Source organism: Strix aluco, chromosome 3 (assembly GCF_031877795.1).
Source record: "Strix aluco isolate bStrAlu1 chromosome 3, bStrAlu1.hap1, whole genome shotgun sequence".
Taxonomy (NCBI): Eukaryota; Metazoa; Chordata; class Aves; order Strigiformes; family Strigidae; genus Strix; species Strix aluco.
The window spans coordinates 79,841,475-80,084,080 of NC_133933.1; the positions used below are offsets into that span (position 1 = coordinate 79,841,475).

General features: G+C 42.9%; 2 protein-coding genes across 13 annotated transcripts; both read left to right on the top strand.

Annotated features, from left to right (window-relative positions):
* Positions 1–67,685: 67,685 nt before the first annotated feature.
* Positions 67,686–204,259, top strand: FYN (FYN proto-oncogene, Src family tyrosine kinase). 6 transcript variants are annotated; one of them, XM_074819302.1, is made up of 16 exons: positions 67,686–68,094; positions 73,085–73,198; positions 126,459–126,529; positions 149,356–149,490; positions 164,743–165,000; positions 165,588–165,684; positions 169,161–169,259; positions 170,358–170,461; positions 175,106–175,255; positions 178,488–178,652; positions 179,121–179,276; positions 182,947–183,126; positions 184,969–185,045; positions 185,149–185,302; positions 193,785–193,916; positions 202,640–204,259. In XM_074819302.1, exons 5-16 carry the CDS (start codon positions 164,754–164,756, stop codon positions 202,846–202,848), a joined length of 1,770 nt encoding a protein of 589 aa, XP_074675403.1. In that variant the 5' UTR covers positions 67,686–68,094; positions 73,085–73,198; positions 126,459–126,529; positions 149,356–149,490; positions 164,743–164,753; the 3' UTR covers positions 202,849–204,259. The 6 variants fall into 6 exon arrangements, with proteins under 6 accessions (XP_074675403.1, XP_074675402.1, XP_074675405.1 ...); XM_074819301.1 differs by lacking the exon at positions 73,085–73,198; XM_074819303.1 differs by lacking the exons at positions 67,686–68,094; positions 73,085–73,198 and adding an exon at positions 68,807–68,825.
* An 8,077-nt stretch (positions 204,260–212,336) lies between these two features.
* On the top strand, positions 212,337–239,301 carry TRAF3IP2 (TRAF3 interacting protein 2). Of its 7 annotated transcripts, none has more exons than XR_012622566.1 (11): positions 212,337–212,505; positions 220,464–220,550; positions 220,802–221,557; positions 224,655–224,844; positions 227,092–227,267; positions 228,688–228,776; positions 230,255–230,323; positions 232,645–232,761; positions 233,752–233,838; positions 233,934–234,008; positions 238,709–238,763. XR_012622566.1 is itself a non-coding variant. In XM_074819317.1 (10 exons), the coding sequence occupies exons 2-10, from the start codon at positions 220,535–220,537 to the stop codon at positions 238,853–238,855; spliced, it is 1,635 nt and encodes a 544-aa protein (XP_074675418.1). In that variant the 5' UTR covers positions 212,337–212,505; positions 219,687–220,534; the 3' UTR covers positions 238,856–239,301. The 7 variants fall into 7 exon arrangements, 4 of the variants coding, with proteins under 4 accessions (XP_074675418.1, XP_074675417.1, XP_074675419.1 ...); XR_012622568.1 differs by having other exon boundaries at positions 230,255–230,318; XM_074819317.1 differs by lacking the exon at positions 233,752–233,838 and having other exon boundaries at positions 219,687–220,550; positions 238,709–239,301.
* The last annotated feature ends 3,305 nt before the right edge of the window (positions 239,302–242,606 follow it).

A 242,606-nucleotide genomic window follows, 5' to 3' on the forward strand; every position in this document is an offset into this window, starting at 1 on the left:
TACGATCAGAGGATAGCTGAGGTTGGAAGAGACCCACGAGGTCTCTAGTCCAACCAGTGCTCAAGCAGGGTCAGCTCTGAGATCGGACTAGGTTACTCAGGGCTCTCTTTGGGTCTGGAAAACCTCCAAGGGTAGAGACTGAAAAACAGAATCACAGAATCACAAATCACCTAGGTTGGAAAAGACCTTGAAGATCATCTAGTCCAACCATTAACCTAACACGGACCATTCTCAACCACACCATATCCCTAAGCGCTATGTCAACCCGACTCTTAAACACCTCCAGGGATGGGGACTCCACCACTGCCCTGGGCAGCCCATTCCAACACCTAACAACCCGTTCTGTAAAGAAATGCTTCCTAACATCCAGTCTAAACCTTCCCTGGTGCAACTTGAGGCCATTACCTCTTGTCTTATTGCTTATTACTTGGTTAAAGAGACTCATCCCCAGCTCTCTGCAACCTCCTTTCAGGTAGTTGTAGAGGGCGATGAGGTCTCCCCTCAGCCTCCTCTTCTCCAGACTAAACAACCCCAGTTCCCTCAGCCGCTCCTCTTACGACGTGCTCCAGACCCTTCACCAGCTTCGTTGCCCTTCTCTGGACATGCTCGAGTAATTCAATGTCCTTTTTGTAGTGAGGGGCCCAAAACTGAACACAGTCATCGAGGTGTGGCCTCACCAGTGCCGAGTACAGGGGTAAGATCACTTCCCTGTCCCTGCTGGTCACGCTATTTCTGATGCAAGCCAGGATGCCATTGGCCTTCTTGGCCACCTGGGCACACTGCTGGCTCATGTTCAGCTGGCTGTCAATCAACACCCCCAGGTCCCTCTCTGACTGGCAGCTCTCCAGCCACTCCTCCCCAAGCCTGTAGCGCTGCTGGGGGTTATTGTGGCCCAGGTGCAGCACCCGGCATTTGGCCTTATTGAAACTCCTACAGTTGGCCTTAGCCCATCGCTCCAGCCTGTCCAGATCTCTCTGCAGAGCCTCCCTACCCTCGAGCAGATCAACACTCCCACCCAACTTGGTGTCATCTGCAAACTTACTGAGGGTTCACTCAATCCCCTCATCTAGATCTTCAATAAAGATGTTAAACAGGAGTGGTCCCAAAACCGAGCCCTGGGGGACACCACTCGTGACCAGGCGCCAACTGGATTTAACTCCATTCACCACAACTCTTTGGGCCCAGCCATCCAGCCAGTTTTTTACCCAGCGAAGCGTGTGCCCATCCAAGCCACAAGCAGCCAGTTTTGCCAGGAGAATGCTGTGGGAAAGGGTGTCAAAGGCCTTAATAAAGTCAAGGTAAACAACATCCACAGCCTTTCCCTCATCCAATAAGCAGGTCGCCCTGTCGTAGAAGGAGATCAGGTTTGTCAAGCAGGACCTGCCTTTCATAAACCCATGCTGACTGGGCCTGATCATCTGGTTGTCCCACATGTGTTTTGTGATGGTACTCAGGCTGAGCTGCTCCATCAGCTTCCCGGGCACCGACGTCAAGCTGACAGGCCTGTAATTTCCCAGATCATCCTTCTGACCCTTCTTATATATGGGCGTCACATTGGCCAATTTCCAATCTGTCGGGACCTCCCCGGTCAGCCAGGACTGCTGGTAAATGATGGAAAGCAGCTTGGCGAGCACCCCAGCCAGCTCCTTCAGCACCCTCGGGTGTATCCCATCCAGTCCCATAGACCATATGTCCCATATGTCTATGTGATGCAGTAGGTCACTATCTCCTCCTGGATTGTGGGGGGGTCGTTCTCCCAGTCTCTGTCTTCTGGCTGAGGAGGCTGGATTCCCTCAGTACAACTAGTCTTGTTATTAAAGACTGAGGCAAAGAAGGCATTAAGCACCTCAGCCTTTTCCTCATCACTTGTTACCATGTTTCCTCCTGTGTCTAGCAGGGGATGGAGGCTCTCCCTGGTCTTTCTTTTGCTGTTGACATACTTATAGAAACATTTCTTGTTGTCCTTGATTGCTGAAGTCAGATTAATTTCCAGGTGGGCTTTAGACCTCCTGATTTCTGCCCTGCATAGCCTCACAGCCTCTTTGTAATCATTGTGAGTCGCTAGTCCCTTCTTCCAAAGGCCGTAAACTCTCCTTTTCTCCCTGAGTTGCAGCCAAAGCTCCCTGTTCAGCCAGGGTGGTCTTCTCTGTCGTCGGCTTCTCTTACAGCACCTGGGGACAGCCTGCTCCTGTGCCATTCAGACTTTCTTCTTAAAGAGAGTCCAGCCTTCAGACCTCTCCTGGCAGCCTTTCAGAGTCATAATAATGAGCAATGCAGGCTGTCTGAGATCCCAGTACAGTTTTCTCCTGCAGACCCAAAGACACCCCTTTCACTCTCCAACCTGGAAGAAGTGAGGAAGGTTGGAGGACTAGGACATCCATTCTCCTCCTCCTAGGGCTGCAGGAGAGCACACAGTGTTCATTTGAAATGTGTTGTTCCTCTTAGCACCACAGAAATGATGCATGTGGCCAGTGCATGTGGGCTGGGAATGCTCTGTGTGAGCTGGCAAAGACCAGTCTGCTGTGCATAACAGTCCCCAGTCCTTGGGAAACTGGAGACAGGTGTTCCTGTAGGATTATCCATTGTTTTATATAGTGTATTTTGTTGGAATCACCTGGAGAGCACAATATTGTCAGGATCAGAGTGAGACTTTGAAACTGGGGTTTGAGTACAATTAAGCTGATATTGATAGAAAATGTTGGGTTTGGGAGGGGAGGGAGAAAGGTTCCTTCCTGAGGAAGACGTTCTGGTGCCATAACACATTAAAATGTGATTTTACACGGCTGGATGGTTGCTCATGAGTGCAAAGCAACTAGCATGCTTCTTCAGCCTGGGAAGGGCCTGCTGCTAGGAGCAGCACTCCTACTAGTAGGACTCAGCTCTCCAAAGCACTCATGTGCCTTCATTGTCTCTCTCCTTAATAAATGCATTAACTGAGGCTGTCTGGAGCTTGCAGTACCTGCAGTACTGAACCCAGAGTTTGTTTAATAAGGAGCCATAAAACCATAAAGACAGCAACACTAACTCCTTTGCATAAATAATGCTCTAATGCTTTGACTCAGTATTAGAGTCTGTGTCTTGCTAGTATTGGCCCTGATTTAAATAAATGGAGGCTGTGTGCCCTCTTCCTCTTCTGTGGATCTTTAGTGATCCCGCACAACTTAAAAATTTATGTTCTTAATGCCATGCCCAGACTCAGCAATAGTTTGTCTGTATGCCTCCTTCTTGCCAAATCTCCCTTGCAGATTTGATTACATAAAGCATCATTCATTTCCTGAACTAAACCTGCTCTGTTATCTGGTGCCATTCTAATACTACCCTGAACAGAAATGTAATTTGGTTATATATTCAGTGATGTCTACATACTGCATAAGTTTCTTTGGTGCTGAAATCATCTGTCTGTGAAATATGCCATGTAAATCCATTGTCTTAAGCGATGGAAAAGTATGGGGCATAAACCCATAAATTAATATAACCATTCATTGTCTTAGACAAAATGCCAGAGGTATTCACTATTGTATTTGTAATGGGCCAGGATTTTCAATATTCCCTACTGGTCTTGGTGGAGTTATTGTGTCAAAATCCAGCAAAGCCAGGGTTAGGTTCAGTCATTCCTGATAATTGGACATCAGTCCCAGACACACACCAGAGCTTGGGGGCTTGCTTTTTGGCAGGAAGGTTTTAATATGCTGTCCTTTTTTTGTTGCTCTTTGTGCATGGACGCTACAAAGAGACTCCTCTATTTCAGTCAGTCAAACCTACAGTCTGTGTCTCTTTGCTCAAAAAAATAAACAGATGAGTAAAAAGAAATAGGCACATTATGTGACAACATATTGACCTTGGCTCACCCTGTCTCACTCACACTGTTCACTCGGGCTTTGCAAAGAAGATGCCTTTTTCAAAACAGCCGTGCTCAAAAAACACCAATGGACTTCACTAAGAGGTATGCTTGCTATTGGCGGCAGCTCAGCCACACCAAGGCACAGACATCTCCCTGCTGGGAGTGGCAGTTTGCTCCCAGGCAGCATGGTGTGCCCCAGGTCCTGGGCTTAGCCCTGCTCAAACATGCAGTGAAGTTCCCAGCCAGGTCACTGCAGCCGGGCGCTGTGATGGTCTTCGCAGAGAAGCCAGCTGTCCACCACTGACGAGCTCTTGTGAGGTGCCTCCCTTCTTGCCTGATCAGCTGCTCAACTTTTGTAGATTTGGGACACTTTTGCTTCTCTTCAAATTGAGTTTCAGACATGAGTTGCGCTCAGAAAGCCTCCACACCTGTCTACCTGGAGCACCACCAATAACAGCACGTTCCTCAACACAGCTAAGGAATTTCTCCCGAGATGGTAGGGATATTGCCAGTGGGACAGAAATTCATCTTGTCCTTCATACTCACTTCAGCAAGGCCATGTGCCACACTGAGATCACTGTCAGAGGGGTAGAATTTCTCTGTACAAGGGCAGCCATAATGTGTTCCCAACAGCATGCTGCTGTTTCTATTTCAGCTGTTGTCTACTACAAACTAATTTATAAAGCTTCTCAGAGTCATAACATGCTACCTGATTTATGAAGATATTTACATGATGATTTAAGATATCTAGGTCCCATTTTCAAAACTGACTTATGTAAGTAGTTGTCTATATCCTATTTTCTTTTAATGGGCCTTAAACACAGAAAAGATGCCATAAAGTATGTGTATTCCTAAGGATGCATCTCTGAAATGTTTCATCTTTCCATGACCATCAACCATGTGAAACAAGAAACTCTCAGAATTGTTAAAGTTGAATATCTGTCAGCAAAGAGAGGCCGAAATTTTCTTTTTCTTGTTAGCATATCATTTAAAAATATCTGTATGTGCTGAACAGGATCAGCCTGTGCTCTGCCCAGCTCTGTGGGGCAGACTCTGTGCAATCAGTCCAGAGATGGACAGACTATAAAATACAGGCCAGAAAGAGTGAAGTCAGAGACAGGAAGAAAATGAAGACAAATTGGGAACCCACCAAGCAAGGCAAAGAAGTGTAACTGCACTGAGATAACCTTTTACACGCTGGAATTGGCCAATTCTGCATACAGTGCAGCAGTGCTGAATTCACTGTGACAGAATAAACTCAGATCAGCCCAAATCATATTTGCAAAGCAGCTTTTCCCCTCATAGCTTGGCTCTGTGGGCACCCCAATGCCAGCAGCTCCAGCCTCCCCTGCCTTTCTGACCCTGCGGCTTACTGGTGCTTTGCAGAGCAGGCAGCCAGCTGCTCCTTGGGGAGAAGCACTGTCAGGATAAATATTGGAGCACAGTGGCTAATCCTGCATGTCAGGAGACATGCGAACTTCCACTGAGGCTTGTAGGATTCTCAAAGGGTTTCCATTGTTTGTTATAGGAGGAAATAGTAAAGCAGCTTCCCAAACTCCTGGGCTATTTACACATGTAATTTGTGTGCCAGCTAAAAAACATTCCTGATGGAAATTAAAATAAAGTCCCAGCCAATGTCCTACCCAAACCTTCCTTGAGGGGAGGGCATGGGAGAGACACAGAAAAAGAGTTTTATTTTTTCCCAAACCACGGGTTGGGGAATTTTTTTTTAAATTTTATTCCCAGTACATACTTTATTAACCTCTTAAAAGAGCATCCCACCTAAATATTGGTGTATTCCCACTGCTATCTCCAGATTTATTTTTTCACAAAAAGTCATCCGAAATACAAACTCAGCAGTTTGGTGTACAGGGAAAGTATATGATACTCTCTACAGACCCAGAGACACCCATAAGTTGTAGGACACTGGTTGGATCTGGGGCCCATTTTGCATGGCAAGTGTCCCAAGTGGTGAGAAACCCCCAGCGATGGGAAGGGAGGCTGCACCCACCCCTCTCATTCCTGCTGGTGCAGTCACCTCCACATCTTTCCCCTTATGTACAAAGAAGGTCACCTCCACCTCTCTTCTCCCGTGTACAAGAAGCTTCCCCGAGTTTCAGACCTGAAAGGATTTGCCCCTTCATTGGACGGGTCCATTAAAAATAGCAGAAGTTGGGGAACTGGTGGTGGAGAGTCCAAAGAGCAAATGCTGCATGGGCACATCAGATCTGGGCAAGGTCCAGGGTTCACAAAGATGATGACAGTGTGTCTTCAGGCTCTTGTAAAGGAAGATTTCAGAAAGAGGATAAAAGAGCTCTTGCCCCAGCCCTCAGGTTGTGTCTTTCTGGCTCTAAAAAGTAAAGAAGTATCCAAGAGAAAAAAATCCATACATCTTTATTGCAAGGGTATGGAGAATAGTGTGAAATTTCTTTGGTTTTCTAATTAAGAATCTCACCTCAGCGTATGTGTATGAAAGAGTGCAAAACCTATGGGAACCTCAGTTTAAACAGTCATGTTTCATTTCTTTCCAGTTTCCTCTACAGAAAAAGCATCAAAATCTACAAAATGTCTGAGCAAAACCCCACATCAACTTAAAGTCTCCAGAGGGCTTGAAAGCTTGCCTAGCTTGCAAGAAAATGTTGCTAATTTGTGTTGCATTGACCATCCCAGCAATTCAGCTGCATAGTTACCCTTCTTTTTTCACGCCTACAGCAGAATTCCCTGTAAATCATCAAGGAAAAGAAAACAACCACCTCTGTTGCACAACTGTGTCCATTTACTTCATCCCAAAGCTTTGGTCCAAGTAACATGTCCACCACCACCAGGCTGAAGTGAGAAGACATGGCAGGCAGGGGGCAGCTGGTGGGTTGCCCAAACTTCATTTGCCATGTGGGTGGAATGGGGGGAAAGAAAAAAAGCAGGAAGGGGTTAAGGCAAAAGTCTCCTCATGAACAACTGTGCCTGGCTCAGTCCTCTCCAATCTGGAAAAGCCCACGGGAGACCTCAAACATAAACAAGTGAATAATGTATGCAAGATCCAAGGCTCTCAGTACCATTTTGCAGAAAGGATTATTTCATTTGAATTTTCTATAAATGAGTCATGACCTACTGATAGCTACAAAAGTCTCTGTATTGCTTCTGCTAAAACTGGGCCTCGGAGATGTCGCCTTTTTTTTCCACGTTAAAATTTTGGCTCCTCATCTGGTGGGAGCTGTGGTGCTGACTGCGGGTGGGACAATGCAGTGGCAGAAAGCAAAACCAGGGAAATTTAAATAGGAAAGGGGAGAGAAACAGAAGATTTAGTGCTGCTGGAGCCCGACCATTCACGGGGCCAGTTTTAGAGCTGGTGTCCCCTCATTGCTGCTCTGGTTTTCTGTCCCAGCTAGGGCTGAGGGACACAGGCGCTGCATCTAACACCTTGCCTTGCCTGTCCTGCTGACCAGTCACCAGAGGAAGGATATATGCGTGGATCCCTTAATCCTTGTTTTTTAGAATCTTTTGCAGACCACCTTAAATTCACTGGAGAAGTGCTCGATCTTGCATTAGGTACAGCCCTGCCATCTGTCGGATTTTTTTTTAAATTAAACGGTTGTTTAATATCAGAAAAAAACCCCACCTGACAGCAGTTGCTTGTTTTTTTATTTCAGTCAAATATGTGTTTGCTTTCCTAAAGGAGTTCAGAAACAAGCAACAACCCTGACACTTCCTGGGGGAGGCCAGTTCATCCAGGGCCCCATCCACACAGCCAGCACCCAAGGCTGCACCCCTTCCTCAGAGCCTGTATTGCCAAACATGTAAACTGGCTTCAGAGATGGCAACATCCTGCTTCTGTGGGCATCTTCCCACATGAAAAGGAAAAGTTTCCTTTTAAGGGAAAAATGTTGTTTTTTTCACCTAAGATTAACAGATCATCCGTCATGTATGTTTGTTTAGGCTCCAGAAAGACTTTCTGGGGGAAGAAGACCAAGGTACTAGAAGACCCTTTAACCTAACAAAGATAGGGATAAGAAGACAAGCGATGGGCATCTCAAGCCAGACAAATTCTTATTAGACACAACTATTTAACAGAGGATGAACTATAACACAATAGATGGAGGAAAGTGGCAGGTCTCTGCCTTTTTGGAGTGAGATTCCCCTAGATGTTCTCCAATGGGGACAGCTGCATGTCAGCTAGGGACCCTTTCTGTCTCTGGAGAGCAACAGGCACTTCCATGGCACAGTTCATTTCTTCAAATAGACACTTCATCCTCAGGAGAAGATGCATCACATCCTTGCAGTACCTCTGTACCTTTTGCTCTCTGGTGACCATGCAGGGAGCTTGGGATGATGGTCAGAGAAGTGTGCCTTCTGTGTCTAGGCATCTCTCTGGTAGAACCACTTGAATGAAACACAAATAATGATGCCCACAGCTCAGGTGACCAGGTGCAGTGTGAAACATGATGCTTACTCATCCTCAGGTGATTTCACAGTCCCTTCTGGCCTTGCTCTCTGTGTTTCTGGGGCTGGCATCACAGCAGAGCCACAGGCATGGTGCAGCCTGCAACGGGGATGACATAGGCAGTTAAGGCCAGCCCATGATCTGGATGACCTTGAAAACTGCTTTGGGTTCCTTGCTCCATGTGATTGTCAATGGAAGGGGATGCTCCTTTGGCAGTGCTCAGTGTCAAGCCACAGGAGAAATCAGCTGCAGCTACCCAGCAAGCACTTGCTCCACAGCTGTGCCCAGCACAACAGCCACCACCAGCTCCTTCCTTTCACCATGAAGAGGGTTCAAAGAAAAAATGAAAACAGACTTACCAGAGAGCTTCTGAGCATGGAGAATATGTTCATTACTATTGTTCTGATTCAAGTCTCCAATGATTTTGAATATTCTCACATTACTTACTTGCTCTGAACAGAAGAAACGATCACTCTGGCTTCTGTTTTCATATACTTAAGCTACATTTAACAAAGAAGAAGCCCCAAGAGGTTTTTGTGGAGTGACCCAGGAAAGGTTAGTTAAACTGGCAACTGGATCTTTTTTCTTATGAAAATAGAAGAAGCAGGGTTTAGAAAGTGCTTATTCAAGATGCTATTGCAAATGCAGACAATGGCAGAAGATGGTCCCTGAAGTATGCTGTTGGAAATAGTATTTTTAGAACAGTTGGTGTATTCGTAGCAGGGAGCTTGCCCTGTTCTTCCAATAGTCTTATCCAGTTTCACACTGCAACTCTTATTGATGTGTCAAAACAGGCAAATTTCCTCTCTGAAAGCCAGCAGGGCTAAAGAAAACACTGGAGATAATGCTGTGGGTGTTTTACACTATAACAGAAACAACAGGAGAAAGCTCACATCTAGTTTGCACTTGAGAGGTTTGCCCACCCCCCAGAAGTTCTTCCCCACAACGGACTCATTCAAAAACTCTTGGGAAATTTGGTCCTACCCCAACTGCAGCTGGAGCTTGACAAAAATAACGGAGAACCCAGGCAAAAATGCTTTCTGAGTCATGTATCTGATTCAAGGCAAGGTTGCAGTGTGCTGGGAGACAGCCTGAGGGGAACATGCATGGATGAGCGACGTTGCCTGACGCCCAGCCTGAGTTATGACAGTAGCGAGAAGGTGACATTAGGTGAACATGCACTCCAGACCTTCACCATGGGCAAATGCACCCTCACAGACATAGCCCAGAGGATGTAACTACACTGGTATGGAGGGGTAAAGCTCAACTCTCAATTAAAATCTCAGCAATCTCACTTAACATCCACATTGCTCATATACATGTGCAGGCAGCCTGAACTTTGCCCAGCCATGGAGGAGGCTGGAGGGGAGGACAAAAAGACACACCAGTTCAGGCAGGGTGGCCACACCATCTAAATTAAGCAGGTCATATATGGATTGTAACACCTCAGCTGCATGCACAACCCGCACGGTCTCCAGGCACCTTCAAAGCACTGGACCAACCTGGAACTTTCTTCAGTGATGCTGGACCTACAGGTGCTCGTGCTCCCAGACACAGTTCAGGGTCAGCGTAGGTCCCCTTCACAGTAGTTTGGGTGGAGACACTGATCCAGTTTTGGAGGTAAGTGAATTTAGTAGTGCAGATACAAGCTGTGCTGCACCTGCTGGCCTCAGAGTCAGGTAATGGTCTCTGGTCTGTTTTATTATAGTGGAGAGACAGCCTCTGGGTCTAAAATGTACCTGATCATTTTTCCATGTACTTTCTGCTAACAGGATCTAGAGTAGAGTTTCCTACTATGCATTAAACTGGGACATTACTATCATTAAAAATCACTTTATCCAATCAGTTTTATAGTCGTCTGGCAGTTACAAACTTTTGTATTCAAGTGCACACTGAAAGTGTGTCTACATGACTGTCAGCCCTTTGTAGGTCTCATGGAAATACCAAGTACACCTTTAAAATGTCTATCTGGGGTCCTGCAAACAGAGTTGCCATGGCAGCATGGAAATCTGGCCCAGCAGGACATGTTTGCTTGCCTTTCCAAAGATGGCAAAACATTCAGAGCATCTAATGGATACTTCTTTAAAACAAACTGGGATTAAAGAAAACCTGGCTTGCCCCACTCTCTTAAAGCATCATCCTGAGACCTAAAATCACTAGTTACATAAGAAAAGGGGTGAGACCATGGCGTGAGAGACCCATTGGGATCAGAGACCCCTGTAAGCCTGATGTGAAATCAGAGCAAGCCCCCAGCAGCAAGAACACAGTCACGTCGCTGCCAGTGGCTGGAGCAGCTCTCGACACAGCAGTGTTGTAGTTCTCCCTTTGCCTTCTGCAGGTGGCTGTTGCGCTAATAATTACTGCTGTTGAAACTACCTGGCTTTATTCTCTTTCATTATGTTCCTTCTGACTGGAGAAATTACTGCACTTGGAAAGTAAACAGCGTTTGTTACAGTTCTCCTGAATATCAGTGCTGCTATAAAACATTTAGAAAAACCACACACAATGCAGGAAAATAAACAATACTGAACACCAGTTGTTAGTATTTTCATCATGCCATAGGAGTGCCTAATGTTTGACTGGAATTACAAAGACAGCTGAGAGCGTCTGCCCTCCAGGGCCTGTGGCCTCAGTTCTTCAAAGACTTCAGGACGTGCTTTCATCTGCCCAGAGCAGTTGTGCAGAGGGGATGTTTGATGTGCATAAAGGTTTGTGCCTAAGTATTTGCAGGGCTGGAGCCTGACCTGATGACCACAGAAAGTAGGAGAAAACTAGTAAGAGTAGCAGAGGAGTTCAGTCTTTATTGGACAAAATTTAAGTTGAGGCACTCGGCAGCATCAGAAGCCATTTATGACCAAAAACTTCTGTCCCTATGAGAGAGGAATGCAGGAGCACTTCTTAAATGCTTAGTCTAATTCAGACCCATCACGACCTGATGATCCAGAGGGATGCAAACATCCCCAGCTTCTTCGTCAAGTTGTTCACACTATACATGTCCAGCTGTGCAGTGATGAACACAGGGAAGGAACAAGGGAATCCCTCCTGATTTATGCCCTGAAGCTTGACCCATAATTTAAAATCTCTGAGACTCCTACATCCTCATATTCAACCTCACCCAGAGCTTTTTTTTTGAGACAGATAGCTCCAGAGCTGAGCACGAGTTTGAGCCAGATAGCTCCCGTTGACCTGCAGCATTTCTGTCTGCAGAGTATCCAGTCTGGATTTGGGGAATCCTCTTCCCCTGCATAAACAACTCCAACACATTTCCCCAGCCTGCCAGAATTTGAAGTTTAACCCCTTTAATATCTTGTTGCTTTTCAATATTGACATATTGACTCCTCTCTGAATGTATTCCAGGCATTTATTTATAGGCCATAAGGAACTCTCCCATTCATCTTCTCTTGTACAGGCCAAAACTTGTTGCACCTTCTGTATTTGCCTCCTCATTTTCTCATGGTGAGCATAAATCCATCAGCCTTTTAATCTTCTTTTTATGCCTCAGCCCACACCTCATCTCTGATGAAGTGAGATCCCACCAGTGTGAGAACCAGAGGTCAACCCTATGCTGGGCGAGGGGCTCCCCCTAGCCCAGGCTTCACCAGACACCGATTTCCACAGGTGACTCCTTGTTGCTAGCAGGGACCATGCACGTCGGCTGCACAGTAAAATAGGAGGCCACCTAAGCTGCAGCTTTTTTCCAAGTGCTGTGTTTTTACCTCTAAGAACTGCTCTCTTTCCTTAAAAGGTGGGGGGAAGGCTTAGAAACATGTCCAGGTAGTATTTTCTTTGTTCTTGTTTTTTTTACCCCTCCTTTTACTTAGGACACATCAGTAATTTTGAAGCCCTCAATGGTCTTGTTAACAGCCCATGTGCTTGCATCAGGGAAACTCCCTGCCAATGATTCGGACAACCACTGTCAAAGCAACACGCATTTATTGGAAAAACAGTTACATAACAAAAAGCTCCTACAGGTTTTCTACAGACTCAAGTGCTGCCCCCAGCCAAGGCTAGCTGCTTCCCAGCAACCCAAAGCAAAAGTGCCCTGTGGGACCGCCTGACTGCCTCTGCCCCCACCGTCACCCCAGTGAGCCTCAGCACAGGCCATGGCCAGAGGCAGCACTTGCAAAGGAGCCACCCACTGCCTCCCAGATGAGGATTTTTCAGAATTACTGTTTTTTAGGTAAACAAATCTTCCTTGAAACAGGGGGAGGAAAGAAAAAGTCAGGGTTTTTTCCTGTTTCTAGTGGTTGGGGTTTTTTTCATGGGCTGGGAAATGACTGAAATGCAGGGTTAGTAAAAGAAGAAGCAATGAACCAGCCCAACATGGGTGCCTGCACACCCAGCAGCAGCAAGGGAGGCTGTGCAGTGGTGGCTCTTCACTGGCGTTGGACACTTGGAGATCAGGGTTTTGACTTGACTGTCATTATCAGTGTCTCCTGGTTTTGTCCAGGTTCTCATAGGCAGCTGCCTTGGTGAGACTGGCAGAAGAATCTAAAAGCCCATGTTCCTGAGGCTGCCTGTTTCATCTGGTTAAAATGTGGGTGGCAGCACTATAAGCCATTTCTCTCCTTCACAGGGGAGCAGGAGGGGAGTTTGGGCTGAATTTTAGTATTGGGGGAAGAGGGCATATTTCACAGTCCCCTTTGTGTCCTTCCAAGATCTTACACATTGCAGAAATTTTGCAGAAGGTGGGATATCTGGTGGGAGACAGGAGAGAGTCATTGCCCCACATCCAGCAGTAAGTGCAGCAGTTCCAACATTTCTCCCCGCTTATGTTATTAATGCAATTTTGGAAATGCCAAACAGACAATGTGGAGACTAAATTCTGATAATCAGGAAAAAAAACATAGCAAACATGAAAGTGGCTTTTTTATTATATTCTTGGATGGCTACAGCTCCAAGAGGCAACCACTGAAGATTTCTTTTTATAGCAACAACAGCTCCAGCATCACCTAATGGGGACTTAGAATTTGGGTCATGATAAGGGGGGGCTCTTGCAAAGCGACGTTTCCAAACATGACTCTGCTCTGCGCAGTGCCGCACATCGAGCATCAGCAGGTAGAAGAGGAAAATGCAGCACTGGTGCACACAGGTAAACATTGCCTTTCCCACCCTGAAGTATCGTAACTCAGTAGTCAAAACTCCCAGAGGGACATCTTTCCCATTGCACCGTGAGGCCTGGTTGTACACCACACGGGAAGCATTAACATGGCTTGGCCAGTAAGGTCTGCAGTAGGATTTGCGGCAGACCACTGCTTACCTTGTCTAATGAAGATGGCTGACACGGATGGTGCACTCCTGCACTCTCTGAAGCAGAGGAAACCTTTTTTTGAACACCTTGTTCCTAGGGAAAAGGTATTTAGCTACAGCCTAAGCAAATGTCGGTTCACAGTGCCAAGCATGGAGGATGAAAATGTGCTTTTTACAAGGGTAATGGGTGGGAACATGCCAGCTCAGAGACTATTACCACCAGGTGATGGGTTGCCCTTTCTCTGCCTGTCTCCAGCCAGCCTATAGCTGCACTATATGTGTGTCATGTTAGGAAAAGGCATAGAGCTGAGCACCAGAGGAGAGCTGAGGCAGGTCGGGGATGGGCAGGAGGCTGTAGGGTGGTGATACGGAGGGTGCCCGTGACACAAGCCAGGGCTTCGGGCAGCTGCCAGTGGGAAACAGGCAACCAGAGCAATTTATAGAAGAGGAGTACATGCTGCCTTTGATTTAGCAGCTTACTTGGTACTGTCAGAGGGAAGCAGGGAATTATTATGATATTTGCCCCAGAGACATTTTCAGAAGCTGAGTAAGTAAAGAAGTAGGTGTAAGCTCCAAATTTGTTGGGAGAGAAAAAATATTAATAATGAATGGATGCTTTTCAGATTGGAAATACTGCTAGTAAAACAGGCTGTTCATCTGACCAGTGGTAATCTGGGAAAAGGTGTAGACTACGGTGTGTTAATTTGGCTAAGAATAGAAATACATGTAATTTAAATGCAGCTGTAACCTGCCACTGAAGCTACAGAGGTGTCTCTAGTGTGACCATCGGTGTGGTTTCGAAAGAAAAAAAAGCTTTGCATCTTAGGACATATTTTGTGGTATACATGTAACACCTATGCATGTTTTCTGCCTCTTCTCCCTCAGCCTTTACTCTTATATGAGATGCTATAAATACTGAAGAGCCCCATAAATACAACTTCTTTCATCTAGTATATGTTCAAACTTGACACTACAGATAAAGACCATGCTCTGGTTTTATCAGATCTGTACAGCTGGCGGTGTTACCCCTTCCTGCTCCAGAAAGAGCAAACAGGGCTCTCCTCCACACAAGTCCCCCAGGCAGTGCCCAGCATAGTTCCAGGAAAACCCAGACCCCGAGGTTTCTCTCAGACCTGAGGTGACTCCAGATTTCACTCATGGTTATCCCTGCAGGTGTTTTGGGGAAGGCCCTCTGTCATCCCTATCCTCATGGGCCGGACAGGAAAGGTGTCTGCACATTGGGAATCGCAACAAACAGCAAAATTATGCAGAAAAATACACAGTAAAAAAGCCATATTTCTTTAATTTGAAAAACTGGCCAAAATTCACTCCGTGACAGTGCTGTGCCAAGGGGTGACCTGTGTTCAAAATGAAGGGGCAGGAGACAGGTTAGATGCCCTGATCCACCTTTTAATCTGGGGTAGCAGGACATCAGCTCTCTACCACAAAAACGCAACAAAACTCCACAATTTGTCTGGAAAAGCTACAGATTTGGGCCACAGGGCTGTGACTCCTTGGAGCATTACCTGAGTGCCCATAATTTGTCCTTAGCAGAAAGAGCAGTCCCATGTTGGCATGCAGGGGAGGAAGAGTGACACCCTCCCAAATGTGGATCAATACTGCCAAATTAACATGCTCAACAATCATGCCACAAACCTCAAAACTCATAAAGTTGTTTTGAAAAGCACATGATTTTAAAAAAATGAACTTTTTTTTTTTTATTTTTCTGTTTACTCAGTCTCCAGACTTCTGGTCCCTGAGGTCGGCTCTGCAGCCAAAGGGCTACAAATGTTTTCCAAAAATGAAAGCCAAGCTTCTCAAGGAATTGTTTAGTCACACAAACTTTAAGAAAAAAGCACCAAAGATCACAAGACTCCTGATAATTTTCTGGACTTGGCATCATACATGATTTGTCATATAAGCCTGCGGAGAAAGATGGTTTCAAAATCCTCAGAAATGCTCTCTGGTTTTATGGAAGCTCCTGAAGAACTGAGTACTGGATTTCCTTTTTAACTTTTTCTTTTCTTTTTCTTTCTTTCTTTTTTTTTTTTTTTTAAATTAGTGTGGTCCCTGAAGTACATCAAGTATTTATGTACTTAGCATTTCAGAATTTGACTATGTCAGGGAGCATTCACAGATAGGCAACTTTCTGTCTATCCATCTGGATTCAGCTGGAAAACTTTGACTCCAGCCTTCAGCATATTCCTTAGTTCAGATTCTCAAATAACATGAGAGTGGAGTAAATACTAAATTGGCTTCTATTATTGTGCAAATGGACAGACAGAAAATGGAAAAAAACGCATAGTACAGGAAAAATGAGTCTGTAAAACAGGTAAAAAGAATTTTGTCAAATATTCTCATTTACAATCCCACACATAGTTCTGTTAATATGGTTAAAGAAATAATAAAATTACATAGCTTACCACAAGTGGGTTAACAATTGCCTTAATAAGAAATGGGAAGCAGCAGAGTGGCGGGGAGGAGGCAAAAGGCACAACCATCCCAATGCGTCTATGTGCCCTGACATCTCCATCTGCAACTGGTGCCATTGCTTTGTAACTTCAATAAAGTCATGATCACACCAGGTCTCTCTTCTTCTGCTTCCCCCCAGTTTAAAAAATAGACTTCTTGCAGCATTTGCTAAGCTACAAACATGCTTTTCAGAAACATGACCATGAAGGCTGCAGTTCCTCTTCCACTCACCAGGGCGTGTGTAAGGACACTCGATTAATGTGCCTAGCCTTAGCAATAAAATGAAATTCTGATTTTATCATAATATTCTAGCTTGCTGATCTCTTTCACTGACAGAAATGAAAAGCTCCACAATACCTGTCCTCTCAACAGCACATACCACTTCCTCAAGGTTAAATAGCTCACATTGCACTGCTCTCTCTGCTACTTGCATGTAATTATATTTTCTGTGTAAGTCTGTGTGTTCCTCATCTCCCAACAATTCATAGGGACATACTCTGGTGGCATACTCTTGTGCCAGCCTTTGGAAATTGTCTGTTTTCTATGAGATTAAGTTCTTCCCTCCTAATTAAAAGAATTGCTCAAATTTGGCAAAATTAATTGAATATACTATTAGCTAATTTATTTTTAGTTAGACCTAAGGGAAAATCCAATTTTAGATTATGAAGTTCTACAGCGCATCTCCATCTTCTCCCTTCCCGTCAAGAAACTATTTCTGATGAGCCGAATCCTCCCAACATTTCCCACCCCCAGTACACCAGTACCACTGCTGGCTGACTGGAAAGCTGCATACGACCAGTCTACAAACCAAACTGACCCCAAGGACCTGAATGGTGGTGACTCCAGGTGACTGCAGCTCCCTCTGCTAGCTTGTATGTTGTAGAAATCCAAGCAATACCCCCTTACCGTAGCTGCAGTGTCTGCCCCACTGGTGCCCACATGTGAATTTAAAAGAATTCCCTGATGGTTTAACTGAATATTTGCTTAGGAAAAATGTCTTGTGGGTAAACATTTCCTTGGAGACTGGAGGATACTGCATTTCTCCAGCCTGATGCTTGGTAGCTATCCACCTTAATCGCTTTCAGATGCCCTGGTATTTCTCCATTGAAGCTCTCCTGATGGTGCACTGACAGTTTACCCAGTCAGAGCTTTTGTCTTTGTAGAAAATGAGCAATACTGCAGTGCTATCTGCAAGGCACTGCTGAGAGAGTTGCAAAGGAGCACTGTGCATGGACTGCATGCACATGCACCAAAATTGCCCCAGAAACGAACCCTGCTAAAAGGTTAAAGACCAAAACGGCTCCATTTTACCAGCTTGCAGCTGACAAACAGGGACATTCTTCTCCCCTTGTCAAGAAGATGAAGGTGAAATAAATAAAGAGTGCTGTAATAGCACTCACCTGAGAGGCATCTGGCACTCTGAGCCACAGCAGTATGCACACACTGGCTTTAGTGTGACCCTGGCAGGAGCATGCTCCTTCCCAGACGCAAGATGTTTTATACGGCAGCAGCCAAAAGGGCAATGCTTCCCCCCTGAACATGAGTGATTTCAGACATTCAGGTGTTATGGAAACCTGAGTCAGGGGGATGTGGTGTTAAGGAATACACTTCAATTTGAGAGGCTCCTTCTCCCACCTGAATTTACCTTGGATTATCAGCAATGCAGATGTTTCTGCTGTTCATCCTCTTGTTGGATTCAGTGCATGCCGAGGGAAAGAAGGAGGTTTCAGTGTCATGGTTTTCATGCACAGCTGAAAACTAGCTGTTAGCAGTAAAAGATGCATTTCAAAAGGAGGCTAACCATACCAGAAATGGAAGATTGCTGTGTGTATACATATACACAGCACTACTATGGATGTGTTGCACAGTATATCTAACTAGTTAGTAGCTATTATTCAGGTGAACAAAGAAGAGAAAAAAGAAAAGAAAAAAAAAAAAAGAAGAAATGAGAATGTTATCAAAATGTACACCGGCTGGTGGCTGGGTCCCCCTCTACAGCCTCAAGGCCAAATTCACTGCCTGTCCAGAGGCAGAAAGTGCCAATGGCTATCAGGCAAGCCATTGTTATGTGAAGTCTCTCTGTCCAGGCTAAAAATCTTGTATTCCGTAGCCTGTATGAAAACTGGATGCTGCTGCTCTTATCTGGCCATCCTCAGCACCTGGCTTTAAGACCATGTTCACATTTCCCTTGCTGTAGGGCAAACCAGACCCTCCTGTCACCCTCAGCATAAAAGCAAGTGACCTCAGGGCTGTCCAATCACCTCCAGGGCCGGTGAAAGCAGCCCAGGTCCCTGCTTCAAGAGGCTAGGCTCCTCTCAGGGAAACAGTGGTGCTGGGTGCCCATCACCTGGGCACAGGTACCTGTGGTGCCAGCAGCCAAGTCACTCGTGCCAGGCAGAAAGAGGGCTCCAGGGCTGTACTTCAGTGGAAATGGCCCCCTGAAACACCACAGGGTGAGGTGACTGGGAGCAGCTGGGGCGTTGCAGGCACAGCCTTTGCCAGCCAACTCCCCATAGCCAGCTTGCCAGCACACACCTGAGGGTGAACAGCCACTGCCCTGGGGCCTGAGAACAAAATTCCTCAAAAAGTTAGTGATGCTCTCAGCAACACTGCACAGCTAAGCGTCTGGTAATCGGGGAGAGACGGTTTGCAGCTAAATGCTCTCTTGGTGTCTGTGGGGCAGCAGTGACCCACAGGAGCTGCTGCTGAACCATTTCCTCTGTCCCTGCCATGGAGTTTTATCTGCATGTACCACAGTGACCACCAGCTCCTGCCTGCTGGGGCTTGGCTCCTCCACCAGCAAGGCTCGGGACTGTAATTTGTCAGCCCAGATGCAGCTGTCTGTGGGTCTTTTTCTTTTTCTTTCAGGTCTTCTTCATTTACAAACAAGGCAGATGTCTGCTCCAAATGCACATCTAGGATATCCACCCTCTCTTTGTCCTTAGTGGAAAACAAGTACTTTTTGAGTGCAATTAATCTCCTCAGAAAGCAGAAGTCTGAGCAGGTCAGATGACTCACATGCAAGAGGCATCTACTTTTGTCCTTCAGCTGGAAGGGGAGCATGGGGTGCCCAGGACAGCAGTAGGCAGCAGCAGCGTGTGGTCCCACAAAAGCAACACTTGGGCACCATACCCATTCCAGCTCCCAGGGACCCCCACCCTAGAACTGCACAGAGATCTGCTTTTAGCACAGTGCAGCTTTCACTGATGTGACCACCCTCACGAAGGCCAGGTCAGAACAGCTATTCGAAATGTCATGGTTTTGAGTGTGCAGATCCAATGCTGTCCTCTGGCTTTTTCCTAAATGTTGGGCTATCCAGGCTGTGGTCCTAGTGGAGGGCTAGAAGTTAAACACATCAAAGCCTAACAATAGGAAAATTTATTTCCTTGGTTTTATATGTCCTTACTCATAAATTTGTTTTTTGTTGCTGTTTCTCATCCTACTGCAGTATGTTAGTCTAACAATAACCACCAAATCTTAGATTGCAATGGGCCAAACTGTGTTAATAAATTAGTCAACAGGCTACTTGTGACTTCATGAAACCTGCTGATAAACCTTCGTTACAGAGAATTACAGATTTTCCTAAAGGACTGAGATCCTATTCTTGGAGGGTGACATCCAAGGCTTTGCCTGTTTTATAACATAAGAAAAAGGCAGAAGAAAGTTTAATTGCTGCATTAGAGACCAGCAAATCTTGTCTATCAGCTTCTCATTGATTTCTGGTAAGTGAAAATATCTGTCAAACTGTTCACCAAATACAGCTACCATCCCTTTAATTTTGAGACAACCACCTATTTTAACTCTTACTGATAGATGGCTGATTAGTTATATTATCATAAAAAAATTTTTTCCAACCCATAGACAAAATTATTTCATTTCAGTCAACTTTGCAGGCTTCTTAACTTATACTCTCCAAGAAAGATTACAGAATGGAAAGCAGAGGCTCTGCAGAGATGCTGCTACTTATGCAACTTAAATTTCATTAAATATAAGGTGGTAAAATGTATTTGTTTGGATTACTTATCCAAAGGTCGGTAGTAGGAGCAGGGAGATACGTAGCTAAACATAATCAAGACTTGATGTAAAGATGAACCTCACAGTCTGGAGTCCTTCCTCTTTAGCTGGTTGTGGGACAGGTTCTTTCCACATCAGGGAGTTTGAACAAGTGAGGTATTTCAAGACAAAGTCTCGCTTACTAGTGGTGAAGCAGAGGACCAGTAGGCATAGTGGTATCACTGTGTTTATGTTTTCTGGCTACCATGGTGCAAGTTTCACTCATCTCCTGCCCAACCCCTCTCCCAGGCTCATAATGCTCAATAATGAGCAGGCTTTCTATTTTATTCTATTTTTCAGAGTGACCAACTCAATCTAAAAAGCAAGCACAGAGAATCCTGATTGTGGAAACAAAAATGTATATTTTTGTGATAAACCCAGTGGATATAGTAATTACATGCATCACCTTTTTATGCATATCTCTCCTGGCAGTTCTTTGTCAAAAAGTTCTTCATCAAAAAACGGTCGTTTAGATGAGATGTTGGGGGATATGGTGTAGGGGAGAACTTTGTAGAGTAGGGCTGATGGTTGGACTCGATGATCCCAAGGGTCTTTTCCAACCTGAATGATTCTGTGATTCTGTGAAATACGATGTCTGCCTGGGTGAGATGCTGTCTCTTCTCTACTGCAAAGGGGTGCATCTCTCATCATCTGAGCTCTCGTTTTCCCTGCATGCCCAGAAGATCTCACATGCCATGGAGAATAGCCAGATATCTGTGCTATGTGCAGGGTAGCAAGTGTCCTCTGTTTTCTCCCATAAGAATGATAAGGCTTTCCCTAGATTTACTCAGAAAGAACAAACCTCTTACTCTGCTATCAGATGATCTCCTTATGGAAAATGCAAGCCCCAGGAAATAGTTATGGCTCTAAATCATTTCAGACAGGGCCTGGCCACAGCCAGATTTTCAAAGCCCTGTTAAAAATAGGTTTTCGCTCCCCAATTTCATTTCCTATCCAATTTTCTTTCAGTACTGCACCACACCCACACTATTTCTCCTTAAACTGAAATGCTTCCCACCACTGCTTCCTTTCAGCACCCCTCGCAAGGCTTGTCATTTACTGTACATCTGCATTTTGCAAGCCATGGCCAGCAACCAAAAAAACTGAGCCCTTCATGTTTTGCTTAGCACCGGAGGGAAAAAAAGCAACATGTTAAAAGGAGGCCCCAGCAGATGGCAAGCCGCCCCAAAATGGGTGCAAGGCTGAAGGAGGGGTGTGGGAATACTCTAGTGGCTCTATAGTACTTAAGCACAGAAGACACTGGGACAGTCTGACACATGAAGGTTATTTAGGACTAAGAGCCTTTCCTGAGGTAAACATTCCCCTGCAATCACCAGAGAGGACAACTTTCATAGTCAAGTCAGTATTGCAATGAGTGAAGATGATGAGATGGGCCCCAATGGATCTTATAAAAACCTCAAGTTCATCTCTACTCGATACTTTCATACAGCATGAAAATATCATGTGAAAATGTATACAGTAGAGTTTGTGGATGACAGAAAACTGAGGAGTGATTTGGAAGAGAGACTTGAAATATAGCATGAGCTAGATAACTTGCAGAAATAGAGTGCAACCAAACTGAGATTTAAAAAGACAAATGTGAAATGCTTCCTATCTAAGGGAAACATCAGATGCATAAACACACAAAGTGGAGATGTTGCTTTTGCACAGCACAGCACAGCCTAGAAGGAGAGTGGATCCACTGGATACAGGAGGCACTGGCACAAAGCCAAATGCATCCCGAGCAAGAATATTGCTCAAGCGTAAAACAAGTAGGGGCTTTTCCTGAGCTAGACTGCCACGGGTAGGTCTTGGTGTGAACACAGCATTCATCTGGGGTCATCCTTCTGTCAGAACTGACAACAAAAATGTTGGAGGAAACTCAAAGAGAGAAATGAAAACAAAAGACCAAAAGTTTAAAAAAAAATGACAATTGAAGAAAGCGAAACTGAGTGTGTTCAAGAGGGGTAGGAACATGTCCGAAGAGGTCAGTGAGGTGTAGAAGGCTACTTCTACAATTGCACAGATGACTTCCCTATTCATTTATAGAAGATAAAATAACAAGCAGGGGACAAGAAGAGAAAACAAGGATAAGATTATATGTATTTTCAAGAAAAGGTGCAGAATTACCATAATTGGTGGAATTAGATGGGACATGCTGTGTAGTCTGGGCAGGTCCGTGCTGCTGGCTGAAGCTGGCATGGGCAGACCACAGCTCTCCCAGTTACAGACTTGAGTCTTGCCAGCTCCTGCAGCCACAGGGTGCCGGTGCTCTGGCTGGTGCTAGTCAGGCACTCAAAGCCCCCTTTCCCTTCTACCCACCGGAGCCTTGCCCCATCACCCCTCTGACACACGCTTCCCACATATCATTCAGAGTAATTATTTTAAGAATGATTTTCAACTCAGCTATCCTCAGCGGGATTTGCTTGCTTATAACTACAGGCACTTCAAAATGTCACTGATCTTGCTTACAGAGGCTTTAATTTTTACTTGGTTTATATCACAGATATTATCCTGAAAATAATGTGAGTTTCTTTTGAACAGAGATCCGAAGCAACACATCAGCCAGCACAGAGAGGTGCAGAGGGACTTTCCCACAACATGGCACCTTCAGTGGGCCCCTCTGCCCTGTGTTGGAGCTGAACGTTGTCTCTTGCAGAAATGGTGGGCTGCTGTTTCAAAATACTGAGGAGAAATTTGTAACCCTTTTCCTAACTTCAGGCCTTAATTTTCTTCCCCAAATGTTGTAATGTTGATTTTCTGAAATTTTTTATTTTGATTATTCAGTGGAAGCTTATGTTATGCAGTAGCCTCCTCCCACTGCTCCCTTCTGCAGAGGCTGGGGAGTGGGAAGCCCCTTGGAGCCCCCCGATGCTCTGCAGCTCCCTGAAGCTGCTGGTCTTGCATGACAAAAGCAGACAAGCTCATTCATTGGAAAGCAAGAGGTCTGCAGGGAAGCTTCTTACAGGCTCAGTGAGCAAGGACACAGGAGGACTAGATTGCATATGGCTTCAGCTGCCAAAATTTATGTCTGCTTCTGTGTAGTGAGGGTCATGCTGCTCTTGTCTTTCATCAGGCCCTTTGCTGTTTAGTTTTTATATTTAGACAGCACCTTCCATATTAGAAACCACATGTGTGTGTGTGCATGTGTAGGTTATCTCACTTGGAGGCAGAGGATACTGCGGCACGGTGTGACAGATGCCCGTCAGATTTTAAATGTCTCGCTATACTAATGCACAAAAGACCCGTCCTCTGTACAGCAATAATGAGAGGACCACACATACAGTGTGGCAGCAGGAGGTGGCCCAGAATCCCAATAGATTCACTCCAACATCTGCACAATGATAGATTTTTCTTTTCTTTTTTAAAAAATTTTGATCAGTTTGAAAAGAAGAAAACAAGCAAAACCACAGGGCACAGTAAACTGCACAGAAGGGCAATGGTCTGAAGTTGTAGAAATCATCGCAGCACTGTGTTAGGACGCTGGGAATTCAAAATGTTCAACTATAAAAAGAGAGCTTGCATTCAAAGGTGACATTCAAAGCAATTCAAAAGGCATAATAAAGCAGTATGTAATTAGGTACACAGTTTGTATCAAAGGTCCTCTTATTAAAGAGCTGCTGAGCGTGCTATGCAAAAGGATTTAAAATAGACATTTCTTGTTAAACAAGGTCTTGTTTCTAACATATCTTCCTTTTTGACTTGTTCCTGCAGCCAAGGAGGTCATATCATAAGGCTAAATTTATGATGACATAACTGTTTCCATGGTAGCAAACTATTGTCATAAACACTGAGCTTTATGACTTCACAGCTGGATTAAGAAAAAAAGAGAATCAGGCTGGAGAGAGAGGAAGTTTTTTATTCCAATAAGAGTTAAGGGAATACAGAACATTGCAGGCAAAGAAAATTGCTTTTTGTGTAAATGTTCTTTTTTAAGTTTACCCCAGTGTGAAAGTCCCTTTTAAGGGATATAATTTGGGTAACGATCCCTCTCCTATTTAAATGCTCATAAGGCTAATGAGCAAGCTTGTCTATTTTTGGAACACTTCAGCAGTAGGGCTGGATGTTTTGCAGCAGGAAGCCAACTGTATTGAAGTGTGTTTTCCTCGCTTGCCTGCAAGCTCCTGACCCCTTCCTCAATGAATTTCTGTAACTTCACCAACTAGAAAGCCATTTACAGGTGAGGTTAGCTTATTTATAAGAGCACATTGACCCTACCGGCCACCATTCACCTCCTCATTACTTGGATTATGGTTTTGTTTTACTAATTATGTGGAAACACCTGTGACTACGGAATGAAAATACCTGTCAAGATGGACAGATTAAAATTTAATTGTGTTTTTAGGAAGAGTTGTTTTCCTGACATGGTCATTTATGTCCTTAAACTGTTGGTAATTATCAACAGCCCTTGAATACAAAAATGAAATCAAGTAAATTTGGTTGTGAGACGTCAGAGCTGCCCTGTGCTGCTGTATCACCAGAAGATGTGATATACCGTCACACCTCAGATGATGGGACTCACCCTTTCAGGGGCAAATCCTGGGCGAGCTTTGTGAGCATGAAAGCCCCATGGCTACATGCCCATCCCTGTGGGCCCAGCCCTGTATCCCAGCCCTGCTATGGCTAAAAGAGAGAGGCCTAGAGAGGTGCCTGGTGCCCATCACTTGCCATTCCAAGCACCATCCCATTCTTCTTGCAGGGGAGATAAGGATGGGGGGGCTGTAGGTCTTCTGGGTGATCCAGGGAGAGGGGTAAAGATTGAGTTCTCTGGGAGCCCTCAGTGGTCCATGGGGGGAGACCTCAGGGCCACCTCTCTGAGTCACCCTACCACTCTGCACTGGCAGGTAACTAGCCTGTGTGAAAGGGCTCCCTCCAGGCAGCTATAGCAGACAGGACAACCTCCATCTTCACTGGCTGGGAAGGTGTTGTCAAGAAAAGTGTCACATGATGAAATGCTCAATATTCCTACATTAATGCAAGTGGTGAAACGCCCTGTGTTGGCCTCCATCAAAGACAGAGCTCAGAGCTAAAGGAGGTTTATTACTGTGTCTCCTAGTGATTCCCCTGGAATTTCTACAGCAGAAACAAATTAAATATAACTCATTTTACAAGTAATTAGCACATTTCATTTCAAGAAATCCCAGCTGACTTTACCTACTAGGCACTAGATTAGTATGTCCGGCACTAAAATGCGCCTGCGATTTAGCTTTCTAACAAAGATTTATTCATGTGCAGGTAATCTACCTTGTCAAAATATAAAATAATAGTGCAGTTAGTGCTACAGGCTGCAAAATTTCTCCCTGAGCCACACCAAAATGAAAATGCTTAGAGCACAAGGGCTGGCCAGCCACAGATCCAGCACACAGCTGTTGCTCTCCCATCAACTATCAAAGTCTCAAGGGAGCATTTTTTATTTTCTTTGAAAGGAATCCAAAATAAACAGAAAGGTCACTTTGTAAGGCTACTTCCTTCCCATGAGATGGAAAATGGCCTTGCTCTGTAAACTGGAAATGCCAGGTCTGGATACTGAGAGCTGTACACTAGAGGTCACTGCTATAATAAAGGAAAGAGCTAGCTAGCAGGTAAGGCAGGGTTTGTTCTCCACCTTATTATAGGGTGACTCATAATGAAAAGTAACAGCTAAGCGAATTATATTGTACTTCATCAAATGTAAAGAATCACTGAATAAGGACTATTCAGCTATAGATGAAAACTGAGAGATCTTCAGATGTTTGGAGAAAGAGATAAAGACAGAGGTGCGGGACCCTGTATTTTGAAATACCAGTTCACTTTCATCAGTTTCAAGGGGTTTAATTGGAACTGGAAAATTATGTCAGCCTGTGGGATTTCTGTCACACTGGTCCTCTTGCCTTTTTTTTTTTCCCTTTTTTTTTTTCCCCCCCTTTTTTTTTTTTTCCCTGCAGGGTGTACTACTGGGTTGGCTCATCTTGACCAGAAGCCTAATGCTGCCTTCATCTCCCACATTCAAGTTCTGCTAAACAGTGCTGGTAATAAATCGACAATAAATGGACACAGAGAACTTTAATACAAATCAGAGATGCAAACCAGTGGGCAATTAGTTGAGGATTACAGGTGGGATGCCTATAGAGAGATTGTCACTGTTAACCATGTGCCAGTCAACTTATCCTGAGGCTTCCTAAGTCTCCAAGCATGCTCGCCTTTTTGCATCTGTATCTGTATACTCTTAATTAGTGTCTGAGACTGTTTATTTAATGAGACATTCCACTCTCTGGCAGTGCTAACTTCTCTCTCTCATATGTTGTTGCTGAGCAGACATGATTAGCCTGAATTTTCAGTCCATCTTTTCTAAGCTTGTGTCATAATGTTATGATGCTATTTAAATATCTTCTTCCCATCCCTGGTAAATTATTAATTTCATTCAGGATCGAGCCATGTAACCTGTCCAGGGCCTGCTTGCTGATGATTCATGACACATTTCCTGTTTTGTTTCCGTTATAAGAACCATGGTTCCTGATATTTTGCACATCTTCATGTGGCACATCCTGTCCAGGGAATTTCTTATCACAGTGGTCAACAATATGTTTTGTCAGCTGTTTCTCCTTATTGACTCTTAGTTCAGTATTTCACGTCCTTCTGGCATTATTTTATCCCATTCATTTCATTTTTACAATTTTGTTCTTTTCTTGTGTCAAATGGCATGTCACGCAGAAACGTGACAGGGGAAGGTATTTTCATGGTGGTCAGCCGTGATACCAGATCAGCTCATCTCATAGTCCTGGCCCATCTACATGATAACTTCTTGTATGTTCTCTCATGTGTCATTTTGGTCAGATGTCACACACCAAGAGACAAACCTGTCACCACTACAGAAGCCACCTAAGGTCTATATAGTTTCTGCACAGATCACCCCATCCCTGTACAGCTTTCTGCCAAAGCATTTCCAAGACACCCAGCTTTATATATCTCTTTTATAGCTATCATCTTTCTTACCCCTAAATAGTCTTCCTTTTTTGCCTCTTTTCCCCAGCTAAGGGTAGCCAAAGAATTTCTCTTCATCTCCAGTGGCAATACTGTTCAAATATCTGCAAATTATTTTTGTCTTTCTGACAATTGATATGCTTTTAGGCCTTTTAGGCTTTAGATCTGCAACTGAAACTTACGGTCAGCTTTGTAATGCTACTTCCTATTACAGTTTCAGGTCCAGTTCATCCTTTGTCTGAGTCCATCATTTCTCATATGCCTTTTCCAACATGATAATTTCCCAGGTTTCCTACCTCTACTTGAGTACCAATTTCCAATTTGTATACACCAGAAACTATAAGGTCAGACTGTTTCCAACATTAATCTCATTGCTATGAGTCTCTCCCTGCCCAAGAAAAATTAATTTGAAAAAAAATTATCATGTTTTATTCTGGTCTAATGACTTTCATTTAAAGTAGTATTTGCAGCATGCGAGAGCAAATTTTGGGAAGAAGTAGTCTGGAACTATGAGTACTGGGAGTGTTTTCTGTGTAGTATAAGATTGCTGTATGTTTCTGGTCATGTCCATTACCTTCATGACACTTTGTAATTGAAAATAATGTTGTTGTGATGCTGTTGAAATGCAAAGTGACTAGAAAGAAAAGTAGAACACCAGTTCTTTTCCAGACCTTGCACAGAGCAAGCAGACTGTAATATGTTGGTCATTGGGAGGAATTCCTGTCATAGCATAGTTCCCCCAGTATTGCACAATAATCGCAAAGATTTTCTAGCAAATACATAAATGCTTCTTGCCTTTCCATATGCCTTCTGTGAAAGGAAGTCCCCACAACAATCCCAGCAGCAGCTCAACATTGCCCTCTCCGATGTTCCCTCAAACACCCCTCTGCCACACTGCCTACCCCAAGCCCCACAATGGTGAGCAACAGGTCCGCTCCACACTGCATCCTCCCCTCCTTCTCATCAATTGCCAGGTGCCCTGCTGGGACCTAACCCTGCAGCATCTCTCTAGGCCTCCCTGCAATACAAATAAATAATAAGCAAGGGGGTTGCCTCCGAGCTGCTGGCCAGACGGTGTTTCTAGGTCAATGGTTCCCTCTCTTGGAGCTGTGAGCTTGGAAGCACTCATGCCAGTGACACTGCCACTTGAGGCCACGGGAGAACAAAGTCATGAGGAGAGAAGTTTGAAAATCCCTTCTTCAGGCTGTAAATTTTTCTCAAAAGGGGTTTTCTTTCAAATGCTTTTATAAATTATTGCTCACACTGACCTTTCTAATGTGTCATAAGAAATAGTGGAGACAGCATTAAAATTGGGTGTATTTTGATGTTGTTACCCACAATAAATCCAGAAGCTGACTCCATTTCTAAGCTGGGCTGCTGTACGTGCTCCGAATCTACACATGCTCTTCATTCTTCTTCCTGGGGTTTAAACTTGTGTGCACACACATTTTATTCAGCTTATGCTCCTACTCCCGTTCTTTATTTGAAGGTACTTTGGACCCTGAGATCTGAAGCAGATTTTTCACACGAGCATCATACTGTTCTCTGGAAAGCTTTTTGGTAACATGCACATGACATCTGGGGAGGGCAGAGCATTTGTCAGAAGACCACAATAGGAAAGTTTCTCAAGTTTAATTATAAAACAAAAGCAGGCTAAGTAGTGTGGTACCTTCATTCATTTTTCTAATGCATGAATTTAACAAATTCACTCTGCAAAGGAATGATTTGGAAGACTTTGGTAAGCTTAGAAGCCAGATACATTATATTTCAACTCCACATTTTATGTAATACTTCTGTTGGGCACCTACCTCCCATTTGCATTTACAGAAAATTAAAGCTTGTGTATAAAGAGAAGAATAAATGAGTCATAACATGTGTTGTTGCTTCATCACGAATTTACCCAGGTTGCATGAAGATACAGGGGTACAAAAATAAGCAATCATTTTAATGTCAGATTAAAAAGTTCCTGAAACAGGAGTGGAGGAAGGATAAACCCCCTAGTTAGCTTTAAGATGGAGCCGGGATGAGATTCATGGCAGCTAGCAAGCACAAGGGCCTGACCTTAGCAACCCCCGAGGTCCCTTCCAGGCTGGAATTGCCACATCTGTTTTATCCAAGTCTGCCAGCGGATAAGTCTGATCGTGCTGCACTTCTCCCCAAGCGAGGTCATGCTCTCACATGGTATTTGTATGGATGAAGGTTTTCATTGTTTTCAAGTGATGTCAAGGAGTAGGATCGCAACCATACACACGAAATTTCATCATGTCACTTGGCTGAACGCTCCTTGGGGCTGGGATGGAGGCGTATGATGAATTTTTGGATGCTAAACAAATCACCATTAACATTTAGCATGAGGTACTGCTGAGTTGTGGAGATTTGTGTGCAGGACTGCATTGTTGGAATGGTTTTAGTTTTATTTTTTTCCTGGGTAGACTTTTGAGAATGTTAAAGGCCTAGCACCAGCCTCCTTATAACCCTCTCCTTGTTGTTTTCCAAGGATGATTTTGGAAAGTTCTTGGAGACTAATACCAGACTGCACAGACAGACCCAAAAACCACAGAGCTAATTCTCAGTCATTTGGGACATTCTCAGGCTGTTGGGACAGGAAGCTCTAAACCACTTTTGATTCCCCCATAATCTAGGGCTGTTTAGGGGACCAATCTCTCTCCATGGTACAAAAATAGCCAAGAAGTTCATGTGGCTCTGGAGTGCTGCCCCCTTGAGCAGTACGTGCTGGCCACATCCTAATGAGACATCTTCACTGGAAATGGCAAGCATAGCTAGTCTGGAGCCCTTGGAAAGATCTGAGATGACTAGAGAGGTCCTTTGAGCAGTAAATTTTCTCAGAGGGACTTTTAAAAACCATTTTCAAATCTCTTTATGTTCACTGACTGGTAGTTAGCACAGGCTTAGGCTGTGGAGGCTCCTGAGCCTCTGAGACTGCAAAGGGAAGGTTCCCCCACCATTTGCAAAGGATTGGAGGTATGCAAGCTGCCATTTAGCCAAGCCGTGCAGACGCCCCACATTACAAAGGAAACAGCATGCATCCTCATAAAGACTTTAGTTTGTCTCTGACCTGCTATTCCTCCTTTCCCATCCCATTTTCCCCAGACTAAAATAAAAGTGTATTGATTGTAAGCATATTGCTGTCCTTCATGTGTGGAAAACATGTCAAAACAACAGCAAGCTATCTGTAAAGGGTAGTATTAACTACCTCAGAGGATCACGAAGAAGTTCATTAATTTATTAGCAAGATGTTCTAACTGGAGTAAGGATCCTATAATCAGCTTCTATTTCTGCATTGCCAACGCCTTTATGTGCTCTTAGTAGAAAACAAAGTAAACCTTAAATATGCAAGGGTACTCAATTTAAAATAAGACATGCAAGGAATTCTTCAGCTCACAGGTGATGTGATGCAGATATGATTTTTTTTCCTAGTGCTTACAGTAACCAGATCATTTCACAGACATGGGGCATTTCATAAACTGCAACTCCATGGCGACAGGGATGCAGGATTTATGGAGACAGCACAAGGCGACCTGTGCCATCTTATCCCCCTTACCCATATAACATAGTGTGCATGAAACAGAACCATCAGCTCCTTCTCCATGGGTGACTACCACCATGCCACGCTGGCAGGACATCACCTCACCCCCCAGCCACGGCCAGACACCATGCCACAGAAAAGTTCCACTGCACCCCGTCTTATTTTGGCAGACCCTTAGCCCCCTGGCACACACGTGCCTTCCCCCCTCCTATGCTGCCTGCTTTCGTGGGCTCTGTCACGGCACTGTGACACTGCCAGCACCAATAATTGGAGTTAATCTTTAAAAAAGGCGGGGAGGGGAACACTTGGTAAACAACTCTTTATTCTATTTTAAAGCCCTTAAGATTGTAAAGGCATTTTGAAGTCCAGCTGGCACTAAATCCTGGTGTCACCCATCAGATATAAAAAGTCACCTCTTGTAAGAAAAGGAGGGCTCTGATAATTAATTATTAGAGTATCACCAAGAATTTTGCAGAGGCAAGGGCAGGGTGAGCACATCCTCCATCTCAAGGCTGGGAATAAGCATGACATGAGCAAGGGAAATGACATTACATGGTCGGAGTGAGCCCTCTGCCCTGCCAGGAGATATGGACAGGAAAGGAAACCCTGACAGCACAGTCTTGAGACTCCCTGCCTGCAGCAGGCTGCATACACTGGAAGGGGATGTGTTCCCTGTCCACAAGTATACATTACAAGTATTAGGAGAAACAAGGGAGTACCAAGTGTCCTAATAAGTGCAGAGGAAAAAGAAAAACAACATTTAATGGGTCACCCGAGTTTCTCAATAGGATGGTAGCAGCTAACCCAATATCTCCAAAGCCTGTGTCTAATCTAACAGTATCACCATTCTCTGTATGTGATTTATGTACAACAGGACAACCGGTTAACGAAAGTCATTTTAAGAGACATGCAGGGTAGAAGGTACAACATCTTGGTCAGTAATCTGAAGTACTTCTATTTTAGCTGAACTGTGGAGAGCAAAGGCTTGAGAAGTTTGTTAATGAAAACCATTGACACTGACCCCTGTATGAATCTGCACTTCTGTGAAGTCTGAATCAAGACAATTTTTCATATCAGAAGGAATAAATTTATTTACTACTGCCTTCACATAGAACAGTGAAATAAATGTTACCTACAGACTTTAAATGGGAAGCACTGTAGAGAAATGAGCTCCATGGAAGGAGCTAATGGGGCTGATCTTTACAGCATCTGAAGGAGATAAACAGTCTGCAATCTAAAACCAAACTCATTTTCTAAAATGTTTTGGGTAAAAAGGCAAAGAAATCCACTACAAAGCACAGGTCTCATGGCAAGTCCAGAGAAGCACAGAGCTTGAGCTACTTTGATTCATTTGTTTCTAAGAAAAACACCTCTGCGCAAAAACTTTTCTTCATCAGCTGCATACTGAATATTACTGTACCCACTGCTGCTATTCTGACTGGACAAAGAGTTGCCAGATGACCATGTTCCAGTTCAGTTTGAAAGATGTAATCTCAAAAGAATATTCTTTGTCCTAACAGCTGTGCAAGAAAAATGCATATGCCAAAATAGAGAAACAGAGGGGAGTCAGATCATCAGCACTGGTAAAATTAGAAAGAAGCACAAGGAAAACTATTAATGCTACTCACAAGCAGTAGGGAGTGTAACATAAAACTGGGGCACAACAAACTGTACAAATAGAGATGCAGCATAGAGACATTTACAGGAGAAGGAGACATCAGACAAAATCAGATAAAACAGAGTACTTAAAAACATCATTTCCCTCTCCACAAAGTATTGGAAAAACATAATAAGGTTGGTCATCTATAAAGATTATAACAAGTTAATCAGAAATAACAGCAGCTCGGGAGAGAAGAGAAGGGAACGAGGACTGGCTCTAGGGTGGACACCGGGGCAAGAGCTTGCAATACATAAAGGACACCATCACTCTCAAAGAAAAACTGAAATCTTGTCATGCAATCATATTCCCAGAAGAGTTTGCTCAAGTGGTAATTGGAGCACCAATATTATTAGAGAACACTCAAGTTGGGCAAGGATCCAAAGAGACAAAACCGTGCTCAGACAGGAAGAAAGATTTGCCACTGCTGCAGGTTATCAATGTGTTTGGCTGAAGCACACTGCACAGCTAGCAAGAATGTTGCATATCTCTAATCTGTGTGCAGACTTTCAAGGTGTGAGTGCAGGATCTTAAAGATCAATTTGAAAATAAAGTATATGCCCAGACAAGACATTTCTATAACACATATTATTTTGAGGTGGACAAAGTGCAAAAGAGGAATATAACCTGAAGAACTTGATGCAGTTGATACTAACATGTCCACCAGTGACTACAGTATTTGCTCGGAAAATGCTTGTATTTTTTACTGCTTTCCCCATTGAGTTTTAGCCCACAGGAACTAGCCTTTAGCTGTTCTGAAACTACAGAAGTGTATCATTTACTACCAGTTAAGGAACATGACCTTTAGGAAATCAAATATAGCAATAAGAGGAGCAAATTAACCTTTTTAAAGATGCAGTCAAGTCAGGATACCATGCCTTTGGTATCAGAATCTTTAACTAAACATAATTAGACTCCGAAGTATAGTAATAATATTATAAAAGGTAAATGAGTGCTCCAAAGAAAATGAGCCCAGAGATTTCCAATAAAGAGTCATAAAACACAGACAAGTGTATTTCCATGCCAGAACTCCCCTGGTCTCACAGTCATGCACAAACAGAGGAAATAGCAGCAGTAGTTGTGCGTGGACAGACTTGCTATGGATTGAAGATGATTCATGATGTCCCATAAAGGGTCTAACAGCAACAGCCATGGGATCTGCTTGAACACAGTGAGAATTGCCTACCTTCTGACAGAGAGTATCCACCAAGTCAATGCAAATGAGCAGCAGGGGACTTAACCTCCCAAGAACATACTTCACTCTATCATAATCACAATTAACTCCTTCTGGACAATAGATTGCATCATGAGTCTGAGGAATTTTGAAGGTTAGAGGGCAGTCTTCCATTTTAGTTCTTGGTTTAATTTTGGTTCAGAAGGAAGGGTAACAGAAAGGCTCAAGGGATACCCCCAAGAGCTGTGCAAGATGGGTGTCCGTGGAGAATACTGACCTACAAGCAAAGTTGTAGGGCCTGAGGATTGCTCTTACTAGCGCAGGGTAGCACTGAAAGAACTGCCTTAGATGCTGCCATTGAAGGAAGAGACCACTAAATGTTCTTCTAATGGGCTTCATGTCCATAGAGAAAGCCAGACACAGAGCTACAGCCAAGAAGCACAGTCAGCAGAAGGTATTACTTGCAAGGACGACAGTAGACCAAACACAGAAAAAGATTCAAGCTCAGAGGCTAAAAGGGTCGTCTGGCCTAGTGGTCTTGCTTGACAAGAATGTCAGTGATTGCATTTCCAACCTTCTGCTTTGTAAAGGAAGGAAGAAGTCATGTGTACTTTAATAAAAAAAGGATTTGGTCATATGTTCTCCCTTTAGAACTGCACAAACTTACAACCTTATGACTGCTCTGTGTGTGTGTGTGTGTATGCGTGCTGGGCCATGGAGAGCAAAGTGAGTTAGGAAACCAGATGAATAAAATTTTGTTTAATTTACCTTGCCCAGTGTAGAAGAGGGACCTAGCTGGTTCCTCACTGCTAATGCAATCTTTCCCACTGAACACTGCCTCACAGGTAATACACATCCTTTCCAAACATAATATTGCTTCATAATAAAACTTAGGAAAACGTATTGAAAGGTCAAAATAACAGTAGCAAGTTATGAAACTCTTTTACCTATTCAAGGTCTCTATTTCCAATAATCTTTCTTTAATCTTTTTAATCTAATTTCTTTTAAAACTTTCAATATTTGCATAAACTTTTGCAAACTTTATTAGGCTGACATTTTGTGTTTGGGTGGACAGTGTTAAAGTGTTAATCCCTACATGCATTTAAACATGCAGACTGTGTAACTAAAATATTTAATGTCTCTAAGGGGTCTCTTTCCACTTTCTTACGAGCAGTTTCCCTTAACCTAGTCCTGAGTGCCCTGGCAGAAGCTCACCTTATGGTCGAGCTGTTCAATCAGCATCAGTAGGCATCTGAGCCTTATCACAGGAAGGCTAAACTGAGGTTGGTCCAGATGATGAGAGCTGAGTGGAGCAAGCTGTCTCTCCCTTTAAACATGAAGGATTCCTTCTGATGGAAACCAGATCACGGAGAGCAAAAAGGGAATTACCAGTGCCTAGGCATTGTCCTGACTGGGTTGTGAAGCTCTCCCATGTCCCACCATCAAACACAAGTTAAAATACTGTCTCACAGACCAGCTTCTAGGATTTAATTCACAGATACTCATGGAAGCTGTATCAAAGGAAGTTTGCAATGCATTATTCTGAAAAATGTGCTTTTAAGCAATTTTCCTAAAAGCATACAAGGTAGAGCTAGAAATGGGAGTTTGGCCTTCTAAAGACAGGCATATAAACCACCTGATTTCAGTTCTTCAGCGTCACTCACTCACTTTTCTGGGACTCAGGACATGGGCACATAGCTGAGCGTGAATCCAGAAGCAGTGGCATTAGGAGCTGCTGCCGATCTGCTGGGATGCTGAACTTGTGTGCAATATTCACAGAGCACACGCACTTTTCAAACTGTTTATCTGTTTCCACACTGTTTATCACCACCGCTTTGTCCCTGGCTATCACCTGCTGTTGCAATGCAAGCAGAGTAGGGCACACACAGGCACAGGTCTTTCAGTGCCCAGCCCCCTGGATTAGCTCACACCATCCTCTGCAGCAGTTCAGGCTTCAACACTGGACGTTGCATCAAGAGAGGTCAGGATTGCCCCAAAGGTCCCTGCCTTGACCCAGTTGTGAGGCTAATTGTTCCCAACAAAAGGGTGATAGCCCACGGCTTGGGTGAGAATGTAAGAGGTAAATGGCAGTAAAACCTTATATTTTCATATGTTTTTGCTATGCAAATATTTGAGGTGAGGGAGCAGGTAAGCCCTCAGACTTGGCCAAAAGCAGAGTAAACTTGCCTTAGGTTAGTCCACCCTCGCTGAAGCTTAGTACAGCAATGTTACCTTGTGCTGGAGAAGGCTATGAATGGCACATCAACAGCTCAGCTGACAGGCAGGTATAAAATTAATTTGCCTTAATATGATTACATGTTGTCTGTTCCTTCACACCCGAACAATGAGCTACTTACTTCTTATGGTATCACGTGAAATGATGGTATTTTAATTGAAACCTAAAAGCTCTGAGGCTTTGATGGATCTTGAGGCTTCTATGACAACAAATCAGGTAATGAATCAGATACAAATGAAAAATTTCAAATATTAAAGCTTCTACTACAATTTTTTAGCTCTTATCAGGCTCTCTTACCGCAGTTAAAACTCTAACTCCTGTGAGGAATGCAAAGCCCTACAGCATTTTTGCTGCAGTCTCCAAACTCCTGTGGCTATTGTAAATTAAAAGTGCTGGTGGATAAGAATTATGAACTGTTCATTTGCCCAGCACTAAAACAGTCGACATATATGGCTACATCTGAGCTACAAGTGGAGTTATACAGATGCTTTGGATTGGCTCTGCATCTTCAATAAAATAATTAATACTTTCAATTGTGCACATTCAGGAAGCAAGCTAAGTAACTTCAGCATTCTTCTTCTGAATACAGGCTTAACCACAACGATGTTACTACAGGAAACCTTCACACTTTTGCAAATGTGACGTAACTTTTATCTACACAAATAAAGCAAGTCATAGTTTCCCTTACACATCCGCTACACTTTATCTGCTCTCCATAGCCCTTCGATACATGAAACACAATACTTCATTTTCGTCAAAGAGAAGGTGCAAGTCTGGGTTTAGGCATCACTGTAGGCGTTCATGTTGCACCGCAGCACTGGAAGAAAATGGCAGGCCAAGGCAAGAGAGGGAGGAAAAGACGAGTGGTTTCCTGGGCCCTGGGGAGGCCGGTGGGCACCAGAGGGAGCTCACACAGCACGGCAGGCCGCCTCACCAACACCAGGAGCACCCCTCGGTATCCCCGCAACTACCCAGCCCTTCGAAACTTCCCCCGCGCCCCCCGTCATATTAGCACTTCCAGGATCCTGTCATCCATGTTTAGAGAGAAGGGAGACAGGCCGGGGGGAGATGGAGCCTAACGGAGAGATCCCCAGAGATGCTGCAGGGCCTGCGGCCTTCCCCTCGCCTCAGCCGCTGCAGAAGCAGCGCGGTTGCGGGCAGTGAGCTGCACGTTTCAGACTTGATGAATGGAGGAACCAGTGCTCTGTAGACAGGATGAATCATATTTTCCATGTTCAGCTGTAATCTGTGTAATTTCTTTAACACAGGGCAAAATGCATTAAAGCCCAAGATGCCGCAAGGTAGCAGCACTCTGTGGGCTGCATTGTGGTTTTCCTCCGCCAGTGCCAGCTGGGCTGCCCCCTCCTTGTGCATCTGGTCTGGGGCACTCACGTCTTGGCAGCTACCTCTCTTCTCTCCCTTTGACGCATCTGCCTTCCTGCAGTGGGGCTCAAGGACACTGAGAGATGAAAACTCCTGCTTGGTTGATCACCCTTGTGCCCTGGGAACATGGACCCACCTGGAAAGAGCACAGGGAGCATTCAGAAAGTGCTTCTCGCATCCGCAGCCCCGCAGGGTGTTTGACTCCTCCTTGCCTTGCCTTGCCTTTCCTTTGGGGGATTTTGGTTCCTCCTCCTGAACATTGTTCCAGAAAGAGGACTGTGCAGACAAGGAGCTGCATTGTGTGACATTCCCCACTCGGCTGCTCCTACCTGCATTGGCTATGGAGGCAAAAAGTGGCTGTACATCTAAACTGAACATCAAGCTGCCACTCCTGAACATATTGCCAGAAAATGCTAGGTCTGGCTTTTAGCCTCACCAGGCCCAGAATAGCTGTGCTCTGTGTGTGTCCCAGATCCTCATCACCCGTGTGGATTTTCCTTTTTAACTCTGTCACAGCCCTCACTTGTACTGCCCAAGTTACAGCAATTTTCTTAGTCATTTCCTTATCTACCAGACATAATGTCACACCGGTCACTGTGCCTTTCTGTGTAATGGTGTCCTGTTTTCGATGCTCTGGCTATGCCTCCATCAGTAAATTAAGCAATGTTGTGTCATGGCTCCTCTCCTGGGGTTTTTCCACACTGTCAAACTGGCAATGGGGTTAAGCAGCACCCTTCAGACCTGTGCCCCACAGTGCTCTCCTAGACAGTGCCCAGGACCAGTCTAGGATTAGCACTGGGCAAGGACCATCTTTAATAGACAGAGTGGGTGCAATTACCCTGATCTGGAGGGTGAAATATGTAACTATACGAACACAGCCCATGCTGTGCCTCAGAGACAGCAAACAGATCCTAACCCTTTTTATGGATGGGGCTAAGGACTAGAGAGCCAAACTTCTCCTTTCTCTGTAGAGTTACCACCTTCTCATCTTCTTCACTGGATGGACATCTTGGGGTGGGCTTCACCTCACCAGCCTTCAGCTGTTTAAACAGCAATCATTAGTCTCCCTCCTTAGTAAAGGGACAGAAACAGGAAGCTCTAATGGGCAACCTAAAATAGATGGGGTGAGTCAGGAACAGGAGACATCTGTTACTATCCACTGATTAAACACCGAGCCAAGAGGGCTAACTCAGACAACTATCTTGACCCAGCTAAACTTGGGTGATGTGAATCTTGCTTTATATGAGTTTGCCTCTAACTAGCTTACTGAGTCCTAGCACAAGGCAGTGTGATATGCATGCTGTCAAACAAGTACACTACTGATGCAAATGTACTAATAAGAGTTTCCTATGTATTTCTGAGCTGATATTTCCTGACTTCTGAATAATTATTTCTGCAGAATTAATGTTCTGAACATTTGCTTTCCAGAGGGATATATGTCATGCCATACAATCTGTGATGTGCTAGTTCTGGATTCATGTCATAAATTAATTTCAGATATATTTTTAAACAACATATTTTTTCCCTGGGTTATACCACATGGCTGAAGGAAAATCTACACTCTGTCCAGTTCATTGAATCCCTTAAAGTTAGTCCTCCCAACAGCTCAAACAGAAATGGATCAGTAGTAGTGACTCTGTCTAGCATATATAAGACTAAGTTAGCAGCAACATCATTTTATACCCACTGATGGTGGCATTTGTGACAGCATGGAATAAATGAGAAGCTGGAAAGTAGCTCTGCCTAAGTCCTGTTCCCTTCCGCTGTTTGACATCTTCCATTGTTGCAGCAGGGATGAGGAAGGAGGGTTGGAAGAATGCATGTTTGTTTCTCCACAGGCCATAAAATATTGGTACAACAATTCTCTTTGAAACAGCCAAAACCTCATTTTCCTCTTGCCTCCATGTGCTCATGAGTGTGTGAATAAATATAAGCTGACATGGGATTTGTATGTGTGCAACAGAGTGAGGTACCATTTTACTTTGCACTGCCAAGCTTTTGGCACAACCTAATGTCTCATGAGGAAAGGAAAGGTTCACAAACCATGCAAGTCTTCCTAAAACACACATCATAAAACCTGTGGCATGCTCCAAGCTGCTGTGCATGCTGGTTGTTCCACTTACTCCCTTCCAGTGTTAGTCTTCCCTTTCAAATTCCTCTGATTCTCCCCCTCTCATTGAAACACATTAGTTACTATGGAAACCGATCTGTGGGTACCTAACTTGGTGACATCCACATGGAAAGGATGCTTCCAGGGAACCTAAATATCGACTGAATGGTTATACGTCAACAGCATATGGCTTAGATTTTGTAAAAACCCGCAGGAGGCCACTGAGGAAGAAGAGATAGCAGCTGAGGTTATGATGAAAGAAACCCCAAATCCAGCCACTAGTATGTTCTGTAGTCCCATGACCTTCCCAGTGACACAGCCCTGTGACTCAGAGGGATAGAAACCAGAGACGGGCTGTGGTGAACCGCAGGACTGTGGATCCCTCCCAGGAGCAGCTCCATACCAACAGAATCACACAAGGTTACTACAGCCTTCGTGGTGACCTTTAATGATGCTTACCAGAGAACTGTTAGCAAAAGTTAAAACTAACTAAAACAAAAAAATACGACACACAGCACACCAAAAATGATCATGAATTAGCTGTTTCACAGAGGGTCTTTCTCATAAGGTAGAAATTCATCTATTGCAGAAAATCTGTCATGAAGACGCACTTGGCCAGGTGGTACTTTGCTGTGTCACTATGAGGAGAAAAACCTCTTAGAAGAATTGGGTCTACCTGAAAACAACCACAACAAAGGTAGCCCTGCTTGCAAGTAGACAGTACCCAGCAGAGCAGTAAGACCAGGAATCAACACTTTCGCTGGTGTCAGCCCACACAGCTCCCTGCGGTCACCAGAAGTCACCAGCCCCACCTGGCCACGTGGGGATGCCTCTTGGTCTCATTGCTCATGAAATGTTGTTTTCTGTTCTCATTAAATAAACTTGTTAGATACCAGCTCCCTTGACACAGGCAGGAGGCTAGTCAGAGGAGTGCAGGGCAGACAACTCCCCTCCGCCCCGGGCAGAGGGGAACCTGCAAGGCAGGCAGCAGGAAGGTAGCACCGCAGGCAGCAGAGCAGAAAGCAGGGGTGGCAGAACCAGACTCAGCATGGTCTCAGCCTAGGTTTATGGATTCCCAGCCCTTTTTGATAAAAGTGTGAATCACTTTCCAGAATAGAGGCGCACATGCTGAGTTGGGGTGTCATGGTGCAACCAAAGGCACATGTTTTGGAACAACAGTTGTTCATATAGGGGTTTTTCCAACCTTGTTTCCAGGGTAGTAGGAAATGTCTCCAAGCATCACAGAAGAAAGCTTTGCATCATTTAACAGACATCACGAAAAGAGGCAGGGAGGCACCAGGGGAGGGAAGCAGGCAGACAGACAGGCAGGGCCAGAGCTGCTGACAGGGCAGGGATGGGAGCCCAGGATTCAACAGCGCAGTGATGCCTGACAAACACAAAACAGAAGCTTGTGTTTGACAAGATTCGGAGGGCGTTTTTCATCATTGCAAAGCCTGTGTCCAGAAACCCATCCTGTTCCTGGTGTTAAAGAATCTGTCCCAGTGTGTACCAGCATAAGTCACTGCCAGGGCAAATGCTGCTAAATGAGTTTCCTATTGGAGAGGGCTAAAATCCTCAGACTAGAGGGGTTGCTTGACTTGTTTTGGGTTGGGTTGTTTTTTTCTTTAATACAAAAGGCCTGTGGTATTTCAGTTCATCTACAAGCCAGGCCAGATGGCTGTTCTAAGGTACCAACAATCCTGTTTCTTTACCTGGATGCATGAGGAGTGGATGGTGGGGTACAGGCTTCCTCCTCACCCTTTGCTGCTCACCCCACAGCCCTGAATGGGGACCACTCAGGCTGCCCTTCCTTCCCTTGAGTAACCCAAGCAGAAAAAGGCTGTAGTAGATTTGGAGATCAATGGCTGAGAATGAAATCTGATCTAATTGCATGATCCTCTTGAAAGATTAAGAAAATGTTCAGTAGTTTTTGGATGTTGGTCCCATTACACCAGCAGCAGACCTAGTATGGGCAGTAAGATAAAGAGGTAGAGATTGCGTTTTTTAAGACAGTAAGTGGGACTATCCTCAAAGACAACCAAGTTATTTAACACCTTGCACTGTGCTGTCACATTTTCATTTAGCAACTATGTGAAAAGTCATCATGTCCCATTTTTAGATGGCCACCTCCCTGTTCACGATGATCTTTATAACAAGCACGCAAATGCCCGTCTATATTTAAAGTGGGCTTTTCACAGAACCCTAGAAATTTCAGTGAGACAGAGATTTGAGGCTGAATATGGGCAAACACATAAAGTCCCATCTTTTGCACAGTTTGCCTAAACTATCAGGACCCACCCTCTGTCCCCAGGCTCCCCTCCAGCATTGTCCCTGTTCTCCCCTTCCCTGCTCTCTCAGGCATTAGCAGGACACAGGCTACCTTTGTGAGGGGGTGGCTCTAACACACTCCTCTTTCATTTCCCAGTGTGTCAATTGTAGGGATTTTCCAGAGGGCTTTTTAAGATCCACCTGTTGTTTGTTCAGCCAGCCCCACAGAAACATATAAACCTGTTTTACTTGAAAAGGGAAAGCAGGCTAACCTCTCTGTGCAATTAGATTGAGCCGTCTGTCTGCTCTCAGCCAAGAAGAAAAATGCCAGCCAGGTTGAAGGAACAATTTACCTGACTGACATCTGAAGAGGAGCAGAGTGAATCTCCTAAATGAAACTTTCTCTGCAGCCACAGGGCAAAAAATGTATCCTATTCCCACGGTTTTGGCTGTTCCCCTCCAAGTCTGCCTGAGGAATGATGGCTCTGTTCTGTTCTTGCTTGAAATAAATTGGCTGGCCCATCCCTAACCAAAACCGGTGTTTAAAATGTGACAGAGGAGCAGCTGTCCAAAAATTAACAACAAGCTGATGACCCAGATGTGGAACATAACTTCCAAAAACTCAGGCTCTAAAATACATGTATTCAAAATGAACATTACATAAATATTGCTAGATACCAATAAAGAAGCTACAGAAATAGGCTGGAAAATTGTATGGTTTTGTAGGAATCTTATGTGCTACACACACTTACAAAAAAAAAAGTGAAGCAATAGCAAAAATTGCACTTGATGGGAAATCAACTGGCTGGAATTCATGCTGGTCAGAAAGAGAATGATTGCATGTTATAATGAGTTGTGCTGAGCAATAATTGAGTGGAGAAGTAGAAAGAAATTTGAACAGCAACATCTCCCTATCTTTCCTAACAAGGAGATGTCTCAAAATTTAGCGTCATTTTGAGATGGTAAAAAGTACCTTCAGAGCAATCAGTGGGAGAGGTGACACCTCAGAGCTGCAAAGTCCCAGAGTGGAAAAAACGATTGCTAACTTATTCTGTCCCTATACAAGGCTTGCCACAGGAAAAGGCAGTGGAAAGTCCAGAGCCAAGACTCGCCCTAAGGTCAAAGATGAAAGCCAAGACAGGAAAAAGATGAACAGAAGGGCAGCACCATCCTCTGATCACCTGTGTCAGCCAGCAAGACCTCTCTCGTATTTGCATTCATTTTTGCATACTGATGTGAGCTCTAGATTTGGAGCCAAGGGACTGAATTTTTGTTAGACACAGGATGTCAAAGCGTAGACAACGGTAGCGTAGCAAGGTTTGAACAGCCTAGGTCTAGCTGAGCAGGACTGCAACTGCTCTCCATAAATACACTGGGTGGGGGTAAGTATCAGGGGAAGGGAGAGCTATTTCAGATAAGAGAGATTTCACAAGAAGAACAAATGGCTGTAAAGCGTCTGGGAACATGTACAGGCAAAGACTCAGCCTGCAGAGGGGACAGGCTGTGCTGCCCCAGCTCCATCACAGCAGCTGCCTCCCCGGGTGTGGGCTGGATTCACCCCGGTCCATCGGGAGCAGCAGGGAGGCTGGCATGTGCTGTGATGCAGAGGATGGGCGTGAGGAAATATCTGAAGCCCACGGGCTTTGCTGAGGTGTTTTGGGGTGGCTGTGCGCTCCCAGGAGGATAAGGACTCAGGACAGCATCCTGCTGCACACCAGGGGCCCCGGGGTTCCAGGCACAGAGCCAACAGCATGCACTGGCACCTTGGTCCCACGTGTCTTTCCAGCAGCATTGGTGTCTCAGGTCCATGGAGGATGGCCGCACATTCAGTAAAGCTTTCCCAAAGACTTTGACTGGAAAGCCCGGATTTCAAACAAGAGGATGGAGTGTCCCTATGAGGAAGCTGCCAGCAGCATTGACTTTGAAATAAATAGTGAAAATAAAATAGGTACTAAAAAATATTCAGGGAAGTACTACACCATACTTCTTCCTTTCTGGTGTTCAGAAACACTTAGTACACAGCTGCACAAACTTTTTCCACTTGAGCAGTGAATTATCAAACTTGAATATTCTCCAGAAGGCTCTATAGCATTGCTTTGGGGAAGGAGAGAGAAGAAGGAAAGCTCCACCGTGAAGGATGGCAAGGAAGGTAATAAACAGGGCATATGGCAGGGAAGGAGATCCTAATGCACCGGTAGCCCAGGGCTCTGCCCTGAGGAAGGCAGGCGGGGGGCCGATGTGCTGCCCTGATGGGAGACCATGTACCCCCTCTGCTCCACCATCTTGTCCCCAGGGCGCAGGGGGTGCTGGGCGCAGGCACAGCTGGCCCATCATGCTCCCAGCCCCACTGTAGGAGGGTGAACAGGCAGCCAAGGACCCACAGCCCTCATGTGGGGCAGTCAGGCATCTGCCTGCAGCACAAGTTTTCCTCTCACCAGTAAAGTACTTGTAACAATTAGCTGGACCATTACCATTACATTTAAAAGGCTACTGTCAGCTTATGGATGGCCCTCTTCTGTTTTTTTCTTTTCTTTTCTTTTTTTTTTCCCAGACCTTGAAGTAAATAGAAATATTTTGAAGGGGGGGGGGGGGGGGGGTCCTGTTCCAGTAAAAACAGCTGGGTTTAGGCAAATAAATATTATGTTACTATGTAATAGCCACAGCACAAACAATGCAGCACCAAGAACCTAACAGCAAAACTACCCAAATTAAAAACTGCATTTCAGTACCCAAGCCAAGAAACAAACACAGAACATAAAGGGAGATTTTTTTAAACTCATCTGAAATCTAATAATTTCAGGTATTGCTGGTATCACTAGTAAAGAAATACATGTTTAAAATATAAATTTTCAATACTGGAAGCAAGAATGTAGGCTGCAGGGTATTAAAGTTTCCCGAAATGAAACTCTTCCTGTCCAAAACTGAAAGATAGAAGAAATCTGATAAACATCAGACTCTTGGCGTTTACACAGGCCTAGTCTGAAGTATGTGTACAGGAAAGCTATTCTTCTGCAAGAAATAGTGATCTTTAAATTGAATCCTTTTGTTGGTTTCCATCCAAATTCACTTTGTTCTTAGTTGACAAGATCACACCAGAAAGCCGGCCTTCAGCTTGCAGTCATGGGTTAGCAGCAGCATCATTGTACAGTGTAAAATTAAGCTTTCACCAGACCTATACCATCTTCCACTGCAATTACAGAGGTTTACAACAAATTAAGATAATGGTTTCATCTTGTTCTGACTGCACGATTCTAGCATTGTAGGACTTGGGAGCCCCGTCAGAGGGGTGGTTTGGAGACTTCCAGTGCTGGAGTTGTTCAAACAAGCAAAGAAATGGTCCTTGTTGTGGATTTGTCTACATCTAGTACCCATCTGCTTTCCTGACAAGCCCATCAATGGCATAATTTGTAAAATGTGTAGTTTTATTATACCTGTCTGTAATTTGGCCCATCTAAACAGTCTGTTTTTTCTGGTTAGTTTGCAGCATTGTACATAGAAAAATACTTTTCTTCAGCTACATAATCTAGAGCGAACCCAGCGTTTATCAGCCTCCTTGTCCAACATCCTACATCCCGTATCAAAACACTTCACTTCTCTGCTGATGTTTTCAAATAAACATAAGAGGCTTTTCCTAAACACGGGATTTATATAGCAGGTCACACTGGGATCTCATTCATAAGAGAAATCATGCTATAAGAGGGATGGCAAAGAGAGAAGAGCTAAACAGTTTGCCAACTGGGGGCATGGGATGATACAATTTAAAAAATGCTGCTGGGCTAGAGGAAGGCTTGATAAATACCAGCTCAGCTCACCCAGGACATCCCACCTGTGTGAGCCGGGCATACCATACGGCAGGCTGGGAGGAGAGGAGTTTTGCTGCAACTCACAAGAGAAACCAGCTGCACCCCTCAAATTCTGGTGATCACACACATTCCTTCTTGACACGCTGTCTTTCGAAGCTCAATCTAACAAGACTTGTGGAAAAGTCTCAGGATGACCAAGTGTTTTCCTTTCTTATCCAGAGCAGGTTCCTCACTGCAGTTCACACAGAATCAGCCTCGTCCAGGGTGATCTGAAAAACTGACCTAATCTGTCATCTTCCTGTGCTTCCTAACACACTGCTCTCCCCTCTCACCCCTCAGGACAGTGATGTTTATTATCACAGGCGATTTTGATGGTGGTGTGGGGATTTGTTTTCTTTCCTTTTAGTTGATGTGCTGCAGGGGTCCTGCTGGGAGCAACAAACATCCTCATCCATTCGTAGGGATCAAAACCCACCCTGACGTGATATTTTGGGAGTGGAAACAATCAGCTTCAAAGGAAAACTGACCAGAAATATTTCCAAGCGGCACTGCTGATTCTGAAGCTGTAGAGAGCAGCTCAGTGGTGTTAATATGATCTCACGAAAACAGCCTCATAAGCCACCCAAAGGGAAAAGAAGTCCCTGCAGCCCTTGCATGTAGCTCATGGTGCAGAGCTTGGTGTTGATGTGCCTCCTGCCTCTATGTCTTTGAACCAATCCAGGCTGACCAGCGATCATGAGGGGATTTTTAGATCTGCCACCAGCATGCCTTCAAGGACCACCTTGCCTCCGCCAGCTGCAGGGCAGAGCTTCTGTGCATGCTCCATGTGACTGTGCTGTACACGGGCTCCTCCTCCCCCATAGCCAGCTTGCCCAGGCAGCCAGGGGTGTCATATCCACCTGTGTTGTGAAAAGAAACCACTGCTGTCTCACAGACATGGGCCCACTCCTGCACCTGCATGGCACAGCCCAGGGTTGGTGCCACCTGGAATGCTCCCAAGGGAGCACGGTTGCCAGGGAGCACTGCCCCAATATAGTTTGGATGGGGCCACCTTGTTTTGGACAGGACAGGAATTTACCCATGTAAGCGTGAACTGCCCCCCATCACCTGGCCCCAGCATCATGAACGCTGCCTCATTTTCCTGGTTGTAAGTATACCCAAACAGCATTTTGAGGTCAATTTTGCCTTCTGGTCACTTCTTCAAAACTTGCACAAAGACGTATGGAGTTACAGCAGTAAATAATTTTAAAGTACATTATTTTATAATAATTTTAAGATTCTCTTGTCATTCTCAAAGACAATGTCAGCCCTTTAATTGAATAGGAGGGACATATTCACATCCCTGAACATGGAGTATTAGACTTCTCCCAGTGATAGTTCCTACCACGTGGTCTAAAATTCCTGTTTTCTTTTCCCCAAGCTGGCAGCAAACAAAAGCGTTTGTTTAGGGGGAAGCCTGTCTAGAATGACGCTGTTCTGAATAGCAATCCCACAGAGAAGAGAGAGAAAGAAAACATGGCTTAGGTAGGAGAGGTAGAAGGCTAAAAGGTTGAGTTCAATCTTTCAAAAGAGGGTACAGATATGAAAAGACGCTTGTAGATAGCCCCAAAAGAAGCTTAGCAGCTCCTGTCAGCTCCATCACAGGAGGCCTCCTTCTAGCTCACCTTCTGCCCTTCTGCCCATGGGCAACCAGAGGTCCAATGTAAATCCCAGGTACAGCTACATGGGGATACACCGCGCATTTTTTATCACCATCAAGTCTGCGTTGGTTGTATGCAAACCTAGAGAAGGAGTAAAAGGCAGGGGAAGTCATGCCTGTACCCATGTGTGACAGAGTGGAATAGCAAGATGAGCAACGCTGGGGAGAGATGTGACTCCACTGAGGTCACCAGAGATCCTGGCTGCTCCCATCGGCTCTGACTTTGGATCTGGGAGCACCGTGGAGGATCTGGGCATACATGAAAATAGGGTGTGGAAGTGACCTTATCTTGTTAGCTGCTTTCCTGTTTTACATTTGCTGCCAGGCTGCTTTAAACCACATCCCAGGGGCTGGGTAGGGTTAGCACAGAGCTGTTATGCCAACTCACTCCTGCCTGCCTGGCAAGGGAATCCCCTCCCTCGTTTTTTGTAGCACTCGAGTGCTGCCAAGGGATCATCACGGGGCTTAGCACAGAGCTCATGTTGATGCTGTCTCACTCTAGATTGTAGTGTGTTGTTATTCCTGCACTTTTCTGCCTAAGCGACAACTGCAGTAACTTTCCATTCCCAGGTTAAGTCACCACCAAATCTGAACCAGGATTTCCATGAGGTCACACACACCTATTTCTGGACATATTTTGCTTTGTTTGCCTCAGTTAGTCCAGACAAGAGATGTGAAATTCTGTCCAGTGAGTAAATCTGCCCTAACCTTTGACTATCAGCTGGCAGGTGGACAGACAGGCTCCAGGCACAGAGGGAACGTGCCCAGATGTGTCACTGCCAAACTGCCTGCTGTCAGAGAAATATCCCTTTTCATACCAGGCTTTTTTTAACTTTTCACCATAGATCAAAAGCCCTGTAGCCAAATTAGTGTTGTTTGCCTCAAAACCATTTCTGTCAGAGGAAAGAAGAGACTACCTGCTCGGGGACATCTGCTGTACACAGCCACTTCAGGCAGAACAAAGGGAACTGCAAATAGAGGAGCCTGCATCCTGAGAAGGGCAGCGGGAGTAACAAGACACACCTTTCCCAAGTTGCTTTTAACTTTCTCTCCTTTCAGCAGGCCTCCTTGGTCTCAGCTGTCCATGCAACTATTCAGAGAGTGGAGAGGAAAGCTGGGGTTTTACACCATTTGGTACTAACCCTGGGAGGGATCCCCAGCCACCTCCCTCTCTCATCATCAACTAAAGAGTCTCATCAGATTTATGCTGAATTTTTATGGACTCTCACTGCCAGTGCCACAACTACAGTGGACTTTTCTGTTTAAGGGTGCCATGGGATTCACACAAGGCTGCTAAAGCCTGGCTGCCCGCACAGTTAATGGGGAAAAGCAACTGAAGCCCACCTGAAGACACCCTGGGAAGGCCACAGGTGATATGAAACACAAGCTGGTGGAAAACAGCAGGACAGGGACCAGTAGCATTGAGTAGTCCTGCTTTTCTTGGGTGTGATCCAACTACAGCATGGGCCTGGGTTGATTCCCCTGAGGAAGGAGGGTACACCCCGAGGAGGGGTTTCTAAAAGAAGCTTGGTTTCTGCAGGCAGTTACTACACAAAACTTGCCAACTTGTAGCACAAAGCCTTTTGAAGGCTTTTTTCTCCCTCCTCTCTCTGCCCCTACCACCACATGTACATCATGCCTGGGACCCCAGAGAGGAATCAGGGCAGGAAAACAGTTTGACTAGGAAATCTTTCCAATGTCAACATCCTCCATCCTGGGGCCTTGCTTTCCGGGAAAAGATGGACTTTGTATACACATCTGCATGGACTGGGCTTAAAGGCAAAGACCCTCTTGTGGGTTAAAAAAAAAAAGTTAAAAGGTATTCTACAGACTAAACAGACAGGGCTCCCTGAGTACTCTAGTGATGTATTTAGCAGCATTTAGCAATATATTTATTTAGACTGAGCAAAGCCTTGGGCATTTCAATGCGCAGGGAAGCCCTGGGGCCACGGGATGTTGCACCAGACTGCATCGCCATCAACACTATGAACTGCTGCTCCCATCCTCAGAGAAAGCTGAGGTGAACGATTTAGGGACACACAGGCTATTCAGACTCCCAGGACATGAGCTGGGACACCTATGGCTGCACAGATCCCTGAGGCTTTTATGTCCTTACCCTTAATTTCTATTGAAGCAGCAGAAAGCTGGCTTGATCAGCTGCTGTGACTTCTCCATGTGGCCAGTCCTGCCAGGGCAGAGATAAGAAACTGAACCAGTGCCTTAAGGCTGAAAGTCAGACTAATAGTCCCTGGTCCTGAAGAGCAACCAAGCAGGATCTGCTGAACTGCACCTGTTAGTTGAACCAGTGGTTAGGAATTGCCACAGCATCATTGTCTGTTTACCGTGCCCCATCCCTTCTTAATCTCAAGGCTGATGAAAGGTAATCCTTGAAGCAAAGTTACCCAAACTATGCTTTTCTTAGGGACACATATCCTTGCCCAAAAGATATTCCATAAAACAGGGACATTTATGACTGCCATGCTGAAATATTACCATTTCAATAGAAATACTATTAATTCTGCAAGGCAGGAAGGCGTTAGCATTTTGACAGTGCACAACACCAAGAAGCAGGTTACTTCACAAGACTGAGATGCATGTTATTTCGGAGGAAGCTCTGGCCATGACTAAAAATAAACCTATGTGTTTCCCTGTTTGAATTTCCTGTAGATCTTTAAAGAATACAGAAACCCAACCAAGTCATTCTCTTTGAAGGAAACATTTGAGATCATTAGCAACTTGCCTGCTGGGAGGTTCTCGGATCCAGATGTCTTTGTGGTAAATTTGCACAGAGCATTTAATATCCTATTTATCCCCTCATTTACAAACCATGTGCAACTCGTAAAGTCAGCACTGCACTAAGGCATGACTGGTGGTAGCTCTGCTTACAATAGACAGGCATTGGATTAAAATGAGGTTTCATTGTTAAGTGAAAAGTTAACTTCCAGACACAGTTCTTAATTTAAAACATCTGAAAAATTAATATTCCCATTTGGGCATTTTTCCAGGTCAGATGGTAATGCCTGGATGTTCTCTGGACAAACTATCTCATCCACAGTAAGTGGCTAAATGTTTGGTTTCTCTAATGTATGTAAGTGAAGAATGATGTTGTTTTTATTAATCACCCCAGAATTAGTTCAGCATCCCACATCGCAGGATTTTGTTCCACTGCTGCTTCTGGCTTGCTAAAATCAGAGCACTTGTGTCGCACTCTCTGACACTCCCCACACACTTTGGCAGTTTCAGACTTGGATGACTCCAGTTGCTTTCATTTTTAATAGCTTCTTGAATCCCTTCAGCACTTGTCAAATCTACATCTTAAGTATGCTATCAGTCTGGGGGTTTTTTTCTAGGACAAGTTAAGATCTCTCAACTAGTTTCTATTCCATGAATCCAAACTGATTGAAAACACAGAGGCACTGTCTGCACAGTGCTTCCTGCAGTGGGTCCCCACACCTTTGGTTTGGTTTCCAGGCTTTCCTTATTACATCTTCAAACAGCACCTCTGTTCATGGTCATTGTGAGCTTGAGCAGTCCATCAAAGGAAGTGACTTACACCTCAGCTTGACAGAAACTTGGGCTTACAAGACTGAATTGTTATTAAGACATATAAAATAACCTTACTGTTCTATTTGGTGCTGATAATGTCTCTGCTGGAGAATATCAACCAGTTTGGGGCACCAAGCTTCAAAAAAGATGTAATCAGACAGAAACAAAAGTGTGAGGGTGTAGGAAACATGACCTGCCAGGAAAGGTTGAAGCTGATCAGTCTAGCACAAAAAAAAGGCCTAAGGAGAGACATTAAAAGCCTTTAAGAACAAGAGAGATGCAAAAAGGGAGAAAAGAAATTATTCATATGTTCTTTGGAGGTAGAACAAGAGTAATGCATTTTGATTGCACCAAGAGAGACTGAGGGTTGGTGCTAGAGACAGCTTCCTCTAGTGATAAGGACAGTAAACAGTGGAAAAGGTTGCCTAGGGAGGTTGTGGAATATCCATCACTCTTGGTTTCTAAGAGCAAATGTGACAGATGCGAGTTGGGAATCATTCTGGTATAACTGGACCTGCCTTTGGGCAAGGACTGTGGACAAGTTTATTCCTCAAGGCACCTTCCAGAGCTATTTATTTAGTATTTGGTAATAACATGCCTCACAGATCAAGAGGATTAAATATTGAATACTACAAACAAAACTATATCAAGAAAAGAAGAGTGGAAAAAAGGCCTTGGACATTGCCAAGTTTTGGGGAGCTAGAGGTGTGCTTTAATCTTCAAAGACTCATCTGTTCTGCTTTCATTTTGCATAAACTTAATATAAATTATCACTTTGTAGGCAGCATTAAGAAGCCTGTTGACTTCAGAAAGGTCACTTAAACGGGATAAGCTGGGCAGGTGCTGGAGTAATTTCTGATACCTCATCGAGTTTCTCATATCTGTCCCAGTGGTGGGTCTTATGAGAGAAAGTGCATATATTCCTTGGCTGAGTGAAGGGTTGTTCTATAAAATGTTCAGAATCTTTTTTGAAGAGATTCAAAGCTTAAAGTAAAAGTTTAAAAAAAAAAATAAAAATCAGGCACACAAAAATCCTAGCTCCAGGACACTGAACTAAAGTTTAAGGACCACATACAGAAAGGAAGAGAGAATTAAGATGGCCATAAATGTTTATGCTAAAAATATTAGAGATGTGACCACAGTTCAGGTCATAGAGTCTCAGTTTATCATGTCTCATGCTATGCACAAGGATTTCAGAATATCCAGGTAGGGAAGGAGGTTGCTGGGTTATCCCCCTTCCCATGGAAGAAATGAGAAGAGTGTCTGTCTTGAAAGGCAAACACGACCATCTTTCAGAATTCCAGTTAATTTCCTTTACTTCTTAAATTATCCAGTACTTTTATATAAGCCTCCTAAATCTTCTTCACTGTTACTTCAGTAAAATCCAATACCATATCCATCATCTTATGGTGCCTTCCCCAACTCATTAACAGATTTTCCAAATTCTGACTTCACTGGCACACAGGATTTAATGAACTGTTGAGATTCAAAGCAGAATGCAGATGATGGGAAAACTGAGGTCTAAAACAGCAAAGACAAGATGACATATTTCTAAGGGCTTCACAGCCTTTATTTCTGTGAATATTCTCATCTGCGCTAGTATAAACTGGGAGCAACTCCACTAAATATAGCAAGTACACTTCAGTGTAGTCCCACTGTGACATCATGATCAGTCTTGAAATTGCTTTCATCAATTATCATTTAGATGCTACCTTTTTTGAAAACCTCTACCAATAATTGAGAAGAAAACAACTTAAATAAAGGCACTTCACAGTTCTACTCACTGCAGAATGATAATTTATAAAAAGAAAATACCTATGTTTTTTCATTTATGAAGCTGATATGCTTTCCAAATGCATACAGCAAAATCAAAATACTTAAAACAATAAAGCATTTCCAAGATGAATATTGTTAGTTTGGGGATATTATGTGAAAAGTGGCTGAGTAGATGAAAAAAATTACATTTGAGAGGTTATGGGTACACCAGAGATAAAGCAGCAAAGGACTGCTTAAAATGACATACAGACTGTTTTAACAGTCAAGATTTTCAAGCCATGGGAAGGGAACTTGTAATATCAATTAATGCTTCCCTATCCCTTCTAATGTCTAAATTCTGTCACAAATAGCAAAGTTCATTCAGAAGCAAACAAAAAACTTGGAGAAATCCCCCTGTATTTTGGTACTAGTGTAAACCCTAAGCTCAGGTCTGACCAATTGGAATTGTTTGTATTTCTTTAAATAACTTTAAATTAGGAAAATTTTCTTTTAATCAGGCTTTATGGACCACTTAAGTCTCTCATAAACCACATGCAACTTAGTAATTATTTTTTTTTCAACTGGAAAGATGGACAGGTCTGAGCTTCCAACAAGTGTAGTTTTAAGTTCTTAGATTTTTTCGTGAAATAGAAAACTACATTTTGAGTCCATTCAGTACAAAGCAAAAGCACAATCATCAAACATATCTAATACACAGCCTAAATCTGCCAAGTTTGCATAACAAAAAAAAAAAAGGGGGGGGGAATAAAGAGAATGGCTTTGCAATGGCTTCACAGCTGAATGACAGCAGAAGGTGAAGATGAATGAAGAAAAGTGAATGCTGTGTGTTTGTATTGTGTGGAATAATTTATGGGGCTTGAATGTCTTTGAATGCTCTTACCATTGATATATGAATACTTTTGATTGAGGAAAACACCCCTGGTGAAGAATAAAGAAATGACTAGATTTCAGTACTCCAAAACTCCCTAAGAAAAACCCATGCTGCATAAAAATAAAAATCACAGATTCTTATAAATGAGCACAATTAGTCATAGGTATATAAATGTAAGTATAAATTCAAATTGTATGTACATATTAAAGGGAAATATGTTAAAAGAGAAAACTGTTTTTCAGAATAAGATGTAACATACTGAGCAAAATTACAGCACAAACAAGGAACTTCTTTCACACGAGAAAACCTGAATGCCATTGCAATAGAGGATCCTGGGGCTGCCAACATGGACTGTATTGGAGTGGGGGCACACCACAGAGAACACTTCTCTTTCTTGGCCACCAGCGAGGGTGCCAACACCAACGTCCCATTCTCTAGCAGCAGCTCCACTTATGTAGAAGTGCAGATGGCTAATTCTGTATATGCTAACTATTGGAGTCAAAGACAGTAATTTTTTTTTTTTTTTCCACTTCATTTGGCCCACTGAAGCAATTCCAACAGACGGCTGCACAGTTCAGGCAGCCAGGCCAACTCGCTCATATGTTTTTAACACTGAACAGAGGCTGTTTAAGTGAATGAGAAGAGGTATCTATAAGGAAAGGGACTTCTTGGTCCCCTACTTCTTTTATTAGCTATCTGTCAGGTATCCTGGAGTCCCCTGAATTTGTGCCCGAGCCTCATATTTCTATTCTACGTCATGAATTGGTCAAGCTCCTCACAGCTACTTCCACCACCCCCTTTATTCTTATGTGAATGTTTAAATATCAAATGTAAATGTTGTAGTTACTAGATATGTGATACATCCTCAAATGGCATCTATCGGACATTTATAAGCATCTCACCCAGTTTTCAACTGACCAAGCACTCTTGGAAAGCATTTCTAGCATTTCATTTGTAACTTCATGCAGCTACTAATTAAAAAAAAAAAAAAAAAAAAAAAAAAGTGCCTTACTACAACATGTTCTCTTCCTTTTTTGCAACTTTGAAACTGTTCTATATTGTCCTAGCACGGATTAGATCCTGTCGGTAACTGATCCTTAGATTAGAAAATGACAAAGTTAGATATGCAACATAATACTAGCTACCTCATTTGTTGACTGCGGTTCCAAGGCAAATTTTCTCTTTGGTGTACAAATTGGTGTAACTGCCAGGAAAGCTAGCTGGATTTGTGATTCTGCAAAGGCCTCTCTAAACTTGCGGTGTGAGTATATCTGGAGTAAGCCCAGTGAGCATGCCGGAATCAGGGCTACCACAGGAATAGCAACTGGCTCTGGAGGCATGAGAGAACTGGTGGAGGAATGGTAGCTATCTCCTGTGCTCCTTCCCCGGAAAGGGAGAAAGGCTTCAGATTTGAGCCCTCTGTGAAATGGCAGCAAGGAGCAAGAGATTTTCAGAGGGCTGTTTTTTCAACAGCCAGGCTGATTGCAAATTGGGATGAATTTGTGAGGCACTATTCAAACACTGCTTTTCTAGGTCTGTCCAGGCACAGCATCTCCTGCAGACATCCTTTCATCTCAGGCCATGAGCTCATAATCCTCTCCAGTCAGTAAAAAGAAAGAGCTTTCATGCTTTCTATAAGGAAGCCAGAGAAGGAGCAGCTCTGTCTCTCCTTACTGCCGAGGGTGTGAGACACAGCTGGGTCAGTTGTGCTGCTTATTCTCAGATTTTTACACAAGCAGCACAGAAGACCTCCATGAAGAATTCCCTCCATCTAGCAAAGCTATCCCAGCACATATGTTTCACCACAGTTGCTGACTTCCAAACTGATATTAAGGAGAACGGAAATTAAATTCCATGGTCTGGACGAAATAATCATTATAGGCAACTTTTGGTTTTTATCTAGGCCAGCCCTCCAATCTTAGTGTCTGCCTTTCTTTTCCAGGAGAATCTTACATTCAGCAGCTCTAGTTGCTTTTACAGGTTGATCTGCTCCAAAGAGCATAGGATGAACGTGCCTGAACCCACCGGATGACAAAAGTCTTGCCCTGAGTTGCTGGTGCATGGCATGAAGCATATCAACCACCTAGCAGAAATCTTTGTCTGGGTTCCTGAAGCAGCACAGCTTCACCAGAGTAGCAAATTCGTTCAAAAAAAAAGCAGCACAATGATATGGCACTCCCATTCCAGAACAGCTCATGTGATGCTAACTGGTGGAGCTCTGCAGTGTGCTGCACTGCACAGTGTTAAGTGATAATAGTTTCCTAGTGTCATTAATACTGATTAGATCTTAAGTCTCCGCACTTAAAAAAAGATGCAGGACATGACACAAGTATTGTGCCAGCAACAGCTCAGAAAAATAATCCAGATCAGAAAAAGGGGAGAAGTCATAGATTGCTGACTTTTTGAACATTTTGGGATTGTTTCTGTAAGGTTTCCCAGCTCTAGTTTTCGCACTGACAGTATTTAGCAATGCATGTTTTGCAGAGAAAACCATCCACAGAGATTCAGGGTAAGACTGCAAGTGACCACACATGTGGTATGATATAAAATACTAGTTTTACCTAACTGATCCTGTTTATTTACATCCGTGAGACATGTTCATAGTGAAGTCCCTTGTTTTTTTCACTGTGCTGAACCTAAGGATTCCCTTTTTCCTACAGCTACCACCTCAGCAGGCAATTAAACATGGCTTCTTGCTCTTTTTGTAGGGCTGAGAATCTGAACCATTTGACTCTGAGCATCTGCGAGTTATTGAATCACAAACCTCTGAAAATTAGATTGCTTTGTCAAAAAATCAACTTTCACTTAAAATATTCCAAAATTGACATTCCAAGGGATGTCAAAGTAAACTTTGCATGCCTCAAAGCAGAACAAAGTAACAGGCCCCAAAGAGAAAAAGGAGACTTCTGGCTTGAGATTTAAATTTTACTTTCTTTACATTTAAATAACAAAAATATTTTTCAAAGTATGAATCCCGTGGGCACTGTCATGTTATGTCACCAAATAATTCATTAAAGAATGTTAGCTCTACTGCTGCTGTTTGAAGTGTCAGGGGTTTCTTTGCCTGAAATGGCCTGTTATTCCCAAGGATTGAGGGAAGGAGAGGGTTCTCTTTGTATTTTTCTTTCAGAGCACAATGGATTAAAAACAAACAAAAAAATCCTTAATAGTGAGATAAGAGTGAGAGAACTCATTCTAAAGGATTCTGTAATAGTACGTCACCATCCATAGTAGTGCAAGGCTCTGGTCCCTCCCTGCGCACAAATTGCTTGATTGCACTCACTGCCACAGTTTGTTTCCTAATATTCATCATGACGTTTCCTGTTTCTAGCCTTGGGCTTAAGTGGGTTTGATCCAGTCTGTCCTGAAATTAATGGAAAGACTGCTATTTACTTCAGTGACCCCTTTTTCTTCTTGCTGCAGCCTGTTGGCTGCTCCAAGGATTTCTCTTGCTTCCATTTTAGCTGGCCTTCAAGTCCTTCCAAAACATCATACCTCCAGTTCTGTACACAAGCACAGACAGAAGGAGGGAGAGACGAGATAATAAGCTGTTCAGCTCCAAACCCTTTATCAGGTGTGCTGGCCAAGGGGGATGGAGCGGTTCATGTGGCAGCAGTGGAGGGAACGAACAGGGCCCCTCTTTCCAGGCAGCCCTCAGCTGGCTCCCCAACCTTCCCCAGATACTCCCACTCTACTGCAGTTGCCAGTACCAGCATAGCTAAGAGCTACACTGCAGCTCTCTGCATTTATCAAACACTACTTGTTGAGTTTTTGAGGTCCCTAGATGCAATCCCATACCCAGTCCTGGTATAATGCCCCTACTTGGGTAATTTTCCTTGTAATATTTCAATCTATCCCGAAAAATGGGAGTGTGAATATTGGTCCTTGCTTACGTTATAGTGGTTAAACTATTATAGAGATAATCTCTCTTTGGGTAACCTGCTTGCTTGGCTGCAAACCCCCTGGGTTTGTGAGGTACTTTAAAAAGTCAGGTGTACACCTTCCAGGTACTTGATACTGAAATACATATCAGGTTTTTCTCCCACTGACAATCAACACTTCTGATGCTATGGTATTTAGTCATTATGGGCTGATACTTTTTTGTCTGGTTTTATGAATTTAACATAAATTCTGAGAGGACTGTAGCTTGCCCACAGTGGCAAGCTTTGGCACATAGGTGTTTCCCTTTTGTCCTATTTCTTGCTCTTACTACCACTGCTGTTTGCCAGAGCTGAGTATCAAAGGTATACATTCATCCTAACAGCAGGCATTTTTACCAGACTGCTGTTAACACTTTCTGCAGGGGATGTTTCTCCATTCAGGAGTGGTTTGACATACGTTTTCTTTTTAGCAGTTTTCTTTAATAGGGCTGCAGCAATTTTAAGCAGCAATTAAGCTTTGTCATTGCAACACAACAGTGACGTAGAACTCCTCTTCCAAGGTAAATCATCTGAACAGAATGGTCCAGGTCAGGGCCATTATCTGAAAGCACAAGGCTGAGGGTACCAGGGCTGCTGTGGTCAGTGCAGTGTCTGACAGTTGTCTGCTTCCCAGCAGCCTGAAAAACAGACCACAATGTGTGCACAGACAGGGAGGGATGAGCAGCCAAGGCAATTTCAGGGCCTTGGTTAGGTCAGCTCTGTTAGGCAGTAGTGATGTGGATGGGAGGGGATGAACAACCTTTAACTTTTGTCTGAGGCACCTGTAACTATCTATGTCTATGCCATTGAATAAGGGAGGATCAGGGACTGATCCCTGGTCCCAGTTTCCAAGTGGAACAGACTAGATCATGTCCAACCATCTGCAGGGTAGTCACCCATGGAGAAGACTGTCCTGAAGAAAGCTAAGTTTGAGTCAACCAAGAGAAGCCTGGAGTGATAATTCAGTGTGGACAACGTGCTACCAATGCTCAAGTTCATTCCCACGATGTCCCTCATTTGGAGCACAGACAAACCAAATGCTATGTACATTTCATCAGCTTTGGGCTGGTTTTTCACATTCCCATATGAACCCCAACTGTTTACCAGGTCTTTGATATCCCTGGACATGTCTGCCAAACAGTGACATCTCCAGGTTTTTGGAGACACACTTCAGTTTCAGAAGGCTCTGTGAGGAAGCTTCTGTGATCCGAGCACTGAGAGCCAACTGCCTTTAACTATAATGCTACCTCGTATGCTCAGACTGTCTCGATAATTCAAGTACTCTATGCATGTGGGTGGGAGTTCTCCTTTGGCATGTGCTCAGCTCTACAAAATGATAGATATGAGCACTTGTTTCATATGGTTTGTTCTCAGATATCTTTCAGACGCTTCCTTGACAATGGTAAATAATTGGCTTGATTGCTTTCTGTGCCTTTCTGTTATCCATTTTTCTAGCAATTTGAAGATCTCATATTTTTGTTCATTTGCTGTACTTTCATGACCAGGAAATGAAGTCAGCTATGTATATCTAATTCCCCCTTTTCACTGTGTACCTCAAAATTGTATCATTGCAGTTTCAGCATCATGGAGAGTCACTAGCAATAACTCCTTTAAAATGCTCTCTAGTGATTTAGTGTCATTTTCTACTTCAGTTGCTTTACATCCTCAAACTTAATGATGAAACGACTCACAGAGAACACGATTGGTAGACATTTCTTCTTGGTTTGGGTGTCTCTTGGTTCTGTGGTGATAATGAACTCAGTCCAAAAGCTACCAGCTGTCTCTGCTGTAGGAACTGGTACTCCAAACTTCAACTCACTAGCATCACATCATGTGGTTGCCTTTTCAGTCACACTGCCATATTTTGGAACAGGATAAACACTCACCAGTTCCCTGGTGGTATGTAACAGTTATATGTTGTAACCATGTCTATGCTACCTTTTTTCTTTTTTTCAGAAGTCAGCAGCTGTCTGATGGTGGGAAAATAGTAGAAATAATGTCAGCTACTTTAAAAACCTAATATGAAGTCCCTTTAGAAATTATCTTTAGATGCAGCTGTGTTGCTTTTACCTCTTTGGCACATAAACCTTGGGAGGTCAACAAATGCCTGTGAATGACATGGCAGAAAGTGCATTTTTTTACTATGTTTTCAGCCAAATTTTAATCCACTTCCTGAGCTCTCTCAAAACAGGTTGTGGCCATGATCAGCTCCAGCTGCTGCCATGCGGTTTCCTTGTTGGTGCAGCAGAAGGTTGTGAGATACGTGCTGCTCCCAGTAGATCCAACTAATCCCACTCCTATTGTTGGCAGGCATTACTCACTTCTTCTGCAGATGGGATCCTAAATGATATTCCCAACTTTTTGTATCTAGATGAGGCCCATAATCTTGCGGAGGAGACATTTGATTTACCTGAGTACTCTTGCCATTACCACTGTTTGCCATGGAACACTGGGAATTGTTCTGCTTCTCCAAAGCAGATAAACCTCATCCAGGAAGGTATTTAGTCATGAACTACAGTTGTCTGCAAATATGCACTTGTCTGGCTGTGGTGCTTGCCTAGTTTTTCCTATCCAGTCATAGCATGGGGAAAGTGGAAGCACTCTCATGGAAGTGCCTCAGGGTCACCCAAAGGGCACTTTTGGGCAAAGGTAGTTTGATTACCAGTCAACTCTTCTAAGATCTCAAATGAAGGAAGCACTGAAGTGAAGCAAAGCGTAGGCATCTGAAAAGAAAGAGCGTCCTGCTGGGTAGGAAAAGTGCACAAGAGACACTCATGCACAGAGAGTCATCATGATCTGTGTAACGAAAGATGCTTATCCTGCCCAAGTCGGTACAGTCCATGACAGCCCTGTTGACCTCACCCTCAAGGGACTCAGAATAATGATGGCAGCTTGAATTTTATAGCATCCTACCACCATTATAGTATTCTAGCTGGCTCTGGTTGACTGGCTTCATCTCTCAAACAACGTTGAGGAAGTCTTTATCGCTTCACATATTTACTACCATCCTACTGCTTGTTTTGCATTTGATTTCCTGGGGACTTTTTTGTTTGTATGATGGCGTTTGATTTCAGGCAGGGATTTCTGATGCCGTCTTGTATTTGTGTCATGAAGTTGTCTGAGGTTTACAGCAGCATTTCTTTTTCCACACCTTTGCGCTGCATTAATGTTATGTGCCTGCAAAATCTCACCCTTGGTCTCACTTCCTGCTTCCTTGACAGTGTTATTTTATAGTTTTTCTTTTATTAGTACTTTTGATCTCAATGACTTCTCTTTCCATTATTATTATATTCAGAGTCTTTATGCAGGGCACCCTTTATTACCCCTCAGATTATTCATGTTTCCCTTTTAATTTTGTTTGTCTACTTTTTTACCTCTATGCATTTAGGTTTTGCATTCATATGGGTACATTTTCATGTTTTCTCTCTTCTACTTAGTGATTAACAATTCTAGGTCTGGTCCATCTTAAATCTTCCATTTACATGGGAAACTGCACCTTATCCTTACATACAGCTCCAGCTTTTGGAGACTTGTTGAGGAATCTTCTTTTAAGTCTTTAAAATGTTTACATTTAAGTCCTTTAAGATTTGATAATCACATGAATCTTGAACTGTTCAGCAAGCTAATAATCTGTACCAGTCTTTTGGTTGCATGCACTGAGCAGATACTCTTTCTGGATGGAAACAATCTTATGGAAACAATCTTAGAGTTTTTAGATCTTCACTTGAGTACTCATCAGTTTAGTGCTGATGCATCTGTTCAGCACGCAGCTGCATGTCTATCTCAGAGACCAGTGTGGCTGCATTTATTTTGTTTCTCCTTCTGCCTGACTTCACTACATGCTATATCTGTTTTCCATTGCAAGCTAGGGAATGTCCAAATGATGAGCATGGTCTATCTGCATACAAGCAGCTATGGCATGGTGCCATGATTATTGTTTTTCTTTAGTTGGAGGATCCAGAATTCATCCTTAATGATGGATGCAATTACAATTCTCAAGCAAAAAAGGCTCCCAGTTAGAAATTAAGCCAATGAGGGCACATGTTCACTTTGACACTGTCAACAAAACAGTCAATTCAAAATACTACAAGAGGTGAGAATGCGGCAAAATGAGGGCGGTGGCACTCAAACCTGCAGCTCCACAACAGCAGCCCATGGTGCTGCCAATGTGATGACAGCCAAGGTGATGGCTGCTTCGTGGGAGATTCGCCCTGAAGCACATCCATTTGCAAGTGCCAGCAGACACGATGTGGGCAAAGAGCATGATGAGCACACTGCTGGCTTGGATGTGTTTTCCTTGGAGATAACAGCAGCAGGAGAGGCTCCGATTAATAAGCTGAAAGCAAACGTGAATCTTAGTAATCCTTATTTGGAATCCAGTCCACAAGTCAGCATGTCATTAGAAATAGGGTTAGTATCAGTAAAGCAGTACTTCGAGGCCCTAGGTATATGACAGGGATGAATGGTTGCAGCACTAGAATGAAGACAGCCTCTATGTGTGTGAGTAGAAAGCAGCAGATTTGGGAAAAAGGGTGAGCAAGGGAATGTATGAGGAGTTGGGCCCCTGCCCCAAGCCAGGGGACCACCCACCAGAGCTCCACTGTCAGCAGATAGCTAAAAATTCACTGTTAAGATGTGCACTTTGTACCTTCCTAATTGTTGTCCCAGACAGACGATGACAGCCCACTGCTTCTGGGAGGTAACTCTACAGCCTCCGGAAGGAGGAGTGCAGGCAGCCAAACGACTCTCCCAACCCTCTAATAAGCTCATTAGCATATGTCTTTGCTAACGATACATATGGAACCAGACTACTTCCATATGACAAATCTCTGGGTTATTTTACCATTAAAAAAAACCTGGGAAATCACATCCAAAAATAGATTAAAAGAACATGAGAAGTGGAAGGTCAAACGTTCAACAGTTGGGTAGTGCCAGAACTGGGAAGGTTTATATAACCTTGCTGTAGCCTCCCTGAGTGGATGCAGTAGTTAGTCACAGGATCGTGGGTATTTTTTTCCAGAGAATCCTGACTCATTTGGTGACGTAATGTCCAAAAGGATTAAAGAGAAAAATAGAAATATTGCTCTCCTCTCATTCAGGAGGTGGCACTGTGCAGAAACCCAGCCCCACAATGGAAGTAGAATTACTAATTTTCTTCATGAGCTTCTGCGGTACAGCTTGCCCAGAATATCTTTTAGTTCTTCGCAAATAGTAATTCATCTTCACGCTGAACAAGTAAGAAGGCTTTGTTATCCGCATTTATATGTTGGGATCAGAAGCACCAAAATCAAAGTTTTTCTTGAGTAATCTGAGGTATCCTTATGGGCTAAGTTATTTCTTAGCACCCACTTACATTTTAGATCTGAAGACTGCTATCTTAGTACAGTGTGGCTTGGAGACAGTGACAGACAAGAAACAGTTTACTTTTATTTTTTGGCATTTGGGGATAATTCTTTGGAAAGAATGTGTACTGCTGGGAATCACAAAGCCCTACATGGGCCTATTTTCTGGAAGACGGAGTATGTATCTGCAATTTGTCAATGCATCTGCTACGGGGTTGGTCTGTATAAGTAAATTAAGAAAGTGGTATTTAAGAATAAACTCAGGCTTTTTGCATCAGGTTTATTCCACCATAGGAAGCCAGCCTTCCCAGCATTCCTCTGATGCTCAGCAGAGGGCTAGCGCTGTCAGCAGAAGGAGGACAATGATGCATCTTCAAGTGTATTAACTGTTCATCCTTTCTACAAAATTATGGAATGTAAGGTACACACTGCCTTCTGTATCTTTGAAAAGATACTGTTCCCAAAAAAGAATAAATATATTCCTTGGCTGGATCATAGATGCACTGCCGTTCCCAGTGTCTTTCTCCCACAAGCTCCTCACTGTCATTTAAAAAAATATTTTTACTGAAAGTCAGTACATTTTACCAACTTTCAGAGAAAGTTTAAAATGTTTATTTGAGTAAGTAAAATAAGAGTAAGGATTTTTTTTTCTGACTTTAATAGGATGCAACTTTTAGTAAGTCTGGACATTATGAAAAGATGGATGTAATATTTTTATGTTATTTCTGGATTTCCTCAGGTAACCCCATGTGTGGGTTTTTTCCCCATGTCCGTGTGTAGCCACACAGAGTGCAAACACATACAAAGCTTATAAGCACAGACATTTATCTTTTAGAAAATGTGTGATCCCACTTGAAGATGTCATTCTTACAGTTTAAGCACCTGCTTTGCTGGTTTGGGAAAACCTCTGTGCAGTGTCTGAGGAAACACCTCTTCCAAGTTGTGTTTTAGGGACATTTTAAGACAAGAAGAAAAACAGGCTGGTACGAACATAAACATTAGAGATTAGGCCCTCTACAATAATAAGAAAGGCCTCTTTTGTTTATTCTTTAAAGACATAATTGTAATCAAGTTTCCTCAGTCTACCTGTTCCCACAAATGGTCTATCTATTACACTAAATGCAAAGCGCTCTTTTCCTATCCCTGCCAAAACCCTTCCTTCAGCTCCCACGTATTAGCGTGATTAGCGCTGACGAACAGGATGAAGCGCTCGGCTCAAACCCTTCCCTTCCACTTCCAGGCTGCTGTTCCCACCTCGAAGACGGTATCCCCAGGGAGGCAGATCTGCCACCTCAGCATCCCCTGGTGGTAATCACCCATGAGTCAGCAGGACCCATTTAGCACTCCCCAGGCAAAGCACCTCCTGAAAACACGGTGGGAAGTTTCAGGCAAATACTGTCAGCCTCTTAAAAATACTGTAGGCAAGTTCAGATCCTTTCTTTCCCCACTACTCTGTAATTATTATTATAATATGCTATACATGACAGGCTATAGCTGGTAAAATACACACAGCCAAAACCAAAACGAATGGAAGCCTTGCTGAGTTAGCAATGTAGAAAGGGAGGAAGCACAAGAGAGGATATAAAATGGCGAAGCTGATTAGTGACCTGTTAGTCTGTGATTAGTGTAGTGGTTTGAGTGAAGAATTTGAACATGACATTTGGTTATCCTTCTGAAAGGTAGTCTCAATCAAAAAGTTTGTGATAAAAAAAAAAAAACAACCCACTCTAAAACTTACCACTTTGGGGATCTTTTAAAATACAAGTTTCTTAGGTTCTCAAAGAATCCAGCAAGTAATGCTGATGGGGTTTTCTGAGAGGCAGTCTAGTTTTACCATCAGTGGTTTGAAACAACCAAGAAACCTGAACTAATGTCCTGCCCTGTTCTACAAAACAGCGGCCTTGACATCTCCTTGTTCTTACAAACTTCAGCGTGTTTTGCTTCTCAAAATACTACTTTTCAGTGCAAACTGGCTATTATTTATTCAGCATACATGCATGATATCTGTCATGGATTTCTTGCCTGCTGAGAAGTCTGACGGGCAAGTTTATTTATACATAATAATATATAACATATTTATATATTTATTTACTTATACAAATAAATCCTAAGCAGACTCCATAATTTTCATATTGCTCAACTGTAAAAATAGCATGACTTTTTGTAACTCTATAGGAAGATAGGAGCACAGAATAGGAAGGAAAGGGGAAAATCTTGACACCACATTATTTAGCACATGTGACTGCAGAATTAATCTGTTGACAGTATTTTTCATGGTTTCCATTAAAACGGCTGATGGGGAAACAGTGTTTCAGTGGACGTTATTTCAATATTTTAATGAATAAGTGTTTTAAGGTGAGGTTGGAGAAAGAAGGATAAAGTAGTTTGGCATGGGGCGGAAGGCCACATAGATGAAGGTGGGAGAAAAAAGCGTTATGGACTTAAGTCTAAGATGTTTAGAAAAGTTGAGGGAGTAAGAGGAGAATGTAAAGAGCTGCTCCTGTATTATGTAGGTAAATTTAATTATTTTTTCTGCTCTTATTTCTTCTGTCAGATTTTCTGGGTGATTCCTGAAGGCAGACATCAATATGGTCAGAACGTGGTGGTGAGGGCCAAAGAACAAGACTTGTGCAAGGAGGAGATGCTGTGGGCATGCGCAAGCTTGACTCACGCAGAGGCAACACACCAGCACGTCTCACCTCTGCCACAGGGCCCACAGGAACTCACAGCAGCTCTGCTGGTCTTTATGATCCTAGAGAAATTACAGCTCCCCTAAAAGGGAAACCCAAGGCAATTTCCCATGCAACTACCAGCACGTGGTTTCTGACTCTGCACCTCGCTCCTCTCCAGCTGTACTAGCTCAGAGCATCAGGCTTTCTATGGCACGCTGCCAAGCCAGTTTATCTGCCCAGGCTTAGAGCAGCTCTGTGGCTGATGTGTGATATTGTTTTGGTTTGCTTTCATTGATTAGTTGTTTTCTGGTTTGGCTCAAAAGAGAGTGGTGGGTTGTTGTTTGGTTGGTTGTGTTTTTTTTTTCTTTGTGACATTCTGGTTTTAATTCACAGTAAGAGCATTCAAAGTTTTGGACAATGATTCTTTATTCCCAGTTTCTTGATTATAAAATTAAGTGCATTTCTTTCCTATAGTGTTTGCAGGAAGAACATCTGGTTCTTTGATTAATTTCCAAGATGCCTAAGATCCCCAAGAATATAAACCTCTATTGATTTGTGAGGAGGTAAGATTATGCATAAGCCCATAAAAAAGGCAACCTTTAGGGCATGCAAAAATGCACCTTTTCCTAGAGCCAGATGCTGTTTTTCTTCTGAGAAGCCTAGAGTATTAAGGCACTGTTTGCAGTTCTGATAGTCTCCAAGCTGGAAATCCGTAACTGCTCTCCCTCCAGACTGTGCTGGGCCAGCTGAGGTTGGTCTCTGGCCAGCAGATCTGTTCTGCCTGAGCTGGTGCCTGCCGCTGGCCCAGTGGCTCCAGTGTGAGCTCCTCAAAGTCCATAGGATCAGGATGCCACTAGGTGTTTCTGGAAAGGCGGAACCAGACCTCTCCACTGAGCTGCCATTATCATCCACCAGGATAAAAAGCAAAAATCGGGTTTTCAATTGATCTATGCATTTCTACTCTTGTGCTATTTATACCTTCTATATGGTAAAATAGATTTTTTTTAAAAAAATCAATTTGGGAAAGTCTAGGAGGGTAATTAAGAATGAGCTACCTAGGAGCCTGAAAATTTTGTTTGTTTATAGATCTATAACCAGGTTTTAAATGAGAAGTGTCACGAGTGACATTTTCTTTTGGAATTCCCTCTCCAAATTCTTATATGAATTAGTGGAACAAATTCTGTAGGGTCCTGAAATGTAATGATCAAGAGTCACCTACACACAACATGCACAGCCACCTAGACAGAGAAGTGAAACACTTTTTTGTTGTAAACACATGGCTGTAGACATACTGATAGGAAACAAGGTTACATTTGAACCTGTAAAACTGTAATTTCACCAGGAAATCAAATCATCAGGATGAAATGATTCTCTGGTTAAATACCGGCAGCCAAAAATGAAATCTGGGGAGGAGAAGGGAGAAGGAAACGTAAAGTTTATTTATTGGAAACTTGTATGATTGTTCTCTTTGCTATTTCAACGTGTTTTATTAAGTTTCTCTCCCTTTGCATCTGTATTTTACATGTCTCTCCTGTTCTTGTCGAAGCCTAAACTGCAATTTCTTCAGTGCTAAGGCAAAAGAACTTTCCAAGCCTAGGAGGCGAGTGACGGCGAGATGTGCCAATCTGTCAGCACGGGAGCATCCGAGGTCACGGGCCGGGTTGTGTTGGAGAGGGGACCTGAATCTGGAGCGTGCGGTGCCTTCAGTGGGCGTCAGAGGTGGACGCGAACACCTTGAGAAATGCCGGGAGGAGTGACGCCGTCGCTGAGGACCTGAGGGGCACAAGGCGCGCAGAGCTCTTCCGCTCCTGCCCGCGGAGCGAGGCGCAGCGCGGCGGGAGAGCAGCAAGGCACCGCGGGCGGCCCGGGCCCCACCAAAGGTGCCCAGCCGTGCCGTGGGGACAGCCGGTACGGACGCCCCTGGAGATGGCCGTGGTGGGGCTGGCACTCCTCCCATCACGGCCGGCTGAAATACTCTGCAATTAAACGCAAAAAAAATGAATAAACCGATAACTCTGGAAAACCCCTGCACGTTTCATTACCATCGTTGCCTTATATACCCGCTATTGCCAATTTCGAGAATTAGGGATAAAAAATCATGATAATAAACCAAGACGTCGTCTTTCACAAAGAGGCATAATCTGCTTAAGGTTGTTCTCCCACTGATCGAGGATGCTGAGACGTTCAGCTCCCGCCTCCCGCCTCCCGCCCCCCAAGGCGCCCCGGCGGGGTGCACGCGGCGGGGCCCGGGCCCCGGAGCAGCGTGAACCGCTCCGGAGGTGGCAGCTGCCGGCCGCGACCCCCGCCGCGGGCCGGCCCACCGGTCACCCCTCCTCTTCCTCCTTCTCCCTCTGCTTCGCCCTTGGCTCCTCGTCCCGGGCAGCCCGGGGGAGCCTCCGGCCCGGCTCCCGCGGGCCGCCCGAAGCTGCTGCCGCTACCCGGGGGCGGCGGCCGGCGGCCGGGCGCTGCCCTCGCCGCGGCCAGCGGGCGCTGAGGGGCCGCCTCGACCGCCCCGCCTCCCCCGCCGCTCGCCAATCAGAGCGACGGCGGCTGCCGGGCACGCCTCGCCATAGGCCGGTGGCGCTGCCAGTCTGGGGCCACCCCCGCGGAGGGGCGCGGCGGCGGCGGGCGGGGGGGGAGGCAGCGGCGGCTGCCGGTTCCGTGCGGGCGAGCGGGGCCGGGCGGCGGCGGCGCTGCGGTTGCGCCATCTGTCAGGAGCCCCGGTGGGAGGGGAGCGCCCGAGCCGCGCTCACCCGGGCGGAGCGGAGGCGAGGCGGCGGCAGCAGCAGCAGCAGCGCGGAGACCCCGTGCGAGCTCATCCCTGCCCAGGCTGCGGCTCCGCCGCCGCACGAAGCCGCCGCCGCCTCCGCGCTTGGCCGGGGCTCGGCGCAGCGCGTCTGCCCGCGGGGAGAGGCAGCGGCGCCCGGAGCGGCGCCCCTCGCTGCGGGCGGGAGGGCGGGTGGGGGCAGCCGGCGGAGGAGCGGAGCGAGGAGGATGTGAGTGCGGCGGCGTCGCCCCGGCCCCGCGCTGCGCCGAGCCGAGCTGAGCCGAGCCGCGCCGAGCCGAGCTGCCTCAGGTAACGGAGGGGCCGGAGCCCGCCGCGCCGCCGCCGCCGCCCGGGGGGAGCGGGAAGGGGCCGGGGGGGGTGGTGGATATGGATGCTGCAGCGCGTTTGTTTCCTTTGTGCGCCCGAGCGGTGATGAGGTGCGGGGGCTGCGGGGGAGGGGAGGCGGCCGCGCTGCTGCGGGTGTCCCCCACGCACACCCCCCCCCCCCACGCACCCCCCACGCTGCCGGCTCCCCCGCCGGGAGCCGCCGGCCGCGGCCTGCAGCGCGGGGAGGGCCGGGGTCTGCGCCGGTGAGCGGCTGTGCGGGGCCGGGCCGGGAGGGCGCTGCGCCCCTGCGTGCCCGGGGGTCGCCCGTGTCCGTGTCCCCCGCCCCCGCGGCCGGGGAGAGGGGAGGGGGCGCGGCACAGGGCTGTATTTGTTGCCACCGAACTGCGAAAAAAGGCGGGGGGGGGAATAAATGAAAAGACCTTCTCTCCCTCCGAAATAAATCGTATAGGATTTGCGCGTCGGTGACAAAGGCCTCTTTCAGGGAAGAAAGAAGGGACGCACAAAATGCCCAAGGGTGGTAGGATGTGAAAAGAGGCTTGTTTCTTGTCTTTCCCCTAGAGCCTCTCTGTGCCTCCCCAGATGAGGCCGCTGATCTGGTGCCAGTTCCTTTCCAGCCACATTTTCGATTAGCGAGAGATACCAAACGCCACACCATGGGTGCCAGCGTTTTGCTGCGTCTGCAGAGCTACGGTGTACGTGTCACCCGACCTCCTTAATAACGCTCACTTTGGTCTCTTGCTTCCCCGGGAACTCGCCTTATTTCTGCTCCGTGTGGATTTTGCGTGTGCGTGAGGGCCGCGGGGGGAAGGGGATCACTTTGTGAAAACAAGACCATGGTATCTTGGTCCATTCAGCGGTGATGGGGAGGGCAGGGCTGAGTCGGTGCTGGAGGAGAAGGTTTAGGCTGAGTGGAAAGGAACCCTCTGCAGTTGTTCATCAATCACTATGATACACTCCTGATTCTTAAAATGCTAAATAACAAGTGGGAACGGACCAGGCTTTTGAAATGTATGCGCAGGACTGGGAACGCCTTTGAGACCTTGTCATTTTCCTCCTTGTATACAACCTCCTTAACTCCCACATCCTTCCTTCCACCATCCCTGCAGCTGTAACACTTTCCAGTATCTCCTCCCCACACCCCCATCGTTTTTTGGTTTTGTCTTTTTTGTTGTTTGTTTTTTTTTTTTTGTCTTGATATCTTTTTAACTAGCGTTCTGTGGCTGAGGCTTAGAACAATTGCAGGTGAAGATCTGTTTGTTTATATGCTGGTGGAGGAAGTGTTTTTGTTAGGGTTGACTCGTCTGATCTCCCATGAGGAGGAACAGTAAGCTAAAGGGACACTGTCAACTTGAAATCCGGAGAATGTGCATGATGAATGGAGAGCTGTGTCCAATATTACACCCACCGTTGAGCTCCCTGCTGGAGATCTGTGGTTTTTATAAGCCTGTCTTCTGACTGTGTGGGTTTGTCATGCAGCGAAGGAGTAAAAACACACTTCAAACAAAGTTCTGTTAAGTGAACAAAGGAGGCCAGAAGAAAAATACCAGAGTGGGAAGGGAGGGAAGGCAGCATCTCCAATTTCTCAGTTACATCCATTGCAGCCACTGCTTAACCCAGTGGGAAACTGGAGGGGAGAGAGGTTCATTTTTACAACTGAACATTTACTTAGTATCAGTAAAGTGGAAAGGTTATTACCTTCCCCCCAGTGATGCAGGAGTTTTCAGTGCCTTGATGTATATGCCCAGAAAACTGGTAACACTTGATGAATGTCAGTAGATGGGTGCCTTTTCACAGTTTTTAAGAACAATTTTCAAAGGGGAATCTATTGGAAAAAACAATGGGTTCCTTCTTGAGCCTTTTTTACCCCACAAAGTTGTGATTTTGCTGAAAAAGAGAAAGGAAGATTGCCTAATTAATGCCTTTAGAATTTGTATTCCGTTGGTAATAAGCTGCAGATTTCTCTTAGTTTGCTGAAACGTTCAGATGCCTCTTAGAGGGTGCCTGTAAGCCTGCTTCTTCTCCACCTCTAACAAATTACTGCCTCATCTGCATGGCTCATCTTTAGCAAAGATAAGAATTTCCAATATGAGGTTGTCTAATGGTAGGCCACTGGCTGTGGTGTTTTGTGGTTTATGCTTCAGGCATGTTGTTTCAGAAATTCTGTGTTGCCTGCTGGTGGAAGATGTAGTGGCGTGAAATACCAGTTAAGTATAAAACCCTGAACAGGCTTCTCTGGAAATTGTTTTGATGTTGAATAAGTACATGTCTTCAGTGAGGGATAAACAACTTTGGTGGTGTATGGGCATGGCAGTTGATGTAAGGCAGAAGTGAAGAAGGTGGTACAGAGAAGTTGCTTATTAATGATTTTCATTTTAAGTATCTTTAAAATTTAGGACCTGTTGACAATTTTTTATTTCATTTGAGTAGGACAAAGCATTGCTGAGGAACTAGTTATCTTTGAGATACTATACTAGATTTCACAATACCTTTACATGAAATGCCTGAATAGTGTAATCCAAAATGCGTGGGTGGAGTCTAATATGGAGAGGGCCTCTGTGGCCACTGGCCCTATGGCTTAGCTGAATTAAGCTCAGTATACTAATCTGGACATGGTACGGTCTGTACTGGATTTACAGCATAAAAAAATCATGGCTAGGTGAGTGAAAACTGTCTGGTGCCTTTGTGATGGTTTAACACTGTTACATGGTACATCTACAATATCATATATTTAGTTGTGTTAAGGAAGGCTTAGAGCTGTTGGCCACTTTATGCCTGATTACTTTTATTTAACCAGTGTCTTCACTTTGCTGTCTTGCTGCATTATAGTGCTTTTACTTCAGGGAGAGAAGGAGTTGCACGCATGTGTTTTCCTTTCCTCCTTCTCTCTGGGGTGCATATTAATATTTGATTCAAACTTGTTCTGTAAAGTTCTGCTTAATTCAGTTTGGGCACTACTTTGAATGTATAATATGGCGTTTGTTTGTGTCATGGACAGCACTTTGTAATTTGCTTTATGAGCAGGTCTGCTGCTGGCAGTGTGTATTGTCAAAGTGACCTTCCTTCGAGACAGAGAAAACCAGTAACTTCTGTCCCTTTCCTGTCCCTGCAGCTCCCATAGAAGTGTCTTCACAAGTAATTTTGGCCCATTACTTGAAAACCAGGACTTGAACTGACAAATCTAATTCACCCAAGCAGTCTCATTAAAATCCAGCAATTAAGGACTCCTTTGGTGACAAAAGGCCTACAGATCTGTATCGTGCAAGTCAGCGATTTACTCGGAGCGAAACCCAGAAAAGGGTTTGCATGCTTCAGTGTGGAGCATCCTGAGGCCCTGCTGTCGGGGCAGTTGCAAACCCTGTGGATCTCTCGTCCCTGAGCGAGGGATGTAGCTGCTTGCTGCACCTTGCTGAACACGGTGTGCACCTCAGAGCTGCACTCCAAGCGGCCGGTGTGCCAGGGGAGATGCTGCCAGGGCCCCCCGATGCAAAGTGCCTCAGAAGGCGGTGAAACTCCAGTGCTGCGTCTGCCTGCCTGCTGCGTGTCTTACTTGGTACCACAGTGGCTTGCTCTTAGAGTTTAAAAGCCTTAACCTGCTTTCATAAGATAGTAATAATTAAAAAAAAAAAAAAAAAAGCTTTGTACTTTGTATTTCAATAGCATGTGTAGAAGAATTGGGATTTCTAGCATTTGCATCCCCTCATGGGTTTTGCCTTTAGTGCATGACTTCTAGATGGAAAAAACAACAGGTCCAGATGAAATGTGAAAGGTTCAAGTTGTTTTGGTACATCCGAGAAGCGTATGATGCTCCTTAAAGAGAGCGCTGTGCTGTAGGGCAGTCTTACTTCTTAATGTGCTCAAGCATTGGTTTGGTTTCAGACAGGTAAGCTGCCTCTCAGTTTGAGAGTGGTCAAGTTAAACCTGTCTCTGGGAGATGTCCTTGAGCCCTGAAACTAGAAACAGGCCTGATCTTACGGGAGTTTGCAGCCAAGGAGAAGCACCCCGTTGTTCTCCTTACCATTGGCCACAGGAAAACAATGACATTTTGTGAAGGATTATCAAAACTTTCCTTCACTTGGAACGGGAACAAAACTGAACAATATCAGCACTTTTACTGGGGGAAGTGAAAAATAAAATTACTTCAATCAAAACATATCGCCTCATCTTGCTTCTGACTGTTTTGAGTGGTAACTTTCTATGAAAGCAAGGAGTTCAACTCAAAATATTGGCACCTGTTTGGAACAGAATAGAACCTTTAACATCTTGACTTTTTACTGAAGTATAAAGTCAGCAACAGTTTTACAGAGCTTTCAGATATGGATAGAACTGAATTTTCTCGCATAAAATGACTGTCAGATTTTTCCTGACCAGCTCCACTCCTTGTATACCATGAATTTGAATGAGTGTTTTTGATCTCAAAAAGCCATCAGAAAGATAGCCTGGCAATATCAACTGATTTGAATTAGATGGCCTGAGTGAAATCATGTTTTTAAACAGGGGAGAGGACAGCAAATGAATTTTAAACTTGCTGTCCTTCCCAAAATGCAGCTCCTTTTTTGTATCAAAGGCATCTCAACTTGATTGGATCTACTGACTTTGTAACAAGGTCATATGGGGAGAAGTTACCCCGTGTTTTTCAGCACACCCTCTCTTGATTCAGGGAAGTCTTGCACCTCTGAAAGCTGCTCGTTCCATGCTATAATTTTCTAGAGTATCTGTGAGTAGTAAGTCGTACTTGAGTAAGCCAGTAACATAAGTTCTTAGAGCTAGTTAGTTAATGTTCTTCACATCGAGACGTGGTTTAGTATGATCAAATATACATGGCAGCAGTGATGTGAGAATGTTTTGATGGGAACAGAGAAGGTCACCCCTCTACGCTTATGTATTTTCTTTTATTTTGGTGGGGTTTTTAGGAGGCAGCAGTGACTGGATGCTTTTTCCCATCCTGCTTTAGGTACTTGGTGGCTACAACCAGAAAGGAGGGATGTTGAGAAGCAGCTGTCGAGTGATGTTCTCAGTGCTCTGAATTACAAAGCAGCCCAGCCAGAGCTCCTCAAAGGATCCAGAGGTACTTTTAATAGTATCAGATCCTGTGCTGTGAGAGCAGTTGCTGGGCTGTCCCCAAAATGCATGGCCCCATGGTTGGTGACACTATCAGCAGCCAGCCCTGAACAAAGGCTCTACCTTGCATAATACACTTTGCTTCACAGCTCTTGGGATGGCCTGGGGAGGAGCTTCCTCGCATCCTTGATGCTGCCTTGAACAGCTCTGGGAGCTCTAAAAGATAAATATCTAAAGCCTTGGCTGTGCAAGAGCTGTAACAATTTATTTTAACCTGAAATTGAGACGTTTTGCAGGCAAAATGCACCATCCGTACTGAAGCTTCCAGAAATGCTTGAAAAATGTTGGTTTATTCACTAAAGCTATGTCACTTGCAGTGGTGAATTTGGAAAGTGTTTTGAAGCTGAAAGTGATGGTAATAGCACCAGCACAACATATGAAGAAGCAGAAAAGTACCTGGGGTGGAGGGACATTGAACAGACCAAGGGAAGAGCTGATTGAAGCAGTCAGAGGAAGCTGCTCTTCTGTGTGTGAGTGAGGACATTTGCTGGAAAAGAAGTGTTTGGCACCACATGCAAATAACTCTTGTTTTAGTGATTTTTGGAGGAGGAAGGAGGAAACTTCAAATGATTGACTTGACTTGGATGAAATATTTTCTCTGTTTGAAATTGTCCTTTTCCTCTTGGCTCCAGTTTTCCCATGTTAACAGATTTGACCAAAATAGTTCTTGAGCTTTTTTGGTAGAGTCCAAGATGAAAATATTATTGCCAGATAATTTTTATCTTGTTAGGCCTCAGTTTGCTATATGAAGCTATACAGAGATATAAACAGCATATGAGAATGAAGACTAATACCCATTCAAGGTTTTTTTAAGAAAAACAATTCTGTTCCATGAGAGTTTTCTAATGACCATATCTGGTGGTTCCTTCCATCCTTTTTCTTTACAATTTCTATTATTTTATTTTTGAGTTTTTTAAAACAAATAAACTTTAACATTCATTTGAAGGCTTTTTATTGTATTACTAAAGACCTTCCAACCTCCCTTGTTTTAGAACAACCTGTGTGTGAAAGAGCGCTTTGCGTAACGTTGATCTTTGACTTGCAGCTGTACCACTTACAAAAGAGGCAGCTCTGAAGGTTTTCCGGGCATGACTTTGGAACATCATGCAGTTCCTATCTTGGCTCCTGATATCAGTGTACAGATAATTGTTTTGTTGTTTTGTTTTTTTTTTTTCTTTTTTCTTTTTTAAACAATATGCTGGGTTTGGATGCCCCCCTCCCTGGAAGTGTTCGAGGCCAGGTTGGATAGGGATTTGAGCAGCCCCTTTGTGCCTGACCTTTAAACTGCAAAATTGCTCTGGGGATTATAATTGAAGTTGATGCTCTTGCCCAAAATAATTGGGAAGACTTGTTACTGGTTAGTTCAGAAGTTCTTCAAGCCAGAAGCTGCAAATAGTGTGCTGCATCGCAGCATTGTGCTGGGAGATGAGAGCGCTGGGCACCTAGCTGGACCTGAGATTAGCAGCCATGTTGGTGAACAACCTCATGTCAGCTCTGGGCCATCAGTGAGGTGCACAGTAAGAGCACTCATGGACTTTTTCTCTCTCTTTTTAGCCCATTCAAGCTTCATCATTATGTTAATAAGGGCTGTAGCTATCTCTGTATCAACCACCATCCTGTGACTCTGGGGGTTGTGCTAACTGTCCAAAAAAATTACAGCAGAAACTTGTCTGTTATTTTCTAACTTCTGGACTTGTATCACATCTCCCCAGAACTACTTTTCCTTCTTCTGTGGTAACTTAATCCCATACCTGGTCATTTCTTAGGATTTAGCATGAGACTGGCTGTTTGGAGGGTGGCAATGGTTACATCCTACAGCCAGCTGCTTTTACCCTGGGAGAAGGAGAGCAGGTGTAGGAGAAAATAGCTCTCAGACTGTTAAAAGAAAGAATATTTGTTTGTTCCTGGGACTGGGTTTTAATTTGTGAGCAGCCTCTCACTAGGAAGCAATGATATATTTTTTTCCAGGAAAAAAAAAAAGCATCTCTAAGACTCGGAATGAAAACCTCTATTGTCTGACTAGGCAATTAGACTATTTCTTGACTTACACTGAGCATTTATATACAGTTTTTATTTTTAGTGGTGAAGGTTAATGGTGGAGGGGTTTTTTTATGGTGAGATTAAAAACAGGCAAGAGGTCATTAGACCCCTCTGTGGACAGGTCCTCTTGCATGCTGTCACTGTATGCTAATGATGTTTGAAAATGGGTGGGTCTGAATAATAAGATTACAGAGAAGGAGCCCACATCCAGTAAGATTTTTGTTTGAAGACCAGCAAAAATGCCAGTTCTGTGGCTCATCTGCCTTCCTGGGAAGTAACTGAAAACTCCTAAATCCCCTTCTGGGATTCGGCTAGGAGATAGCCAACAGATTACGAAATTTCTGGTCATTATCACTCTGGGCAGCATTTGAATTGGTGTTTTCAGCGAGAGACGTTCTAGGTCCTATTTGCAAATTAATTGATAATGTTTTGGTGGTTTCACCCTTCAAAAAGGAATAAAACTATTTAAAGCTAATCCCTTTCAGTAGCACAGTATCTGAAGTCATTCTTAATTTTCATTTAAAGCCTTTAGCCAAACATGCAGGCCTTTTGTTCCAAATATTAAGTTCTCCAGATGTCTTTGAATGGTCAATGATCTTGTATTCATAAGACCTTGTACTTTGGATAGGTGAGGAGGAATAGCAACTGGATTTTTTGTTTGTTTTTTTACTTTGTAATCTCTTTTCTATTTTATTCAGAAAGACCGAGGCAAACTGCCTTTAAAAGAAAAAATCAAACATATGTTATTAATGCAATCCATTTTATTAGCTGTAATCACTGTTGAAAAACTTTGTAAGCCTGTCAGCCTACAATTGGCATAAGGTCAGTGTACAGAAGCTGGCAAGCTGAAGAGCCAGATTTAACTCTCGGTGTAACAGGCTGTTTGCTCTCAAAAAACACAGATAGTGTTGGCTTCAGTTGCTTTTGACCACCTCTCTAGGAGTTTCCCCCATCCTCTAGGAATGAGCCCAAAAGTTTGGCTGAGAAGAGAGCTGCTAAACAATGTGACTTTGTGAAAGAAACCTCCCTTACATTTGAAGGTCAAAAATGACCTTGTGTGCATTGGGGGAGGTAGAAGATGAACGTTGACTGACTGTCCTGCTTAGGGCAGCATTACTGACATGCTTAAAAACTGCAGAACTCCTTGTCCTAATGTTCAAGTGGGGCTGCCAAAAAGGAACAAATAGGCCTGTGGACAGTGTGCACAGGGAAAGATTGTGTCCCTCTTCATCCTCCTCAGTCATCGCAGACAGGACAGGGGGCACATCGGTTTGCACTACTTGATGACGTTCAGAACAATTTGCTGCCAGTCCTGTAAAAGATTAAAAAACTTTTCATTTATAGGCTTTTTTTTTTTTTTTTTTTTAAATTGTGGGCTTCATCTGGCATCAGTGTGATTCGGTGACTATAAAGGTTGAGGTGACATTGTCTCTGCTAGGTTTTTAGTAAGTCTTAATTTGAACTGTTGTAAGGTTACGTTGTTTGGGGTTTTTTTGTTTCTTTCCCATGCAAAAGAGTTCTGCTTTATGAAGCTGACTGTATAGCTGTAGGTGTTAAACAAATCAGCCAAATTTTGCTTTTGTGGTTAACTCCTCCACGATTCACCATGTAAATTTGTTTCTTACAAAAGATAGTTGTCATCCTTTTAGAGCTAATGTGGCACAGCAGGACTGTACTGAGAATAATCTGGATCTGAATGTGGATGGTAGGTCAAAAAAGTATTGCTTTGGTTTTACTTCCTTGGGTAGAGCAGGCCTCAGACTTGGGATACGTCTGTATGGCCCCATGCCAAGGTGGACAGAAGAGCTTGTGTGTGAGAGTCAGGACAGGCTCAGCAGCCCAGGAGGAGCATCATGCTAATGTGCCTGCACTGCTTCCAGGACCACCGTGATGTGTTCATACTTGTTGTGAGTGTATCTGTGTAGCAGCGTGTGGTGTTGTAGAGGGTGTATTTACTTTTTGACACAAAAAAGAAGAGACATGGGAGCGATGACCTGACAGAGTGGATTAACTAGATGAGTGTTCATTTTCACAGCACCAAAGACTACTCAAACTAGCTTTTTTAAAAATTGCTACTAAACTTAAAAGAAATCATCATCTTTTTTTTTTTTTTTCATTATCTGCCCTGTTGAGGAAGAGTGATTATGTTCCTCAGGAGCACCATCTATAACAGCTATCCACAAGCTTTAAAATGACATGGCGCTGCAGTTGTATGCAGCATTTATTTTCAGTCGTCTTTTTTTAAAGAAGGATGCAATCGCCGTTCAAATTATGTCATCATGAGAGTGGGAGAGTACTTCTTGATGAATGATATCTTGTTAAAGTAAACTGATTTAGAGGGTTTGCTGTCTCAAATTTAATTTTGAAGTGTTAATACATTTCTGTAGATTTCCTAGTGCTGCTGGACCACTGTTATCACTCTCTTCCAAAAGTGAAATATCACAAACATTAAGAGAATGCAGATATGAACAACTCTGCAAGGGAAACAAGTCTGTGTTTACCAATAATGTAGTCACCCCAAACTGTGATAATAAGAATTTCTTCTGTAATCAGCGATATGTTGCCACTGTGAGGTATAATTTCTCAGAAAATATGTCAAAAATGACAGTCAAACCACATCATGTAGATTTACTTTTTGATTGTTGGTATGGGAACTTGCTAAACCTGTGTATATTGTGACAAGTATGTAGCTTTGGACTCTTTCATGTCATGCTTTAAATCTAGGGGTGACAAAACCCCCTAGTTTTGTTTGAAGGAATGATCACCTACAACTTTATTATTTTCTTTTCATCCACCAATTATATTGTAAAAATTTATTTTCTGTAACTGAGCTCTCTCTACAGCTAACAGACATCTCTTTTAAAAGTACTTTTAAATAGTTATTCTATTAAACTACTTTTTAATAGTCTTTCTGACTTCTCTGAGATGAGCTCTTCTTCCTTTCAAAATTTAAACAGAAGAATCTAGGTTTGAAGGGACCTCTGGAAATCATCTCCCTGCACAGAATAGGGCTAACCTCAAAGCCAGGTCTAACTTCAAAGTCAGGGCCTCATTCAGGTTTTGAGTATCTCCAAGGATGCACTGAACAAACCCAGCTCTCTTGATCTCTCCTTCGTATGACAAGTGCTGCAGCATCTTGGTGGCCATCCACTGGAGTTACTCCAGTATGTCATTCTTTCTTTTCCCAGGACTCCCAAAACCAGACTGTATACTCCAGATGTGGTCATACAAATGCTGCATGGAGAGGAATAATTACTTCCCTCCACCTGCCAGCTAATTAAATGGCTTATTTGGTGCCAGATCTTCTGTTGCTGTCAGTTGCCTTGACTTCCTTCAAGCTGGAGTGGTGGAAACTCTCCCTTGCAGGGGAGTACTTGTGGGCTGCTTTGTCATCTCAAAAAGAGCTGGAACAGAGATGGCCCTTTGCTTCAATGACATGAAGCAGATGACCAAACCAGTGTTTACATATACAAAACTGTGAAGGTTTCCGTTTCCCTGCAGTGAATTTTTGCACCTGACTTTTGTGCTGCATACAGTAATATAACCTGAAGCAATAAGATTGTATCGCAGTGATTATTTTGGTGAAACAGTGAAGAAAATGCATAGTAAACAGCATATGCAAAGAGATGCATTGTTTGTGTGTTCTGTTTGTTTTCCTGGTGGTACTTTATCTATTAGTGAAGTTACCCACTTTAAAGTTAATGTTTGGTAACAAATATGAGGATTGAAATAACAGGCATGCCACCCAGATGAGCCTCATGGGAGCTGTTGGACAATAACATGTGCTTAAGATTTTATACCCAGAAGGTGTTTCTTCTCCACTAGATTTCTGAGACTCTGTCATTGCGAGTTGCGCTATTATAGGTGACTGAAGTACATGTGACTAACTATAGTCTGTGCTTTTTAAAGGTTTAATCTTCCTACATTATTTGATTTTTATTTTTTATACATTTTTTTTCAAGCACACAAAATGAAAATTTTATGGTTAATGGTTTAAGTACTTAAATTAGTATTTGCCTGAAAAAAACCAGAACAATCAGAACATAAAAGAAACCCACAGTGACCACCAAATCCATGCACATGAGACTTGTGCTGCAGTTGCTGCTGCTTCGAGGAGTGTATGGCTCATATCACCTAGCTCTGACGTCCTCATGCCCCAATGTGGGAGAGCAGCTGAAGGTGTAAGTCTTCTACATGCATGTGCCTGCTTTAATGTATGAGATATTAGTATTTAGCTTAGGAAATTCTGGGTCCCAAGAAGCTGTGGCAAGGCAAGCATTTGGGGTGTTGGGTGGATACTGTCTGCTGCTTGGCCAGCTGGTGGTGAGGGAGGTGGCTAGGCTGAGTGGTTGCTGTGTGTCGAGGACCTCCTTGGTATTTTGGTACAACCAAAGAAAGAAGCCTTAAAAGCCCGGTGGGTGTAAAAGGAAGTGATGTTAGAGAGGTTTACGCTGGGAAGGTGGACAAGGGAGGGAAATTGTCAGGCTTTTTTTTTTTTTTCCCCCCTTCACCAGTTGTCCCCACCAGGGAACTTCTTCAAAGTCTCCCTTTGTACTCTGGTTGTTGCCACCACTGTTTTCCTCCTGCAATTTTTCTTTGGGTATTTGTTCTAGCTCTGTGACACTGGCTGTGGCCACCAAAGGCTCTTTCAGAGGTCTCTTTCACCTGTTTTGTTCCCATAACCCTGCTTACAGCAATCCTGTCTTCATGCTTGCTTACCTCAGTCCTCTCCGTTGCTCACCTTCCTTGCCTTGCCTGCAAATCCTCTCATCTCCCAACACAAATGAGCTGTTTATCCTTGAGCTAATGGGTGTTCACAATGCTCTGATAATAATGCTGCAGAACTGCTTATATTCACGGCGATTAAAAAATAAAAAGATGGATTATTTTTTGCCCTACTCCAGAGAATTAGTTGTATATTTTCACTCTGTACAGTTGTCACTAGGTTGAGTTGATTTGGGCTCAGAGGTGAGTAAGAAGCCCCTCCTGGTACGGAAACAAACCTTGGGTTAAAGAGCTCATTCAGGTTACCCAGGCATCGTTGCATAGCAGAAGGACAGTGTGCAAGAGATATACCAAAGTGGAGGCTTCCTACTAAACTGATCCCTGTATTATGTGGAGAAATGTGGAGTTTTACCTGTTGACAGTAATAAATGCACCCCCTGGACCCCTCGGGGACATGGACCCTCCCTGGGTACTATTGGCAGTGCTGGAGAATGGCTTTTGCCATGGATGCTCAGGTGAGTTGAGCATCTGAGGAGGGTGTGTGTTTTTATTTATTTGCTGTTATTTTAGTCAGAATCTAGTGTCTCTTGGTGCTGTATATAAGCTCTCATGGGGGAGACAGTGAGAGTTTAAAGCATTTTGAATTTTTGTTCCAGTTTTGATTTAAGTTATGTGAAAAGCTCACCAGCTTTCTGGTGCTCAGTGGCAGCTTGAGTAAAATAGTTTCAGTGGGAAGATGAGGGGGATGTATATCAGCTCATAGTTAATATTTGTTTAAACAGGTTATGCAAGATAATTTAGCTTATTGTTAGCAAACTAGAGAAGTCACAGAAGGTGTCCTTCTCCAAAGAGTGTAAAGTATATTGTTTTGGTATAAACTCAGAGAGATGAGGCAGCAGCACTGAGCACAGGAGATGAGTACCTACTCCAGACAATACCAGCACCTTCAGTCTGCTACATCCTGTCCCTGACCACTCATTTGAGTAAAATTCAGATGGTGACAGGACTGGAAGCAAGTGTTTCCAACCCCAAATGTTTAAATATTGAAGTGGTTTTGGAGGATAAGAAAAAAGGGCTGGAGTTTGGAGCTGGAGATGTTACATGGGTTCATTGGGCAACTGAGGTCAAACCTAGTCTGGTGGGAGCCACCACTGAAGATCTCAAAGGTAGCTGTCATTTTCTTATGGAATAAATGTGTGTGTGCTTGTTAACACCTTCTAATTAAATCTAAGATACTCAAATCATGTTGGAGATCGGTTCCACCAGTGTGACTCAGATATTTTTAATATATGTATTTTGATTGGCCTGTCTGGAAGACTTGTTGGTAGAGTTCATTTGTGGCTAATATATGCTGTTTTGAAATTGCTGGTACATAGATGGGTGTAATAGAGGCTGATCCTAAAAATGTTCTCAGTTTTCTTCTTCTGTTAATGTTGGCAGATGTTTCCAAGCAATACACTAACTTCTTTGTATATCATTTTTAATCTCTCTGGCAAAAAAAAAAAAAAAATTGAAGAAGCAAAGGCCTCTGTAAAAGGAGTGGTAAAAGCTGGGGCATTGCTCAGTATGAGGCACTTGAGGCCATCCCAGTGTGCTATTTAGGAGGAATAAGCAATTTATAACCGCTTTCTTGCCTCTGTTTTGCAATAGTTAAAGCATTAGCAGGGCTGCTCAGACAAGCCCACCAACTCCTCCCCCCTCCCCCAGCCAAATATCATACACTCCTGAAGATGCAGATGCCTTCCAGGATATCTGACCTTGGGCTGTTCAAGCACACCCGCCGCCTGTGTGCAATATGTGTATGAATCAAAAAGGTCAGAAATGGTACTTTAATGTTACAGATGTGAGTCAGTTTCTTGGGGTTTTTTTCCCATCATCTTGTGACTTTATTCTCTGAGAAGCTTGTGGTGGCTTACCACTTGAAAAGTGGCCGCTTAGTTTTTGATCCTAAGCACATCATGTAGTGACTGCTGTTTCAAGATGGCTCCTTATTCCCTCTGGTTGACACTTGGAAATTCCTAAAACAATCTTGTCAAGAATTACTTTTTTGCAACTTAATACCAATTATCACATTCGCTAAAGAGGCAAAGGAAGGGATACAGTATATTAAACAAACAAAAAAAAGTGTAAGGAGGGTCTCAAATAACTTAATCTCTAAACCTTCATTTTGCAAATTACCTTTGCTGGTGCACTTAAATCTGAGTAGGTGCCACATGCTTGGACTAGAGGCATAGTACATGCCATTGCCTGCATATGTAGATAACTGATTTTGAAGTCTTTTCTTAGGGTTTTGGGGAGTTGGAGAACATGTTAAAGAAGGAATCTGACCCATTTTTGACTCAAGGGGAGGGAGACCTGGATGATGATTTTAATGAGCTAGCAGTGACTGAGCCTTGAAAAAGCAGCATAAACCTTCTTGGCAGAAGTTCTTGATATTTTTTCTTCTTTTTTTTTTTTTTTTTCTTTACCTGATGTTCACAAGAAACTGCTAACCTAATTTTGGTATTCCTATGAGAGCTCATTTATGCTGAGTTGCCAGAATTCCCAAAATAAATTTTAAGCTCCTTGCTGGCATCTGTGGGTTGGGTTTCTGTTTTTTAATACCATTTCATTTTTTCCCTGTGTACAAATTTGCTTTCTTTAGGAAGAACATTTATCAAACCAACTAAGCCTAAAATATGAAGTAGAATAAATTCTTCAGGTCTACATAATGAATACATGAAGATTTGTGCCACTTCTATGGCTTCCTGAAACTGTACCTGCAGTCTCCTGTCCCCCTTGCTGTAGTGTGAGAGACCACACAATACAGTTGACTGTATATTGCAAAATTTAAAAAGTATTAGTGTAGTGTGTTTTTTAATCTAGAAAAGAAATAAATGTTAAAAGCATGAATTCTTATATATTCTGGATTTCCTGTAGGCATAAGCCTTACACAGTTTGTTCACTTGTCCCTCAAACTTCTGCAGCTTTTTGATCTCTTGGAGTAAATTTGAAGGCAGCTGTGAATGATCTTCATGACCAATTTCTTTCAGGAGAGGCAGGTATACAGAGGATGCTTTTAACCCTCCTGGAGAGACAGTCAAATTCAGTGCTTATGGATGTCAGCCAACTTAGTGCTGCCAAACTGGGTCAGCACGTACGTTTTGCTCGACTAGCTCTTCTCTCATCTCTTTAGGGTGTCAACAGACATGGAAGAAAAGGGTGGGTGAAGGGGAAGGCTCAAGGATCCAAGCAACTAGAAAGTAAGGGGTGGAACAGGAAGACACATTGTTAGGAAGCAAAGCTTTGTTGGCCCAGTGATTACAACTTGGTACTTAAATTCAGTGACCCTTATTTCTAGGAAGTTTAAAACTGTAGCCACTCAATACCTGAAGTAACAAATTTTTTTTAAATGCAGAATCTTTGTCAGTAGAGTTATTTATCTGGCTTTTATAGAGCAAAAGTAACCTAAGCCGCTCAAACTCACAATGCTCAATAGAGGATTTTAAAACCTGATAGCCAGTTTGCCTTCTAGGCAAACCCAGCAATTTCCTAGACTTGCTCTACCAGCCATTTGTGGCATTTTAGTGACAGGAGTTGACTGCATCTGCATCTGAGTAATGTTTCTGCTGAAGTCTGTTGGAAAAATGGTTGAGTTGTGTGTAACCAGAAATAATGCCTTACTATATTTAAATTCACATGGATAATACGCAGACTATGTAAAACTAATTTTCAATCTCTTCTTCCTAGGAATAGGGATTTTTAACATATTAAAAGTTAATTTTCATTTTTATCTCTTTTATTCTTCATTCCAGGAACTGTCTGCTTGGTCCGTTTAAGGTCTTGCTGGTCTGTTTTTGGTGACAGTTATGGGAATACTTGGTATAAGAGAAATTTGGGACTGGAAAGAGAAGAAAGGGGAGCAGACAAAACTCATTCTGTTTCTAGGCTGAGGGTTCTATCTCTGCATTTTTATCTAGCAGTTTTGACTAGGGCCAGCCCTTTCCTCTGAGGGTATCAGGCTCTGACCCTTCATTTGTTCTGCGTTTTCAACAGCAGCAAAGGTACCAATCAACATGCTGCTTTTATCTGGGCTTCTTCTGCTTTTACTGGTCTTCTTCAGGATAAATGCATCCTCTAGAGAAAAAGAAGGAAGGAGGAGTGGGGGGAGAGGAAGAAACCTATTGCTACAGTTTTAGGGGGATGAGAAACTTAGTGATTCTTGGGAGTCACTGTTGAACATCAGATGATTTGTCAGTTTTGTTAACCATCTCTTACTCTTTTCATTTTTTGTGGGTAAGCATCCTGCATTAGTTCTCATTCAGTAGGGCTGGGTAAATTGTGCCACCTGGGCTTAATTTGATACTTTCTTATATTAAACTGATACAGTGAAAGGGATTTATCTGCCCATGTGAGGGCTCTAATGGATATGTTAAAGATTTGACTGTGCTTTTTTTTTTTCTTCTTTAACCTGTTACTGGTCTGGGGCTTGCCCTTCTGCAAGAGTCTGCCACCCTCGTAGGTTGCGATGAAGTAGCGCTTTTCTGTACAGAGCTCTGCGTCAGACCTTTATAGTTAACACTGAGGGATGGTTTGTGTTGGTTTTACCCTCCTGTTAAGTACAGGAGCCTGTGAGAGAGGTGAAGGGATGTATCTGCCCATCACAGGCTGGTTGAGCCCGGGCAGCTTGCTCAGACTGCGGTGTTGGCCTTGCTCTTGGCAAAAAGGGTAAAGGGGGGTGTGGGTGTTTGTCCATCTGTCCACACTGCCATTACTAGAGTACCTGGACTGACATTTTAGTGCAAAGGCATCCTGACAGCTGTAGGCTGGCTGAGCTGCAGGCACATACAGTATGGACATCTACCCTCACCACAGAGATGACGGCACCCTAAACTTTAGCTCTGGCTACTCACAGCTAGCACAACCCCTTCTTCCCAGTCATCTTCACCTAAACTGCTATGCAGAAGTGTCAAGAAGGAAAATATCATGTACATAGTAATTTGTTTTTATTATCTTCCCTGTGTTATACATTTGTGTAGGCTGCTAATACATGTTCAGAACAGATCATTTCACAGCTACTTCAGAGAGTTAGGAGCTTGCAGTTGCAATAGCTCTACTGCCATTTGAGAGAGACTTGCTACAAACCTTGTAAAGGAGAGTGAAATGTTTGGAGATGTGTTGGTCCTAAAGTATTGCCAATACTGCTGTACTAATAACCTACTGCTTCTGTAAGGGAAATTGTTTTTCCTAAGTACTGGTATGGCAAAGGATAGTTTTTTTATTGCCAGCTCAGTTACAAACATGTGCCCAGAGCTTTCTGGCTGCTGTTACAGCGTGTATGTCATCAGTGTTCAGTAATAGGTGCTAAGTGGGAGTAGTACCTGCCCATAATCTCTAGCAGGTATCTCACTTGGCTTTTTGTAGTGTCTGTATCCACTACTGCCATAACATGTATGTATTTAAATCAGCATTGACTCAGGCTAGGTCTTAAACCACAAAGCACACAGGCATGTTGAAATAAGGGCAGGCGGCTGCAAGGTGAAGTTTTATGAATCTTGCTTTTCTGAGAACAACTTCGGAGACTGACGTAAAGTTGTGCGTTGTCGAAACTTAGGATGGGGAGGAATCTTAAATCATTCTTGCCCTAACGGTATGAGTTAGGACACGGTGAACACAGGTCGTTACTGAATCCCAGAGGGGTCAAGGGAAGAGCATCTCCAACATGCCCAACTGCTCTTTTCTACACTTCTGTTGTTGGAGAGCTTCTAATATCCAGCTGACATCAGTATTTGTACAGACCATCTCTATTATCTTCAGTGTATGTGGTGAAACAGAAGACTGAAAGGGCACAGGTCATGAAAGCCTGTCTGTTATTCCTGCCTGCATTACTCATGCTAGTAAAATATACTGTCACTTTGTGCAAAATTTGCTTCTTCGTAAAAGCCTTCTCCATCTTTCAAGGCTGCTTGTGTACCCCCTTCGCATTCTCTCTCCTTTTTAGTCAACTTGATCGATTTGTCTAGCCTCTCTGCACAGGCCACGGCAGGGAAAAGACCTTCAAGCAGGTTGAGGAAGAAGTCATGTATTCCAGAGTCTCTATTGTCTGATCTGGAGGTAACTGAACTGAGGATTTGAGGGCTTGGGTTCTTCCCTTCTGCTGGTAGCAACAACCCATGAAATCTGTTGATAAATGAAGTTTTGTGCACCCCTCTGCCATCCCCCTTGATTCTGGTTAGCACAGAGGTAGAAGCAGCATGAAGTTTTCAGTTTTCTCCCTGAGCTTAAAAAGGAGAGATTGTGCATCAGCCTGCTGATTAATCACAGGCACTCATGTGATGAAAATTTCTCAAGGGATGGGAAAGGTTAGTTTGCTTTTAACAGTCTTAAAATAGCCTCATTTCAAAGAACGTTTCCATAATTTATTTTTTTTTCTTAAGTCAAGGATGTGTAAGAGCTTGCAGCATTAGTGTGCATTACAGTTTGGGTTTTAGTTACGTGATGTGATCCTGGGCTTTTCAGTGGAGAAGAACCCCGCTTCCCTCAGTGCGCCCAGGAGCAGACCAAGACAGTAACAGGAGAGATTGCCTCCTGCTGAATCACAGCTTCATCTGTCGCAGGAGCTGGGAGGTGCCACGTGAAAGAGGTAGAGGCAGTGAAGTTTGTAGGAAGGAAAAGGCAAGGATCTGCTAGGCATCTGAAAAAAAAAAAAATCCACTTAAGCACACACCATTATGAAAAGTGACTTATTTGGCTGCGTAGACATGCTGATAGACTGTGGGGTGACTGAGGAAGTGTCACGTACGTGCAACTGCAAAGGAAGTCAGTGGACTCAATGCTGTGAGTGTACTGAATAGTCAGGCCTCAGTTGACTCAAACTGGGCACCTAAATAAAGAACACTTTTATTAAATTTATCTTCTCTTTGTCATAAAGTGCCAATAATACTCCTGGTGTCTTTGGATGCTATAAAAAAAATGCATGCTTTTTGAGGGAAAACTCAGGCGCTGAGCAGTGCAGGGACCCATGAGTGAACTGGTTGTGTTTTCAGAGCAGGCTGGGAAGACTATTCTGTGAAATGATAGTGAATGTCAAAAAGAAAAAAAAAAGTATTAAATGACCACATTAAATAAGCATCAGCCATTTTAGGCACCAAAACAGACTGTGCTCTTATGGAAAACTTTCTGTTCCGTGTGATCGTGTAATTAAGAACTGTGTCACAGTGAAGTCACAGACGTGTTGGAGGAGAGCAGGCAAATGTAAGCGGCACAACCAATAGCAGCTCTGGAAAGTCTACGGTTTGTGTTTATAACTTCATAACCTTAATATTTTTGTCACGCAAATATGTGTAATTGATCTTTGAGTACAAATTTGCAGTGACGGGATGGGAGGGGCAAGGAGCAAAAGGTGAGGAGTGAAGCTTCATATTGTTCAGGTATGAGGCAGCACACTCAATAACTGGAGAGGTCTTGCTACTAACTGGTGTTGCAAGTCAGCACATGTGAACCATACCAATTTGCTGTTGCCTGCAGCGCTTGTGGCAAAGATGACAAACCAGCCTTTGTGCGAGCGAGAAACCAGAAAGGCACAATGCAGAATGGAAATTTGGTGCTGTTGGGACTGTAGGCGTTCGCAGGCTCCTTGCCTCTCTGTTCCTGTGGGTGGGAGGGTGTTGTAGGCGCAGGGGGGAAGTGGTCTGAGCCGCAGGTTGGCTTTCTGAGTGAGTTAGAGACTCTGTTTTATACTGCGAGGAAGCCTGGCACCCGGGAGGATCTTACAACTCAGACTTCTATTTTTCTAACTATCTGGCTCATACATGTGGCTTTGGGTAACCAAAGTGACTTTTTTTCTTTTTTTAAACGCTAATAGTTAGAAGCCTGGTCTGTACCATGGTAAGAGCTCTTCAGTTAAAGAATGTGAAGCAGCTCTCTAACGGATATATATTATTAAACCTTACTGTCCTTTACCGGTAACACAAAGCAGAGTCATAACATAAGCAAGCAATCCCATGTCTGTCAGCACTGTTACTCTGTTAAACCTAATTATACTTGAAAGGTGTAGGGGAAATTGAGAACTTGACTTCTGGCACTTATCAGCACAATCTTAATTAACCATCACTACCCCTTTTCATGCATTTTTGTGAAGAGCTTCAGTCCTATGATCTCACTTCCCTCATCTCATTTGACAGTTAATACTCTCAGGTGAATTTCTCTTAACTTTATAACTTAGTCTATCTTCTGTTTAAAAATAAATGGTAAAACACTTCTCAAAACTGTTGGAGGACCCCCCTGCATGTCAAAGCACAAACTCATTAAATCATTGTCCTTTTTCAACTCTCAGCAAGAGACTTCAGGGAAATAGTCTCTGGAGTGCTTGCAATGGGGGTGTTATGAAATGCACTTGTGCTGGTAAACAACATTATAAGATGCACAGAAGACATGCAACCAAGAAATTACATACAACTTCTACTTGCTAAATGAGGTGTTTGTAAATGAATCCTTTGTTAAATTGAACTGAAATTTTTTCATTGTACTGACAGAGTGCACGAAAATATAAGGCATAAAGGTAGTCATTGAACAGCTGACAATGTGACAGAAAAATTTTATAAATATGAATAAAAAAGTTAACTTGTTTTTTGAAAAATTCTGCTTTTCAGTGTTATAAAAACTTCTTTAAACATGACAGGCTTGATAAATTATCAGATAGAGTTCTGAAAGGTTATTAATTTTTTTCCTCTTTTGTGTTTTGTTTGATTGTTTTCTGGACTTTTTTTTTTTTTGTTACTGCCACTTTGGTTTTTAGAAGGAGAGGAGAGAAGATTGTTAGAGGAGGTTAGGGGAGAGGAGATCTTGTTGGAGATTGACTTTTATTTGAAGTAAAAATATTTTTAAAGCCACAAAATAGCATTTGACTCATATAATCCCTGTTGTGGTTGTATAAGCTGCTTATGAATTATAATTAAAAAAAAATAATCCCAGAAGGTCCTTGGTCAGAAGTATTTGGACACTTGATGAAACACTTTCAGGAGTCTAAAGAAAAGAAAAAACCCCAACCATTTCCTATACCTATTAACATTATTGTATTAATAAAAGCTGGTTCAGTGCCCATACTGCGTGTCCCCAACACGATGTTGATGACATTTTGAGAGAAGTGGGTAAACATTTATACTGTGCTCTAAGAAAAGGTTACGTGAAAGCCTTTTAATGGAACTTGGATTTGCAATTTTGTTTTTGCTTCTTTAAACAGAAAAAAACAGGTCAGATGTCTGTGAGAGGTTTTCTTCTTTGGGCTTAATGGAACAAAGTAAACCAGGTTATAAGTGCTATATGTACATCAAACAGGTTTTGTATCATTGTTTCTAGACTTAAATATATTTATTTAAGAATATATTCATATTCTTTAACATACAAATAGTAAGAGGGTCTGCAAAATGTGATGCTGCTTGTGGTTGTAACTTTAAGAAAAATCCATTTGTATTTCAGGGCACAAGCGGCCAGAGTGTACACTTAACTTACTGAATTGAAGGGGCACATCCTGTGACTGGTTTCCTGCAGTCTCCAGAGGACAGTGGTCTTTTCCATTGTCATTTTTTCTGTCCGTGTAAAATACAGATTATCTGACGTCTGCCATTTCCTCTTCTCCCTCCCTCTCTGTTTCTTTCTGGGGAGAAGGGGAAATAAATTCTACCTCTGGCTTGTGCAGATGTTAGTGCTGTGGGGAGCTTCTCTCGCTCCAGCTGCAGGAAACATTTCCCAAATGGACTATAGTGTCCTTTGGTCTTATTCTGTCTTTTTGCTTGTTTTTATTTAAGATTGTTATTGTGCTGGTTTTGCACTGGTTCACTGCAGTAGTATGTGTTTGTGGTGATTCATTTTGGAGGCACTCATCCATTAAAACAGCATGTGAAGGAAGAATTATTCGATAAAAAGATGTATGAAATATAGCTCTAGTCCACTTGCCTCAGAGTCCAGGAAAGATGCTTCTAAGCAAGATTACAATAGTACATACTGTACTATTGTGTGACCAAAGCATCTGTGCCACAAAAACAGTGAAAAGATGATAGATGCCCACAGTATGGAGGGTTTTGCTTATTTAGTAACTGAAATTTTCTGCCATCTACCATCTGTTGTTTTGTTAAGACTGCTTTCATTCTACCTGTGGAGTTCAATGAAGCCCAGACTTCAATCTTGTTGTGTCTCAATACAATTAAAATCTTGCTTGCAAAACTCTGCTGAAGTTTACAAGAAGGAAATGCCATGTCTTTATGATTTCCAAGCATTTTAAAGGATCAGAAGGATTAAAAAAAGGGATTTCAAGTTATCTGTGTATGTTTCTCCTTGCTCTCTACCCCTCCAATCCACTGGCCTACGATACCAATATACTGTCTTCACTCCCAAAAATCGCTGCCACCCAGGCTAGTTGGAGTGTCTGACCACCGCTCTGTTGGAGAGGTCATGGAGTGAACCGGCATGAAAACCACGTTGACTTTGTGTTCAGGGAAGAACTGGTGTTAGCAGAACAGTCTGGGGGCGATGTTGCTTGTGCTGTTCAGTCTTTGAAGCAGTATTTATCCACAAAATGAGGGACCTTAGCACCAGCCACAAGCCCTGAAATAACCAGGACTTGCAGGTTTTTATTCCACTTTATCTGTTCTGTGCTTACTTGCAAGCAAATTGCATTTTAGTAGTGTATCTCCTGATCTTTAGAGCTCAGAGAAAGCTGAAGTGGTAAGTGGAAAGCTAATGAAGTATACAGTAAAAGGATTGTGAACCCTTCTACAAGCCTGCTGAAGTCAGGAAATCAGTGGTGAGGAAGAAGGTGCTGTTTCTTGCAAACAAAATAACATTTAAGTGGATTGGTAGTGTAGGCTTTGCATGGAGTGAGGAAATTAAGATCCACTGACAAAGACTTACTAGAAACAGTATGTTTGCAATATTTCCTTTTCTGTGCTGCTTTCCTCCCATCCTCAGTGGAGGTTGTTTTATTTGGAAATAAAACCTGTTTCTCTACTTGGGGTGGACTGATCGTCTCTGGGAGAACATAGCTGCAGCCAGCCCTTTTTTCAAAGAAAAGTATAACTGGTGGAGTGCTGCTCTTCTAAGTAGGAAGAGCAACAGTGTCCACATGGGCTTGTTTGGGTGTTTTTTTCCCCAACCCGTCTGTGTTACAGGGAGCTTGGGGGAGTAGAGCAGATCACAAGCAAGCCTGGGAGTTTGAGCGGGCGTCTGTCTGAGCGTGGGTGAGGTGAGGAAGAGAACATGGGTGGGTTTTTTTAATAAAGGTTGAGAAAAGGTTCTAGGGAGGAGGTGGCGGAGACTGAAAATACAGCCTGGACAGGAGAGAGTCTGCAGAAGGAAGAAATGTTGAAGCTAAAGCAAAAAACACACGCTTGAAACAAATGTAAAACCCACAACACTGTGTAATACAGATGAGAGTGAATTCAAGCCAAGAAGTCAAAATGTTTTTAACAAAGCCACAGGGGATGCCATAAGCTCATTGACCAGAAAGCTGTTTGGTTGTGTTATAATTAAATGCAATTTACACATTTTGATATTTCAGAATGTGCCTGCTTGGGATGTGGCAGTGCAGAACTCTTTGTTTTACCTGTGTTGTCCTTAAAGAGTGGGATAATGGTTTTCTCATTGTCCCAGTCTGAGCATGAATCTGATGAGAGAGAGGTGAAGATGCTGAGATATGGAAAGGCTGAACCAAGCTGAGGACGCAGTGGCTCAGAAAAAGAGGCATGGAGGTGGCTGCAGGCAGAAGGAGGATATGAGCCCCTGGAGAGGGATTGAACTGGGGAGAGGGAAGCAGGAGGGAGGTTAATGTCTCGTTCAAGTTGTAAATCTGTTTGGCAATGTACTCCTGCATGTACCTTTGCTTTACCAAGCACATATGTTTGCAGTGTAAATACTTGCAACTACATTGACAAATATGCTTGATTAAGAGGGCTAGGAGAGTTAGCAGCAGGAGTTTAAACTGGTAGGAGAAAAGATGAGAGTTTTTATCTGGAAGTTGCAAATTGGATGTGGTACAGAGAGCAAAAGTTGCTGTATAAGGGATTTTTCTTAGGTCTGCCTGGGAGAGTAAAATTTAAAAAAAAAAAAAAAAAAGGAAAAAGGAAAAAAGAAAGAGAAAGGTGCTTTGGTAAAGCGTGAGGGAAGGGATTCAGTCAGTGAATTAATATCTGAGTTCAGGCCCAGCAGTCAGATAAGACTTGCTTAAGCTGTTGTGGTTTTTCAAGACAAATTGTCAGAGAGAGGTAGTGACAGGCAGATGGAGTGCTGCCTGCTGAGGAGGGATGGGGATTCTCCATGTGGGAAGCAGGAGACAGCCTCCTTTTTCCTGCAGCTCTCCGGGGAGTGAGAGAGGACCTGGATTTATTGGGGCTGCAGTTTACAGGGGGGGGGGGGGGGGATCCAGTTAAGCTGATAGGAGGCATGCTTTAAGACTCAGTTTCACAAACCAATGCATGAGCTATTTTTGAAGAATCAGATGCTGTTGCAGAAGGCAGAGTCATCTCATGACCATCTGAAGCAGAGACAAGGCTTTGGCTCCCAAGGAAATTTTGCCAGCCACAGTGATGGTGGAGCTGTTGTGTGAGTCTCCCTCTGTGAGAGGGGAGAAGTTATGTCAAGGTGAAGAGCAAGTTATACTTTGCCGAACCAGAACTGCGGGCCAGGTGCCATGGGGATTTACATAGGAGTTACTCAGGATAAGAAAAGATGGCAACCTCTCTGCCTGCCGGTCCGTATGTACACATGGTAAAATGTCAAAACACTTCTGCGTATTTTTAACTAGCTTGGAGCAGAGGATCTACTGGCTTAGGGCTCTTGTGTTTGTTCTCAATTGCTTCATGTTTTTTTCCTTTCTTGGATTAACATCTGGAGGGAGCAGTTTTTTGTGTTTTGGGGGATTTTTTTGGAAGGCTGTGGACTGCAAGCAGAGGGGAGTGGGCAGTGAATAGTGGCAGGGAATGGGAGACAACTGGAGATGGATTTAGCCATACAAACACCCATGTGCCCATCTCCATTAGGAAAGCAAGCATAATGGCAGTAAAACACACTTTCCTTAATCCATTCCTCTATGCCTTTATTTCAAGATAAACTTTAAAATTCAAAGTACCAAATAAAGGAGTTGCATGAAGGGCAGCTGTTGCTGTACCCTGGAGCGTGGTGTGCAGCACAATAGGAAACTCTTTAGCAAACCTGGAAATCACAGTGAAGAAATAGGACAAATGTTCAAAAATGCCTTTAATTAACTTGCATTATCAGTAACTGCACTGAGTTGGTTTCTCATTTAAATTTTCAATCTAGAGCTCCTTCTAACTGGAGTATTTCATCATTACTGCTGCAATTTAGCCTTTGCAATTGGGACACTTCAAAAATGATGGGCTTTCCTATCTAAGAAAAAACTGCACCAAGTTCTGGCTTTTAAAGCTTAAAACTCATTCTCATACAAATGAGAAAAGTGTAGCTTTGCTATGAATCTTACTTTTTTGAGAAAGTTGGGAGGTTTTCATCTTTATTTAGATAGTGATGTTTTAAAATTTGCATACAGTTCTTTGAAATTCCACCTTTTGTTGCTGCAAATGTCATTTTTAGTTCTAAATGAAAAATGATAAATACTTTTCTAGGAGTCTGGAGCTCAAGGATTAATGTGGTTGAACTAGTTAAATGTTAAATCTATTCAAAGTAAAACTGCATAGAGACTGCAAATGTTCTTGCATGCAAGTAAATCCTTTTTATATTGAGTCTGGTTTGCTAAAGACGTAACTGCTCTGGCAGCTTGTTCTGTACAGATAAGTTATGTATGTTATAGGCACTCTATCTTAGGGTGCTATATTTGCTGTCCCTATTAATGCTAAGCTGAGATCGCAGTTTAATTCTGCTTTGTATTAAAATGGGAATCAGTCTTTTTGAATGGAAGATGCTTGTACGTAGACTTCATATCCTTGATGGGTAAAACCAAAAGTTTTCAAGAAAATTACATGGGCCATGATAGAAGTTTAGATATTTCTCTTGTCTATTTCAAGTAAATCTCTCTTCAGACTTCATCCGATGTGAGTCCTCGATGGGCTTTAGTTGAATTCCGTTACATATATGAGATGAAGGTATTGCACATCCCAACACCATCTTTTTGTACCAGTAAGTGCTGCTGAAACTTCTGCTTATCAAATGATTGAGAAGTCTTAATTCTGTCCCTTGATTTATCAGACTGGCCATCTGTTCCCTCATACCTGATTTTAAATAGGAAGGTTTTGCAAAACAGTCGTCAGGATGATGTCTTTATATCACCTGACTTATACGAACCCATGGATAAAACACTGTGGAAGAGCCGCTTTGGGATTCCAAGTTCAAGTACTCCCAAGTTGGTGAGTGAAAAGCATTTACTCTGGGACAAGTTTCAGTGTGCTGTGTTCTCTGAATAAAAGGTTCTTTTTTTTCACCCAGCTACATTCTTGGAAGTGACTGGGTTGTTTTGGCTGCAGCTCTTCAGAAAACTCAGCCTGAACTTGGTGCATACAACTTCAGCACAAAAGGTCTACAGTCACAAACGTTTCCTAAGCAATGAAGAGCAATGTGCTGGGAAGCTGCAGGTACCCCCAAACGTAAATTGCTGATTTTTTTTCTTTAAGATTTGGGATTTAAAATTAATTCAGTTTGGGCCATTTCTTCATTTTCTGCTGGTACCATCACACAGCCTTTATTTTTTTTCTCCTCCATATTAAACAAAAAACAGAGTTGCTACACCTGGGCCATACCTGTGGCACAACAAATCCAGTAGTTGGTCTCTGACTTAACCAGATCATGGTGCTTTGGGAAAGGTTTTTAATACCACAGGAGACAGGGAGGAGACTATGAATCTTCTCTTACCTCCTTTGTAATTAGGCTGTAATAAAACCTTACACGTGATGTTTACTACCCCTTCAAACACCATTACAATATTACAATACAGCAAAGTATTACAATACAGCAAAGCTAAGTGCTGTTCTGCATATAACAGTATGGAGAAATGGACCTATGTTCCTGGCCCACTGATTTCTCATGGTGACTTCAGCAGGCTACTAGCTTATAGGAAAACTTATTCCTTCTACTGTGGCTCAACTTCCATAATGCCTCTTCTTCCTGAGTTTGAGTCCCTTAAAGGCTGCAAGATCCAGAGATGAGGCAAGTCATGTGCCACCTTCATTTCACCAGCAACTAACCTATCCGGATGGTTCTGCAGCTGCCAGATGTTGTCAAGCACAATCTCTTCACATAGGCTTTTCTAAAGGGGATACTAATCAGTTCCTCAGTGTTTCTTCAGGGTTGACATGGTCCTGACATAATTTTTCCAAACAAAACACAGGGAATATATGAAGTTAATGAAGTCTCTGATTGCAAAGATGGGAATGAAGATGTAAATGTAGTGTTAGTTTTTCAGTGTGGGGAGTTGAGGGTGATCTAAAGGCTTAAGATAAGAGTGTGTGTATGTGTATATATATACACACACATACACACACATATATGAAATCAGGAAAAGAGAATTCATGTAATTTGAGACTTTTTCTAATTGCTTCTGCCATGTGATATTGAAAATAATTACTTCTCCCACTCCTGGTTGCAAGATCACTAAACTGCAGCCCAGTCATCTATAAATGGAAACTTCTGCAATATTCTGTTTCCCTGACTAGTTCTGAGTACTATGAGAGCTGTACAATTACTGTGATTGAATCAAATGGAAACCCATCCAAGAAGCAAGCAGGGTGTTTCCAAAAATGATCCTGGTCGGGGTATAATAAGTTTTAAATCCGTGCTGTTATATATAAAATCTGTGGCCAAAAACTTGGTAAAAACTTCAGAAACCTTGTTTTTGCTTCAAAGAGAAGATTTATTTAGCTTTCAAGTAATCACAAGGCAAACATGGCTGTGGTCTGTAATTTTTATGGATGTAGTTAAAAAGTATTTTTGGAGGTTTGAGAGCTGTTGATAAAATGACAAACTACTTGTGCTTCATGAGCATTTCCTTCACTCTGGAAACTGGAAATGCTCTAGACGGTAGTGGTGAAAAATTATGTGTTTCATTCATAAATAATACTTGTTTATGTTAATAGATTTAATAACTAGTATGGTATCTATGCAGGAATTATTCCACCTACAGCCTAATGTTACCCTTGTTGCTTTCTGTTAGTGATTACTTAAGTGCTTAAGAAGTAACTTTCTGCTTTGGGGGAGAAGACTGGGGGACTGATGACCATCATCTGTCATACTTCTGCTAGCTCCTTTACGATGTGCAGGCAATTTCTGTAAGAGTGGTGTTGTCTTGTGCAGTGGGGGGAAGGGGACTGTTTGTTGGTTTCCATTTCGGTGTTGTGTTGTCTGAAGTGCCATTACCCAGCTGCAGCTCTCTGGGACCCAGGTGGCAAGGAGTGTGCAGAGGTCCCTGAAGCTCACCTCTTTGAGGACTGATAGTATATTAGGGTAAAAGCAACCTCGGCCTTTTCAGGTGCATATGTTATTAACGAAGTTCAGAAAGACACTGTGAGAGAGCTACAACAGACTGTGTGATACCTGATTTTCATGCCTAAATGTTCCAGTGACTACTTCCCCCCAACCCTTCTGGGTGCCTCAGGCAGAGGGCACTTCCTAACCACCTTCTGCAATGGCTGGGGGCGTTAAAGCAGCGATGTGCAGCTCCTCCTACAGTGAAGTAATCTGCCTTCCCTTCCTTTTTTATTTGGTTGGGTTTGCTGCTGCTTTTTGTTTGGTAGCATTTTCCTTAATATAACCGGGGAAGCTTCTGAACTGCCGCTAATAACAAACAGCTAAAACAGTGGTTGTAAACTTAATCCTGTCAAACATAAATCTACTTTCATCAAAACCACAGAAGTTGTTTTAATTTTCATCACACATTATCCTTGCCACAATTTTTAAAAAGACTAGGAAGACTTTAAATTCTGAGAGGGTGCTGAGACGTAGCAAATCTGTAACAAAATAAAAACAAAACAAAACTCTGGCCATGTTGCGTTCTTGGAATAAAAGAGTTCTGGGGTTATTCCCTCAAATTAGCTTTGTAGGTAAAATAAACATATAACAGGGAAAAAGGTACACCTTTTTACAGACTTGAATGTGCATGTATTTGTTAGCAAGAGACTCGTGTTGCTTCTGTCACATTTTTATTTCTTCCATACTTCCTTTGTTGTATCTTGCCTTTAATTATTTTTGAAATCCCAAGAAGCAGCTGTATCTGTACTGTATATGATAGGGTACAGACACAGTGATGTCCTGGAGCTCTCTGAAGTGCTGCAGAATAAGCTCTAAGAAGTAGAAATGAGAGAGTATAGGCTTCAGCTGAGATTCCTTTCATCAGGATTTTCAGTGTTGCAGCCGTCACATGAATGGCAAAATCAGGTCAAAATTGCCAGGCTTCCACTTTCTGAAAGAAAATTTTGTGTAAACCTACCACTTCAAACTTTTGAAACAGAAGACTTTATAAACAAGTATCATTATGGTTTATAATACAGAAAACAGTATTATAATAACTATGTTGCCTCAGACAGCTTATTTCAGAATTTTTCTTCATTTGATTTTGTAGTATTTGTAGTGCCTGAATAAAGTCTGTGTTCTGACACTTCAGCTTCTGTTAGGGAGATTCTAGTGATGCACTTGCTAATGCACTCCTTGGTGCTGTTTGGCTCTTTAATTTTTACCCCGTTTAAATGAGGCGAGTGGTTATTGCTTGGCTCAGCTGGTGCCGAGGCGTGTGGCCAGAGCCACAGAAGAGGCTCCTTCTCCTTTCACAGAGGGTGTGATGAGCTGGGAGAGGAAAGCATGCGGTCCTCTGACGTGACAGCCCTGGGTAAAGCTGAAGCAGCCACATTAAAACAGATGGGTGAATAAGCCCCTGCTGCCTCTCTTCTGTTGGTAGTCTTAAATCTTATAACTCTTGGGAAGCCAACTGAGCAGAGGAGACAAAATTTGTGGTTAAATAGTGTAGTGAGCTTGGATTGGTATCTCAGTGCGGAGGGGAAGCTCACTCTGCCCTGCACGAGGTGCAAACTGCCAGTGGAGCTTGTGGCAGGAGCAGAGTGGATTTGGAGATTAAACTCTGTAGTTGTGAAGGAAAATGCTAGTGCAGTGCTGATGATTAGTCCTTAAAATGAGACAAAGGATGTGTCTGTCTAGTGTGGTGCCTGATGTTGGAGAAAGTGATCCCCTTCTCTGGACCCCAATTTTCTTACAAAGCTTCATTCGTCATCCTGTTCTCATCAGTCTGTATTTTTTGAAATTCCTCAGGACTCTCAAATCCTGGGAAACAAAATGAAGAGCTTAATTTCAGCGTTTGCCTCTTCAACGGAATTGGCTCCTTTTATCTAGTGGTTCACATTAGGACATTGGGCAGTGAGACAGGGAGCTCAGCTGCCACTCTTCTTCGCAGTTAGCATCACTGTGTCAGCATCAGCTTCTTCCTCCCTTCCTCCTATGAATTTATTCAGACCAAATTTGTGTGGCTTTGATAGAAGGGAAACAGTGTTTTCTACCAAAGTATTTGCTGAAGGTGTCTGCTTCCACTACATAGGTCACTGGTAGCCGTAAGACAGGTGGAATCATCTTGGCTACTGAAGCAATTCAGTAATTTATTGTGTGTGTTTAAGTAGCACTAATCAGAACTAAATTTGGCCAAATTAAATTTAAATTCTGTTCACTTCTTCACCAGTCAATGGAAGCATGGGAATGTCTTCTGGAGGTTAGATGAGATTTCATTGCACAAGCTAGGAGGATTTCTCTTAATTGAATCTGACCACTAGTAGTTCATTGTTTTGGATTGCTTTTCTGGTTTTCTCTTTGTGCCTGGGAATGCAACCTTGATCTTCTGCAACCTAAACTGAGCGTCTCAGGCTGCACGCATGTGAAATGCCGCAACTTCAGAGGCATTTCCTTTGCCAAAATGACTGCTAGATTGCCCTGGTTTTGTGTGATATAAGCATTCTTAAGTTTTGCAAGTACAAAAACTGTTCCTATAGCAGTTTCTTAGTGGATGGATTTGATTTGTTTCTTTTTTGGGGAGAACTGCACTGGAGATTACCTTTATGTTGTTGACATGTTAAGTTTTAATTTAGCAATATGTTTATTAATGCTTCCATCTGGTTTTCTATTTTATTCTAGAAATTAACACTTCAGGTGTTTAATTAAAGCCTCTGGGATTTTTTGTTTGTTTCTCTTCTTAGTTTAAAAAATCTTTTGTATGAGTCTAAAACCTTATTTTTAACCTTTAAAGTACTTTTAAATGGTTGGTTCATGAATATGAGTTCTAGTGAGTTGATATAATTTTGGTTTTAAATTTGACTGGCAAGATAAAGAGCAATTCAAAATTTTCTGTTAAGCATCATGAAGCTTTTGATTATTGCTTTCTTTCTGTGTATTCTAATCGGTACAGTTTTGTTCTTTTGGTTGCTTCCAATTAGGTGATTAACTTATAAGATATTTGCCATCAGTGCATGCCCGCAAGAAAAAAAACTGCGGAAGTTTTTTTAAAGGTGATTTCAGCACGATCTTTATTTAATATTGTCCCCATTAAATGAGTGTTGGAGACACCATCCACTTAAGAGAAATAAGGCATTAGGAGGAAACAAGTCAGTATGGGGTAAGCTGAGGTGCATGTTTGCAGCTCGTGGGTTTCTGGGCACCAACTCTGTATAAATGCTCAGCACTTTGCCTTGGGTAACTCCATACTCTCCTGCAACTATAACACAGGATAAAAGTATGCTTGTGGATAGCTAACAGAGTGTATGCACCTTCTGGTAGAAGTTCACAAGCTACCACAAGTTATTACGTAGAATTTGGGACCATAAAGTGGTATTTCTAGCCCAAGGTTCATGAAATTTGGACAGCACAGCTCGTGTTTCCATCTACAAAGAAGTCTGTGTTAAACATTATCCTTGTAATTGTGTTAGTGCAATCTGCATTTTAGTACAGAGGGTTGGTTTGAAGGAGGCCATATTCTTCTCTCAGAGTAAACAATGTTTCCTGATTAATCTGGGTAAGGACTGTAGTTGTCTTTGTATGCATGTTCAGTTCAATTCCAAATGGCCGTGACATTTGAAACTCCTAGATAAACTTGCATCTATCATCATTTACAATATGTGGATTCAGGTTCTAATCACTCACTTCTCTTAAGCTGCCATTGTTTGCTGGTCTCTGGCCATGCTGGATGTGTAACTTTACGACTGAGCCCATTTTAAAATAACCCAAAAGTAACTAGATACTTGGTTTTGTTTAGTTTTCACTCTTTCACAGTGGCAGTAATCTAAAATCAAAACGCAATTTTATTTTTTTTTTTATTGCCTTTCTGAATATAAATAGACAGCACAAGTTTCATTCCTTGGTAATGTGTCAAGCTGACATTTATCTTAGTGAAAACATAGAGGAGTCTCAGCTTTGTTGTGGTAAGGAAGCCAAAAACTTAACACTACTTAGCTCTGGAGTGACAAGAGGAAGGATGGAAATGAGAATTAAACCTTTTCTTTTCTTTCCCCAGAATATTCTGATTCCCTGTCGAGTGGCTGTTAATGAAGAATAATTTTGTTAGCATATTTTTTAACTATTTTGCAGTTTAGTAATTTGGCCAAAATATGTGCTTGTTGGGTAACAGGACCTACATGATGCTTGCACATATGATGAATTTATGCTTGTATGAACGTAACATGGGAGCTGGAAATCAAAGCAGCACCATTAACAACTGCCTCGCATCCAGTTCAGAACCAGTGATAATCCACTCCCATGTGGAGCTTCCTTGACAGCACTGAGAGCTATAAACCCTCCTGTGATGATGTAAGATTTGGTGCAGGAAGTTACATGTTGCAGGGTGATGAACTGCCAGCCTCGGCTATAAACTGGGTTTAGATTCTTTGTCATCTGATTTTAATAACAAAAATCTGGAGATTGATGGGGAACTTGCTGAAGTTAATGGAAAGACCTTAATTTGACATCACTGGGACTCGAACATGCAATTGACTGCAATTTCTTTGGCAAAAAGGCCCTTCTGTGGTATTCTTTCAGGGTACTTCTGTAACAGCAGTGTACCTATGACTGCATGTAATCATTTTCAGTCCCTTTTCATGTGCTGGTTTCTCTTTATCGTGAACAGTTAACAGCTCTTTGTGTTTGGCTACATGTGCAGTGCTATTGCTGGCTGCTGAAGAGCAGATTTCGAATGAAGCCTTTGGGTGTGTACTGAGAGCTCAGCTGCAGATGGGAAGTGCCTTTCCTGTGGAATTTAGATTAAAATTGCCACACAACATATCATTCTGCAGTTTGAAAGTCTAGATTAGGTTGTAATTGATAAAACAGATATTGAAATTTTAAATATATCATTTTGCTGGATTATATCTTTCTTCCCCAAACTCAGTGCTGTCTGTTTATATTAAAGCAACCTCATGAAATTTTTACAGGAAAAAATTAAGCGGTGTTTTGACCATTAGGTGCAAACCTAGGGTTGAAATATTACCGCTTATTGTTTCCTGTAAGTTCTCTTGTTCACGTATGGGTGTGTAATGCCTTTTTTTTGAAGTGCGGATGTATCTCTGGATATCTCATCAATCATGCTTAAAATGAATAGGCTTTTAAAATATAAATATCACATCATGTATCTAATCCTATAGTAAACTGTTAAACTCCCACTGGAATTTATAGTTATCTGATCAATTAAAGGAGGGCTGGATAAAATCTCATATAATGTCTTGAGGAAGTTCATGTCTAAGAGAAATCTTTATTCCTAATTTTAAATAGTATTCTAGTACCATGTAAGCTTTTAGTTATTTAGCGGTTAAAGTATTTCCTCCCATTTTGATGGTGAATTGCTGTATCTGTTTAATTTTCCTTGGATCATTTCCTGTCCACAAAAGACTCTATCTTAATTCTCAGCCTTTCTAGTAAACACTCAATAGATAGGAAGTTATAGCTTCATAATAGACCACATCCATGTGGAAATCTGTAAACATCCTTTTACATCCCTTTTTTTTTTGAGATTTATTCATTAGTCATTCCTGTTACACTGCTTGCTTTGTGTGACAGCTCGGCTAGGCAGTGCTTGTGAAATAGGAACCACCTCACTCTGTCAACACACCAAACTAAAGCTCTACAGAGAAGGTGTATCAGTTTGAATGTTACAGTATTGTATGTAGCCTGAAAAGCAAACAGAATAACCTGATAGGCATTTTTGATGGCCAGAGGAAGAGCTTTGCACAAACACAGAAATTATCTACTGCCCTGGAAATATTTTTTTTCCTCATTATCACTTTGGAAAAGGTTAGTATTAGGAGTGGGATAAATTGATGACCATAGACCTGAAACACAGTAAATCTTGTGCTGAGCTGGTAGTCCTGTTCATAAGGTGATCAGAATATTTTTGGAGTTTACAGCTTGTTCTTTGCACATTGAGGAATATCAGTCTTAAAACAAATTAGGTCTCTGACGCGTAAAGTTTCGTGCATTGAGGTTCCTGCCACAGTGGGAACCTTGTCCCGCTCCACATCACAAGCTCCAGGAACCTCAGCACAGTGGTGACTACCTCTGGGTCTGGGACCCCATGGCTGACTGGCCTGCCTGCCTACTGAACCTGGCATGCCTGGTCCTGGTCCAGAGGGAAAACACAGCACCACGAGGTAGCTGGAGGGCTTATGCTTCCCTTCAGCCTCAGCTTCTGTTCGGCTTTGCCCCATTATACATCCCAGTGAGGAATATAGGAAATAAAATTCTGTCAAGAGCATCTGCTCAGTCGAATATATCTCTTCATTGCTTATGGATCAAGACAAACAGAAATTACCTCAGTCCAGATGAACTTTTCCTGTACCTTTTAGCATAATTTCTCATCCTTATTTGGCTCAGAAGTTGAGATTTATGTCCAAGGAATTCGTGTATGTGTGTGTGTACATAATATATTAATGATTTCATCATCTGCTTTCTCATAGTCACTGACTTCATTATAATGGCTCCTAGGAGAGATGCACAAAAGATTCTGCCTGAAGTTGTTTGAATTAAGACTTTAAGGCCTGAGAACTGGGTGGGTCTTGGTTTCTAATTCCAGATACTTCGATGTTGACATTCATGTTTTTAATTCCTTTTCTAGCTAATTTGGCAAAGTGATGATGAGGCTATTTTCACTAAGAAACCTCCAAATCCTGTCAGTTTTGGGAAAGGTGTCTATTTCCTTTCCCCCATGACTTCTAGTTTCACTTAAGAGCTCATAAGTAAGCGGCAACCTCAGAGCTGGCTGATGTAACTTCTCTGGAGCCCAAGAGCACTCCTCTTGAAGCAGTAAGTCCCCTTGTCTCAGTTCAGGTAATAGAACTGTTGCTTCTGCATCTCCCTCGTGCTAGCCAAAGAACAAAGGAGTGTGCTGCCTTCATCCTGACTGAATTGGGATTGTGCATACAGCATGTCTGAGGCCTGAGAAGAACTGCTTCCCTTCATCCACTGAATTCATATGATTTTTTTAAAATTATTATTTTTAATATCTGCATAGTCCCTAGGAAGACTGGCAAGGACATCATCTCAGGTCAGGCCTTACCGTGCTGCTGCAATGCAAACCAAAGGAGGTAACTTCTTCAGCCTACATGCCATAAAAACTAGCTTTCTTTGGAGAGCTCTCTCAAATCTCAGATCTGTCTGTGTTTCTGTTCTTCCCTTCCTGTTTCACTTTCATGCCTGTACTCTGTACAAAATATCTGTATTTCTGCATGTCTGCTCTGTATTATTGGATGTTTGGGGAAAAAGCAAGTATCACTTTCCCAAAACCTTTTGGACAGCTGGTATAAGGAAGGAAATGGCCTGATTTGTGTATTTGAATTACTGACACAGTCTCCAAATATCTCAGATTGCCAAGTCAGGAAAGACTTTGCAACAAAAACTGTTTCAATGAAGGCAATACTTCAGACAGCTAATTCTTTTCAAATAGATAAACCATGCAGAATCACAGCTATATACTCCTTTCTGATGGATGTAATGTTATTGATGAATTAGGAGCTTGCTCTTTTAAAAGAGAATTCTGACTGCCCTTTCCCAGAGTGTCATGTTGTTTGTGTTTATCAAGAATTAGCATTTTTCTCATGTTTTGTGCTTTCCATGACCCAAAAGAAGTACAGCTGGTTGGGTTTTTCTCCCAGATAGTGTTCCATTTTTACTCCTGCATGAATTAGCAGCCAAACAAGATTCTTGAAGTCTCCTGTTTCCTACCCTCATTTGGAGCTAGGAAAAAGGAAGCAAATATAAAGCTAGCCCAACTTTGCCACCATTTGTTGCTCTGTCCTACGCATCCTCATATGTTCTTTCCTTAAAACATTCAATCATGAATGCCCTTTTCAATTTACTTGAATACTGTTAAGTATAATAAAAATTGCATAAAGACTCAGAGATCAGTATCCCATAATCAGAATAAGTAAAAAAAAAAAAAAAATCAAAACCACCAAAAACTTTATTTATGAGAAGATTCCTTGTGTATTTTCCATCTTGAAAATAAATGACTCTGCAGCTTGTATTACATGAGTCTATGAATAATCTAGCAAACTTCTGATGGAGTACTACAGGATACTGATCAACTACCTTAGCATAAGCTGAACACAGAGCTGTTACAGTAACCAAGATCTTGTCCCTGCCTGGAAATAATACTGTGTCATCGCATGGTTTAGTAGGAGTGGTAGTGAACATGGTTTTGCATTTGCCTATATTAACTGTTAAGTTGAAGCTGACATCAGTATGCTCAGTCCTGTGAAGTCCAGCTGATGTGTTGAAATAGTAATATTCTGGATAATACCTACTCATGCATAAAGATGCTCCTTCCTGCATGGTGGCATTCACTGTAACTCTTCTGTGCTTGAGTGGGAGACTTTGGTCTACGAGGTGTCACCCTGCCATCCCTACCAAACACTAAAATGTCTCCTTCCCACACAGTACCACTTGTGCAGAGCTGCCTCTCAGCTATCTGTTGGCATAACTGTATCACTATTTCAGATGTAAGCATGTGACTTTCCAGTTGCAGATGACTTATTTCCTGTAGAAAATCCTAAAGCGGACTTGTGTTGCAACGTCCACTGTGCAGACCATGAATAAATGTTCCAAATAAACCAGCTGTATTCACTTTACTGGAGAAAAAGAAGCACCTCCGAGATCATTTCTGTAGAGTTGCCATACTACACACAGCTCTACTGACTGTTGAGCAAGTCACAGTAACTACATGTAACGGTGGATTTGGAGGGGGTAGAAGCGAAGAGGAAGCACTGGAATAAAAGCTCTGATCTCATGGCACACGGTCAATTAATCATCTATCTATCTTCTTCTGGAGTGACTGCAGAGCAAGAGATGACAGAGCTGAGAGCAGCAACTTCTAACTAGAAAAAAATTTGCTGAAGAGAATGAGGTGACGGTTTATAAGTAGAGCTGTGTGAAGACAAAGCTGCAGATAGGAGTTAATACTGCCTACCGATTTTTAAACTGTAGAAGGAAACCAGTGGAGCAGTGGTAAAGCTTATCTGTTTCTGTGAAATGGTTCTCGCTGGTAAGTGTGAAGGGAGTTAGCTGCCATTAACCTCCTGCGTAGGAGCTTATAACTGGTGGTGCAATAACAGTAGCTATCTTGAGAATTGTGTGGCCTTGAGGAAAAAGAGGTAATTGCTTCATGTCTTTGGCTTTCCTTCTGCGCAGTGGTGCCTTCTGCAGTGCTGCTCAAGAATCTGCTGCTCGAGTGCAGAGGAGGAGGGCCATTTGGCGTGCAGTGCCTTGGCAGCACAGAACTGTCCCATACTTGAGATACACTTTGCAAGGCAAGCTGATGCGGGCATTGGTAGGGACACATTCAGTGTGTGACTAATCTGAGAGCAAATTAGATTCTTACTCTGTACAAATGCGTGTCTCGTGGGACGTACAAATGGGCTGTTAAGATTTCGTTCTTCTTCAACTAGCTTCCTGCATCAGGCTTCCTAAGAAATAAGGATGCTTATGACTTTGATCTCTAACTGTTGTGATGGCACCCAAGGGTGCTACCATCACAAAATGACCTGTGCTTCTTGGGGCTATTTGAGAAAACTGCCTGGAAAAATCCAGCCTCATCCAAATGCTAAGTTGTATGCCTTGGGTAACTAATCACTTTTTAAAAATGAAAAGAATAATTTTAATTTAGAAGCCTACTTGGTTTAGTGTTTTAGAGGTTTTTTTGTATAATGTTCTACTCTTATTTGCATAGACCTCAGAGTGCTTCGTAGGCCGGGTATGCTAGCAAGTCATTTCATACCAACCTTTTAAGTGGGATTTTATTAGGAGTGGGAGATATTCATAACTTTTTTGCATTTGAGGCTCAGAGGAAGCATTAGGCCAGCCATTTTAAATTGTGCAAGTGCTGTTGCCTCAGAAAACATACAAGAATAGTTTTGGGTTTGGTTTTTTTTGTTGTTGTTTTAATTCTGCCATGTAGCCTTATAGGCAGACTGAAGCCTTGAGTTTTTATTATCACCTGTGACTGAGGAAAAAAGCACAAATTACTTACCCCTTTCCAATATTGGTCTTGAGAGCTGGGCAAACACATGGACTACAAAATTCTTTGGATACTTCATGGAGTATTTTCCTTTTTGGGACACCATTTTCTGTTAGGAACAAGGAGGTGCTCGTGTGCTTTCAGTGGGATCTTGGAGTCAATAGAAATCTCCCATGAAACAGCACTCCAGTAAAGCTTTTGAAACTGGAAGCTCTCTTCTTTCATGAGATATCTGGCTCAACATACTAAATTACAAGCAAGAGAACGTTGCGAAGCTGAAATTGTTAGTGCCCATGGTAAGCCTTGGGTTATTCTCCCTCTTCCTCTACTATCTTACAAACACACAGCTGGGGGAATGGGCAGCAGGCATCTCAGATGCCACATAGCATCTGGGAGGGGAATGGATTGAACAGTTTGTTACTCTGCCCTCCCTTTTTCTCCTAAAGAAATGTTGGTCCCTAACAGTTTGTCAAGGTATCTACACTTGCAAGGAAGGAAACTTCTTGTTTTTTCTTTCTCAGTGAAAGGTAACTGGTAACTGCTTGTTCCTCTGTCTCTGGCACCATGCTCAGGTGTTCATTAGCACCTAAATTCCCCACATCAAAACAGGTGAGGTTGTTTAGTGAGTTGCCATCCCCATTAGTTGCAGAAGTCTATTCAAGTACTACATGACTTTGTTTTTTATGCTCTGCTGAACATGGCAAGGCCCAGAGGATGTTATTTTTGGGTGCATTGAGGAACCTGTAGAGTGACCACAGAAACAATAGTATATGTACCCACTGACCTTGCTGCTTCTTTGCTGTTACCAAGTGATCATCTTCTCCCAAGTACACATGACTAATCACAGCTACAGAGAGCTCAAAGGGAAAGAGAAAGTGGACGGACACAGATGTTTCACAAGCTCAGAGTTGCGTGGTCATCCATGTCAATCAGGTAACAAATAATGAAAGTTTCTATGTTTTAAATGCATGCCTAAATCTAATGGCTGCTTGCAGTTGTGTTTACGTGTCTGGATGGGTGTTTCTAATGCAACTTTCATTCAGAACTACAAATGCCAAATATTTTAAATCCTTCTTTTTCAGTCACTTGTGCATAACACTGACCTTCTCATTATCTATTTAAATAAGAAGCATAATCTAGTTATTTTGCAACATTTCTTTCATGAAAGTAAGAATGTAAAGTTAAAAGAACACGTGATTACTCAAAATGTTGTTGGCTTCCCTGTTGAAGTTGTAGGGCTAAAGCCAAAAAGGTGGCTAAGGATTTAAACTTACATTAAGTAGGATTTAAAAGCCAGACTCCTAAATACCTTTTGCGGATTTGTTGCTAAATGTTTTAACAAGAGTCACCATGTTCATCTTAGTTTGTCACAGCTGAGAAAGCTACAAGCTCTTTCTGTGTGAAAGCATAGAGATGAGAGGGGAAGAGTGAACATATTAAAGTGAAACCATGAAATTGTTTGACTGCTTTTTACTACCCCGAGGTGAAGTTCTCCCTACTCATTGCCCAGAACCCCGGGGGATGGAAGATGAGGTGAGGCCAGAGACTGGGTCCTCAGCAACATGGACTTTCTCTCAAAGCCTCATGCAGTCACCTGCCTCCGCAGAGCAATGAGGAGAGAGTCGTTGTCAGCACTGGTCACAGCTGGGCATGGACCTGCTACAGGCACGCTCTGGCTTCAGAGCTGGAGAGGATCATCCCTGGCAGAGAGGCAGTTGAGAGGGCCATCTGGAGAAGCACCTGGCTTTACTTTTCTAGTATATGCTGGAGTTTGCTTTTGTTCTGGGTTTTGGGCTCATTTTCTTTCTCTTTCAAGAGTTTGGTTTGCCTTAGGATTCAGCACTATGGTAGCATTAAGGTGAAATGAAAGTTTGCAGTTCCTGTCTGAGGTTTTCAAACAAAAAGGTTAAATGGTTTATTTGTCCCCTTCCAAAGGCCTGCAATATATTTTCACTAAGGTGTCGTATTTTATGTTAGAAGAGAATACTTGTGATTTTCTGAATGCAGCTTTTGTGGTGGATTCTGCTATCCCTTGAAAAGGAACCTCTTACATTTTACTGACAGTAGGAAGCAGCTGTACGTGCTTTGTGTTTTTTCCCTGTCTGTGGGAGCCTGCTCCTATAGAAATGAGTGGGAATTTTCCTGTTGATGTTGGCAGGAAGGATGATCAGACAAATGCAAAGCTTCCGTGCTAGGAGTCCTTAGTGGTGTTGGTCCTTTTGACGTGAAGCATCTAGCTTTGGCCCTGTAAAGATCCTACTCCATAAAATCCCTGGCAACAAGAATGGTGAGTTCTGGATGCAGAATGATGACAAAAAGCCCATTTCTCCTCTGTGGCAGAAACTTTGAAATTACTGGCACAGAGATATTATTGTTAGAAATTCTAAAAGACAGAGGGTGTAAAAACCTGCAAGAGGGGAAAACCACACGTAGCTGATGACTGCATCACGTAAACACTTAGTGACATGAAGTGGGTTTAGCAGAAGCAGAAAATATTAGGAGCACTGAAGGTTTGGCTGAAAGTGGGTATAACACACTGACATTCTGGATATTTAGTACCTGTGATTTAACTTGCTCAACTCACCCAAGTCTAGAGTTATAGCTTTATAGTGCACTACAGAAGATCAGTTTTCAGGTTTTTTAGGAAAAAAAAAAAAAGAATAAAAGCTATCTTTGTCTTGCTGGTATTAATTTAGTGACAGTTTATTTTGTGCCTATGGGTGTGTTTAATAAAAATTCTGCATCTGCTAGAGGAAAAAGAACTTGTCAAAGTTCATCTGTGAAGGCACTTTATTGTGGCTTACTGAATGTAAAGGACTGGTAGATAAATTCAGTCATTCAGAGTCTAAAGAGGCTAATATTTCAGTTTGCCCAGAAGTCTTGTTCTTTTAAGTCTAAAGCTTCAAGAAAGGTCATTTGCTGTGTTTTGTATATACCAGTAAGTCCAGGAGACCTGATAGGACTGTCTGTGCAAGATGTGTCAGCTGGAGCATTGCTGTATTCATCTTCAGTGCCAAGCAACTCCAATTACTCTTTGGTCAAACAAACTTTTTATTCATTGAGGTGCAGTTGTTTGCCAGAGCTATTTGCAGTCATGTGGCAGAGGGGGCACAATTAATACATTGTAAAAATGAATTTTTTTTTTTTAATGGTGTATGCTATGGAGATGTAATGGAGCCCCTCTGGCAGTGATCTGAGGAGCAGTGCAGGGCCAGGGTGAGGATTTGCCAGATCATAGCAGAGCACTTGAAATTCTCCAACCAGCAGGAAGGAAAAAGTGTGCATGAGAGAACCCATGAGAACTGTATTTTGGTTCAGCAACGTCCGTTAACATTGTCAAACTGCTTGTCTCAAAGTGTTAAAACTGATAAACTGCCAGTAATTATCATTTAGAAAATTAGTGGCTGCCAAGACCATCACACACATCACATGTGTTGGTTGGACTGGTTTGAAATTACTTTGCTTTAAAAAAAAAAAAAAAAAAGAAAAAAGAAAAAAAAATTCCTGAGCCTGCATCTGCTCCAAGAATAGCATTGAGTTTTGACACATGACAGTTGGTGCTGGCAGTAGTTATTTTTGTTGTTCGGAGTAGGCTTGGGGGATGCTTTCTTGGAGTGCGTCACTATTGCTGTTTACTTTTTGGGTAACAGGGCTACTGAGACCTCTGAATATTTGCAGCAAATCTAAATAAATAACTGAAGCTAGTGGAACCTCCCTTTACTTTCTTTCCTTGCCTATGACACTGGACAGAGAGAGAATTAAAAATACTGGTTGCCAGAAGGAAAACTTTACTCTTTTGCAGCTGATTTCCAACCACTGTACAGAAAGAGATTCAGAGTGGAAGGGCTGCTTTTCCCTCCAGGTTGTGGTTGAAGCAGGTCATCTGGGGCAACACAGCCAATCTCTGAAGTTCCTGCTCGTGCTTCCTCTCCTGTGTGGCTCACCCACCGTTGTTTCAGAATTTAAACCAAAACATTTTGGAGTGATTGGTTTTAAACTCCAGTGTCACCAGGACCCAACAGTCAGTGCAATGTATCCAACAGGCATATCAGTTCAACTGAGGTAGTGAAGAACTCCAGCAGAACAGCCTCTGCATCCAAGGAATAGGAACAACTCAGGGTTTTTCTTCATCAGCGTTCCCAGTCTGTGTTGGATCTACACCTTTACAAAAAGTGATGTCATATATCAGCTTTGTGGAATACAGAAGGAGAAATTCCTCTTTTAAAATAATATTTCAGGCAAGATGCTTGCTTATGACTTGGAGAGTACCAGATAGTATGTCATGAAAATGAAAGGAAAATGTATTATGTTTCATTATTTCATCTATGTGAACACTTTACTAGGTCTAATTCTGTTAATCTAAAATTATAAACAAACTTACCCTGATACAATTTAATTTTCATTATAGACGCCAAATGCTATTATATTGGGCAACAAATTGGCTTAAGATAATTCTGTCTTTAGCAAATAAGATTGTAATCAATAGATTTATAGTTTAATAAAGTCTAATGATATGTGTATACCCTATAGCTTTTAGAGCTTTATTTTCAGTTCAGGGTTCCCATTAGTCTAATTTAGGTTTATTGGAACAATCATTAGATTTAAGATACGCCTTTTTTTAACCAACGAAGAGTGTCAGTGTGAGATACTGGAAAGAAGCAGTATGAGGGAACCATCTATGAGGGATTTTATTACAAAGCTGTTGATGGATTATGCAGTGAGAGCCTGCATTTTGTCTAGAGTTTGGAAAGGGCAGGGGACAGTGAGGATATGTAGGGTCCCAACTGGAAAAAGTGAGGTTATTTTAGTCTGAAATAAAACTTTTGCCAAAAAGTAAAAGCTTTTTGTAGATCAAAAGTCTTGTCTCTTTTTTCCTTTCTTTCTTTCTTTTCTTCTCCACTAGTCAGGTCTAAACTGTAATCTCTGAACAGTATGATACAGTTTAAGTAGCTTTTGTCTTGAGATTTAAATACCCAGTAGCAGACCTCTCCCAGATATGGATGTAGAGAATTAATTGCATCTTATTTGTGGAAATATTTAAACAAAAGAAATTATGGGTTTGTCTGTTTTGCATGTGTGTGTGTGTTAGTTTCTGATTTATTATTTATCTACTTTTTTGTACTTTGAAACAGTTTTGCTTTTTTTTTCCAAAACAGCTTTTTCTTTTATTAAGAAAAGTCATGTGCCTGCAGTTTGCTCAGCTTGTCTGAGCAAACTTGTAGAAATAATTAATTAAGCTTGGCTAGTAAGCAGACTGTGGATCTGGGTCATTTGTAACAAGTAGGTGAGATTTTATGTGATGATTTTGCGAACCCGATAAGGTGTGTATACAGGGGTGTGGATTTCTAGCTGGCTGGCTGAGCGTGATCAAGATTAAAGTACGTATACTTTTATTTCAGAGAGTGTATGAAACGTGAGGATTTGTGAACATGGTCTGGTTTGGGATCTTCTGAAGGCCAGGCTGGGGAGGGACCAGGATCTCTCCCTCCTGGTTTAACCCTGTGCTGTTTCAAGGACCTGTAGCCTTCCTTAGGTATACTTGGTTTAATGTTGGCTAAGAGCCTGTAATTAAACGTGTGTGGCTTGAGGAGCCTGGAGAGAGCAGTCCATGTCAGTTACGTGCACCTGTTGGCAGGACGGGCACAACTTGGATCTGCGAGCGATGGGCTGTGGCACAGGCAGATCTTTCACCGCAACTGTCCAGCCAGGGGGGCTGGGGAAGAGCCGTGTGACTGCACAGGGGCTCAGCCCATGAGTGACCTTTTGTGCTGACAGCACAGGGAGACCTTATCTCCAGTATAACTGGAGGTGGCAGGGTGTATGCCGGGGAACAGCTTCCCTTTCCCTGTGCCCCCCTTCACCCATGATTTTGGAGTAAAGAGAGGGTTTCTCCACTTAGAAAACTGCATTTCACAAGGATGGGAACCAAGAGACAGTTCATTTCTATGGAGAGTTGCTATAAATAGCTTGCTCTGTTAACATAAATTCTTTCACTAAGTGAATCCTACAAATAGGGTTTTGTCTCAAGCCTACCAAATGCTTTGTATGCCCTTGTCACGTTGTGCATGCTTGTTCAGATACTGGCACATCCCCCTTCAAAATGAGAGGTAAGCCTGGCACTTGCAGTGTGACAGTGCTCTGTTGATAGACTGAGGGAGTCAGCCTTCATAAAAAGACCTGTTACAGCTTTAATTTTTTGTATCATTGATAGCAAAATAATTGCTGAACAGTTTTCAGGCAAGTAGGGCAAGAACTTGCTGAAGTCCATGCTCACAGGTGTTTAGACCTTCAACTAGGCTGCGATGTTTTCTACCACCCTGCTCTCTACTAAAGCTTGCAGTCAGTCTGGGTCAGAAGCTGTAGCTACAGCAAGCCTTGAAAGCTTCTCAGGGCTTTTAGGAAGCTTGTAATTGCTTTGCTGTGAATCCTAGAGTGAGAAAGAACACGCCCAGGAGGAAAAAGTCTTCTGGTGCTGCTAGTGCAGTGGAAACTCTATGAACATAAATGGTCCCAGCTGTATGATACGCATCTGTCACTCTACAGAACTGCAGCTTTTAATTTTCTTCCTCTTAGATAGTCCTGGTACTGGAAGACCTCTCCTTGGGAGAAGATTTTCTGCTTCTGTTTAAACATGTTTCTGCATTTGACTGTCTGATGCTCAGTCCACATCCCTTCCTGCTCTTTGCATGAAATGGCAGCCAGTGAGCTGTTGAAATTTTAACAGAGCTGAAAGATGTGACCCAGAGGTGTCTGTGTGGAGAAGGGAAGTGATTTAGAATTCAGACAGTTGATAAAACACACATGTTTATGAGGAAGCATGCTCTCTCCTACTTTCTGTCCTTTTTTTGAAATGCATCTGTCTGCTTGTGGAGACTGTACTGTTTACATTCCCCATACACATGTATGACAAGGTCAAATATAATTCCCTTTCTTGAGACCCTTTCACACATGAGGTGCTTCAAAGTACTTGCTATAGCTGTATGTCCTTGCAGGGGTTAAAAGCGAAGTAAGCAGTGGATAGGCAACTACATAACATGGGCAGAGGAAGCAGACCAAATAATCTGGTTGTCATCCAAGGTGAATACTGCAGTGCATGGTGAGAAAGGCATGTTGATGTGGCAGGTAGCATTTCTGCATAGGCTGTCCAGCTGCAATGGCAGTGGCTTTGTGGCACTGTCATAGTCCCAAATTCTGGTGACACTTTGCCACTAGATGTAAGAGTACATGCAAGAGAAATGAACTTGACATTTTTGGCATGTACAGTCTGGTTTTAAAATATGGCTATCAATTAGTTGTTGCTGATGATTTCTGTTGAAATCTTCACAACTGGCCCTTGCAGTGGCTCCCAGATTGTGCAAATGGTTTTTGGAGGGAAAATTAATTAGCTTGTTTGCATACTCAAAAAAAAAAAAAAAAGTCTTGCCTCTTTGTGGTTCTCTGGCATGCATCCCTCTTTTTTTCCATAGGATTGTTATGGATATGTACTTCCAGGGATTGTACCATCAGCCTGTACCATTCATACATTTTGCAGAGTTCATAATCGAATGCGTTCGCGGCTGCAAGTGGCACACGTGCTGCTCTGAATGCTTCTTCTCAGATGTCTCCTGCTTCTGGTAACCCACATTCTGCAGCTGGAGGCTGCACTCCGGGCGCCGCATGAATGGCGCGTCTTGTGTTTCAGCGAGGCGGAGTGAACTTGATTCTAGGTCAGAATCAAATGTGACATTTCCTAAATGCGCGAGTCCAAACTAGTTACAGCACTAAAAAGGAGAGCCTGTGAGTGCTTTTTGTGTGTTACTTCTCAGCAATTTACAGTCTATTTTACTGGGGGCGTGGGGGAGGTTGAATGTGCTTTTATAATCCTGATTACACCTGCAAAACTGAGAGTAGGGACAAAATAAACCAGTGCCACCTCATCACTTAAGGGCAAGTCTTTTGCACCCCTGCAGTACTGAAAATCCACTTTTCTTGATCCAGGGTGAGGGTATCCAGCTTACGGCCAGTGGCCTAGATAAGACCTGCCAGCATAGCTCCTCAAATCTGCAGCCTGCTCCTCCCTTCTCCTCTCTTCTTCCCCAAGGTCTCGCAGGCACAGCGAGAGCGAGCAGTGACCCAGATGCACTGCTCTGAAAGTGCCATTTGTTTCCAGCACTCAGCGTGCTGGCAGATTTGACACATGGCTACACACGCATCCATCACTGGACCAAAATACCCATCCTCGGTGTTGTAAGGGGTGTTGTATCAGCTAAGTGACTGCTGACAGGGCCAGTAGCTGCTCACACGTCCCATGAGGTGTGTGAGCGCGTGGGACGCGCGCCCTTCAAACATGAAAGAATTTGTCGAGCTGCAGGATGCGGAAGCTGGCTACAACAATAATTTAAATCTTTTTTTTTGTCTGCTTAAACTTTCCAAGGGGTTAACAGGCAAGCATTTTGCTACTATGTGCTTTGTTATCTGTCACGCAATGAAAAAGAAATAAAGGGAAAGGCCTTATTCCACTTCTGGTTTTGGCAGGGAGATCAGGGCTGTGTTCTTTCTCTTCTCCTATGCTTCTGACTACAACTTTATTTCAGATTTTTTTGCCTACAGACAACTATTACATGTATAGATGTAAATATGTATTTATATACTCTCTCTCTATAAAAATCATCATAGAGACATAGAAATGTAGATATATATATCTACGACTCTTAGGACTGGAACATAAAAATAGTCCTCTCTCTCACCTTGTCTAAGCTATAACCTCAGTTAGTCTTTCTCCACCTCTTTGTGGATGTGAAGCCATCAGGTCTCATGCAGCATGTCTAAACAGATATCCATTGATACATCCTTCCTCCTTCCACCGGCAGCTCTCCCCAGTATCTCCCTCCTCTGTTGCCATGGACAACACCAGTGTCCCTCAGTCAGGCCAAAATCTGTCCATCCCCCAGTTCCCTCTGTCCTTACTCCCAAGTTCAGCAGATTCTTCCTGTGTACTGTCTCTTAAGAAATGCCCTGTGCTGTCCGGATCACACAGCTGAAACTTGCACCTAAGCACTCATTTGATGTCTTGAATGCCTTTTCTCTGGCCTCTTCAAATTATAATTATGTCTGTCCAGAATGTCTTTGCAAATGGAATTTTATCAGCTTCCTCAATTTCTAACAGCGTAACATGCCCTTATGCATTCCTTTACTGGCCCCCTCTTTATTCAATACAAGGTGCTTGTCTTCATCACCAAAGCCTCTCACTCCCTCTCTACTTTCTGTCTGTCAGCCAGTTCCAAGAAGACTTCTCCAGCCACCCATGATGCTGGTCTCTCCAGTGCACATGAGTTGCTTTCTAACAAGCAGTTATGGGTTTTTTGCTGACATAACCCACTCTGTTAATGTTGGCAGGACTACTTTCATTTTGTCCTTTAGGACTCTCCTTTAAAATACTCTTCTTCCTTTTTTTTTTTTTTTTTTTTTTTTTTTTTTTTCCCCTCCTGGGATGCAGGTGATGCAGAGTCCCTGCCTCAGGCAGATTCACCCATCATTCACTTTTGGAGTGCAGCACTTCTCTTGTACAAATAGTAAGTATTCACTGGAGGAATTTTAGACCTTGCTGAGATTAGGGCCTTAACCGGCATCTTCTGTCATTGCAGACTTTTAAAAATAGGCTCAACGTGCATGGTAATAGCAGCATTGTAACCATGGCAATGCAAGGAAGGCAGGGTTTGCAGGCAGGGATCTCTTACCAGATCAACTGGTTCAGCAGAGGGCCGGACCAGGGCAACACTGGAGTGAGATTTCAGCCTAAGGGACTTGGACCCTAAAGCACATCTATTTTTCCCCAGCTGGGTCAGGTGGCCTAATAAAAAGAATAACATACGTGCAGTTGATTCTGCCTTGAGTGGGGAAGCAGCCTAGGTGGTCATTCAAGGTTCCATTTTAATCCTATGGCTCAGTTTTAATAGGGAGAGCTGACTTCTCGTTCTCTGTGTGCTGTGTGTTCAAGCATATGTTGATCTTCTGCTGATACCAACAGAAGGTCTCTGAATATCAAGAAACCAGAATATCCTCATTAAGGATCTGCTTGGAGGATGTGAGAGTAATATATTGCTCTTTGAGCGGAGGCTGGCTTTGTGCAGCAATAAAACATGAATATTAAACAGGAAGCCAGTGACACTTCTGAAACATGCCTGAGACAGTAATCCAGATGCTGTTCAGGGATACAGCATAGCCTTTAAGCCTTATGTGTATGCTACGCTTTTTTTTTATATATATATATATATATACACTGCATCTGCATAGTTGGGTGCGGGGAGGGGGGGGGGCACAGCAAGAGAAAAACCAGATTTTCTAGCCTAGTTTCCTGAGGAAGTGGGGGTTAGGCTGTTAACTTGGTGTGTCTGTGCACCAGTCCTATTTTGTAACTTCACAGGCCGTCTCCAACCAGGGAGGGGGCTGCAGGGGCAGCATCTGGCTTCCTGGTCCTTTCTCCAATGCATTGGCTGCTGTGAGGAGATGGGCTGGATGTGGGTTGGCAGGGGCAGGGTGCCATGGGCAGCCCCAGAGTGGCCGGCTGGCAGCTGCAGCAAGGCTTGCCCAGCAAATGTGGCTGGGTACTGGGCATCCAGCGGTGTGGGGGAGCCAGGAGCACTGAGATGCAGCCCTGGAGGGACTCGCATTGTAAATTTAGCATCACGAGCCCAAATGAGCTGGAAATCCAGTTTCATTCATTCCACTGCTCAGGCATTTGCTTAATCTTGGAGGAAAAAAAAAAGGGGGACAAAAAAAGTAGGGGGGGTTATACTGAATAGTAATGACATTTTAAATCCATAGAATATTTCAGCAAAATAAATGCTTTTGTGTGGCTTTTGTATTGCAAAGAGGTTTACATAAATGTAGTGCAATCCTGGAATTACACAAACCTTGTGTTTATTCTGGTTCACACCGGGACACTTGTTTTCTAAGGGGAGACCTGATGTATTTAAGGGCAGCGTGAAAGAATAAAAACTTGATCCCGTGCTTGAGGCTGCAGAATTATGTCACTGCAAAATCTTTTCATTTGTATTTCTAGTGTGTTGTCTTGAGAATTTAATTTCCTGTTTTTCATTATGAGAGACTCTTTTTTGGAAGCCTCTAGAGAGCAGGGTTTTTTTTTGAAAGTAAACTGTCAAAATACAGTGACTTTTTTGGGTTGCTTTTTTTTTTTTCCCCTGGATATGGAACTCAACAACATGAAATCTCAATATTAAAATAAGTAAATAAATAATCAGTGAAGTAGCATGAGGCGCAGCCCTCTTTCTCATTTTTCCCCACCCTCAGCCCATCAGTGATTTTTCCTAAGTTTTGCAGTGATGCTTCTCAGGTTTAAAGCTCTTACTCCCTTCGCTTTGTGTTGTATGACCACCAAGGACCTTATTTATTTGCTTTATTTGTCTCACTATAAAAAAAATAAACCAAAATGTCACGTTTTCTGTTCTTCCATTTCCAGTACTCTCGTTTATTTTGAAACTTCCAGAAAGAGATAAAAACAGCTTAAGAAAAAGCTCTCCAGAGCAATCCTTTAAAGAGCAACAAACAAACATTGCAGATTGGTCCTAAAGGCTGTGCTTCCTTTCTGGGGGGAGGGAGGTGGGGAGAGAGGATGTTTTCTTCTTAGCTTTGCTCTAATTATCCGATCTGGGATTTGATAAGCTCCACAAGTCTGAAACTGCTGCCTCCTCCCGTCTTCCCCCTTCCTGCCTCTCAGAAGATTAAAGTGAACATGGCAAAAAGGAAACAGTTTATTTTCAGCTCGTTGTAGTTAATAATTAGTTTACAGTGAAGAATTTTCATTGTTTGTGTCTTAATCGTGTTGCTATATTCTTTTCTTACATTGTTTAATTTTCGCTTCAGGGGCTTTCTTTGATACAGAAATAGGTTTACAAATAGTTCACTCTTGCAAAATTTCAGCCTCTTTTCAACATTTTTATATTTCACATCAGGAAATGTGACCACGTGTAGGTGGTGTGGCTTCTGCAAAGAGGCTTTGCCTTCCCTCCTCCCAGGCCCCCCCCAGACTCGTGGGGTGCAATTGCAGACTGTGCCACGCTTTCATTTCACTCCATGACAATTTTAGGATTACAGAAGTTAGGAAAATCGAATGTACAATATACGGAGTGATTAATCCATTAAAGTATTACATGTACAAGATACAAATATTATTTGACATACTCAAAATTAGCTAAATCTATGAATTGACTTAACTACAAGAAGTTCTTAGTAATACACTGTTCCTTTTTCACCCCCAGTTTATCCTAACAATGATAGGCTATGTGCTGAATTCTTTAAAGGTTTAAAGCCTGGAAGTAAATCGGACGTGACTTGAGATCGTTTCTTCCTGTGTGTGTATTTTTAATGATTTTTTGCACAATGGGAATAGCTGACATTATGAGTACTATAGTATTGCAACATTAGCATATATATTCTATGTATACTGTATATGTATGTGTTCATTTCATTGTACATCATGGATATAATGTCCTTAATTAAAGCCCTGGACACTGATTAAAGCACAAAAATGTTTATTGCATAAGTAAGTTTCTCTCTTAAGGGGGAGGGTAAAAATTGTTTATAAAAACAGTTGTTTAAAAAACCCAAACTTGTATATAGAAAACCTGTATTTACATTGCAATGTAATTGCACTTCTAAATGGCCTTTACTTCTTCTGCAGAGGGTTTATAAATATGCTGTTTAGCCAGGTTCTGCTAAAGGTACTTTAGGGTCAATCCCGTATCTTTAGAAGAAAACCATTCCCTTCTTTGAGATAAACTGCAAAATCATTTATTAAAACAAAAGCTTCTAAAATCTTACATTATGCTTGCTTTTTTTTCCTTGCTATCTTTTTTAACTTTCATGATGATGCGAGTGCTTATTTCTGGCCATAGAAGCAGTTCACTGATACCACTGATCCCAGATATTTGGCAGGGAAGGATGTGCAGGCTGAGGGTGCAGGAGAGGGACGCAACACTGGCTCCAGCCACCGCGTCCTTGCCTCGCTGCCTGCCCATGCCCTTCCTTGGCTCCAGGGGTGCCCAGCAGCGTTCCTAAGAGCCAGCTCAGAGGGTTGGAGAGTGCAATCTATTTTTAGGACTGTGGGCTCCATTCATTTATTTAAAAAAAAAAAAAAAGTTTGGTGCATAGTACTTCTCATTTTTCTGCAAAGAGAAATGTGAACACTCTTCCCGCAATTAATGAAGTAATTTTTCTACTGTTTTGAGAACTGAAGCATGTTGCTGCAATCACATGGTCCTCATATATGAGTAACATTCTCGGTCTAAGTGCATGCTCGGTATTGAGCTTGCTAATAGCTTCCCCTATTGATTGCTCAGCCGTCGTGATTGCTGACGGCCGCCTGACACAGAGGCAGGCAGTTCCAGCGGGGCGTCCAAGGTGTGCAGTACATATGCTGGCTTTCAGCTCACAAAAGAGATAGACGCTTGCATCTCTCCCAGGCAGTGCAGATGGTGAGGGGTGCCACAGACTGGGGGATCTTCCCAGAACAACCTCAAAAGGCAGAATTTAGGAATAGGCCATGAGTGTCGTGGCGTTTGCCTTTCCGTCGCTGGTACCCTCACAGTGGTGTGCTCCCCTTGCTCACCATAAGCGCCAGCTGTCCCACCAAGTGTTTCTTAACGCTTTTGGCATCTTCTGATTTGTTGCATCTGCCTCTGCTACTTCTCTGTACACGTCCACACGCTGTACCAGTATTGGCACTTGCCATGCAGGAGTGCTTGGTTCCATGGTGCCTTGATGCTTTCAGAACCCAGCTCCTTTATGCTTTCAGCTCTCTGCTGTGTTAAAAAGGACGTTGGTGCCTGGAAAAGCAGCTGTGAATGTAAGGGAGATTTACTTTAGTTTATCTTGCTTGAAAGTTGAGAGAGGGAAAAGGTACTAATATCACTGATACTGAGCTGGCAGTATCAAGGGGCTTAAACTGCCTGTGGGAGTGAAGCATCCCAGGGAGGAGAGCAAGCAGCATGCTTCGGCAGGGCTGAAAGCCACAGGACACACAGGACGGGGGGACCAGCTGACAGCAGCATGGCTGCTAAAGAGAAGTCAGTAGATCCAACGTGTGAGGAGATTAGTGGCACAGAAAAGAAGCAGTTCAGCTTATGATCTTTAAAACAGTTTGTGGTTTTTTTCTCTTCATAGCTCTGTTTTATAAAAGTAGAAAAAGTTCAAAGTCGCTGTATTTTCCTGATGTTTTTTCTCCCGTGTTTCCTGTTTCTTAGGACTCATTGCCACAGCAACAGTGACTTTGCTTCTGAGTTCCTCCTGTTCCAAACAGAAAGGGCAGCAGTTTGAAAGATGGGATTTTAGACAGACACAAGTTTGATGGTTCAGACAACATTTTTTTTTTTTTTTAAACTACTACTCGCTTTTGGGACTCCTTTAAGAGAGGGACGTAGTTATCCTTATTTACATCCTGCAAGTGCATGAAGCTTTCAAGTAACTGTTTTAGAATTCCAGTGACTTTCACATGAAAAAATGCAGGATGCCTGTGCCATAGCCACTGTCCTCTTTCTAAGTTTTGGCAGTGTTGCATGGCAGGATGAACCACCAGAATGATAGTGTTGTCTTAGTAGAGTCTTCTAATGGTGTTGCTGGTTTTTTTTCCCTCTGCTGGTGTCCAGGGTTGTGTCTGTACTCATTGCAAGAGTTACTTCCAGTAGGAGCTCTGTCTTTCTGCCCCTCAGCTCTCCCCCCCAGCCCTGTTGATGACTAGGCTTTTTCGTATCATACGCCTGCGATCTGGAACCCTCACTTAGCCAAGGAATAGTTTCAGGCTAACAGGGAAGTTTCTGTCTCTATCTAAGAGCAAACCTATAAGCTTCTCTTAAACTTTAAATGTTTGTTGGAAAGCGTTCAGATGTTCACAGGATAAGGGGTGTTTATATGTAATCTGGCATTGCACAGTAAAAGATTGCTCTGTGTAAGTTAAGATGTGCAGTTCCTTTATAAAATGGCCATATGAAGTCAGCATGCAGGAGATTGTTTTTCTTCTTGTGTTCCACATTGCTTTTAGAAGGGTTGAGTTTTTTAAAAAATTGGGGGGGTGGGGGTTTACTAGGATTAGAAATCGTAAAATGGTGGGAATGAGTGGAAAATGCTGCACCCTAGGCAAAAATGAACACGTGCCTCTACATTTGTTCAAATGCCGGTGTCAGCAGCCTCTTGGGTAACAGAGTCCTCAACCTGTCTAAAAAAGGGTGACTCAAGACTCTGTTACTGTAGGGCCATAGTAACCTACTACTGAAAAATACCTTCTAGACTAATTCATGGCCCAAAATCTACTTAATATAATGTAACATAAACACAAATTACATTAGGACATATATAAAATGGAAGGGTACTGCTTGACAGACTAACCAACGCTTTCTCTACAAAGTGGATCCAGTTCATTTACAGGTTACACATCCTGACACAGATGTGTTAATTTGTAAACCATTCAACCTGAAAACTCCTTCTTCCCTATTTTTGCCAAGTAAAATAGCAGCCCAAGAACCAGGGAAGCCTGCTTCAACTTGAGGTTTGGAAAAACAGTAGCAGAAGCATGTTACTAATAGAAAACTGACAGATGCTTACCATTACGTAGACTTTCTTCTGTGTTTGCGTATCATAAACTGAATTGCATCTACTAGCATTTGAAAAGTATTTAAGATTACGTATGACTTCAGCCAGCCACTTCCTCCAGCTGGGTGAAGCTTGCATGAACCGCAACAACTGCAACATGTACCAGACCAGAATCCCCCATGTAACTGCTTTTATGCCTTAAATCATGTTTTTGTCTGTTTTAAATGGTGGGTAAATTGTTACTTGAACAATTTTTGCTTTAATGAAAAATCGGGGTTTGTGGGTTTGCATATAGGATTGTTCACAGTGGACTTTGATCCAAAGATCCTTGAAGTTGGTGGGTGTTAATGGATTTGGGAGTGCAGGCTTGAGAAAAAAGTAGTTACTATGTCTGTTGTCAGTGATTTCTCTTTTGCCACTAGTAATAAACTTCATTCTGATCCCAGTATGAACTGACAAAGACGTATCTGGAAGCTGATGAGAAGAAACAAGGGTTGTTTCATGAAGCAGGCAGTGTCACAAAACCAAACACGCAAATGACACGAGGTTATGCTACTCATCACATTACCTTTCATAAAATACTTTTTTCTTTACAAAAAGAAAGTAATTTTTACACACAGCTACATAAAAACACTGCTGGTACATGTGCAACACTGGGAGGGGAGTATGTTTTTTTGGTAAAAAATTTCAATTTGTTGAAGCTGGTGCTGCTTCCAGGAAAAGGCTGTTCCTGGTGGATAATAACCCTGATTATTTCCCAAGAGTGTTTTATTTTTCTTTAAAGTTTCAAATCAAGTTTCTTTGAGATTCAGAGGAACTTTTCATGTCTGTTGGTGTGCTAACCATTTTACCATGTCTTACCATTTAGGAGGAGATGCTTGGACAGCTTTTGTTTGGACACTGCTTCTATATTGGCAATGACACAATGCATGTGTCACAGTTTGGGGCGACCCTGTTGTAAATGTTTTTGACTGGGATGAGTAGCAAGTTGCAGCTACTTAGAGGAAGCTGATGTTGCTTATATCTGGTACTATTCAATTGACCGTACTCTAAAACAGCCTTGTTCTGTATTTGATTTTAGATGGCAAGCAGAAGGGGAGTTCAAGGTGATTTTTTTCAGAAAAGGTTTTCATTCTCAACACTTTTCCTTCATCTGCAATTTCTCTTCCTTCTCTGCTCTTCTGCTGGCTGGGGTAACAAATAAACCTAAACATTTACTATATGCCATTCAGTTGGTGCCAGCAGCCTGTTGGATATTAGGGTATACTTTTGTGCATTTACAGCCAACTCTTCATAACAGAAACAAATCAAAACCTTTTATGGTAAATGCCTTCTGTTAAAAGAACTATTTGTGAAGATAGACTTATCCAAAAGAAGGGCACCTTTCAGTGAATAGTCAGATGGCCACTTCCAGGTATTCATTTTTCCCAAGCACAGAAACTTGGGAATGCAAGCTCTCTTGCATTAGTAATTCTGGTCAGACAAACCTTTTGTCACCTCGTATATTTATTATACCAATTGCAAAAGAAACCAAAATTGGTGTGATGAAGCCTATGTTCATTTATTTTGCACCTCCTACGCTGTATTCTCCAAAGTCAGCAAAGCTTTTCTGAAAAGTGCTGGTCAGAATTGGGAGATAAGTAATGTTATCCAAAGTCTTCAAGAAAAAGGAATATTCCTCCCACATGCTTATGTAGAATAAAAATCACCAAGGCTAAAACCAGGTTCTGTGCAGACCCCAGACTGAATACAAAGAAAGAGTGAATAAACTTCGGTTTTCTCTTCAAGGCATGTCCAGCCCTCACCCCCAATTACTCAGCAAAAAATGTTCCCTTCCCTTCTCCCTCCTTGCCCCACTCTACCTCCAAATACTTCATGTCCTTTGTAGCCAGAGAGACAGTGCACATTTTATATCATCTTCTAAAATCAAGCAAAAAGCATTCCCTGGAAAAGTTTCAGAGTTTTCTACTGGCCACCCCCGAAGTTCAAAAGATCTTGAAAGGCTAGAGATGTGGTAAATTGTGTCTCTGACTCAGATTTAACTAGATAGCCCTTTACCTAGCCCTCTTGCTAGTTTTTGTCATATGGGGTCTCAACAGAGGGCTTGGACTAGACTCCTTTAGCGTGTATTAAGGCTGCTGCCTGCAATCCAGTATCATAACAGTGGAGTTTTACTGTTGGTTGAAACTAGCACTGCAGCCAAATAGGCACACCTGCCATTCCCCAAATCCTACATGTCTGTCCGTACTGTCCTCCCTTTTTCTCTAATGCCAGCACAGGCTTTTTTTTTTTTTTTAAATTATTTTTTTCCAGTTACTTTGTGAACTGGGTTAAAGAATTCACCCAGTTCATTTTAATCTGGGTTGTTCCCCCAGCCCCGTTTGCTGCACAGGCATTTGTGCTGAGGTGAGGGAGAGAGGGAGGGAGCGCTGCTGGGGCTGCATCCAAGAAGCTCCATACCAGTGCTGGGGGTGGGCTCAGCCTCTTTTGGCAGTGGTGCTGGCCCCTGTCTTTCAAGTATTCATGGGACCAGCAGCATGGAGTACAGAGTTTCCCTTATTTGTCACTTCTCTGAGGAAATTATTAAATCAGTCTCTTGGTGTAGAAGAAAATAATGAGCTAATCTGGAGTTGAGGTGCTATTGGATTGTTTCAGACCTGGCTAGTCTCTTAAGCTCCTAACTTGTCTGCATGCAGATGTTATCCAATTAGTTCGGAGGCAGAAGTAGAGTTTCTAGACTTGATTTTTTATTTCCAGGCCAAATGCCTGGAAGCTAGGGAGGGAAATGGATGGCACTGGAATAATAACCACTTTCCCCGAGTTTGAGCAAAGCAGTTAAGAACCATCTTTTTTTCAGTGTTTTCACAAATTCTGCCAAGCTGTTCAAAAGGTGTTGGGGGAGGAGAGGGTGTTGGGTTTTCTTCTTTATTCCTTGATATGCCCAGGTTTTTTTCTCAACCACTAAACGAAGAAAGCAAGCAGGGAAGATGCTTTGGTTTGTAGTTTTGTGATTAAAAATGTCTGTTCCTAAAAACTTTCACAACAGTCCCTTCTGATTTGTAAAGATTCTTTTTTTTTTTTCCTTCCCTCCCCACCCTGAACTCTCCACCCAAAATGAAGTCTCAGCCTTATGAGATCAGAGGTCTGCTTGCTGATCAGGATTTAGAGCAATGTAATGCAGTTGTCATGTTTTAAGGAAGATTTATTCCTTAATAGAAATTTTATTTTCTTAGCTACTTTTCATGTAACGATGACCACTAAAAGTAATTTGACCTAAGAAGCCATTCCCCCTTCCTTTCCTGTGGATGCCTACAGCATCCTTCAGGAGAGGTGCTGGTGCAAAGATCTGCTCCTTCGGCAGCTGAGGCAGTGATGCAGGGCTCAGTGATCAGTAATGCAGGGCTCAAGTCATCTGTGTATAGCTGTAAAGTTACTCATCTAGCAGTAATTTCACAGATGCCTCTCTCGTGGAAAATTCAACCATGTACTTGGGGGCGAATGGGAGTTTAAAATAGTTCAAATCAGTTTGGCTTCACTGGTGTGGACACTTGGGCACTGAAATGTGTGTGCTTCTCTGTTTAATGTACAGTTACCGCTCACAAACCTGAACACCAGCAGAATCATAGCTCCTCCATCTTCTAGGATTTTACAAACTAAACATTTTAACATCATTGTTAGTCTGTGCTCCATGAGTTGTTCTTCCAAAGATTTTGCCTCAAGGAAAAATAAGGAGTAGCTGTCATTTGAAATTTACTCAGGGTTGGCAAAATGATGGCATTTGTCACTTCTGCTCTCCATCTTCTTCAAACTGGCCCTAGTGTGCGTCAGACTGGATATTGTGCTGACTTACTGCTTCTTCTTTGTTCTTCTAGAGAATGCAGAGTAATTAGTATAGTCTAGAAATGTACTGTCGAACAAACCCGTTTTTTTTCTTTGTTTAGTTTTTCAAGCATGGAGGCTGTCGAGACCCTTACATGCATCATATTTCAGAAGCAGTTTGTTAAAGCAAAATCACTAAGAGATACTGGGTTGCCATTTTTTTTTAGGGCTGCATCTGAAATAATTGACACACTTACTGTATGCTGTTGCATGTTTCGTGTTGTTGACCTGGTCTCGCTGAAGTCTGAATAGCAGTCGTTGCAGTGACAGTGATGTGTCTGAGCAGTCTGAGGGAATCCTGCAATTATTTTAATGTTTTGCATAATACTGGTTGAATTTAATAATTAGTTGTGAAGGTTCAAATCCAATTACCTCCTTCCCTAAAACAGGAAAAATGGTGGAAGTTTGATGATAAATGCTAGCAGAGTCAGAAAGAAGTTTAGCATAATTTGTGGTGTTCCAGTCACTAATTTTTTCTTTCCCTTTCTCCCTTATTTTACAGGGCGTGTTTTCAAGCCATTTTTGAGGAAATGTGGTGAATGTAAACTTGCTCTGTTTGGGGGGGAAATTCTGGTAAGTGGTGCTGTCTTGATCAATTTTGGTTTTCAATGAGAGTTTCAGAAAGATTGTTTTAGCTTTTTTAATTTTTAATTTTTTTAGCTGAGGGAATATACAGAGACATAGTTGATTATATGTGTTTTTCTTCCTCTGGTATGGAGACTCACAGTGTAAGAAACTGACAGAAAACAGCATGCTAGGCCTCAGGGCGAGGAATGTAGTTTCATTTACTCCAGTGGCATCTGTTTATTGTATTTCTAGCTGTTATATTCTGCTGAAAAGTGGGTGAGCTAAAACCTAGAGTAGAAGAAACACAAAGGCCTAATTTCAAAACAATGGGAACAAAAAAAGCATGCTAGTGGTGTAAAAAATCAGGAACAAAAATAATGCAGAGGAAGCATAAACCTCCAAAGTGCTGGGGATGTCCAGTTGCTCTGAAATCTTTCCATCCCTCCTCAGAACATCTGACTGACATGCTTGCCACATAGAGCTAGGATGAGTAGCTTATGCCTGAGAGATAAGGAGGTAGTTAATGCTCTTGTGTGCTATACCAGTTTTCCTATTCCTCCCTTCCATCCCACGTGACAAGCTTTGCTGCTTCTCTGGCTGTTCTGTATGCAACACTTCCAGAGGCACTGGCTTCCTACAGACTTCTAGTCCTACAGGCACCATGGGAATATGGCATGCCATGTGTGATGTGTCTGTGCTGCTGAGCTGTGCTGCTGTGAGGAGAAGGCGGCAGAAGAGAACAGGAGGTAATTGGTGACATGCCCCAACTGGAGGGGAACTAATTCTGAGAAAACTCTTCCAAACTGCAGAAAAGCAGCAGATCTGCAGTAGTTTGTAGGCTTATCTAGAGGCTTTTCCCACTAGGAGACTGTCAATATATACAGTTCTGGCTAGTGCCAATCGATCACCATCACCCTTGGGAAAAAAATGAAAGCAGAAGATCGTGTCCTTTCTTTCCCTTGGCCAAGCAGGGTATTGGACTGCTACTTTTTCTTCAGCCAGCATGTGCAGATTGCAGATGAAAACTGGCTTATTCTCCACTGGCAGAAGACTTCAGAGTCAGATAGCCTGCAGGGCAGAAAACTGAAAATCAAAGACTGGCTCTGTGAGAACACTTGTTCTTTTCTGCCATTTAAAAAAACCCAGATGCTGTTACATCATACAGAAAGATCTGGATTAGCTAGCAGATGTTTAAATGTAGATCATTTAGCCTTTTGCAGAATGTATAGTCTTAGAGATAAGAAAAGATAACCAAGATCAGAATTTTACAAAAAAGTTGGCCAAATGCATGAGAAGTCCTGTACAATGGTCCCTGGGTAAACCCTACTGTAGCTCATTCTTTCAAGCAATTTTCTCTCTGCAGTTTGGCTTTTCTGACAGTTGGCCATGTTGTAAGCTTGCACTTATATCTGTATACTGGGAAATACGAACAACAATTACTTAACTAGAATTTAGTGGTAGAGCCAAAGATGAGCCACAGACCAGCAGCATGAGCTCATTAGTCCATGAGATTTTGTGCTGACTTCTGTTACTGCAAAATAGGATAGGATCTATATCTAGTTTTCTTTTTGGTGGTAGTAATGATACATCCTAAAAGTTGTCCAGTGTCCTTAGAGATTGGCTGATGTTTGTGTGGGGTGTGACAAAGCTATGGTGCTCACAGGTCAAGAAATAGAGTCATAATTCAGAAATAGTGATGCTGTGTAACAGCAAGGAAAAAAGGTTTATCAGCAGACCTAGTAGTTAGATTGTTATGTTTTCATTTCCTTTCAAAGATGCATCAGCTGAGACCAGCCTAGTCTTCATGGCTGGCCTTAATAAAAGAGCATAGTTCAAGAGCAGCAAGAGGAAAGAGACAGAAGAAGCATGGTTTTTAGAATCATAAAATGGAAGAAACTGCCAGATGTCATTTTGTCCAAACCCCAACTTGAAACAGGTCCTATTAGGTCAGGATGCTCAGGCCTTGATTTTCAGAATTCAGCTGAATGGCAAGGCTGGAAATTCTACAGCCTCTCTGGGCACCTGTTCCCATACCTGACCATCCTCAGAGTGAAAAAGTGCTTCCTTGTTGCTTCTCACTGTTGTCGCTCACTGTTGATCAGTGCGGACTTTGAATCTTCTCTGCCTGTGAGAGAGGAGTCTTGGGGAAGACCCCAAAATCAGGGAAGTTGCTTCTTGTGGTTCCAAGGAAATGTGGTATCATACACATGCAGTAAACTTGTTAGTGGGGGGAAAAAAAAATCCCGCAGTCTGGTTTATGGAGGTTCTACTTGGGTGATGTTTCTCAACCTATAGTTCATGTTCAGACTTGGAGAGCGTGGCTGCTTGACTTGGTTGAATCTCAAAACCTGGGAGAAGATTAGCTGAAAAACTGGTGTTCCTGAAAACTACCTGTTTTCCTGACTTACTTAGATATATAAGCCAATTAAAAGAGACACTTCTCACTGCTGGATTGTAAGCATCCTGGAATTTCTTCAAGCCAGTCTGGAGCTGGGTTTGTACCAGGATTTTGCCCTAGAATTTAATATTGTTTTCCTGGAGCCATTATAATATGTAAACAGACTCTGAAAATTTTGCTTGTTTTCACAGCTGTTCCTTCCCCTCTTTCCACTTCAAACTGTTTGCAAAATCTTATTTTGAGGTAGAATAATCAGGAACCGTGAGTTTCTCATCTGTAAGGATTTCTGAAATATCTCTGACCCCACTGTTGGTTTGCATATGGCATTCCAAATTCCCAGAGAGTTTAAAAATAATTACATAAAAGGAAACAGTTTTGCCCAGTCTCTGTCCCTAACCCACTGAATCCAAGAAGGACTGGACATCAAGAGAACACTTTGAATTTATCTTGACATAGCAGCTGAGCTCAGAGGCTCAGCGGTTATTTATTCATCTTGTATCAGAGTCCTAGAAAAGGTCATGCAGCCTCCAGATCAAAAATTCATAGTGGTTTTAGGAGCTGATTAGAGAAGTATACTTGAATGCTGGGAGGGAAATCTTGGCTGAATTTAAAACTCCCTCAGCTAAGCTGATGATATCTTTCTGAGCAGTGTGAAAAGAGACCTCTTTTGATGAGATTCCTGTAAAGCAGCCTTGTGGATGTCAGAGCAGATATTTGCATGGCATTACAGGTTTGACCTGTCTTGCACTGAACACCGTGTTCGGCAGGCGGTTATGGAACGGCCATCCCTCCGCATCAAATACTTACACGACTGCAAGGAATCCCAAGAAGCATAGCTGATGTAGGACAGAAAACCTCGGGGTGATCTGTGTTTTATGTTTTTCCCTAGTCAGACTGCTCTTTGCCAGTTCAGATTCCCCTCGAAACTTGCCTTTCATAAGAGTTTTTTGTACAGCATAAGTCATGCTTAGAAATACAGTATGGTGTTCTGTCCTTGTCCATCTAGACCCTGTAGTTGGTTACAGCTGTAAAGATCAGAGGAGGATCAAGCTGTGAAGTTAATAGAGGGGCTGCTGTATCGCAAACCTGATCTGCATCTTCCCATGCCAGGTGCGCCACTGTCTGCTTGTTCTTTTCCTATAGATTTCCTCTTCCCAGGAAAGCTGTGAATGCTTCAGACACAGACCTTGAAGCAGAACATACACCTCAGGGCCTGGAAGTCCACTGCTCTTTTCACTCTGAATTTAGGCAGGGATACCTCCCCAAGTTTGGGGCTTTTTGATGTTTCAGCTGAAATCTGAGATGCTGTGCTTCTATCTTCACACTTCTGTATAGGTTAGAAGCAACTGCACATTTTAAACAATGGTTTCAGCTATTTCTAGTTGCTCAGATATATCACGGAAAATTTGGACTTCAGCTGCTAAGACACTCATCTGATTTTTTTTTTTTTTTTTTTTTTCCATTAAGGACAGCCAGGCTTTTCTTCTCTATTTAAAAAAAAAATATTAGCGGGTAATGCCTGCTTTGATTTTAAGAGATTATATAAAACCACATTTTCAGTATCTTTACACATATTAAATTTGTTTGCCTTTAGAAAGATTGTGATGCTCTGTGCACTCCTGGGTGTCCAATTTGTATGATATCATTATTTACATCCTTGATATCTACCAAAAATGCTATTGAATTTCTTGTGGTGATTCTTCACACTGGTCAGGTTTCTGACATAAAGTATTATAGAACAACTATGTATTATCTGCAAAGAGCTTGGAATATGCGCTCTCACTGCAAAAATAGCCCACTGTTACTTTTGCTTTATTACCTGTGTTCTGCTATGCCCACAAGAGGCTTTGACTGAATCATTAGCTGTTCTCTGTAATTGGTGCTGACCTGCTGTATTTTGGTCCTATTTCAAGTAGTTTTCCAGAGTCAATCATTCGGGCACTGATGGGCCTCATAATGTGCTTCTGTTGTGTATCGTCATTATCTCTTCCTATGGGTTGAAGATTATCATGCATCCTTAGGAAGGAAAGTGTGTGGAAATGCCTGAGCATTTTAAAATACTGGGTTTACCAAGATTTGCTATGCTATGCTTGTAATTCCTTCAGTTTTAGTCTGTTTCTTTTCTTCCAGTCTAGTCTGTGCGAAAGATATGCGTATTGGTGCTGCTGGGTGTGGTAAATGTTAAATCTGGTCCATAAGATTTCTAAGGAATGCAACTTGTCCCCTGCCCAGACCTGCATGTCTCCAGTTCCGACCAGGTTGTACTTAGTCTGCTTTCTTAAGAGATGTGAAGCACTGTTGTATTCAGTTTATTAAATCAGATAACCCTACACAAGGAGGTTATGTTCCAGTCTCCTGCAGAGAGGTCTTTGTGCCTCAGTCTCTGTTGTTTTCCCAAGTGTTTTCCCACATCTTACTGGTAATCCATTTAGTATAGCTTTTTTTTGCCTTTTTTTTTTTTTTTTTTTTCCCCCCTGAGGTTGAGGTGGTCCAATTGTTGGAATTGCTTAGCAAAAGAGAGTTGGTGTGTGGGCCATCCATCAGGATGTTACTCTTGCTGTAGCTACTGGAGAAGAAACAGGGAAGGACAGTTGAAACAGCAGATGGAGCAGAGCACTGCATGCAGCTGTACCTCCCAGCTTTCTTAGCTGGCTCAATGGCAGAGATGTATGCAGTGGATCATGATGCTACAGCAGCTTGAAGATCCATGATAGCATTTTACAAGTGGTAAATTGGTTGGTTTTTTAAATCTAGATAACAAGCCCTCCAAGTGCTCTGTTGAAACAAAAGCATTAAATTTTAAAATTCGTATGTTGCTTTAAGGAGTCTTACATCAACTTTGCTCTTTTCTGTATGCGCGTTGGGGTATTTTTGTCACTGTGCAGTTGATACAAAAACTCCTGTTCCATCACACTTACATGTTCTCATACCTTCTGTTCCCCTTCCCCTTCCGCCCCTATAGAAAATTGAGTAAAAACACGTATGTGATACACTGCAGGGGCCACTACCATCCACTACCGTTATGAGTTCAGATTTAGATACGGAACAGCCTTGCACCTGGTTTCATGTCCAGCTCTGATCATTTAATATTAAAGTATAAGTGCAGCTTGGAGCAGGAAGGTCGCACCCAGTTGGTAGCAGGATCCTGGGGCATTGTAGGTGTGATCTCCAGGGAATTTAGTTGCTAGGAAGCATCACCTCCTTAGTGAGCTCATGCAAATAGAGGTTTATTTTTTCAGAGGTTAGTAATGTAGTCATGTTTGGGAGTTTTCTGCAGAGATCGTAATACAAAGATTTTGCCTTGACACCTTGCAAGATTATGGTCCAATCACAAAACCTCTCGAGCTGTTCAAGGAGTGATCAGAAGCTTTTAACATGAACAAATCACTCCAGTTTCCCATGCCTTGTTTCAGAATTAGCTTGAAAAATTTTGGCTGAAGTCATGCCAAAAATCCAAAACAGCAACAAAGCAAGGAGAAAAATCTCCCAGCAAACATCCAGCATGGAGACTATTGCCAAACTTTGGACTGTCTGTGCCAAGTTTATAATCAGGCAGCAACAGGGTCTTAGTAGGTAATGCTCTCAACCCGCGGCTAATGAGCCCCACTGCGCAGAGCGGGAGGAATGCCACAGAGAGAGGCAGGGCTCTTACCCAGTGCCTGGTTTGCACGATGCGCTGTGTGTAAGACACAGATCATACCTGAGATTAAGAAGAATAGAGAGCATGATTTCTGGGCATTGGATAAGGCCATTTCTGTGGATAAGAGTCTTACTAAATGTATGCATGTTGTAGTGATAAATACATCTATAGGTAGAGTTCAAGGTGTGTAGACAGATGTAGGTTTTCCTGACCTGAGCACGCTGTATTTTGTAGTACAACCACAGCACTGCTTTACTTCTAGGAAGGTGGTTAATGTAATTCTCTTGATATTAATTCTGCCTCATCAGTACTTCATGGATTTAATAGGTTTCAGAGCTACAATCATTTGGGAGATTATTTTATCAGCAAAGCACAGTGGAGGTTGCTGAAACTAGATGGGAGGACAGAATGCGTATGTGTGTGTGATACAGGATGCTGCGGTATCAAGAAGATTTAATTCTTATGGGATTTGTTTAGGAGATTTCTCTGTGCCTTTTGTGAAACTTTATGTTGGGCGCTAAATACTTCACATATAGGCAAGTTATCTCTTCAAAAAGAGTTTGGTACGGATCTCTAGGCACAAGTGTCTGTTTCCACCTCATAGTCTAAGCACACCGCTCTAGTTCTTCATCTCTCATTACGTCTTCCTCTCGCTTAAATGCTCATCTGGCATGAACATAATGAAACTGCATATAAAGGACCATGAAGAAGAGGAGAGATCTCATTGCAGATTACCAAAGCTGAATATTTTTGGACATTGAGTTATTTATATTAATCAGTTTGCTAAGCTCATAGATAAAAGAAAGCCTGGGACGCAATCCAGAAAAACCAAGAACAGAAACTAGTGTGAAGATCATGCATTAGTGCATGTTTTGAGAATGCCTGCAGTGCTGTATCACAATACCCATTTCAAAATAAAAATGAAGATGGGCAGATCTTGAAGGCCAGTGCTCAGTGGTGGAGGAGATTCCTGCTTGAGGTGTCACACTCCATCAGCTGAGGTGGAAAACTCTGTCAGGGAGTGCTCTGCATCATCCTGCAGCTGCCTTGCTAGCAATGGTGAACAGCATTTATGGGCTCCAAGGGGTCCCACACAGCCTCCACTGATCTGGAATTCAGCTCTTCTCATGACACTTTATCAGAGAAATCACTGATGGCCTTTTTTTAGAAAATATCCCATGAGCTTAAATTCATGAGAAGTTTGTGTTCATGCTGAAGTATCACCCTGAAAACCCCAGAGCTAACAGAGGTTTATACAGCCTTCTTATAAATAGTGTTTTGTCCTTGTGACCTTTATACCTGTTCTCCGCCCATCTGTAGGAATATATCTAACATACCAGTCATATTGGTCTTATTGTTTTTAGGAAAGAGAAAATAATAAAAGATTCAACTGTGTAAATGTCATTCCTGCCCAGCCCATTTATTATTATGAGACAGGGAGAAGTCTGCTTTGAAATTTTCCGTCTGGAAAAAGCTTGAAAAGCCTTGAAGATTGTATGCATCCTTGATCATGTCATGCAACAGCAGTAGTGAGAAATATAAAATCTACTAGCTCTGTCAGCTAGGGTTTTGAATGCTGTGCTGAGTCCTGAGAATCCTGCCTTTCTAGTCTTGCCAGGTGGTATCTAATCCTGTAACAACCTTTCAGACCATATTGATTTACTGACATAAGTTTGCTCTTTTTTAAATCAACCTGCATTTCTTACCTTGTATTTTATTTTGTGCAAAAATCGTGACAACTGAAGCAAGTGGCGTTACAGGTAGAAGGATGAAGATAGAAATAGTATGAGACTTTTGGGGTTGTTTGTAAACTTATTAGTTAAAAATATGCATGGATCTTAGATGTGATCTGAAACGTTAGCTTTGTGGTTAACAAACCTTACCATTCATGCAGTTAAGATGCTAGTTAGGAAAAAGACTCTGTGGAAAGAAACTTCAACCGCACACCTTGAAAACAGGATTTCAGGTCATTTCTTGTCCTCTTTTGCTGGTTATCAAAAGTTAAAAGTTTGCTTTTTTTTCAGTGGGAACGTACAGCAAATTATAGTACAGTATGCTTAAAGCTAGTGGTTGCATCGGTGCACCAGCACCCATTGCTGTGATGGGTGCTGAGTCTGGTGAGCTGTAATTGGACTGAATAATCAGTTTAGGAAAGTCCTCATCTTGCTGTGGTATTTGTTGGTTGTGCATGACACTTAGGAGTTTCTGTCCATCCCCCCCCCCGCTGCTAGTTCTGCAATATTAGGGCATTAGTCTCTTGCTGCATGCCGTTTACTATCAAACATAATCTCCTTCTCCCCCTATTTCTTTCCATTTACATCCTTTGATGAGAAATATTTAGGCCACTACATGTCTTTATTCTTGTAAGACAGAGGCTGATGGAAGATCCATTACATGAAATTCTGGTCTATCTATAGAGCAGGATATCTCCAAATACATCTGTAGACATACAGAAAACAGAGAATGACAGCTGATAGATACTGTAGACTTCTCATTGTTTTCTACCATGGTGATTATGCCAAATGTGTCAAAACACAGAGAAACAAAGTTGTATATGAGTGAAGTGGCATATTTTTTGGCTGAGAAGACTACGCAACATCCCTAGTCCTATTTTTAAGATATCCTTTATGACCATTTTGATATCAGCTAAATACCTTTGCAGGAGCCCAAGATTATTCTATTTGCTTTCTTAAATGTTTTGCTCTTGAGTTTTGCCCTCTAACTGACTGTAATTACACAGGGAGGCTTAGTTTGAGTCTAACCACCAGCTTTCCCATATGTCATTAGATGTTGTTGGGGGATTAGCATGCACGGTTGTAAATAACAGTATATATCTTCATTTTCTTTTTCGGATTAGGCTGTTTATGAGCCAAGTGTTTCAGATGAGAGAGACAGCACTATTCAGAGCTGACAAAGCAGAAGGAAAGCTTGTGTTGAATTAAGGAGCTGCTTGCAGAAGCCTTTTGCTCACCCCAAAGAAGTAAGAGCATGCCGAAGACATAAGCTGCCTTGGGAGTGTAAAACAGGATTCTTACATGTTGATACTAAAGTGTATCAACTTTAGTTGATACAACATGTGTCAACTGTGTTAGTGCAGCATGTGCCTTCCACGTGTGTGTCATCCTCTCCATGTGGTGTAGATGTTATCCAGAAACAGTTATTTGCAGAAACTTGTCTGGTCATGCGTGTGGAATATGCCATTGACTATTATCAACAGTGAATCTTGCACGTAACTGTGGCTTCTCTCTTGCTCTGAGCAGTTTCACGTTGTTTATGCTCAGTAAAAGATACAGCACCCTTCATCTAACATCTCTTGCAGCAGTGTGCAAAAGGACTGTGTGTTGCCTAGTACACAGAAAGCAGCCCACCTTGAAGATGTTTCAGAAGGTGGATGTTGGGCAGAGCTCGGAGAAAGGAGCTCAGTTTTCAGGCTGAGACCAAAGCACTCGAGCTGTGCTGTGCACAGCTGAGTGTCATCGGGAAGAGCTCACACTCCAAATGGTTTTGTTACTTTGCTTTTCCCATCCAGTTTAGGTCCCAGACTTGCATCTGCTTTTACCCATGCTTTTAGGCCTGTGTGATTTGGGTGAATGTATGTGAGACCCGAGTTTTAAATTTCGCAGAAAACACAGAACTGTTACTCTGGTATTGCAAGACTGCTTTTACAGCACCTTTACGTTTCCAGGAATAAAAAGAAAATTATGTTTTCCCTTTGAGGCATATATTTAAGACATCATCAAAGTCACATGTATTGCAGAGAACTTCTAATTGTTGTATTAAATATTTCTGTTGCTTAACATCAGAAGTTTCTATTGCTGTATTAACTATTTCCCTAGTTGTACTTCTGATTAAAGACATAAAAAATTCCTAAGCTGTAACTTATAACCACCTCTTCTTCTCTAAGAAAACTCTTCCTCAGTACTATGAGAGACCAGTACCATTCCAGGCTACCATCCTGCTTCAGCAGGAGCTGTAAGAGTGCTGCTGTAGAGGATTTTTGTGTCAAATTATCGCTGCTGCTTCGCTTCCACTGTAAGCAGCAATCCTCATGGTATTTTTTTTCCCTGAATATTTCTCCTCTTTTTGAAGCTACCCATGAATATAGTGAATGTCTTGCTATCTTATTTTTCTTTTGGATCTCTTATGTCTGGGATAAATTCCAGGAGCTTTATGGTGTAGCTTTAGGCTCCTCTGGGTTGGAGAGGCTTCTGCTTGTCACCCAGACAAGAACTTTCCTTATAATTTAAAACAATAAAAGAAAAAAAAGAAAGAAGAAAATGAAGAAAAAAATAGAAAACCCTTTTCAGTTCCATGGTGGAGGAGGACACCCCAGGCACAGCTGGCAAATAGTTGTATAGTTTCTTCAGGTTGATAACCAGCTCTGGTAGAAATGTGTTCTTTGATGGACAGCTCTCTAATGATACTGGACAGGGAGAGCAGCAAATTTACTGTGCTCTGCAAGACAGGGTTAGTTGAAGCACCAGAAGACTGTGAAAGTCTGAGAGAAATCCCCTTGGAGCTTGCTTTGTCTGCTCACAACTTGCCCTTTCTTGTATTTAACCAGTTTGACTTCATGTCATCTGTCCTAGGCTCATCTGTGTCAGTGGAGTGGGGAAGGGTGAAGGGAGTTTTTTTTTTTTTGCTTTTTTTTTTTTTTTTTTAAACCCAGAACACACGAGCAAAATAGCAGGTGATATGCAAGTTGAAATCATGGCAGTCCACACAAAGTGTCAAAGTAGCCATGGTATTGGTGCTGCCAGAAATCTGTTCTTGGTCAGTCTGGCAAGACATAAACTAGCAAGTGACTCACCAAAGGTACTTCTGTGGTTATTTGTCAGGTAATGCTGAATTTACTGTGTTAACAAACTTGACTGTAGCTTAATATCTCCAGCAACCTCCAATTAAACTTTCTGTAATTGACACAAGTAATTCCTTCTGGTGTTGCGTGCTGTTTTCCTGCAAGCGTCTGGAAACATCTAAGCCATCCCAATCCATTCTTTAAATTTTATAGATGTCGCTCATCTTCTGATTAAACAGAGGCTTGAAAAATAGGATTCTTCTATGGACCCCAGTTAAATCTTTTGCAAAGGCTGTTAAAGTGTCAGATATGGCTCGCAAATAGCAGAGACTGACACTGCAGATTATTTAAATCTGTATGACATCATCAATGGGTAATTTACAAACCCCACTTACTATATAAATGAATTCAGTAACCAGTAGAAGGTTTATGTATGTGAGAAATCGTACTTCTGTGTGCTGTAAGTCATCTCACCTGCATTATGTTTGTTCTGGGTGGAAAACAGTGTCTGACTGCCACTGGGAGCCTCTCCAGGGAGCTCATCCTCAGACGGTTGCTGCTGTGATTTACAGGAACAGCCTCATCAAGCTTCTTGAACCCTTTGGAGCTTCCTGCTTCTTTGTTGGTCTTTCCAGGCCTATCATAATTTTAGCTACTTCTTAGCAATTATTTTAGGCACGGCAATTTTCTTGTAGAATTGCCTGAGCAGGACCTTTGGTAAACTGTAATAGCCTTGTTGTGGCTCAGGAGCATTTGGCAGGATAATTAAACTGGACTTCAGTGCCACAAATGGGTATACAGTTAAACACCACGGATCTGCTCAGGTGCTTGCTTAAGTTTCTATATACGTAGTCTGTCGTGGCCATATGTGTCTTCTATTTATGGTTTCTGCTGCATTCTACACATCATTGGCTCTGGAAAATCATGGTTTAAATCCACTAAATGATAAAGCACTTGTACCTTTTATCCCACAAATGTGCCAACATTAGATGGATTCAAGGTGATTTGTGCCATGTCTTTCTTGGGTATTTATTTTAAAACTATTTTAATCCCTGAACATTGAGGGGTTTTAAGATAGAGGAAAGAGAAGAGTTAGAGATTTCATACAAGTCAAGAATCACTTTTGTGAGGACCTTTGCAGATAAGCCTAAGAACTATACAAAACTGATGATTTCTTTTTCATGAAGGGTCCGTATTGATTTTGTGCTGCATGACACATCCTGCTAGGTCTTTGTGCAAAAGAAACCATGCTAACCTCCTGCCCCTTCCCCTGACAGCCTCATCGCCTTCTGACTGCCTGTGTCTGGTGCCCCTGCAGCTATCCCCATAAACACAAATGCACCTTTCAACATCATTTCTTGAGCATTTTCCTCTTCATTTGAGAGAGCACAGAGAAAAGCAGAGTGTCCCTGTCCACACACAGACATACCCTTACATTTCCAACCAATAGTCTGCTGAAAGAAATACCCATGGGTAATTAGTACTTTGTATGTGGTTAATCGATTTAAAATTAAATGCCACTGGCACGGGCAAAAGGTCATACTAAGTTTTGTTATGGCTTTGAAAAAAAAAATCTGTTTTAGTGAAAGCTGTCTGTGAGAAGGGATGTTGGTTCTTTGTGTGCTGTCTGCGACAAAAGAGAAGCCGGGGGTGCAGTTTTCACAAAGGGTGCTGTAAATTTTATTATGTTTTCACCTAGATCATGGGGTTTCCATGTTGATTTTAAGGAAGCTGCCCTTCAGTGTAAGAAGGCAGCTGTATCTTATGCACAGCAAAAGGTGCTGATGTGCCATTGGTCTTGGGGGTGAGATAAGAAACTCATCTCCAGCTTCCTAGTCCATCATCCTCATCATTAGACAATTCTGCCTCCTAGGCAGACAGATTGCTTCATATTTTCATTCATTAATGATTTATCAGACAGCTCCTCCCCTAAAGGCTCATCTCCTCTGTTATATTCACAGCCCACACACAACCAACAACACGTAGCTGCCAGCTGGCACTCTGCTGCCCCCTCCTCCTCTCCCTTCCCAGCTGCCTGGCTCACCTGCCCGCTCCTCGGTGTTGTAGCTTGCACCAGAGCCATCAAATCTCCATGTGTCCTGTTCTCCTATCCCGTCTCTCCAACCTGATTGCTTAATGTGCTTTAACTAACTATATTTAGGAAAAAAAAAAAAAAAAAAAAGAGAGAGATGAGGTGACCCCACTTGTAATGCGGCAGCGCTTGTGTTTTTGTTATGGAAATAATGGCCTCTCAAAACACAGGGCATTTTGGTGTGAGGGTATGCTCAGTGGTGACTTACGTTTTAGTTCCAGGTAGAATTACCAGAGAAGAGGGAGTGCTAGGGAGAAAATGAGCGAGCTGTGTCTATGAGCAGGAAGGTGTGGGTTGGCTTCAATTTCAGGTTTTGCTATCAGGTGCTTGGCACAACAGCTCTTTTGAAATCCTTCTCCAGTTATCTGTGTGAGAGTGATTTTTATCACATTACTGAAGATTAACTCTATTCTTGTTCTCTGTTCTACTCCCAGAAATCAGGCATGCTCCGAGGTCTGGGAAAGGGAGTCCAAATGAAATCTCATGATGAAAGGGAAAAAGTCCAGAATTGTTTACCACTCTCCAACTTGTCCACTGCAGGCAGGTTGTGACTGAGAACAACAGGGGAACAAGGGCTGCAGGACAGGAGGGAAAAAGTATAAGCTAGAAGAAGAGGAATAAATGAAACTCCCATGAATCTTTTGTATGTGAATGTATAACTCTTGAGTGCTTAATCTACTCTTGGCAAGTGGTGACTGATAACTAATTTCCTCTCTTCCCTCTCCCACACCCTCCCAGTGTCTTCAGAAAAGACATGTGACAGGAATAATAAATCTCATTATTTGAACAAGCTACAATGGAAATTATGGATTAAAATGCTACAGATGCCTCAGTAGAGAGAAAGTGGCTGTTCCTAGGATGCCTAAAATATATTTTCACTCGCACTGTTTTTGAGAACTTCCTGAATTATTCAGGCCCCTCCATATACCCCTTTGGCACAACACTTTAAAGTAAACCAGTGTTAAAGGCATCAGGATCCAATCGAGCAACAACGTTGCTCCAACCACTTGAGGACAGCCAGAGCCTGACACTGAGCAAGCTCAGGCTTTGGGAGGAGCCTGGATCTAAATGCAGACTGGTTTATCTTTACTCTAGGTCTCTGAGCTGGAGCTTTGCACTGCTGTTTTAAGGAGAGAGCTAGAAGGAGAGAGGGAGTTCAGGCCAACACACATAATGATGTCACCGTTATGTTATATGCTGCAAGACTAATCAGTTTGGATGCCTTTGACTTTGGAGGGGAGAGAGGTGGGTGAGAACAGCAGGCACTTGTGTGCTTTGGTCAACCAGGTGTCTGGAAATCCAGTGTCAGCTTTGAGGGAGTAGAGCAGGCTTCAGGGCTTCCACAGAACCCTTCTTGCCCTTCAGGAAACCCTTCTTGCTTCTTTTAACAACGCTCATTGGATTCAACTCCAGGTGGGCTTTGGCTTTCCTATCTGACCCTGCTTCCATCTCTTGTGCACTTCCATTTCATGTCTGAGTTTAGTCAGGAGATCCTTGTTCATCCATGGGGGCCTCCTGCTGCCTGTGCTTGACTCTGCGAATTGAAATGGATTGTTCTGGAGCTTGCAGGAGGTGATCCTTAATAATCAACCAATTTTCCTGGACTCCTCTTTTCTCCAGGACTGTATCCCACAGGATTCTTGAAAGCAGATCCCCGAAGAGGCCAAAAGCTGCTCTTTGTGGGGGTTTGGTACAGCTTTTTGGAAAAAAGACTGTCTACCATCTCATGGTCAGTGCAGCCCAAGCTGCCTCTGACCTGCACATCTCCTGATCCTTGTTTGTAAGTATAAGGTCCAGCACAACATTTCCCATTGTCAGCTAAGTCACCTGTGTTAGGAAGTTAGTTACCATCAATGCACTTCAGGAATCTCCTGGATTGCTTGAGCCCTGATGAACGTTGGCATTTTCTGCTTTTTCTCATGTTTAATGTTTCTGTGGCTGCTATTTCTTTGTGCAAACCATTCGGTCGTTCTACATGATTAAACCGTCCTGAAATTATGCCCTGTGGAAAGCAGTTCGCAAAATAAGGCTAAGTGAGGCTTGTACCAAAATGAAACATGTAACCCACCTAACGGGTTGGGTATTATTTCCTCCCCTTTTCTCACGCTTAAATGTAAAATAAGCATTATACTGTAGGAACCAGGCAAAGGCTAATTTGCCTCATTTGAATGTGAAAAGGAGCCCACATCCTTCCTGTGCCCTGCAAAGAATGCAAAAAGACTTTACAGAGAAAACAGATGTACTAATATGTATCACTTGTTGGGGGCAGGGGGAATCCAGGGTGGCTGACATTAAAGTAATGCTGAACTTGCAAGAAAACAAAAGCACCAGCATACAAAATGTAGTGCTGGGAAGTTGACACAGTTGGGACTGTTTCTCTTTTGCTTACATTTATGCTCCTGGCATCTGAAAAACTGCTCTGAAAAAATATATACAAAAGAAAACATGTAGCCTCATTTTTCACGCTCAAGAAAATCTTCACTGAAGATGATTAAGTGCCCAAATGCAAACAAAAAGCAGAAGCTCCAGCCCAGCCTTAGGGAAATCTTCTGCATTTCAGAGTCAATATTGCCTTGCCAGAAGAGTACACTACTGACATCATAAACAAAACAAGCATAACTTTTTTAAGTATCCCTCAATTTTATTTATATTTTTAACTCCTCTAACTCTCTAACATATAAATATGAAAGAGTTCTGTCATTTCACCAAAAATGCGGGACATAGTGGGGAGGGGTTTAATGGTTTTTAATGGTTCTCTATCTTCCATGCTAGAACAGCATGGAAGATAGAGAACAAATGAACACTGGATGTTATTTCTACAGCTGTGCAATCCTGTTCATAGTACTGTCCTTTCCTGACTCATCTGTTTATCCCTTCCCAAGAACTTCAGGAATGAGCAGTCAGCATTGACCAGTCAGCTTGTGAATCCTCTGGAGCTCAAAACTGCCCAAATTCAGCAACCTGCCGGATGCAGATTTGGCCTTGTAGCGGTATAGAGTTTCTTGCCAGCTTTTAGCTTGCAGACAGGAGGCAGTTGCATGTGGCCATTTAGAATTTATTTTATACATGTATTGTCAGTCACAGTAATAAATAGGATAAGAGAATGCTTGAAATTTTCCTCTCAAAAGGCTACCTCAGACTTCCTAAATTAAAAACTGGTTTTGCAAAAGCAGAGAAGTGAAGCGTAGTAGTCAGTCAGGTTTCTTTGTTCAGCAGTGGTAGCTGGGTAGCATCCATGGGTGGGTGCAGCACTTCATGAAGAAGGTGTTGTTCTGTTTCCCTAAATGCAGCACAATGGCTGTTTTCCTCATCTGCAGGACGTTTCCTCCTGAGGTTCAGGACCACAACAAAGACCCTTCAAAACTGGCACTTCCTGCTTGATGTACTGTTTGCATCTTCAGGAAGTGTTCTTAATTTAAAACTGTGGCATTGACACACAAATATCCAGCTATGGATAAGACAGGCTCAATAACCTTGAAAAGAGAATCTTTAAGCCCACTTACCTAAATCACTTACATGAATGTGAATGCAGTACAACAGCTTGAGGTGTTTGAATTGCAGTTTAACTGCGGGTTGTTTTGTAGGATGAGGGTAAATAAAATCTTGGCCTTGAACTAATATCTGTGTGTTGGAACAAATATCTCAAATGCAGCACGCTGCAGAAGGAAGTAAGCAGAATAGAAATTAGATCACTTTCCTTTTCTGCATTATTTCTTGTAAGTGTAGTCTTCTTACGGTCGGAATACACATTTCCTGTTGTAAAAATATTGTAACAGCCAGCTGTAACCAAATAACTGATAACCTACTGTTGCTGAAAACTGGAGTCATATTAGACAAGCATGTTTAGAGGGAAGTGTTTGAAGCCTGCAGATGATCAGATCTCTGGTGCTCTGAAAAGATAGCAAGTGTGAACTACGTAATAACTGCTGTGATTGTCCTAACAGCTGTAGTTTTGCAGTATGGAAGAAATAATAAACTTGGACTCTTCATACAAATGGCAGTGTAAAGATATGGGTGCATTTGCTTCTTGCTTTTTGTTTTGTATCATCTATGCATTTAGACAAAATCATGTGAGTCTCATCCTCTCTTTTTCATGTGCCTTAATCCTAGAGTACAGATGCTTTATTTATCTTTGTCTACAGGAATACCGGTTTGTAACCATGTTCCACAAGTTCTCTTACAGCACCATTAAGTCCCAGCTGCGTTAACTGCACTGTCTCTGTACTGTGATAACAGCCATGGAGGTGGGAATCCAATTTAATAACAGAATCATCAATCATAGAATGGTTTGGGTTGGAAGGACTTCTAAAGATCATCTAGTCCTACACCCCTGCCCTGGGCAGGGACATCTTCCTCTAGACCAGGTTACTCAAAACCCTGTCCAGTGTTAAACATTTACAATGTTGGGGCATCTGCAACTTCTCTAGGCAACTTGTTTCAGTGTCTCACCACCCTCATCATAAAAAATTTCTTCCTATGTCCAATCTAAATCCAGCCTCTTTCAGTTTAAAACTGTTGCCCCTTGTCCTATCACTGCAGGCCGTGATAAAAAGCCTCTCTCCCATCTTTCTTATAAGCCACCTTCAAGTATTGAAAGGCCGCAATAAGGTCTTCCTAGAGCCTTCTCTTCTCCAGACTGAACAACCCCAACTCTCTCAGCCTTTATTCATAGGAGAGTCCCCCGATCATTTTGTGGCCTCCTCTGGACCCGCTCAAGCCAGTCCAAGGTCTTGTGCTGGGGACCCCAGAACTGGATGCAGTACACCAGGTGGTGTCTCACGAGAACAGAGCAGAGGGCAGAATCCCCCCTCCCTTGACCTGCTGGTCACACTTCTTTTTATACAGCCCTGGATACAATTAGCTTTCTGGGCTGCAAGTACACACTGCTGGCTCATGTCCAATTTTTCATCCACTGATGAACCCCAGTCCTTCTCCCCAGGGCTGCTCTCAATCCCTTTGTCCCTCAGTCTGTGCAGATACTGGTGATTGCCCCAACCCATGTGCAGGACCTTGCACTTGGCCTCGTGAGGTTCACACAGGCCCACTTCTCAAGCCTGTCAAAGTCCCTCTGGATGGCATCCCATCCTTCAAGTGTATCAGCTGCACCATTCAGCTTGATATCATCTGCAGACTTGCTGAGGGTGCACTTAATCCCACTGTCTATGTCGTTAATAAAGGTATTGAGCAGTACCGGTCCCGATATGGACACCTGAGGGACACCACTTGTTACCGATCTCTATTTGGACATCGAGCCATTGACTGCAACTCTTTGGATATGGCCATCCAGCCAATTCTAGACAAATCCTTATCCATCAAATAGTCCATCCATCATATCCATATCTCTCCAATTTAGGGACAAGGATGTTGTATGGGACTGTGTCAAAGACATTGCAGAACTCAAGGCAGAGAGTAAACTTTTAGTTTGGTTAAAGGCTTCTTCTCATTCCTAGTATTAGTAAAATGTTTCAACCATACTTTTGCATCTTGACAAATGTTTTAAAAAATATAACACAAGAGCATGAGAAATTCAAGGAATTCCTTAGGACATTCAGCTGTATTTTTGATCAGCCTTTGTCCTCTGACTTTCTAGAGCAGTGACTCCAAAGGAAGTGCATGGAAGATTGTGCAAGGAGCAGGACACCACGCGCTTCAAGGACTGAAGTGTTTGATAATTCCTGACAATTGGTGGTCTTAAAACTCTTATTCCCTGAACATCACAACATTTACGCAGGTCCCAACATAGCTGGAAAGGTCCTGCAGCCTCTGATGGTCAGCTAAACTGTGGGCCACACTTTGTGGCCACATTTCGGGAGCAGAAGGGTGGGAAATGAAGAAGGACAAAAGTCTGGTTTTTATTTTGTGTACGGTGGTTTGATGTTCTAGATCAAGTAGTTTGTGGCTGTAACACATGATCACTCTTCTCTCAGAGACCATGCTTCTTATACCACGCTTCTTACAGACATACAAAGTGGTAATTTATCTCTCTTTTCACTGTGGTCAGATAGCAGATGTAGACTTTTATTGTGGTAGAGTGACCCACACAAGTAGCTGCTGAATAGCAAAGTGATAGTGCACTCCTTCACAAGAGTTTCTCTTCTTGGAAGCACTCTCGGCATACAGAAAGGGGAAGCCTTGAGGTTCTCATTTGGTTTTTGTGTGATACCTTTACAGACAATCTGTCTGCATGGACTGATGGGGACCTGGAGGAATGGAAGAAAAGGAAACTTGAGAGTAGCAGAGGTGGAAGCCTTTCTTAGGAGATGAGATAAAAGAGGGAGAAGGGAAGGAGCTTGGGATCTGTTTCTTTGTTCTGTTTTCATTGTATAAAGTTGAGGGACAAGCCACATTTAACCCTGGTATTTTCCCTTATGAGTTCTGAAAAACTGTATCACTGATGTATGTTTTTTTCTCTTTTCCTTTAATACAGAAGTTATTTCAGGAGCAACAGCAACCAGGTAGAGAAGAAAATCTTTAGTTTAATCTTTTATTCTCAAGATAGTCATCGTGGCTTCCTTGATCTGGTTTCCTAGCATAATTCATCTTTCCCTTGGAAAAAGTGTCCCCAGTCTCTATTCTTGTACTCCCTCTCAGAGTTGCCTCAGCGTTCTCTGCTATCAAACTGTGCAGCCTTGAAGTTGCCAAAGCTTGGGCATTTAAATGAGTAGCAAGGCAGGAAAGTTTCATCCTGACAATGATATTGAAAGCAGGTCCAGGCAATCCCCTAAATTTTAGAAGAATAAGAGAGAAGGAAGAAGAGCAGTTTGCTTTAAGGTGAGGGGACTATGTTAGGAACTCTTTTGAATGTACTGTAGCCATAAAGGACTGAATTGTGCTGTTCCTGGGGTTCTAGATTAATATCCTTTATGGAACAGACGTTTCATGCATGTTATGTGCAAAGAGCCAATTATATATACAAGTTAGATAAGTTAAAGCTATAAATGAAATGCTGTGTATACATCCAAATGATACTTTGGAAACATTTTTCTTGGTTCTCCCTTTCTTAGACAGCGTGTAGTAGTCTTGCTGCTGAGAGGTGGGCATGTGTTTGGCTAGGTTTTGGGTTGTGCTTTGATTTCTCTTATTTTTTTCTTCAGTGAGGAAAGGAGATTGGGTAAAACTCTTTTCCGGTCTCTGTTGACATCAGCACATTTGATCTGCCTGAGTCCAAAAGAATTATGTCAAAGCAATTGCCTGCATTTGTTTCTTAGCATGTTCTCCAGCAGCACTGTTGCTTGAGGGTCAAACTGAATACTTTAAACTGGAATTGGGGCAGAAACTGCAGCCAGCCTTGGGTCAATGATGCCTCTTGAGATTTGTGAAAGTGACACTTCTGGGGTTCATTGCATTAACTTCCATAGCATTTCTGCGTCTGGTCTGGGTGACTTACAAAGGCAGATGGGATGGCTAGTCTCGCATTCTCCATTTAATTCTTTCTCTGTGTGTCTGGAGTAAAAGGACAAGCCTCACATCTGACTTATTTCTTAATATTTCAGAAAGATTTTTTAAATCCACATATTAAAGCTATTTGCTTCATTTATGTTTAGGAAGATTACCACAGTTATTTCATCTGTAAAAATAAATTTGTGGAGTCTAGCCTATGTGAACTTTGTAATGGTACATCTTTTGGTATAAGCAAGCCTTTACAAGGCTTAAAAACACAGTTGCACATGTGCTTAACAAAACATCCTAATGCTGTAGGATGTAGCTGGGGTTGTGCCAGAGGAAGAGGGAGAAAAATGCATCCAGGAGGACAGAAAGTATTGAGATACAAAAATGAAGAATTCAAACTGTATTTTAGTAGGCTCTGATTCATCTTTTATTAGTAGCTCTGAAAGCTCACTCTTGATCAGCTTTCCCAAAACTTTTGCTCTTTCAGTGACTAAAGAGTTGCCAATCATAGTTTTGAATCTTGGGATCTGTTGATAGGAAGACCAAGTATAGCAAAGACCAGGTGGAGGTGTGTGTCTGAACGCATGTGCACATATCTGTGTGTGTCTATATACATATATATACCCCACACTTGGACATGCCTTTTTCCTCCCTAAATTTTCACTAGCTTTCTTGCTTTAGTTTACTCTGCAGAAGTTTTGTAATACAGTAGTTTACTTAAGATGGGATATTTCTTTTATGTTTGTAACATAGCACTGAAATTTTACTATGCTATGTATGCTGTGTTTTAGTGGGCATCACTTACTGAAAGTGACTGAAAGTTTGAAAAACACATTTTTTTCCCACCTGTTGAACAGAAAAATATCTGTAGAATCATAATTAAATATAATTAAATGTTTGTATGAAATAATGCCTTCTAAATTTCTGGAGTGCTGTATGTGAACCAATGCTGAGCACAAGTAGTTGAGATTATTTTATCTGTTTTATTTGCAGAATTTACACTGCAGCACTCAGTCATTCCAGAAGCTTAAAATGAGCTGATGCCAGCCACTGGCACAAATCAAACACTCCCCAGCCTTCCTCACTCCTGCAGATTGACAGGATTAATACTCTCTGGCCAAAGGCCCAGGTTAAGGCAGACAGCATGGACAAAAGCTTGCACTGCATCCTTAAAAACCACCAAACTTAAATATTGGCAGGCTGCGGGATGAAGCAAATTCAGTAACCAGGGCCCCCTGCTGAGCACGTGGTCCTTAGGAGCCCACCTTCTAGACCCCATCCTTGGGATGCAGAGCCCAAAGCTTTCTTGGCAGCACCCGGTTCCCTCAACAGGGTGAAGGGGAAGGAGAAGACGTGTGGATATCCCAAGTGAGCTGGGAGGTGCCTGCGGGAGCAGTGCTTACAGCCACTCACCCCACTTAAAGGCACTAACTTGTTTTCCTGACGAAGGTAGCTAGTCTATCAGTTCATCCCAAAAGGGTGAAATTGGGAGGGTGAATATCTGTGCGGTATGGAGGACTCTTCCCTCAGCCTGATCCATTAAGGTCACCTTCTGTGGCTGGGGGATCCTGGAATGGGACCCCAGGCAGATCCCTGGGATGAGATCCTAGCAGCAGGCAGAAGATTAAATGAACTGCTGAAGCAAGGAGTCACAGGTAGTCTCTCACTGTCAGAACTGTAATAACCCCCACTGGTTTCCTAAAAGTTGTTTCCTTGGCATCTCAGTGTGAATTTTGTGTGGAGCCAGGTGCTGGAATTCAGAGACGGCTGCCTGCAGATCCTGCAGAAGATGGACAGTTGGGTGTCATCCATCCTTAAATGGCACCTCAGCCCCAAAAGGTTGGGGTTTCCCCTGGATATATTTTGTAGGCTCTGAGCAGGAAGGCTGCCAGGATTACTACCCTGAGAGGGAAAGGAGTGTTTCTTAATGGAAACAAAAAGCACTGTCTGATGCGGTGACCACTCACCCAACCTCCAGCTTTATGCAGGAGCTCCTGCTTCATGCCTAATAACCCAAGGTGCATGATGTGCATCCTTTTTAAATCAAGCACAGTTATTTTCACAACTTTGCAGAGATGGACAGTACATCACAACCTGGGGTGCAAAGGGTTAATTACTGGTTAATTGTCCATAACAGATCATTGCTGAAAAAGCAAAACAAAATTGCCTGTTCACAGTCTGGATTGGATTAGTTTCCAGTTCCAATGTGTTTTCCACCTTTGCTTGATTAGAGCCCACTGTTGTCAAATGTATTCCCTGTATGAATACTCCTGTACTGTGAACAAAATAACAAAATTCCTGTTAAGCTTTCTGTTTTTAACAAAGCTTTCTGCTACCCAGTGTTTTCAGTTCTTTAATCTCTCTTCCCTGAACACTCTTCCAATTTTTCCAACACTTTATTTGAAAAATGGAGCAACAGAACCTGATACACTATTCATGAGCAGAAGAACAAGAGCCAAATACAGCGTCACTGTAACCTACCTACTCATCTTTTGATTTTCATTTGTTTGTACAGCTGAGGTTCGCATCAGCCCTTTTGGCCACAGCCTTGCGTGGGGAATTCATGTCGAGCTGATTGCCTCCCAGGACCCCTGGTCTCATATTCAGTCTCTGCTTTGGAGGATAGAGTCCTCTCTCTCCCTCTCATTGTGTAAGTACAGCCTGTATTATTTATTCTGATAAGGTGATTCTGCACTTGACCATATTAACACCTAAACTGGTTTCTCCCATCTTTCTACAGGCCCCAGTTGCTCTGTGTCAGGCTTGTCCTTTCATTATTTGTTTTTTGCTGCCCCCAGTCTTGTATCTGACCATAATGACTTAACTTTAATCCAGGTCACTGATAAGGCTATTAAATAGTGAAGGGATGATCACCAGTAGGAACCAAATAGGAACCCATCTGTTTGCTAATAAATAGTTTCCCATTTACAGTTACACTTTGGCTTCCTTCATTTATCAACTTTTTAATACATTTGACTGTGGACTCAGAAGTGTCTTCAGTATAAAATATGTTTGAGATTTTTGCCTGACCCCATACAGTGCTGTCCACCTATGGAGTCCTGCTCTCCATGTACAGATGGAGACACTCCATACAAGCTTCAAAGCATTGTTTCTTCTTAAAGATATTCTACAGAACAAGTCAAATAATTTAGACTTGTAATACTGTCAACAATGCTGACTTTGTCAAGTGAACTTGTAATTTTGCAAGAAATGATATCAGATTAGTTTGACAGGACCTGTTTCCCTTAAAGACAAGTTGATTGGCTTTAATTCTAGAGCTTTTTTTTTAAGATTTTATTAATTGAGTCCTATGTTGGTTGTTCTATCCTGTGCAAAATAGTGGAAACTCAGCCAACTGGCCTGTAATCACTTTTTACCCTTCTTAAACAGTGGCCCAGCATGAGCCTTCCTCTTGCCCCTGGTCCTTTCCCAGGGGCCTAGAACTGCTTTAGATGCAGCAGGAGCAGCTCTAAGGCTAGGTCTCTGAAACCTTCTGAGACAAGTTTGTTTCTAGAAACTAATCTGAAACACCTATAATCGTGTATCTGCTGCTTAGTGTCCCCTCTCCAGGGGCTGCTGTGATGGGAAGTTATTTCATCATCATAAACAGATCGTCCAGCCTTTTACCTGTGTGCTAATCAGAAATACTTATTGAATAACTTCTGCTGCTGCTGTATTGTTATGAACAATTCTACCACTTTTATTGTTCAGGATTCATCTTTTATAATCTGCTTAGAAAAATAAGAAATTATGTATCTGATTCTATCTGCCTTAATTTTTCCCAGTATCTTCTTGCTTCCTCTATATAATCTTTATTTTAGCTTTTTTACTCATTATTATCTTTTCCCCTTTCCCCCTTCATGTGTTGGTTTTGTATATAACATTTTATGTTTTTTCACTTCCCTGGTAAACCCAGCTGTTGGGTTTCTTCTTTGTGTGTTATTTTTATCTAGCTGTCTTCTTTTCATGGTTGTAACATTGTAGGCATTTAAGAAATGTCTTAAACCATTTACAGATGGCAGCAACTTTCTGTACGTTCTGTCTTCAGCCTGATTTGACTCCTGTTCACTATAGTTATGTGAAATTGCCTCTCAGAAAGCATACACTATGATTTTAGCTTATGTATATATGAAGAGCGTATGTTCATATATTGCATATAATTTTACTAGTCTGGATTTGATCACAGACAGCATTAGTTATTTTCACAGAAAGTGTTGGTCCTTTTCAGTCTAAACAACCAGTAACCTTCTTTCTGGTTTGTGATCATTTCCTCCTTACTGAGACAAAATCTAGAGCAGGGATTGTCTGGCTCCTCTGCTAAACCTCATATGACTCACAAGCAGTTCAGGTGTAGCTACATCATATGACCAGCGGTAAGTTGTGCTTGTGCCGGCACCGCAGCTCCTGCCTGTTGCTGTCCCTGGCTGGGGCAGGGAGCAAGTCAGCTGGTCCTGCTGCATGTGGCGTGGTGGGGTGACCACTGTGGAGTTTACCTGTGTGCAGTGAAGTTTAGCAACACCCCACAAGCTCTTCACATTGTGGTCGCCGTGCTGTGAACTGCTCCTGAATTCTCCATTCCCTTTGATGCTGCAAGGCCTATATTGTGTATGACTCATTTAGCTAATTGGCAAGAGCTTTAGTTCACGGGGTTAGGAAGACTGATCTTTCCTTTAAATTAAGAGTTAGTAACTTGTCATTTGTAGCCTTTTGGAAAGTACAGGCATGTTTTAGTGCGAATGACATAAGGTCTCCAGCATAAACAACACGGGTTTTTTTATTCTTGTTGTATATAGGTGTTGAAGAAGCTCGTCATCCTGTGCTCTGTAGTGATTTCAATGATCTGTAACAGATACCAACTAATATCCCACCTTGGGTCTATCTTAATTCATAAATATCCAAGATTACTTACTTACTTCCATGTTGTCAGTCATTCAGACAGACATCATTTGTGACATATAGGGCCTGTGAACTCCCCTCTTCCATTTGGACTTCTTAAATTGGCTACAATATAGGGCCTGTGAACTCCCCTCTTCCATTTGGACTTCTTAAATTGGCTACAACTGTTTATTTTAATATTCTAATGATATAAATGTAGCTATTATTTTTTAAGGAGTGTTACTTTGCATTGCTACTCTGCAGGCAGAGGATTTATCCATTTTTTCAGACACTTGTAATTAGCATATAGGCAACTGAAAAAGGTCATCTTCTTACAGCCACTGCTTTGGTTAATGATATCATGGATATCATGATATATTGTTCTTGATATCATGGATTTGTGCAGAATGTGCTGTTGGTTTGTTGTTTAAGCTGACTCGCCCAGCCAGCCTGGCTTACAGAGTATGCATTCATTTCCTGTCAAGATACACAAATCTGACGTCTGTCCTCTGTGCTGTTCACCTAGTTGTTAACTTCATCAGCCTTTGGTTTTGTGTCTTTGTGTGAGGAAACAGGAAGGAAGTCCAGACAGGGTGTCCAGATCTCCTGAATTGTCAACAGTTGTGTAGTCCACAAGGTGTATCACAAAATGGTCACCTCCGGTGAAACCCTGCCTGTCTGATCCTGATTACCATCCAGTCCTGCACTTCTCTTTTGTGTCTTAAATACGAAGAAACAGAGAAACCTCTGTTGATTGCCTCTTCCTCACGCACTGCTCTTTTCATTCTGCTGATGAGGATGGTTGGAGCCATCCTCAGGGGCACTTTGGGTCAGTGCTTTTCAACTGCTCTTGCTCAGAGAGCTAAACTGGGGAGGGCGTGCAGGCAGTGTGAGGGAGAGCTCAAACACCACCAAAATGTTGCCACAGCATCCCGTGGATATGTATTTGCTTGGTCATGTGTGTGCTGTGAGCTTGTAGACCACCTGATGATATATGGGCCCCAGCGCTCTCTGGATTACCAGTCAAGGAGCACCACTGCAGATAATCCTGCGTGCTAGGTTAAGAAAATGTCCAACTGGGCAAACTTCCACACTCTGTTCTGTGTGATTAACAGGATCTTCGGGTAGGTTTTTAGAGCTTTGCAAATGTACATTCATTCACAGGCCAGTTTTAAAGTACAGTTTCTTCTCCTAAGTGTATGAACCTTGAGAAAGAATGAAAGAGGGAGCAAGAGAAATAAAGAAATCACAGTTCCTCTGGCTTGAGGGGAGGGGCTATTAAAAAGTGTTTGCATCCACTGTTTTGGTCACTCATTGAGTAATAGAAAACGACTGAAAGAGACTCATCCATCCTTCTAACCAGAGGCAGTGCTGTCCCTGGCACATACTTGTCTAGCTTTCACACTGCCTTAGTCAATCTATTCCAGGTTGTTTTGCTGTCCTTGCCAATAGAAAGGACTTTCTTCCCTGACACCTAGCCTAAATATCCACAGCTTCCATTCAGTCCATTATTTCAACATGATTTCCTGCTTAGGCCATGAAGGATTAAAGTAGAACCTCCTATAGCTGTGCTAAGGAGATTGAAGTAGCTTTAAGCTAAGGGACCAGGTTATGGACCTGTATCTTAGAGTCACTACACATGACCATCCCTTGCAAATCATTCACTGAGCAGTATGTGTAATGACCTCAGGTTCATGATGAAATCAAATTATCTCTTCTACTTGCCCTCAGATGTAGACATAAAGCTTAAAAATAGATCTACCATATGCTTAGTGATACTTAGGTATTTTCACAGAATCACAGAATCGTCTAGGTTGGAAAGGACCTTGAAGATCATCTAGTCCAACCGTTAACCTAGCACTGACAGTTCCCAACTACACCATATCCCTAAGCGCTATGTCAACCCGACTCTTAAACACCTCCAGGGATGGGGACTCCACCACTGCCCTAGGGAGCCCATTCCAACGCCTAACTACCCATTCTGCATTTTGATCAATGTAGAAGGACCCTCTAGCTGTTTGCTGGCTTCCTTTGGAAAATGCTCGCTAACCCAGCAGAATCTATTTTTCATGGCCCTTAGCTGGCATCTGATCGCTTTTTAAGCCCCATCTTCTTTGCGTAGCAGAAGGGTCCTTCCCTCATGGTTTTCCTCACCATCACCTTTTTTTTAAACTCCAAGTTCCAACTCTTGAAGCACCTGTGATGTTCTCCCATGTTTCTTGTTGTCTCATTCTCCTCCAGACTGTGACGTTCCAATTCAAGTAGTGCAGCCATCTAAGAGTCAGGGCAGGCTGTGGGATTAATCACCAAAAAGGAAAACTTATCAGTCCTACAACCATATACACTAATGCAAAGACAAAGAGGACAATACATTGAGGAGAGAAAGCATCTGTCCAGCATTGTTGTTCTGTGTTCCTCTGTTACTGCTGCTGGTATCTTGAATGCTGGTATCTTTTAAAGAGACAGAGTGAGAAGGAGACAGAAAGAAAGACAGAGACAGAGAGAAACAGGCCTTTGGGGGCATAGGTCCACATGTATCAGTTTTGGTACTACCTCCTAGAGTTCCCTGACATAGCAGTGGGATGTAGGCAACCTTGTTGGGCATTGGGCGTTGCAGGGTCCACTCTGAGCTGAGTAGTATTAATCCACCTTTGGAGGAGGCAGAGGGGCTTTGCTGTGGGTCACTGGTCCTCAGCAGAAGCCAAGGGAGGGGACAGTAGCTTCTCTTTTTCCTCCCATTCTTGTGGATTCTGCCTTGATTCCCCTCCTGTTACTCACCTCTTTGCTTTGCTCTGCCAATTGCCCCATTCAGCTTTGGGTAGGTTATCTCTGTTTCTAGGGGCATTTCTGAGCTTTTTGGTGATAGGGACTGTGTGTGGTTTAAAGGAAGGAGAGACTGACCATAGACTTCCTAGAAAACATCCCTGGTGGCACAGAGGAAGCCACAGGATTGTAGAATATGGGGAGCTTCAGTTTGTAGGTTAGTTGGCAAAACAGAGTTGAGAATCGCTGGTCTTAGTGGCCTCATGATTGGACTGTATTCATCAACGCTGTCAATCTTCTGTAAGAGAGAATGCAAGTTAGGACCTGTCTCCTTCCACATCCCATTGTCCAGGGTGTTTTTCACTACCATCTCAGCCTCCCACTCTCTTGTTTTCCAGATTTCAAAATCTCTGCTAAAAATGGACTAGATGGTAATGTGTCGTCTTTGTAATCACAACAAATTCATCTCCAGGCAGTACCTCGATTCTTGCCTGTCTGGTTAACACGGCTTAACTTGTGTACCTCTGAAGTTATTTTTCAGACCAAGAACATCACTTACATATTACTCACTGTGGTGGGTTGACCCCAGCCAGCAGCTAAGCCCCCACCCAGTCACTCACTCACTGCTCCCCAGCAGAATGGGGTAGAGAATCGGAAGGGCAAAAGCAAGAGAGGTTGAGATAAAAATCAGTTTAATAAACAAAGGAAGTAAAAAGAAAACAAGTGATGCAAAGGCACTCACCACCTTCCACCAGCAAACTGATGCTCAGCCAGTCTCCAAGCAATGGCTACTTTCAAAACACTCAGCTTTTATTGCTGAGCACAACATCATATACTGTGGAATATCCCTTTGGTCAATTGGGGTCATCTGTCCCAGCTGTGTCCTCTCCCAACCTCTTGCCCAACCCCAACCTACTCACTGTGGGGGCAGAGTGAGAAACAAAGAAGGTCTTGACTCTGTGCAAGCACTGCTCAGCAATAGCTAAAACATGGGTGTGTTATCAACACTGCTTTGGTCACAGATCTGAAGCACAGCAGGGTTCGGACTGCTATGAAGAAACTTAACCCCATCCAGACCCAGTACACGTATCTAAGCTCTCATACAGAAGTAAGCTGTTATACACTGAAACCACAGTGGCAACAGCTAGGGTTGAGAAAACAGGTCTCACTAGTAGCACTTTTTGTGTGTGTGTAAGCGTACGCAGAGTTTTTGTGTCTTCCCGTTACTGATGTAGTCAGTACCTTCAGGACTCTGGTTGCTCACTGGCCTTTGTCACCATGTGGTTGCCACCTTGTCTGGGGTCTCTACCTGTAAGCATCTTTGCTGTTGTAGCTGAAGCCAGCTGCAGTAATGGTGAGAAGACTGGGGATTTCTTTGTGAGCTGGCCACAGGCAAATTTTTGCTCCTATTTAGGAAGGAGAGTACTTTTTTCCCCAGTATAACTGGACAAATAAGGAATTCAAATAACACTTCTGAAATATTAGCAGTAGCAACCTAGGTGAAACGAGAGCCCCTTCAGGAGGGAACGGTGCCAGGAATGGTCTCAAAGTAAATCATCTCCTGATTTGAGACTCAGCTTGCTCCCATTTCCTTTCTGTCACATCCTCCAAATTCTTCTGTCACCAGAAATCAGACAAGGCAGAGAAGAGGTTAGTTTCATTTGTGCATAGACAAAGGAGGGTGGGGAGGGAGCAATGGGGTTTCTTGAGAGAAAATCTTTCTCTATGCCTCTTACATACTCCAAAGAAACAAGCAGGTAGGACTTCTATGCCTCTCCCCTCCCCTTTCCCCCGCTTCCTTCCCTGCCCATCCTGATTCACATTTTGCATTCTGCTCCATGCCGCTCCCATAGTGTGGTTCAGATGAACACCCATTAATCCTGGGTAGATTCTAAAAATAAGAATTGAAAGAAAAAAATCAGAACAGTGTGAATCAACCTGCAATCATCTTTCTGTTCTCTTAACGGAGGAAAAGAAAGAGGAAATCAGTGGAGACACTGTTTCACTTCTTTTTACAAGATAAAATGATTCTAGCATTTGCAGCAGTTGTTCTCTTGATACAGGTTTTCTAATTTATATATTTAAAAGACACTTTAAAATTTAGGTGCATTAGCTCAAAATGCTTATGCAGACCATCCACCCACTTCTCTCTGCTTGTGAATAGAGTTACCACAAGCAGCATGATGAAGGCGGAATGTAGCTTGAAATCATGCTATCGAATTTACGTGTGTTACTCAGAACCAAGGATAGACCCATCCTTTGGGGGGGTTTAACTGTAGAGCAAGCAGTGTGTTTACTGTGTGTAGCTGCTGCCTTTAGCTGTTAATTTCAAAGCTTCCTTTAACTCACTTTAAGCACACAAAAAAAAGAAAGAAATCCTAAGTGCAGTTTTGAGTCTGACTTGGTCTTCAGTTTATGAATGTAAAACCTGCAGGCCTTCCTTCTCACATTAGTTATATGTAAGCTTCTTCCTTTTAGATTACAAGTGAAGTCTGGATGTTGGTGGAAAAAGAAAAGAACACTGATCTTCCTGTGCTGCATTTTTCTAAGGCATCTTTTTTTTAAAGTAATAAAAGCCCTGAGACAGTACAAGGCATTAACTCAGTTACTGTTACTTTAAGAGATTGCAGGGTGAGACTCTGCTTTAATCATTTCTTATGTTTTGTTCTGGTTTGGTTTTGTTGAAAGGGATGTATCACAGAGAGTGAAAAAGAATTCACTGTTTTTTTAAAAAGATGAGGCCATAACTGTCACAGACTCGGCTGGCAAAGAAGCTGCAGAAAACCAAAAGGGTGGCAACGTGTCCTTTTGTGGGCAGTTTGGAGTGTTTGTCTCCTCTTCTTGCATCAGTTGCACTGGGGAGCTTTTGATTACAGCTGCTTGAACACCTGCATTTGCTAATGCATCTTCTTGTGGCCTTGTTAGGTGACCTCCCCACCAGCCAGCTCCCAGCCAGTCCCACCACCAACTATCCCTCAAACAAGCACCACACGTGGACATGGTTATTGTCCTTCCTGCCTGGGTGAAACACTGACTTCCTTCTTCCTCTCTAGCTTGTCATAAATAGATTGTACAAATATATAGATAATAAATATGTTTAGATTGTAATAAATCTCTTGCTGGAGAGGGACAATACCCCACCAGCAGGAGAATGGATCTGTTTGTCAAGACATTCATCGCTCTTTCTTCCTGGCATTCAGTGGCCACCCGCCCTGCCCCATGGACAGATGTGCTCACAACCTCTGGCAGAAGCCAAGGGTCTGGTTGTAGTTCAATGAAATCCTTCAACACACACCTTCCCTTCACCAGTCCTGGCCTCTGAGGCTGGCTGAAATTAAATGGGTGGGAAGAAGCCCAAATCTTCATCTTTCATAACTGACTTTTAGTTCAGGTCCCAAAGGGGAAAAAGAGGGAAGGCAAGCACAGCGCTATACTTTGCAGACATGTGTTACAACTTAAACATCGTCTGTAGTGTCAGGAAGCTGTCATTTCCAGGGCTGCGTCCCCAGTCACTCCGTAAATGGGGAGGAACAGCAGGGCAAAATATGGCACTTCAAAGCTCCTTGCAGGGTCTGTTCTTCTCATGGCAGCACGAGCTGCTCCTTTTCCTGAATCCCTTCTGCCACCACTGTAGAAGACTTCCAAAGCAACTTTATGCTGGCAAGAAACAATAGTAAGAGCACTACAGCACTGTAAAAGGCATTTGCTTTGAGCCAGAGCAGTATGGCAGCAGGAGCTCATCTAAGACTGCTCTTCCTAATCCTCCAGCCATGGATGTCCACTGACACAGGGCAGTGGCCTGACTTTAGACTGCTGCAGACAAACAAGCAATTTAACTGCTGAGATTTTTCTTTTCAGCCACTAAAGCAGAATCTGGGAGTGAAGTGTTAAAGGACTTTCTTCAAAAATCAAATGAATGCAGCCCAGGCATTTTTCAGTGCTGTTTTTCTCATGAAAATGCTGTTTCAATGCAGTCATTGATCCTGATGCATACTTGACTTGAAGTTTTGCCCTGGTGTTTCTGGCCTTTTGTCCAGGAATACCTCATTGTGTATGTGAGATTTTCTGCATATCTTTAACAGTCACAGGACATCCAGTGGTAGTACTGCATCTTCTCCAATTTACATTTTCTAATGCAGTATGACAGGTGTGGTGCACATGTAGATTTGCAGGCATTCTACCAAATCCCCAGTTTCCAGCCTCTTTCAAGGCTGAACCAGATCTATCACATTGCAGTAAAATTCTTTTCTTTCTAGATCGGGCCATTAGTATAAAAATTATATGTATATATATAGTAACCCACAACCCACAAGCCTGAGAAATAATGAATAACACCCAAGAGTTTGAATTATTTTAAAGTATTTGTTGTATCTTTCTGACCTGCTTTATGATCACTAAAAACTGTGGAATCACTGGTCAAGCTGAAGTGAAGACAGTCCTCTAAAAGGTCCTGGAGTTACTAGATAAAACCAAAAATAATGCAACAAGTGTTGCTATTTTATTCCATCTGTTTAATTTGAGTTGGCTTGAAGCTAACACAGAATTAATTCTGGAAATCCAAAATGCTCCCATCAGCATAAATGTAAGTGAAAGAGAGGTCGTCAAGCAGATAGCATGAGAATTACTGACCTACATAGGACTAGTTTTAAGTGCCTATTTGTTGCCCAATTTGGAATGCCTTCCGAACAACTTGTGGTAGTCAAAGTGGGTGAGCAAGACCTTTCTGAAAATTGGGGGTTTTAATGTGTCTCAGGCTTGTGTTTCAAAATATGTGCTCCATCAGTTTCTCTCTAGGGAGCTACTAATGGTGGCATGGAAAGTAGGACATTTCAACTTCAGGGTATATTTCTGTGTTGATTATTCCTCCTATCTAGCCTGCAGGAGGCATTCCACAGCAAACTAAAGTGTCTTTTAAAAATTCTTGTAGTTCTTATTCTTGGAAAGCCTTTTCTGTCCTTCTTGCATCTTCACAGTATCTCAGAATGGCATTTTGAATATTAAATCCTAGTGTAGCTCATGAAATTTGGCTTATTTGATGTCACAGACTGATACTTCTGTGGTGCTTTCAGCAAAACATAAAACACCAAGAAGATATCCCATAGAGAATATACTTTTCACAGCCATGCTGCCTGCAACCCTTGGTCTGATTAACAAGCATGTTCACCACAGAGACTGAATAAAAGCCAAGGATTTTGTTCTTCTGATTCCCTTTTAACATAACTGGGTTTTAACTCAGCTTTCCTGCTGGTGCTTTCCAGACAAGATTTGTAAGATTTGGTCAGAAAAAGACAGTTGACAGTTACCAGTCATCCAGCCTTTCCCTTTCATGTCTTTCACTGAAAGAAGTTGTCCTAAAAATATACCATCAGATTTCATTCCAGAGAAATCCAAGAGGAAGGAGAATGTGCCCTGCTGGGTCTGAACCTGCTCCATGTCTCTTCAGTAGGTTGGAGCCCTCTGCCATGGTGGTCTCCTTTCCTACACAAGGGGTTGGAGAACAGAGGCCATGGAATGGATAGAAGGGTGCAGAATAGACAGGTGTTTCCCTGAATCTCCCTCTGCCCCTCTCTCAGACATTTTAAAGACCTCCTACAACACTCAAAAAAGCAGGTTCTGAAGAGGTAACCATAATTCAGAGTTTCAGCTGCAAGTTGCCAAATCTTATGGAAAAACTTCTGATGCTCTGAAGGAGTGAATTTACACCATCTTCCTCCCATCCATCTTTTCCTGATGGCTTACAACAGCAGAAGCTAGACTAAGCAAAAGCTTCTCAAAACTTTTTGCTTTTCAGATATCACGTGTTGGAGCTTTTACTTTTAAAATAGGCTTTGATTAGCTGACAGAGTACTGCTTTTGTTTCTGTTAATAAAGTGGATGTGTGGCTTTGGTGGATGTTTCAGTCTTGGTTTCCGTTTTGTATCAAGAACCAACAGAAAAACTGAAGGAGGGTGATTTACGATAATAATAATAATAATAGTGTTAATAACATCTGCTTAGCTTTAGTTTCCTAACTGAAAGTAATTAAGGTGCTATGGCTATATAAATAATTAATAATTCTATAATTAATTTTATATCTTTGTCAAATAATGTTTTCACCATGTTGGAGGAAACTACTATTCTGGTTAGGCTGATGGTGGATTGCTTGCAGTATAAATGTTGGAGTCCAAGAAATATAACAAGGACAAGAAAGCAGACAAATAACATAATGGTTATTTTTATTTGTCTCTAAGGAAATCTCAAAAAATATGTAAATGTTTTATGTTTTCATGAAAACACATGTTTTATATTGCCCATAAAAACACAACTTTAAAATAAATTCAACTTGCTTGCATTAGAAAAGTTCATTTTAATTAGGCCAGTTACATACCTTTTAACAATACCAGTGTCAAATTATGATAGTGCTGCATGACCCGTAACTCACACATCTGAGAAATGCTGCCTTTCCTAATGGAAATGAATAAAATCTTGTTCCTTTACTGTAAGTTGTGCAGCATGTTGGATGAACAACGTTGTGTGCTCGTCTCTAGAGAGTTTAGTGTAAAACAGCTCCAGATTTTGTTTGGTGATCTCAGAGCTGGCTGAATAACTCCAGCCTTCCACGGCTCCAAATGCTGACATGCAGGGAGATGAGACTTTCGGATATTAAAAGCCTGCTCTGTGATACTGAAGGAGATTAGTTTTTGGAATCCATTCACTGACACAAAGGCCAATGCTGAATGGAGTTTATATTTATTGTCTATGAAACCCCTGAGTTAGCTGAAATCACTTTAAGCATGTACATGTGTACATGTATTCTCTCACATTTATCCAACTCCCTGTGATGCTGGTTTCTTTGAGCCAGGAACAGACAACTTTTGGGGACTTGGCTTGAAAAGATGCATGCATGTAACACCCTCTGTCACATTTTACAAGAGGCTACAATCAAGCAGTCTTTATACTCACATTGTCTAGACACTGTGACAAAGTGGGAGAGGGCAAGTGAAGAAAAAGCCCTTTTTGTCAGTCATTCGCTTTGCATCAAATTCTCCTTCCCTGTGTGCTGCTGTTGCCAGCAAAGATAAAGGGAGCAAAAATCAAACAAAAATCAAGAAACTGATAATTCGATAGTTTTCTATTCATATCATTCCTAATAAAAAGAAAACCCCAAACCATTATTTTTCTGAAACTACCAGTACATATGTATACCATCTCCTGGTTTATTCACTTTTTTCCAGAGTGAATACTTCGAACAATTTTATTTTTGCAGCTGATTTGTTGTTTTAACTTTTTCCTCATCAATGTGTAAATGAATTGTGTAGGGCTGTCTTGGCAGCACTTGTAAATTGGTATGTAAAATCTTCCCAGATTTCAGTGGAGATTTTTTTCCTTGCTCAGCTGAACGTTTGTGAATGAGCCACAAGAAAACCCCTTTCCTCCCACTGCTCTCCCAGATTTCATGTTTCCCATCTCTTTTTTTCTGTCAGTCTTTCATTTGCTTTTCTACTTTTTCCTGTGAAAACACATGGGAAAAATAAGAGGAGAAACAGAGCTAGGAGGGTAAAGGGAGGAGGCAATAGAGTTTCATAGGGAGGTAAGTTTTCAAGCCAACAAAAAGGCTACTGAGATTCTTCTTTAAGTACTAACGCCTGCATATCACTTAACTATTTTGAGGTGAATAAGCATATGTTCCATCACTTGCACCTTTTAACCAGTCTGTTTTAATGGGTCACTCTTCCCTATTCAGACAGTCGGCACTTCTCTCTGCCCTTTCTCTTGAGCTGGGATTTCCCTTGTGGCATCTCCCACACAGCATTTGCTCACTGCCCATATTTGCTCTCCACACACCAGAGGCAGGCTTTCACAGAGGTGTAGCAGGGTCCAAGCAGTGAGTCCCAGACTCATCCTTACCACCTGAAGCCTCCCTGGGCTCTGCCCATGCTGGTAGCAGGGAGATGAGCCGTCACCTCATGGAGCCCTCACCCTCTCTGTCGTCCTGCTTCACTCCCTGGCATTGCTCCTGGGGCTCCTTGGCTCTGAGAGGAGCTGGGAAAACCTCACCTCTGAATGACATCTCCAAACAGAGGGTCTCCAGAGGCAGACCATCCTGCTGTTGAAATGGGTAAAAGCAGCAGAGATATCTCCGCAATCGGTTTTTCACAGCTGATACGAAGCTGGCCTGTGGACTCCCCTGGAGTCACTGCTGGTTCCAGGGATGGACAACCTTGAGCCCCAGCATGGTACCTCCAGCACCAAGCCAAGTACCAGGGCGAGCAGAGGCTGGAGGCCAGCATGGCTGCCGCAGCAGTAGCAGCAGTGGTGTATTTTGCAGCCTCCAGGCTGCAAAGCCCTTTCCCTGGACCTGTTGTCACTTTAGTCTCTTGAGGGGCGTCCCAGCTCGTGCCACTCATTGCAGCAAGTACAGAGAGAGTCAGGAGTCCTTGTTTCTGTTTGTGTGAAGCGACTTAAATGTTTCAGTGGGGGAACTCTGCTGAGTGGATGTGGTATCTTGAAGGAAATCAAGAAATGCAAAAAGGGCACCTTTAAGTTAAGCTAAGAGCAAGAGACGGTAGACCTGTGCTAACTGCAGGCAATACAACTCCGGGAAATACATTAAAATGGTGCTTGCTTTTCTGAACAGGCTTGTAGAATAACTGCAGGTATCTTCAAATGGTAGAAAATACCCATCAACAGAGGTGGGGTTTTTTTAATTAAGCAGCTTAGATTTAGGAAGCAGGTATCCAGACTGTGGACTGTCACAGACAAGCAGGGAGCTGCTGCATAATTTTTCAAGCATTAGCGGCGGAGGAATATGCTTTTTCTGAATCCCATGAGTTTGTCAAAACCAATTTCCTGTGCTGATGTTGGGGTAAGGCATACAAAATAGCCAGCCTGGCAGCTACAGAAAAATGAGGATATTTGAAAAAGAATAGGCTTTTTATTTACCCTAAGTGACGGATATTGGCTGAAATGTGAAAAGAAATATGGGAGGGTGAAAGTGTGTTTTGCTATACTTCTCTTTTTTTTCTCTTGTCTGCATTTTCTCCCTGTCTGTTTATATATTCTGGACAAAGTATGTCTAGTAAGACTAATTTTTTAAAGTTTCTTCTATTGTCACTGCTATTCTTGCAGCCCCAGTGTTTAGAGTATGTTGTTTGTGTGCCAGGTTACATGTATGAGTCACCATACCAGTTCAGATCAAGGGTGCATCCAGATGAGTATCTGATTCCCTAGATTCATCATGCCTGGCTTCAGAAACTCAGGGTTTGTGTCTGATTTCAGCTCAAGTCAATAGGAGAGAGTTCAGTAACACCAGCACATGGATTATAAAATGTTAGAGCTCACAGATGAAAAGCAATACCAGGTAACAGGACTAACCTTGCAGTGCTGCTTCTAAGGTGTGGTGAATCACACTCTGTCTCCCTCCACCTAGAGAGACATAGGCACCTAAAATTAAGAGATTAACCCAGGCCCTGGTAGTGCCCCATGAGGGTGCTGAACAAGAATTAAAAAACTTAGAGCAACCTTTTCCAAGCCTCACCCTCTGTTTCCTCCTGTCCAGGATCCAGACTTTGAGATGCTCTGCATTTGACATGTTAATTCTTCCGGGACCTTCTCTAGTTTCTTAACTCTTGTATACTTTTGGCAGCCCCACCTTATGCTACCAGCAGGTTTTACCCTTCAGTTCAGTACTGCATAAAAGGGCGCTTCCTTTTGTTTTAGTTGTGCCATCTGATAGCTCCCTCCTACTTTCCTGGGTTGTAATAACTATCAGCTCATTGTGTCTGCTTTTCTGCCTGTCACGCACAGCTCCGGCAATGGAAAAAGGTTGTATTGCCTTTAGGTGAAGTCAGCGCTGGTGTAGTTGTCAAACATGAACCGTGAGCTAAGTGCCTCGCTCTGTTTTAGAGTCAGACTTGAACACCTCCAGCTGTACTTTTTTGGCCAAGTCCATTGCCAGCCAGTCGTGCTCTCCTGGTGAAGGCTGAGCGAGAGGGGTTTCATCCTCTATGCAAGGCATTGCCTGGCAGGGCTGGGCAGAGAGCTGCCACTACCCTAAGAGCAGTCAGGACCTCCTTCTCCTGGCCGCGATGAGAAACCACTAGAAGGAAGATTTTGTGTGAGCTTTTCCCAATGTGTTGCTGTTTATATTTAAACCACTGTGGGTTTTTTTCGAAGTACTTAACTTTTGAGCAGTGAACTTAATTTGATCCTCTTCATATGTGGATTTTGGGGAGATCTGGTGAGCATCAACGTATGAACACCTGTCCTCTCCTTTCTCTCCTAGGATTTTAGATAATGGGCTGTGTGCAATGTAAGGATAAAGAAGCAACAAAACTGACTGACGAGAGGGATGGCAGTTTAACTCAAAGCTCAGGCTACCGCTATGGGACAGATCCCACTCCACAGCACTATCCTAGCTTTGGTGTGACTTCAATCCCAAACTACAACAACTTCCATGCCACAGGAGGCCAAGGACTGACTGTGTTCGGTGGAGTCAATTCCTCCTCTCATACAGGGACGCTGCGTACAAGAGGAGGAACAGGTGAGTTTCAAAGTCTTCTCTCAGTGCTCTTAGTGAGTATCAATCACATAATAGCAGCAGAGGCACAACTGTCTCAGCATGCTGCTTTTGGGAAGTTATTTCATGAAATAGCGCAAAGAATTGAAGTGGGGGTGGAGCTGGGTCTTCAGCTTGCAAGTGCCAGTTCACTTGGGGAGTGAGAAATTATGTATACATGCCCAATTTGACTGCCTGCCTGCCTGCCTCATCCCTCTACTGGGGAATGGAAATACTCGACATGGCTATGTCTAAACTCTCTCTTCAAACTCCCCATTGCCTGTTTGGGATGCTACACTGTGTGTGGGTACCAAACCAAGAGTAGCCCACTAGGGATCCTACACCATGTAGAAGTGTACTGATGTAGTGTACAGAGTGAAGGAGGTGGCATGCCCGCTGTCTGCATAAAAGCAGAGGGATTAGAATAGTTGTCAAAAAAGTAGGAGGCTTCAGCATATTTTGTTCCTCAACAACCAGAGTAGTTTACATTTGGCTTAGACACTTCATCTCTTGGGGCTCCTTTCCCTCCTGTTTTTTGTGATGGAGTGTAACTCACCTATCTTCTTCTTCAGGTGTAACTCTTTTTGTGGCGCTTTATGACTATGAAGCAAGAACAGAAGATGACTTGAGTTTTCACAAAGGAGAAAAATTTCAAATACTTAACAGCTCGTAAGTTTTAGGCTTGGGAATATGCTTTTTAATATTTTTAAACTTATAATGTTGACAATTATATTTGCTTGTATTATTAGTAAAATATTTGATATTCAAGATATGAAGGGGTTTTACTCTGTGCTTACTTACTAGTCTTTGCATTTAGTGAACTTATGCAAAGTGCTTTGCTATTGAAAAAAAAAAACGTTCAACCACATGCAGCTTTACTTCAAAAATAAGCGTTAGTTTTTGTGATTCACTGCTTACATTTCACAGTAAACTTACATTCAGAACTGAAAGTACCAGCTCTGTACTTTACCAGTAGTCGCAGAAGTTCATCAAGGCATGTACTAACACTTTTTGTAATCTGCTGCAAGTATCTCTACACAGAAATGATCTAAAAACTGATTCACAAAAGAGACGTTACCCAAACTTGTGTGCCAGGTTTAAAAGTGGGGTTTTCTTTCTTTTAAAGGTGGGTAATACAGTCAGAACATGCTAGGAAATTCTGTTAAGTGAGAATGCAGCACTGTACAGTTGCATTTGACATGAAAACCACACTTCTGTCCTGAAAATCATCAACTTAATTTTAATTTTATTAACTGCCCATAGAAAAAAATCCCTTAGCAATTTAAAAATAACATCTAAAGCTTACTGTGCTACTGACCTATATCTGAACATCTTGTAATTCTTGGCTAAGAACATAAAGTTGAAGGCTCTGTGTTAAGTTTAGTATTGCTATCATGTAGAGGTAAAAATGGGTTCACAACCAAGTATGTTGTTTTCTAGAGGCTTTGTGATACTGCTCTCATCTTTTTTTCTTACACTATGTGACAGTGAGGCAAATTCATCCCTGGTGCAACTCCTGTTAATTTTAATAGAACAACTCCAGGGTTGGAGTTGGCTCAATGTGCATTCAACTTAAAAAAATTAAAAATAAAAAAATCAGGTAATTCTGTAGAATATTTCATGAAGCCATGAAGCTGAAGAGCTTTGATGTAGATGAAAGCACAGAAACTTCAGTTATGACTTGTAGAGGGAGCAGGAGTTTAAAAACCTCTCTACTTCTAAATTAGCACTTGGAAAAAAAACCTTTTTTAACCTATCATCCATTTTTGTTCACATTGCCTGATGCTTTCCTAACCTTACACAAACTATGCCATAACTTGAAACACGAAGGAATACCACACATTATAAATTCCTTACGCATGCCAGTTGATAAAATCAGGGGGTGCTCACCAGGACTTGCGGAGAGATCATACTTGGAGTCGGTGGGACAGAGAGATTCCCCCACCTGTGGGAGATTGCAGTACATGCATTTTGATGCAGGTAATTACTGCCTGGAGGAAGATTTTCTAAGAGGAAAAAACCCCAAGCATCCACTGATTTTCTTGTAGGATTATAGAAGCTCAGTTCCCATCGTAGTCAGCTGTCTGCTTATAAACATGGACCTAACCACACTCCTGGAGTACTGACAGCCAGGCTGGGAATCTCCAGAAAGCAGATTTTCTGTGAGAATGCTTCCTCTCTTCACTTACATCAGAAATAATATGAAAGAAGCCCATTTTTTTAAGAGTCTGACAATGCTGCTTGCAACCAGAAAGCATATATGTGCACAGAACTAGTTCGTCTAGAATTTTTGGACAGGTTTGGATTTTTTTTTAGCTCTCAACAAATGAAATTTGATTTGTGCTTTGGATTAAAAGTTCAGAATGGCAATACCTGAAATGGTGGACAGAGAGTATCCCTGTGATTTGAAGTCAGAAATGATACCAAGGGCAGTCTGGGGGAAAGAGGTACCTGCAGGGGTGGTTCAGAGCAGAGCCTGACTTCAGGGCTCAGAAACACTCGGCCATTCCCACAGCCACTCCCACACACCCTGGCTAGCCCTAGTGACTAGCCTCCTCCTACCTCAGTTGGGTGTCTAAAATTAAGAGCTGTGGAAAAAGTCTGCATTCCTCCTCCTTTCTGGCAGCACTTTGAGAGATTTAAGCTTCTCTGTCAAAGCAGAGGGGGTTGTTCCTGATGTGATCATCCACGGGTGTGCTTTTTTCCTCCCTAGATTGATAAAATACCTCCATCTAGTGGACTCTCTGTACAGTAAGGAGAAGAAATGTAATGGTACGATTTACCAACCACAGTATGGCATAATCTCTCAGAAATATTCTACAGCAACATATGGGGAAAGGGTTGACACTTCAGCTAGTAAAACTGGGGACACAAACAGAGAGGGCCATTTGCCTGACATACTAATGTTCACAAGGTGTATTACAATAGTGTCAGTTGCCAGCCTCTAGAAAAGCTATTTGTTCTTCACTTTTTTGAACTGCAGAATTGGAAATGTCTCCTTTTTGACTAATCACAGCTGTTTTCTAGTTGTTTTCTGGAGAGTTTGTACTCCTCCAAACCGTTAAAGAAAGTGGAGTTGAAAATTTAAAGAGCTCACCTTCACACAATCTTTCCTGCCAGTAATAGCTTACACAATGTGTTTTCTGTAACTGCTTGCTTACAGAGGAGGCTGGCTTCTCTGGACACATTTGATAATAGTGTTTTATTTAGTGAACAAATCTGTTTTACAGAGAGGAGAAATGAGAAAAAGTTTCTAAGCAGTCCAGAAATAGAAAAGAGAATGCATATTAGTAGTGGTAAGAGTTAAACATCAGTCAATCTGGTGCACAGAATGAAATACAAATTGCAAAATCCCAAATCATTGTATCCTGTAAAAAGCTGAGAAGTAAACTTCTCTTAAAGCTGTGCATTATATAGCAGCGCATATTGTCTGAAGGGCAGTACCATGTCCCACTGCGCACACCAGTGTAAGAGAAAAATTGACGCTAAGCCTGTGGAACACTGCCGTAAGATGGTCCTGCGTGGACCTCTTCATATTTAAATGTTGTAGAAGAATGGGTTTTTTGCAAGTATTTGAAAATGCAGCTAGTCCTCTGCTACTTCAGATACCTCCTCTAGGTGGCCAGGAGAGGGAATCTAGACAATGAAGTGTGATCCTTAAGGGCCATCTAAAACTCCATATTGATAAATGGCTTTTTGATGCCTTTGGGTTTCAGATTAATTATCCCAACAGAAGTTTAAAATTAGCAGTGGATGTGACAGTGTTCAGTTTGGCAGTTTTTCTGTTAGCTCTCTCAAGGGTCTGTATTAGAATAATTGCTATGGAGACAGTTCTCAGTATTCTAGTCCAAACTCAGCCCTCACCAAACCTGATTTCACTGGGTTGTTATGTCTGTTTATGCCATTATGCTGCATTTGGAAGGCTACATTACTAACCACCACTGAAATAATAATAGGTGTAACAGAATACATATATTATTTGGGTTTAGATGCAAACAGCGCTCTCGGAAGCATGCCGGTGATAAAGAGATGAGTTGCTGTGGCTTCTTAGGCCATGCAGCTGTAGGTGCTGTTAACAAAGTCAGATCATTGTCTTTACAGCTGTGTCTTACTCTCACTTCTCCTCCTTACCTCTCTTTCTGCAGGGAAGGAGACTGGTGGGAGGCCCGGAGCTTGACAACAGGCGAAACTGGTTACATTCCCAGTAATTATGTGGCTCCAGTCGATTCCATCCAAGCAGAGGAGTATGTTTTCTTTTCATAGTAAAGACCCATTAGTGGTGTATTTGAAGGAGGTTTGAGGCATTGGTTTTGATTGATTGCAGCGATTTTTCAAATGACTTACATTATTTTTATTTCAGTTCTTAACTGCACTGATAAATAATTAGGTAATTAGTAACAAAAGAAGCACAAGCTCAGTGCTTTTTCAATGTCAAAACAAAGGAAGAAAACCTAAAGGAACATAGGTCTGCTTCCTTTATTCAAGTGTTGACTAATTTCAAGCTTTAAGCAAAAGGTGCCCTTGCTTTTCCTGAACCAACTTGTAAAAATATTTGGAGTCAATTAGTGTGCAAACTGTCTATTAAAGAGGGCACGTTTTATCAACAAATACCTACCAGTGGTAGGATGCCTACAACACATACAGCAGGCAGCATAATGAGGACATATCTGTGAAAAATGGAGTGCTGTGTGTATCCATATCATTCCAGTATAAAAGATACACTGGAGGAGCTTACATAGGTGAGCAGGTTCTACTGTAGTTTGTTCTTGGATGACTGTGAAACAAAAAAAACCAAAACCAAACCCAACTTGCTGCAGGGAGGAAAAAGGTACTGAAACTCTGAAAGTCTTCTATAACCACAGTAAAGTGCTTGCATCTGGTCCTTCTACTGAGGTTTTATAGCTGTGCTGCAACAAAGATACTGAATACTGATACATCGCTATGTAAGTCAAATACGTAGTTTATAGCAACATCTGTAAAATACTGCTCTTCAGCAGCGATGCATTTTTCTGCCCTTTTCCTTGTCTATTCCTTCCCCTCGCCAGGTCTTGCTCTCTGTTCATCAAAGTCTGGCCTTTCTCATAAGACACCAAACAAGCATTCTCAGCATCTGCTGATTATAAGCTTAATGCAAAGTGCTACTGCAGAATGTATACAATATCTACTACAAAGTTTGTCACATTAGATTCCCACCACAATAAGAGAGACACAGTATGACAAAAAAGGTTGAATATACTGGAGTAACCATAGTTTCATCAAATAATCCTCCATATCTGAGCTCTGTTACACTACCTAGTAATTCCATGTAGCATTTGTCTTACTATTTCTGATGTTTCTCTAAGGTGGTACTTTGGCAAACTTGGCCGAAAAGATGCCGAGAGGCAGCTGTTGTCATTTGGAAACCCCAGAGGTACCTTCCTGATCCGGGAAAGTGAAACTACCAAAGGTAGGCTGGCCAAAGCTATTCTGACTAGAAATGAGACAGTATATGAGAAAAATCATGCTGAGTGTGTGAAATACCATTTTCAGTGGTATGAAGGTAGAGATAAGTGTGACCTTGCATATCTGTGTGCTAGGGAATTAGATGTCTGGGCATCCCAGGTCTTAGAGTGAGTGTTCAAAGCAGAGAACACCCTAAGTGCAACCCACGCCATGCTCAACCCCTGGTATCTGCAGTGAAAGTCATGCACAGGCAGGGTGCTCTGCTCTGCTCTCAGACTCTGAAAATCACAGTCTCTCTCAATGCGTGTGTTGAGGATACTACAATTGCAATGGAGTTGGGTGGAGAGTGGCCCCTCACATTAGCAGCTGTGGGGCTACAGAAGGCAGACCTCCCAGTGTCCATATTCAGGTCCAGGCACAGACAGCTAGCTTACTGTGAACAGATGCTGGGAATCTCCAGTCTAGTTTGGTGAAAATTACTGCTTGCTTCTGAACAAGCAGAATATTTTAATCTCCTCTCCTGGAAGATGTAAGATAAGATTTTGAAGTGGGGGGAGGTACTGGTTATTATTTTGGGACGATTAGGGGATTTTTTCTGGCCTTTCCCCTTTGAAATGCTGGATCCCTGGGGAAAAAAAATAAATAAATATGTAGCAATTTTAAATTCATAGATTAACAGTGAAAAGACTTGAAAAATATTTCTAATTCATATATTCACACAGTATTCAACTGTATCCATTCTGTTGAAGTCAAGTGGAAGGATGTATTCTCCTCCTTCCCTCTAAAAATATTGGAGGAGTTCCAGTTTCCTTGGTGGATGCTGTCTTTGCTTTTACATTTTGTTCATGAGGCCTGTCAACATCTTCTTCAAAGCTTCACATGTATGAAAAGATCTCTTTTAACTCATACAGCTATTGAGGAGAAAACCTGCAACTAAGTGAAAACAAACCTGGCCATTTCTCAATTAACCAGCAATCCAAAACAATAGCTGTGGGAAGCATAAGTCACTAGAATTAGTTCCATGTAAGTTCTGAAGTCTAATGATGGCTCATGTAATTAAAGCACTGACTTGTCAATGCTTTGATCAGAGCACACTCTGTCAGCTAGAGTTAGCATGCAGAGTGGTTGGAGTCATGGCTGGTAAAGGGGTTTAAAGAAGAGAAACACTACTTCCCACTCCTCACTACCTGACCTATCTTCAGGTGCTGCATTCTGTCATCTCAAATCTTAAGTTTTACATTTTTGACTCCTGCAGTCACTGGTTTCTTCCTTCACTGCCCATAACTTTGACGAGTGTTTTCTGATACAAAATCTGAGTAGACGTGCTTTTGTTTCAGACAGCTAATTTCCCATCTTGCCACGCCACAGCTTCACTGTACCTTATGTAGCAGTGAGGCATTCTCACCAGGAGCAAGACAGGCTCTGACTTGCTCTTTTTCTGCAAATAGCCTCCACCTGTTTGTTTTCACCAGCAGTTGCTGTGATGTATGTGAGGAGCAGGACTTCATTCCACTCTGTGCCGAGTTTAAAAACTCACTCATATAGGCATCCATGGATCTTAAAAACAAACACAACACCGTTTCTCTAAACCACATTATCAGTGTAGTCTGTTTTGACCATTTTTTATACAGTGATAGGGGATATGTTTTGCAGGGCTGTTTACTTATTTAAGTCAGGGGGGTTTTTTAGAGCTTCTTGTGAGACACAAAAGCATTGGGGAAATGGAGTAATCTGTCATGGATGGACTTAGAGCAGCAAGCTTAACTTCTCTGTATTTGAACTTAAGGCTTTCTACATCTTCAGGCTAAGTGTGCATCAAAGCCATTGGAAAAAAACAAGCATGCATGGTTTTTGTCAAAAATGCCTATTTCCCTTCTCATCCTTGTGGTGTTTCAATATGTTGTTAGAAGAAAACAGAGGGAGCTTGTTGTTAATGAGAGAGAAAAAAGTCAGCTGGGAGGGCTCGAATGGTGCCTTTTCCCATAAGTCTTCTCAAAATGCCTTACTCCAGCTAGCCATGTTGGGCTTGAGGCAGGAATTGTTTGTGACCTAGAATTGTCCCTTCTGCTTTAAATAATAACAATAATAAAATTAATCAGGATCATGTTAAAAGTATCATCATGGATGACTTCAGCATGAATTTAACCTCCCTAGATCATGGTTGCCTTCTCTTCTTACTTCCAAAATAAATCATACGGAGCTGACTTTTCATTTTTTCAATGCCTGACTACCCAGGTACTTCATCAGCTCTTGTCTGTATAATCCTTCACCTGGTTTCAATCTCCACCCTCCAAGGCTGTCTGGTTTTAGGTTTGTTTTTTTAAAAAATTCATTAGTATGATATATTGTAATGTCGTATTTCTATCCAAATTTTTATTATGTATATCTCTTATATTTTAATTTATTATCAGATAATAATGAATAGTATAAATAACCAACAGCCCAAATAAATGAATAATGAAATCCATCTTGGTTCTTGTTTTTGTCCAGATTTGAACTAAAGCTCCAGTTCTGCAACTTGATCTGAGGTCAGCGGGGGTCCACAGAGGGCCACCCACACAGCTCTGATTGCAGACCTGGAGCCACAGATTGTTTACATTTTCCTAAAGAATCTAAAATAGTGACCAGATAGGCAGGGAGCGTGACTAAAGAAAATACAGCTGCTGCCAGTGGATCAAAACTCACAAATGCGGAGGTGGAGAGCACTGCCTGGAAAATTTTGAGAGTAGGCTGACAGTGTACAGCTGAGTGGTAGTACAAAGCATACACAAGATGCGCTTGCAAATCCCCAAAAAGTTTTGAACTCCTAGCTGAGATGTACTTACTCAGTGGGAGAACCTCCTCAGAAAAATACCCTAAACAAACAGTGTTTTTCTACACTTAGAAATAAAAACCCTGTCACTCCTCCCAGGGTGTCTCCCATTCGCATAAACCAGAATCATCTGTGTAAGTGCTGGCTCTTTTCCTCCTATTTAGAGGACAAACAGGGAATTTGAGAAGTCCTTGGAGTCAGGGTGGAGACATTTGTTCACTGCAGCTCCCTCAGTGGTGAGCCACCCGCCAGTGCGACCTGTTGCAGGTTAACATGGTCGGAGAAACTTCTTCCTGAGGAGATGTTCAGGAAAGCCATCTTGCACCAAGAATCTCAACCTCATAACTGTGGGGGTTCTTTAAACCATTTCACTTAGGTGGAGGTGGTTTTGGAGGATGTGAACCTGCCAGGTGTGTTGAAAAGTACCCTGACTTGGGATAAGCAGTAGTCGGTGCTGTTTGCTGTCAGACCTGCAGGAAATCAGTCCACCTTTCATGTTGTCCAAAATTGTCTGCTGGCAGATTTCCTTTCCTGTCCTTAACTGACATGGTTACCAATGAAAGCAGCCCAGACCCCAGAAGGAGGACCTTCCTGAGAGCTCTGCAGCTGCCAGTTACCTACAGGTTTTTTCCTTTTAATGCCTGAATTACCTTTGAGCAAACACAATATTTGTCTGAGCCATGAGTGAAGACTTGTCTCCTCCACTGCCTTTGAAATGTCCATGCTTTTGCTCAGAAACTGCATTATGCTGAAAAATGTGGCTTTGCTTTTGAGGAGAACCAACATGTGGGTGTCACTGTAAGTAGAATAGGACTGTGCTTCAAACAAAACACCTGAATGTGCAAGTCTGCATGTAGGTGGCCAAGCTCCCTTGACACCCAGCAGGAAGCCGGAGTTCCATTCAGCTGCCCACATCTGCAGACACCCAGTGCTCAAACCCGCATTACACCATCAATATCTACAGTGCCATAACACTCATGGAAACTAGGCTGGGATTCGGCTGCCCTAATAGCACCAGAAGGTTATGTGTGGGCATCTAAATCAAGCCCATAGCCCGCCTGCAGACAGCTACCACTACACCTAAAACTGAATCCAGCCCCTCAACTGAGGTTCCTTTACCTGGCCATGAGCATCCAGAGCCATTTGAAATGCCTGCAGGGCATCCAGATGGATCAGACAAATGTGACAGCCTGAGGAAAAACTGCCAAGCAGGATGTCCTGGGGCATCTCACATGGGACTTAAGCTCTGTGTTTGGGCATCTGAATCCCTCTCGTAAGCTCTAAAGGTCCAGCATGGATTTGGAAAGTGAAACATGCAGTTCTTGCAGATCTCCTGGTGCACAGTCTTGGTGTAGTGCCACCTTCCAAACACTGTAACATACAAAGTATGCTAATTTGCTTGTTTTATAAAGAAGTTTGGGATCCATCTGGGTAACAACGCTGTGCATATATAAAGTCTTTATCTCCAGTGCTTCCTATGAAAATCTTGATATTTACTGCCCACTGGCATTTACCTAAAGTATAGTATTTGCAGTAACCTGACACTTAGAACAGGAAAAGTCAATTTAACAACCTGAAGCAGTAAATGTTAAAATGTGAGTTTTCATTTACACAAAAGTCCTGATTTCTTTCTAGAGAAGTGTGAGAGGGACATGGTGTGAACATCATAAGATTTCTGTGGTACTTACTTCATTGTGTTAGATTCACTTGCTCTTTTTCAAGGTATAGTAAGCATTTTCTGGAAGCAATATCACTTTATAAGAACTGACCAGCAAATGAGAATCTTTGTGTCTGAAAGCTACTTACAATTTTTTATTTCTCCTTTGCTTGGAACAGGTGCCTATTCCCTGTCTATTCGAGACTGGGATGATATGAAAGGAGATCATGTCAAACATTATAAGATTCGTAAACTTGACAATGGTGGATATTATATCACAACTCGGGCACAATTTGAAACTCTTCAGCAGCTGGTTCAGCATTATTCAGGTAATTTTTCAGATAATACATGGCACTCTGAAGTATTTTTAAACAAAAGTGTTTGCTGCTGAGCTGATGTATGTGTAAGACACCCTAAAGAGTCATTTGAGCTATGACTCTTGCTTGTTGTAATGCATCTTCCATTATCCCTTTCCCATTACAGTTATAAATGGCTCTGAGTGCCGTTCACAGTGTATAGTGGCAGAGCTTTTAAAAGCTAGCACTCTACTGAGGTAAAGGTTTTGCCTGCTCTCTTTCTTCTAAGCAAACAGAATTACTGAATTTGACTTGCACATCTAAAAGCATGAATTCTCTGTGCATAAGCAAGTGCTAATATGTCCTGTTTTGCAGCACACTGTTGCTAGTAAAGCAAATAGGGAATTGCATTGTGCAATTCAGTCACCTAAAGCAACGACCAAAAGGTTTGCATATATTACCTGACTCAAATTTTCCCATTGGATTTGTGTTCAATGTGCAAAGTATTAACATTTAAATTATAATTGGTCTCATTTTAAAAAATATGGCAAGGTGGGTGTTTCTTCATGCACACTGTTTGTGTCCACCCACCAAGCTCTTTTTTTAAAATTTCTGTGGTTATGAGTAGCATGTACTATTTAACCCAAAAGTGCATCCTGCTGTCACTGGCAATTGGCGTGCAACAACTTTAAAGCCCCTCAAACCTCTGCATAGGACAACCAGTTCTTACGTAGAAGACTGCCGTGCTTCTCAACGTGGTCATTTTTTAAGCAGAAATGTATATTTTTAATTATTTTTTTAATTTTTTCCTTACTTTAGCTTTTCATGATATTAACAGATGATCCCAAATGCTCACTGCTCAAAAACTTTTCATAATTTTTACTTGGGAAATCAACTTCTCTGTGGGGTGTTTTTTCTGTATTCTTTGTATTCTGTCTGCTGTATTCTTATGCTATTCATACTAGACATCTGGCTGTCTTCTCCGCCCAATTTCTGATGGTTGTATGCTGCCTGGGAGAATTTCTAGTTGTGTCTGGTGACTCTACATTAAACTAGGCTAAATAATGTATAAAAACTCACATCTAAGGAAGATAATTTTAAACCCCACTGTACCAGCTGGTATATGTCAACTTTTAGTTTTCTGTGGGCAAATTATTTGGGTGGTGTATTTTCCATGCACAGATGCAGGAACAAATAGATCTGGAAACAGCCATTTCTGAGCAACACAGAGGCATAGTCAGTAGCATCCAGGTAGGATAGCTCAGGAGAGCATGGTCCAGACCCACACTCCAGAGGTTTCACCTGTGGTCTCCCAGATTCAGGTGAAGACAGGAGCCCTCACTCCATACCAGCCCCAGCTGCCTTGAAACATAAGGGCTGCCTCTAACCGCTTGCTCTGCACTCTGGACTGTGGGAGGTAGATTAGCACAACGCCTTGTGAGTGCCTAAATTTACTTCTAGGGAGAGCTCAGAGATGCCCAAATGACTCCATAAAGATCAGCATGGTTTCTGTAGAACCACTGCTGAGACCGTAGGTCAGTGCCTTCACAGCAGGACAGGTGTGCTCTGCAGCTCACCCTTCAGCCTTCATCCCATAGCTATCCTGGCTGGAGGAGCGCTTCTGTCCAGGCAGCTGGAAACCAGGCTACCCAGATAGACAGTGTGGTCTTATGTAAGCGGTCCTGGGTCAGGAGTTGGAAGTACAAAGTGTGCACTTTTGTGCATGCACAGCACAGGTATCCGTGTGCTGTGCTCCCACTGCCCTGCCAAGTACCCTTATTACGCAGACTTCCCTCTTATCCCAGCCCCTTCTTGCCTGCATAATAAAGTTAATGGCAGTGTCTGGACTTTCACAGATGAGATTTACAAATGAAAAATATTGAGATCCCCAGGGTGTCCTGATGTCAGAGTAAAGTCCAGTAACGGCACATCTGAAGCTGAAGCACCATTCACCCAATCCGTAACAGACGGCCTGTCAAGCATAAGCTCTTGTGAGTGCAGTCTAGACTTAACTGGAGCACCAGCATGCCAAGCTTTTTTTTTTTTTTTCAATTAAAGAAAACAAGGAGATCTTAAAAACCTCCAGTTTCTTTCTGCAGCTATCCAAACTCATAAGGAAGCTTTCCAAATACAATCTATATGTTGAGTAGTCCCTGTCCTAATGTTCCTGTTGGAATTACCTTGGAATAAGACATGCCGAGTGGTTAGATAATCTTCCCGGTTTTGGGGTCTTTCTTGTCTTGCTACAGGAGACACAATGAGGTCCATGTCAGGGTATCTGTAGGGACTTCCCCACCATCCGACAACATTTGTGCTGAGGAGGTAGAGCTTGGTGTTGCACAGAGCTTCGGTGCTTGCCCACCTTGTGATGCTGAAACAAACTGTTCACCTGCCCAGAAAGAAGTCTTGCACAGGAGAATAAACATTATGTTTGAGTCTGAAATACAATTGTAGTTCCCCGCCTTGTTCTGCTCTGCTGCACCTGTTTTAAGATACAAGTCACTGTGCAAGCTTTATATTGTAGTCTGTTTTGTGCAACATGGCATACTGCACAACAACATGTGTGTATATTTGTATATATCATTCGTTTACTCCTGCTGAAATATCCTGTGACTTTTGTCACAGTTCAGGCTTCCATGAAGCTTTGCGAGAGATGAGTATAATGAATCTGTCCCAAATGATGTAGGACTGGCTGCATACACTAGTAAAGATTTGCTTTAGAAAGAATGGCAGAAAAAGTTTTTTACAAGACACCTACAAAAACACCTTTTCATAGAGTAGAATACAGAAAACATCTTTTCCCAGGATACCTAGAAAAAAATTAGCAAAGAAGTCCACCAAATTTTCATTGCTGTGATTTTCAGAAAAAGTGAATCTTCTCTGTGTTTCTTTCACTTAGTACAGAAACAATCCAGTTTGTGACTTAGAGATAATTTTTTAAAGGTTATACTGTACTATAGTATACCAGTTACTCATGAAGTTATCTTAATGCAGCATTGTTGGAGAAGGGAAGTCCTGAGTCCACAGAGAAACCATTGGCGGTCACCTTCTATTTCAGGCTGTGGAAGCAGACACTAAAATATTTCCTGTTCTGTCTCAATGAATATGTTTCAGTGTTCAATTTCTAATCTTCCAGGATGCTTTGTGGTATGCAACTAACAGCTGTTGTGAGTAGCATTGTTTTTATGCTTACTGTTTTTGTTTCATGTCACACTTTTTTTTCTTTCCTCTCCTTTGCTGTCGGCTTCACTTCTGGCTCCATCAGAAAGAGCTGCAGGTCTTTGCTGCCGCTTAGTAGTCCCCTGTCATAAAGGAATGCCAAGGCTTACTGATCTGTCTGTCAAAACCAAAGATGTCTGGGAAATTCCACGAGAATCCCTACAGTTGATCAAGAGACTGGGAAATGGGCAGTTTGGGGAAGTATGGATGGGTATGGAGCAAAATAATTATTCTAAAATAGCTCTTTGTGTGGGGATTACAAGATGGAAGGTGAAGATGTAGGACACTGTGACCCACAGGAAAAAAAGAGCAAAGCTCAAACTGTTAGGAAAAATGCCTTTGGAATCATGTCTTTGACTTTGAAAGTCTTTAATCTTCAACTTTCACTGTAATTGATGGCAAACGAAAACTGAAGTTCTGTGTTTCCTTGGAAGGTTTTGATTTTGACAAATTGCCACTGTCCTTAATAAATCAAGGCTCGCATAGTAATCTATTAATTATACCAAGGAGCCTTTTTCTGCAAGCTAACAAAAAAGTCCTTACCTTCAGTATCCAAAAATCAGTGTTTGCAAATGAACTTTAAAGCAGCACTGAGAGACAAGTCACCTTCCATCTTTTACAATGCATGCATAATTTTGGATTATAAGTGTGTTTTTTTTATTAATTTCCTCTCCTATAGAGAAAGCTGATGGTTTGTGTTTTAACTTAACTGTGATTGCTACGAATAATACCCCACAAACTGTTGGATTGGCTAAAGATGCATGGGAAGTTGCACGTGATTCATTATTTCTGGAACAGAAGCTTGGTCAGGGGTGTTTCGCTGAAGTGTGGCGTGGTAAGGCAGAGAATATATTTTGCTTTGGATGGATCTTTTAAGGCCCTCTTGGCAGAAATAAACATTTCAAGCAGAGATCTTAAAGCTAAAATATCAGAATAGTGTGAAATGTTAGTCTATATCACCTAAAACAGTCAGACCTAAAAACAGTAATCCATGGGGAAACTTCCTTTCACTTGCACACACTGGTATGAGAGGTTAGGGCATTAAACTTCATTAATTGCATTGGGTTTGTTTGGGTGACTAGACAATTGCCAGGTATTGAAATAGGAACAATGCTAAACTTGTAAGGCAGAATGGCTAACCAGAAATTAATCTGGTAAGTAGACATTTTTCTTTGCTCGTGTTTTTTTAGTACTGATAGGATCAGACCTTGAAAATGCTTCCATCCGATCTCCCAGTTTAAAAATGATGGCAAGTATCAGCAAGCTGATACTGTCAAGCTAGCTTTCCCATGCATCCACTTCTTTAAGTCTGTTTGGAAATTTGTATCTGCAGCAGAACCCCATAACTCGATACAGAGACCAGGGACAATAGAGGCAAGACTTGCCCAGCCCAGCTGAACCCCCACTTTGAAGTCCAGAAATATTGACATTTTCCAAATCCACTGGCATTGTTTTTTGCACACTTGCCAGCTTTACTTACTTCCCCCCCTCTATGGGCCTCATTCTTTTAATGACTATAAAACAATAGCAATTTAAAATATACATAAATCTTAGTATGGCCATAGCATTGAAACACAATATAGTGGCCATTTAATGAGAGGTAGGCGCAATTTTTGTGCCAAATTGCATTCTGTGTAACCTCTTTAAAATGACCAATTCAAATAAAGAATTGCTATATGTTGCTTCTCCATAAAAATTTGGTGGAGCAGTTTGGCAGCTCTTTTTGTTGCAGTGACACAAAAGTATGTACGAGCCAAATAACCAGCTGGCTCTCCTGGGTTCTTGCAGCTGTTTTCTGTTGCAAGACTACAGCAAGGAGCATGGCAGCAAGTCTGTGAAATTTATAGAATTTATGGACTAGAAATGTAGAAATTTATCGAATTTCACAGAATTATGGTTGACCTGTTGCAAACAAAGCTACCTATGTTTTCTATTAGCATCCCCAGATAACTGCAGTTTCATCTTCTTGTTCTCCATCTTGAATGTATGTGAGAGTTTCAAGTTGATGTTAATACTTAGTGCTCATTTTTGTGTGCCGTAGATCTTAAACTGATACAGTAAGCTAAAGGAGCAAATGCAATTTAAAAAAAAAAAAAAAATCAGCTATGAGAAATAAAGTGCCAAGTACCAGTACCAAATATCTGTCAGAAATGCAAAATTATTATTACAATTATGACATTGTGTTTCTTAAAGTAATGTATAGTAAAAATATTTTAACAGCCCTGAAGCATTACCAAATTGGAATAGGTTAACACAGTAAAAATTAATAAAAAATGCATTAAGTAGTAACTAAGTACATATGGGAGGAATTCAGAGGGAAGTCTATTCTAATTTTGTATTAGGCAGAAACATACCAAACCACAAGAAAATTTAACAATTTAACCTGAAATTTGGGCTGAGATTATAAATTAACCTTTTTGTTTGATTTTCTTTTTTTAACTGGAGAAATTCATAAAAATATTTAAAAATAGACCTGCTGAAAACACTTCATGGTAATAGAACAAGTCCTGAGATTTTTTTTAACACAATGCAAACAGATAATACACAGTTAATCCTGTTAATACACCAGGTAAAATTCTAATTTATTAATGCCAGTGACAGAAGCCCTGATGCCTGTGAAACTAGGGTTTCATTCCTGGTTCATATAATTTGCAGTACCTCTGCAAAGTGGCTGTGACTGCTGGCACTCTGCAGTCCAGAGCCTCAGTGGCTCCAGATAAAACATGCTCCCTTTCACCCATCAGAAAAGATTTTGGCCACCCTGCTTGAAATTAGGAGGCGAAACCACATCCTTTCCAGCTTACATGGGAGTGCCACTAAAGCAAAGCCCTGCTTCAGCTCTGGTTTGAAGGACTGAGTGAAACTAAGACCTCAAGAGTCCTCCTCAAGCGTGCTGGGGTAGCAGTGGTAGCAACTCCAGAAATTACTCCACCACTGGTAGAGGTGACAGCACCTGGCACTGAGCTAGCAGAAGAGAGGCAAGGCATAGTGGAAACCAAACTTGCACTGCACACCTTTGGCTAATACGTGCCTCAAGGGCCCCTCAGACAACTTCCTCTGTTGCTGTGGGGATTGCCCTGTAAGTGAGGGACAACACAGGCAGTGGCTACCCCGCCACTCCTACCCTGTCCTTGGCTAGGCGAGGTGGCAGCTGGGACCTGACCACTTACACAAAAAATATCCAGCTCATTTTATGCTCTGGCAGGTTGCAAAAGCTCACGATGAAGTTATTTTGGCTTAACCAGTTCCCATGCAACAGCTGAGCCCTGGTAACTGTTAATGTGCTTTTAACAAAGACAAACCAGGCTTATTTTACACTTTACCTTTTTTGATGATGTCTTCATCTCTAGATCTGAGCCTGAGTCTTTGTGTACTTTGTAGGCCTTCTGCTATCCTCATGCTTAAGTGCAGAGAAGTAATTTTTACCCAATGTGATTAATTCCTAAAGTCATTTAGCATTGTTCTGTCTTAACACGCAGCAGCTCCCTGTCAACAGATCACAGGTCCCATTCAAAGCCATTTCAGCCCTGGCTCTAGAGCAGGGTTATGGCAAGTCTGGGCAAGGAACAACGCGAAGGCACTAGAAAAGTGATATTTCTGTCTTTCTTAATAATTTTTTCTTCCTTTACCTTCTCCAGCCCCCAATCTCTCAAAAAAACTGTTAACATAGGTAGGTGTTTTGGGTTTTTTTTTTCCTTTCCAGTCCTCCTTCTCCCCCTTGCAAATACTAAAGTGAAGCCCCATGTCTGGTGGGATGCCCTGAGTCAGCATTCACCTGCAGTCTCCAGGTCCTTGTGCGGGCTTTCAGGTGTTACAGAAGACTTGGTAGATGATGGCTGAAAAATGGTTCAACTTGTCCATTTCAGTGCTGACTGCAAGTAAAGAACAAAGTGAAGTGGACAGGAACCACCTCGTTTTCAATCAGCAGCTGCTGGGCTTCTGGGGATGAGGAGGGGAAGGAAAAAGATGCATTTCGGTTTGGAAACACGCCCGTGTTTCTAAAATGAAATCGATTCAGAATTTGTTTCTTGGGAATTCCAAGTATTTTTTTCCTCTGACTCAGAACAAAAACAAAATGTTAAAATGTCTTGCAAATGAAAAGTTCTGGGTTTAACCGGTTTTATTATCCGAATCTGTGACTGGAGCTGTGTTGTTGTCTGTAGCAATTACTTGTTCGCAAGGGAATACACAAAGATGGGTTCCAGCAGTCCCATGCTTCTTACTCAGAGAAGGTATCTGTGAACATCAGTGGAAGGATTGTCTGAGTAGGACAACGGTGATTGTGCCCCAGTGCCAATGGGAATATTATTTTTCAGTATAATAGAAAAAGACTAAAATATGAGGGAGGTGTGGGAGGAATATAATGATAAGGCAACATGGGAAACCACACTTTAAAAAAATTATTATATTAAGTGTCCTTGCTAGTTTATTCCTCGGTTACATTAGGCATCAGGCAGAAAAAGGAGCAGAAGATGTTTAATCTAACTAAGTATCTGTGCTTGTAGGTACGTGGAACGGAAATACTAAAGTGGCTATCAAGACCCTGAAGCCTGGCACTATGTCTCCAGAATCCTTCTTAGAGGAAGCCCAAATCATGAAGAAGCTAAAACATGACAAATTGGTCCAACTTTATGCTGTGGTATCTGAAGAACCCATCTATATTGTCACAGAGTACATGAGCAAAGGTGAAGCCAGAGCTGCTGCCCTTGATAACAATATTTTATCTTTATTGATGCTCCTTGGGGATACTGAGGGAGGTGCTGTGTGATACATGAACAGCATGTGAGGAAGGAGAGAGGGAACGGGAAGATAAATTCACCTCTGGCTTCAGAAGAATTATGAATTCAACTCTGAGCTGGGCCCAAAACATGAAATCCACTAGATGTACAAAGAAAATTTGTGCTAGGTGAGGGAGGGGGAAGTTGGTGCAGCCTAAGTGATTGCAACTGCGTCAGCATCTGAACTTCCCTGACGAGTGGAGATCTGCATTTTCTAGGTTTGAATAATATTAAATGCCACTTCCCAAGATCCTAGCTTTTCCTGGTGCCAGAGAGTTCATATGGCATCTTCTTTCGGTGTTTACTTGTTGGCCTAAGATTTCTGTTTCTTCTCTTAGCAATTCTAAGTTCTGTCACATGCACCTCGCTCTCAGATCACAGCTTAATTTTCAGCCCACCCCATTTATCATTTTAATACGTGATTTGCACATATGATTCTTTCCCTCCTCTTTCCCTTTCCCTTTCCCCTTCTCTCTTTTCTTTTTTTTAAGCTACTTAACTGATAACGATGTAGTAAAAGGAAAAGGAAGACTTTTTGCTCCATCAGATCTCCAGCAGGGGTGCTGAGAGCAGAGCAAAAAATCTGCTTGTTTTGGAAAAGCAAATGAACCAAATAGGAAACATAAGTTCTCACAGGGAAGTTTCATTGTACATTGGAGGATACACTCTGAAATTTTAAGTGCATTTTTTCAGTCTATTTGGAGTTGATTTTTATTTTCCTGGCAGGTGCCTGCCCACCTCCCTCCTCAGAGGCATCCAAGCCCTGACTAACTCACACTTTAATCATATGTCTCAGTGACAAGCATGTGCTTTTTCCCCTTTAAAAAAAAAGACTTCTCAAAATCCTCCTGAAGTACGTGGTTTATTTTGGCTTACTTTACTAGTTTTTACTGTAACATTTTACATCTTTGGATCTGAGCTTGAGGCTGACGATTTATCAAGGGAGAAACGCCTAATCATCTGTCTTTTTCCCTTATTTATTAAACCAAATCACTGACCCTGTTTAAAGGAGACTGCGACACTTCTCTGTTTGAATACAAGATTGGGAAGGGAGCTATAGCATCCTAGGCTTTTTTTTAAAAGCTACAGGGAACCTCCTTGCTTTCCCTTGCACTGAGGAGCTATGTCCTTATTGCTTTTGCTAAAATTACTTTCATTTGATCTCTGCTTTGTCTTCTCTAGTTTTGCATAGTGGTCTTCTAAAATTAATGGTTCATGCTATATTTAGTTATGGGCTACCTAGAGAAGGAGCACTACTAATTTCTAAGGAAAAATAGCCTTTGTTAATGCTAGCCCCTTTGGGCTTACCAGGCTCCCGGCTGACTTTTCTTTTGGAGCAGGTTGAGCTGGGATCTGACTTTTTCCATAGCTTGTGTGGCTTGGAACTGAGCTGATGCTTTGCAGCTAGCTGGGGCCTTTAGAGAGCAGCAGGTATGTAGTTTCAAAGAGCACTGGAAAAGTTAAGAAAGATCAGCTTTCTCAGTAATGGTCAGGAAAATTAAAAACAATGTTTCTTTTCCCTGAAACTCTCTTTGGACTAGTGACGTATTCTTCTGCGAGCCAACCTTAAAGAAAAGTGAAACAAGTATAACAGGAGAATTCTAAGATATGGTGTGGTTTTTTTGAAACTGTCCACTCGAACTCAAAACACTGCTGTCTTTAATATTGCACATATTGCTGCACCTCCATCCTGATGAATAGCCATTGTTTCTCTAACATCTGTCTGTTGTGTCAACTTTGCATTTGCAGGGAGTTTGCTAGATTTCTTAAAAGATGGAGAAGGAAGAGCTTTGAAGTTACCGAATTTGGTGGACATGGCAGCCCAGGTCTGTCTTCAGAGTATTGAGTACTTAGGTGTATATGTTTTATAGCTCATGTATGTCTGAGTTTGTTTTAAAATGCACCGTTTGTGTTGCATGCTTCTCGCAGGTGGCTGCAGGAATGGCATACATTGAGCGAATGAATTACATACACAGAGATCTGCGGTCTGCAAACATTCTGGTGGGGAATGGCCTAATATGCAAGATTGCCGACTTTGGATTGGCAAGACTGATTGAAGACAACGAATATACTGCCAGACAAGGTAGATACAGCGGCAGGCGTAGCACTGTAGCACATCTTGTGACAGGAAGAGTGGTACATGGCTTTGAAAAGCTCTCTCTCATATGCTTTGGGGTTGCTTTCAGTAAATCCTGAACTCATATTAACTCCTAGCCCATAACGTCACTGCTGGAGGCATGTCCTAAAGAGATCATTTTATTTACTTGTCTTCCCTTTTAAAAATGACCAAAATGAAACAAAGATGATGAGTGAGAGCACGGGTGGGTGAAGTGACAGTAAAGACAAGATCCTCATGGTGCCATAACAAAGAGGGTACTTTAATTACCAGCCTTGAAAGCCTGAATGGGGTAATCCAGAAGAGCCTATGTAAGCTATTCCTTTCATAGTGTGCCTTCTAGTATTTACTAACCACTGTCAACATTGCTGTGCTACCGCTATCAACATTGTTGCACTATTCTTATTTTCTTCATTTCAAACGGGTCAAAGAATCGTGTCTCTATGCAGTGGAGCTGTCTCTCTGACCACTGTGTTTTCCTTGGGAACTTAAAAAGTTACTTTAATAGGAAAGCCGGTTTCCAGTGCCACACAGAGTGCTGGGCACAGCCGACCACTGATACACTATAAAAAAGTATCAAAGAGTATTGTAGCTTTTTTTAAACAGCATGTGTGTGTTCAGACTGAGCCATGACACAGTCTCTTTGTAGTTAGTCATTCTTTACAAGTCATGCTTAGTTGTCAGATGTTGATCCAAGTTTGCAGAGCTACAGTTTTGTTCTCTTTCTGTTGGCAGTACATTGGTAGTGCTTGCTCAATATCTGTCGGTAAATACCGCTTCATCCATTTCAGTGCCAAAGCTGAGGAGCGTCCCATTAAACCCTGTTGTATGTCGTCAGAAAGCACAGGTCGGTTAAGTACCTCATAACCTGCATTTACCCCTTCCTGTTGTGAGGTTTTTTTCTTGACCAGAAGTCCCTGTTTCAGCATGGATTTTGCCATTAATTCTTAGGAAAGAGCTAACCTCTTTCTGTAACTTTCAAGTGTTGACAGAAGGAGCCAGAGAGCTTCCAGCATGCCTTGTCTTGGCCTGGTAGCAGCAGCTCTCATGCCATTCACACCCCTCTGAACTGCTGTCAGCAGTACCTAGTCGCAGGGATGTGGACCACAGGCTGTGTCCACCCTAAAAGGTACTTGCTTCAGATTTGGACAGCGAGGCTTGAATATTTTGGGGGTGCCCTTGAAGAACCCATGGTAGGTACTCATGCAGAGAGTTAACAACTACTGATTTCAGCCTGAGGGTGGGAATTGTTCCTGACTAGAAAAAATAGCCTCGTGTCATTCTCTCCAGAGTAATAAGAGTGTCTGCAGACTCTGGTAGACAGAAAGCTGCCTGCTTGCCCTTCCCCTGTGTAAAATGAGAAGAGTTTTCCTTGCACGAGGCAGCCAGATCCAGTCTGCAAAATGGCTTTGAAAAAGTGTCCTGTATTATCTCTCTTTCTGTCTGTTTTACTGCCATGTCTTTTGTTCACTTTGGAAACCACCCAACGTATAGTTTGACATGACTAATTATTTGGTTTAATAGACAAGTATGTGACCTACTTCTGGCCAGATCTCTTCAGGCTCCTGATCCCTAGGAAATCCTGTGATGACCTGTTTGCTTCCTGGTTTAAATCCCTCAGAATAGTTTTGCCCTCTTCACATGTTAGAAAGCTGTGAAAACCTGTCTGACTGATGTTGGGGACAAGCTTTGATTTTTTTAAGACAATGAAAATTACTGGATTTTGGGTGGGAAAACTTTGAGCTGAGAAAAGCCTCACACTGGGACTGGCAGAGAGAGGAAGTGTAGTCATTGCTATCTCCTGCACTTTTTCCATGGCAGAAATCACTTGTATTGTGGAAAAAGTGACTGGGAAGGGAGAAGTATTTGGCTTTTAACCTGCATTGCTGATGATCCGGAGATCTGAGTTGTGTTTGCCTGGCTTCATCTCACGGTACCGGTATGGAGAAGACACCCATCCTTCCCATAGTTCAGGGCAATGGACAATACTTCCTTCCTCTGACCACAGGGTCAGGCTTAAATCCTTCAGAACTACAGAATTCCTTAGAAGAGAGACCCAAAGAGCTGTAATCACAGGCATCTTGTAGAAAGGTTTTCCTACTTTCAGTAATGTTATTTTGACCCTTTCTTAAGTGGTAGCTTGTTCTAGGGAGGGGCACATTTTTGACCAAGCAGCACACTCTCAATTTACATTTCATTGCAATTAACCTGGATTTCAAGCCAGTCGGGCAGCCAGGGTGAGCCTAGGACCTTTAATTTACTGAGGAAGAGACATGGCTTCTAATGTGCCACTGGAATTTTTCTTCAAGTGGGATTCAGTCCTGGTCTGTTTAGTTAAACTTCAGTTTGAGCATTGCTTGGTGGAGACCACAGTATCAGAAGGAAATGGTTGCCTCTGCTTGTTTCCCATGACCTATTACTTCAGCCTCTAAGGGGATGCATCTGGGGACTGCTCTGTTTATCTAGCTGACTACTGCTTCAGTGGGAATTTTGACACAGAAGGAGAGCCTGGCCAGCAGAGGGGAGGGGGACGGGGCGCGCTCCAGACTGGCAGCTCCTGTGGGAGAAAGGAAATGTTTTGCCTTACAAAATCTGAAGATTAAAGCTTCTGGTCACTCCTCAGCAGTCGTCCTTCTCTTGGCTTAAGTGTGTTAATACAGAGCTCATTGTTGGCGTGGGGAAGAGGTGCTTTTCTCCAGCCTTGCTTGATCTTCTACTCCCTTCCCCCACTGTCACTTTTGTCTCCGATTAAATATGTTGAAAGGAAACAGATGGGGATGCTTTGAGACCCAGCAGGCTAAAGTGCAGGATTCCTGAACCTGTGTGGGTATTACCGAGCCTGGTGGTAACGTTTTACTGACCGGTTTATTTTCTTTTTGGTTTGAACAAAGGAGGCCTGACTGTTCCTGATTTATGAGAGGTAAATAAAAAGTGGTTCGTTGTCTGCACTGCCATTTCTCAGCAATCGTCAGGAAGGAAAGAGATGGTCATGCCACTAATGATTTAAAGTGTGTGACTAGCAGCTATACACTGCCATTAAATAATGCAAAAAAAGTTCTTGGCTTGTAATGAGTATTTGGCTCCTCTTGCTTTTAGAGGAAGTGAGTAATCAAAGGGGAAAAACATGCCTGTTAAAGTGACGCCCATTTTAAAGGCTACACTGGTGGACTGTATTGCAGCCTGCATCACTGGGTCTTGCTTCTTTTGGCTGTTGCTGTTGCAACATTTTCCCCCCCGGCCAGCATCAGGCATTCGGTCTTGTTTCCTTCCATCGGTGATGATGTTTGTGTCAGTCCTGTAAGGCAAGACTTAAAAATCCTGATATCCTACAGGACAGAGAGAAACTTCCCATCACCTCCAACACAAGATTTCCCATGCAGTTCTGCTACCCTTACACTGATCTGGTTCACAGCTCTGTGGAGTTTTGGCCAAGCACATGGCATTTTTGAGGAGAGTGCTGAGTGCTCCACAGAGTTGCTTGGGAAGAGTTGTTACTATTCTAAGCAGTAGCAGCTGATACAAATTTAAAATTGCCTTAATAAAAAAAATGAGCAAAGTTATTTTCCAGGCTGTGTTTCTACTGCATACACTGGCAGCACTTGCAGCAGTGCCGCTCCAAGCACACATGAAACAATAAGGATCTTTCTGATGCCTTCCAGACAAGTCAGAGCTATTTTGGGAACTCTAGTACGTGTTTGTAAACTCTCAGATCATTTTTGCCTCCTTAACACTTAGAAATATCTCCTTCCTGCCCTGCTTAAAAACAAGTGATGCTTCTTATTTTGATTTCCTAGAAATGAGCAGGGATTTTTCCCCCCTTCTAGGCTCTCCCCAGTCCTTTTGCAGGGACTTGGCTCACAGCTCACAAGCTAATCAGATCTCTCTTGTTCACAACTGACTGTGCTGCAGGCTGTAATATCCAGGGCTTTGTCCTTGCTCTTTACCTGCCATTCCCCAGGCCAGCCGTGGAGCAGACAGGAGGAAGGACTCTTGCTTCTCAACAGCCAGCCCCCGGGGTCCCAGAGGGGAATCACTGATATGCTCCTACAGAGATGCCATCTGCTCTGCGAGAAGGAGCACGGCCGGGTCAAGAGGAAGGGCGAGGGGAAGTGGGGGTCGTGCAGGCAGAGGGAGAGAGGGGTGTCTAGACCCGCAGTTCCGCCTCTTGTCCCCCACTTCCCGGGGAGGGGTCAGCCTGCGGAGCCTGCTTCTGATCACTGATGTTTTGCCAGGCTTGTAATTTCATGTTCGTTCTCACAGCACAAAAAATGTAATTGCGCAGTCCCTCCCACACGGCACTCATCATCGCCTACCAGGGCTGACTCGTTTCCTGTTACATGCTTGCTTCAGCACTTCATTTTTACCTTTTGAGGCTTTCCCTTTCCAGCCTCAGGAGCAATTTGGTGCTGCACTACGTTCTCTGGTCGCTATTGCAAGAATTCCCCTGGGTTTTGGGTCTTAGAGCTTTGGGTGCTGCATTGGGTTTGGTTTTAAGGTTCTAGAGGTAGCAGCTTTGTAGCATTTCTGGAAACAGGATCATTATCAAACTGGCAGTGGCTCTGGGGCATGAATTTCAGAGGTTTCTGCTTCGTTGAGATTTAGACCTGAAAAAACAAAGCTCTGAGGGATTTTCCCTCGCCTCAGAAGAAACCATGCTGAGAGTTGTACGTCAAGGTCACTCAGTTATCCCAGCCCCCTCCGCTCCTTCCTCATCACATGACCTGCTTATAGCTGACAAAGAATTAAAGCAGGGCCACGGATTGATTTTTCCCAAGGAAATCCTCCTGGGAGATAACCTGTGTGAATGTCTGGGCAGAGCCGGGCAGAGGTCCTAAGAACAAGGATGAGGCTCACAAAAATCCTCAGAGGTAGAAGGCAGGGCTGGCTGTTCTAACAGTAAATTGTATGAGCAGCTCTGGCTTGATGTGGTTTTGAGCAGTGCAGAAACCCAAAAAAGGCTTTCCCCAGGCTGAAATGTTTCAAAAAAGGGACAGAGATAAAAGCTGCAGATTAGTATCTTGCTCTGGGGCAAAGACAGGCTATCCTAGCTGCAGATTAGTATCTCGCTCTGGGGCAAAGACAGGCTATCCTGACCTAATGAATGCGGTGTGCGGTTGGTTTGTACACATGGAGTTACTGACCTGCTAGTTTGTAATAAAATGGGTTCCGGCAAAAAAAAAAAGATAAATCCCCCCCACTGATATAAAATCTGCCTTCTAAGTAGGAGATGGGCTGCCTTGTCAGCTGGGGTAATTTGGCTTATCAGATTTATTAACATGCTTGTCAGTAATATGCATTTTATCTGATGCTCTGATGCTGTAATTTGTTTGCAGCACAAAGTCAGCTTGTTTAATAAGCTGCTGAGGCCTGGGCAGAGGGAGGGGATGGGTTTTTTAATCGGTGTGTTGAGAAGAGCATAAGCACGGAGACTGTGTGTCGGTCAGGAGTCGTGCACAGCATCTGGTCTGTGCAAATGCTTCGTATAGCAATAGCAATCAGGAGGCTTTGGAGCAGTGCTCCACACATTCAGGGATTTTTGTGTTTTCACAGAAGCACACTGCATATGTCTCCAGTGCCAGACATTAGACGGGAGGCAGCACCTTGGGGGGATCCCTGTTAGACACACACAGCCCCCCCTGCCCCATTCACACAGGCTGTATGTGATCTCTTTGTGTTATGGCAGTGAATGCCTTGTACCTGCGGCTGTGCAGGTGGCCAGCCTGTCCTCACTGGTCTCTCCTCTCCCCTTACTGATGGCTCTGCCATACTGGATTGCAGGCTTTCTTGGACCATGTAGCCTCCCGCACATGTTGCTGGTCCGGAAAACCACAAGGCAGGGCTCTACTAACAACCTCTCTGCCAACTTGCCTTTCCCTCCTCCCCATCTATCACTTCAAACCAAAGTTCAGGAAATACTGCACAAAATGCAGAACATGTGATTTTTGTATTAATTATTTCATCCAGAGGATCACCCATAGCAGGGGCAACATAGAAATGTAATGAGTAGCTATCCTGTCATTGGAAAATCCACAGCACAGACCATTTGTCTTCTCCAGCAGTGCTTATCACAGTCCAGTGGGGTTTGTACTGCTCTAGCTCTCAGGAAAAGGGATGTGCTGGAATTTTCCCCCGTCCTCACTTACTTACCTCGCTTCAGATCTTCCCGTGGTCCCTCAACATACCACATACTCACCTCCCAGTGCCATACCGGCAGTAGATGAGGAGGGCAAAAATACCAGGGGAGTTGGCCACAAAGGAGTCTGAAGAGATTTCTTTCCTCCAAAGATGAGTTGTAGGTGGTTGCTACCTTTGGATCTGATTACGAAGCACCAGGGAATTAGACCAGGTTTGGCTCAGCTTCTCAGAAAAACACAACTGATTAAAGGGAAAAAAAAAAAAAAAGTTGAATAAAATGTGTGCAACATGTGAGTGAGCAAACCCTCATGCTTGGCTATCTCACACACCACCAGCCAACATCCAAGCCTTCAGGCTGCTGGCCAGCTGGGAGCTATTTGTTCAGCTGGCACGGTGTATGTGTACTCTCTCAGCTGCACATATGAGAGAGCACAGGGACACTGGCCCTCATATTCATGGCATGCCTGTGCAAGCCCATCTAAAGCCATGCACTGTTGGCCTGGGGAATCTGACCACCAGATACATGCAGCTTGCAGTTTTTCCAGGGATCAGAAAGGGGTGTATAGCCCCAGGATCTGCTGGTGGCTGGGGGAGCTGGTTGCCAACCCCACGTGCCTGCTGGTGCTGCTGAAGCGGGGCCAGCTTCCAGGACAGAGGCTGAAGTGATGGCAGGCTCTTGCTGCAGAGATCTCAGACATCATGGACAAGGCGGTTATTAAGAGAAGATGAAGTTCTCTAAATTTTGAGTCTTGTAAACTAAGATTGGTCCCACAAAGAAGTGTAAGTTAGGGAGATTGAGACCAAAGCTAAGCACCCAAATTTTAGCTCCTGCCTGCATATCAACTAGTGAAAATACAGAAGAGGCATGCTTTTTTGAAAGTGAATAGACATCCAAAAATCCTCCAGCATCTTTGCAGATCTAACCACTGATGTATTGTTGCTTGACTAGACTTAAGTTCCTGACTTCAGGTATTAGGGATTTGAAACTTTGACTTGCATCTTTTAATTTAGCAGGACTTACTTGAGCAACTGCAGTTTTCCCTAGAAAAACATATTTGTTTCTGAATAATATTCTCTCTTAGGATCCCTTACATGTAGAGCAGGAAAAATTTTAGCACACCTGATGTTTTACTAAGTAAGGAGATGAGAATTACCTTGTTTACTTTGTACTCTGAGTCATGTCAGATTGCAGAGTATAGCAGAAGATACAGGGCATTGAGCACTGGATGTGATGGCAGAACAGCGCCAGCAGGGAACTGTAAACAGTGCCGTAACTTCACTGTCTGAGAGTGATTTGTCCACGTTGTTACATTTTCCACACTCCTTCTGAAAGCTAAGGGAACTTTTATGAGAGGGTGGTGAGAAGTCAAAGTCAGTCTGTTTCCAAATTCAAGAGTGTTTGTCACTAGGGATCAGCAATAAGCAATGCAACTCTTTTGCCTGTATGTTAATACAAGACACCAGGGAAATGTCTGCATATTTTTTTGTACATACTATGAGTTAATTATTACCACAAGACTTTTCTTTAAAGTCATACTGAAAATATTTTCCCTAAGAAAACAGTAAATGATTGGAAAAGCAAATAAATCAGTGTTTAAAGGCTTGTTATCTTACCATCCATACCACAACTGGCTCCTGCAAGCTCTGATGATGGATGAGCACATTAGAACTGCACGTATTTAAGGCACTACAGGCTTTTCAGTGCCAGGAGCTTAAAGTACACTGTCAAGTTATAAATCACAGGCCAGAGTTGTGCCTTGACATCACTGCACTCCAAGCAACTCGAATGGCAATATTATTTGTAAGTCCTTGCATGTTTCTCATGAAATATTAGGTTTGTTTTTAATTTACGTTTTTACCATGTTTGTTTTGCATTTTCCTCAGCTTGAGCAGGGAAACTGGGAGGTACATTTCCAATAAATCTCACTTCTATTCATACGTGCTAACTGTGTTTGACTTGCAAATATCACAGGGAAATGTTAATTTAAAACATTCTAGGAGAAAGAATTTCTATTATATTAAGCTTATTGGTTTTAAAAACTTTTTCTTTTTATAAAACTTCAAACCTGAATTAAAATGTCTTAGCCTTCTCTTGGGGTGTGGGACAAACCCAACCCTTCCCTGCTAAGTCTTCCTTTCTGCCCTGCACATTCCACCCGCCTGTCCTCTCTGACCGTACTCCATGGAGCTGTTTGTTAACACTTGCCTTGCAGCTCTGCCCACCTGCACATGTTGCAGAACACAACAGTCACCTGCAAACTGGTACTTTGATTCTGTCTCTATTCTGATTAAGATTCCTTTACTCTTTCATTAGGTGCAAAGTTTCCCATTAAATGGACTGCGCCAGAAGCAGCATTGTATGGAAGGTTCACAATAAAGTCAGATGTATGGTCTTTTGGGATCCTACTGACAGAGCTGGTAACAAAAGGGAGAGTGCCATACCCAGGTAAGAAAACAGTCTGAGCCCTGCTTCACCTGGGGAAAGGAGTGGGAGTGAGCCATATGCTTAAATTGGAATATTTATTTTCACTGGGCTCAAAGGAGGATGGTTATCATGCATAAGTTCTGTGTAAGTTTGAAAACTCAATTTATTCTGTCAGTCTGGTTTTCTGTGAGGTTTGATGACTGTCTGAATGTCTAGTACTACCAGATCTTTTTTTTAGAAACTCTTAAATTTCAATCCTTGCTTTTGAGATGGATGGAAAGGAAAGAAAATAATTCTGTAATGCGCAGGCCAGAGCTCATGGCAGGGTCACAGAGGGGCCAGATTCTCTGCATGGGGGAACTGGAGGCCCCATGGCTCTTTGTTGAAACCCTGCCAAGTATCCAATGGATTAAGATTTGTAGGAGAGGTGATTGGATCTGCCTGTGCAGAAAGACCTTTTCATTCTGTTGCCCCCCTGAAGGTTGTAGGCATTCAGGTGAAGAGGAAAGAGGTGAGGTGAAAGCAGTGCACTACGTGGAAAAGAACCTAATCCCTTCATTTTCTTATCAGCACAGATACTAACAACAGGGCATCTAGCTGCATCTTTATTCTTTTCATACAAGAAAAATTCTCTAAATACTCACCAGTACGGCTGTGTGCACTGCAGCTGATTTAATGGAAAGTGCCCTAAAGCGGTTCCGATTTTCCAGTCTGTGCCATGATCAAGCAGTCAGATCCATACATCAAATTGCGCAGGAGAAGCATCAGGGTGGAGTTCAGTTTATCCTGTGGTATCTTATGCCACTTCAGAAGACTGAACTCAGCAAAACTAAACTTTCAGAGTTTTACCAGGAATTTCAACTTTGCTGGTGGCTAGCAGCCAGTAGCTGATTATTTGGGAGCAGAATATAGGAACTGGAAGGCTTCTTGTGATCAACAGTGAATTTTGGCATGATTAACAGGGAGCAGCTTAGCAAAGCTGTGATTGTGACAACAGAATGAGGTAGCAGAAAGTGAGATGACGTGTTTCTGTGGGATGGATGAGTCCCTCTGCCCAGCACTTCCCCATGTGGTTAAAGAAGAGCGGGTGTTGCCAGGGCATGGAGTGGCTGTGTCAGTAGCTGGCGCAGAGGTTGCCATGAGGATTACTGGCAGTGGCGTGGGAGAGACGTGATTTCACCGGGTTTATTCAGGGTTAAATGCAGACATGGCACTATGTACAAAGGTCAAAGACAGAAAGAAGATGTGTAAGACTTAGCTGACACGGTGTTCCTCCCAGAGGGTGGGCAACGCTTCTCGCTGGACTGCAGGAAGAGAAAATTCCTAGTCACTACCAGGGGAGTGGATGCACAGGGGCTCTTGCCAGCCAGGGCAGAGTTAAGGCAATTTTTTTTTCCCTGAGCTCCACATTGGTAGGGCAGAGATGCTCAGTGACTAGCCTTCTCTCCTATCACATACATGAGCACAGACATATGCACACACAGGGAAAATACTACTCCGAGCAAAAGTCACCATCTAAACCCTATGTTAACTCACAAGTTTGTAACTGAACACAGTGTTGGCCATGGCAGCAGAGGATATCTGCATTTCACAAGTGTTCCTTTCCCTCCCTGAAGGAGAAAGAGGCCACTGGATGTGCATTTAAGTGCTTGAAATATATAACTTCTTGTAGGACCCATGACAGGAATCTCAGGCATGGTCTGTGTTCTGAAAATGTGGATAGTTTTATTACGTAGCAATTTGAGCACATCAAAGACAACTAGCAGCATCTCTGCTCTCTCAGCACCATCCTCCCCCGTCATCCCTCACCACATAAAGCCCTCCCATACTGAAAGTCCTTCTGGCTCACTCTCCCCCACCCATGCTAGGAAGACATCAAGTAGCTGGAAGCAACTTTTTGTGTCACATATCACAAAGTCAGCAATTTTCTGGATGGTCATGTACTGCCTTGGTTACGCACTGCCCGAACTCTACACCAGGGCCCTTCCTTCCCACCAGGACTCCCACCCTGCTCAGCCAGGAGGCCTTAACCATTCTCATGGTCACCATCACTCCTCTCTCTGTCAGTTTTACCTAAGCGCAGCCTCTATTTTAAATTTGAATTTCCAAAGTCTTTAGAGATTTCAATTTGATCCCATTCCCCAGACCCTAACTGGGAAAGCTTTTATAGGCTGAGACAACGGTGGAGAGAAACTGGAGCCTTCTCAGAAGGGTCTGTCTTTGCATGTGGGTTGAAAAGAGGACTTGGACTTCCCAAGGTGACAAAGACCTCCTGAGCTCCTCAGAAAAGACTCTATTTTACCCTGACATACAAATGATCATCCATCCCTGCTTTATGCTGCAGAGAGGAAGGACCACCTGGAAGGATAAAGCTTCATGAGTTCAGATCCCTGCCTGGGACAGGGAGTGGGGTTCAGATGCACCCACAGGGCTTCTCCTGCCATCACAGCATGGCTTGCACAAGGAGGAAAAGATGGGAGTTCAACAACCCTGAGAGGCAAGACTCAGTCCTCTTCACCCAGGTAGACAACCTATAGGTGAGAGAATGCAGTTTGTAGGCACCGCCAACCACTTTGGCACCCAAGGCATGTGGATTTGCAAGCTCTGGAAAGGGTCAGCCTTGAAACAAAGAGGGTCATGGAGCTATGGCTCTGCTGTAATACCCAGTTTCTGAAACAGTTGTGGGTATGTTGTCCTGATGTTCCTGCTTACAGCATGTAGCAGGCCGGGGGGAGTGGGGAGAGGCCCTCAGACAAAGGGATTGCTCTCTTGCTTGACAAGATCTTAGTGCCTGAAGAGGTTATTTATAGCACACATCCCAGTTCTGTGGTGGTAACCATGTCTGCAGGGCACTGTACCTCATGCCTTGGAGAACCAGGCATTGTTTTAAGCTTGTGTAGGAGGGAGAAACACAAAGAGGAGGACAGAAGAAGTCAGGCAGTATATAGGAGAAGAACAGACTGTGTGGAACAGGACTTGGCCTTCATTGGCCCCCAGATTTCAACTAGTTCCTCTCCTGATGCTCCGTTTTGGAAAAGCATTTTGGAGCAGTGGCAGGACACATGAGCCATGAATGTTTTCCTGTCAGAAATGAAGATCAGGCTAGAGTTCATAATCAAGCCTTGCCCCAGACCCTATAGCTCCTACAAGCAAGACTGACTTTTTGACAGGTGTCCTCATCTTCATCCTTCAACCAAGCCTGTTTCTCTGTCAATGAACATAATGGACTGCTATGATAACTAATTTATTAGTGCTTTTCCTAGCCTTCCCTAATGTGTTCCCATTCTTTTCACAAGGCAGCAGACTGAAATAAGCAACTTCCAGTCTTTCTGGGCATTGAGGTTCTGTTTCCACTATTACAGTGGGGAAGTAAAACCTAGATATGGGCAGAAGAGGAGCCAAGTTTAAAAAATAGTCTGCTTAGTCGACATTTTTCAGTGTCTGTTTCCTTCCTCTTTCACAAGTTCCCCTTGGATCTTAGTTTTGGGTTTTTCAATGGAGTTTAAGGGTAGGAGGCTGCATTTCTCTAGCAGCAGTCAGAGAATTGGGGTTTTGTTTAACATGTTGCCTTTTGGATAGGCAAAAATCTCAGTTGCACTGAACAAGTACCTCTGACCTTGCCTCTTCTGCTTTCTGCTGCACTTGTCACATCAAGACCATTTACATTTTATATCTAGTGTGACAGCCACCACGATGCTATCCACATTGCTGCCTCTAGCCAGGCAGGTCTTTGAGTCTGGGCTCCAAGCAGCTCTGCAGCCCCTGGGGAGCTGTGTTCAGCCTCTGCATCCCTGGGGGAAGCTGGGCCACAAGTTCACAAGAGTGCATGGTACACTGGTCAAGGTTGGGTACACTGGTCAAGGTTGGGGCCAAGTGCACATCAGTGAGCCAGCATAGGTGTGTGTACCATCATCACGGATGGTAGATAAGGAGTTGAGAGAGATGGATACTCAGCACATAGCACAGATAAGCTCAGGTGGGTTTCTTTGTGAGAAGGAAATCTCCTCTCACAAATGCTGTAGCTCAGAGTTGCATCTCTTATACCAAGCAAATAATAACTTATTTTAAAAAACCAAAACCAAAACTAACAAACTAAAAAAAAAAAATTAATCAGATATTAATAGCCTAGCTTTGTGGGTGTTTTGAGGATGAGGAGTTGATGGGGGTTTTCAGGCCTTAATTTCTAAATGAAGTGTCATAACTTACAGATTTTTAAAACTTGGTTTTACTTTTGCACAGAAATAACTAGGTTCATATTTACTCAGTAAGAACAGCATTATGCTGCAAAGGTTGTCTTCCTTTAGGAGCAGCTTTCCTGTTCCCTTCAGTGCACTATCATGCCTGTGTATGGAATAATCTTCCTGCCTAAGTCCCATATCCCATCCCTGTGCCCTCCCCTGGCTTTTGCTTGGGGCTGTCCATGAAAGTTAGAAATTCTGCATCTAGATCAAACTGAACAAAACCCAAAAATCAACCTATCTCCATTGTAACCCTCTCTTTTGAGAGCATGCTCTGAGTGCCAACGTGATCCAGCCCCTCTGGAGGACTACACAGTTTTACATTCTCAGCTGTACTAGAGAAGGGCCAACATGTCCATGTCTGAGGAACCTTTGAACATGAGCAGAGGCACAGCTCTGGGTTCTTGGAAAATCTGAAATACAGCATTTCTGGGGATAGGCAGCAGCTGAGCTGTTGATTTGAGTCCTACTTTAAGCATTTATGTCTGTATTAGTTTGATCATTGGTCTGAAAGCACATCTGCTGTGCTCCATCTAATCAAGTTCCTCAGAGCACTCCAAAGCACTTTCAAGTGTTTTCTTTAGCCACAACTGGAAACTTTACATCCTCTTTTATGTCACAGTAACTCTTACTACTGCAGGTTTTCTAGGAAGAGTCAAGCAGCATTATGTTTCTGTCCTCAGTACGTATGGACAGTACATTTGTATTGTGCTGAGCATTAAAGTAGCTATATCCTGTGGAATCCTAAGGTTATTGGAGGTTTCACTAATAAAGCTGGATGGTGGGAGGTTTTCATATTTGGTCTTCTCAGGGAAAAAAAGCTAATGGAAAAGCCATCTTTTGGAATTTGGATATTTCCTTCTTGGTCCAAATAGTAATTCTAGAAACATCATTAGCAAAAACTGATTCTTCGAGCAGGTGAAATAGCTGTAATCTACAGAAGAATATTGCTGAGTATTTTATTCTACAGATTTAAGGATTTTATGATAAACTTTTAAGGGTCTAGAAGCGTACTGCAAGCAGAATTTCATTTATTATTTACTAAAAGAGTTGAAACTCTTGGGTATTCATTAGGAGAGAGGAGTTGTACAGACTGCTCAAGTATTCTCTGTGGTGTTAGAAGTGCAGATACAACAAGCTCCCACTATCAAAAGAGAAACATTAAAACTTGTAGGATAAGATAAGTGAATATAGATAATAGGTTTGTAAACATAAATAGGCCTTTTCAGCCATAAAAAGTATACCTGAAGCACTGCTGTTTTTATAAGTCTGACTAATAATCCAATCGATTTTGAAAAAAATTTGAAACTCCTTTTCTAAATGAGCAGTACACGTCAAAACTGACAAAATTTCTTTGGCATATCCTGGGTGCTGCAGCACTTGCTGGATGTATGAATTCCAGTAAGAAACATGAGGTTTCTTGTTTGAAACTGAACTTGGTTTAGTTTCATATCTGAGTTTTACTGGGAGGGAGGGGGAAAGAGAAAGGAAAAGAAGGGCATTTTCCTGGAGTATACCGTGATGAGAAGACATAGCTTGACTGATTTTCCAGGGACAAAAAATGACTATGATTTCAGACAGCAATGTCTCTTTTATGTTCTTTTTTCTATCTTTTTTTTTTTTTAAATGCGAAGTGAAGAGCTGTTTATGTTTTTCCTCCCCTCTCTCTCTCCTCAGGGTTTTTCTTCCAGCATACAGTTCATTATCGAGTTTCAGAGTGTGCTTTGCAGCAACTGAGTAATACACTGAATAAAAATACCAAACATTTGATATCTTAGAATAACAAATCAGTTGGGAAGGAGCTTTTCTGCTGCTGTTGCTCCCAGTCATGTTGTACTTAAAGAGGTACTGCAAAAATAAAAACAAAGAAGGCAGTTTGTTTGTGATTTAGGTATATACAATGGATGAGTTACTAGTAACACTTATTTTCATAGTCTTTAATATGTAAGGGAAGCAAAAACAGCAGAAGTTCTTACCTCAAAACATGAGGTAGTTCAGCTGATTCAAAGACAAAAATATGAAAAAAGTGTGCAGATTTTTGTCCAAAACAGAAATTTTAAAAACTTATATTGAGAATACAACATGAGCAAAATGCCCGTTTTTCTCTTGTAGCATCTTGAAACCAGCAAGGCCAGAAGATTTGGTTTAATGCTGCCTTTGGGTTGATGATGACTAACAGACCACTAGTGTTGTTTTGTAATTTAATAAAAAAGTAAAATATGATTGAATATGTTCTTGCTGGATAATGAGGAACACCCAAACATTTGTTCAGTGTGTGGCAAGTTTTTATGGTTTGTTGTGAGCCTGTGTGACCTAACAACATCAGTTTGGAGTCAATAATACAGGAGAACCTTAACTCTATGCAGAATCTGATGTCTGCAGAGGACTGTTATTCTCTATTTTCATCATTCTGTGGAGTCCTAACCACAGACCACTTTAGGTGCTGTACAGAGTGTTTGCTCCTACTGATGACATCTAACAGCAAAAATACAGTGGGTGGATGCAGGTGATAAATCAAACACAAGAAACCAGTGGTAAAGTGTTGGTCCGCACATTAGGAAATACTGTAAATCTAACCTTTCTTTTTGCAATTATCACTGCTAAAGGGAACGGTAAGGAGAGGTCTGTCGGAGGATGAGGCAGTTTTCTGGTGAGGTTCCTCCATGCACAACAGGCAGCATAAGAAACAGCACATCAGTGCTTGTTTGAAAATCGAAGGTGCTGCAGTAAGCTAACCAGAACTGTGGCTTGACCAGGACTTGGCCAAATGAGACCCTAAATGCTAGTGGGGCAGCCTGTGAGAGGCTTCGAAAGTGAAGACAAGCATCTGGTGTTTTATATAGAAAGCAACAAGTAGCAAGTGGCAAGACCATGCTAGGGTGGTTACAGTAACAGGGTAGGAAAATGATCCTTGCAGAGACACTGCAAATGGATATCAGCAGAAGGAAATTACCCTGTCAAGATAAGAGGAAAAGGTGTTTTGTAATCCTAGCATGAGATGAGAATCTAGATGTGGATGGTCAGGAAAAGCTGTATTTTGCGGATGCTCCTTTCAAAACATCTTTAAGAATTAAACACAGTCAGGACGTGATGACATGAGTAAAGACCAAATCCAAGGATACAGCTAAGTCACCAGCCTAAATGCTACACAGTGTAAGGATATTATTCCCACTAGTCAAGGTTTAGAGTAGACAAATGAATCTGTATTGAAGAAGGTAGTTGAATTATTTCTCACAAATAAGTTTACCAAAAATATGAGCTAGAGATGATCCCCAGGGTCCTGAAGGTGGGACAAGAAAAGAGGACGCCCTGAAAGAACAGAGTGGAGGAGACCCAGGGAAGGATGGTGTCTTGGAAGCCAGGGAGAGGGTAAGCTAACAGAAAGAACAACATCAAGGTGCTGGTTTCTAGATTTGATCATGGAGGAACTTGAGTGTCCCTAGTAGTTCTCCTGCAGAGCTGCTTGGCAGGACCCACTAAGTCAGGGGAGTGAATGTTGCAGATATTTTTCACCAGAGGACTGGGGCAGGGCTTGCCAGCTGGCAAGCCACAAAGCCTGCAGTCAGTGTGCACTCTTTCTCTGAAATACTTCTGCACGCCTGTGGTGCCAGTCTTACCTTTGGTACTGTTAAAAAGCCAAAGGAATTACTGGAAGAGATACTTAAACTGAAGCTGAGATTGACTGCAATTAACGTATGGTGAAAAGCACTTCAACAGAGGAATCAAGGGTTTGAAGGGGTTGCATAGAAAAGACAAGGTAGCAAAGGGCCTGGCTTGCCTCTTAGAGACAAGCATGATGGTAATATAACTTTTTACCTTTTTTGAGAGAGAGCTGTGGCTATGCAGTGGAGCTGTTTGCTTGGCATTTGAGTTGTCTTCTGGGCAACTTTGTTCTTTTCTGGGTTGGGATGGAACAGTGAAATATGGTAGAAACAATACTAACCAGCACAGATCAAGGGAGTGCAGAGCAGCAGCAGCAGCAGTAAGCTTCTGAACTGATGTTGAAGGGAATCCTGCTGGACATCCCCGGCAGCTAAAAGTAACAGAGTTTGTCTTGAAGTCTTTGCAGCATGGCCTCACAGAGCACTTCAGGAAAGGCCCATGCTCAGTGTAAGGGTTTCAAAAATTCATCTTTGTTTCTAGAATTTTAAATAATGTTTGTTGTAATGCATTTATTTTCCTGAACCATTTCCCATATTTCACGGCTACTGTTGTTGGAGAGGGAAAGTGCCAAATCCCGCTGATTGTGAGTAAGCCAAGATGGTAACCATGGGAGTTGCGTTTTACTCATCACTGGATCCTAAAACCCTCTACTGAAAAAGAAAATAATCCAGGTTACCTTGCAGTAGGTGAAGAGCTGAAACAGGACATTGGCATAGTTTTGTTTCACTTGCCTGAACCAAAAGAAACTAGTATGATCAAGAAAACCATATGTAGTGTAGATGCAGTTATACTCGGGTTAATTTTCCTGTAATTTAACAGTGTGGATTTGTCTCCTCTTTACAGGCATGAATAACCGTGAAGTCTTGGAGCAAGTAGAACGTGGTTATCGGATGCCATGTCCTCAGGACTGTCCCATCTCCTTGCACGAGCTTATGATCCACTGCTGGAAAAAAGACCCAGAGGAGCGTCCAACTTTCGAATATTTGCAGGGTTTCCTTGAAGACTACTTCACTGCAACAGAACCCCAGTACCAGCCCGGCGACAACCTGTAAATCCCTGGTCTCCAGACACTGTCATGAATTACCAGGTGTTTCTCAGCCCTGCCCCACTTGGCCTTCACCTTCCAACTCCGTGATCGGCTTCTCCAGAGTGCAGCATCTTCCAGCACCGCCATGCACAGGAGGGGCTGAAGCTGGGAACTTCTGCAGCCCTTGCCTATGACCACTTGTCCTAATAATCTGAATGTCCTGGATGAAAAGGAGAAAAACACTTGTCTTTTTCTTAATCAAAGACTCCAAAACTGCATTGTATTGATGTTATGTAAACTGCAAAACCTCTGTTCATTGTAAATAGTAACTCAGTGCCAATAACTGATCCTAGTGCTTTCCTTTTTTTAAAACGCAAAACCTATGTGATTTTAACTAGTCTTCTCCTGATTCAACTAAAAGTATTATTTTCCAGAAGTGGCCTCTTTGTCTAAAACATTTTTTTTCATGTTTTAACTAATAAAAAAAAAAAAATCAGGACAGGTGTTTGGTTTTTTGCTTTTTTATATATAAAATATATATAATATATATACATACCTGTACATACAGTATATGGGTGCTATTGCAGAGGAAACTCATTTGGAATGGAATGACTCCTGCTGCAGCAGTACCCAGAAAGCGATAATTTTACTGAAGACATGAAAACACTGGTGGAATTCTGAAAGCCAGTGATCTAATTTTTGGCTTTTGCCAAGCATGATTTTTTTAAATTGGATTGCACTTTTTGTTTATGATTATGTACCTGTAGATGGTTGTAACTTTGCTCTTTCAGGAATCATGTGCTGTATTTACAGTAATGTTTCCAATGTTTGACAAGTGTGTGATGATTTGTTCTTGAAATTAAAACGAACATATTTAAAGCAAGAAAACTACACCATCACCGTTTGAACTGGAAAATTGAAACTGCAAGGACTTCTTGTATCAAAACACGTATACTGAAATGTTTCAAAAAGATTTATTAAACAGTGTAACCACATTCAGATGGTCTTAAAATCATAGCATTTAAGCCATGTCCACCTGCTAAACTGTTGGTCATACAACTAGGATTTTTCTGTTTTATGTGTAACATTTTTCCATTGTAAAATAAGTGTGTTAAATGTCCTGTACTGCTAATGAAATTACTTTCTTTATGTCTGCAAGTTCTCCAGTGGAATTACTATGCACTTCTTTACATTTCATGGGGGATGCACAGAACAAAGTATTACCTTTTCAGTTGTCTGTACCAGCCTTGAATTACTTACATTTAACCAAAAAAAAAAAAAAAAAATTCCTTTCTATTTCTATTGAGTTTTTAATACTGAGTTGCAAATTTTAAAGTCTTAATTACATTTTGTTATGGTTTATTTGCAAGTTTACATTTTAAAACTGTTTAACTTTCTTAATTTAGTAATTAAAAAAAAAGAGCATTTTACATTTGGATAGTTGTTCTTTTGTTTAAACTGTGGAGATAATGGTGGAGATGAGATAAAAACTTTTCAGGAAGGGGTGTCATGCCATTTGGGGCATCATATTTCATAGGAGTATGCAGACCAGTTATCTATGGAACATCATTTTCCAAATTATGAAGTCAATATGTTTTTAAACAGCTGGAGTTCAACTGTAAGGAAGATGGTTGAATGCATAGCTAGTCTCTCATTTCTCTGTTCTACAAGCAGTTTTTAATAGTTCTGTTGCATTTAACGTGAATACTTTTACAAGTGTTGCAGGAAAATATTTTCTATGCCTTGTATTTCTGTTATTGCTTTAAATATTGCAGCCAAGTAAGACTTCCTGACAGTTGAAACTTTTTTTAAAATTATTTAACACATTGTGAATTCATATTCCGAATATTCACACATTTTCTAAAGCGAACCTTTTTCCGTTCCTGAAAACTAACCCAATAATGAATTGAGATTCAGAGAACAAATTATCATTGTTTTAATATTTTCTATACAAAGCATTGACTGAAAATCATCTTGCAATGGAGGCTTCCACACTTAGCCTTTCTTGAAGTGTGAATTTATATGGCAATGTTGCTTGTTACAAGATTTCCATGATAAATTGGTTAACGTTTTACATGTAGAGTCTATAACGTTATGTACATGATATATTCAATGTTGCTGTACCTGTAGCTGTGGAGTACTGAAGAGGTCATAAATCTTGTTGGACTTTTAGCTTCCTCTTAGTACTTACAAAGGAAGTCATGGTCCTCTTTTTTCCCACAGCTACCCCCCTGCCTTAAAACGTCATCCACTGAACTGAGGACTCCATAGTAACTCAGCGGGCTGGCGAAGCCAAAATGTCACGTATTCGGCCCAGTGCTCGATGGCAAAGCATGGCCATTCTGCCAGGTTCCTCAGCAGCCTTTGCTATGCCACAAACTTAAGTGCAGTTTCCATCTGTAATGTGGGATGAGCCTAAAACATAAGTTTTGCCTATGTTTCTCATTGTAAGTAAGACTCAGATGGGGCGTTGTTGGGGTTTTATGGCCTTTATTTCTGATTCTTGGGTTTGCTGTTCCTTGTATTGCATTCGGTCTATGAGTACCATGTTGGTCTCTGCCGCATCTCTGCCTGCAGCTGGCTTGTGTGCAGACTGGTGCCACTGTTGAGTGGCAAATCCAAACCATTTCTCATCGGTAGCTTTTCCGCTTCTTTTTCTTAATGTTGGGAGTTTTGTTGTTTGGGTTTTTTAATCTCTCAAATAAAAACATTAGCAAAAATTTAAACAAGGTTGTTAGCATTTTTGCTATAAATTAATAAAAGCCTTTTCTTAAGCACTGTGTATACACCACAAATAGCTGTGTGGTGATTGTAAAAGTAGAATTATGAGATTAAGAATCTCCTGTTCTGCCCAATAATTTTTTTTAATGTAAGGCTAAATAAATCCCATCCGGATAAAAACAATTGGCCAAACGCTCCCCCCACCAGCCCACCTGACTCCAAACTGATCCATGGTGTGCCAGCAAAGTTCCAGAACAGGTGACCTACCAGAGCTGAAAAGACTCTTTGGGATGACCCAGGCATCTCTAGGCCGAGCTTAATCCAATACCAGTCCCAGGAAAAACAACAGGCAGAAATGTAATGCTGCTGTGAAAGGGACGGTTAGTATGATTAATGCCTGTTAACGTATTTCTATGAGAAGGAAATGATGTGAGACTTGGTGGGTCTTCAAAAAGGTCCAAAGTTTGTCAAAGGCAGTAACATGATATTCTTTAGCTTCCGCAAACAATGCTTGACATAGTTCTATGTGACGCACTGGTTTTGATTTAATTACCGCAAGTAAACACAAAATAGAAAAGTGATTAACTGCTAAAATTACAAGAATAATCACAAATGGAAAATCTGTCTCCAGTGCGAGCGTTTCTCCTGAAGCCTCTAGACTGGAAAGGACTACCTGCAGACCAGGAAGGAAGATTGCTAAATGTATTTGACCTTGCCACATAGCTTCAAGGTGAGTGGGAAGTTGCTCAGATTTATTTTAATATGCACCATACTTTTCTCAAATGCTGCAATAAAAAAATGCAGTACACTAATGAATGCTACCACATTGTACCCAAGGGGTTTAAGGGCCTCACATGAGGCTGAGCCCAAGCATGCAAGAGCTATTAGGAGATATACAGTAGCTCCTCTTCTAATGTGTAGACAATATTCATTCATCAAAGAAGTCTTTTCCTGTCTAATGGGAAATTACCACCAGCAGTGCAGACAAAAGGATATTTATTTTCTCCAATCGTGTCAGTTTGAGGGTCTGTCCGTCTTTCAGGAATAATTGAAGTCTGTTTGTAGCTCAGAAATCTCATTGTGTTCTGCAATCTTGGTAAGCAGTGATTATAATTTCCTGTGACTCATACACAGGGAAATTTTATCGCTGAAGGGAGTCTTGTCAATTGGGGCAGCTTTCCCTGCCATCTTAACTGAAGAAGGGGACACTTCAATTTTGGATTTTCCTGCACAGACCAAACCAGAACCCATGTCCTTTCAGCAGAAAAGGGAAAGAGGCCCTTTGCCAGGACGCCACTGGCATAGGGTGTTAGTGTCTCCGTCTCAGTGCTTCTGAATTTGTCAGGAGAAATTCTGACAGCTAAAACCAGGTTACTGAGGTTCATTTTGAATGTTAGAGGGGAAATGCTAGCTTCACATAAGTCTCACATAAGTGAGATATTTTCTGTTGACTTTTAATACAACCAGTGTTCTTATGTGTGCGTGTATGTATTTCTGTATCTCAAAATGCAATTCGCACACAAAACCATCTATACCTACACACGTGTCAATCCATCTCCTTGTATTCCTCCCCTGCAGCTGAATGTTTCAAATGTAAGATCAGGACATGAGTAGATTAGAGGACGGAATGGTGTTAACAACATAAGAAAGAGATTCTTTTTTTTTTTTTTTTTTTCCCCTGGCTTTCCACTACATGATCAGTTATAATCCCTATTCCCAAACCAGGAGAGGGGTGGTACCATCAAGCACTGCTGCTGCAGCCCAGTGATGCTGTGGGTCTCTGGCTACTGCGAAGAGCAAGCTGCAGCTGATTTCAAAGTCAGGGACAGAGAAAACATTTCTCCCAAGGGCATGGCTGCAGTTTGGGGCCTGTGGTGTGAGAATGCAGGAGGGCCTAAAGGGGAGAAGAGTGCCCTCCCAGGAGAAACAGGTCATTAGCTGGTAGGCTGTGCATCACATAGTGCAGAGTGAGATCCAAAGGTTGCAGCACCAGCTGTGCTCGCAGCGGCTGTGTTTTGCTGTGGCCAGGGATTTAGGTGATCAGATTAGAGCAGACTGGTGAGCATGAACTGCAGTTTCTCTTACCAAGTGTAAATATCTTCTCTGTTACAGGGTAGGGGTAAACAGTATATGTTCAAGATGAGGAAGAAAAATCGCAGGACTGGTGGGCTGTGACTGGAGGGCAAAAGTGTTGCATCTGCCTGACCAGGCCAGATGGAAGTTTGATTGTTAGCCTCATCGTTGGGAATAACTCAGCATTAAGCTCTGTGAAGAGCTAAAAGGGCAAAGAGCAAAGAAATAAGATTATCCTCCTTCCTCTATAGCCTGGCTAGAGCTTGCCGAAGGCTCTGGTTTGCTTTTTTCTGCATCAGCATTTGTTGCCAAGCCCCTGCACCCAGACTCTTGTGAAGTTTGCTCAGCTACTTATTGTCACAGCTTCACACAAAATCCCTTAGCCCTGTAATGGATGGATTTTCATCTGGAAAAAGAAAAAAGGATGCAGGGAAGCTTTCTGACCGTGTTGTAGCCTTAGTTGCTGGTCCTGGGGCTCACCCTCATGCGGAAGCCTGCCCAAAAGCCCTGGCATCCCCTACACTTTATTCACTGCCACAGTTCAGGCTTTGGGCTGCCTTCTAGCCCTGCTGCACTGCTGGATTTCCCCAGCTAGAAGATGTTACTCATACAGGAAGGGTCCCTGGTGTTGGGAAAGGGGTGTGGTGGTCCTAGCACACCCCTCCGGGTGGGGCCAGAGCCATCCCTCCCACCGGGCCAGGCTCCTAGAGGAGAGCAGCAATGCAGAGGTGCCTGTGGCTTCCCTGGAGGCCCCTCTGGCTCCCGGAGCTACCGTGGTCCTGGCCATCGGCAGCAGCTCGGGCATGGCTGCACGTAGCTGCCGCTGGGTCTTGGGGTGACTTGGCAGAGCTGTGTTGGTACAGCTCACTGTCCTGGTGACAATGGAGAAGTGGATGCTAACTCCTGCTCTCCTAAAAAAGCAGAGGCAAAGAGCCAAATCAGGAACCATTTTGCATCTTAAAGACAGAGGACTAGGTACATTTGATCATACACAAGAGCTCAAGTGTTCCCTCAAATTCCCATGCCTCCCAAAAGCAGCGCAGCCGCCAGCTGAGCTTTGTATATGACCTCATATACATCCAGCATATAAAACACACACCGCATACTGAACATTTGCATATGTTACACGTCTTTTGTTCCACTTGGGTGGCCTTCTCCTCCCCTTCCCCCTACCTCTCGCCCCATTACTCGCCTACGCAGCTCCCCTCACGTTATTCTAGACGTGTCATTTCTGAAGGACTACACATCCCGGTCCTGCAGAGAGTGGGGGCTCTGTTAATTGTCAAATGTTGAGTGGGTAATGATCAATGGATGACTAATTGGAAGCAAGAGGGAATAAAATAGGTATTACTTAGCTTCTGCTCTTAATTAAGAGAATGCATAATGCTGTGGGGAAAATCTTAACAAATGGCAGGAGGGTTTTTGTCATTATGCAAGGTTTAATTAGAAGCACTGCACAAGCTAACAGCCAGGTACTGTTTTCTCTCCTTTCAGGTGTCTCTCCAGGGCGTGACTGAAAAATTCCACAGCAAGAGCCTTAAAAAAAAGGGGGAAAATATTTTTGTAGGCATGTGCCTAGCAATCTAAACAGCAAGACATGAAAGAAAGCCCCAGCTTCCCTCACAGTGCAAAAGCAGCAAGAGGCGAGCCGAATGCAGAGAACCGGAGCAAGCGTGTCGTGTGCATTACGCTGAGGCAGATGGGATTAAATGCTCGTTGCAATGTCTCCAGGTTAATTCACAGCACCAATGTTAAGAGTGGAGCAATGTGACAGTGCTTTATTTGAACAGTTAATCATTTGGAAGCAAAAACATTTATGATTAGGTTCTCTGAAAATATAGATGCAGTAGGAAATATAAGAAGCAGCACTCGATATCTTCCTAATCAATAATGAAATATTACAACTCCTGAAGGACTAGGAACCACTTTTTATAAACAAGCTCCATGTTAGTTGCCTTGCAAACGAAAACACTCATCCTGCACTTGAATATTAATCTGTACTTTCTATGACAGGCCCAAAATGATGCATCACATTCTGCTTGTAAATAATATACAGATGAGAGGATACTAACTTTAAAGAGTTCAGAGTTTGATCTGGCTTTCAGTGAAGTCAGTAGGAAAACTTCAGAAATATAAAATAGGCCTTCAGAAAGCAATTAGAATGGCCTTAGTTTTGGGGACAGGGGAGGCTTTTGAAATTCTGAAATAAACTTGGATATCTGTTGTCTAAATTCTCTAATCCAAGAACAAGTTAATTGATAGCAGTTTCTACAACTTTGTGGGAGGGTACTTAGGTTTGGGGTGGACCTTATCTTTGTTTTGAAACGCACTCAGCAGACAGTGTTGTTAGCACAGTTAGCAGAGAGTGTCTTTCAAGCTTTTTTTTTTTTTTTCCTTCTTTCTCAGGCTGCTAAGAAAATTTGTAAAGCTCAAGTGAGAGGAACTGCTCCAAGTACCTGCTAGTTTCTGTGGTTTGACAAGTTAAAGAGGGGACAGAGATTGGTCATTTTGTCGCAGCTGCAGACACCATTAGGTCCATAGGTGTGATTTTTGGACCTGCAAGTGCTGGCCAAGCTCTGCTGGGGCAGGTTGGTGTGGGTCACAGCTACAGCTGCCCTCCTCTGGCCAACAGGCAACTGTCTACAGGAGAGGCAGGTGGCCACTGTTGTTTGCTGGGTGTTGCAGCCTGGTGTCCAGGGTATGACCAGTGGAAAATGGAAGAAATCTGTCCATAACCATTGCCAACAAGGGAGGCTGCTCTGCTGTGTGAAGGGAGACGTGTCTGATGGCTGTACAGCAAAGCCCTTTACAAACACAGCCCACAAATGCAGGTACTGATGCAACATCCTGGTGGAAGACTCTGCCCGCTGAGTCCCCATGCCCAGCCATGGCTGCCCACACTCCCCACTCCCTGGGGAGCTGGTTGATGCACTGCAAACACTACCTCAGTCCTTCACGTAAGCTGCAGGAAGGTCAGGCACTCCTCAGAGCAGCTCTCCCTCCCCACTCCCACCCTGTGTACATTCTTCAAGGCCCTGGTTTTGGCTCCTGTGTGGCCTTGGGCCCCTCGCTGCCCTTCCCTGCTGTGACACCCAGGCTGCAGTGGGGCCATCGCTGCTCTGGGGCGGGAGGCCATTGGGAGGCTGGCGAGGTGGGGAGCCACCAGATCCAGGTGTGGTGCAGCTCAGGGCTCAGGCAGCCCTACAGAATGCCGGCTGTGGGGTGCTCATGGTGCAAAACAGCTGTGCAGCAGAGCTGCCACACTTGAGTCCAAACCAGAGGGATTAAACCTTCAGCTGCTTCAAACAACTGTGACTGTCATGCAGCCACTCCGGCCACAAGGATCGATTGCCTGTTGTGTCTGGGTCTGGCTGGGAACTGCTGGCGGAGCAGGGGAAAGAAAGTCTGGGGGCAGCGAAGGACAACTTCGGGATGCCCCGAAAGGGAGGCTTGGTGTCCTGCTGGCCTGTGTCTCAGGGGAGGAGGGAGGAGGGAGGAGGGAGGGAAGGAGGAGGTCAGGACTGCCAACTGGAGGGCTACATTGACATGGGGTTTCTCCACGGGGAAGATAAGCTCAGGCTGCGGGGCATCACTGCACTGCCACCGATCCAATCGTATTTACTGCTCTGCTTGGGGGCACGCGCTGCTCCCAGCCGCTTGAATTTTCCCTCCGGAAATGTGAGCAGTCATTCCCTGACAAAGAGGAAATCAGTGCCTGCGTCACAGCTTCACCTCACAGTCCTAAAGAGGGGCTGGCAGAGTGGTTGGGTGCCCAGAGAGGGCCCGTCTAAAGGGAGGAATGCCGGGCAGGCGGCTCCCTGCTCCACCCCCAGTGCCACAGGAAGGGCACAGGAAGGAGAAGCTGCCTGAGCGAGGAGCTCAGGGGTATGTTTAGACGTCCCTGTAAGCACAGGCTGGCCGATCAGGCATTAAGGCATCATGCGGCAGCAGCCCATGGATTCCTGGAGGATGAAGAGCTGTGCACAAGTTGCAGTCAAGTCAGACTCCTGCTAGGGTTAAACTAAGCAAATGTAGGCTAAAGATCAGGAAGAGCTTCTTGGCAGGGAGATGCGCTGAGTGGGGGGTCAGGAAAGCAGTGTAGGCTGGGACGTGCAGCTGCTGTGGAGCCTGGCACTGCGCCGACCAAGCGGCCGGCATGGCTTACTGGGGCTCTTAGAGCCCCACCACGCTGTGCTATCAGCACCGGCGTTACTCGGCTTTCAAGAGCTGTGCGAATAGTAAGGGTTTCAGCTTGTAGGAAAAGCAGGTTTCTGCTCCGTGAGGATGTAGAGAGAACCATGGACATGTCTAGAAGTCTAACCTAAAATAAAAAAACAGATGAGAAATACTTTTTTTTTTGTTTTTTATACAGTTCTTACACCCATCATGTGATTGTCTTCAGTAGTCTGAATCACAGTTGGTTTAACGTTTGGCATTGTCAGTAAGTGACCGAGGACTAAAAGCAATGGATGACTTTCCCTGCGAGGCACACTGTTTGGGAATCACACCGGGTTTCCCCTACAGTTATTTATCTGTAGGGCTCACAGAGAGGCAGCCTGGCTTCCTACGAGAGAGGGAGCGAGCCGCACGCAGGCATTTCAAGAGAGTTTTAAGCTTCAAAGTGTCACTCCCCCGCGGAGTCTCCCACCGCCACCGCCGCTGCGTTGTGCCGTGCCGTGCCGTGCCTCTTCCACTTCCTGCTGCAGAGCCAGTTCTGCCGCTTACCTGGGAGAGGCAGGGAGGGTGTCGTAAAAGGAAGAAAAAAATCCACCCAGCCGGCCAAGGAAGGAGACCCAGGCACGCCAAGAGAGCGACGGGGTGCGCAGGAGGCACGCCAGCCCTCTCGCTTTCCTCGGCCAGCCCAGCTCAAGCCTCCCTCGCCCGCAAGGTAAGAAGTGTTAGAGATGCTGCCTTTCTCGGTCGCTGTTTGTAATTAGCTGTTGACCCACTTCTGGCTCTCGGTGGGGGTTTATTTTCCCTCAAATTGCTGTCTCACTCCCTTTCTCCCCCTCTCTCATGTAATGATAGCCTGAGTTTCACAGATGGTTACAACATGTTTCAGCCATTTCACTGCAGTTTTGTTGGTTTGTTTTTTTTTTTTTTTTTAAATCGTGAGGATTTGGGGGTAAACACTGGGAACAGACACGCCTGGTGTCGAAATGTTGTCCTGCCTATTTACGTAGATGCCTGGCAATGCCTGGCAGCCAGGCCTGATCCCACTCCCGCCCTGCACGGCTGTGCGAGCTCAAGGTGGTTTGTTGGCCAATGGCTCTCCTCTCCTCTCCTCTCCTCTCCTCTCCTCTCCTCTCCTCTCCTCTCCTCTCCTCTCCTCTCCTCTCCTCTCCTCTCCTCTCCTCTCCTCTCCCTTTCCTCAAGGAAGAGGCTCCATAGGACAGGTCCACAGACCTGGCGAGGGAGAGGTGGCTGGAAAACGTGAAGAAAACAAGATCCTACACCATTCTCCATGGCGTTGGTATGGAAACAGTGGGAGCTAGTTGGTAGTATTTAATTAGAATAAAATCAGCCATATAAACCTGCTCCCATTTCACACAGTAACTGTTTCAGGATGCAGGTTTTGTAGGGCTAGCATTGGCTGGGCAAAGAGAACAGCAGATCTGGGCTTACTGGTCCTTGACTGCCACCAGTGACCACCAGACCAGAAATTCTCATTTCCTGGAAGCCCCAGGCAGGTTCAAGACCTGGCCTGGCCATGTCCATGCTGCCTCAGGCAGGCAGTGATGCCCTGCAACCACCGGCTCACCAATGCCGCCGGCTGCTGGCAAGCATCTGCCGATTGTGCTGCTGCCTGCGATGCCGTCAGCCTCTGAGGTCGGGCTTGCTCTTGCTGAGCACCAACAATCTCTTGAAGCATGCTTTTTTTTTTTTTTTTATGGGGTTGGGTTTTCTTTTTGTCTTTCTAAGGCAGGAAACAAGGCATGTGCAATTATGGTGTTCGTGTCTGTCAATGCCCTCCACCCCCAGCAGTGGCTTTTGAAGTTTGGCAGAGGGTACACGTCTGAAATATATATACATTTATGCACGTTTCATGGAAGCAAGTGAGCTAGGCTTTTCTCACGCCAGCTGAGGGAGATGCATCAGTCCCCCAGGCTTCCCTGCGCCCTCCCACCACCCACACACCCCACAGCCCTCGTGCTGTGGAGCCAGGAGAGTGGTTTGGGATGAGGGATACGTCAGCCCTGCGAAATACCGGAGGTTCTCCCTTATTAGGAACTGGAGGCTCCAGTGTAAGGCACGAATCTACAGGAAAGCAGGCTGGGGAGATTTATACCTCTCAGGGTGGTCCCCCCTGCCCAACCCCACTCAGCCCCAATTTTGTGCCAGGATTTTTAGATGTCCCAGGGCCGTGGGATATCCCAGTTTGGGGGTTATTCAGTGCCTATGGGAGTTTTATCAGCATCAGAAATGGGTGGGAAGTAATCTCTGGAAAAAAAATATATTTTTAAGGATACCTAAGATCATTGCAGACATTTTCATATTTCACAACTATTAGAAAACTGGCAGGGAGTGCTGCCTATATGTGAGAGGCCTGTTTGGATCCTCCTTGACGATATTGCTCTTCTAGTTTCTCACTACTTATTGCCTAGCATTCCTATTACATGCATATCAAAGTCTACACTAAAGAGGCAAAAACCATCAGGTTTGTGCTAGCCTTTGCACCATGGAGTGCCCAGTGAAGCAACATCAGTGCTGCAAAAGGGAACATGATGTTTACCACTCAGGGAGGGTTGGAAGTATGTTCTTCTGTTCTCCTGGTGTATGTAGACTTTCATGCCACAGCTACAGAAAATATGTAAGAGCAACCATATAGTCAGTGTGGAAGAGGAATGTTGTTTTTATATTCTTTTTCTGCTTTTGCCATAAGTAGGAAAAATAAATATTACCTGCCCCAGAGGGCTTAAAATCTGGGCTAGGTACATGACACATTGCCTTCGTCTTTGCTGCTAAGGGTGCCTAAGGGAGAGGGTCCATAATAACAGCAGCCAAAATTCTTCATGGTGAAGTGTGAAACTCTGCAGTTTGGATTTCCTTGGCTGTGTTTATTTAGGTTAGAGACCCAAAACAGTTCCCACATTTGCACTTGCTCTTCCTAAAAGGATTTGTCTCTGGGGTTTTTTGAGGCAAATTGTGTCTACTGTTTCTGTAGAGAATGCAGCACTTAACACAAGTCTACTTACACATTTACACTTATCTGACCCCATGGCAACAGCATTTGCTGCAGTCTCAATGCATGCATCCTCACGGCAGCTGGCAAATTCTGCATCTGCTTACTCCCATCCTGCAGATGGATATCAGCAGCACCAGGGAGCTTAAAGGATTCAGCCAAAGCACACAGAAATTATTTGGGAATCAAGAAATTCCTGCCCATTCCCACCCCTTGTGATTTCAGCTTTGCCTTAATCTGTACCCGTGCCATTTCAGAAATGCCATGGTTGGTGAATAAAAAACCCTTCCCTTGTGTGTTGTGCACCAAGGAAGGTGAGATTTCTTTCTCATCCTAATATTTTCTTTTTTAATAATGTAGACAAATATAACTTTGATCAAAAGAGCAAAGATATTTTCCCCCTCTCCAGAAGTGATGGGGAGTGCAGTTATGCTCTCTTTGCAGAGCGTCTCTTCTGTTTCTTCATGATGGAAGTTTTCTAATCAAAAGCAGATAAATGGTTAGTGTGTGTTTTGGGACAGTGCATCCTGACAAGTCTTCATGCTGGGAAACAGATTAAATACCTGACAGATTGGTGGATGAAGAACTGACTATGAGCCAGCAATGTGCTCTCACAGCCCAGAAAGTCAACCATATCCAGGGCTGCATCAAGAGAAGTGTGGCCAGCAGGTCAAGGGAGGTGATTCTCTCCCTCTGCTCCACTCTCGTGTGGCCCTACCTGGAGTCCTGTGTTCAACTCTGGGCTCCCAGCATAAGAAAAACATGGACCTGCTCAAGTGAGTCTAGAGAGCCATGAAGATGATCAGAGTGCTGGAGCACCTCCCTTATGAGGACAGGCTGAGAGAGCTGGGGTTGTTCATCCTGGAGAAGGCTCTGGGGAGACTTTGTAGCAGCCTTCCAGTACTTAAAGGGGGCCTACAGGAAGGATGGGGAGGGACTTTTTATCAGGGATTGTAGTGATAGGACAAGACATAACAGTTTTAAACTGAAAGAGGGTAGATTTATATTAGATATAAGGAAGAAATTCTTTACTGTGAGGGTGGTGAGACACTGGAACAGGTTGCCCAGAGAAGCTGTGTATGCCCCCCCTCCCTGGAAATGTTCAAGGCTGGGTTGGATGGGGCTTTGAGCAACTGGTCTAGTGGCAGGTGTCCCTGCCCATGGCAGAGGGGTTGGGACTAGATGACCTTTAAGTTCCCTTCCAACCCAAGCCATTCTATAATGATTCTATGATTTCACAATCAGCTGCAAGAAAACTGCACAGATGAGCCTGAGCCCAGTGACCTTCCTCTCCTTGGCCAGCCCCTTGCCTCCATCAGACATTTTTTTGGGGAATTTGGCCTTTGCTTCAAGCTTGGGTGCTCAGGCCCATATCTAGTGACCTGCAGAAGAATTTTTTCTCCTTCATTTATGCTCTCCCTGCAGCTTCCCAAAAGCAGCCATCACCAGCAGTGGCCAGCTGTGAGCAGGAGGGCTGGGCAGCCTTCCTCCGGGCTCCTTGGCAAGAGCAGTGGAAGAACCTCTCCAGGTCTGGGAAGCCTAACAAGGAAGCTGGGATGGGATTTCTCCCCAGGAGCTTGGGCCACGGAGCACCCACCCGGGAAGGTTATTTGCTGAATTAATGCACGTTGCAGAACTGGGTGTATGAGCAGAGGAATGAAAAGGAGAAAGGGTGGTTTAAGGAGTTCCCTCGACATTTTTGAGAGCAGTCCAGGCCTGGATACTCTGTCCCTTTAGGAAGGGCCTCTTCACTTTATTACAAGCAGGAATATATGCAACGGCTTCAGCTGGTTATCAGTAATCTCCTGCATAGTCATAGGTGCAGGGGGGATATTAAATTCTCAAAGCTTTCTGGCAATATCATGATCTGACTTAAAGCTGCACTGTCTTTGGAAATGAGATTGGGCACGATCTACACTCTCCAGCAGTCTCCGTGCCAGAAAAGGGATCAGGCTACAGGTTTCTGAGGGTATTTCAATATGTTGAAGAATTCCTTTACCCTAATTCTTCAACACAGGATACCTAAGTGAGTGATTTTTCTGTTGTATGCATAAGTATACTTGCAGGATAAGCTACCTAGAAAAGTCAAAGGAAACCTAATGAAACTTTGCAGCACGAGGCAACATAAAATATCCGGTTAATGTGCTCAACGTTGGGTCTTTTTCCAAAAGCGAAGGATCTTCAGCAGTGCAGAAACAACATCCTGAAGCACTGCTGTTGGAGGAGGATGTTTCTGAATCATCTGTAACGTTTCCAGCAGCGTGGGGATTTCTCTTGGGAATTCCCATCCGCGTACCATTGCCAGCATTGCTCAAAATGTGTTCAGCGTGTCCTGGGGTTAATTTATCCTCAGGGCCATCTCTACAGACAGAGCTCTGCTGTTGTAGCAGCTTCTCTCTCCAACCAGAGCTACTGAGGGAGGAGGATGGATTCACTTTTCCTCCTTTTTAATGACGTGTCTAACACCAAAGCCCTCGGTCCCTCGGTGCCTCCAACCTTGGCCCTGCGGGAACAGGGGCTGTGCATGGGTATCAAAGCTCAGCTATCCTGCAGCAGGGTCTAAGCAAAATCATATTTTAAAAAACTAGAAGCTTTTGTGGGTAAAAACACAAGTGATGGAATCAGGTCTCTCTTCTGTCTGACCAAATTGATGTTTGGAGTAATTTTCATAATGTTTAGCTCATGCTACACAGGAAGGAAACAAGGCTGTCATTTAAATATTGAGTTGATTTGAGAGAGAAAGAGGCATTTATCCTTTCAGTGGGCTAAACTAATAGGAAAGACATTTTTAAACTATTCTGGAAGAGTTTGGTAGCTGATCATTTGCAATACAGTTAAAGAAAGTCTTAATATCCCTCCTCCAAGAGGCAGAGTAAATACACTAATTAACAAACTTGAAGAAAAAAAGTCTAAATTTTTTTTTTGCCCATGTTGTGCCTTTCATTAGGTTCACACAATCTGTGCATGATCTGTTTTACAGATAGCCAGATGTTAGTAATGGAACCAAAAAGAAAGACCAAAAACTTTGGAGGTTATAGCCTTCAAAGGAATTCAGTAACTTTTAAATCCCATTTGACACCCAATCCAAAACCTACTGAAATCAATAGAGAGATTCCCATTTAATTCACTGAGTTCTTGGTTTCTCTGCAGAAATCTGTTCTTCTTGTCATGGTGCTAAATTAAAGGCTGTTGAATATAGAGGATCTGAATTCAAAGTCTTTTTGATCTACTTCAGATTTTGATCTACTTCACAGACCATCAAAGAAGTGTCTTAGTGTACCAGTCATTGCAAATTTGTTTCTGAATAGCCATGTTTGGGTGTTTGCTAAGGATTATATCTGATAGGAGGGATGTTCAGACATGTGTGATGTGTGGCTAAAGAGGTGGAGCTGTACCCCAGTACCCCGCAGCTGAGCATGCGCTTTGTGAACTTTGCACAAGGAATGAGTTCACTGGAGGTGCTCAGTGGGGGGAATAAGAGTCTGCAATATGATTTGTGTTGCTCGAGAGTGTGTCATTCAGCTTACAAGCAAATGGACAGAGATACCCACAAGTCAAAGCATGTCAGAACAGGCACTTTGAGGCCAGATGATCCAAGGGTCAGGCTTGAAAAGCTGTTGAGATGAGCAAAAGGCAGATGCCTTGCAGGGAGTTTGACACCTAACCTTCACAGGCGCTTCCCTAAGTCTGGCAGGAGACAACTCAGCACCTTTACACCCTGATTCGTGTAAATCTGACTTTGCACTGTACTGTTCTGGTGAGTCACCACCACAGGACTCTTTTTTTAAGTCTTTAAACTGCCATCTGACCAAAGGTCCCAGGTAAAGGACATTTTGCCACCACCACGCTGGACAGCACAGCACAAGTCTCTGTCACGGTCCTGTGCTGATTATGAGAGCTCAAGCTTTTCCCTTCCCCATCACATTGGTTATGACTGTCAGAGAACCGTGACTCAGCGAGCAGGGCCGGCGTCAGTGACGTGGCGTAGAGGAAAAGGGATGCAAACCACAGGGAGAGATGTGTGATGGTGGTGAGCTGCCTGTCAGGATTTCAAGCCCGGGTGCTTGTATGGGAAGGAGCTGGTTTGGCACCAGACCCAGCTCTGTCACGCAGGGGCTGCAGCTGTCAGAGCAGCAGTGTGTTCACTGTGTTGGTGCAACTAATAGCTGCTCTGAGGACTTGCCTACATGGGAAAATTTACCAGCATAATTATCCCACTGTAATTATCCCAGGATAACTCTCCCTGTGGACGTACTTATTATAACATAGGATATGTATGAATATATGGTAAATCTTCTGCATAGATGGGTTTTAAGTTACACAGAGGAGGAATATTTACATTGCAGCCCAGCAGCAGAGCACAGTTTTTATCCTACTTCCCAGCAAATGTTACACCCAGAATTATCTATGCCAGAGGTACTTTCAGGGGGAAATACATGTCATTTGATCTGATCAGCATGAATGGAAAGCCTCACTCTTGCCCTATAGCACGGGCTACATCCTTTGCTTTTACAGAATCGCTGTGGGAGCCAGGGTAAAGGTTGGCACACTGCCTTACACCTCTCTGTGATCCTGTTCAACTGTTTTTAATACTGTGGTCATTTGAATATGTTCTTCATTTGACCTTTCTGTTCAAGCTGCTGTGACTGAAGTTGGGCAAAATCCTTGGATCACTAAAAGCTCTTCAAACATGTTGTGATTTTGACTTTCTTTACTAGGCTTTCAAGCCAGATTCCGTTGCCAAACGTTCTCATTCCTGTTGCTTGAGTGGTTAGTCCATTCTTCTCTGACTACTCTCCTACCTGGGATTTTAGCTTCTGCAATGTGATAGAAGGAAAATGGCTGCGGAAATTATGAGCACAAGGCTTGTTTCTTTATACTCCAAGGTAGCAGATAAAATTTCCTGGGAACAAGCTGATATGCACCCCTGATAAGAGGATGAAGATGGCTGCACTTCCTGAACCCACTCAGCATTCACCCATCACTGCTGCTGTCATTCTGAGTGAAGGTGGAGCAGACACATTCATCATCAGGGATCTCTTGGCTGGACCAGATTTACTGACAGCACCCTCAAAAGGAAGTGATAATTTTGATGTTTGGACCCCTGCCAATTCCAAAGGAAGGGAAAAAAAAAATCATCCAAAATCATCCAAACAGTAACTAACATCTCTAAATTATCTTTTAATTTTCAATAATTTGAAATAACAACAGCCATGTGATAATAGGCTGGATGAAGTGCTTTGATAAAATAAGCAGCCACACTTGGAAACAAGCTTTGGAGCTGAAATTACTCAGCAAAGTGTGGGGTGAAGTTTAGATCCATGGCATCAGTGTGAAGCTATTATTAGAAGGTCCAGAGTGAAATAATTGCAAGTGATTGTATTCCCTGGCATATGCCTGAGCCAGACCTCAAGACCCAAGCAGCCTGCTCTTTTGTCAGGTGCAGAAATTACCTCTGAGACAGTTCATGTGCTTTTCTCCCCTCCAGTCTCAGCAGGAACAGTAAGTTCCAGAAATCCCATAAAAGTGTCTGTTTTGCGCAATGTGATTTCCAGAACTCTAACCAGTATTGCTTTTCCAGTCCCTGAGATAGAGTTATTTTAGGATTACTGCCTGTGTGAAACTGTACCATGTTCACAAGAGTCCTTTCTCTTGTTTTCCAGTTTGCTGGAAAATCCTGGCCTTGCAGTAAGGCAGCTGACTCTCGTTTCTGGTGCAACTACAAAACTTGGAAATGGCCTCTGGGTCAGGTTAGTCCAAATTATAACTCTGTGCTAGCCACACTCCAGCTAACTCTATACTTTCTTGCTTTGCCAAAATTCAGCCAGACCTTTTTTTGCTGGTTTCTGCCTGTCTTTTTAAAAAACATAAAAATATAAAGAATATAAAGAACACATACTGCTCTTCAGTATTCCAGCTCACAGTCACTGAGTGATGACTGATGACAGGCATTTGTCTGTATGGATGTCCATCTACAATGTTTCTTCTCCCACTTTTTCAGGCACTTTTGTGAGTCGAAGCGTACCAGTCGAAGTGGATGAATCCATGCCATTGTCCCTGTTTCCCGAACATGTCTTGGAAAAGGTTTTGCAGCCTTCTGGAGAGGATATAGAGAATGAGGAGTCCCAGAGATCGTGTGTTGCTCGAACGTCTCAGCCTGTGGCCAATCCATCATGCCCCTGCAGAGCACCAGCACATCATCAGTCAGCACTGTCCATGGAGCCGGACAGCAGCTTGTGGTCAAAATATACTGATCCTGATGGAGATGGACGCTTCAGTTCCCCCGGTGAATCAATAGCTGGAGTAGTTCCCTCCAAGATGCATCTTGTAGCTATGGACAAACCAGGCATGCAGCCAAGATCACAGCTTTCAGCAGACACTGGGCACAACTCCAGTAAATCAGAGCAGAGCTTGTCTGATGCTCCCGAGGACTCGCTGGAGGAGAGCAGTCAAGGGAATTCATGGTCACAGCAACCCTCAGGAAACAGACCTCCAGCAGAGCTGGGAACCGTGGACACGGGGTACAACTCCCAGTCACGAGACATCATGGGCATCAGGCACCTGGAGCCCCCCTTGCCGTTGGTGTCTGTCCTGAACCCCCAGGACCTCCCAGGGCCATTGATCTCCAGAGAGTTTTTTGGACCTGAGCATCAGCAGTGCCCTATGTGCCAGCACTTACCCCATCCCAACACATCCTTGCAACCCCACGGCTGCTTTAGGCACCGCTGCCCAGCAGAGCAGCATCCCCAGGGCCCATGTGAGTAGCACCGCTCACCCCAGGGGAGGTTTTCCGGGTGTATCACAGCCACCATTCACCAAGCTGGTGTTTTCCTACTGTACTTAATGGCGATGCATGACATGCAATTTATTAACCTTTTAAAACATCTATTTGCAGTCCATTTTATATTTCCAGATTTTCAGGTTATACAGTTGGACTCTCTGATGTGGAATCTCTGAGCCAGAGAAAAAGTTAAAGAACTCACAGTTACTCATCAAATGAAGGCTAATGATTTTGCCTGGAAACTAGCCTTTGTCGGTCATGCTGAGCATACACAAACTTCTCTCTGCTGTTATTTCATATTCTAGTCATTTCCTTCCTCCTTGCATCAGTCATTCAGCAGCCTCCTATACCGACTTAATTCCTGTTGTTTTCATAGATTTCCTTGCTCCCACTTGGATCCCCAAAGTTGAGAATTTCCTGCCAGAATCAGAATGGGAGGTTACCCTTGATCTCTGTAAATAGTATCTTCCAGAGTTATGACCAAACTCACCCATGTGTTTTATTTCTATGTGAAAAGAGCGTGACATCCATCATCCTCTTTTTTTTTCTGTTGTCAGCTAAAATGAAAGCTCATTACTGAAAATGGAGCCCTTTCAGCTGCTGGTGATTGTATCACTGAACGCTGATGTGACTCCGTCAATATGGGTGTTTTGGCTCTTGGAGACTACAACGCAGTTTACAGCCTGCTATTAATTAGTATTCCTTTTCAGTCTCTGAGATTTTTATCTGTTATGAAGTGAGCTTTGAACATTCAACAGCAATATCATTGTTTTAATATAATTTATATTACATTAGACTCATGAGACCTTGACCCATTTTGGGCTGGCTTTGTAATAAAAAGCTGTAGGCCTGTTCTGATAACCCTTTTTTTTTTTTAACCTTCTGTTGACTCTACAGCATTTATATTACATCTGTTTAAGGAGTTCTGTCATTCCAGCAATGTGCTATAATTAGGTATATGAAAGAGAGAGGGTATCAGAGCCTCAGTTTTCACCTCTGATCTTGGGACTTTGTAAAGGACTGCAGATGGAGTTTCATCAATGTCTACAGCTGAACATTTGCAAAACATCCTCTGGTTTTCTTTCCTTACCTTCTCTTTTCAGTTCAGCTTTAAGCAGACAAAGAGCTGATTGCACAACACCCGTGACTATTTACCTCCATTTACTTCTCCAAACACGGGCATAGTGAGAAGTAGGACATTTACTGAATAAGGCCATTTTGTTTTAAAGGAGGAACTCTTGAGAGGATTTCTTTAGAAAAATCACTACCATTTCAACCATATCCAGAGGGCAAAAAGAATAAAATAAACTCAGATGGCTGAAGCAGATTTGGTCAGGACCAAGAAGCTGGCAACTGTACTCCTGTTTCTCACATGCCCGGTACAGAGTAAATCACCTCCTGACAGCTCCTTGCATTTCAGATAATTGTTGGGCAGTGGCAACCCACAACAAAGCTCTGCAGTTTGTGTGTTGCAACACGCCTCTCCCAGGGTATAGCAATTGTGCCCGTAGGCTCTAAGCTGGCTCCGGACACCTGCTATTTGAGATACTACAGAAAAACTGCTTCTGAAGTCAAAGAAATCCTCACAGCAATGCTATGTGCCCAAGGACCATTATTTGAGATATTTATATATGAGAGCTGTTGGTGCGTGCGGGCACACAAGCTTGGCCATGCTGTGCTTCTGAAAGGGAGTGGTTGCACCCATTAAAATACTGTGGTGTCAGACAGATCCAAAGGAAGCTGGTAAAGCATTGGCCTAAAAAACCTGTAAACCAAACAGAATCTCACAGACCCCTGCCACCTTCCCTAGAGCTGGTCATGAGGAACCTGTGAGAAGACCATATTTACTTTCAATTTTGTTCTCCCAGCCCTTTCACCCTGTCCTGTTGCAAATAGTTAAGAGGGGCATCATGAAAATCTCCTAAAACAATCTAACTAAATACGATATTACTGACTCACAATTTCATCAGGAATCTCTTTGCAACTGTGGGGTTGGTTGGGTTTTTTTAAAGTATTGGCTCCTGGAATTGGACTGTTTCATCAAAGCTTTGTTTTCTTTCTTTTTTTTCCCTCCCCTTTTTAAAACAATTTTAGTCCTCATGGCTGCTAGGAAAAGGAAAGCATGACCCAAAATAGCTAAAAGGATTTTAAAAAACAGTCTAGGGGGAAAAAAAGAGTGTTTCAGTACTGCAGCTTTCAGAGCCAGCTCATAACACCATAATCATGCAGCGCTAATAAGCCCTGCCAGGCTGGACTTTGATCTGTGCACAGCAGCTTGAAAGTGCACAGAGCTGCTGCCTAATGAAAACTGCAAGCAGAAAGACTGGGGGGAAAAAAAATATAGTTTTCCCCGTTTGGGAAACAAACAGCTTACATTGCTTTCTCTTTCAGTTTATGCCAACAGTTCCATTGTACGTTAGTTAATAAACAGCATTACGTGTGCACAGCCAACAACAGTAAGGTTTTTCAGAATTACTTGAGTAAAATTGTCACTTTGGGCTTCCCCTGCAGCCTCCTGGATGGCAACAGGAGCAGCAGAAAGGCCTTAAAAGGTCACTTAGACAGAAAATTCATACAGGGTGAAGTAACAAACCAAAAGAATATTTTTTTCTCTTTTCATTTACAATAATCACAGTCTGTTTAGCCTTAGTGTTGCAAACTGATTTGTTCCAGGATTTTGCATCTGCTTTCATGAGAACGTTGGAATGATTCATTTTCACAAGTTATTGCCAAAAAGAAATTAAAAAAAAAAAAAAAACAACCAAAAACCACTGAGACATGGTAAGTGCAGGGACAAAGCAGCCCTGAATGTTTAACTGTCAGTTGTCCCAACAGCCCAACCCAGGGCGGGGATCTGAACCAAGCCACATGTGAATGGGAAATAGGAAACTTCAGGCTGTAAAACGTTCCTTGATCTGGCTTCTCTCAGACCGAGATACCTGCAAACGCCACCAAACTGCTCAGTTTCCCACGACATGAAGGAGGATGTGCCTGGAAAGGAATAAACGCAAACTGAGGCAAAAATGTATTGGCTGAAATGATAGCTGCTGCCTTTATTTTCTCACCCTCCCAGATGGCAGAGCTCCTTACCAACATTTTGCACATACATCACAACCTCTTCCTCCTGTTCCTGGACCTTGCATGAGAGTTATCCGCCCAGCCCAGCAAGTCATCCCAAATTACTCAAACCCTCGTGCTCCCAAGGGCACCGGAGACCGACCACCCCAGAGGACATGCTCCTCCCCTGCTCCTCCTCGATTCCCGTAAGTATGCCTTGGGGGGATGGGTTGTGCACGGTGGAAGCTCCTCTGATCTGATTTTGTGGGCTTTCAACCAATAATTCTGAAGCCTTGTAATGTTAGCATGCCTGGGCTGCAGGGGTTCATGAGAGATGCTGGGTAGTTTTATTTGCTATTTTACACCCAACAGGGGCCTGACCTTACCCTAGAGAACTTCAAAGCCGGATACCTGATATGTTGTTACAGCACACCCTGAAATGAACGCATTAAGGAAGATAAACGCTTGAAGGTTAAAGGGATGAGGGGTTGAAAAATCTCTCAGTTGAAACCTTAGAGCTCTCCTGCTCGAGAGCAGAGGTCAATTCGGAGGCTCACTGCGGTCTTCAGCTTTACGCTGTACCAGCCTGGGACGCCTCAACCATTGGCTTCCAGTGATTTCCTTCTTATCTCTTCAGTAGCGAGAGAAAAAGGGAGAAAATCTCGTCCGTCACTGGTATCTCTCTACATTGCAGTTTGCAGCCTTTTCTATGATTTTTCATGTGGTAATAAAACACCACATGTCTAGCACTTTTCATCCACAGCTTTTTGAATGGTTTTCAAATATTAATTTACCAGACCTTGTATCTCCCTCCTTAAAAGTATGTCATTAACAGATGGGAGATACTATCCATGCAGGGTTTTCTCCAGACTCAGCTACCTGAAGACAAATTGAAGCTTCACGTATTGAGGACATCTGAAATCAGACCATTTTTATTCAAGTGCCACAATACTTTCAGAGGTGCTAAACTTACAGGCATCTGTGTTTGAAAATGTCCGCTTATGTGACACGGCCTCGGCAGAAAACTGAGAGAATAGGCGGAACAAAAGAGGGTGGACAACTGAAATACCGCACTGCTCTGGTCTGTGAAAAGTTAGGTGCTGTGGCAGAAAAGTGAGAGCAAGATAAGGCAGTACCTGCAGCAGAGACTGCACTGAAGATATGTATGAAAATGTAAAAATACTGAGGAATAGTGGGTGTCCTTTGCAGTAGTAAAATTTTAAAACAGACTCCTAATTTTTGGTGCGTTTGTTAGGTAAGGTGAAATTTTGGGAAGATCTGTAAATTAGCCACAGGGTGGTTTTTTGTGGCAGTTGATGAGGTACATGTTGCTTTTCTTGGTACTTTCTTCTGCTAAAAGAAACCCAGAATATGCGGGGTCTGTCCTGCGGCTGCGTGGCTGGTGTTTGCATGCTGATTCCAGGAACGGCAGTTATATGTTGGTAATATTTGCCTATAGAGTATTTTGTAACACAAAACATCTGTACCAAAATGAATAAACCAAATCTTAATGTGACAACAGAAAACATGCTGTGACCAGCCTGTCATCATTCATTTAAGGAAGTCAAAGAAAAAAAAAAGAGTGGGCTTGATTGACTAAACGTCACTGCTCTGTGGGGAAAAGCTCTCAAAGAATCCTAACACTTGTCCAACAGATTCAACCCAGCAGATTCAAAGCACCCTCACATAAAAATCTCTGTAGGTTCCCCTTCCTATTGACTTAAACTGTGAGGACAAAGTATAGTAGGACAAGAACTACTCAGCTTCCTAAAATCATCCCTTTCTCTCCGTTTGTTACAATAGCAAAGACACTAGGCAAGGTTATTGCAGGTCTGGAGCACAAATCCCTGACATGAGAAATGCTCCTTGGGTGTGCTGTTGCTGGTCAAGAAATTAACTTTGTTCCCTTTAGTAAAACTTTTTGTCCAAAACTGGAGACCCTCCAAGCTGTGCCAGAGCTGGAGGTCGAGTGCCCTTGTACCCCCATTTTTCCCAATCCCCACCTTGTGCAGTGCCTCCTGTGCTGCACAGGACACCCTGAGAGCATCTGAGGGTGCCATGAAGCACCCTTTAGATAATGGGAAGAGGTTACCCAAGTGCCACCCTACTCCCGTACGTGCATAACAGCATCCACGACACGGCATTATTTCTTGCTCAGAAATGGCCTTTGCTTCTGCTGATTGCAAACTGAACAGCTTTCAGCTTTGAGGTGCATTTACTTCCTGTGGCTAATGTTGCTTCTGCAATAAACTGCTTCTTGTGGTAGACTGTCACCAAGGTATCTGTTCAAAAGATGCTGTAATAACTAAGTAGAAATGCCAAGCTAAGCATTTCTCCAAGAGCTTTTCCTAGCTAATATGCAGATAAAGTTCTTAGTGTGTTATTAAAAGAAAAGAAAAATCTAGCTCTTGCCTGAAAAGAAATAGTTTTTAAATCCTCTCTTTTCTTTGTAGAAACCAGCTATACAACCAGCTACCTAATGGTCAGCTGCCCCCCAAGGCATGTGGCCCAGATGAAGCATGCTGTTGTCCTTCTGACAATTTTCCATCTCCAGCTGCCGTCCCGAGACCTCTCAGTAACCCTGCAGCCAAGGGAACTCTGAGAACCAGCAATTTGCCGGAGGAGTTGCGTAAGTGGTTAGCAAATTTGTTCTGTGCAAGATTTTATGGCGCAGCCTGACAGCTTAAGGTGGGAAACCTCTGAGGGGGACAAGGCAGGGGGAACGACATTAAGACACAAAGACAACAAGAAAAGAAAATACTGAGTATCATCACATCTGTAGGGTGTGAGCATTTGTGTTTGGCGGGATGGAATTATACCCTTGAATCCTGAAAACATAATTGTCATTAATTGCTTGTTATTTTGTTTACAAAAAATAAATACCGTTTAGATTGCTTTCATGACTTCTTGCTAAACAGGATGTCCCTTTGAGGCAGGAGGCACTGAAGCTTACAGTAGAAGACTAATAACAAACAAAGCCCTAGGGATAAAGCGTTTCTGCCTGTCCCAAACCAGACAAATAGGTCGAGTCTTGACCTCAGTTTCTCCCTGACCCGATGAGTGGGGATGACTTTGGGCCGGGAGGACACACTGAGGGCTGAGGGCAGCACAGGCGTTGGCTGAGGTGCTTCCCCAGCCACCAGCCCCTGAACTGCTTTCACTCTTCAACTCTTACGGGACAGTCAGGTTTCAGAAAACTGGCTTCCTTCTTAATGCCATGCTGGCTAGCAGGTGAGATATACCATTGCTAAGAACCTCCACATCTCTCCTGAGGTTTTGATTTTTCCCTTATTCTTCATTTTGAGCATCACCTTTCAAATCCAGAGTTGCATCTCTCTGGCCTGTAGGAGTGAGTTATGACACCAGATGCCATGCTTGGATAGACCCTATTTTATTAGTTAGTGTGTCCTAGATACAGGAATTACTGGATAAAATTGTGTCATTTGTGATACACACACAGCTGGATTAGATTAGCCAGCTGGTTTACCCTGACCTGCAAATCCATGATTCTTTAGTTAGTAAGAAAACTCCTTCCACGATGGCAAGGACAGCTGAAGACAATGCTGTCATCAGCCATCCATCCTGCCTGAACAGGGAGTTAACGCTGCAGTAAGGTGAGGCATGCGTAAGGGCTGCTCCAGCTCTCAGTGAGATCCATGAGGTCTGGGGAAAAGCTCTGCTGGTTGCAGCCAGCGCAGGTGGCACAAGCTCTGGGTGAGGGCCCAACCCCACATATGCCAAAGGGCTGGGGAAGCAGCGGGTCTGGCAGCAGGGCAGGGCACACGGCAGAGCGGTGTTACCCTCTGCAGCTTCCACAGGGACGCTTGCCAGTGGCAAGGCAGGAGGAGCTTAAACCTAGAGCAAGGTTTCTGTACAGGGGGTTGAGTTCAACACCAACATGCGCTATCTTGCATCTGTTTTGTAAATAATCAGAAGAGACATAGGTGGGCAGAACCTGTAGTGCAGTGGAAAAGGAGGGCTGTGAAAATCTCACCCTCTGAATGATGTATTTTGACATATCACCTATTCACATGGACTCTCTCTCCTAGGCAAGGTCTTTATAACCTACTCGGTGGACACAGCAGTGGAGGTTATGAAATTTGTGAACTTCCTGCTTGTAAATGGATTTCAAACTGCTGTAAGTATTCCTTTTGGAGAAAATTACTTTCAACCAGGGGAGAAAAATGACATTTTTTTAAAAAAGCAGAGGCGACACGCTGTCCATTTAGATGTTTTTCTGTTTATCGTCGCATTTTGTACGTTAAAGAAGATACAAAAAGAATGAATTAGCTTTGGCTTTAAAAGTTGTAACTTAAATGATTTGCCTTTTTGTTTGCACATATTTTAACTGAATTTTATGCTTTGAAATATGTTTTAATAATGACTCTGGAAAATTTCATTTTATGACACCAGATACCAGATGGGCGATAGTATGAGGTTTTGTGAGCTATTCCATTAACATTTTCTCATATTTGATCTGTAATATCAATATTAAAAAAGGTCAATTTTCATGTTCATTCCATCCCAGATTTTTTTCTGCAATGCTATTATATCGTTGTTTCTTCAGATGTGAAGAACCTTTCTGCTAAAAAATGATCTAAAATCAGTGTATTTCACACAGCTTAATGAAACAGCCCATCTCATGGTTTCATTTGCTTTGTTATACTTTTAAAAGGGATTCTAAAATCACTGGACTGAAAAGGTCTGTGTCAGACTGTCTAATCCCATAAACTATCCAGATTTTCATTTAACTTCTGTGAGTTTGCTTCGTCATAACAGCCCTCTCTAAGGGAACCATCCACAGAGGCTCTAGGATTCAGTGTTCATCAAAATCTTGATTCATATTTTCTTATTTCAAGTGCATATGCTATCTGACCCCTCAACCTTCACTCTTTGGCTTCAGTTCAGGAAAGCATTTAAGCAAGTGGCTATCATTAAACTGAATGAGGCTTGGTGGGGGGCTTTGCACATGCTTATTTATTTTCATGAATCAAAGATTTTTTCCAGAGACTGCAGTTATACTTCTCTCCTGCAGTTCTGTACTATGACCAATTCATAAGAAGGCTTTGGACACCACAGAGGTATGGAGTAGAAGGCTCATTAATAGCACCTTTGCTGGACAGGCGATTGTTGGACCCTGCTGCAGAATAATAAATATGACAAAGTGGCCCCAAACCAGGGCAACAAGTACGTTCTCTACTTTCAAAAAAGGAAAGAGAAAGACTTGAGAGAAGAACATAACTCTTCTATCAAAAGCTTGGAGAAGTTAATACGTACTCCATTGATCACAGTCATTGATTGCCAGTTTCTGGGTTTACTGAGCATGCAGAGAAGTGAGTGGTGTTGGTTATATTCAGTCCTGTGAAGTCCTCCACCTCTCTGCTGTCGCTGAAGTCTGGGTTACTGCATCCGGTATAAGTGACCTGGCTGACTTCCCACCACACACCCTGGAAATTTAGTTCAATATGAAGCTAAAAATTGACACTCAGTATATACCCTCTGTGCTGGTTTTGGCAGGGATAGAGTTAATTTTCTTCACAGTAGCTAGTATGGGGCTATGTTTTGGATTTGTGCTGAAAACAGTGTTGCTCATCACAGACTTTCATTCTCTTGCAGATTGATATATTTGAGGACTCGGTACGAGGTATTGACATCATTAAGTGGATGGAGCGCTACCTAGGTGATGTATGTAAAGGCAATTTAACCTTGTTCATGGCAGAGGTGACCTGAGGAAAATGGTTGAATTATTCTAATAGCAACAGGAGCAGAAACAAAATGCAAGACCCCTTCCTTGCCCCTGCAGAAATGGCAGAGGCCTTGAGAGAGAGCATAGGCAGATCTCATTCATTTCTGTATCTCGTGGTCCCAAAGCTCTTTCTTTAAGAAATGAAGTGCTAATCCTGGCATTCCTGCCAAATTCCAATGCTGGCTGTTACATTCAGCCTGAAGCTGCCATTGGACAAGTTGTTCCTCCATCTCATTTTCAAGTAGTGGTTTTAGCTATGCTTTGTTAAAATGATATATGTATTTCATCCCAGGCTGCATAGTAGTGGCTAATGTTCATCCTGCTTCTCACTTGTAGCTTTTACATTGCTATCTAAAACACAGAAGGGTTCTTCTGGGTAAACCACCCTATATGTAAACTGGGAATTGGTATTCTATTAGTCGAATGATAGATTTGCTCTCATCACTTTGTATCTATCTAAGAAGTAGAATAAAGATTTTGCTGCCAGTGCAGTCCCCTGCAGCAAAAACTTCGTCTGAAGTTCAACTGAGCAGTGAGTACGCATCTCCTTTAGGATCAAGCCATTTTGCTGGCACAGCTGGAGACAAACCGGCGATTCTGTCACTCAACACATGGGGTGGCTTTCTTTAATTCATGCCTTGCTGGGTACCCACCAAGCCTCTGACTCACTCTGGACAGATCTCCATGGCTCAGGAACAGGATGACAAAGTGGTGGGCTCTCCCCCACCTGAGCAAGGAAGCTCAGCCATCTGGGAGAGCACTACCCAGGTTTCCTATAGCTGTCCAGCAGGACACCTTAGCTCAAGTGTACTACCACACAGGCATGGTACCACTGCATGCAGAGCCAGCTCAGGGCCTCTGCTGCGGCAATGCAGTCGTGCCTTTTGGGGCTTTCATCAGGACAAATTAGGCTTGGGCTCACCATGTGTAATGGAGGTACTGAAACTAGAAGCCAGGGTGAATTTCCTTTTGCCAAGAACATCATTATCACTTAAAATACAAACTGGCAGATCTCCTTTGGGACTCCTGCACAGTCAGTAGGAGAAACCAGTATGTCCAGAGATCAATTCCCTGCCTCCACATGCGGACCCTTCTCTGCCTGCCCCAGAAATGTTTGTTTTCCTCCATTGACTGTAGAGGCAGTTTCTAACTTCAAAACCATTACAAGTGTGAGGAAGAAGGGACTGCTTGGACCCAGGCAGGGGGATGTGTGCAACCAGGCATGTCTCTGCAAACCCTCAACATCTGTAAGTGCTTACATGCATGTCAGGCACAAGCAAAAGTCATTCTGGAGTATGTTAAGTCAGTATAAGGGATAATGGCTCCTTACCGTATTTGACCCTGTGGTGGGGCAAATTCCCTTGATATTGCACAGGAGGAAGGAGTTAATTAGGTGCCAGGCTGACTATGAGCCACAGACTTGGAAGTCTTACACAGCCTGATGTGGCGGGGATGAAAGACAGGCCCTAGGTAAACACAAGTAGGAGGCTTTCATCTGCTGAGCCTCTTCACTGGCCCACCGTTAAGGAGGAGACATGTTTCCCAGATACGAAGGATGGCCCCTCTGAGGAAACCTGAGATCAGTGGGGACCTGGGATTAAACAGGTCACAGGCCGGATCCGGGCTGTCCTGACAAGGTGAGTAGCATTGCCTTTGGCCCACTGCAACAAGGTGGGACAGAGCTGCTAGGTACTCCTAAACCTGCCCAGGCTGTACACAACAGCCCGCCCCTCTGCACAGCCACCTCTCTGCACACTTCACCACTGAGATGAGCAAGAAGAGTTGTCATTTCTGTTGCCAGGAGCCCTAGAAGTAGCTTCCATAGACAACTTCCACAGACAACATAAAGCCTTCGGTGGCTTTATGTATAAAAAGCCATAGATGGTTAAATAGATGCACTTTTGCATAAGCTGTTGGAAAACATTTAGGTCTGAATTTGAAGATAAAACTTTTCTGTGTATGTACATAGACACTCTACACTGATAAAAAGTAGCTTTTTATTACAGGGATTCCAACTGTGAACTGGTAGTTGCTAATATATCTCTTGACATTTAGATTTTCTATATTATGAGATCTCGAGAAATAATGAGGAGAATGAGTGTACGAGTTCTCCTGTATTTCCTGCCAGAATGAATGAGATCCTCTCATGTTTGCCAAGAACATAAAGATCACTTAAAACACAAACTGGCAGATTTCCGATCTGCCTCTACCAAACACGCTGCATTTCCCAATTTCATAAAAGTGCTTTTCTCCCTAACAGAAGACGGTGATGATAATCATAGCAATCAGTCCAAAATACAAACAGGATGTGGAAGGGGCTGAATCCCAGCTGGACAGGGATGAACACGGCTTACATACTAAATACATCCACAGGATGGTAAGCAAGGACATGCATTTGCTGTTTTACAAAGACTCTGTCTCTTCTTCTCAAAAGACAAATCTGTTTCCAAATGGCAGGTTCTTTGCTTTGTTTTCCCTAATCCCCACAGTTAAACACCCCCCTTTGGAATTCATTAATCCTCCCTCTCATCAGCTCCGTATGCTCATTAACATCTGCTAAGAGGTTCAAGGAAGAAAAATCCTATTAAACGTGCTCATCTTATTTCTCCATGTTCTTTATTGTTCAATTTTTTTTTCCCTCCTTCACCTTCTTGAGCCGTTGTTGCCCTGTCATACAGCCCTGAGCACAATCTTATCTAACGGTGCCTGACCTTCCTCCCTATAAATCAGCCCCTATCGCTTCAGCCATCCTGTAACTGAGGTCTTTCTTTGGGCAGCAGTAAAGCTGACTGAAAGATGGAATTGTAAAGCGAAGGCCAGAGCTGCAAAGCGGGGCTCCTGGGGGGTGCAGGGTGGCAGGGGACCAGCGGCAGTCACAGATGCCTATCTCTGCAGTGTGTCACAGGATGGACATTTAGCCCAGAAGAGCCCACAGAGCCATGAAACTCATCCTTTCTCCCTCAGTTAATGGTTTGCTGCCTTTCTCAGCCTATAACCCATCTGATTCCCCAGTTTGACCCCACAGTCAAACTTCTCAGAAACTGTCACCAACAGATGAGCTCTCAGCAGTACTTTGCTGTCCTTACCACTCCTGGGATGCCTCTGTCTGGTGACACGGAGAACAGGCTGGGTCCCAGCTCAGGCACGGAGCTGGCACATGGGGAAAAGGCTGGGTCCTAGCCTGGACACAGAGCTGGCCTCCAGCTGAAATCTTTCACTCTGTTGGAGACAGAACAGGGGCCTTAGTCAAGTCAAGCTTCATTGGTTCTAGATGGATTGCAACTGCAGCTAAACCCACAATTATTTCACACCACAGAACTAAATGCTCAAGAAACGTTGACAGATCTCTCCTGTATCATTTCTGTAGTAATGAAGAATCAGATTAAGTGGCCAAACAAAACGATACTGAGTCTACCAGCAATAGATCAAATCACTTAACAGAAGAGCAGTTTAAGTAAGCAACAAATGTTTTTACACATAGGATTCAGATGCATGCAAAGAAAAATTAACATGTCGTTACAATAAATCTGGCAATTTGTTCTATTCTAGATGCAGATTGAGTTTATACAACAAGGAAGTATGAACTTCAGATTCATCCCTGTGCTTTTTCCCAATGCCAAAAAGGTAACATGCATATATACTTGTCGCATGATTAAGCACATATTATTTTGATCACAGTGCACCAGATGAAATCTTAAAACCCAAACCCTCAATTTCTTGGTTCTTAATATCCCACTAGTAATATTCCAAAGCTACATTTTACATGAAAAGTTTATAGCCTTATGTACATACAAATAAAGAACATTTCATCCACAATATAAATCAGCACATAAATGTATTTCTGATGATGAATGTACAACTAAAACTCAAATTGTCTTGAGCATTGAAAGAATTTAAATGGAGAGAGACAATCTATCCAGCAAGCATGCTTTTTATATTAACCCTTTTATAATTTTGTCCAGATGTAATGCTGATGAGTGAGATGGGAGAGATTTATGACTGATGTGAAGTGAGGATCTGGAAGAGGGTGGGTTGAGAATATAAAAATAAAGAGGATAATAAATATTAAAGTACTAGGCTGTTGCTTGAACTTTGATGGGCCCATCAAAGGCAAACTATAAGTTTTTTTAGGACTTGCAATTTCATCTGCCCTCCTTACTGGTTTTGAAGATTCATTTGAGAATAAGAAATAAGCAGTGCAACAGATTCCCGTCTCTTCTTCCTCACTCTGAGAGAATCTCTTGGATTTTTACAAGGCCAGAAAAGTTAGACAGCTTCAGTTATAGTTGAGAAATTGCGTCCTTCCCCAAACGTAGAACGGATGTATTGTATTCGTGTTCACTTTTCACCACTAATTGCTCTGTGCACTGTTGGGTAACCCTAGATACAGCTGCATTTTTGAAAAGTATGGAAGGATTCTTTGTATTTCTTTGGATGCCCAAATTTTGGAATATGAGTCAAAATGATTGTAGGTCTGTGAATTCCCACTGCACTTGTGGAATGTAGTGTTATGAAGTTCTTTATTTAGGCACCAATTTAATATAAGCTCAGAAATTTTAAAATATGTCCCTGGGTTTGCAAAATATGTGAGGTCCTTTGAAATGAACAGTACCTCTGGTATTTCATGTCATTCAGCTTCCTTCCTGAATGATCTCAGTCTGGTACTTGCCTTAAGTGTGAAAAGCTGGGAGACAGCGCTGGTGGGAATTGGGCAGACCAAAGGCAGGGTACCGGTCAGCATTTTCAGTCAGTCTTTGCAGCGTGTTCTGGGGGGAAAGGGTAGTACTGCTTCTAACACTGCGGGCTCCTTGAGTGACTGCCACATGAACAGACCATACAGTCTGCAACCACTTGGCACCTTAAGCGTTGCAGAGAGAAGTGACCCAGCAGGCACTATAGCTGCCTTTGGGCTTTGAGGCAGACACAAGAACAATAAACTTACATTAATTTTGGCTGAACTTTATGTATCAGAGGACTATTTAGCATATAGCAGTGGTTCTCTCAGACAGTGATCTATATGGAATTTCCAGGGCTGGTTTATTCAGCTGCTCCTATCAAAGCATCAGGCTCCAGGCAGCCTTCCTGCCCATCCTCTGTAGTCCACGTCACCCTTCAGTATTTCGAGAGGTGCCTTTCTCATCTAAATTACGCAGATCAACATTTTCTGTTGCTGTTAAGCTTTGCTCTCTTTCTCCACACATTTCTTTGGTACGTCATCTACCTTCATCTAACTGGTTAATGATCATATAACTGAGGACATCATGGGTGGAAGGAGAGCACCAGTTGCAGTAATGAAGTCTGAGGGCAGTCAGAGGAAGTGAGGTACCTGAAAAATGCCACATATATGTACAATTGGATGATGTTGGCAGGCAAATTACTTTCATTTTGTCTTTTTTATACTGTCCTTTACATGTTCAAGTACTACTGTAGCTGGCAGAGGAAAAGAGCAGGAAAGCAAGGCTTGGAAGGTTTCATCTGGGGACATGGCTATTAGATGAGTTAATCTCATACAAAGCACATCATAAAGCACTGCTGGTATGTGAAAGCTAGTCGACCTCCAACAGGAAGGGATCTATGTGATCCAAAGATTGTTCATTAGGAAACTGAATAATGAGGAGAAAAAGCACAACACAGAGTTAAGGTGGAACTGGCATTTCCAGCTTCCTATTGTATACTGCTAAAGGATTGCATCAAGCCAATCCACAGTAATTTGTCGTCCTGATCCGGTCATCCACTGACCAAAGCATTAAGCCATGATTGCCCCATGCTGGAGGCTCCCTCTGTCAGAGCAGAGGCAGCCAGAGGGGTGAGGTGAGCAGGGTTGGTGCCAGGGAAGGCAGGAGAGCTCAAACCATGCTCCGCTGACACATCCCTGAATGCAAAGCCCTGCCTTCCACACTAACGTGTTCTGCCCTCTTCCTACCACTTTGATCCTCAGTTATCAAATACTCTCTCTATGGTGTAAAGAGAATTTCCTCTCAGCTTACAGATACACAGCTGAATACAAAAAATTAAATGGGCAGTAATCATTTTCCCATTACTCCCACCCGCAATGACAGCTGGTGTCATGGGACAAGGAAAAGCCCCCTTCTTACTTTCTCTGCTCACCTTCTGGATCAAAATAGCAGCTATAGTTACCCTTTTACCCCCACACACCTCCCTCAAGTTAAAATTATTCTCAGAGTTGATTATCATGGAGGTGCTTTTTGCACTGAGTTCATTATGAAGGATATTAAATGAAATTGGCCACAGGAGCAGTTCTGGAAGAAAGGCACAGAGCCTATCTCTGGATGTATAGTGCCTCTCTCATTATATCGCCACTTGCTGATTTCTTACCTACTATACATTTCTCACACTAATTTTGATCTTTTCAAGCTTAACTAATGATTTCCCATGTGGACCTGTATCAAATGCTTTACTGAAGTCCAAACCAAATATGTCTACTGCATTTCCTTCCTCCAAAAAATGTAGTTTCTTATCAAAGACAGAGAGAGGGCTCATTTGGTAAACCCTTGATGTATTTCATTGAATTTCCTTCTATAGCTCTTAACCAGATTTAGTAAAGAAACAAATCTTATGTAATAAGTGTGCTCATGTGCATGCAAACATAGTTATCTTTCTTTGTCCTAGTAACATTTTAATTTCTTGGCCAATTTCAAACAGCTTTGTCAAAGGAGTAAAGTTCACAAAGATTAAAATCCATTCCTGTGAAACAGACTTGCAGGTGGAGGCAAGAAATCTTATTCACGCTTCTACCAAAGGGAGCACTGCCGGAACACTGCCCCTTGTTGGGCAGTGAGGTGTCCACCTGGAACAGCAACATTTTAAAACCTCCACTTTGGGGAGACCATTGACCAAAGCCTATACTTTCTCAGCCACTGCAGAAAGAGGCCAGGCTTGATAGACACCTCTGCCACTCACCAGGCTGCTTGTTCAGAAGCCTATGTGAGGTCAGACTAATAGGTCTGTAGGTACCAGTGTGACTTACCTCCTTCTTATACGTAAATCCTATAGATATAACAAAGTGGTTGCATCAATTAATATAAACCGCTCCATGGGCAGTGGAAACAATGCAGCCTCATTCCTACAGCTGTACAGGCCAAGGAAAAGACAGCCAATTTGAGAAGCATGAGGCTTGGGATTGAAAGATTTGGACTGCAGCTAGCTTGTTTGCTGGCAGGCAGGACATGTGCTGCCCATGCCAGGGCATCCCCTGGCGAGACGCCAGAGAGCTGGTGCACACCAGCAGCCTTTTGCTCTGTCCTCTTGGAGCTAGCTCCACTGGCTTGACAGGGACTGTGCTGCTCCTAACAGGGGCCACCTTGGGAAAATACTGCCCTGCTAAATGAGAGGTCCAGGGAGAAAGCGCTGGATGTCTTGACTGCTCATGTTGCTTACCTGCTGTCTCAATTTGGCTGTGTTCTGGTGTTCCCAACAACAGCCCTCCAAACAGAAATCTCCACAGTGGACATAAGATGGTTTTGGTCAGGGATCAGTCTTTGAACCTCTTTTAATCCATGGTATGATAATAGCCCTTCACCCCTACACATCCAGGCTGTCCATATGGAAACCTCTCAAGGCTGTGGAGACATGGGAACATGAGGTCTGAGCAGGCTCCTCTCCATCAGCCTGCTGTCACTGTCCAGGGCCATGCTGATCTCAGCTTCATTATGTTAATGGGCATTAGCCAACCCCTCTGAAAGGCTGGATATTTCCCAGGATGCAAGGAGTGGTGGAGATGTGACCCTGCTAATCTGGAAATGCATTAGCCTCTTCTCAAACTCAGCATCAGCCTCAACCTCCTGCTCAGGAGGTGGCCAGAGGATGCCATGCTTGGTGAAGGAAGGTGCAAGGGGAGTGGGGAGAAGGCTACCAGGGTGAGAAACACTCTCCCGGGGTCCTGCTCTTTCCCTATTGTTTCTCATCTCAAGGTTGAACATGTTGTGTGGATCCTTCAGCAGCTACTAAGGTGGCAGTCTTTCCCTGGTAGGGGCACTGTAATATCTCCCTTCTCAATGTTTATTTTCACAAGCCTTTAGGTGCCTGTCATTGAGCTCAGACACCCTTTGAAACATGGTGAAATTAGCCAATGTGATGGCAGAAAAGAAAGGGAGACAGGCAAGCTGTGAGATCATACAAAGTTCATTTATTTAGGAACCCAAATACAATTTTGAAGCCAAATTAAAATTTCTTGTTGTTACGGGAAGTGCCTAGAACAGACAAAATGAAATTTTGCCTGGCAGGGTCTGATGGAATCTGCAAGGTTCTGGTACAGATTCAGGAGGATTTATGAGAATTCACTTTTTGTTTTTCTTGTTTTTCAGGAACACGTGCCTACCTGGCTGCAGAACACTCACATTTATAACTGGCCAAAGAATAAGAAGAACATCCTTTTGCGGTTACTGAGGGAGGAGGAATACGTTGCTCCTCCAGTAGGACCTCTACCAACACTCCAGGTTGTGCCGTTATGAACGTTATTACTTAAAGTGCACGACAAGCAGTTGTTAAAGGGTTGTTCTTGGCAGGGAGCCAACGCTCTTCCAGATGGCTCTTTTTGATGACAGAAGACACTCTTTCTGCTAAAGGAATTGGTTGTCTTGGGTAACTCAGGCTCGGCTTGTTTTCTACCATGTTAAACATCCTTTTCTGAAGCTGATGGGGCAGAACTCTTTTTAAATAAGCTGCAAATGGAAAGAATGCCCAGTTTTATTTTAACATCTGTTTTTAACATATTCCTTTATTAGTTGATATAGCAAACAAATACCAGAAATAATGTTGCAATAAGTGTAAAATAAAATTTACATCCTCCTTTTTGCTCAGGGTTTCTTTAAAGATATTCCTGCCTTGTATAGCATTATCAAACAGCTAATTTGTATATACACTATTAAATATATTTGCCTTTTGTAAGGCAACCTTATACATTGCGTCAGCTTTTATTATTGCTGGGAACAAGGGAGGAATGGTAACTGTTGGGTAACACAAGTTTTCCTTAGCCTGTCTTGCATAAAGACACTGTCTTCAATTAGAGGACTCTCAGATCTGAAATCTCTGGAGTTCCATTTCCTTACAGCTCAGCCCCTAACACCTTCAGCGTGTTGCAGCAATAGTCCACAAAAGGAGAGCTAAATGCATGACTACGTGTGTGCTGTCAGTACCATGGAACGCTACAGTATTTTTTTTATAGCAGGCCTTTAGCTTCATTACTGCTCTTCAGCCCTTATTTAAAACAGAGCATGTCAAAGGACAATTGGCATTTGGAAAGCCAGCGATTGTTAAGAGAAATAACATTGACTCCTACAACTTGTATGCAATATGGAACAATAAAATAATCAAAGATGTTGGGAGAGCCACAGGGTGTTGGCAACCAGGAAAGCTCAACAGCATCACATCTGCTAAAATTTGAACTTTTTTTTTTACAGAGCACATAAGTATGACTTTGGTGAGGGGTTTTTTTTTAAAACTGCCTTAACCTTACTGAGGTAACTGTGGACCCTGTTGGCTTAAAATTCTGCATCCCTTATTCTTTAGAATAGTCGTACAAGAATGTCCTGCTCTGACACAAAGCACTTCATGCCTGCTCAATGCAGGCGCTTTCCAAGATCCTCCTCAGCTTTATTATTTGTTATAGAATGACCCAAACACAGCTTTATAAAAAAGTACATGTGTTTGGTAATCTGCAAAGTAAATTAGACCAGAAGTTGATACTTCTGTTACATTACCTAAATTGTTTAATTAGTTTTCCATGAAGGTGGTGCCAGTGTGGTGTGTTGATACAGGATGTGCTTTGTGGTGCTCATGAGAAACAATTGAAGAACCACATTGCGGATACACTCAGATTTTCCTTTAGCAGGCTTTTGCATACAGAGTTGGAGCCATTTAAGAGAACTGGGAGAAGGGTGTATTCAGTGTGGCAACTCTTATAATTTTGATTGTGGTATTTGCTGTGCATCTTACAACTCCAATTTCTAAAGGGAAGCTCAACAACTAAAATAGGCTAATACCTGACATGCTGGCAGCTTCCTGACAAGGCACAATAAAATTGTGTTAGGTAGTATTATTTCTGGTTACCTACTTGCATGTGGGGAGGGGAGGTCCATCCTCTATGTGATAAAATGAAAAACTAAGCTTCCAATTAAGAAAATAACTTTCTCATATATGATGACAAGCCTAAATCCTTCTTAAAAGGTGAACAATGTGAAGACAAAAGGAGTAGGGTATTGGTACCTAAACATCAACATTTAGGGTCACTTGGAGCACCATACAGTATTGAGCTCAGCCTTGCAGTTGAGCAAGTCTCCTGAAATGCTATGGCATATCTGCCAACTCAATATGGCTGTCTCTGGTATTTTAAGATACCTGAAGTGTTTCAACTCTGTGAACCAGTCTGTCTCAAATGGCTTCTGAGCCCCTTAGCCTATTTCTACCACATTTAATAGAGAGAAGCTCAAAGGTACTAAGTGCCTACGAGTTTCACAGAAATAATTACCTGAGCAAAGAGCTAGCCCCAAACCTGCATGCTGTGGAGGGGGAGGCAGCGGGGGTTCAGGCCTGTGGAGGTCTCTTCCCAGAGGTGGGCAGCTGGCCAGCCAGCGCTCACAGGAGTCACAGCTGCCCCTGGACAGGGCTGGCAGGGGGCTGGAAGGGCTTGCGCAGCCTGGGTGAGGCTGGAGGAGAGAAATCTGTAGGGAATGAGGCTGCGTCAGTTTTGCTGCTTGCAAAGCAGCATATTAAGGAGCGCAGTTAAGCATTCAAAATGATTAGTGAGGCTGGGTAGTAAATTCCTTTCATCATTTTGGCTGTCATCCTAAAATATGTGCTCTAGATTTACCACAGATTTGCTTGGTTTGGGCCAGGGAATTTCATTAAGTAACTCCTGCATCATGTGATACACAAGGTTGCATTAAATGGTCCGGTGATCATTTCTACTGTTTCAATGATCCTTTTCTGAAAAACAATGCTAGCAGAGTGAGGAAGAAAAACTAAGCACTGCTGTTTAGGAAGTACAAAGAGCCCAATCTATTTAACTGCTGGGGCAGTATTTTTTTTTTAAATTGAATAACAATTCACAGGATTCATTGATCTTTACATTAGTTAGAGCATCCTACAAGGACAGAAACCATGATGGGGAGAGTGTGAGTAATGAGCTAGCAGCCTAGTGAATCATTTCCCCTAAAGCTTTGTATTTGTAGAGAGACAGATGGTGGGAGCTGTGAAGAGGGAGAGGGAAGAGAAAAGCTGTTTTTTGCAAACAACAAAAGTAGAGGACAGTGAAGAAAAGAAATAATCAGCAGGTAAGGGAGAAGAAGAGGCTGAGAATACACTGTTTCAAAACTAACACATTAATTTTAAAATGGATTAGGATTAAGAGAAAATATAGGAAAGAAATTACGGAAAACAAGAGCTTTGTGGCTGAGAGGGGAAAACTTTACCAAAAGCAGCCCTAAAAATATATTTGTAAATGAACTCTTGAGTCAGTTATTAACTTTATGTGTAAATAATGGGGAAGTAGCTGAAAGTATGCAAGTCTCCCTCCCACAAACTGGCAGGTGCCCACAGAGGCAAAAGGCATTGTCTGAACAGCAACAGTATCACCGGAGGTTTCTCTCACAGGCTTGTACATTTACAAGGGGTGTGTGGGAGAGGAAATACACTATCCCTAAGGTGGAGAATAAGAAGCAAAGCAAGAGAGTTACATACTTAACGCTGGGATGAGTGCAGCATTAAGATAGAGACAGAGATCGTTGAGAAAGAGCCTGCTTTGCAGGCTTGCCAAAGCTCAGATGACATTAATGCATGTAAAGCATTTATAAGCAAGTCACCAATGTGATAAAAACATGGTTGTAATCGGCCTCTCCAGCGAGGGAAGTGTACGGTGGCTCTAGCGCAAAGTTAATCCAATAAAGCCTTGCACACAAGACATGAAATGCTGCCCTAGGAGCTCATTTTTTTTCTGGTAGGCTCTTAACTGCCATCATTTGGTGCCATTTAAGAAAATAAAGCAGCAGACATCCCTGCAGCCTCTCTGGGACCAGCAGCAAGGCAGATAACGAAGCTGGCTCATTAGAGCAGCCCCACAAAAGGGCACCTGTCTAGGAGCACGCCCTTCCCTCATCTTCAGCCAGCAACTGGGCTGGAGGTACTAGAGACCCAGGCATCTTCATAACACATCAGTCCAGGCAGAAAACTTTGGCTGCATGGTCAGGGGAGCTCCACAATGAGATG

Bases quoted from the DNA above. Each gene is read 5' to 3' on its own strand.
- FYN (XM_074819302.1), top strand. From the start codon at position 164,754: ATGGGCTGTGTGCAATGTAAGGATAAAGAAGCAACAAAACTGACTGAC. The intron at 183,127-184,968 runs GTGAAGCCAGAG...TTGCATTTGCAG, and splicing joins CACAGAGTACATGAGCAAAG to GGAGTTTGCTAGATTTCTTA. The intron at 193,917-202,639 runs GTAAGAAAACAG...TCCTCTTTACAG, and splicing joins AGGGAGAGTGCCATACCCAG to GCATGAATAACCGTGAAGTC.
- TRAF3IP2 (XM_074819317.1), top strand. The intron at 224,845-227,091 runs GTAAGTATGCCT...TTTTCTTTGTAG, and splicing joins CCTGCTCCTCCTCGATTCCC to AAACCAGCTATACAACCAGC. The intron at 230,324-232,644 runs GTATGTAAAGGC...TCTCCCTAACAG, and splicing joins TGGAGCGCTACCTAGGTGAT to AAGACGGTGATGATAATCAT.